The sequence below is a fragment of the Oryctolagus cuniculus genome, chromosome 2 (assembly GCF_964237555.1).
Source record: "Oryctolagus cuniculus chromosome 2, mOryCun1.1, whole genome shotgun sequence".
Taxonomy (NCBI): domain Eukaryota; kingdom Metazoa; phylum Chordata; class Mammalia; order Lagomorpha; family Leporidae; genus Oryctolagus; species Oryctolagus cuniculus.
In genome coordinates, this window is record NC_091433.1 from 107,151,681 (window position 1) to 107,428,753 (window position 277,073).

Below are 277,073 nucleotides of genomic sequence, written 5' to 3' on the forward strand. Positions count from 1 at the left end.
AACAGTTTAAGTTGCATAGAGCTCCTGTAACAAAGTGCCCCTGAGTGGGTAACTTCAACAGTAGAAATGAAGTGGCCCATGGTTTTAGAGTATCGAAGTCCCAGATCAAGGGACCGGCAGGGCTGGGGCCTCCCAAGACCTCTCTCCTGGCGTTGTGATGCTGTCTTCATCTTTGTGTGGTCTTCCCATTGGGTGAGTCTGTGCCCCAGTTCCCTCTCCTCCTGAGGACACAGTCACGATGGATGAGGACCCTAAAGAGCTCATCCTAACTTTATGACCCCTCAAGGCTCTCTCTAAATGCTTTCTGGAGAGCTGAGGGACTTGGGGATGGCTTAAGGGGCACACAACACGGTACAGCCCATTTTACTAAGTCACAGACAAAACTGGGTAGTGTCCCAGTAGGGCAAGAAAGCTGTAACCTTTGGGGGGTTAATTCTGTTTTCTCAGACTGAAATCTACTAGACAAAAAGTCTAAGACTAAGAATCTGGGCCAGAATCAGTCATCAGTAGTAACTGCAACAAAGGGCATTCCCTAGAGACTCAAGCCAGCCTGGGGTGGGTTCACTCAACCACGTCCCGGTGTGATACTGGAAGGAAATGTAGTCAGTCTTTTATCATATCCTCAACCTTTTCGTTTTTTCTAATACGTGTCTAATACAGCAAACAAGTGAGAAACAGATGAGCCACAATGCAAGAGGTCGGGCAGCTGAGTAATATACGCTGTGTATCAGAGAAATTATCAGTCTTCAGTTCCACTCAGTGGAATTTCTCCAAGCCTAGAACATTTGCAAACTGCACTGAATATATTTTATTACTTCTTTCAATTTATATATAGATTTAAAAGTCACAGAAAATTTCATAATAAGTTGGTGTTAACTCATGAGTCACTGGCTTAAACACTGTACTGGATAAAAAATGCATTTGTTGGGGCTGGCGTTGGGGTGTACCTGGTTAAGCTGCTGCCTGTGGCACCAGCATCCCACTTGGGTGCTGGTTCAAGTCTCAGCTGTGTGGTGAGCTCATCCTGCCTCCTTATCGCCCACCCCGCCCTCTCCATTGTGACTGTCCAGACAGAGAAGAGGTTCTTGGGGCCTGTCTCGGGGCAACTGTGTGTCTTTACCCTACTCCCGAGACTGGCCCCAGACAACTCCAGCCACCTGGCCTTCTGGGTGACCTTGGCGCCAGAGCCTGCCTTTTTCCCCACTGATCAGCAACATTCTTGATGCCTCTTTCATGATCACACTTGCTGTTTATCCCGGGCTGGTTTCCTGGCCAGGCTAAGCCCCATTACCTGGGGGCGGCTCTCTTCCGCCTTTCCCCATTCCCCCTCCAAAGGCCTCCTTTCAACAGGAGTGCTTGGGGTCAGCTCCTGGCTCTGGCTCCCGACTGGAGCTCCCTGCCAAGGCAGATCCTCGGAGGCAATGGTGATGGCTCGAGTCCCTGTGTTCCTGTCATTGCCGTGCAAGACCTGGGTTGGTTCCCAGCTCCTGCCTCCTGGCTGTTTGGGGGCATTTGGGGAGTGAAACAACAGATGGGAAGTCTCTCTCTGCCTCTAAAAGTATAGAAAGTAATTTTAAACGTTTAATAATTCTGGGGCCAGCGCTGTGGTATAGTGGGTAAAGCCATCGTTTGTAGTGCCAGCATCCCATGTGGGCGCTGGTTCGAGTCCCAGTTGCTCCACTTTCAACCCAGTTCTCTGCTATGGCCTGGGAAAGCAGTAGAAGATGGCCCAAGTCCTTGGGCCCCTGTACCTGCTTGGGAGACCTGGAAGAAGCTCCTGGCTCCTGGCTTCGGATCAGTGCAACTCCGGTCGTTGCGTCCATTTGGGGAGTGAACCAGCAGATTAAAGACCTCTCTCTCGCTCTCTCTCTCTCTCTCTCTGCCTCTCCTTCTCTCTGTGTGTAACTCTGACTTTCAAATAAGTAAATAAATCTTTAAGAAAAAAAGAAAAGAAAGACAAAGATGAATACACAAAGAGCTTTGAAATTCATATGCTTTAAAAATGTTTAATAATTCTGTCTTTTGTGGTAACAGGTAATAGATGCGACTGAACCTTGACTCCCTAACACTCCCCTAGCTATTAACACTGTGCTCACTTAAATTGACCTCTCCCCCTGAGCTGTAGCTTTGCCAGACATTCCCCAGTCCTCAGTCACTTCCAGTCTCCCCAGATTCTGCAAATGAATGAGGTACTATTACTTTTCCCAGCCATATAAAGAAAAAATATTTTACCACCAGCTTTTGGAAAGTTTCAATCTTTAATTTTCCCCTTAGTAGTAACAGCTTTAGTATTATTATTATTATAAAGACAAAATATTTTTGTTATTGAATAAACAAAATATTTTGATATTTAACAGTCAAGAAATCCTGTTCCTCTCCACCACTCAAACACACTCTATGAGCAATAGAGCAATGAATAAAATTTTGCACGTGGGACCCGTGCTGTGGCGTAGCAGGTAAAGCCGCCGCCTGCAGTGCTGGCATCCCATATGGGCGCTGGTTTGAGACCCAGCTCCTCTACTTCCCATCCAGCTCTTTGCTGCGGCCTGGGAAAGCAGTGGAAGATGGCCCAAGTCTTTGGGCCCCTGCACTTGTGTGGGAGACCTGGAAGAAGCTCGTGGCTCCCGGCCTTGGATCGGCACAGCTCCGGCTATTGTGGCCATCTATGGAGTGAACCAGCAGATGGAAAACCTCTCTCTCTCTCTCTCTCTCTCTCTCTGCCTGTGCCTCTCTGTAACTCTGCCTTTCAAATAAATAAATAAATTTTAACAAAATTAAATAAAATAAAATTCTGCATGCATATAAGTGGTCTTAAAAGAGTTCATGAAAAAATGTGTAATATGAGAAAAACTATTCATGCATTTCAAAAACTTGGTACCAAAAAAACCCCTTATCTTTTTTTTTTTTTAAAGATTTTATCTATTTATTTGAGCAGCACCCATAAATAAATCTTTAAGCAGACTTCCCACAAGATGACTGTCTGGAAAATTCAATGAACACTGAGCAGAGCATGGGAAATAAAAACTTCCTTAAAGAGTCAGGACTCTAAGCCAGCCTTTGTGTGGATTTGCTGACCGAGTGTCTGTAACCCACGTGGCCCAACGGAATACACCTTGAGGTTAGTTTACACTTCTCCTCTACTGGTTGTGCCACAAGCTTGCCAGCAAAAACAAGCACAAATTTTCTCTAAAAGAAAGTACCTTCAGCCTAGGATAGATAAAACTCCAAAGATAAGTATTCAAGAATAGTGACCAATACATTGCCCAAACAAAGAAGCACACAAGGTAACCAGACATCTTGAGCAAGAACTAATAAAACAGATTCCCAAAAAAAAAAAAGTGAATTGCAAGGACTTCAGATATTCTTCTGACACAGAATTCCTTTTTTTAGAAAGATTTATTTAATAAATATAAATTTCATAGGTACAGCTTTTGGAATACAGGGGTTCTTCCCCCCATACCCGCCCTCCCACCCCCACTCCCATCCCACCTCCTACCCCCCTCCCATTCCATTCTTTATTAAGAGTCATTTTTAATTATCTTTATATACAGAAGATCAACTCTATACTAAGTAAAGATTTCAACAGTTTGCACCCACACAGACACACAAAGTATAAAGTACTGTTTGAAGACAAGTTTTACTGTTAATTCTCATAGTACAACACATTAAAAACAGAGGTCCGACATGGGGAGCAAGTGCACAGTGACTCCTCTCGTTAAATTAACAATTAACTCTTAGTTATGACGTCAGTGATCACACCAGGCTCTTGCCATGAGCCACCAAGCCTATGGAAGCCTTTTGTGACCACAAACTCTGTCAGCATTTAGACAGGGCCATAAGCAAAGTGGAAGTTCTCTCCTCCTTCTTTGATGGCCCCTTCTTTCCACTGGGGTCTCATTCACCAGAATTCCTTTTAACGGAAGAGGCAGAGATACACACACAGCAAAAGGGATTCACTCTTGAAATGCCTGCAACAGCTGGGGCTGGGCTAGGCTGAGGCAGGGAGACAAGAACTCAGTCCAGGTCTCCCACGTAGAAGGCAGTGATCCAACCACCGGACTCAAGATTCTGCCTCCCAGGGTCTGCATTAGTGGGAAACTGGAATTGGGCACTAGAACTTGGATTCAAACCCAAGTGCTCCTACATGGGATGTGGATGTCTTAACAAGTGTCTTAGGCCGGCGCCACGGCTCACTAGGCTAATCCTCCGCCTGCGGCGCCGGCACACAGGGTTCTAGTCCCGGTCAGGGCGCCGGATTCTGTCCCAGTTGCCCCCCTTCCAGGCCAGCTCTCTGCTGTGGCCAGGGAGTGCAGTGGAGGATGGCCCAAGTGCTTGGGCCCTGCACCCCATGGGAGACCAGGATAAGCACCTGGCTCCTGGCTTCGGATCAGCGCAGTGTGCCGGCTGCAGCGGCCATTGCGGGGGTGAACCAACGGCAAAGGAAGACCTTTCTCTCTGTCTCTCTCTCTCTCTGTCCACTCTGCCTGTCATAAAACAAACAAACAAACAAAATTTAAAAACTCAATGAATAAAACAGAAGAGAGAAAATACATGAAAAGAGATTTAAAGACTTGGAAAGCAGAGTAAAAGTCCCATATAATATCTTTATTTATTTATTTTTAGAGATTTATTTATTTATTTGAAATTCAGAGGTACACAGAGAGAGAAGGAGAGGTAGAGAGAGAGAGAGAGAGAGAGGTCTTCCATCTGCTGATTCACTCCCCAGATGGCCACAACAGCTGGAGCTGCGCCGATCCGAAGCCAAGAACCAGGATCTTCTTCCAAGTCTTTCCTGTGGGTACAGGAGCACAAGGACTTGGGCCATCTTCTACTGCTTTCCCAGGCCATTGCAGAGAGCTGGATTGGAAGAGGAGCAGCCGAGTCTCAAACCAGAGCCCATATGGGATGCCGGCACTGCAGGCGGTGGCTTTGCCCGCTACGTCACAGGGCTGGCCCCTAATATCTATTTAATAATAGTTCCAGATGGAGAGGACAAAGAGAATGGAAAAGAAGAAATATTTGAAGATAATGGCTAAGAATTTTTCACAACTGATGAAAGACACTAATCCATAGATTCAAGAAATCCAACAAGTCCTAAGCAAGATAAAGAATAAGAAATTCACACCAAAACCCACTATGGTGAAATCGAAGAACACTAAAGTAAAAGCAAACTTAAAAGAGGGGATAGGGGCCGGCACAGTGGCGTTTGCGGGTTAAAGACCTAGCCTGCAGCACCGGATTCCTATATGGGCGCTGGTTAGAGACCCAGCTGCTCCACTTCCACTCCAGCTCTCTGCTGTGGCCTGGGAAAGCAGTGGAAGATGGCCCAAGTGCTTGGACCCCTGCACCCATGTGGGAGACCTGGAAGAAGCTCCTGGCTCCTGGCTTTGCATCAGCTCAGCTCTGGACGTTGTGGTCATTTGGGGAGTGAACCAGTGAATGGAAGACTTCTCTCTCTCTCTCTCTCTCTCTCTCTCTCTGTCTCTCTGGCTCTACCTCTCTCTCTAACTATTTCAAATAAGTAAAATAAATCTTAAAAAAAAAATAAAAAGAAGGGAAGAATTTCTTAAAAAGACACGACAGATGTTTCAGCTTTTGATTTTCCAACTGTACGACGTTGGGAAAGCGATACACATTCAGTGGAATTTGAATTTGGCTCCTTTCCCAGACTCCTGATTTGTTAACTGTCGGCTGCTGCTCCAAGTCCCCACTGATAAGGGGGTAAACGACTCTGCAGTGGGCTGTGTTGCTGACCTAGGATGCTCCGTAGATGAGATCTAATGAACGCATTTTCCACCCAGAGACGTGTCTGGACAAAAGCCCACCGTAAGTAGAAGTGCATCTGTATTACCTTCAGAGAAGCAGCAGGCTTGTGAGTGACAATGCGGCACCCACCGCGGAAGCCAGGAGAGGTGGGTGGTGTCCGCCGTGTTCTGAAAGCACAGGAGTGGGCAACATGGAGACACGTCTAGAGAGAAAAACTGAGTCTCCCAAGAGCAGACCATCAGGAAAGATAATTCTCAAGGTTGACCTTTAGGTGGAAGGGGAGGGGCACCAAATGGAAGAAGGAACAGAGCAATAGGAGAAAAAAAGAAAAAGGACTTACAGGTAACACCAAAGACTGATTGTGTGACTTGATAATATCGATACAGGAGGGTGACGCATATAGAATTAAAATGAATGACAACACTTATATAAGAAGGTGGAAAGGAAAATGAAGCTGTGTTCTCAAGGTTCTTTTGTTGCCTAGGAGTAGGGTAGATTATTTAATTAATACATATTTTTAAAAGATTTATTTTATTTATTTGAAAGGCAGAGTTATAGCAAGAGAAGGGAAAAGTTTGAGAGATTTTTCCATCCTCTGATTCACTCTCCGAATAGCCACAATGGCAGGGGCTGGGCCAGTCTGAAGCCAAGAGCCAGAGCTTCCTCCAGGTCTCCCACATGAGTGCAGGGGCCCAAGGACGTGGGCCATTTTCCACTGCTGTCCCAGGCACATTAGCAGGGAGCTGGAATCAAAAGTGGAGACGGAGTTCAGGCACTGCGACTTGGGATGCAAGCATTCCAAGCCACGTCATAACCACTATGCCAAATACCCACACCTTTTATTTTTCATTTTAATTTATTTATTTTCGTTTTATTTGGAAGGCAGAGAGACAGAGAGAGAGAGAGAGAGAAACTAAGAGAAAAAAAAGATTTTCATCATGGTATCAGGGAGGTGTTCAACAAATAATGAATCTAGGAACCCAGACATGATGTTGGGTCACTACTAAGGAAGTGGAAGCAGGCTCTCCTTGGCAATGCTAACGGCAAGGCACAAGACGAGAACCAGATCCTTTGTTTCACCGTCTGGGCAGCCTCGTGGGACTCCACAATCCCCAGCTTCCTCCACGACATTTGATGATTTCATGGTGTGTGTTGTCCAAAGATGCTGTAATTCATAGCTGTTGTCCAACACGAACTCAAACCTAAATGGCTCCACACCCCAGCCTCCCGTCCCTGGACTGGCCTCTGGGCCCAGAGAGGCTCTTGGTCACCCAGCTCTATCGTTACTGGCAAGGCTGCTCTCTCCAGCAAGAAGAGCTGCCTTTGTTGGACTTGAGGAACGCTCCCTCTTGCACGAGACAAACAATTTTCTAGCAACAGGAGAGCTGAGTTTGGGGGGCCATTGTTTAAGCTTTCCTGTGCTGGGTTTTGTGATAAATTGCGACTTTGGTTTTCTTTTGTTTTTCTTCCTTGCAGAGGAAATCAAAGGCAGCAGGCCTCTTGCTGATGGGCTGACTCCGATGTGGCAAAGCCAACGGAATCAGGAAGTTCAAGTGCTGGCTGGCTCTAGGACAAATCCAAACAAAAACACCACCCCCACCTCGTGGCACAGAAACTGCTATGCTAAAGCGAAAGGTGCAAGAAATGGTCCCTTTGAGAAACACAAAACTCAAGTGTCCACCACCTCTTCTTAGATGACACGTCCCCTTTCTTTCAGTCATTCAACAGACATTGATTCAGACTCGGCCAGCATCGGCCAGATCTGTACCAGTCAGTGTCGCTCTTAGGGAGCTCCCTGCTAGGCACACAGGCTGAGCAATGCTGTGACAGAGATGAGCCCAGGGGTGCATGAGGACATGGTAGAGCCTCCACTTAAACTGGCTGAAGAACTGGGGGGGTGGGGCCTCCGAGAAAACTTGGAGGACAAAGGGAGATTGAGTTGAAGCCAACTGGACAACATTTAGCCCCAGGAGAAGATGAAAAGTGATCTAGAGATTCCAAACAGCAAGAGCAGCTCTGTGCAAGGGCACTGTGGCATGCAAATGCTCATCTCCTAGGAACTCTTTTTTTTTTTTTTTAAGATTTATTTATGCCGGTGCTATGGCTCACTAGGCTAATCCTCTGCCTGCGGCGCCAGCACACCAGGTTCTAGTCCTGGTCGGGGCGTCGGATTCTGTTCCAGTTGCCCCTCTTCCAGGCCAGCTCTCTGCTATGGCCCGGGAGTGCAGTGGAGGATGGCCCAGGTGCTTGGGCCCTGCACCCGCATGGGAGACCAGGAGAAGCACCTGGCTCCTGGCTTCGGATAAGTGCAGTGTGCCGGCCGCAGCGGCCATTGCGGGGTGAACCAACGGCAAAAAGGAAGACCTTTCTCTCTGTCTCTCTCTCTCTCACTGTCCACTCTGCCTGTCAAAAAAAATTTTTTAAAGAAAAAAAAAGGATTTATTTATTTTATTTGAAAGGTGAAGTTACACAGAGAGAGGAGAGGCAGAGAGAGAGAGAGAGAGAGATCTTCCATCCGCTGGTTCACCCCCTAGTTGACTGCGACAGCCAGAGCTGTGCCGATCAGAAGCCAGGAGCCAGGAGCTTCTTCCGGGTCTCCCATGTGGGTGCAGGGGCCCAAGCACTTGGGCCATCTTCTACTGCTTTCCCAGGCCAGAGCAGAGAGCTGGATCAGAATGGACCATCCAAGACTTGAGCTGGTGCCCATATGGGATGCTGGCACTGCAGTGGGGGCTTAACCTTCTATGCCACAGCACTGGCCCCCTGCTTAACTGTTTGAGAGCTCCATTTCTTTATCTATAAAACAACAGGAATACCAACTGCATACATTAATGGACGTGAAAGAAATGAGTTTTATGAGCTGATATGATATAAAGGTAATGACAGTTATGCTACATTTTAGATATACTTTGAGTTCCGCCCAAGGTTTCATACGCTGAAATTTAATCCCCGTGATGAGGTAGTGAGAGAGTGGAAACATAATCCAGCTAGAATATGGAAAGGTAGGGTCTTTGGGAAGTGGTTAGGGTTAGATAAGGTCCTTAGCTGGAACTCCCATGACTGAATCCTGGTGGCTTTATCAGCGGAGGGAGACACACACACACACACACACACACAAGGCTCTCTATCCCTTGGACATAACTTGCATCTCTGTTAGTAAGGAGGTATTGCAGCCCCCAGACCTTTATCTCCAGAACCATGCCTCAAAATAAATCTTCTCTTTAAAAAGTGGCCTGCCTCAGGTATTTCATCGCAGGAACAAAAAATACGCTAAGACACGTTGTCACCAGCCCGATCTCTTCTCATCTCTTCCTAACCCTCTGCACAATGAGAGATGGGAAGGAAAGAAGAGAGAAGGGACGGGGAGTGGAGAGGAGAGGGCAGGGGACCCCAGAATCCCAGAGCCCCGGGGACCCTTGCCAGAGCAAAATCTGCCTGAGTGTGAGAAGGAAGTTGTGGGGGCGTTTGGCTAGGCTGCCGGAGGAAAGGAAGTGGTAAGATGCGTGGTGGGCAGATAAATTTTTAAAAAAGGCCAATCTCTGAACCGACATCTGTGACTCAGCGTATTTCCTGAGCAGTTAGCATTACAGTCATTATAAAGTTATAATCACACTCTTCTGATTTTTTTTTTTAAATAAAACCGCAGCAAGGAAATCCTTCATTGCTAAGGGTATTTGGAGTTCATAGAGTTTTTCAATGAACTCACACGTGCATTCCAGTGCTAACCAAGAGGGAAACCAAGAAAAATGTACTGGCATCATATCCAAATACTGACTGTGTGAGACATGGCGCAACATGCATTTTTTACCTGTGTACGTCACCCCTCCTTGGGGACAGCCCGCCTGGGTCTATTTTCTGTTGCTAATAGCACAATAGCACAGACTGGGTCAGTTTTAAGGCAAATAAGTTGATTTTGGCTCTCAGTCCTGTTTCAAGGCCAAGGGTTTGCACGTGGTGACCAAATTCTTGCTGAGACAGGAAGTAGGGAGAGACCTGGCCAAACTCCTTTCACAGCAGTCTCTCTCCCGATGACCCATTCACCCATTCATGTGAGCCCCAACCACAACCTAACGGCCCTCCTCTCACTGTCTCACAATGGGGATGGAATTTCAGTGTGGGTTTTGGAGAAGGCAAACCCTATCCAAATTGCAGCAGAGCGAAACCCTATTTAGGCGCACCTGACCTCAATCATACCTGACAGGGACGGAGAGGGAGGGCTGGGGCTGAATCTTCGCTCTGAGCCCAGTAGCCAGCAATGTTTAGACAGCCATGTGCAGACACTGCTCCCACGGGGAGGGTGAGGAGTACTCACTTCCTTCCTCTGCAGGTGTGTGCTACAGGGCACACAGGTGGCAGGATAGAAAAAGAGAGAAAAGAAGCAAAGGAGGAACGACGCAGGCACCATCTTCATCCACTTGAGTTGCTATTACAAAATACCCAAGGCCGGGTGAGTTATAAGTAATAGACATGTACTTCTCACCAATCTGGACGCTGAGACGTTCAAGATCAGTCCAAGGTGCCAGCAGATGTGGTGTGTGGTAAGGGCTGCTCTCCAAGATGGCGCCTTGGATGAGGTGACGGGGCAAAAGAACCTGACTGGTTCCCTCTAGCCTTTTTATAAGGCATCAACTCGTTCACCAGGGCCAGGTCCTCCTGAAGTAGCCACTGCCTCCAAAGATCCCTTCAACCACTTCCCAGAAGACTCTGCTTCTTATCATCACCACGAAGAAGACTAGGTTTCCACGTGGATTTTTTTTAAAGAGTTATTTATTTATTTGAAAGGCAGAGTTACAGAGAGGCAGAGAGAGAGGTCTTCCATCCGCTGGTTTACTCCCCAGATGGCTACAATGGCCAGAGCTGCGCCCATCCGAAGCCAGGAGCCAGGAGCTTCTTCCAGGTCTCCCATGCTGGTGCAGGGGCCCAAGGACTTGGGCCATCTTCTACTGCTTTCCCAGGCCACAGCAGAGAGCTGGATCGGAAGTGGAGCAGCCAGGACTTGAACCGGTGCCCATTTGGGAGGCTGGCACTGCTGGCAGTGGCTTTATCCGCTACACCACAGCGCCGGCCCCTCCACATTGATTTTGAAAGGAGCACATTCAACCTGTAGCAGGCACAGAGCTTCCTTTCCATCAAATGTCTGGAAATCCTGTTGTTTAACAGCAGCCTACATCCCCAGGATGGCTCATGGTATCTGGTTTATTCTGTAATACAGCATGTACTGATGCTGCCCAAATTAGGATCCATGGAACCCTACTATCCTTCAAGATATTTGTAGGTAGTAATAGATGTTGGGCAAAAACAAACGGGGGGGGGGTGGGATTCTATAGACAACGAAACTTGGGAACCCTAAGTCAAATAGAATTTAAAAGACTTATTGGGCTGGCACTGTGGCATAGCAGGTAAAGCCGCTGCCTACAGTCCCAGCATCCCATATGGATGCTGATTCAAGTCCCAGCTGCTCCACTATATATGCTTCTCCTTCTCTCTCTCTGTAACTCTTTCAAAAAATAAGTAAATATTTTTTTAAAAAATAAGCAAATTATTTTTGTTATTATTATTTACTGCGGGAACCCTCAGACCCTTTGGTGATGCATCTGTGAATCATGATGACAGGCATAACTAACATTTGGGAGTTTCAGAAAAAGAATCTTTCATTATGATTGTTTTCAAGATTTTATTTATTTATTTGAGAGGCAGAGTTACAGAGAGGGGGAGAGACAGAGAGAAATGTCTTCCATCCGCTGATTCACTCCCCAGGAGCTTCTTCCAGGTCTCCCACGTGGGTGCAGGGGCCCAAGCACTTGGACCATCTTCCACTGCTTTCCCAGGCCACAGCAGAGAGCTGGATCGGAAGAGAAGCAGCCGGGACTTAAACCGGCGCCCATATGAGATTCTGGTGCCGCAGGTGGAGGCTTAGCCCGCTACGCCACAGCACCAGCCCTTTCATTATGACTTTTAAGCAGGACATCTAATTGCAAGAGTGCTCTCCAGAACACTAAGCCGTTGTTCTGGCAACGTCATGTTGATGAAGCACCCATGCTAACTAGGACGCTCATCCCATACTGTGTTCAGAGACTAAATGTTGAAGAGGGGTTTTAGGTTTATGTGCATATGAATAAATGTCTTTTATGCATCATCCCCCAGGCTACAATTTCAAAAAAATATATTAAAGCTTTTATCACAGACACTTTCAGGCACATACAAAAGTGGGGAGCAGAGCCCCCAGCTTTCCAGCACCTGCCAATCTCCCCTCTCCCTTCTTGTCTCTCCCACTCCTGCCAGCTGGGTTATTTTGAAGCAAACCTCAGACACCATTTCATTTCCTCTGTAAATAGTTAGGAATCTACCTCTAATATGGATAAGAATTCTCTCTAAAAACTGAACCATCGCCACACCAAAAATTGGGGAAGAGCTGAGATTGTTTTCAGTGTTCCTGTTCAAGCTTCACTGTAAAATAGGCAAGAGTCAAAAGTTTATTGAAGGGGACGGCGCTATGGCAAAGCGGGTAAAGCCACCGCCTGCAGTGCCAGCATCCCATATGGGCACCAGTTCGAATCCTGGCTATCCTATCCAGCTCTCTGCTGTGGCCTGGGAAAGCAGTAGAAGATGGCCCAAGCCCTTGGGCCCCTGTGCCCACGTGGGAGACCCAGAAGAAGCTCCTGCCTCCTGGCTTTGGATCGGCACAGCTCCAGCTGTTGCAACCAACTGGGGAGTGAACCAGCAAATGGAAGACATTTCTCTCTCTCTGCCTCTCTGTAACTCTGCCTTACAAATAGATAAATCTTTTTTTTAAAAAAAAGTTTATTGAGCACTTGCTGGGTGCCATCTCCGCAGCTATCCCGGCAGTAGGCGTGTTAGCGCCCCATCAGACAGTGAGGAAAGAACACTGAGACACTTCCCAGTAAAGCAGGGGTGCTGGCTGTCAGTTATCGGTTTTACAACTTTGTACAAAATCACTTCAAGTCTTGTTTTCCACCCTGAAAAATGAATCCCCCCTACTGGATTCGCAAACTCCTGTATAAGATCCTACGAGGTACTAACCTATTCTTCGTGGGCTGGGTGTCGGGGGAGACATCTACATTTGCATCAGATCTACTGCAGTGCAGTGTGTCCCTCCCCGGGTGTCCTGGGCCCTAGCACACGCAGCTCACACAGGTGCTGCCCAAATATCTGCGGAGTGCATGACCCACTTCTAGCCTTCCTTTGCTTAGCCACAGTGCACCGAGCATTCTTCAAAACGATGCCTCCAGGTTGGCATGGCAGCAGTCTCCCTCTCCCAGAATCCTCCCTGAGGACAGCAACGAACTCATCCATCAGTGATAAGAAGAGGAAACCTTCTCAAACCAATTCAAGTGAAAAGGTAGCTTGTGGGAAGCCACGGAGGAATCCCGTAGAACTGCAGCGTGGCGGGACGGTGGAGCCATGCGGGAGCTAGGGAATGATCACTCCGGCTTCCCCTGGGCTTCAGCGGCTTCTCACCGCAGCATCTCTCATCTCGGGGCTCACCTGCTCCCCGTGCAAGGCTCTGAAAGCCTGGCCCAGCCCCGGCTGCTGCGGGCATTCACAGGGATGCCCCAGAGGACAGGAAGTAGCAGAAGTGTTGCCAAATTGGACGCTCTGGCCTGGCGGTGATTGGGGACAGGTGGGCTGTCACAAACTGCGCTGATCAGCTGTGTGTAGCTGTGGCCAAGAGGCACCGGGCAACTTTTCAGGGTTCTGGCAAACACATGTGGAAAGTATATTTGAAAGAGATCTGGGGCCTGCGTGGTGGTGCAGCAGGTGAAGTCTAACCCAAGGCTTGCAATGCTAGTTTCCCATGTCAAAGTGCCAGTTTGGTTCCGGCTGCTCCTCTTCCGATCCAGCTCCCTGCTAATGTGCCTGGGAAAGCAGCAGAAGGTGACCCAAGTGCTTGGGCCCCTGCCACCCATGTAGGAGACCCAGATGCAGGTCCAGGCTCCTGGTTTCAGCCTGGCCATGCCTGGTAGTTGTGGCCATTTGGGAAGTGAACTAGCAATGGAAGATGTGTGTGTGTGTGTGTGTATTTGTGTGTGTCTCCCTATCTCTGTCACTTTGCCTTTCAAATAAAATAAATCTTTTTTTTAAAAAAAGAAGAGATCCATAATTAAACCTCTGAAATCCAAAATGCTACCAGGTCTAAAATTTTGAATATCAATATAATATGGAATATCAATATAATGTGGAAAACTCCACACCATGCACAAAAAGTATTAAAAATTTTGTATAAAATATTTTATAAGCCATTTATGTAAGTTACAGGTGAAACACAAATGAATTTCCTGTTTAGACTTGAGTCCCAAACCTAAGATATCTCATTCTCTTGTGCAAATATTCCAAAATCTGAAAAAAAAAATCTAAAATCTTAAACATCAGGCTTCCATATAAGGGATACTCAACCTTATATGTTTGCATCTTGGACCGGCTTTGTAATATTAATGGCTTAGAACACAGGTGAGGACATGCGTGTTTTCATAAAGCTGGCTTCATTTTTACCGATCTTTCGACATCTAACGGCTCTGTTTTCTTTTGTCTGCAGCAAAGCTAACTGTTCTTTGTAAAGCACCCTCCTGGCTTCATTGCTGGGAAATTCTGATTGGGAATTAGCAGAAGGAGTGTCACGTGACCGGCTGACACAGGGGCTGCTGTCTATTAGCAAGCTGTGTTAAGCATGTATTTCGTTTGGGGGCTGCTTCCCTGAAATTCATTCCATGGTGGGAATGGTACCAGGAAATAATTCCACGCAGAAGGGCAAGGAGTGGGCAGCTGTTCGCGTGTGTAATTACCAAGGAGGAAGATGCACTCGGAGAAAAAGTGAAGAATACTCACACCAAAACGTCAGCTGGAAACCACTCTTAAAGAATAGTTCTTGCATGCCCTGAAAAACCCTTAGCATAATATTTATACAAACCCAAACTAATTGCTTTAGCAAGCCTTTTTTGCATTCTTCTGAAACATCATTTAACGAAGTAGGGTAGGATTTATGATTTTTGCACATAATCATGATTTTGGGAAAGTGCTTGTGTAACTGCCTGTCTAGCTTTAATAAGATGATTTATGAAATTCCTACAGATCCTTTGAAGAAAAGGAAAGTACTTTCCATGGTGTTTTTTTGCTTAGTTTTCTGTCTGACTTCCAGAAACATCCACTCTTAATGTATTACCTTACAAATTTCAACGGCCAAGCAGTCCGTGATGAATGAGGGCTGATCCCTTCCATTCCACACATTCTCGGCGTTCCTCTCCAGACAGCGCTGTTCCTTATGCCACATGTGTCCAACTTGCCATGTGACCTCAGCCCAGAGGGAAAAAAGATATGAGTTGGGGAAAGCAAGTGCTACAGCAATGGGCTATCCCCACGGTGCTCTGAATTGTGGATTTCAGATCAAGAAATAGCCCAGAGACGTGCGGGATGTTGAGTCAGCTTTTCCCACTGTACACCTTCTCATGAAGTGTGTGTCTTATCGTTGATTTCAACAGGGCAAGAGCCAAGACGCTCAAAACACGATTGCGCACCAAGGACAATTGTAACCTGCCAGAGTGATTTGGACTCTCTCCAAGGGCGTTGGTTTGCTGTGGGTACTTGGAGATTCTCTGCAGCTTACGGATCATTGAGAGCCCAGTGATCTCAGACAGTCTCTTCCAGTACACAGGCAAGGTTGTCTGTCTTCTGTTGGGGCAGACGCCAGCATCACACATCCTCATTAGCTTTACTTACAAATATAGCCATCGCCTGAAGACACCTGGGTACCTCCATAGACAGGGAATAATTACGACAACTAAATGGAATTAAGCACCCAGGATCAGAGAGTGTTTTGTGTAAGGATAGGGCACAGCTGGCGCCCCTTTAGAAGGTGAAATAGGACTAATTGGATAATCTAGAAGCCAATTAGGTGGAAGGAGGCAAAAGAAGTCATTGTTGAGCTAACAGAGCTATATGCTTTGGCAGAAGGGGAAATGATTTGCGTGCATGAAATGTGACACAAGGAATTGGAATTCTGTTTGGTAGAAATTCTAAGAGTTATTTTCCTTGTAATGGTATCAGATATTAGAGTGAAGATGGCTGAGCCTGGAGTTAGATGGAGACTGGACTTTTCAGGTAAGAGAGAGCAGGTGCATGCCCTTGGCTTCCTCATCAGAGAATGCCTTGGAATGAAGCTTTTGGTTAGGTCAGTTGCAACTAAACATTTTTTGAAAACAGCATGGATGTTATACACAATTCTGCTCAATAGTCTACGTGGCTGTGTGCTCAACTCAGAGTTTAATTATGCTGCCGGTGAAAGAGTCACATGCAGAAATAAGTGTTCTCTGCACAGTTAGCACATTACAGACATAAGCTGTGAAGAAATCTTCTAAGAGTGTCCTTGTGTGACCACCTAACTACTCGGAGCCGCATCTGTAAGATGGCTGTCAAATAAAGGATGCCACCTGTAGATGAAATTAAAAGTCCCTTTGAGTGCAGGGTGTGAAATTGACTGCCTGGACTCATTTCTTGAGCCTTGCAAACCAATAGGCCTCAACAGTTCTGGGCTAAGATGAGATAATGTTTGCAATTCATAGCATCTAGCACTCGATGCAATAAATGGTAAAGCAATCACTTGTCAACCAGAGGGTCATGGTGTCATTAACATATTTCCAAGGCCTATACCGTAGTCTGGTACCGGTTGGTACTCCACAAATGGGCAGATATTACATAACCAGCGGTGATATACTAAGACCTCAAGTAACCAGGCAGGCTTTGGTTACTGGCCGTCTCCGGGCACCTAAGTGGGCATCCTGGGAAGTTTCCTGAGTGGAAAGGCAGTGTTATAGGAGCACCACGAGGAATGGCAAGGAGCCTTGGCCTCAGCTTCTGCAGGTCACTGGGAAAGACCAGCCTGCCCCCTGCAGGAGGCCCAGAAAGTGACAGACTAGTCATCCGGAGGGAGCAGAGGAGGCTGAACCCCGGGAGGCTGCCCGGGAACCACCACAGGTCATCTCATCTCCTCTTTCTCCCTGCTAGTGCTTTCCCGATCCATCTCATGGCTGCACACTTGAAACAGGTGCTGCCAACCTGCCTATGACCCTCACCGTTTGCCTCCCGCCCTTGTGGAGGCGTGGAGGATTCCCTTGGGGCACGAGGTAAGGGTCCCCCTCAGCCTGAGACGATGATGTGGGGTCCCGTCTGTCCCCGACCGGATGATTTTTTAAGTTCAGCTGAGAAGATAAAGCAAACAGCAGTGCTAAGGGCCTTGTTGATTATGAATTCTTCCCACATCTACCCATCCCCCACCCAGCCCTCCAAAACTCCCCCAAGCCCCTGGACCTGGCAGATCCTTGGCACAGCTCCCCGACAAAGAGCCCAGTGATATACTGGCTCAGTCCAGGGACCTGGTCAAACGGCAGGACTCAGACTCCTCCATGGACATCCTGCAACCTCTCCCCGGAACTGAACTGGCAGCTTTGCCTCTGATGATGGCGTCGCCACCACAGCGAGGGCACTGGCCCAGACTCTGTTGCAGCCATCAATGGCATTCCAGGGCTGGCAAGTGGAAGGCAGTTGGCACTTTTCTAACTTGTTGCATGAGTCTCTGCCCTGCTTCCAAAAGTGGCTTTCAAATGTATGTGTGTGGGGAGGCAGAATTGTTTTCATTTTTTTAAAAAAACTCTTGGTAAAAAAAAATACACAACATAAAATTTTCCATCGTGACCGTTTTTAAGTACAGTTCAGAGGCATCAAACACATTCACGTTGCAGGGCAACCATCCCCACCGTCCCACTACAGAACCTGTTCATCAAGAACTCCGCACTTGTTAAACACTCCCCATTCCCCTCTCCTCCAGCCCCTGGAAACTGTCATCTATGTTTTATCTCTATGAGCCTGACTACCCTAAGCAGCTCATGTAAGTGGAATCATCTTTTTGTGTCTGGCATATTTCAGTTAGCACCCAAGCCCACCCGTGGTGCAGCATGTATCAGAATTTGCTTCCTTCTAAAGGCTGAATAGCGTCCCGTGGTGTGTATTAACCATATTTGGCTTCTCCATTCATCCATCCATGAAAACTTGGATTGCTCCCACCTTTTGGCTATCATAAATAGTGCTGCTGTGAAAATGAGAGTACACGTTTGTTTGAGTCCTTGCTTTCCGTTCTTTTAGTCACCCTGAAGTGGAATTGTTAGATCATACGGTCATTTTGTTTGTTTTTGAGAGGCTGCCATATTATTTTCCATAACAGCTGCACCACTTTACTTTCCAACCAGCAACAAATAACGGTTCCAATCTCTGCCCTTCCTCACTAGCACTCATTATTTTTTCCTTTCTACTAATGACCATTCCAATGGGTATGGTTCTGTTTTACATTTCTTTATTGCCTGATGAATCTACCTTTGCGTGTGCTCACCAGTCACTTGCATATCTTCTTTGGAGAAATGTCTATTCACGTCCATTGCCCATTTTTAAATTGGGCTGGCTTTTTTTTTTATTTGTTTGGTTGGTTTGCTGTTGGGTGGTCAAATATGTTTTTCATGGAGAATGGGAACTCTGTAGGAAGAGACTGTAAGCAGGCAGCAGCCACAGCAATGGCTGCATGACAGGGCACTTACTATGCCACATGCCTTACAGGCGAGTGTCCCTTGATCCCATCCCCACAGAAGCCCCCACAAAGGAAGTGAAGTTTGGGGAAACAAGACGTTCGGGGCCAACACAGCTCTTGCTGTTGAGTCAAGGGCTCCTGGGACCTGGCAGCAGGTTTTGCCTGTCACTCTGGGACACAAGTTCTCAACCGGAGCTGCCTGTTGGTGTCACCTGGCAGCCAGCCCCCTGAGAGAATTCTGGGCTCCAGATCCAGCAATTCTCAGTGTCATCTGGGTCATGTCCAGGCTGCCGCCCCCTTCCCACACCCACCACTCGGATCAATTACACCAGATCCTCTGGGGGCTGCGGACAATGGAGGTTGAGCATCATTTTTTTAAAGATGTATTTAATTATTTGAAAGAGCTACAGAGAGAGAGAGAGAGAGAGAGAGAGAGATCTTCCATCTCCTGGTTCACTCCCCAGATGGCTGAAACAGCTGGAGCCGCACCGATCAGAAGCCAGGAACCAGGAGCTTTTTCCAGGTCTCCCACGTGGGCCCAGGGGCCCAAGCACTTGGACCATCTTCACTGGTTTTCCAGCCATAGCAGAGAGCTGGATCAGAAGTGGAGCAGCCAGGACTCAAACCAGCGCCCATATGGGATGCCAGTACTGCAGGCGACAGCTTTACCGGCTATGACACAGCGTCGACCCAGGGCATCAATATTTTTCAAAACCGGCCACGTAATTCCAGTATGCAACAGTGTTGAAGGCCTTGGTTACTGAAACCTGGTGCCGGATGGCTTTTGTTGGTGGTTGGTTGGTTGATCCTGCCGGCACGACCCTAGCCCGCCTTGCAGGGTGCAGGCAGGGTATGGAGCGCAGTAGTCCTCCGTCTGCCAGGTGCCCCGCGCGCCCCCGGGCTCGGGGCCCCTGCGCGTCTCGCGCCCCCCGCGCGCCCTGTTCTAAAGTAAACACCGAGGAGCGGCTGCGGCCGGACGGGTGCAGCCCCCGCCCGCTCCCGGCCTGGGCGCTGCGGGCCGGGGTCGCAGCCATGGCGGAGGGCGCTCCGGCCTCCCCCTCGGGCGTCGGCGGCGGCGGCAGCAGCAGGGACCTGCACAGCGGCATCATCCAGTGGTGAGCGGCGAGGGGGCGGCTGCCATGGGGAGGGACCCAGCGGGCCAACTGGAGGAGGGAGAGGTAGGGCGGGACGCAGGGGAACCCTGGCTCCCCGCCACTGCCCGGCAGGAGCCCGGCAAAAAACAAAAGGCCAGGTGCGAGAAGCGACGTGCCCCCGGGGCCTGGGGCCTTAGAGGCCAGCGGTTCGCTCCCAGGACTAGGCCTCTCCATGCTACTCCGCCCCAGCGCACCACTCGCGAGCGCGCACACACTTTAACACACTTGCACGCACACACAACACGCACCGGGCCTCCCGATGGCGCCGGCTTTGCCCCGTGTGGGCCTCCCCATGGGTCACGCTTCCTGCTTACGGATCCAACTGATGAGATCCGAGAGGGGATGTTTTGTAGGTTAAAGCAATTTTTAGCTTTAACAATGCATTCCACGTTGTTTGGGAAATTCACTTTGGACTATTTAAATAGCAGCAGAAAAAAAAAAAAAAAAAAAACCTGGGAAGAAAAATACCCTAAGCCCTTGGGATTAAGGAATTCATGCGCTTGCTGCTTTTCATAAATAGGGAAGTAATTGAAACCAGTCCCAACACCGTAGTTTTATAAGGTGAATAGCTGTTAGATAGCAGGCGACATTTTTCTTGGAAGTTTCAAGGAAGACTTTCTGAAAAGCTCGTGTGGGTGAAATAGAAAAATGAAAGGTGTGAGGGTGAGTCTAACCCCCAAGGCGTGCACGCTGACCATTTGCCTCCAAAAGAAAGTGTTTGATGCGTCTTATCTTGCATAAGAGAAAAATAAAACTCGGATACTAACTGTTGAGGCACCATGCTGCCCCCTACAGTGGTGCAGGCTCTCCCTTGTGCTCTGGGATCTCTCCCCACCGGCCCTTCTTAAAACAAAGGATTTGTGTGGGGTGCCTTTGGCAACTTATTTCAGGTCATCTTTTAGAAAGTTTCTGGGGTTTGAATTGTGCCCCCCAGAGAGCTGAAAGAATGATTGAGACCAAGCGCCTTGAATGCCATGTCCCATCACACCCCGTCTCCTAACCTCTCCTGCCTTAGCTTGAGGGAGTGGTGCAGCCAAGCCCTAGGAAGTTATAATCAGATAACACCTTGGTGGCTGCCGCTGTCTCCAGGGGTTTTATTTAGGGGAATTCCAGGTCCAGACAGGGGAATTCCAAGCCCAGTTGGCCATCATAAACATTCCTTGAAGAATACTGCATTGCTGACCGACCAGGGGACTTGGCCATGACACAGCCAAGACACCGCTGTGTCTCCACCCAGTTCCCCACCGCCTGGCCCGAGGCCAGCATCCAGCAGTGCCCATCCTTTGATCCCTTATTCCTGACTCCCTCTTCCTTGTAGCCTCCCTAAAAAAGCCCAAAGCGCTCTCATTCAGCAGGACAGTAGTTCTTAAGACCCAAGTCTGCTACCCCCCCCCCATCACTGGATACCATAAACTTTCTCTCTCCGTTGCCCCCGGACTTTGTCCTCGTTATTGGATTTGGCACTGGGAACAGAGACTGAGCCCTCGTAACACCACGAGAGATTCAGAAGAACCTGCGTATCCCCCCCAAGGTCTTGTGGGAACTGTCAGAATGGAGTTGCATCGGATTCAAGTGGCCCTAAATGGCTTCCATAGGAAACCAAAGGCTATGAAGGTGGTGTGGACCATTTTAGAAGCCCAAATAATTCAAGTCCCGTGCGACAGATTTTCCTCCTGCAGGTCCCTGACCCGCAGAGTCGTGCTTTTCAAATCTGAGGGTAGACAAGAGAAGTAAGGACGGGAGATGTTTCATTGTGAAGGTTGCTTTAATCTAGGCAGCCAGTCTGTGAGGTGGGACAGTGGATAGACCATTGGCACCAGTTTTAGCGTTGTCTTTAAAAACACAGGCCAAGGGCCAGGGCTGTGGTGCAGCAGATAAAGCCTGCAGTGCCAGCATCCCATATGGGCGCCAGTTTGAGTCCTGGCTGCTCCACTTCCGATCCAGCTCTCTGCTATGGCCTGGGAAAGCAGTAGAAGATGACCCAAGTCCTTGGGCCCCTGCACCCACGTGGTAGACCTGGATGAAGCTCCTGGCTCCTGGCTTCAGCCTGGCCCAGGCTTGGCCTTTACAGCTATTTGGGGAGTGAACTACTGGATGGAAGATCGATCGATCGATTGATCGATCTATCATCTATCTCTGCCTCTCCCTCTCTGAAACTCTACCTTTCAAATAAATAAATCTTTTCCAAAACACACATAGCTTGTCATCCAGAGCCTTTGTGTCCTGAGGCATGTTACTAGAGGCCCAGGGAGATCAAGCTGCCCAGAGGAACAGCAGGTGGCCAAGGGCAGGTGTCAGGAGACCTGGAGACACTCAGGAGCACCCTGAGGCCTCTGAGTGAGACTGTTGTGGTGTGCAACACAGGTTCATTCTGTTGGCAGCGCTACTTTGTTGTTTTCCGATTGGTCACTTGTTGGGTCCCCCCATAGGTCTTAGAGACAGCAGCGCACATCATGCACCACCTGCATATGTGAGGTGTTCTCCTGCCTGGAACACCCAAGGGGAGCTGGCCAGTGGGGGCATGGAAGGAATAAAAGGTTTCCGTGGGTGGACAGGAAGAACCACATAGCAGGGAGAGAAGCGGTCACACTTCTGGGGAACATGAAGAAAGGGGGGACAGTGATCTGACTTCACTTGCTTAGCTGCCGACCCAGCGGGGCTGGCTGAGGGGGCACCTCTGACTTCAGGCACAGCACCGAGTACGGTCTGATCCCCGTATGTGCTGAACCCTTGGCCCTAGACTAAATGACTGTCTCGTGCATGTAAATGGACATCTTCAAAGTTCCGCAGACTCTGTTGAAATTAACTAAATGCAAATTTAATCTCCTTTTTTTAAGATTGTATTTATTTATTTGAGAGTGAGAGGGAGAAACAGAGATAAAGGTTTTCCATCAGCTGGTTTGTTCCCCAAATGGCCACAAGGGCCAGAGCTGATCCCATCCGAAGCCAGGAGCCAGGAGCTTCTTCCGGGTCTCCCATGCGGGTGCGGGGGCCCAAGGACCTGGGCTGTTCTCTACTGCTTTCCCAGGCCATAGCGGAGAGCTGGATCGGAAATGATACAATTTCTGTTCTGAGTTCGCCTTCCTACCCGTACCGACCCTGGGAAGCAGCAAGTGATGGCTCCAGTGCTTGGGTTCCTGCCACCCACATGGGAGACCTGGACTGAGTTTCTGTCTCCCTTTCTTTGACCCCAGCCATGCTCTGGCTGTTGTGAGCATTGGGGGAGTAAAGCAGCAGATGGGAGCTCTTGGTATGTCTGCCTGGCTCCCTGTCTCTCAACTAAATAAATAAATAAATTGAAATAGAAAGAACGAGAAGCAACCTCCCAGTCTGTCTACAAGCAGGACAAGGAAGGCTGTGTTGGGTATCACGGGACACTTGGCTGCTTTCCCTCAGGCTACACAGTGCCCTGGAACTGGCCCCTGGCCGTCCCTGCAGGCTGGGCATCAAGCACAGCTCCCTCCCGAGCCACCTTGCCAAGGAATCGCTGCCTATCCCAGGGCCAGGGGCATTTAGACAGCTGAGGATCCGGCCTTGAGAAGAGGCCACAAGCACAGCAAGCCACGCCTGGAGGCTGCTTTAGCTCTGGGCCTAGCAGGAAATAAAGGAGAGTGAATGTGGGCTGCCTCGCTGTCTCTTGGTGCCTTGCACCAAGTTTTTATATCTCATTGCAATTCAGAGGGTCAAGACCCAGTGGCCTGCCCTCCACTGCATGGCTCTAAGAACTGCTGCTGCTTTGAGATAGAGGGGATATGGGAGGAAATGTGGAAACCCCGGCCCTGAGGTCACAGGCAGGGCTGATGGACCACCCAAGTACCTGACTCTCCAGTTCATAGTTAGGTAGGGAAACAGCATCTGCATTCTAACTTGCTCCCAAACACAAGCAAAACCAATAACTCCTACCACGTTGATAATCTAAACACTCATAATCAATAAACTTAGCACGGGCTTGAGGACAAATGAGTATGTCATTATTTTTAATTGATAAATTATATCTCTTTTTAAAAGTTTATGTATTTATTTGAAAGAGTGACAGAGAGAGAGAGGAGAGACAGAGAGCTTTCATTCACTGGCTCATTCCCCAAATGCCCTCAACAGCCAATGGCAGGCCAGGCCAAAGCCAGGAGCTGAGAACTCCAACCAAGTCTCCCATGTGGATGGCAGGGGCCCAAGTACTTAGACCATCATCTCCTTCCTCCCAGGGTGTGCAGTAGCAGGAAGCTGGTCCAGAAACAGTGGAGGAACTTGATTGCAGGGCCTCCCATGTGGGATGCCGGCATCCTAAGAGGTAGCTTCACCTGCTGTGTGCCACAACACCTATCCCAAGGGTACAATAGGGATGCTAGTTGTGAGCCCTTGTGGGGTTCCTTTTAATAAATTAGACATATTTCGTTTGGGTGGATCCATATATATATGGATCCATATATATCTAACCATTGGTTTTGTCAGAGTGCCCTGCTCTAGAAAAACACGCCAATTTCCTCTTCCTTGTCCTCCTCTTCCCCAGGTTGGTTGACAACTTCTGCATCTGTGAGGGCTACAGTGTGCCTCGCTGTCTCATGTATGAGATTTACGTGGAGACCTGCGGGCAAAACGCTCAGAACCAAGTCAACCCAGCAACGTTTGGGAAGGTAAGTTGCCACGATGAACAGTACTGTTCTCATTGAGGGAGAAAAGCAAGCTACACTTCTGTGTCACTCAGCAACAGATACGCTCTGACAAATGTGTTGTGCAAATATCAGAGTACACACACAAACTAAGACAGCTGTGACGTCAGCAAGTGGTACAGTGTAATGGAACTGCGGCTATAGGTGAGTGCTTCAAAAAGTCCGTGGGAAATGAAATTGAAAGATAAGTTTATTTTGCCACAAAATTTTTTGAAATCCTTGCAAATGAGGGATCCTCAAAGGCTTCAGGGAAATAGCATGTTATGGGGAAACTATGCGTGGCCTTCAAATTCTTGCACCGAAATGAACGGATACTTTAATTCCATTTTCCACAAACGTTCTGATGCACCTTTGTTATGTGACCTATCTATCATTGGCTGAAATGTTGTTACACAGTGCAGGACTATAATTGAGCAAACCTTGAAATATGGGTTCTGATGGTTTCTCAATGGGTATCACTGGTTTCAGTCTAGGAAGCTAACCGAATCCAACACCCTTGTCTCCACTGGATAGCCGTCCTGCCGGTCACTTTCCTTTGTCCAGGCCTCATGATGTGGGGCAAAGGACGATGAGGAATAGATGGCACCAAAGAAATGTAATTGTGGAGGCCCAGTGCATTCTGGGCCATCACGCAGGCATAGAAATGCCAAGGTTCCCCGCACACCCCCCTAAGACCCACTCTGGTACCAGACAACTGTTCCCACTGAGAACTTGTTGGCTCTTGAAGGTTTTCTCTGAAGCTGAAATTCTCTATGCACAAACACAAGCACAAGGATGTCTGAAACCCTGTGCATTGAGCAGTGTGCGCCACGCACCGTTTCAGTTGCTGAAGATTCAACAGTGAACAAAATTGGCTCCAAGTCCTGCCCTGTTGTCACACCCGCCTGACTCAGTTGTCTTTTCAAAGTCAAGGAAATCAATGATTCTGAAAGCAAGGCATTCAGTGCAGAGGTGCAGCGGAAGCCAGCAATGACGGAAGTGCTTACAGGAAACAGGTGTCCCAACACATAAAGAGCAGAGCGAGGCTTTCCAGCCAGAAGAGAATTCCCTCCCACCCTTGGCCATTCCATGGCTCAGAATAAGTGGAAACAGCATCAGCGGCTTTGCTGGGTTCGGCACTCAAGCCTGTCCCCGTCTCTCATCCATCTCCTTGCCAACCCTCTTTTTAGGGGGAAGCAGCTGACCTCAGCTTGACGTGTTGGGGTTCCCTACTTCCCTTTCTAAAAGAGCAAAACACTCTTCTTTCACGTCTTTGAAATGTCTTTTACAATAAAGGTAGTTTCGCATCTGGTGCAGTCCCACAGCAGGTATTCCAAAGGCAAAAAATAAAAAGAAACTCAACTGAATCCTCCCCTTAGAATCCACTTCCCAGGATGCCAAGGTGCAGGCTTCAGGCTGTGCTTGGAAATTTGCCTGATGAACGGGCCAGTTCTGCTGAGATGGTGTTGAGAAGGGACCCTCGTTGGGCAACGTGTGACCACAGGGAGAAGGGAGGGGGGAGGGGGGAGGGGAAAGGGAATGACTGTGTGTTTGCAACAGAAACAGCCAAATACCCAGTTCTCACTTCCTCCCTCCTCCCCTGGGAGCGGAGCTGACTCTGCCAAGTTCCTGTGCAGATGTTGGAATGTTTCTGGCTCTTTTTGGCAGTACTGGGCATTTGACGGGTAATGGGTAATGCTCCTTCTTGGTGCCAATGATATCCTAGGTGGATTAGAGAATTTCCGGAAAGCTGACTTCCTCTTTCAAAATAGCATTTACTGATGTTTTTATGATTCTACAAGAAACACATCCTCTGGGTAGGCAGTGTGGAAACTGGAGAGAAGTGTGTGAAAGGGAGAAAACAAATAGCTATAGCCTCATTATCCATTTGCACACACATTTGCACACACGTGCAGTCATGCACACAGATGTGACCTGCAGGGGTGGGCAGTAAGGACATGGCCACTGCATCTTTGTTTGCTACATCCCTTAGGACCTGCTCATGGGGGATTCCCTCCCCCAGCCCACAGAGAACCAGGTGTCGGGGGTGCTTCTTCCCTTCCTTCGCCTCCTCCCCCAGCTGCCCAGGTGTTGGCTTGGTCCCTCGGGGGAGGAGGGCAGGAGGCAACAGCAGTCGCAAAGTTCTTCCTTTCTTGGAGGTCCCGCGAGCTCTGTCTCTTGGGCCCTTTGGCGAGTCCTTCAGCGCCCTCCTTGGGAATGTTCCGGAGTGCCCACCTTGGCTTGGTGAAGGGGCTCGGTTCTGGTCATCACCAGCTGCCTGCCCATCCTGGGGCCTTCCTGAGAACCCGGGCTCTCATACAGCAGCAGCTCTTTCTCACGGACGACCAACCTCTGGCCACACCACGTAGTCAGCCGTTCTCGGCCCAGCAGGATGTGGGTGTGCCTGCCGAACCCAGACCAGTAGCCATTCCCTTCTGCTCATGGCCAGAGCCGCTGGCCAGCCCTCCTGTCCCAGGCATGGACGTGGTAGGGGCGGTCTCACAACGCATTCTTCATGTGACTCCAGAATCCCCTGTGTTATGCTCAAGGTGATTGGCACACAACCCCTCCCACACACTCTGCACAGCAGGGAGTGTGGATGTGCAGCAAAATCTTCGGACATCACCTCCTTCTGCCTCACTGCGGGTGATGAGAGTCGGTCTTTTAGCTGATTATGTGAGAATACAAGTCGCCCAGGCCAAGAGCCTCATGGTTCACTCTGCTGTCTGTTGTCTAAAGACGTATACATGCTACGTGGATGGGTAGATTGAGGGGCTGATATATGGATAGATGGAGGACACATGGACAGGCAGACAGGTGATAGCTAGATAGATACATGACAGATATGGATAGAAAGGTTAGATAGGTGATAGAAGAGATAAACAGATACAGAGATAGAGGGGTAGATACAGACAGACAGACATTGAGATGGATAACCTATAGTATGATACAACGCCAAACCTGGAACCAGAATTCTTAGGTTATAACCCTGGGGATCCTTTTATCTATATTGTGCCTCAGTTTCATCATTTGGAAAATGAGGGTGTTAATGCTAGTAACATTAATAACAGACATGAAGTTCTTTTTTTAAGATTTATTTTATTTATTTATTTGAAAGAGTTAGAGAGAGAAGTAGAGACAGAGAGAGAGGTCCTACATCCACTGCTTCACTCCCCAGATGGCCGCAACGGCTGAAGCCGCGCCGATCTGAAGCCAGGAGCCAGGAGCTTCCTCTGGGTCTCCCATGTGGGTGCAGGGGCCCAAAGACTTGGGCCATCCTCCAGTGCTTTCCCAGGCCACAGCAGAGAGCTGGATCGGAAGTGGAGCAACTGGGACTCAAACTGGCACCCATATGGGATGCCGGCAACTGCAGGCCAGGGCTTTAACCCACTGAGCCACAGCACCAGCTCCATACATGAAGTTATTTTAAGGAATGAAAGACAAAACACATGTAGAGAGAAGAAGATAGTCCTGACACATAGGAAGCCCTCAAGAAATTTTTACTTATCATTATGCGTACTTCACTTAGAAGACCCTAAACATTTACACATAAAATATTTTCAAGTTTATGTTGTACAATGGCTGTAAAAATTTTTTTGGATATACCATAATTTTTTAACCATCTCCTTTATTGGAAATACAAGCCTATAATTTTTCTCTGTTCTAAGCAACAAAAAAACCCATCATGAGGATTCATGATATTCTTACCTAAATTTAGAGTATTCCTCACCCAGGAGAATTTTTGGGTAGAAATTAATTTCGCTGTTCCTACTTGCATTTGCTGGGTCATTAGGGAAGTTAGTCACCTTTGCATGGCTTTGGTCGTGTGTATCTTGTATGTTTATGTAGTATCATCAAACCATTTTCTTTTGGAGTATTAGAGTTTTTCCTGTTGATTTGTGTGAGCTCTTTCCACATTAAAGATATGGTTTTTTAACTTAATTCCATTTTTTGCACGAAATTATCCCAATTACTTTTTCATTTGAACTGTGATGTACCTGCTCATAAAATGAAATCCCTGGACAGACTGGGGTTGGAGCTACAGAATAATACAAAATGTGCAGATTACTCTGTTGCCAGACATCTAAGGTAGCTTTGCAATTCAACAACTTTATAGTGTTCCCTAAGAAAACCTTGAAGGGGCTGGCACTGTGGTGTAGTGGGTAAAGCCGCCTGCAGTGCCAGCATCCATGTGGGCACCAGTTTGAGTCTTGACTGCTCCTCTTCTGATCCAGCTCTCTGCTATGGCTGGGAAAGCAGTAGAAGATGGCCCAAGTCCTTGGGCCCCTGCACCCACGTGGGAGACCTGGAAGAAACTCCTGGTTCCTGGCTTTGGATCGGCGCAGCTTCTGCCCTTGTGGCCAACTGGGGAGTGAACCAGCAGATGGAAGACCTCTCTCTCTCTCTCTCTCTCTCTCTCTCTGCCTCTCCTTCCCTCTCTGTGTAACTCTGACTTTCAAGTAAATAAATAAATCTTTAAAAAAAAAACCTTAAAGTGAAAAAAATTCATTAGACAAAAGAATAATGAAAAGTGAAGAATATTATCCTACTAGAAACAGAGGCAAATCCATTTCTAGAGGATTTTTAATAAGAGGAAATGATTATGGGACAATTTTGAGGATAGAACATTCAATGCAAAACTGGTGACATGGGGCCAATGCTGTGGCATAGCGGATAAAGCCGCCACCTGCAGTGCCAAGCATCCCTTATGGGCGCCAGTTTGAGTCCCAGCTGCTCCACTTCCGATCCAGCTCTCTGCTATGGCCCAAGTCCTTGGGCCCCTGCACCCATGTGGGAGACCCAGAGGAAGCTCCTGGCTCCTGGCTTTGGATTGGCACAGCTCCAGCCATTGCAGCCAATTTGGGAGTGAACCAGCAGATGGAAGACCTCTCTCTCTCTCTCTCTCTCTCTCTCTCTCTGACTCTGCCTCTCTGTCATTCTGCCTTTCAAATAAATAAATAAATCTTTAAAAAAAAAGAAAAAACTGGTGCCACACTAAATGTGTGATTGAATATGCAGGTATTTAATGTGTAAACACATAGTACACACATACATGAGAGTACTTCAAAAAGCTCATAGCAGTAGAATGACAGATATGTTTATTTTGATGCAAAAAAGATTTGAAATTCATGCACGGGGCGGGGTCTCCAAAAAGTTTATAGAAAATGCATATGCTAGAAAGTATGTATGAATTTCAACTTTTTTGCACCAAAGTTAAGTTATCATCTAATACCACTTTCCATGGGCTGTTTGAAGTACTCCCTAATGGAGACTTTGAAAAAAAAAAAACTGGATGGCATGACACTGGTAATTTTCTGTGGGTAGTAGGTTTTCTTTTTCAAACTTGTATGAGTTTTCCCCCAAATTGCATCTACATTTATTTCATTTATAATCACAAAAGAGGAAATGGAATTTGAACTCTGTGAGGGGAAGTAATTGAAGCCCTGATTCTGAGCTTTCCAGTGACAGCCTTGAATCTGATTAACTTTTTTAGCTTGTGCGCTTCGTTTTTCCTGATCTTGGCACCCGAAGGCTGGGCACGAGAGGAAGTGCCAGGTAGGTGTCTAATGTTTTTAAATTTATTAATGTTAAAAACAAAGTTTTGAAAAAATTATTAAATCAGTGACAAAAGCGCATAATGAAACAAAGGGAAAGAACAATTGTTGGGGCAGGTACTATGGCTCAGCTGGTTAAAGCCACTGCCTGGGGCACCAGCATCCCATAAGGGCACCGGTTTGAGTCCTGGCTGCTCTACGTCCAATCCAGCTCTCTGCTGATGGCCTGGGAAAGCAGCAGAAGATGGCCAAGTGCCTAGGACCCTGCACTCACAAGAGAGACCCAGAGGAATCTCCTGGCTTCTGGCTTCAGCCTGGCACAGCCCTGGCTGTTGCAGCCATCTGGGAAGTGAACCAGCAAATAGAAGATCTGTGTGTGTGTGTGTGTGTGTGTGTGTGTCCCCGTCTCTCTGTAACTCTGCCTTTCAAATAAATAAATAAATCTTTAGAAAAATAGAACTATTACCAAACAGTGTTCATAATTCAAATTAAGTCCTAGTGCCTGAAATCATTCAGGTGATGCTAAAAACAAGTACTGGTTCCTATTTTCTTAGGAATTGTGTTAAAATTAAAAAGATCCGTCTGGCAGAGAGTTAGACATGAAAGACTGGGGAGGGGCTACAAGATCCTCCTTCTGGAGAGAAGCCCTGGACCCTGCTCTTCACCTGGGGCCCACCAAGACCACCCACCTTGCAGTTTAAATTACGGTTAAAGTGTTCTGATAAAGCGGCAGCTCAGCCAAACCAGACAAATCTGGTTTATGGCACATGTGCAGTAAGATCCAGTTTGATCACTATCATACAGTTAGCATTTCAGTCTTACCCCGCCCAACATGGATGTTCCCAGTACATGCATGGGAAGCCGCATGTGCAAAAAGTGCAAGGTAAGCTATTCCCAGCTGTCAATCAAAAGTGCCAATCATGAGCATCATGGCCACATTACCAGTCAACACCACCCACACTTCAGGAAAAAAGCACAAACCAGGGAAAAAGAGTACCACGTTTCTCTCAACTGGCCCATTCCTGCCGTGAAATGTATTTCAACACCCTTTGCTTTATCGGCCCTATTTCGTCTCCCTGAACTGTAATTCATTGTGCCATCAGCAAGAAATAATCTAGGCAAACCGCCCACCATCAGTTACAGTCACAGTACATGTTTTTCATTTCAACACCTTAAATGTCTAGGCAATCAAATGTCGAATTATTTCAGTAGTTAAGTATACACATAGAATAATGAACCTGTTTTCATTATTCCAAGTTAAAAGTTCTAAGCTTTCATTTTATTAGCATATTGCACTTACATTCAGAAGGCTAAGTCCCAAGGTTGTATTTTTAATTCAAAAGGAAACTCCAGCACTGATGGTTTGTACTGTCCTAATTGTCACTCATTTATTATTGCTGTTTGTTGCTTGTTTTAAATCACAATGGCAAGTCAATGAGAAAGGAGTGAAACTAATTAGGATTGGGGCCTACCACCCATGAAGGAATTGAAGACAATGGAAGAGTTTGCCAAGCCTAACATGGGGCAATAATTAACTTGAAAAATTTTCATTTGCTTGCCCTGCGTGCAGAAAGCCAATTACTAACATTGAAAAAGGGGGCATTTCCTGCAAAGCTCACAGAGCAAGGAGCCAGGCAGCTGAAGTGGAATTCCTGGTCTGTGTGAAGGAGTAAAGGCAGGGAAATCTTACACTTCACTGTCGGGGATGATCGTGTGTGGGCTTCTGGTTGGTCCCCAGGGCACGTGGCCTTCCTTTGATTGGTCAGTAATGGAAACCCACAAAGGTGAGCTCCAGTCACTCTGGGGAGAAAGCTAGATTGGGTATTGGTTTGTGTGATCAGGGCTCTGTGATCCTGGAAGACATCTCAGCTAGAGGCTAGCACTGAGACATGGACTCTGTAAACCAGAAGGGCAATTGTGTTACTCCCTCCTGCATGAGCTATCTTTCCGTAAGAGCTACGTGGCTAAGCAAGAGACCCTGGGACCCAACAAAATTGACATCAGAGGCTCCTGGGGATGGGGCCCGGTGACAGGCTCAGCAGAGGAGGGCCTGGGCTGCTGAGAAGAGTCCGGTTCTCAGTGGAGGGAACCTTGGTGTTGCTGCACTTCAGCTCCCTGTGAAATCCAGGATTAGCACGTCCTAAGCTGGGAAAGCAGAGGGCTTGAGAGGTACGAGATACAGATGCCCATCAACTGACGATGGCTGCACCCCGGAAAACCTCTCACAGGTTGAAAACCTTCTAAGTGGAAGAATGCACTGACTGCTCCTGATTTAGCAAACACCCCAGGCCAGCAACACAGCACACTAGGGGGTGTTGCAGGTTTCCCCTTGTCGAGCTGACTGGGGGCTGGCCAGAACGCAACATCGAATGACGCCCAGGAAAAGATCCACGTTCTAAACTCGCGGGGTGGCCCCTATTGGATACGTATCATTTTCACACCATCGTAAAATTGAAAAGTTGTCAGTCAAACCATCATAAGTCAGGGATCACCTGTAGTACGAAGTTGCTTATCTCCCTAACAGCTTGGCGGGGCTGAATGGCTGCTATGGTCGTAAGTGGAGTTAATTATAAAGCTCCGAGAAGATCTCCAAGCCTTTGCTAGCTAACCTGTTCTGTGTCTTTCATGAAGCATGGCAGTAGGTTGACGTACTTTTTTAAAGACTTACTTATTTATTTGAAAGGCACAGTAACAGAGAGAGATAGAGAATGAGAGATCTTCTGTCTGCTGGTTCACTTCCCAAATGGCCAAAATAGGCAAGGCTGAGACAGGCCAAAGCCAGGAGCCTGGAACTCCGTGCGGGTTGCCCACGTGTATGGAAGGGACCCAAGCACATGGATCATCATCTGCTGGCTTCCTAGGGGTAAGAACAGGGAGTTGCATGGGAAGCCAGGACTTGGACTTGTGCTCATATGGGATGCCGGTGTCACAGATGGGAGCTTAACTCATTGCAACACCGGCCCCTTCATTGACATAATTTTTAAGACAACATTTTTTCCTCTTCAGGTATCATTATGATGGAATCTGCATCAAGAAAACCTCTTTCTTCTATGCCCAGTATTGCTACCTTCTGGGTGAAAAAAGGTATCACAAGTTAGTATCTATTGTCTCGGTACTTTGTTCACAGGTTGCAAGCCCGGGTACAAACCGTTCATAGTTTACTTGTGTCGTGAAATGACTTTATGGCTGTTCTGCCTTTAAATCCTGTTTTGTTGTTGTTGTTTTTTTTTTTTTTTTTTTTTTTTTTTTTTTTTTTTTTACAGGTAGAGTTATAGACAGTGAGAGACAGAGGGAGAGAGACAGAGAGAAAGGTCTTCCTTCCATTGGTTCACCCCCCAAAATGGCCACTATGGCCGGCGCTGCGCCAATCTGAAACCAGGAACCAGGTGTTTCTTCCTGGTCTCCCATGCGGGTGCAGGGGCCCAAGCATTTGGGCCATCCTCCACTGCCCTCCTAGGCCATAGCAGAGAGCTGGACTGGAAGAGGAGCAACCGGGACTAGAACCCGGCGCCCACATGGGATGCTGTCGCTGCAGGCGGAGGATTAACCAAGTGAGCCACGGCACCGACCCCCTTGGTTTTTAATATACAGAACAACAGATACTCTTATAAAAACTTCATTTATGTTTATTTATTTGAAAGAGCAAGCGAGAGAGAGAGAGAGAGATCTCATCTGCTGGTTCACTCCCCAAATGCCCACAACAGCCAATGCTGGGCCAGGCTGAAGCCAGGAGCCCAGAACTTCATTTAGGTCTCCCAGTGGGTAGCAGGGACTCAACCATTTGTGCCATCTCCTGCTGCTTTGCAGGGTGTGCATTGGCAGGGAGCTGGATTGGAATCAAAGGTGGGCTCACTCCCAGGCACTCCGGTATAGGATACTGAGTCCCAAGGGAGGGGCTTAACCTGCTTGGTCACAATGCCTACCTCCAAGTCTTCCTTAAGGATGGAAACACACACACATAGACACACACACACACATTCCATTAACACATTTTTGACCAACATACCTTTGTCAGCCTCTAGCAATGTCATGAACCAAAGAAATCCATTTCTGGTTGATTTCCTTGGATACTTTTTATCCCAATGGACAAAGCCATTTTTTTCCCACTGAGTCTTTGTTTTTCTCAGGTCTTCTGCAAAATTTGACACAACTGGCCACCTCTTTCTAGAAACTTCCTCTAGCCCTCAGGACTCTGTGTCATCCAATTCCCCTTCCCCCAGCGACAGTGACTCTCCTTCTGTCTCCTTACGTCCCCCTCCCCCACTAAGGGCAGGCATTCCCGAAGATTCCTCTTGGTCATCACCATTGCACTTCCTACTGTTTGGCCCCAAGACTTTTCATCCCCTTTGACCCTCCTCCACCGCCTCCCTCAGGCGAATGGCCCCTGAATCGTCATCCCCGGACTTGGCCCCTAGGTGGGACTCTGGCCACTTCCACACTGAGGTCCCACTGGCACCTCACACTTACAATATGGGAATCTGCACTTCCAGTCTCCCTCCGAATTGTGTCTGCCCCCTGTCTTCCTTGTTTCAATCTATGATGCCAATTGCTAGAATCCATACAAGGCCACCCCAAACCACCCCTGACTCTTGGGGTGGCGCCTTGTATGGATTCTACTGTGACTTCTTGATTTTCACTCGCCCTGGTTATTGATATTTCCTTAAGGGCCTGTTGACTTACATTGAGATTCTTTCCATGAATCCCTATGGCTTCCCACTGGTCAACCTCTCCCCACTCTAAACACAGCCACCAGACCAGTAACCCCGGACCCTGCGTTTTCTTTGTCTCTTTCCTGCTCAGAAAGGCTCGGGTACTTGCTTTTACCTCCAAGAGGAAAGAATAGCCCTTAGACGGGCGTCAGCAGCCCAGTTCCTCCCTGCTCCCTTTCCTACTGTGCCGCCCATTTCTCCCCAACATAAACCTGAATCAGTCATGCTTGCCTGTCTCTGAATCTTTTTTTAAGATGTATTTGTTTGTTTAAAAGTCAGAGTTACAGAGAGAAGGAAATACACAGAGAGAGAGAGATATCTTCCATTTGCTGGTTCACTCCCCAAATGGCCACAGCGGCCTGGGCTGGGCCAGGCCAAAGCCAGGAGCCAGGAGCTTCATCTGGGTCTCCTAAGTGGGTGGCAGAAGCCCAAGCCTTCCCACGTGCATTACCAGGGAACTGGATCAGAAGTGGGGCTGTCGGGACTTGAACCGACACCCATATATGATGCCAGTATTGGAGGCAGCCGTTTAACCTGCTGCACCACAGTGACCCAGATCCATGGCTAAAGCATAAAACAGGGAACTTTCAGGAAAGGAGTGGGGAAATAGAACAAAATGGTGTGGGGTTTGGGGCATTTCTTCTGCCTCACGGGGACACAGCATTTGTCCGTTTTGCCCTTCTGCCTTCTGCCATGGAAGGACACAGCAACGAGGAGGCATCGCAGAGGCAGGTTCCCCCCAGGCCCTGAGTCTGCCCGCACCATGATCTTGGATCGAAGCCTCCAGAGTTGGGGGAAAGAAATGTGTGATGTGTATTCATTACCCAGCCTAAGGTATTTTGTTGTAGCTGCAGGAACCGGTGAAGACCTATTCCCACGGTAGGCCCTGAGCTGTTGAAGAACTCAAATCAGAAATGCAGATTCGGCAGCATCACGGGCCTGGAAGTGGGTCAGGGCTGCCGAGGTCACTGAGAGGAGCACCTGGACTAAAAAGAGGCCAGGTCTGGAAAACTCAGACACAGGGTCCCCGGGACCCAGCGGTTGGCTGAGTCATTGTCCATGGCAGGGAGCAGAGATGACTCAGCCAAGCCTGTCCCGCTGAACCCTCAGACGCAACCTCAAATAAAGTCATTATGCTCTGTTTCAAGCCAGCTCTTCCTCTGACAGTTCTTACTCATCCCTTAGTCACAAGGGAGCTCCCCTCTGTAACAATGGAGACGTTAGCAGCCGCGGGAGGAGCTGTGATGAGAGATTTGCTTTGGTAGCCGTTAGAACTTCCTCCTCTGCCTTGCTGATCTGTGCACTCCTGAAAGGCTGGGCCCAGCTCCTACAGGGCTTTCTTTACCCCAGAGCCCCCAGCCATCAGTCAAACAAAAGAAAACTGTGCGTGCCCTGGCAAAGCCGCTAACCAGGCCGGCCCTCAGCAGGGGCAAGAAGCCATAATAGTGTCCCTGAGTTCCACGTGTTCATTTGAGGTGCCACCCAGAGGGGGCCTAGAACTGGCCTTTGTGGGGATGCAAAATCGCCTTTGTCAGCAGTGAAGAAGAGAGCCAAGAGATAAGGACCTGGGCTCTTATTCTTGGGATAAGCCCAGCAACAGGCATTGGTCATGTGCCCTGCTCAACAAACAATTAATGATTGATAAACTTTAAACTCTTGTCCAATTAAGAAATTCTTTAAAGCATTAAGACTTAAAGCTGGCTGGCGCTGTGGCTCAATAGGCTAATCCTCCGCCTGAGGCGCCAGCACACCGGGTTCTAGTCCCAGTCGGGGTGCTGGATTCTGTCCCGGTTGCCCCTCTTCCAGGCCAGCTCTCTGCTGTGGCCAGGGAGTGCAGTGGAGGATGGCCCAAGTGCTTGGGCCCTGCACCCCATGGGAGACCAGGAGAAGCACCTGGCTCCTGGCTTCAGATCAGTGCGGTGCGCCAGCCGTGGCGGCCATTGGAGGGTGAACCAACGGCAAAGGGAGACCTTTCTCTCTGTCTCTCTCTCTCTCACTGTCCACTCTGCCTGTCCAAAAAAAAAAAAAAAAAAAAAGACTTAAAGCTAGCTTCCTTACCAATGCCACATTTCCAGAAATATTCAATATTTCTTTTTAAGAGACAGAAATACAAGAAGTAGTATATTGTTAGCAATTAAATAAATTATAGTGATGAAAATGCCAAGCTGACGTTGTGGCATAGTGGATAAAGACGCCAGCATCCTGTATGGTTGCTGGTTTGTGTCCCAGCAGCTCCACTTTCAATCCAACTTCCTGCTAATGGCCTGGAAAAAGCAGGAGAAGACGGCCCAAGTGTTTGGGCCCCTGCCACCCATGTGGGAGACCCAGATGAAGCTCCTGGATGCTGGCTTTGGCCTGGCTCAGCACTGGCCATTGTGGCCATCTGGGGAGTGAACCAGTGGATGGAAGATCTCTCTTTCTCTCTCTGTAACTCTGATTTTCAAATAAATAAATAAATCTTAAAACCAAGAGAAAAAAAAAAACAGAAAGTGCCTCTCATTAAATGGTATATTTTATATTAGTATAAGGACTTGTACAACACATTCCAATTTACCTTAAATGTAAATTATCTATGTACATCTCTCAAAAGACAAGGTCAGAAGAGTGGATTTAAAAAGAAGAAAATGATCCAAGTATATACTGTGGACAAAATCTCACTTCAAATTCAGCAGCATAGGAAAAACGGAAAGGACTGAGAAAAGTGTCACAGGTAAACATTAACCCAAAGAAAGCAGGTGTGGCTGTGTTCACATCAGATAAAGCCAGCTTCAGAACAAAGAGTATTACAGAGGCCAGAGAGGGACGGTTTGTCGTGAGAAAAGGATCAGTCTGCCAGGAGGCTGGGAGGATGTAGCCATGCTCAGTGAGGCCCCTCTGAACAACCAAGCAGCCCTCTGTTTTTCCCAAAAACTGCTGTTGCTTGTTTCAGTGAACAACCCCACGAGCACTTTGATGGGACACTCCAAGACTACCTCCACTTTCAGTCCAGTAAAAGGACTCCCGGGAGTCAGTAAACACTTGGCATTCACAGCCAAGACTGATGAGAGCAAGGACCCCAGCTGGATCACAAGGGGAAAAGAGGAAAAGAAGCAGAATGTGAAGCAACCCATCTGAGGTCTCTCTGGTGCTCTCTCCCTCCTAGTTGGGTCCCACAGAGCACAGTCCGACCCAACAAGGACAACACAGCAACGTGCGTGTGATGTTTCTGTCCACACAAGTCCATCAGAGACTCGGTGCCCAAAGTTTTGGTTGGGAGTTGGTCACTTAAGCACCCTCTGCCCAATATGTGACAAAATCACAGGCTCCCAAAAGGACAGCGAGTGGTCAGTGTGTAGCGCTTTGTATAGTCTGGGTGTAGTCACCACTCTCATCAGTTAACTATTGCCCGGGAGCACTCTGACATCCAAGTTCCCGGGTGCAAGTTAAGGGCCAAGCTTTCCAGCAAGACTTTCTAAGAAAAATTAATCAGATCTGTTCTGCCACCTAATTTCTGCATAGTTGCATACACCTATGAATGGACTAAGAAAACACTGGACTGGGGGCTGGCACCATGGCCTAGTAGGTTAAGCTTATGCCTATGGCACTGGCATCCCATATGGGTGCTGATTCGCATCCCGACTGCTCCATTTCTGATCCAGCTCCCTGATGATGGCCTGGGAAAGCAGTGGGAGATGGCCCAAGTGCTTGGGCCCTGCTACTCAGGTGGGAGACCTGGAAGAAGCTCCTGGCTGCTGGCCAAGCTCCAACCATTGCAGCCATCTGGGGAGTGAACCGGTGGATGGGAGACCTCTCTCTCTCTTCTCTCCCTCTGTCTGTCTGTAACTCTGCCTCTCAAATAAATAAATATCTTTTTAAAAATAGAACACTGAATTACGCTGTTGACATGGGTGAATTATATGGTTATATGCATTGTATCTCCTTGAGCTTGTAAAAAAATAATCCTAGCAAGGCTCATTTGTAGATACAGACAAGCTCATCCTAAAAGTTATATGGAAAGTCAAATAGATCAAACAACACTGGCAAAGGCTAAGTGGGAAGACACACTCTTCCAGATACTAAGACTCATCGTATAGTCAGAGCAATCAAGCCTGTATGATATTAGTAGAGGCACAGATATATAAATCAGAGGAACAGAGAGCCCAGAAATAGACCCACTCAGATATGCTCAACTGATTTTTTTTAAATTTCAGTTTCTTTGAAAAGCAGAGACAAGGAGAGAGATTTTGCCCTTTTGTTGCTTCAGTCCCGAGATACCTGTAGCACCCAGGATTGGACTAGGCTGAAGCCAGGAGCCAGAACTCAATGCAGGTCTCTCACATGGATGGCAGGGACCCAAGTAGTTGAGCTGTCCACAACCTATATGAAAATTAACTCAAAATGAATCAGAAACTCAGATTTAAAATATAAGAATATTAAACTTTAAAATGAGGATGAAATAATTGAGACCTTCAGCTAGGCAAAAAGTTTGTAGACTTGCTCCCCAAAATGTGATCCATAAAATGAGAAACAAATTAAGTTGTACTTCATCAAAATAAAACATTTTGGTCTTGGAAAGCCCACATGAAATGCAAGTCACACACAGCAAGAAAATAACCCACAAACCACATATCAGCAAAGGACTGGTGTCTAGAATGTGGAAAGGTTGCTTAAAACTCAACAGTAAAACAAGCAGTCTAATCAGAAAATGGGTAGGGGCTGGCGTCATGGTGTAGTGGGTTAAGTTACCACCTGTGATGCCAACACCCCATATGGGCACCAGTTTGAGACCCGGCTCCTCCACTTCCAGTCCAGCTCTCTGCTATGGCCTGGGAAAGAAGCAAAAGATGGCTCAAGTGCTTGGGCCCCTGCCACCCATGTGGGAGACTTGGAAGAAGCTCCTGGCTCCTGGCTTTGGCCTGGCCCTGCCCTGGCATTGTAGCCATTTGGGGAATGAATCAGCACATGGAAGAGTCCCTCTCTCTCTCTCTCTCTCCCTCTTTCTCTGTAACTCTGCCTTTCAAATAAATAAATAAATCTTTAAAGAAAATTGGCAAAAGATATAAACACACATTTCACTGAAGAAGATACACAGATGGCAGATCAGCACATGAAAGATTGATCAGCATAATCAGTCATTAAGGAAATGTCAGTTAAAGCCGTGATGAGACATCACTATACCTCTATCAGACAGACTGAAATAAAAAATAGTGACAGCACCAAATGCCAGTGAGGATGGAGAGAAACTGGATCATTGCTGGTGGGAAAGCAAAACATCTGTGGCTGTGCTGGAGAACAGTTTCGGGGTTGCTTAACGTACTGAGTGTACATTGACCATCCGCACCCAGCAACGGCACTCTTGGGCATTTATCCCAGAGAAATGAAAATTCATCTCCACACAAAAACTGTACAAGCTTCCTAGCAGCTTGATTTGTAATAGCCCCAAATTAGAATCAGCCCAGGTACCTTCAACAGGGCACTGGTTCAAAACAAAACAAAACAACACAAAAGGTGGCACCTTCATCGCACAGAACACTACTCACCAATAAAAGGTGATCGAACTGCTAATAACACACATCAATTTAGCAATCTCCAGGGAATTATGCTGCTTGTAAAACCTCCTCAAAGGTGGTAGGCCTTCTGCTTGCATTTAGGAAACATTTTGAGATCAGAATTTTAAAGATTTATTTATGTGAAAGGCAGAGCTATAGAGAGAGGAGCGAGAGAGAGACAGAGAGAGAGAGAGAGAGAGAGAGAGAGAGAGAGAGATCTTCATCCACTGATTCACTCCTCAAATGGCCACTATGGCCAGGGCTGGGCCAGGCCCAAGCCAGGAGCCTGGAACTCCATCTGGATCTCCCACATGGGTGGCAGGGACCCAGGCACTTGAACCATCTTCCGCTGCTTTCCCAGGCACGTTAGCAGGGAGCCAGACTGGAAGTGGAGCAGCCTCATATGGATGCCAGCATTGTGGGCAGCAGCTTCACCTGCCATGCCACAATGACACCTCCCACTGAAATAAAAATTTTTAAATGGAGGGCAGATTAAGTGGATGTCAGAGACTGGGGTCCTGGGGTAGGCAGTACAAGAGATGGATGCAGTTATAAAAGAGCAACCCAAGGGTCTCTTGAAATAACAATAATAATTCAATATCTTGTGTGTGGAAGTGGATACATGAGCCCACACAGGTGATCAAATTGTGTAGACTTGACCACACACACACACACACACACACACACGCATATAAATTTAATTAAGACATGGGAAACGAGTAAGATCAGTGGATTGCAGCCAGGTCAGTATCCAGTTGTGATCTTACACAGTTGAGCCCCTGTAGTCACAAGTTCTGCATCCATATATTGAATCAGCTGCAGACAAAGTATTTGGGCAGAATTGCATCTGTACAAGACTTTTTTTTTTTTTTGTTATATTTTCCCAAACAATACAACATAACCTCCACTGACAAAGCACATACTTTGTATTAGATATTACAAGTAATTGAGAGTTGCCTTAATGTGTAAAGGAAGCAGTGTGTAGGTTCTATGCAAACGCTGCACCATTTCATATTAGGCAACTTGAATATCTGCAGATTTGGGTACCTGTGGGGTCTTGAACAAGCCCTCCTGGGATGCCAAGGAATGCCTGTGGACAGTTTCTGTGCTGTGGGAGACTGGGCAGACAATAAGGGGATATTTCCAAATTATTTTTTACAAATACATGTGGATCTCTTTTTTTTCAATTCAGCTTTATTTATCTGAAAGGCAGAGAGACAGAGAGACAGAGAGAGAGATGCAGAGAGACAGAAATATCCCTTCTGCTAGTTCATTTCCCAAATGCGTGCAACACCCAGGACCAGGCCAGGTCAAAGCCAGGAGCTGGAAACTCAATCCAGGCCTCCAGCGTGGGTGGCAGGGACCCGGGTACTAGAGCCACCACCCTTTGCCCCCCAGGTTGTGCATTAACAGAAGCTGGAATGGAGGACAGAGCTGGGCCTGGAACCAGGCATTCCAGTGTGGGATGCCTGTATCCCACGCATCAGCTTAATGACTGCGCCGAACACTCACCCCAGTACATGCAAATCTACAATTACTACAGTAAAAATTTCAACTAAAAACAATAATTCAAGCATCCTCCTCTAATTCAGGCAGAAGAAAGGGATGGTGCGTCTCCTGCAGTACGCCCACAATCCTCCCCGCTCACTTCTTGCCCTGGCCTGGAGGCCTTCATGCTTGCTCAGCTCCTCCCCGTTCCCTGCCCCCAAAGCTGTGACCAACTCTTCCCTTTCTGTCCAAGCACCCCTCTGCAGGTCCCTCCACGGTGTGGAAGTGGACATGGCAGCGCTGGGGCGGGCCCTCTGTCTACGCATGACGCATGCGTCGTTGTCTTCCCCAGCAGAGCGGGGCTCCTTAGTGGAAACCACAGGAGGGGCGGACGCTGCACAGCTGGAGTCATCAGCCCCACGGGGGTGCAGCTGTGTGTGCTCAGGGCGCCTTCTCACATACGGATTTTCAGAACATGATCTCTCTTGCGTTCCAAACCCCAGCCAACCAGCAGATGAGCGTTGTAGCCACTCCTCTGAGAAGCGGGCATTTCCCTACGTGTGCCATGGTGGAGGACTAAGTCACAAAAACCCTGCACTAATGTTTGCCCCGGGGAGGAACAGGAAGATCTGTCTGTCTCCTCCCTTGTTTCAGGTGTAGCCCAGCCACTTCCCCTCTCTCCCATTAGAGTTTTTTTTTTTTTTTAATTAAGTCTTTTTTTTTTTTTTTTAAGATGTATTTATTTGAAAGGCAGAGTTACAGAGAGGCAGAGAGAGAGAGAGAGAGAGAGAGAGAGGTCTCCCATCCAATGGTTCACTCCCCAAATGGCTGTAATGGCCAGAGCTGAGCCGATCTGAAACAGGAGCCAGGAGCTTCTTCTGGGTCTCCCACTTGGGCGCAGGGGCCCAAGTACTTTTCCACTGCTTTCCCAGATACATTATCAGGGAGCTGGATCGAAAGTGGAGAAGCTGGGATGTGAACTTGAGCCCATATAGGATGCCAGCACTGTAGGTGTGGCTTTACCTGCTATGCCACAGCTCCGGCCCAGAATTATTTTTTTTTTAATTCATTGGAGAAACAGAGGCAAACAACTTCCATCCACTGGTTCACTCCCCAAATTCCCTTGACAACTAGAGCAGGGCTGGGTCAAGGCTGGAGCCAGGAGCCAGGAATTCAATCCAGGTCTCCCATGTGGGTAGCAGGAACATGATTACCTGCTTCCTGAGGTCTGCATTAGCAGGAAGCTGGAGGCAGGAGCTGGAGGAAGGTATCAAACCCTGGCGCTCTGATAAAAGACACCAGTGTCTTAACTGCTAGGCCAAGAGCCTGCCTACCCCATTGGGTTATTTTGAAGCACATCCCGAACATCAAATCATTTTATTTATAAACAATTTTATATGTACCATTAAAAAATTAGGACTCTATAAAAGCAACTGTTGGATCAGCACAATGATTCCATTGCCTGATGCATCCTGTAAGCCAAGCTCAGAGACACGAGCCTCTTGCAAAAAGGGAGTTTAATGTTTGCATGGCCAAGCAACAGACGTAAGGGCTCTCGTTCCAAATTACTTCCTCCTCTGGTTCAGGAAACAGGTTACAGAGATAGAGAAGCAGAAGCTGGGAAAATCCGGGGAGGGGGTCTGGGCATTAGTTAATTAATTATTATCAATTATATTAATAATAATTATATTATTAATAATTAATCATTAATTAATAATCAATTATTAATTGGTTAATTAGTAATTTTGTTCTAGCTATGTATGTGTAGAGACTGAGGTTGTCCAACTCATGATCCCCACAGGATGTATATGTCAATATATCCTTCCACCAGCAGACTTGTTGGCATTTATTCTGTTCGTGAGTCATGAACTGCTTCTTCTTCTTTTTTTTTTAAGGTTTATTTGTTTATTTGAAAGGCATAGCTACAGAGAGGCAGAGAGAGAGAAGAGAGAGAGAGAAAGAGAGAGAGAGAGGTCTTCCATCTGCTGGTTCACTCCCTGGATGGCCACAACAGCCGGAGCTTCACCAGCCAGGAGCTTCTTCCAGGTCTCCCACATGGGTGCAGGGGCCCAAGGACGTGGGCCATCTTGGATCAGAAGTGGAGCAGCCAGGACTTGAACCAGCACTATATGGGATGCTGGCACCACAAGTGGCAGCTTTACCCACTACACCCCAACCTCTCTTTTTTTTTTTTTTTTTTTTTTTTTTTGACAGGCAGAGTGGACAGTGAGAGAGAGAGACAGAGAGAAAGGTCTTCCTTTGCCGTTGGTTCACCCTCCAATGGCCGCCGCGGCCAGCGCGCTGCGGCCAGTGCACCGCGCTGATCCGAAGGCAGGAGCCAGGTGTTTCTCCTGGTCTCCCATGGGGTGCAGGGCCCAAGCACTTGGGCCATCCTCCACTGCACTCCCGGGCCACAGCAGAGAGCTGGCCTGGAAGAGGGGCAACCAGGACAGAATCCGGAGCCCTGACCGGGACTAGAACCCGGTGTGCTGGCGCCTCAGGCGGAGGATTAGCCTAGTGAGCCACGGCGCTGGCCATGTGTGTGTTCTTATCTCTGCTTAGCTCATGTTTATTCTATATCTCTTGGGCACAATCCCTGGTTACCGTGTTTCAAGGAAAACTTTTGGTCATTGCTAGAGAGGCAGACAAATCTTTATTCTATCCGGTCACAGGGGACTTCAGAACACGTGTGAAGGGACAGGCGTTCAGCAGAGTGGTTGGGATGCCAGTTGAGATGCGTGCATCCCACGTTTACGCGTGGGCTCGAGGATGCTGGCACCACTCCCGACGCTTACTTCCTGCTGCTGCAGAGTCTGGGAGGGAGCAGTGATGGCAGATTGGGCTCCTGCCACCCATGTGGAGATCTGGAGTGAGTTGCCAGCCTCCAGCTTCTTAAGGGGCCACTGTGGACATTTGCAGAGTAAACCAGCAAATGGGAGCTGTCTCTCCTTCTGCCTCTCGGTTACTAATTTTTTAGAAGATTTACTTACTTATTTACTTGAAAGTCAGTTAGAGACAGAGAGAAAGAGAAATCTCCCATCCACAGGCTCATTTCCTAACTAGCAGCAACAGCCAGGGCTGGGCCAGGCCAAAGCCAGGAGCTTCTTCTGGGGCCCCCACATGGGTGGCAGGGACCCAAGTACCTGGGCCATCTTCTGCTGCTTTTCCCAGGCCATTAGCAGGATTGGATTGGAAGTGGAGCCGCCGGGACTCGAACCGGAGCCCATATGGGATGCTGATGTCGTACACAGTGGCTTAACCCACTACACCACAATGCCAGCCTGCCAAATAATTAATTTTAAAGTGTTTGTGAAAACGAGATGGAAAATGTTCAAAATCCCCAGGGCTGGGCGTTTGGCCTGTGGGCTAAGACATATGGGAGTTAGTTACATACTGGGTACTCCATATGGGAGTGCCTGGATTCAAGTCCTGGCTCCTCTCCGGATCCCAGTTTCTGCTAATGTGCACCTGCAAAGCAGTAGGTGCTGGCTTACACATTTGGGGTCCTGCTACTTATGTGGGAGACCTGGACTGTGGTCCCAGCTCCTGGTTTCAGCCTAGTGCTGCCTTGACTACGTGGGCATTTAGGATAGGAGATGAATCAGCATATGGGAACTCTCTGTCTCTCTCCCGGTCTCTCTGACTCACAAATAAAAATAAATAAATACACATTTCTTAAAAATTCCAAAATCCGAGGGGTCTTCAGAAAGCTCAGGAAAATGTATATGAGGAAAAACTCTGCGTGAACTTCAAAGGTTTTTGCACCCAAATAAACTTATTTTTTCATCCCGCTTGTGCAGGAACTTCTCCAAGTGCCCCGGTAAGTGCCGAGCTGAACCGCCTAAGGTCGGGCTTCAGAATGAGTGCAAGCTCACCCCATGCCCGCCCTGTCCCTCCCCCCAACACACAGGTGCACTGGCTCACTCGGCTTTTCCAACTGAACACATTAAAGGCCTTTAAAAAGCTTCTAAAACGGTGCCTTCTACATTGCAGGCCTTTGTTCTTCTGTTTCTTTGTTCTTTTGCCAGCCCATGAGCTCAGGGGGCTGCCTTGGTGGTGGCGGTGGCACGGTGGTGACTGCGGCTGCCGGAGCCTGTGGAATGCAAGCGGAGGGTCCACAGCTGGCTAGGGGTGCAGGGGAAGCTGACGAGGCCAAGGGTTCATCTTCCAGCCTGCACGGCCCCCAGCCTGGCCACTGTGGGCACCCCAGTCTGCTGGTATCCACCGCAGCGTCTCCTTCAAAGGGGCCTCTTCTCCACCATACCAGGAGGCGCTGAGGCCCGAGGAGCCTTCCCCGGGGCCAGCCCCCCACTAACCTTCGCAGCTCTCCGAGGGGCCCCAGGACACTTTGGACACTTGACTTCCAGGTGCTAATGAGAGGTCCAAGTTGCAACGCGCTTTTTGGCCCTGCCAACCCTATGGTTTTCAGAGCCGGTTAGAACTTGTTAAGGTTAAAAAAAAAAAATGTATGCATTACCTAGTTGTTGTCTAGCAGCTTACAAAAACATGCACACTGGAGAATTATGGCCCGGACACCCCGCTGCTTGGGAAAGTGTTCAAAGCAGGTACTGCTCCTAAGCCTCCTCTTGTCTGGAACTCTAGCATTTGTTCAAAGCATGCTCTCTCGGCCTTGCCCACCTTCCACGGACAGACATCCCTCCTCCTCGAAGCAACGGGTTATTTGCTGTCTACAGATAAGTGCAGCCTGACCCCCACGGCCTGAGTTGCCTCTGCAGAAGGCAAATGTAGGCAACTTACACTGAAGACAATTCCAGAGGTCCTCCAAGCAATGAAACTGCTCGTGAGACCTAATATAGCCCAACAGTAGTCTAGCCTCAATGGAGAAAAAACTCAGCCACAGCCCTCAGCAAGGCAGAATTTTTATTTTTAACAGAACTCTCGATGCCCAGCTTCTTTTTTTTTTCTTTTCTTTTTCTTTTTTAATTTGCGGGACAAACACAGAGAGAGATCACCCATTTGTTGGTTCACTCCCCCAAGTGCCCACAACAGCTGGGGCTGGGCCAGGCTGAAGCCAGGAGCCAGGAACTGCTTCCAGGTCTCCCACATGGATGGCAGGGACCCAAGTACTTAGACCATCACCCAGAGGCAGATTTAAAAATATGATTGTTCTTGTACACTTTAAGTTTCAAAATGCTTATGTCTGACTATATGCTTTTTGTGTACATGGTTTTTAAAAATCATACCCATGTGTATCTTAAAAGAACAGAAAAGGTGATATCCACTGTGAAGTCAGAGCAAAAATCTCTACCTCTGATCATCCCGTCGGTAAAACGAGCATAATAATGTGTACCTGCCTTCCTAACAGGGCGTTAGGAGAGTTAGGGTAAAACCAGCGGTGCAGCGGGTTAAGCTGCCATGGGTGACACAGGCATTCTGTATTGTAGCACCGGCTGGAGTTGCAGCTGCTCCCACTTCCCTTCGTCTCCTTGCTACTGCACCTGGGAAATCAGAGGAAGACAGTCCAATTGCTTGGGCCGCTGCCATCCACGTGGGACACTTTGATGGCCTCAAGCTGGACCAGTCTTGGCTGTTGTGGCCATTTGCAGAGTAAACCAGCAGAAGGAAGATCTCTCCCTCTCCCCTCTCCCCTCTCCCCTCTCCCCTCTCCCCTCTCCCCCTCGTTTTGTCAGTCTGCTTTTCAAATAAATATATCTTTGTAAAAAAAGAAAAAGAAAATAAAAATAAACAAAATAACCACAATACTCAGCACCGAATAAGTGCTCAGTATATTTTGGTGATTGATATTATTAGTGTAATCAAAATTATAACTATGCTTCAAAAAGTTTGTGGATACAGAGTTAAAAGGTAAGCTTTTGGCACCAAAAGTTTCGAAATCCGTGAATGGTTTTTGATAGTACACATTTCCATGAACTTTTTGCAGAATATGTGCATTTCAAATTTTTATTCTGAAATGAAGTTTTAGTTCCATTTTGGATGAGTCGGTGAAGGAGCCTCATATTAAAGTTTTTCATAGTCACGGTGACAATATGTCCTCCTATGACACATATATTTACTGTTTCCTCTTTAGATATAAAATATTCATCAAGTTGACAGTATCTTTTTTTAAAAAGATTTATTTATTTATTTGAAAGGCAGAGTTTCAGAGAGGCAGAGAAAGAGAGAGAGAGAGAGAGAGAGAGAGAGAGAGAGGTCTTCCATCTACTAGGTCACTCCCCAGATGGTCACAATGGCCGGAACTCCACCGATCCGAAGCCAGGAGCCAGGAGCTTCTTCCAGGTCTCCCACGTGGGTGCAGGGGCCCAAGGACTTGGGCCATCTTCTACTGCTTTCCCAGGCCACAGCAGAGAGCTGGATCGGAAGTGAAGCCGCTGGGACTGGAACCGCCACCCATATGGGATGCTGGCGCTACAGGCAGCAGCTTTACTCGCTATGCCACAGCGCCGGCCTAACAGTGTCTTCTAATCAAAAGCAAAATATTTATTTCATGTGCTTTGAGACAAACAGCTTAGCCCATTTAATGAGTGGGAGATGAAGCACCTTTGCTCTGAGATCTGATTCGGAACAAATGTGGTGCACGGATGAGGTTTTATTACATTTTTATCCTCTTACCTTGTAATTGCTTCAAGTTGTTTTCCTGTTGTGAGAGTGGTTTTTTTCCAGGGCAAATTAGGAGACCAAAATGATGTAAATGAAAGTCTGGATTAATGACAAATGATGTCAAAACCTGAGAATGTGAATGCAAAGTGTAGTTAAACTAAAAGGAAGTCAAATGCCAAAAAGCGATTTAAGCTAACACCGCATTCCGAAGACTTGATGGCAAAGGACCTTGCTTTAAAGATGCACTGTGTGTCGGGTAATTGTGTCGTCTTGACCTCCAACTCTTCTTTAAGCCAAATGGACTCTAAAAAGTAAGGTAGTGCGGTTCTCGGGCTGTGCTCCAGTGCACGAGCGGCGTGGGCACTTCGCTGGTGCCCAGAGCAGGCCTTTGTTCCTCCATCGTCCTTGCCGGAGGCCCAGAGAAAAAGCTTCCAGCCTTCCCAGAAGTCCTGGAGGGATCCAAGTCCACGTGTTAGTGAAGGCCATGAGCTTCGCGGGCTGAGGGAGGGGTCACCAAATCCCATCGCCCCACTCCCAAGCTCCAGGGACTCCCACGTAGGGACTACCACGTAGAGGCTCAGTGCAGAGCTAGGCCAGGGCGCTGCTCCTGTCCCTCTGCAGGTATTCAGAGTGCTTCCCCTCCCCCCAGCTCCCCACCCCACCTCCCTTCTCTGACTTCTGCTGTCCTCCCTCCATTTCCAGCTGATCCTTGCCTTCCTCGAAGTTTTTGAATGCCAATGACCTAGGCCTGACCCAGCTGGTGTCCCGTAGCTTAGAAGGCCTACAGATGTTCTCAGGGGACAGACTCATCTCAAAGTTCCTGGGGCTTCAGGGGCCTTGTTGCCTTGTTTTTTGTTTTTGTTTTTGTTTTTTTTTTCTTTTTTTTCTTTTCCCTCTGCCTCCCTGATTGGCAGCCCCACCATCTCATACCGGTGATAGGCCAGCTCTGGGTGCTGTGAGCGGTTTCAGGGGAAACCGTGTGTTAGCAAGGACTATGCGCTTTTTTTTTTTTTTTTTTTTTTTTTTTTTTTTTTTTTTTTTTTTGACAGGCAGAGTGGATAGTGAGAGAGTGAGAGAGAGAGACAGAGAGAAAGGTCTTCCTTTTGCCATTGGTTCACCCTCCAATGGCCGCCGCGGCCGGCGCACTGCGCTGATCCGAAGGCAGGAGCCAGGTACTTATCCTGGTTTCCCATGGGGTGCAGGTCCCAAGCACTTGGGCCATCCTCCACTGCACTCCCTGGCCACAGCAGAGAGCTGGCCTGGAAGAGGGGCAACCAGGACTAGAACCCGGTGTGCCGGCGCCGCTAGGTGGAAGATTAGCCTATTGAGCTGAGGCGCCGGCCAGGACTGTGCTTTGATCACAGCCTGATAAATAGCCTGGAGGTCTGACTCAGAGCCACACTAGGGAGATGATGCTGAGAGCGCAGTGAGCCCAAAGACAGGAGGCCATCCTGGCCGGCAGCCCGAGAGCTTCCATCTGGAGCAGTCACCTCCAGGCCTGCTCTGGCGTCACCCTCACCGAGCCTCCTCTTGGGTGGTAGACCCCAGTGGGAGCAGGGGGGCGTGCTCCTCTGCCGCAGCCTCGCTTTCTAGCCGAGCCCAGTCTTGCCAAATTAAAGCACAGCCAACGCCTGCGGTGTCACTGGGCCGGCATCTGCCAAAGCCTCAGGATGCCGACGCCTTGAACTTGGACCTCCCTGAGTTGCCTCCTTGCTGCAAAGCTGGTCTCCAGCGGCGACTCTGTTCACCTGCCTTGTAGCCCAACTTCACGGTCGCCTCCTCTTCACCTGCTGTCTCCGGCAAATTGTAGCGGCTCTTTGCTTGTTTGAGAGGCCACTGAAGCTAGGAGATTTTAGAAAATAAACATGATCTCACTAAACCCACGTGTTGACCCAGTTAGGGCACCTGTTGAGCAGGCCTGCTGGCTCTCTCTGGCCAGGTGAAGATGAGGACTGTTTATAGATGATCCCATCTCTCCATGAGCTTTGAATATTTTCTCTTTCCCACTATTGTTGTTTCTGTGCAGGAAATTCTCCGAATTAAATGCTGAAAAGTAGCAAAGCTCTCCCAGGGAGGATTCCTGCCACACAAGAACGCATCTGTGGCTGCCGGTTCCCTTCAGTCTTCCTGTAGAGATGAAGAGGAAAATGCCACTCTCCTTTCAGTTGTGAAATTAGACTCATATTTGACATGGAAGCCATGGCAGGAACTTGAGAGAATCATTCAACACTCAAAATAACTGAGAGCATGCCTACGGCGTCTGAGCATTTCTCAGTCATAGCAGTGCTCACGGCTCCAAGGCTGCAGAGGCGGGGTTGGGGGGTGGGACTCGGTGATTCGATTGAACGTTTTCCTCGTCAGCCCTTTAAATCTGAGACCAAGCCTTGTTGCTTCTAGGTTCCAATTTTTTGAGTATCCAAAGTGATGCCCCATGAAGACTACCATCCTCATGGAAAGAGTTGACTAATGGCTGTGCAAGAGTGGGATTCTGATAAGTGCAAATCAGGCTAGCTAATCATAAGGGAAGCTCTCCTGAACTTATCAAGCTGCCAGTTGACAGGCATATGGGCTGTTGAACCAGCAAGAGAATATACAGATGCCCAACACGCATTCCCCCAACGCTCTGTACTGCAGCTGTTGCAAGCGTCACTCAACGTCTTTGCAATTATTTGTGTAACATTTTCCCTCCACCTGTGAGACCAGACCTTGTCTGCCTTGATCTCAGATGTACCCATCAAGGCCTGCCGTGTAGGTGGCACTTAATAAGCACCTGATGGATGGGTAGGTGGGTGGATGGATGGATGGGTGGATGGATGGGTGGGTGGATGGATGGGTGGGTGGATGGATGGATGGATGGGTGGATGGATAGATGGATGGGTGGATGGATGGGTGGATGGATGGATGGATGGGTGGGTGGGTGGGTGGATGGGTGGATGGATAGATGGATGGGTGGATGGATGGGTGGATGGATGGATGGATGGGTGGGTGGGTGGATGGATAGATGGATGGGTGGATGGGTGGATGGGTGGATGGATGGATGGGTGGATGGATGGGTGGATGGATAGATGGATGGGTGGATGGGTGGATGGGTGGATGGATGGGTGGGTGGATGGATGGGTGGATGGATGGATGGATGGATGGATGGATAGGTGGATGGATAGATGGATGGGTGGATGGATGGGTGGATGGATGGATGGATGGGTGGGTGGGTGGATGGGTGGATGGATAGATGGATGGGTGGATGGATGGGTGGGTGGATGGATGGGTGGGTGGATGGATGGTTGGGTGGATGGGTGGTTGGATGGATGGGTGGGTGGATGAATGGATTGAGCTAAGCACATTCATACTGTGGTCTTGCATCAGTTCCCCAAAGACAACATATTGGAGTAGCATGTTGACATAAGGTAGTTACAGAGAAATTGTTCTCCCTCCAGTGTAGTTGAAGAAACTCTCACAAGTGATGTTTAAGACATCCCTGAAAACGATGACCACATTTTCTGGTTAAATTCCTTTAACATGAACCCTTTATTGAGTGAACTTCTATGCTGACATTTTCTTGTCTTAATGCATTCTGGGCCTTATTCCCAGTTTTGTTCATCTGTTTGCTTGGTTGGTTGCTATCATGTCCCAGGATCTGTGTGGCAATGGGCTGCTTACAAATTTCACCTTGTCATACCCACCCGAGGTGTCCCTGCAGGGTGACACGTTAGCTTGGGCTGCCATAACCAAATCCCACAGACTGGGCGGCTTCAACCACTGACATTTATTTTCTTACAGTTCTGGATGCTGGAAGTCCATCGTGAAAGTGCAGGAAAATTCGGTTTCTAGTGCAGGCTGTCTCCCTGGCTTCTCAGATGAGCGCCTGCTCACTCTGTCCTCCCGTGGCCGTCCTCTGTGACACGCAGAAACAGAGAGAGAGGGAGAACAGGTTCTCTGTGTCTCTCCCTCTCCTTAGAAGAACACCAGTCCTATCAGCTCATGGCCTCACTTTTATGACCTCATTTCCTCTTAAATATCTCCTTAAAGATCCTGTCTCCAGATACAGGAGCTAGGGTTTCAACGTAGGAGGATACAACTCAGTCCATAACACATTCCTAAGATGCTTCAGATTCTTTGTCTTTGAGGTGGGCATTGTGACCCAGTGGGTTAAGTTGCTGCCCAGGACAACTGTATCCCATATCAGAGATCCTGGTTCGAGTTCCACCTACTCCACGATTCTGATTCCAACTTCCTGCCTGTACACCTGTGAGGAAGCGCATGTGAGGAACCAAGTACTTGGGTTCCTGCTGCCCACATGAGACGCAGGTGGAGTTCCTAGCTCTTGGCTTCAGCCTGGCTTGGCCCTAACTTGCAAGGATTTGGGGAGTGAATCAGTGAATGGAAGTCAGTCTCTCTCTCTCTGTCTCTTTCTCTCTGTCTCTTCCTCTCTCTCCTCTCTCTCCCTCACTCTCTCTATCTACCTGTCAAATAAAATAAAATAGATAAATCTTTTTTAAAAAGGCAGAGAGTGTTTCTTTCTGGTGGGTTTCCAGACCCTGGCTCTAGGTGCCCTATGTTGGAGAGTGTTTCTCTAGGAACATTTATCAGAGGGCATCACATACTTTGCCAATCAGAGAATGAGCCAACACGAACCTTCCGAAGGGAGCTCCTGGGGCTCCCGAGAGGCTTCCTATGTGAGATGACGCCTGCTTCCCTCCCCTCCAGCCCCTCTCTGCCTCCACAGTAGTTGCCCTGCTTCCGAGGTAGAGGGCCAGTTTGCTGACTTCCTCTTCTCTTTCTGTGTGGAGAGCTGGAGCCATCAGGTATGAGGATGTGTGCCGATGTGGAGTGCACAGAGCACCGACTCTCGACTCAGCCACTGTTTCGAGGCTGCCGAGGGCACCTGGGAAGGAGAGGCTGTCGCCATCCCTGGCATCTGGAGAATGCACATTCCCTGGCACAAGAGGAAGTCAGGGGACACCCAGTTTCTCAGATTCCCATGGGGCCAGCGCTGTGGCGTAACAGGTTAAGCAGTGGTCTTTGACACCAGCATCTCATATGGATGCCAGTTCGAGTCCCAGCTGCGCCACTTCTGATCCAGCTCCCTGCTAATGCACCGGAGAAAGCAGTGGAGGATGGCCCAAGTGCTTGGGCCCGGTCACCCATGTGGGGGACCTGGAAGAAGTTCCAAGCTCCTGGCTTCAGCCTGGGCCAGCCAGTTGGGGAGTGAACCAGCAGATAGAAGATTCTCTCTCTTGCTCCCTCTCTAACTCTTGCACTTCTCTGTAACTCTTACCAAAAAAATGAATAATTTTTTCAAATCCACATACTGGATTTTAAGAGTTTGTGGAAAAATGAAATTAAAATATAATGTAGGGAGAAAAAAAGAAGAAAAATGCATGGGTAGGACTAGACTGAGTCTGTTCCCGGTTACATGGTGCGGTGAAACTCACATCCCTGTTTTAAATGCCCAGCTTTCTTGTTGTGTGCAGGTGCCCTGCTCTGCCCCTCAGTTCAGGGGAGACTCTCATCCCTGGAGTGATCATTCTCAAAGCACCACAATCAGAAAGCAATAAGACTTCTTTTTTGGGTGAAGAGTTTTCTTTTCCCTCAGAAACGAGTTCTACCCAGGATGATACCATATCCTTGCTTTCGAAGGGAATACATCTTTAAAAATAAATACTTGCTTGTCCCAGTTACAGAAATGGATCTCGTCAAATCCCAAGCACCTGATAGTCACCATTTGTGGATAGGAACTTGGAGGAGAGCTTTGCAATAAAAGTTATTGTACCCCAAACAGTTCACCTTGCCACAAAGGATACGTCGTTTCTGTGCTGAGAGACAGATGTTTCACTAAAATTACTCCTCTGTTATCTGTTCTTTCACAGTGAAGATGTTGTCACTTTTGAAAAATCTACTAATTATAACACCGTTATCCAACAAGAAGAAACAGTGAGTGTTGAATAAAATAGCTTGCCAATAATAGACCAAGCAATATTCAGCAAGTGTGTCTCTGTGTATAATTAATGCTTTTATTCTGATGTCCTCTTAATCATTCATTTACTTGACCATGTTTGTTAAGTATTCACTGCTAGGACAAGACATGGTCCCTGTCTCATGGAGTTTACTGTTCAACTGCACATTCACCATTTACCTGTGCTTCTTTAGCTATTAAAAAGGGTTATTACATTATAATTTATGTAACCATATTATATAGATTATGTAACCTGTATATATCTAATATAATATATAATAATTATATATAATGTATGATAATATATAACCAATATTATATGTTATAAAAACTTCTCTGAAGGTATGTATATTGTATTTATAGCTATTAGAATTAGGGCACAAGAATTAATAGCTGATCTACAATATTATGAGTTGAATTTCACTTCATTTTGTCCTTTATTGTCAATTTTAAATTTACATAGCAAAAACTGTGAGGTAGTAGTATGAGTTCCCATATACATATACCCGTCATCCCATCTCCCCACTAACATCTCATGTTAGTGTCACAATTAAGGGGCCACACCCAGCTTCCCCCTAATTTTTTTAATCCAAATTCTGTTTATCCTTTCCACCCCTCCCCGCCCGTAGGAATCAACATTCTGTGTTCAGATTGAGTTTTTTTTTTTTTTAGCTCCCCTATTTAAGGAAAAGCATGCAGTGTTTGCTTTTCTGTGTCTGGGTTGTTCCACTCAACGGGGTACCCTCCAGTGCCATCCATTTTGCTGCAAAAGCCAGGCTTTCGTTCCTTTTTATAGCTGAGCAGCAGTCTATTTATTGTGTGTGTATATGTGTGTGTGTATATGTAGATCACATTTTCTTCATTCATCTAATGATGGACACCTTGGTTGAGTCCACGTTGCCTGTTGTGAACAGTGCTGCTGTAACATAGTGGAGCAGCTCTCTCTCTAATACAGTGAGTCCATGCCTTTTGGGTAGGATTCTACTTTAGTTGGCCAAGATGACATAATACTTCAACACTGTCTTATCTTGGGCTGGTACAACAAATTCCTTAGTATAGGAGGCTGACAGTCTGAGAGCATCAGGTGCCCGCATGGCCGGGTTCTGGTGAGGGCCCTCTTCCAGACTGCGGAATGCTCACTGTGCTTGTGTCCTCACAGGTGGACGGAGAGCGTCCCCTGACCTCTTGTAAGACACTAAGGCCACCCTGAGGGCTCCATCCTCACGACCTAATTACCTCCCAAAGGCCCCACCCCCTAGTGCTATCCCAGTGGGCTCAGGGTCTCAACGTATGAATTTGGAGAGACACAAATATTCAGTCTGTAGCAGATACTCTCTCATTGACAAATATCATTAACTGGACAGCCTTTTAAAAACCTGTTTTGTGACTGCACTCGGAGTGATGATTAGGGATGAAAGTTAGAATGCAAGCAAACAGGAAGCTATACTCTCTGTACTTAAGTAGAACACAGTTTTCTAGCTGAGGGGTTAAACCAAACATGAAACATTAGGACAATGCTGAATGGGCAGTGCAGGGTAACGGTGGGGAGGGATCTCCAAAGTAGGGGGAGAGGGAAAGACTCATGGAGCAGAGTGAACGGGGAGAAGCAACAGTGATACATTTGAATAATGTACATGAATACTTTAAAAAAAAAAAAGTTTGTAGAAGGGGCCAGCGCTGTGGCATAGCAGTAAAGCCTGCAGCACCGGCATCCCATATAGGTGCCAGTTCAAGCCCCAGCTGCTGCACTTCTGATCCAGCTCTCTGCTATGGCCTGGGAAAGCAGTAGAAGATGGCCCAAGTCTTTGGGCCCCTGCACCCATGTGGGAGACCCTGGAGAAGCTCTGGCTCCTGGCTTCAGATTGGCCCAGTTCTGGCCATTGTGGCCATTTGGGGAGTGAACTAGTAGATGGAAGATCTCTCCCCCCACCCCCATAATTCTCTGCCTTTCATATAAATAAATAAATCTTTAAAAAAAAGTTTGTGGAAAATGGAATTAAAATATACATCTGTTTCAGTGCAAAAAATCTTTGAAATCCCTGCATTTTTTTTTGTAATATGCATTTTTCCATGACCTTTTAAAAGATTCCTTATATGCATGGATCAAAAAATTTTGTACCAAAATAAAATAATCTATTAATTCCATTTTTTCATGAACTTTTGTCATTATTTTTAATGATTTATTTATTTATTTGAGAGGCAGAGTCAGAGAGAGAGAAGGAAAGAGGTCTTCCATCTGCTATTTCACGCCCTAAATGGCCGCAACAGCCAGAGCTGGGCCCATTCGAAGCCAAGAGCCAGGAGCTGCTTCTGGGTCTCCCAAGTGGCTGTTGAACCTAAGCACTTGGACCACCGTCCACTGCTTTCCCAGGCCACAGCAGAGAGCAGGATGGGAAGTGGAGCAGCCAGGACTCAACCGGCTCCCATATGGGATGCTGGCACTGCAGGCAGTGGCTTTGCCCACTATGCCACAGTGCTGGCCCCCTCATGAGCTTATGAAGTTCTGCCATCTTAAGTCCCACCCTCTCCCCAATGGCCATAGTCCATAGACTTATAGACACAGGTTATAGCGCCTTTTAGAATGCAATAAGAGGAGGAAGCTGCTGTACTCAGTCATGTGTCCTGGGACGTGGCTAAAAAGATGACACAGAACATTAACTTACAGTAACAGCATGAAGACCACACAGCCTATATGCTAGAAAATGCATTTGATTTCAAAGAAATAATGCATTGTGTAAATGATTTCTAGTGTGAAGATCATTCACCCATAAAGACAGACCAAGTGGAATCCCCTTTGTCTGAATTCAGAAGATGTCCATTTTGGGAGCAAGAGCTGGCCAAGAAATACTCCTATAAAATGGTAGGCTTGCCCTCTGGGAAGTTGGCTAGCTTTTCATGCCACACAATGCTTAATGCAGTAGATAGTTTTTTTGAAAAAAATATTTGTTTATTTTTATTTGAAAAGCAGTTACAGAGAAAGAGAGACAGAGAAAATCTTCCATCTGCTGGTTTACTCCCCAGATGACCACAGAAGTCTGGGCTGGGCCAAGCCGATACTAAGAGCCAGGCGCTCTATCTGGGTCTCCCACATGGGTGGGATAGCCCAAGCATTTGGGTTATCTCTCATTGCCTCCCTTGGTGCATTAGCAGGGAGCTGGATCAGAAGCAGAGCGGCCTGTGTAGTGGTGAAATAAACCCTGGAAATCTATGGGTCAACACTGCAATGAAAGCTGGGGGTGGGGGGCAGCACTCCCTAGGAGTAAAACCCACCATGGCGCAGGTGAAGAGCCCAGCTGTTGTCACAACTGAAACACAGCAAGAGCGACTCTGAGTGCTTCACGAGGGTCTTTGAGGGTCGGCTCTTTTTTTGAAGAGGTCTGAAAGCTGAAATAATTTCCCTGTCCTTCCTAGATGGCCTTTCTTGCTGATGAGTACTGCAACTATTGTCGAGACATCTTACAAAGTGTGAAGAACCAAGAACTTGACAGGGTAGGGTTTTCTCTCTTAAATACAAGCATTTACAACCCATCATTAGCCATTAACCATTTCTCTCAAATGGACCCCTTGAGGGATGTCTGTTGGAAGCCATTGCACTAAAGTGCTTACACTGCCTCTGCTTTGTGAAGTCTTGAAGGTGACATTGAAATTCAAGTTCGTTCAGTTGGGAATTCTCCAAGGTGCTAATATGGATGACTTTGTACTTTAAATATGATTTCAGCTTTTTTATATATATCCTCATTCTAGCTGGTTTCTAATAAAATATTAGTAATACGATTCACCTCGGAATTATCAGGCATACACAAAAGCCATTTTATTCATACATGCTAACTGGAAAAGAAGTAGACTTTTGAAATAGGGTGATCTAACATGGGTATTAAAGTAATTCGATTTTATTCTAGAACTGACTGTGAAAACATAAAGAAATCTTTCAATATTCTGAATTTCATCTTTTGCAGTATTAGATAAAAACCCAGGGAAGCATGGGATAGGAAAAAGATTCCAGGTAGAGCACACGGCATAGGCCAAGTACATATTCAAACGGAGCTTCTAAGCACTTCAGCTGTTGGTGATAAGATTCTGGAGTGCAATTAGTGCCTACTTGGTAGACCCAGATGTCTTCAGAATAGCTCTTGGGCTCTTAACAAAATATTAGAAAACGCTGGGTGTCTAACGAAGTCCTTCCTTCCTCGACTCGCCAGATGTGTGCTTACTTCATTCCCTGTGGCCAGCACCATTTCTGGGACTAGGAAGGCATCTTGCAGAGGGCTGGAGAAACTTACCTGGGCAAACTCAGAAAAGTCTGTGGAAAATGGAACTGATAGGCAAGTTTATTTTGGTGCCAAACATTTTGGACATCCATGCCTGGTTTTTTCCATCATATGCAATTTCCATGACCTTTTTCGAAGACCCCTTGTGTGTATGAATTTCAAAAAAAATTTGCAAAAAAACAAACATTTTTTTTCATGCCATTTTCCATGAACTCTTGTCGACTTAGTAATAAAAGGGGCAATTTAGCCAATAGACATGACACAGTATGGTAGGTTCAGAGTAACTATCTGATTAGAATATTCCAAGTGTCCAGAGAAGAATGACAAAGGCTGGAGGGTTCCCCCAAGAGCAGGCCATGTGACTGCCAACTCTGGTAGGAAAGCAGAGCTCAATGGACAGAACATGGGGTAGGAAAAAGATTCCAGATAGACTCCACGGTGCAGGCAAAGGCAGCAGGATGTGCGGAGGCACAACGTGACCCACAGGGCGCTGTGAAGAGATTCTGCTATCTCTAAAAGGGAGAGATGGAGGGACATGGGAAACTCAGCAGGCACTCGAAAGGACCTCGTGTGCCTCCCAAGGAATTCCGATTTGGTGAGAAGAAGCTGGGGAGGAGGGTGGACAGTCACATGGGTTGGGTGGCCAGGAGATTTTTGTCCCAGTCAAGGTGAGAAGTTATGAGGACTGGATGTGGGGCCGTGCCGGTGAGGGCAGAGAAAGCAGGCAGAGGTTCAAGCAGTGGTTCTGAGCTGGGCACAGCAGGACTGCATGGTGCTGGACGTGGACAGTGGCTGTCTCTGCTCAGACCACCAACCCCAAAATTACCAACCTGAATGTGAAAGGCCCACTGTGCCCCGTGTTGTGTTTTCTCTCTGAGTCTTTGGCGAAGTCTTCTTTGGAATAAATGCCCTTTGAGAACAAGATTTCAAATGGGGGGGCCGCTCTCCTGCATCTCGGGAGTTGACTCCACCTTGGCAGCACGCACCTGGGAATGGCTTCTTGCCTGGAGTTCCTGGTGAATCCCAGCACCAGGCAAGATAACGGGGCCATGATGCTTCAGGATATTTGAGCCTGTGCAGATCCCCAAAGGACAAGAGCCTTTATTCACTGGCAAACTCAGATTGACCCCCCGATTCAAGAATGGGATCTGGAAAGACCACAAGGGGCAAAGCAAAGCAAAGCAAAGAGGCTGCCATTTTGTTCCACCGCCGAGTTGTCCACAGTCCTCCTGCATGGGTTCTTGGGTGACTCTCACCAACGTCCTTAGATTAAACACCATTACACCTCTCTGAGCTCAGAATTGACCCAAGTGGTCAGTCCCTCAACACCCTTGTATTCTCAGCTCCCCTGGGCCCCTCTGGCCCGATCTTCATCCTGTTATTAGCAACCAGAGCCCCCTTGTGGTCAAAAACAGCTTTGCTTCTGGAACACTACCTCAAGAAAACTTGTCCCACCTACGTGGACACCTCCATTTTCCCGCCGACGGGTTGCGGGGAAGAATCCTTTGCTGACAGACTAAGCTTTTACATGACTGGAACAACATTCAGCCCTCGTCATCTGGGGCTCGTGAAGTCTACATGGGGGATTAGGATTCACAAGGCGCAAAATGAGTTTCCACTGATGGACAGTTTATTCACTTATATCAGGTGGAGGACCTTCTTAGTTCCTTCTGGAAGTCTCTGCAGCAAGACATGGTCATGCTTCTGTCACTGCCTGACGTGTGCCAGCTCTTTAAATGCTACGACGTCCAGCTGTACAAGGTAGGAAGATGGCCGGGCCTCTGGTTTGAATCATTTCTAGACACTGTTACCAAATGCTGGGGTTGAGACCACAGCCCAGCCCTCCTTCTCTGCTGTCTCCCTGGGTCTGGGGTCCCCGGAGGAGTAACTGGCAGAGTTACTTTTGATCTTGGCTTTTACTTGTCTTGTTACTTTTGATCTTGGCTTCTCTGAGTTACTTCTCGAAAAGAAACAGCCGGCGCAGGGGGGCGACCTGTGGTTGCAGTACTGATGAACCCTGGATTGAGTCAAAGTTCTCTCTCTGGTCATTGTCATCAAAGAAGGCGTTTTGCGATGAGTCATCGGCATAATGGCTTGAGAGCAGACCTAACGCCCAGGGCTTTGGTTTTGTCTGCTTTGTTTCTGAAGTTCTACCTCCGGCGTGATTTTTGTACTTTGGTAGTCTTGCGGGCATCACGTCTGTAAGTGAGCATGTGTCCTGCTTCTGGTCACGAACCTTGCCTTTCACTTTATTAATTTTTAGGAATAAAATACAGTGCTTCAAAGTTTTGAACACAAAGAGGGAAAACTGGAGGCTGGGTTCAGCCCTTGCATATATTTGGGGTGCTATACCTCTTATTCACTCCTCAAATGTCTGTACCAGCCGAGTGTGCCCAGGGCTGAAGCCAGGAGCAGAAAACCCAATCTAAGTCCCCCGACTTGGGAGCCATTGCCACTGCCTCCCAGGGTGGGCGCTGGCAAGAAGCTGGAGTTAGGGGCCAGAGCCGGGAGCTGAACCCAGGCGCTGGGGTCTGAGCCGGCTGAACGCCCACCCCAGTGGTGACGCTTTCGTTGTAGGGGATTGAAGACATTCTCCTCCATGACTTTTTGGAAGATGTTTCTATCCAGTACCTGAAATCTGTCCGGTTGTTCAGTAAGAAATTTAAGCTTTGGCTTCTTACTGCTGTGGAAGGATTTCCGGCTCTCTTACAGATCTCCAAGCTCAAAGGTAGGTTCAAACCAAAACCCAAACAGAAGAACTCCTCCATTCTCCCGGAATGGCTGTAGTATCTAACACTGCCCCTGGGGGATGCCTTTTGCTTATTGCACTCCTTTCCCCTTGTGCACTAAACAGCCCAGGGTTTCTGACTTTTCCTTCAGTGTCCCTGCTAGATTCTTGGGCCGATCCATCCACACCCTTTTTACTGTTCCCCCAATGAACAACAGGGATTCTTGGCAGGTCCAAGAGATCAGAGACATGGAAAAGGTGCTGTTGAAAAGAGAGGATCTGGCCACGCCGCCAGCCAGCGCCCAACGCGTCCTTGCCCACTCTCTCTCTCGAGCAGGTGGACCAGGGCTCTGGCTCCAGTGGGTGTCTTACTCCTTTCTGCTTTGTGCCAAGAAAGTCGCTTTCTGTTTAGAAATCTCTCCTGTTTCCTCCACTTCCTCACACCTCCAGGACGGTCCCCAGGACACTCACTTCTTTCTAGCCTCCGCCTCACCTCTGTCTCCCTGTCGACTTCCTAAAACACTGCTCCCTTCTGTCTGGCTGCCAGGTAGAGGTCCCTGAATACAGGTTTGAGCGGTCCCTAACCCAAAAATCCAAAACTCAAAATGCCCTCAAACCCCAAACTTTTGAATGCCGACATGACACCACAAGTGGAAAACTCAATGCTTGACTCTATAGGATAGGTTGCAGCCAAAAGGCAGGTACGCTGAAAATATTGCATAAAATTCCCTTCAGCCTATGCGTAGCAGGGATATACGAAATATAATGAATTTCGTGTTTAGGCTGGGTCCATCCCATCACCAAGATATCTCCTTGTACATATGCAAAGATTTCAAAATTGTAAAAAAGCGACATCTGAAATGCTCTCAATGACAGACATTTCCAAGCAGGAAATGTACCGCTTCCACCAGGCTGCCCTCCTACTCAAGGCTGCAGCTGTGTCCTCCTGTGGCCACTGTCCCAGCCCTCCATCACCCTCATCTCTTCGTGCCCCCTTCAACAGCTCGGGCCTTTAAACACCAGCCACGCCTGCGGCGAGGTTGCCACGCCGGACGGTTCTGGAAATGCCCTTTTTCCCCCTTGAGACTTGGTGAGGTTTTCCCGTCATTGCCTATAGCTCTTCCCATGCCCCCTCCCCAGCCGGCTCAGGACCACCCCTCACCAAACCAACACCAATGACTCCTTCGCTTGCAGTGAGTCTTGCTCATCCACGGCTCATCCACGGCTCCACCTCAGGCCCCCTCTGTCTCTCTCTCCCTAGGGACCCCCCCATCCACCAGTGTTTCCCAGCTGTGTGAGACTGGTGGTCCCCAAAAAGCCTTTTGTTGCCTGTGTTCTCTGTGCTTGGAACACTTCCACACACCCCCACTCTGCTGGCTTACTCCTGCCTATGTGTGAGAGCCCAGATTAAATGTCACCTCCTCAGAGAAGCCCTCCCTGATGCCACCCTCCAGCCAGGCCTCTCCCCAGAAGTCCCTGCTTTCTCTCCCCTGTGCTTTCACGTTGCAGGAGGAGCACAGAGGTCAGTGTTGCGTTGTTTGCCAGACTAGGGACATTCAGGAGGACAGCAATCCTCTACGCTTTCGCTTTTCTTCTTTCCTTTTCTTGTGATAATTTTATAAGGAGATGGAAAAGTTAAGGGTTCCTGGGGGAAATTCCTAAATCACTTTAAGCATCTTAGACTGTTCAGGCTGCTGCTACAGCAAAACCCCGTCATGTACCCTAAGATGGTATGCCGGTCAGTGGCAGACCACTGTACAACAGGGGTCCCCTGAGATTCTCCTGGGGTGCAGGAGTAGCACCCTGATTTGCATAAGCACTCGATGTGATGCTCCCAGAATGATGAATTCACACAGTGAACGTTCATCAGCATGATGTGTGACCATGCCATGAGTTGGGGAGCTTCTAGAAATTTTATGTATTTATTTTTAAAATATTTATTTAATTTGAAAGTCAGAGTTACACAGAGAAGGAGAGGCAGATAGAGGTCTTCCATCTACTTGTTCACTCCCCAATTGGCCGCGACAGCCGAAGCTGTGCTGATCCGAAGCCAAGAGCCAGGCGCTTCCTCCAGGTCTCCCACGCGGGTGCAGGGGCCCAAGGACTTGAGCCATCTTCTGTTGCTTTCCCAGGCCTTGGCAGAGAGCTGGATCGGAAATGGAGTAGCTGGGACTTGAACCGGCGCCCATATGGGATGCCAGCGATGCAGGCTGGGGCTTTAACCCACTACACCACAGCGCCAGCTCCCTAGAAATTTTTAAAAAGAGAAGGAAAAAAAAAAAGGCAGAAGCTTCCCACCATTTAGGAGTTTATGAAGTTCGATGCCAAGGCACCAGCAGATTCCGGGTCTGCTAAGAGAAATCTGGGCACGTTTCTCAGTTGCATGTCAGCTTTTTGGTTTGTCCTCACGGAGTGGAAGGAGCCAGGGGTCTCTCGGGGTGTCTTTCATGAGAGCACTAATCTCATAAGCAGGGCTCGCAAAGGCACTTTGAGGGTGGGGATTGAGCGCAGGAACTTAGAGTGGGGGTGGGGGCATCTAAGTGCACCCCGGGCAGATGCTGGGGCTGTTTCCCTGGCACTTGGGGACTTTAGGTCCGGTGGCCCCTGCCAGATCTCCCAGCACTTGGGAAGGGTCAGGGGCCAGGGAAGGGAAAGGAAGGGGAGGGTACACATGAGGCAGCAGTGCCTCCCCCACTCAGCCACGTGCGCCTCCTCCCCACCTGTCACGGGAGAACCCGAGCTGACGGTATCAGTAACGGCTGCGTGTGTTGCGCTTCACAGAAGTCACTGTGTTTGTCAAAAGACTCAGAAGAAAGACGTACCTTTCCAACATGGCTAAGGTAGGCAGCAGCCCACTGGACGGAGCGGGGGTTGGGGGGGGCAAGCCATCTCCTGCAGTGGAAGCAGAAAGCCGCAAGTGTCCCCTAGGGTCAGGCCATCACTTCTGCAGGGAGGCCATTTCCACACACCCAGCAAGCAGAGGGCAAAAGACAAGGGAACAGTGTTGGCCCCTGGCTGGGAAGGCCTGGTGGGCACATGACGCTCAGCCAGAACCCACCCCCCAAAAAGGCTCCAGACACCTCAGCTCTCCCTGTGTGGGAGGGAAAGAGGATCGACAATGGAGGTGCTGGTGGGAGGTGCCACGTGGTACCAACCTGGACCAGCTGGTGCGTAGGGCTTCAGAGCAGAGTACAGGACCGATGGACAGACCCACAGACGCTCCCCGCCCCCACCCAACGTGGGACCCTGTAGCTCAGTGAGTCCAGGCCATCAGACTGCTCGCCCCGGACTCTCTCACTCCCCAGGTGACAGGGTCAGAGGGAGCTGTAGCAGAGCTGAGCAGATGACCCGGCTGGCCCTCTGCATCTCTGGGTGCCTCCTCGAAGGTCCAGCCAACCGCAGATGGGAAATTGTTCTACAGTGGCTGCCTCTGTAGTGAGCGTGCACAGACTTTTTCTTGTGCTTGCTCCCTAAAGGCTGCAATAGACCAGCAACCGACACAACATTTACACCATGCTAAGTAGCTAAGTGGTTTTGAGTACACGGGAGGATGTGCATAGGCCATAGGCCAATACCGTGCCATTTTATATAGGGACTTGAGCGTCCTCGGAGTCTGGTGTCCTGGGAGGGGGTCCTAGACACCAGGGACTCGGCATGTGGCCCACCGGGAATCTGCCGTGGCGCCCTGTGGGTGGAAGATGGGGACAGAGGGTGGGGCCTGTCCTGCTCCCGGGGGTCTCTGCTCTACAGGAGCCCTCCCTGTCCTGCTTGCACACTGGGGCTGCTTGAGTGCTCTTGGCCCATCCCGTTCTCCAGCACAGTCATGGCAGTCTGGCCATAGCCCTACCGCAAGCCCTTCATGTCAGCCCAGCCACAGCCAGCTCTGCCCTCAGCCTTGTCTCTAAACTTACCAGCCCTTGGGACTGTTTACTTGACCCCCTGCAAACCCTCAGTTTCCTGCTCTGTGAAATGGGGGTGGTCACAGTGTAGGGATGAGCAGGTGCTCATCCTACACAGTCCGCCCATGTAAAGGATGAGACCGCGTCCCCACTGGACAGCAGAGGAAGTCACTCGTGGAGGCTACGTTCATTGCCCCCAGGCACCCAGCAGGAAGGGGCAGAATCATTTCACAATCCCCAAAGCCATGCCTCAGACCCAAGGTCAAGGCTCTACCCACCCTTTTCTCTGGGGCAATCAGCCCCTGCTCAACGCCTCTCTCGAGTACCTTGGACTAATTGAGTGGGATGCAGAGAATGGGAAACAGCCCCGGACATCCCTGCCTGGGACCGAAGCCTTCAAATTGCTGGTCTCCAGCAAGGCAGTTCTACAGTGGGTGGACCGTTAATGCTCTCTCTGTCATTTAAGAGTCAATGCAAGTGGCTGATACCCCCTTTACTTTCTCTTCCATAACAAAACGTCTCGGCTATTTGGAGAGGGAAGGTTGGCACGATTTTGTGAAGTGCCATGCTTCCTCTTTGTCTCTCTGTCTTCAGACTATGAGAATGGTGTTGAAAAACAGCAGGAGGGCCAACGTTCTGAAGTCGGATCTGCGTGCCATCTTCAGTCAAGGTGCTTTGGATATTTCCGCGAAGGCCCTGGCAGGTGACCTGAGCCTCGCGGCGGACCTGGAGAGCCACACGGAGATGCAATGTAATCTTCCTCCCGCAGCTTTCCTTACCGCACTGTTGGGCGTGCACCTGGGGCGAGCATCAGCCTCGTGAATCTGTGAATTTCCCAAGACAGAGTAAACACCGTTGACTCTTGGATGTTCAAGTGCACCTGCACACACGTCTCTTCCTGCAGGGAGTAGGGAATACCCCAAGGAACACCTCGTGCTTCCAGACTTTCAAGAGAGGGAAGGGACGTCCGTGCTGATCCCAGGGCCCTTCAAAAAGTTCATGGAAAAATGGAACTAAAAGATAAGCTTACTTTGGTGCAAAAAAAAATAAATTATGCATATGAGGGATCTGCAGTGGAATGCATGCTCCGGAAAACTGTGCATGGGTTTCAAAAATTCTTGGCACCAAAATAAACATCTTTTTGTTTATTTGAGACAGAAGGACAGTGACGGAGAGAGACAGAGACCTCTCATCTGCTGGTTCACTCCCAGAATGCCTGGGAGCCGGGAATTCAGTCACGGTTTCCCACGTGGGTAGCAAGGACCCAAGTACCTGAGCCGTTACCTGCCGCCTCCCAGAATGCACCTCACCAGGAAGCTGGAAGGAGGAGTGGAGCTGAGACGCAAACTCGCACACACTGACAGGAGCTGTGCCGAACGCCAGCCCCTAAGCCTCTCTTTTAATTCCATTTTTCCACAAACTTTTTCAAGTACCCTCATACACATTTGTTGACTAAAAGAATGAACACTTGGCAATATTTCCTTGGGAGGAAAAACTTTAATTTCTGCATTGGTCTCGTGCATGCAGAGAATAAGGTGTCCTTGGTCACATCTGAATTGGATGGAGGCACCTCTCTGCTTGGCCACATTCTGCTGTCACCACTGTCGGCAGCATCCAGTTTATTTCTAATAACAGGAAACAACGATGGTGCTTCTTACCTTATTTCCCCACTACAAACGAGGTAGGAAGCCTGCGGCTGTTCCCTGATAACTGGAATTGGTTTCCAAGAACAACAGCTCCTTTCCATGAAGAGTTGATTGCTGGCTGGCACCTGTTTCCTCCTGGGGGGGGGGGGCAGAGGAGGTGACAGAAGAAACCCCGTGGACTCAGCAGGGACCTGCAGGCTGTTTCCAGAGGCCCAGGCCCATAGGCCAGAGCTCTAGGAAAGATTTCTTGACTAGGTGGATACAGGAATCCAGCAAGACATAAAACACCCCAACCTCTTTCTTTGATCTTGAAGTAGGACTGACCTTGGTAGGCTTGTAATAGTTACTAAAATACTGAACTACGTCCATACTTGTTGGTAACTAGCCTGGCCAACCCACTCCCCACCATGTCCTTTGGTTGTGTCCCCTGCCGCTCTTGCCCTGGCTGACCCAAATGACAGATCCTCCTCTAAGGCACCCCCTTCCCACCAACCCAGCAACTAAAGTGTTAACACGAAACACAACAGGCTTCAGAGCTGATTGGTAGGAGCGCAAAAGGCCCTGCTCCCACAGGCCACTGGCACCCCCTGCTGAGCCCATGGAGCACCCGGGAGGGCTTGCGGGCACCCAGGCACCTGTCAGGCCGCCCACCAGCCTGGCCCGGGCTCCCACGCTCCTGCTGACTTCCTTGTGTGTCCCTCCGAGCGGCTGCAGAGCTTGGCAGATGCTGTGGAGGCTCAGCAGGCCTATGCATCCATGGGGTCAGGGTCCCCTGACCGAGCCTCACCTGGGCCGCAGCCGCTTCCTCCGTTTTCTACGCCCAACCAGCGGCACTCAGAAAGGTGAGAAGTCCACAGCCCAGTCCTCTCGCCCAGTGCCACCTACACAGGTGGAGAATCCAAGATCTGATGTCACACACCACCGCCGACGGGGCTCCACCTGACTTGAGTGCGTATCCCCCAGGCAAGGTGCTCACCGCCTTTGATGTCCCGCGTCACTCCCCGCACGTTAATGCACCAGCCCTTTTGTGAAAATGTCAAGCCCAGGTGAGGTCATGTCTGTGTGGAGAATGAGCTCATCCTGAAAACAGGGTCTGTGTAATTACAAGGTGGAGGTAGGAGTTGGAGACAGCGCTTTGCATTTCTGCAGGTGGCAGAGGTATGACCAATGACTGTACACTAAGTGACCGCAAGAGTGACAAGTCCAGCCTTGGAACCCAGCCTTTGTGTGCAGAATGAGCGTGAGGCTTGGGGAATCCTTTTGAAATATTGGTCAGACTTTGTTCCCTAGGTTGCCTAGGACACAAACGCCTGCAGACACATTCTGCTAGGGTGCCTGACACCTTTCTCTCTGTTCCCTTTGCTTTCTTTGTAGGTTTAAGCAGTTTAATTTCTTTGCTGGGAACGTCAACAGATCTCAGTGTATTCCTCAACTGTCTGTCTTCAAATCTCCAGGCATTTGTCTTCCAGGTACTAACCTGAGGTTTTTCTTTTTAAAGGAAAGAAGTGGGTGTGGATCATTCTAGCTAAATTACAGCCCCAAATGCCCATGACTTGGCGGTATGAGAAAGAGGTTTCTCCAGCTCTGCTGAGAAAATGTGCCAAAGCTGGCAGGAGTGTGAGGACAGAGGAGCGGCCTCTGCCTTCGGGAACCAGGCAGAGGACCAGAGAGCAGAACAGTCACACGATGCGTGTGTGTGGGCTAGATGATGTGTGTGTGTCGGCGGGGGCTGGGGTACCAGTGTGTGTCTCAGTCCATGGTCTCTCTCTCTCTCTCTCTCTCTCTCTCTCTCTCTCTCTCTCTCTTTTTTTTTTTTTTTTGACAGGCAGAGTGGACAGTGAGAGAGAGAGAGGAAGGTCTTCCTTTGCCGTTGGTTCACCCTCCAATGGCCACCGTGGCCGGCGCGCTGCGGCCGGCACACCGCGCTGATCCGATGGCAGGAGCCAGGTGCTTCTCCTGGTCTCCCATGGGGTGCAGGGCCCAAGCACTTGGGCCATCCTCCACTGCACTCCCTGGCCACAGCAGAGAGCTGGCCTGGAAGAGGGGCAACCGGGACAGAATCCGGTGCCCCAACTGGGACTAGAACCCGGTGTGCCGGCGCCGCAAGGCAGATGATTAGCCTAGTGAGCCACGGCGCTGGCCATCTCTCTCTCTTTTTTAGAAGATTTATTTATTTGAAAGTCAGAGTTACACAGAGAGAGAAGTAGAGAGAGAGAGAGAGAGGTCTTCTATCTGCTGGTTCACTCCCCAATTGGCTACAATGGCCGGAGCTGCGCCCATCCGAAGCCAGGAGCCAGGAGCTTCTTCCAGGTCTCCCACGTGGGTGCAGGGGCCCAAGGACTTGGGCCATCTTCTACTGCTTTCCCAGGCCACAGCAGAGAGCTGGATCGGAAGTGGAGCAGCCGGGACTCGAACTGGCGCTCATATGGGATGCTGTCACTGCAGGCGGCAGCTTGACCTGCTACGCCACAGCGCCGGCCCCTTATGGTCTCTTGCAGTAACTGAATATCACATGTGAGGTAGCTGATAAAGACTTTTACATCTAGCTAAAATATAAAAGCAAAAGAAATGCACATGTGTATCAGTTTTGCTGCAAATACAGTGTCTTGTCGAAGTATGTTTTAGGCTTTGTCAGGTTAATGGGCATCCCGCTCCAGTTGTAATGATTTTGTGACTATTTTTAAATGTATAGGAGTGAGGCCAGCGCCGCGGCTCACTAGGCTAATCCTCTGCCTGCGGCGCTGGCACACCGGGTTCTAGTCCCAGTTGGGGCACCGGATTCTGTCCCGGTTGCCCCTCTTCCAGGCCAGCTCTCTGCTGTGGCCAGGGAGTGCAGTGGAGGATGGCCCAAGTGCTTGGGCCCTGCACCCCATGGGAGACCAGGAGAAGCACCTGGCTCCTGCCATCGGATCAGCGCGGTGTGCCGGCCGCGGCGGCCGTTGGAGGGTGAACCAACGGCAAAGGAAGACCTTTCTCTCTGTCTCTCTCTCTCACTGTCCACTCTGCCTGTCAAGAAAAGAAAAATGTATAGGAGTGAAGCTGAACATCTTCCTATATTCTTATTATGTATAGCCCTGGCCTATTTTGCAGCTGGACTCTGGTTTTTTGGAACTCTTTAAATAAAGAGTTAGTTTAAATAAAGAAGTAAATAAATAGTAGAAGCCAATAAATCTCTGGCTTTCATGTAAATTAAAAATATATTATCTCAAAAAATAAAATATTAAGTTGGGGAAAAGTAAAAAAATAAAAAGGGAAAGAAAGAAAACTTTACCTGTGGCTGTTCTGGGGGCTTGGAAGCCCCCAGCAAAGGGGCGGCCCCTGGTGAGAGCCATCTTGCCTCCTTGCAGGGTCTGAAGGCAGACCACATGGGTCAGAGAGGGCTGACCTAGAACAGAGTCACTCTCTCCATGATCAGTTAGTCCCAAAGCCCATAAATGAAGTGACCCAGTCGCATCCCAGAGACTCTCCCTCCAAGAGCCAAGACCCTCTGACCTTGGGGATTCAGTTTGCAATGCCTGGATTCCGAGGGTGCACATTCAAACCATAGCAGCAAGTGGTGGGGGGGGGGGGGGGATGAGAAGGAAAGACAGTGAGTGTACATGTCTCTGCACATGCATGTGTGTGAGCATGCCTGTGCCGTGTGTGTGCCCCAAGCAGCAGTGTGAAGGAGGTGTGTTGGGTTAGGGGGAGCCTTGTCTGTGTGAGGACAGATGGGGGAGCCTTGTCTGGGTATCAGGCAGATGCATCCCAGTGCGGTGGCCAGCTTGACTTCCAAATCTCAAAGATGAGTTGGTCGTGGATATGGTCTTTCTGGCCGACTTTCCTCTAGAGAGAGTCACTGTAGCAGGGTCCTGGGCTGGAGTTGATTGCCTTTGTCATCCTCACGGCAGAAGATCTGAGAATGTCTCCAGGGGAAGCCGCAGCCACTAGCTCTGGTGGGCTCAGGGTGGGCTCAGGGATTAAACCGGGATGGAAACAGAAGTCAGGACGGAAGCCAGGCAGCTCCAGGCCCTCTTCTTGTGACAGTGACATCAGGCTCCCCAAGGCTGAGCAGGTTGGGAAAGGCCTGGGGGGAGGGGGGGAGGGTGGGGGGGTCCACCTGGGATCCCAAGGTGCGGAAGATTACAAGCTGAGAGGGGAGACAAGAACCTAAGGACAAGGATGACAAGAGCAGAAGTCAGCCTGTGGGGAAACTGGGGTAAAAAGCAACAGAGGGCTCCAGGCAAGGAGCAGAGGGGCCAGGGACCTAGAACCAGGAACTTGGCCCTGGGCGTTCTTTAAGCCTCAATCCTGCCCCACCTGCCTTGTCTGAATCCCTGACCTGTCAGTGGAGAAGAGCAGGCAGAAATAAAAACCAGGCCCATCCACAAAGACTGCAGGAGCTTAGGGATCTTAAACTTCCTGGACATGAACCAGGAGACCTCTCAGCAAGGAGCTGGAGAGCCGGCCCCAGCTATCAGCAGGTGTCTGCCCCCGTTCTTTGGAAAATGAGCATTGCAGACTCTCTGGTCTTTATTCTGCCTTGGGGGTCTCAGGCAGAGCCTATTTAGAACAGAACTGTTAAAATGCAAACCCTGGGACTTTGTCAGAGGTGACTCATGTCCTCATTGTCCGCAGCTGCCCGGCTTGCTCACGTGTTTCTCTCTCACTGTTCGGGTGCAGTTGGGCCTGAAGAGTGATTTGTAGCAGAGGAACAAGACGTGCCCCTGGTGCTGGGGATAGGCAGAGTGCTCAGTGGTCTTTATGACCGGGGACCAAACGTGTGTGTGGAGAGAGCTCCGATCCCCCAGCCTCATTTCCCTCCATGGTTTCAGAAAGCATCCCAGTGGTTTCTGTAGTCATTGGCCCTTCACCTTAACGCCCCCCACACCTCCGTTGAATGGGAGAAGCCCCTCCCAAGAGGGTAAAAAAAAGTGGGGCGAAGGTGCTGCCTCTGATAACCCTGCAGGGCGTTGGGGATTTTGAAAGGGGCAAAGTGGAGGGTAAGTAATGATGAGAAAGGGAATTTTTGTCACTTCTGGCCAGTTTCTCCACCTCCTCTTCAAAGGTTTGCAGAGTGGGCATCGGACAGAGCAGTTAACATGCCACTTGGCCGCTGGTGCCGTGGCTCACTAGGCTAATCCTCCTCCTTGCAGCGCCGGATTCTAGTCCCGGTCGGGGCGCCGGATTCTGTCCCAGTTGCCCCTCTTCCAGGCCAGCTCTCTGCTGTGGCCCAGGAGTGCAGTGGAGGATGGCCCAAGTGCTTGGGCCCTGCACCCCGTGGGAGAACAGGAGAAGCACCTGGCTCCTGGCTTCAGATCAGGGCGATGCGCCAGCCACAGTGCACTGGCCGCGGCGGCCATTGGAGGGTGAACCAACAGCAAAAGGAAGACCTTTCTCTCTGTCTCTCTCTCTCTCACTGTCCACTCTGCCTGTCACACACACACAAAAAAAAGCCACTTGGGGGGGCCATGTCCCACATGGCAGTGTCTGGGTTCAAGGCCAGGGTCCACTCCCAATTCCAGCTTCCTGCTGATGCTCACCCTGGGAGGCAGTTGGGTCCCTCCCACGCACACCGGAGACTCGGAGGGAGTCCCCAGCTTCAGGCATCCCTGGCTGCCCGGTGGCATTTGGGGTCAGTCCGCCAGTGGGAGATCTCTTTGTCCCTCTCTGTATGCCTTTCTGCCTTTCAAATAAATAAAGTAAGTCAGTGAAATTGTAAAAAGAAAAGACACGTGGCTGCAAGCCAATGAGAGGTCCTGCATTTTCATGGTGACATCTGCGTTCCAAAAAACCTACGGCTCCGTGGTTTGTGGCTCACTTCAAGTGTGGCTCAAGGCAGCTTTCTATCTCGATTGAGAGAATGTCTTAGTCCGCCTGCGGCAGCCTCTTGCTGGTACCCCATTCTGTGCCACTCGGACCATCAGATGACCTTGGCTCACTGGACCCAAGGGCAGAGATCTGCTGGTCCCAGGGTTGTGCACACCGCACAGCAGCCAGCTTTGCCCTTCCCCACACAACGCGCCTGACTCCTGACTGTCAGGAGAATGGCTGCCCCTTTTCCACATCAGACTCAGCATGCAGAAGTTCAAGTAGAAAACAGCCACCCCAGCTGATGTCAGTGTGGCTGCCCCTGTATCGCCTTCATGCACCTGGTTAAAGAAAGCCTTTAGGTAAAAATCAGTCTAGCAGAGTTTGAGCAAAGAACGATCCATGAGTTGGGCAGCCCTCGGAACCAGGAGAGGCTAGGGAGCTTCGTTCTGCAACTTTGGCAGGGAGGATTTACGGACAGGAAAAGGCTAAAGAAAGCAGAAACAAGGACCTAAAAACAAATCGTTTTCAAAATCACTTTCCGCGTAAAGGTTAATGCAGAAGGGATCTCCCTCTCAGGCTGGCTGAAACCGGGCTGTCTGGGGATTTGGCTCTTTTTGGTTCTCTCCTGATTTATCAGGTGGTCAGCTCAACAGCTTAGTTTCAGCCTGGTGATGTGGAATGTTAGCATGAGTGATTCCATTGGTCTGTTGGGGCCTAGCACACGAGCTCAGTGCAAATCAAAGGCCTCCCATAAATTTTATTTAACACATTTCACAAGTGACCTCTTTTATAGAAAATTGTGTGGGGATTAAAAAAAAAAAAGTAGGTCAATTTCCCACCTCCCTCCTTTTCTCCAGCAACTTCAAAGGCTCTGTCCTGGAACCAGCTCCCCAGGGAGTGGAGCGAGACCAGAAATCGGCCCCGTGTTAGCTCGTGCCTTGTTCTCACCCTTATAATTTCATCCTCCTCTGCTTGGTTAGCCCTTTTCAGGTGTCTGTGCATGATGAGTGTGTGCATTCAAGAACATTCTATTCTTGATTTTTATCATAAACCTCAGCACTTTTTTTCTCACACCAATACACTAGCCAAGCAGAAGCAAAGAGGAGTTCATGAAGTTAGCCGCCAACTTCCAGCTTCGATGGAATTTCCTTCTCACCGCCGTGAGCAAAGCCATGACCCTCTGCCACAGAGACAGCTTCGGTAAGTCAGAAAAACATTTTGTACTCTGCCTTTTTGAAACGCTCTAATAGCATAAGTATTTTTGCATGTTGCTGTAGAGAATCCAGTCACCTCTTTTAACCTTTTTTTTTTATATATAAAATGCAACATAGATACACAAAACCATAGGCCATCTCTCTCCTCTCTTTTTTAATGGCAATGTGATAGTCCACCAAACAAACTCACCGTGCCCCCACTTTCTGGTCCCCTCATTGTTGGAAGCCTCCTCAGTTTTGGAGTTCTAAGCTTTGTGAAATTATAAGAAAAGCTTCAAAGGAGACAGCAGAGATGGAGAAAAAATGGCTTCTTTGGAGCACCGATATTAAACTTTTAAGGAATAATGCCTGTGGTTAGGAGGTGGAGCCGACTGTTCACCTTGCAGACAGCGGCTGAAGATGTGCGTAGGGCCTGCTTCCTGCATGGCCTCCTGACTCCATTCTGAAAAGGTGCTTTCAAGCATACTACTTTTCCTTTTATTTCACAGTCCCAGGCTCCTCACTGGGCACTGAGCATCCATCAGAGGAAGCACCCAACACAGGAAGTTTATACAATGGTTAGGATGAGTTACCTGGCACCAGCCAGTGAGGGTTTTCTGGTACCCAAGTCCTTGACTTCACTTCAAGAAGGAATTCAGAAGTGAGTGGAGGATAGAATATACTGAGCAGCAAGCATTGTATTAAAAAAAAAAAAAAAAAAAACCACGAAGATACACACTGCACACACAGGCCTGCTCAGAAGACAGTGGCCCCATCTCTGACACCTCATATGGATCCTTGAAGGAAAGGGGAGATACATTCTAATGAAAGAGTGTACTCTAATGCAGGGGCGGGATATTCATGGTCTGTCTAGGAAGTAGACAGAGGTTTCCCCAAATCTAGCTACAGCTGCTTTTAACCCCCTATACGGCCTCAGGATTCCGGTCACGGTAGCTAGAAGGTGTGTCAGCAGGCCAAGCAATCACAAGGAGTATGCAATGGGCAGTAGGTCCAAGTAGGTCAGCCTCAGCCTTATAAGCCAATATGAGCCTGGCCCAGGCAGGGGGTCTGCTTCTCTGCAGAACAAGAGGAACCAAACCCATATCCTATTGATAAGGGACTAGTCAAGAGATAGACTAGGTTCATGGACACAGCAGAGATTACCTGGAGGGCAAGGGTGGGTGTGTGGCTTGCAGCTCAAGCAACCACTCCCCTTTTGGAAATGAATAAGGAACCTGGAGCGTGCTGGGCCCACCCTTCTCCCTCTGGCCTGCCCTCCTGCCCTCTCACTTGCATCTCCTGGTGGACCCCAGGAACAACTTGTGTGGAGTTCCCCGTTTATCCTTTCTGGCCCGCACTCTGTTAATAAAGCTCTCACGTTCCTGTGCATTCTTCTCACTTTCTAAATATATTCTAAACCTTACTCCATGCTCTGTTTAGCCGGTGCTTAGAATTCTCTAAGTAAAAGGCAAGAACCTGAAAAATTAGTCTTAGGCTAGTTTAGCCCACCACACTGTTGGACTTGAGAAAAAAGGAACTATTAACTCCAGCTGGCTCAGCTTGCTTCCCCCAACTCCCTCTCTCAATTCCCTGCCCCAGGAAGCTGCCAGCTGCCCTCTCAGGCACACAGGAAGGATAAGGAAGAAGCCGCCCTATTCTAGATCAGTTTTGCCATATCCTTGGACCTTTTTTGAGCATTGCTGCTGCTGGCTGTCCTATGGGCAATACCCAATTATAGTCAGGTCCTCCCCCTTTAATCAAGTCCACACTGACTCTGCTTTTTACCCTCATGCTCCAAAACTGAGGAGGCTTCCAAACTTCACAGGGACTGCGCTTTTCACAAAGTTAAACAGGCCAGGAGTTGTTGGTCCAGCTACTCCAGACCAGGCCTGGCCATCTAAGGAGAATGGTGCCTCCATCTCAGATCCAACAAGAAAACAAGAATACAAGGGGAAATTGTGAAAGTCTTTGAAATGAGCAGAGATGACTTGAAATGGACAACGGGCTTTGAAAATGTTCAGCACAACCCTTCTGGGATAGCTGTGTCTTCCTTGCCTTTGAGTTATTTTACAATCCTGGAGGTTGCAGCAAACTGACAATCATGCAAATGATTCTCATTCACAGAAATGCAAATGACTTGGTTCAAGTGGATGCAATTGGTTGCTGCCTGGGGGACAGATCCAGGCAAATAATTTGCATCTCTTTGTAAATTACTGTCACTATTCTTCACTACCTGTGTATGTTTTGCAATTGAATTTTTCCTTTGAACTGTTCCCTAATTAATGATCTCAAAACTTTGACACATATTTATTTTATAGCCATATAAGAGCCATGGTCTTATCTTTATTTTGAAAGTATTTTGGGGGCAGGGCCAGCGCCGTGGCTCACTTGGCTAATCCTCCGCCTGCGGCGCCAGCATCCCATATGGGTGCCGGGTTCTGGTCCCCATTGCTCCTTTTCCAGTCCAGCTCTCTGCTGTGGCACGGGAAGGCAGTGGAGGATGGCCCAAGTGCTTGGGCCCTGCACCCCATGGGAGACCAGGAGGAAGCACCTGGCTCCTGGCAGCCATTTGGGGGGGTGGGCCAACGGAAGGAAGACCTTTCTCTCCATTTCTCTCTCACTGTCTAACTCTATCTGTCAAATAAAAAAAAAAGTATTTTCGGGGCCTGCACTGTGGTGTAATAGGTTAAGCTTCTGCCTGCGGTGCCGGCATCCCATATGGGCACTGGTTTAAGTCCCTACTGCTCCACTTCTGATCCAGCTCTCTGCTATGGCCTGGGAAAGCAGTAGAAGATGGCCCAAGTCCTTGGGTCCCTGCACCCACATGGGAGACCCAGAGGAAGCTCCTGGCTTTGGTTTGGCCCAGCCTGGCCATTGCGACCATTGGGGGAGTAAATCAATGGATGGAAGATCTCTCTGTCTGCCATGCAAATAAATAAATAAATCTTAAAGAAAAAAGTACCTCTTAACAATTGCAGTTGGCCATATCTTCCTCCTTTGTTTCTCAGGCAAACGTTGATGATCTTTCTGGAAGAGCAAAGGGACACATTCTCCAGCTCTAAGAACAACATCTGTTTCCCCGTAGCATTTGCTTTTTTTCCATCTCAAGCTGGATGATCAGATTTTTTCTTAAGATTTATTTTATTTATTGAAAACACAATAGGAAGAGACACAGAGATCTTCCACTCACTAATTCACTCCCCAGCTAGCCTCAATGGCTAAGGCTGGGCCAGGCCGAAGCCAGGAGTCTGGAACTGCACCTGGTTCTCCCACATAGGTGCAGGGGCCCAAGGACTTGGGCCACCTTCTGTTGCTTTCCCAGGCCATAGCAGGGAGCTGGATTAGAAGGGAAGCAGCTGGGACTTGAACCATTGCTCTGGTATGGGAGGCCAGCGTAGCAAGCAGTTGCTGGCCCTGAGATGGGTTTTAAGTTCCCTATCGTGGCCTAAGCCGTCTCGATCCAGAAGCTGTCCTGTTGAGGTTCTATGAATTTGAATTAGAGCAAGAAGGATGTTCCCTGCCAACCCAGACCCTACTGGGGATAAGGAAAGCTCTGTTACTCAGGAGTTGAAAACCCCAGAAAAGGTGTTGGTTTCACAGGGATGTATTTGTTGCCTGTCTAGCCATCTGTCTGTCAAGGGCATTAACTTTGGTTGTGATTTACACGTAGGCTCCTGGCACCTGTTCCATTTGCTGCTTTTGGAATATGTGATCCATATACTTCAGTCGTGCATGGAGGAGGAAGAGGAAGAGGAGGATGTAGGGAATCTCAGGGAAATGCTACCAGAGGGCCAGTCTCTCCTCCAACCAGACCAGGCACTCTCCCACCCTCCAGAACCGCCAGCTCTGGGCTGTGCCAACCTGCTTGCGGAGCCACAGCCGGTGACGCCAAAACACAGGGGCCCAAGCCAGTGCTCCACGGGTGTGAGCAGTTTGGTTCTCCGGGTCCTGGGCTTCCTGGTGGACACTGCTACTGGTGATAAGGTAGAGATGCCGTGACGTGTGCACCCCCCAACACACACACACACACACACATACACATAGATACACATACGCACAACAGATACACACACAGATACACATACACACAAGAGATATACACACACAGACATAGACACACATACACACAGCAGATACACACACACATAGACATATACACACAGATACACATACACACAACAAATACATAGACACACACACATACACAACAGATATACACACACAGACATAGACACACATACACACAGATACACATACACACAACAGATATACACACATATACACAACAAATACACACACAGATACACATACACACAACAGATACACAGACACATAGACATACATACACACAACAGACATACATACACAGACACTCACATATACACACACATTGTTTTTTAATTTTTAAAGTGTTTTCATTATTATTTTTATTCATTTGAGAGAGCAGATGGGGAGGGAGAGAGAGAAGCTTCCATTCACTACTTGACTCCTCAAATGCCTGCGATGGCCAGGACTGAGCTGGGGCCAGAACCAGGAGCTGGGAAGGCAATCCAGGTCTCCCACGTGGGTGGCAGGAACCCAGCAACTTGAGTAGGACCACCGCCTCCCAGAATCGGCCTGGGCAGGAATCCAGAGTTAAGAGCCGGAGCCAGAAATCAAACCCGGGCACTCCAATGTGGGACGCTGGAGTCCCAACCCCGAGGCTAAATGCCCATTCCCCACGTCCCATAACACAGGGTTGGAGGAGAGGGGCACACGCACCCGACAGAATAGGAGGCAGGTTGGACGGTCAGCGATGAGGCCTGAGATGCCAGAAAGAGGAGCTGCAGCAGTGCAGGGAGCAACTGAACTCCAGTTCAGAAGGGTGGCACGGAGTGGTTTTCACAGACGGTCACAGCAATTGTTCTAGTATTATTTCTAAAACTTCTGCACACATCTTATGCTTAGCCGCGATATGCCCCCAAGCTCCACTCCAGAAACAATGACTTGTGCTTCGCAGGAGACCATCAGAAGCGCAGGTTAACAGTGGTCACAGCCTAAAATTGCTCCTGCCCTGTAGTCCTCCAAACAGTCAGAACCTGCAGGGGACCTTTCTTTGCTGAAGAGTCACCCTAGGTACTGCGGAGTGTGGAGACCACCTGTACAAACTGTTGTTGAGCACTGCTCAGAGGTGACGCCGGGCTAGACAAGAATGACAGGCGCAGGGGCCAAGGAGATGCGTTGCTCTGGGTTATAAATCTCTGGCTGTGTTTGGTCTTGTTTTTTTCCACCCCGGGATAGGAGGTTCGTAGGTGCAGCTGCATTCTGTGTGCCCTGCGCAGTAGTTTCCGGGCTGTGTGTGTAAATGAGCAGCTCGCCTCCTCCGAGGGCACGAAGCAGACATGACCCGTGCAGCAAGAAGCTGTGAAATACGGACCCCCCATGGGGGACCCCAAGGGCAGGAGGGAGCTGGCCTGCCTAAGAAGGGGCACAGCTGAGGGCAGGTCAGGTGCCCTCCTGGAATCTGTGTTGCACAAGGAAGGGCAGTTAGACCCGAAGGGGGAGCTGCTTGGCCAGGCTGTGCCCAGGAGAGCGGCTGGCCCTGCTCCCTGACCCCCTAGAGAATAGAGCCAGGTTTGGCAGCAGCAGAGCCCTTCAAGGTGTGGCCCGTGACAAACTCACCTGCGTATATTCTAGAGTATTCTAGAAAGCCTCCACAGGACCAGCATCAGTGCTGGCCCGCAGTATTCAGCTCTCTGCTTACTGGCTGGCGTGAGAGGGCAGACTGTAGCATGACAGTTTTTTAAAGAAAAATATCATTCAGGGGCCAGCATTGTGCATAGCAGATAAAGCTGCCGCCTGCGGTGCCAGCATCCCATATGGGTGCTGGTTCAAGTCCCAGCTGTTCCACTTCCAGTCCAGCTCTCTGCTATGGCCTGGGAAAGCAGTGGAAGATGGCCCAAGTGCTCGGGCCCCTACACACACGTGGGAGACCCAGAGGAGGCTCGTGGCTTTGGATTGGTGCAGCTCGGACCATTGCGGTCATCTGGGGAGTGAACCAGCAGATGGAAGACCTCTCTCTCTCTCTCTCTCTCCCTTCCATAATTCTGCCTTTCAAATAAATAAATAAATCTTAAAAAAAGAAAAAGAAAAGCATCATTCAGTGACACAGGTTAAAGCACAGTAAGGGATTCTTTATTCAGAACCATCTCGGTAGGTAGGGCTTGCTGTGGAGACAAGAGTTTGGGTTCAACTTGGAACACAGCCTGGGCAAGTGTGGAGAGGGGCAGGAGATGGGAAATGATTAAAAGCAAACCTCAGGGATCAGAGAGGTTCTGGCGAACCTGACCTCACATAATTTGAGCTTCAAACAGGCCAGGGTGATGTGGCATCCCCCGGGGGATGGTGGAGGATGAGGAACCCAATTACGCAGACAGCAGGTGAACAGCTATCAAGGATTGGAGGTTCTCACTCAACTGACTCAGCAGGGTTCCATGCTAAAACTGGATTTTGTAAGGAGTGCACAGGTGGGCCTAGAATAAGGCTCCGGAGCCTGGCTGAAGTTTGTCCAAGCAGAGAATCTTTGCCAGATTTCACATGCTCCTTGGTTAGCAACGAATCAGGAGTCAACTTCTACCTCCCCAGCCACTGCTGTACAGGGTTTCAAGGCATGGGTGTTGTCCCCATTCCCACGTCACGGATGTCGTAACCAAGGCTCAGGCAGGGATTCTCACGCCCACAGGTCTCCCGTGTTTGCCCTTCCCAGCATCCTCTCTCTCCCCAGAGAGTAACCCGTGTGTTTTAATTGGTGACTCTGGAGTAAATTAAAAATAATAAGTAGGCGATTCTAGTACATACATTCCTAGATTCTGCCTCTTGCATTTATTAGCTGAGAACCTTGGGCACGTTGCTTAATCTATGAGGATAATAATAACTAATTCCATAGAGCTGTTGTGTGGTTTAAATCAGTTCATCATGAAACGCTTAGCATACCCCTTTGAACATCGTAAGTACCCAAAAACCGCAGGTCAGCAAGGTCAGTTCTCCCAGGAAACCTCCTAATCTGAGCACCTTCCCTTGATTCTCAGCCCACCTCTCGGCTCCTCGAAAGTTCACTGCCATAGATTTGACCTATATTTAATTGGCAAATACGATAGAGAAGATATTAGGCCCTCAATTGAGCTACATAATAAAGCAATACAAGCAGAAGGATGTCAGATAATTCGAGGTAATATGCGTGAGAGATTAATTCAACCTCCTCTTGGTGCATGCCTGCTGAATTAGCTATAAAAACTTAAACAGTCTACCACCCCCAAAAGTTACACTCGTCTGATTTCTATTGCATTCATTATTCAGCTTCTGCACTCATCATCAACCAGGAAAAAAAAAATCACACACCCTCTGCGTCCCATCTGCATCCCTCTGCCACAAGTTAAAACGCCGCACTCAGCTGCACATCTGTGGCAGCCTCATTCTTTGAGCGATTTAGCGGTGCCCTGCACCTAGGGTAACCATTGAAGTCAGCATCCGGGAATCCAGATCCATCTGTCACTCTCCCACGTTCCAGCAACATCCTAATTAGTAAGACGCCAAGCCGGCTTTAAGAATAAAGTTTAAAAAAAACTCATGATGTTAAATGTAGAAGATTCTTTTTCAAGAACAAATGACGTGATTTGCACTTCAGGTCAGGTACTCGAGGTTTCAAAAAGAGCAGAGTGGTTTTAAGAAATCAGTAATTCTTTAGTGGTAGGGTAAAGGGGAAAGAAATTTTTTGAGAGAGAAAATGTCTTTTCATTCAATAGGCGTTGGTGGTTATTGTGGAATGTAGACAAAGAGGGAGAGATGTGCTCGCGAGCTTTGTGTTTGAAATTACTAAGTGCACAACTTTGTCAAAACATATTGGTTTATGGGGGATTTGTTGATGGAATCAGACCAGGAAAGTGGGTTTTATAGGTTTTTTTAAAGAAAGATTTATTTATTTGAAAATGAATTACAGAGAGAGAGAGAAAGGGAGAGACAGAGAGATCTTCCATCCACTGGTTCACTCCCCAAATGGCCACAATGGCTGGAGCTGGGCCAATCCAAAGCCAGGAGCCAGGAGCTTCTGCCATGTCTCCCACGTGGGTGCAGGGGCCCAAGCACTTGGACCATCTTCCAGTGCTTTCCCAGGTGCCTTAGCAGGAAGCTGGATCGGAAGTGGAGCAGCTGGTACTTGAGCCGGCGCCTGTATGGGGTGCCAGCATCACAAGCGGTAGCCTTACCTGCTACCCCACAGCACTGGCCCTGGTTTTATAGGTTTCATAGTAATCCTATACAAGCACTTGCAAGTTCCCCAGAGCACAGGGAAGGATGGCATCTTATCCCCACTACTCTGATAGGGAGACTTGCTCCGGCAGGTGAGGTGCCTGGTGAGAGCTGGTCAACTAAATCATAGCCTGTGAACCGCCCTGATTTGTTGCTACCCTCCGAGGGTTAGTTCAGCCAATGGTAGTTGGCTGCCTCCGTGGGATTTTGCCCATCTCGTGGTATAGGTGATGGATGGTGTAGGGAGGATTTGCGTGAGAGCGTGGGCCACTGTGTGGGATTCAGAGCTGATGAGAAGGCAGGAAACGGGATCCAGCTGCTAAAGCAGCCAAAGTGCCTGGCGCGACAGGCACACGGAGACCTGCAGTGCCTGTCCCAGGCTCCCTCCTCGTGTTCCCAACGGATGGGCGCCCGCTGTTGTCAGTGGAGGAGGATTGTAGGGTTCACTCTCATAGAGTCTCCCCGGTGTTTCTCACACACCACAGGCCCCCCTGACCATCCCCGACCATGCCCTCTCTCTTACATTATCCCTGGATTTCAAGTGCTCCCAGGAAATCCTCACAAGACCTTAGGCTCTCCCATGGTAGAAATATATGCACAAGTTCCTGTTTAGGTCCTGGGGGAGAGGCAAGGGTGTGGTTGAAGAATGAAAAAAAGTGACTCCTCAACCAGACAATAATGCGAATTTCTCTTTGAATCTTTTCCTATTAAACTTTTCCCCTTCGTAGCTCATCCAGGTACTGCTGGAAGACAAGGCCACGGAAAGCGCCATTAAACTCAGCCTCCCTGTGGGCCAGGAAACCCTCATAACCCTGAAAGACGGACAAAGATTTGTGATTCACGTTTCAGATGTGTCCCAAAGCTCAGAACACCCTTACTTCCGAGAAAACGATGCTAGTATGTCAGACGGTTTGTTTGAATAGGGCATGAAAGAATTGCATTCCTAAAAATATACTACATGCTAAAGTTTCTGTATCGATATGAAAAAGCTTTGATGTACATAATAGTACGTATGTATATAAGTACATAATTTTGTTCATATGTATTTCAAGGAGTTGGATTTGATTAAATGTATAAATGGATTTGGAGAATAAATTTTGCCTCCATTGTTTTTCATTAAGGGCTTTCAAATTGGTTCTCTTTGGAGACCTAGCGGAAGAGAAATATGAGAAATTGCATTGGGAATTAAGAAGAGGTTAAGTCTGCAGAGAAAAATAACACAGTTTGAAGAATCCAAACTGGTCCAGGCAATACCAGCAGTATGATGCCTCTGGCAATATTTGTCTTGCTTGCTCTTGGTGGTACCTCTGTGTGCACAGAATTTGTAGAAAGATTCAAACAGCAAGAAACAGAAAAAAAACTCTGCTTGATTCCATGGTCACATTCACTCGCTAGTCCAATAAAGCTTTTGATCTACCCATTATCTAGGCATCAGGTAGAATTTTGAATGCAACAGTGCCTGCAACAAATGCTCACGTTTTGCCTTGAGTCACTTTTGTTTCTCTTTTTTGTAGCTGAATCCCAAAAAATGTCAAAACTAAGAATAGATGTTTATGTAAGTGAGTGTAATACTTAAAAGGAATTGTGAAACTCATACTTCACATGATTTCTGGCATAACTGGGAAGGATAAGGGATATTTTATTGGTCTTATTCATGTGTAAGGAACTAAATTTCCTTTACATTCACATATGAAGTGAATTAAATTAATATATGAAATGAAAATTTTCCTAAATGCTTAGAAATTTTAAAGAAACAGGGGTTATATGTTTCTAGATAGATTAAGAAATGTATAGGCCGGCGCCGCGGCTCACTAGGCTAATCCTCCACCTTGCGGCGCCGGCACAACGGGTTCTAGTCCCAGTTGGGGCGCCGGATTCTGTCCCGGTTGCCCCTCTTCCAGGCCAGCTCTCTGCTGTGGCCAGGGAGTGCAGTGGAGGATGGCCCAAGTGCTTGGGCCCTACACCCCATGGGAGACCAGGAGAAGCACCTGGCTCCTGTCATCGAATCAGCGCGGTGCACCAGCCGCAGCAGCCATTGGAGGGTGAACCAACGGCAAAAGAAGAAGACCTTTCTCTCTGTCTCTCTCTCTCACTGTCCACTCTGCCTGTAAAAAAAAAAAAAAAAAAAAAAAAAAAAAAGGACCATTTTAAAAAATGTTTATGGGACTGATGCTGTGGCATATGGGCACTGGTTCAAGGCCCAGCTGTTCCACTTCTGATCCAGCTCCCTGCCAAGGCACCTGGGAAAGCAGTGGACGATGGCCCACATATTTGGGCCTGTGCACCTACGTTGGAGACCCAGAGGAAGCTGCTGGCTTCAGATTGGCTCAGCTGGCCATTGCGTCCATTTGGGGAGTGAACCAGTAGGTAGAAGATCTCTCTTTCTCTCTCTGTCTTTCCCCCTCTCTCTGTAACTCTGCCTTTCAAATAAATAAATAAATCTGAAAAAAATAAAAATACTAAAACTATGATTATTTGAGAGACAGAGAGAGAACAAAGAGGCAGAGGTCCCAACCACTGGTTCACTCCACACGTGCCACAACAGCCAGCATGGAGACAGGCCAAAGCTGGGGGCTGGAAACTCAATTCAGGTCTCCTACCTGGGTGGCAGGGCCCCCGAGGGTCTGCATCAGCACAAAGTCGGAGTCTCACACCTAGGCACTCTCTGCAGGACACAGCAGGCCAAATGCTACATCTAAAAGAATCACCTTGAACAATGTTGAGATCTACACACAGTGTGTTCATCATACATACCTCCCATGGAGTCTTTGAAGCTCCTTCATATCACCTCATCTCTTCAGCTGTCAGGGAGTAGCTGTTCTTAGCCAAAGAATAACTCAGGGACCTCTCTCCTTTGGCTTTGCCTGTCATTGCTACTTCCCACTAAGTAGACGGTTGATGAACTGAGCCATGGAACAAAGCCAACAACAGGATTTGTCAGACTGGGAACTGTGACTTTTGCTTGCGTATTTGGGGTAAACTGATTCGCTGAGAACTAGCAGGGGGTCATTCGAGCATTTGGTCCTTGAATGCCCTGGCTTATCAAAGAAGCAATTTTTAATTGTTTATTGGTAGAGTTTGGATAAGGGGCTGAGGGTCGAATGCAGTGATTTTTTTATTGTCATGGTTTCTTTCTTTTTTTAAAAAAAATTTATTTATTCATCTGAAAGGCAGAGTTAGAGTCAGAGAGAGAGAGAGGTCTTCCATCTGCTGGTTCACTCCCAAATTTGCAACAATGGCTGAAGCTGGGCTGATCCAAAGCCAGGAGCCAGGAGCTTCTTCCAGTTCTCCCACATGGGTGTAGAGGCACAAGGACTTGGGCCATCTTATACTGCTTTCCCAGGCCACAGCAGAGAGCTGGATTGGAAGTGGAGCAGCCGGGTCTTGAACCAGTGCCCACGTGGGACGCTGGCACTACAGGAAGCGGCTTTACCCACTATGCCACAGCGCCGCCCCCCCCCCCCCCCCCGTCATGGTTTCTTTCAAATTTTGCCTCTTCAGGGCTCTGTCCAGAGTGGCCATGAGTCACTCTCTAACAGACCTGTGACAAGGTGGTGGGAGATGTTTAGATTTGGGTGGATGGGTCAGGTGAGGCACAAGGAGAAGATGAAACCAACACTGCATGAGAAATTTCTTAAGGACTCCAGAGAGGTCAAGGATGCCCTTGTCCAGAGGCCGATGGGCAATCTGGACAGCCAGGGAACTTGACCAGCTGCGGGGAGTGGAGAGAGAGAGGAACCGAGGTCCATGTATTATTTTATTCCGTAGGCTTTCCTGCAGGGTTAGGGGTGTGGATTGGCCAATTCAGACAAGAGATGTGTGAAGTGGTGAGTGCCTTTATATGACTTTATATGACTGGCATGATTTTGTCACAGTCAGCAACTGTGGGATGTGTGCATTTAGATCAGAGTGAGACTAGGCACAAACAGGTTATAGGACAAACATTCACGCAGGAGGGGAAGTTTGAACCAACCTAAACGTGACAGGGTATGACCAGGTTTCAGACAACTTCTGTTATGTCTAAGATGGACACCAAGGCAGCCACTATAGATTTATGGCAGCATTCCAGTTCCTGGTCTGCCCTGTGGTATGTTCACCTCGTAAAAATGTCACCATGCTGGGGCCGGTACTGTGGTGTAGCAGGTAAAGCTGCCTGCAGTGCCAGCATCCCATATGGGCACCAGTTCGAGTCCTGGCTGCTCCACTTTTGATCTAGCTCTCTGCTATTACCTGGGAAAGCAGTAGAAGATGGCCTAATTGCTTGGGCCCCTGCACGCATGTGGGAGACCCAGAAGAAGCTCCTGGCTCCTGGCTTCAAATCAGCTCATCTCTGGCAGTTGTGGTCATTTGGGGAGTGAACCAGCAGATGGAAGACCTCTCTCTCTCTCTCTCTCTCTCTCTCTCTCTGCCTCTCCTCTCTCTCTGTGTAACTCTGACTTTCAAGTAAATAAATAAATATTTTTAAAAAGTCACCATGTTTATGACTTGATCACTTTTCGGCACCTATGCGTTAGCTAGCTTATTGTTACTACAGCGAAGTCCCTGAGGCAACCAACTCTACAAAGCTCCAAAACTCTCAGCTTTGGAGGGTCAAGTTCAAGGTCGGGCAGCTCCATGTGAGGGCAGCAGAGGGCAGTGGCTGGGCATGTGCAGGAGAAGGATCGCCTGCAATGCAGGAGGCAGAGGAGGCTGAGCCCAGGCTGGATTTTACAGCCTCCTCCCACCCGAGAATACCTTCAAGGCCACACCCACAATGACCCAAGGATCGCTCACTAGGCTGACCTCCTGTACACCATCATTGGATTATGTCTCTAACCCCTTGGTACCATTAACTTGTGACTTCGGGATTCAGGCATCTGCATGAGTTCAGGGGCCAAACCGTATTCAAAGTACAGCAAAATGTTATGTATGAAAAGTTATCTTGGCCGGCGCCGTGGCTCAATAGGCTAATCCTCCACCTTGCGGCGCCGGCACACCGGGTTCTAGTCCCGGTCGGGGCGCCGGATTCTGTCCCGGTTGCCCCTCTTCCAGGCCAGCTCTCTGCTATGGCCAGGGAGTGCAGTGGAGGATGGCCCAGGTGCTTGGGCCCTGCACCCCATGGGAGACCAGGAAAAGCACCTGGATCCTGGCTCCTGCCATCGGATCAGCGCGGTGCGCCGGCTGCAGCGGCGGCCATTGGAGGGTGAACCAATGGCAAAGGAAGACCTTTCTCTCTCTGTCTCTCTCTCACTGTCCGCTCTGCCTGTCAAAAAAAAAAAAAAAAAAAAAAAAAAGAAAAAAAAAGAAAAGTTATCTTTAAAAAAATAAATAAAAGGCATTGTCCACATCACAGGGACTGCATGGAGGTCCGTAATGGGAGAAGAGCTAAAAATCACCCAGAAATATTCCAAGAGAAAGTAAGCCAAAGGATACCACGTGAGAACAGAACACACCTGCTTCACAGGTAGCTACACCTTTGTTTTCGACTCCAGTCTGCCTCCCTGAGAAGCTGAGGAGGACAGGATCTAGGAACAGCTGCCTCCCCCACCACTGGCCTCAAACCTGAAAGGAGAAAACTTCATCACTAACTGGACTAGATCTTTTAATTGCTGACGAGAATTGGTTTCCTATTATTTGAAAGTGAGGACAAGCACAGATACGAATTTCCCCTACCTTCTCTCCTCAACTTTGATTTTTTTCCCCACTGCCAGAAATAATTCACAGAGAAACTTGCAAAAATGCTTTGCTGCTTGCACCATGGAGTAATTCATATTGCAGCATCACACAGTAATCCCTGATGACCTGAAAGAGTGACCGTTGACTCTTTATTCTCACCAGTCCACAGGCTGCTTGGATGGGTCCACCGGTCTGGGCTGGACTTGATGGGTCTCAGCTGAGATCCATCAGTTCAGCAACAGGTGCACGACAGGCTTACTTGGGGCTGGTGGGTCTTGGAGAGCCTTGGTTGGAATGACTCACCTGTCCCCCCTGTGGTTCCCACATCCCTCCGTGCATGTCCCAGTGGCAGAGGAAGGGCCCACGGAAATGGAAGCGGAGACATACAGGCATGTTTTCACACCTCTGCTTGCATATAGCATTTTCTTGTCTCATTGGCCAAAGCAATTGATAGTGACACGCTCAACATCAGTGAGCGAGGCCACCACTAAGAGACGTGGATCTAAGACGTGTCCAACAAATGGAGTCATCAAGTCACGTATCTTAAGTCCAGCTCACCCAAGATTCTGTCTTAAATCAACATCCCTTCTGTTCTGTTAGAGAGGTGCTCTCTGGTGGAAACAACCTGTTCATGGGCACGAGACAGCAGTGCCAAGCTGGCCATATGCACAGGTGCCACAATCATCCCTACAGCACCCTCGCTTGTGACATTATCACAGCACTGCACTACACACAACTGAATCTGATATAAAGCAGAAACACGGGGCCCTCAACGACGCATAGAGCCTCCAATGTTCTCCAGAATAGCAATTTGAAATGGGAATTATAATGAGTCCTTGTATGCATAGAAATGTCCCCAGGACACATCACTCATTGTCAGTGTGTTGCCCACAGTAAGAGAGGCACTCACACTTCTCCTCACAGGGTAGCTACGCCCACAAAATTTTCACAGGTTTTCATGATGATAACAGCTGGGAGCGAACTAGCATTCTGACAGCAGACAGATTTCCCAGAAACAGGCATATGTAGGAATGATGAAGACATCCATGTCCCACATAGGAGCTCCTAGGTTTAGTGCCCAGCTCTGCCTCCTGACCCCATCTTCCTGCCTCTGCAGGCTCTTGGAGGCAGTCGATGATAGTTCCTGCCACCCACAGGGGAAATCTGCATTAAGTTCCTGGCTCCTGGCTTGAGTCTAGCCTAGTGCCAAGCAATGCAGGCGTTTGGGGAGTGAACCAACAACTGGAGTGTGCGCTCTCTATCTCTCTCTTCTTCTCTCCCCCCTCCCTTTCTCTCTTCCTCCCAAATAGAATCTTGAAAATAAAACTTGCAGCAATGTGTTGCAAAATTAAGAATGAGTATTTGTCATAGTTGTTCTTTTACCAGGTGCTCTTTAAACACTGGTGATTATTCATGAGCAAAGCAGGTAAATCCCTGGAGTTTGTTTTCTTGGTAGAGAAAGACCAACACTGGGCTAAACAAATAAAGGCAAAATATCCTAGATAGTGGTGTCATTGTCAGGATGACACCAATTTAGTTATTTGTTTGAGAGGCAAAGTTACACACAGAGAGAGGGAGAGACAGAGAGAGAGGTCTTCCATCCACTGGTTCACTCCCCAAATGGCCCCAAAGGCCAAAACTGGGCCAATCCAAAGCCAGGATCCAGGAGCTTCTTCTGGGTCTCCTAAGTGGGTGCAGGGGCCCAAGGAGTTGGGCCATCGTCCACTGCTTCCCCAGGCTATCATCAGGGAGCTGCATCAGATGTGGAGCAGCCAGGGGCTCCAACCAGCACGCATATGGGATGCCAGCGCTGCAGGCAGAGGCTTGACCTGCTACACCACAGCACCAGACCCAGGATGACAGGAACTCCCCTTCTTATACAGCCCTGAGGCAAGCCCTAGCTCACAAGGTGTTCTTGGAAAGGAGACCTGGAGACAGGAGAAAGAAACGGAATGGCAGTCTCCTAAAACCACAGGAAAGTGGTTCAGAGAAGAGGTGTACTGTTACTGCCGGATGCCCAGTGCCCTTCTGAAGTTAATGGCCAGGAATTTAAAGTGGTTAAGGAATTTTTTTTTTTTTTTGACAGGCAGAGTGGACAGTGAGAGAGAGAGACAGAGAGAAAGGTCTTCCTTTGCCGTTGGTTCACCCCCCAATGGCCGCCGCGGCCGGCGTGCTGCTGCCAGCGCACTCCGCTGATCCGAAGCCAGGAGCCAGGTGCTTCTCCTGGTCTCCCATGGGGTGCAGGGCCCAAGGACCTGGGCCATCCTCCACTGCACTCCCGGGCCACAGCAGAGAGCTGGCCTGGAAGAGGGGCAACCGGGACAGAATCCGGCGCCCCGACCGGGACTAGAACCCGGTGTGCCGGCGCCGCAAGGCGGAGGATTAGCCTAGTGAGCCGCGGCGCCGGCCGTGATTAAGGAATTTAAAAATTTATTGGTTTCTGGGAATATGACAAGCTAGTTTATCTGAACCAACTTATTAGCTGGAGGCAATGAAACATACTTTTTTTTTTTTTTTTTGACAGGCAGAGTGGATAGTGAGAGAGAGAGACAGAGAGAAAGGTCTTCCTTTGCCGTTGGTTCACCCTCCAATGGCCACCGCAGCCGGCACACTGCGCTGATCTGAAGGCAGGAGCCAGGTGCTTATCCTGGGAAACATACCTTTAAGAATACATTCCAGGGCTGGCCCGGAGGGCAGCAGAGATGGCTCAAGTGATTGGGTTTCTGCCACCATGTGGGATTGAGGTCCTGGTTTCCAGTTTCGGACTACTGGCTGTTGTGAGCATTTGGGGGGTGAACCAGTGAATGAAATAATAATTTCTGTGTGTATCTCTGTTTCCTTGGATCTCAAAAATATAAAATAAAAAAATAAGAAGTTGACAAGAGAGGCCGGCACCGCGCCTAGCTAATCCTCCGCCTATGCAGTGCCGCCACACTGGGTTCTAGTCCCGGTCGGGGCGCCGGATTCTGTCCCGGTTGCCCCTCTTCCAGGCCAGCTCTCTGCTGTGGCCAGGGAGTGCAGTGGCGTGCTTGGGCCCTGCACCCCATGGGAGACCAGGAGAAACACCTGGCACCTGGCTTTGGATCAGCGCGGTGCAGCGGCTGCGTCGGCCATTGGAGGGTGAACCAGCGACAAAGGAAGACCTTTCTCTCTGTCTTTCTCTCACTGTCCACTCCGCCTGTAAAAAAAAAAAAAAAAAAAGAAGAAGAAGAAGAAGCTGACAAGACAGAAAAGAGTCTCGAAGGGGCTGACGTTGTGGTGCAGCAAGTTAAGCTGTTGCTTGCAATCGGAGTACGGTTCAACTCCCAGCTGTTCTGTTTCTCATCCAGCTCCTTGCTAAAGTGCCTGAGAAAGTAGCAGATGATGGCCCAAGTACTTGGGCCCCTACTACCCATGTAGGAGACCAGGATGGGGTTTCTGGCTCCTGGCTTGGAGAGAACCAGTGGTTGGACGATCTCTCTCTCTCTCTCTCTCTCTCTCTCTGTGTGTGTGTGTGTGTGTCTGTTATTCCACCTTTTTTTTTTTAAGACAAAGTTACAGAGAGAGGTAGAGACAGAGGTCTTCCATCTGCTGGTTCACTCCCCAGATGGCTGCAACAGCTGGAGCTGCACCAATCTGAAGCCAGGAGCCAGGAGCTTCCTCTGGGTCTCCCACATGTGTGCAGGGGCCCAAGGACTTGGGCCATCTTCCCTGCTTTCCCAGGCCATAGCAGAGAGCTGGCTTGGAAGAGGAGCAGCCGGCACCCATATGGGATACTGGTGCTTCAGGCCAGGGCTTTAACTTGCTGCACCACCTTTCAAATAAATCAGTCTTCTAAAAGGAAAGGGAAGGGAAGGGAAAAAAAAAAAAAAAGGGAAAGGAGAGGTCTCCGGGTCACAATCAGGCACAATCGGGACACAGAGTACTTGAGGACCGCCCTGCTTTTTTCAGTCCATGCAAATTTGTGCCTCCATTGTGATGTGTGTAGAGTGGAGAAGGCAGGAGTCAAATGCCAGAACACAACAGGAGCAGGGAGTCTCCCAGCAGTCCTTCCCTGATAGCAGGAACAACTGAGGGGCTAAACGCTCCAGGTAGGGGTGTTCCACCTGCCCCTCCATTCACCCCCACTCCCGCGCCCACTCTGGGAAATGAGAAGAACCTTGAGGAGTGGGTCAGAGTGGGGGAAGCTGTCCTGAGAAGCTGTGGCCATGAGCACACAATGACGCTCTCCCATTTCAAGTGTGCCAGTCAGCGGTTTTCAGCATACAGAGTTGATTCCCATGAAATAATCTTGGAGCCTTTTTTTTTTTAACCCCATAAAGAAAGTCTGAGTGCACTGACAGTCACTCCCTCTGCCCCCTTTCTCCCAACCCCAGCAACCACCATTGACGGGTAATACTCCACTACATGGACATCCTACACTTCACTTGTTTTGTTTTTTGTTGTTTTGTTTTGTTTTTGTGTGTGTGTGTGTTTTTTTGTTTTTGTTTTTGTTTTTTTTTTTTTTTTTTTTTTGTTTTTTTTTTTTTTTTTTTTACAGGCAGAGTGGATAGTGAGAGAGAGAGACAGAGAGAAAGGTCTTCCTTTGCCATTGGTTCACCCTCCAATGGCCGCCACGGTCATTGGAAGCACCAGGTGCTTCTCCTGGTCTCCCATGGGGTGCAGGGCCCAAGCACATGGGCCGTCCTCCACTGCCTTCCCGGGCCACAGCAGAGAGCTGGCCTGGAAGAGGGGCAACTGGGACAGAATCCGGCGCCCCGACCAGGACTAGAACCCGGTGTGCCGGCGCTGCTAGGTGGAGGATTAGCCTATTGAGCCGCGGCGCCGGCCTACACTTTGTTTTTAAAGATTTATTTATTTATTTAGCAGTCAGAGTTACACAGAGGGAAAAGGAGAGGCAGAGAGAGAGAGGTCTTCCATCCTCTGGTTCATTCCCCAACTGGCTGGAGCTGTGCTGATCCGAAGCCAGGAGCCAGGAGCTTCTTCTGGGTCTCCCATGTGGGTGCAGGGACCCAAGGACTTGGGCCATCTTCTACTGCTTTCCCAGGCCATAGCAGAGAGTTGGATCGGAAGTGGAGCAGCCAGGACTTGAACCGGTGCCCATATGAGATGCCGGCACTGCAGGTGGCAGCTATACCCACTACACCACAGCACCTGCCCCCATCCCACATTTTACTTACACATTCAACCTGTGATACACATCTAGGTTGTTTCCGTGTTTTGGCTTTATGCATAATACATCCATTACATTCAGTGAAAGAGCTGGTAGAGGTGTGTGCTCTCCTTTTCTTGCTATACATCTAGCAGAATTTCAGGCTCATACACAAAGTATGTTTAACCTTTTGAGGAGCTGCTAAGGTCACAAAGTGGGTGCACCATTTTATATCCTTGTCATCAGTGTATGAGGAAGGCTCCGAGTTCTCCACTTTCTGTCCATCTGTATTACCTGATTTATTAATGACACCCATCCTCCTGGATTCGAAGTGGAATCTTACTGTGATTTTGATTTGCATTTCCCTAATGACTAATGACAATGGGAGCTTTTTCTGGTGTTTTTTTTTTTTTTTTTTTGACAGGCAGAGTTAGACAGTGAGAGAGAGAGAGACAGAGAAAGGTCTTCCTTCCGTTGGTTCACCCCCCAAGTGGCTGCTACGGCCAGCGCGCTGCGCTGAACTGAAGCCAGGAGCCAGGAGCTTCTCCTGGTCTCCCATGTGGTGCTGGGCCCAAGCACCTGGGCCATCCTCCACTGCACTCCCGAGCCACAGCAGAGAGCTGGCCTGGAAGAGGGGCAACCGGGACAGAACCCGGCGCCCAGACTGGGACTAGAACCCAGTGTGCCGGCGCCACAGGTGGAGGATTAGCCTATTGAGCCGTGGTGCCGGCTTCTTTGCCTAATTTTAAATTGGGTGATTGATTTCCTTGTTACTGAGTCATACACTGTCTTCATATACATATTCTGGGTGTAAGTCACTTGTCAGACACATGATTAGCAAAGATTACAACAGTGAATACTCCAGTAGGTCTCTACAACAGAAATCTTTTTTACCGAAACTCCTTTATTACATTTAATAAAGTGATAATAACCTTTCACCTGTCACGTAGCCCGTATTCAGATTTATCCACTTTCCTCCGAAATGACTTCTGACAGTTGGCCCACGCATTGCATTTTGTCCTATGTTTCCTGAATCTTTCCATATCTATAAACACACACCCACAATTCGTATTCTTGCTTTCATTTGTCAAAGAAACTGGGGTATCGTCCTATGGCATGTTTCATATTATGAATCATATGATTGCTACATTGCCTTCTGCCTTTTGAAGAACCAGGAGTTGAATCCAGAGGCTTGAGCAGCTCCCGGTTCCGATACGTATCTTCTCTTTTCAGTCACAGACAATCTGCGCTTTTCCTACTGCCTTCCACTGCATCTCAGCAGGACACACCGGATGCCGCTCTCGGGGCTGAATGCGAGTCTCCTCCTACGCTCCCATGTCCAGTCCCCAGTGTGATCGCATTTGGAGGTGGGAACTTTGGGAGCTGATTAGGTCTCAGTGAGGTCATGGGGGGGTTGTAAATGATTGGATTAGCATCTTTAAAAGGAAGATGATCTGGGCTGTGGTGTAGCGGGTAAAACCGCCACCTACAGTGCCGGCATCCCATGTGGGTGCCAGTTCTAGTCCTGGCTGCTCTACTTCCGATCCAGCTCTCTGCTATGGCCTGGGAAAGCAGTGGGAGATGGCCCAAGTCCGTGGGCTCCTCTAACCACGTGGGAGACCTGGAAGAAGCTCCTGGCTCCTGGCTTTGGATCGGCTCAGCTCTGACCATTGCAGCCATCTGGGGAGTGAACCAGAGGATGGAAGACCTCTCTCTCTCTCTTTCTCTCTCTCTCTATCTTTCTCCCTGCTTCTCCTTCTCTCTGTGTGTAACTCTGACTTTCAAATAAATAAATAAATCTTTAAAAATAAATAAATAAAAGGCCACTGCTGTGGCATAGTGGGTAAAGCCGCTGGTGCAGTGCCAGCATCCCATATGAGTGCTGGTTCTAATCCCAGCTGCTCCTCTTCCAATCCAGCTCCCTGCTGTGGCCTGGGAAAGCAGTGGAAAATGGCCCAAGTCCTTGGGCCCCTGCACCCACGTGGGAGACCTGGAAGAAGCTCCTGGCTTCTGGCTTCAGATCGGCACAGCTCCAATCATTGAGGCCAACTGGGGAGTGAACCAGCGGATGAAAGACCTCTCTCTCTCTCTCTCTGCCTCTCCTTTTCTTTCTGTGTAACTCTGACTTTCAAGTAAATAAATAAATCTTTAAAATAAAATAAAGTATAGCTCAAAGAGACAGCAATGGGAAAGACAGATTAGGACCCTGACCAGAGAGAAGGTCTAACATGAGAAAGAACAACATTTCATATTTGTAGTCTGAAAGGTTAAATGTTTTCCAACTGTTGTTCTTTATCTTCAGTGCAATCCCAATACGTGATCTTTAAGAATTAAAATCCAAAGAACCAAGAAGTCCATAAGAAGCTTGCATGGCCTAGCAGATACCAAGATTTACTGTGGAGCCATTATAATTAGAATGATATGGTGTTAGTGATGGGAAAGACAAAAAAAAAAAAAAAAGTCAATAGAGAGATGGAGGAGAAATGACCAGAAACAGAACCAGACATATATGGCATTGATCTATGCAGGGAGTGGCCCTTCAGAGCGATGGGGAAAGATTCTAATAAGTGCTGCTGGCATCATTACATATCTACATGGGAAAGAAATGAAAGTGGACCTCTCCCCTGTGCCATACAAAATTAATTCCACATACATTAAAGGCCTAAACATGGGAGGCAGAACAATTAGACAATATCTTTTACAGAATCTTAAGATCCAAAAAGAGACGCACCATAAAGGAAAATAATGGCAAGTTGAACTAGCATAATTTCACTTGTCATATCCCTTCCCTGGCTCAGTGGGAGAAAAACCCTGATTCCTTAGCTTCTCCCTGCAGAGACCGCGGGGAAGGTGGAGCTGGGACGTGTGCTCAACGCACCCTCGATGCCTGGCAGCTGCTGGGAACCAAAAAGGACTAAGTAGCTTGTGACAGCGCCAGAGTCCCTCTGCAGGACCAGGTCCTGCAGTACCACAGACAGACATCAGGGGGAGCAAGAGATCATGAGCTCCTGAAGAGGATCCTCTGGCACTTTTCATGCAGGAGTCCCGGGAAGACATATCCACAGAGAAGGTGTAAGAGCCCAGAGAAGGGCCAGCATCGTGGTGCAGTGGGTTAAGCTGCTGCCTGCAATGACTGCATCCCAGATCGGAGCGCCAGCTCGAGTTGCGGCTGCTCTGCTTCCTCTCTAGCTCTCTGGCAATACGTCCGGCAGGGCAGCAGATGACCCAAGCCCGCGGGCCCCTACCGCCACATGGGAGGCCAGGATGGAGTTCTTGGCTCCTGGTTTTGGCCTGGCCTAGACCTGGCTATGGCAATCATTTGGGGAGTGAATCAGCAGATGGAAGATCTCTCTGTGTCTCTCCCTGTGTCTGTCACTCTACCTTTCTTTTTTTATTATTATTTTTTTTATTTTTTGACAGGCAGAGTGGACAGTGAGAGAGAGAGAGACAGAGACAGAGAGAAAGGTCTTCTTCTTTTGCCGTTGGTTCACCCTCCAATGGCCGCCGCGGCCGGCGCACCGCACCTATCCGAAGCCAGGAGCCAGGTGCTTCTCCTGGTCTCCCATGCGGGTGCAGGGCCCAAGCACTTGAGCCATCCTCCATTGCACTCCCAGGCCACAGCAGAGAGCTGGCTTGGAAGGGGCAACCGGGACTAGAACGCAGTGTGCCGGCACCTCAAGGCGGAGGATTAGCCTATTGAGCCGCGGCGCCGGCCCACTCTACCTTTCAAATAAATAAATAAATCTGCTTTTAAAAATTAAAAGGTCACAGACACTATAGCCAAGGTATTTGGTAATGTCTTTCCCTCCACAAAGCCACTCCATAAAGATGGGTAGAGGTGGCTGGGTGGTTTTTTTTTTTTTCAAACATGTGGGTTACACAGAGGGGGGGGGGGGAGAGGTCTTCCATCTGCTGGTTCACTCCCCAGATGGCTGCAACAGCTGAAGCTATGCCAATCTGAAGCCAGAAGCCAGGAGCTTCCTCCAGGTCTCCTATGTGGGTGCAGGGGCCCAAGGACTTGGGCCATCTTCTTCTGCTATCCAAGGCCATAGCAGAGAGCTGGATCAGAAGTGGAGCAGCTGGGACTCGAACTGGCACCCAGATGGAATGCCAGTACTGCAGGTGGCGGCTTTACCCACTATGCCACAGTGCTGGCCCCAAGTAACTAATTTGAAAAAGCCACTAAAGGTCTTCAATGGCAGATTTGGAGAAGCAAAAGAACTAGAGAACTCAAAAGACAGGTCATTTGTAATTATTCAGTCAGAGAAGAAAAGAGGGAAAAGGATGTGAAGGTGGCAGAAAGCCCAGGGGTTATGGTAGACCAACATGCGCTTTATGAGAGCTCTAGAAATAAGAGGACAGAGTTAGAAGCCTATTTGAAGAAATAGCAGCCAATAATTTTCAAATATGGACAGAGTAATGGACATCCAGGCTCAAGAAGCCAAGATGACTCTAAAGAAGTCCACACTGACACACATAATCTAATTCTCAATGTCGAAAGCAAAGAGAATTTGAAATCAGCAAAAGAAAGCCAGTTTTTCACATGTAAGGAAGATCCCACAGGACTATGAGCAAATGTTTCTGCAGATGGGCATGGAATGATATACAAAGGATCTTCAACAAATTCATAGAAAATCAATATCATAAAAAGTTATGCACAGATTGCAAACATTTTACAAAAATAAACTCCTATTTAATTCCATATTTCCATAACCTCTTTGAAGTATTCTTGTATCCAAAGTATTGAAAGACAAATAATACCAACAAGGAATACTATGGGAATTCTGTGGGAAAACTGCCCCTCAAAAACAAAGGAGAAACACTTCCCAGCTAAGCGAAAGCTGATGGAGTTCATCGCCACCAGACCTGTCTTACACAACAATGCCGAAGAGAGTTCTTCAAGTTGAAACAAAAGGATGCTGGACTGCAATATAAAATTGCACGGATATAACATCATGCTGATACAGGTAAAAATGTAGTCAAATACAGAATACTGTAATTCAGCAATAGTTATAAGTAAATCACTTTTAACTCTGATATAGAAGTTAAAAGACAGGGGCCAGCATTATGGCAAGGCAGGTAAATTCACCACCTGCAACACAGGGCATCCCATGTGGGTGCTGATCCACGCGCGTCCCAGATGCTCCACTTCCAGTTCAGCTCTCTGCTATGGCCTGGGAAAGAGTAGAAGATGGTCCAAGTGTTTGGGCCCCTGCACTCACATGGGAGACCCAGATGAAGCTCTTGGCTCCTGGAGTCAGCCTGGCCCAGTCCTGGCCTTTAAGGCTTTCTGGGGAATGAACCAGCAGATGCAAGATTCTCTCTCTCTCTCTCTCTCTCTCTCTCTCTCTCTCTCTCTGACTGTCAAATAAATAATTAACTCTTAAAAAAAAGAAGGACGCTGGCCAGCGCCGCAGCTCACTAGGCTAATCCTCCGCCTGTGGCGCCGCCACACGGGGTTCTAGTCCTGGTAGGGGCGCCAGATTCTGTCCTGGTTGCCCCTCTTCCAGGCCAGCTCTCTGTTGTGGCCCAGGAGTGCAGTGGAGGATGGCCCAAGTGCTTGGGCCCTGCACCCGCATGGGAGACCAGGAGAAGCACCTGGCTCCTGGCTTCGGATCGGCGCAGTGCGCCGGCCGCAGCGTGCCGGCTGCGGAGGCCATTGGGGGGTGAACCAACGGAAAAGGAAGACCTTTCTCTCTATCTCTCTCTCTCACTGTCCACTCTGCCTGTCAAAACAAAACAAAACAAAACAAAAAAAACCGCTAAAAGATAAAAAGTATTAAAAATTATAAATATAAAATGTGTTACTTGATGCACAATAAAAAAAAAAGATGTAATTCATGACATCAGTGACATAAAGTCCAGGGGAGAAGCCAAAGAGTAAAGTTTTCATAAATCATTGAAGCTGTCAGTTTCAAATAGATTGTCAGAACTGTAAGATGTTGCATGTGAGCCTCGTGAGAACCACAAAGATAATGCCTATGGAAGACCCACAAAGAAAAAGAGAAAGGTAACAAAACATGTCAATGTGGCAAAAGGAAGACAACAAGAGGAAAAAGGACAAGAAAGCTACAAAACAGAAAACGATCAACAAAATGACATTAAACAAGACCTTCCTGATTGGCAATTTTTTTAAAAGATTTATTTTATTTATTTGAAAGGCAGCGTTAGAGAGAGAGAGGTAGAGACAGAGAGAGAGAGAGAGAGAGAGAGATCTTCCATCAGCTGGTTCACTCCTCAAATGGTCACAACAACCAGGTCAAAGCCAGGAGCCTCTTCCAGGTCTCCCACATGGGTGCGGGGGCCTAAGTACTTGTGCCATTCTCCGCTGCTTTCCCAGGCAGTTAGCAGGGAGCTGGATCAGAAGTGGAGCAGCTGGGACTTGAACTGGTGCCCATATGGAATGCCAGCACTGCAGGCCTGGACTCTAACCCTCTGCACCACAATGCTGGCCTGGTAATTACTTTAAATGTAAATACTTTGAACACCCCAATCAAAAGACATACAGAGGTGGCTGGGGACAGGCCTCGTGGCACACAGATGAAACCACCGCTTCCTATGCCCACATCCCAACTCAGAGTGCCTGGTTCAAGTCCTGGATTACTCCACTTCCAATCCTTCCTGCTAATGCATGCAACAGGCAGCAGATGATGGCTCGAGTACATGAGTCCCTGCCATGCACATGGTGACCCACATGGATTTCCAGACTCCTGACTTCAACCTGGTCAAGAACTGGCCGTTGCAGGCATTTGCAGAGTGAACCAGTAAATGAAAAAATGAAAATCTCTCTGAATGCCTCTCTCCCTCTCTCTTCCACTCTGCCTTTCAGATAAATAAATAATTTTTTAAAAAATTAAAAAAAAAAAAAGACAGGCACCGTGGCTGCCTGCGGTGCAATAATCTGGGTGCAGATTGGAGTCCCAATTGTTCCACTTCCAATCCAGCTCCCTTCTGGTAAGCCTGGGAAGGCAGCAGAGGATGGTCAAAAGGCTTGGGCCTCTGCCACCCACTTGGGAGACTCTGATAGGGCTCATGGCTCCTGGCTTCGGCCTGGCCCAGCTCTGGCTGTTGTGGCCATTTGGGGAGTGAACCAGCAGATGGAAGATCTCTCCTACTCTTTCTCTCTCTCTCTCTTTCTCTCTTTCTCTCTCTCTGTAACTCTGACTTTCAGATAAAGAGGTGAACTTAAAGAAAAAAAAAACCAGACATGGACTGTTTAAATGGATTTTAGGGGAAAAAGGGTTTTAACTATATGTTGTCTATAGCATATTAATTTACTTTGCTTTTAATAACATACATATGCTGAAAATGGGGGAGGGGCAGCATTGTGGGATGGGGGCTTAAACAGAAGCTTACAATGCCAGCAGCGCATGCCAAAGTGCTGAACAAGCCCCAGCTGCTCCGCTTCTGATCCAGCTCCCTGTCAAGCCTTGGAAGGCAGCAGATGGCCCAGGTGCTGGTCCATACCGCCCACGTTGAAGACCTGGTAGTGTTTCAGGCTCCTGGCTTAGGCCTGAGCAGCCCTGTGTGTCACTGTGGCCATTTGAGAAGAGAACCAGTGGATGGAAGATCTCTCTCTCTCTCTCCCCCCTTCTCCTTCTCCCTGTCACTCTGCCTGTCAAATTAATTAATTAATTTTCTAAAGGAGAGGTATTTCATCCAAATGGAACCAAAAGATGATAGAGTAGCCATAATTATATCTCACAAAAGAGATTTTAGGTTAAGAAAAAAAAACTGGAAAGAAGTTATATAAGAATAAAATGTTCAATTCACCAGGAAAATATAAAAATTATGATATCTAAGAAATGTCCAAAAAGCTTATGGAAAATGCAGATTATGGAAAAGTTATATACGGACTTCTTTTTACACCAAGATAAACTAAATTCCATTTTCCACTAACTTTTTGATGGTGCTTCATCCATGTACTCATCATTACAATGTACCCAAAGAAGACACAAACAGTGACAGACTGAAAGCCAACCACACAACAATAGAAGGCTATCTCAATACCCCATGTCAATCATGAAGACCTCATCCAGACTGAAGACTGAGAACAGAGGACATGAATTTTACTGTAGACCCCATGGCCTACCAGTCATACACAGAACATTCCACCCTCAACAGAAGAACACACATTCTTCTTAAGTGCACATGAAACATTCTCCAGGATAGATCATGTCAGCCCACAAAACAAGTCGTAGCAAACTTAGGGGTATTGAAATCACACCAAGTGTCTTATAACTACAATATAATACAACTAGAAATAAATTGCAGAATGAAAACTGAAAAATTCACAAGCTGGAAACTAAGTAACACACTATTAATCAACAGGTCAAAGGAAAAAAAATCAAAAAGAGAAATTAGAAAAAATCTTACAAACTAAAATACAAACAAAAGCTTATGAGATGCGGCAAAAATAGAACTCAGAGAGGCTGGTGTTGTGGCATAGCAGGTTAAGCCGCATCCCTTAAGGGCATGGGTTCGAGTCCCAGCTGCTCCACTTCCCATCCAGCTCCCTGCTAATGGACTGGGAAAAGCAGTGGGAGATGGCCCCCTGCATCCATGCGGGAGACCTGGATGAAGTTCCTGGCTCTGCCTGGCTCAGCACGAGCCATTATGGCCATCTGGGGAGTGAACTGGCAGATGGAAGATCTCTCTATATAGAACTCTGACTTTAAAAATACATAAACAAACTCTTTAAAAAATAGAATTCAGAGGGAAGTTTATAGCTGTAACTGCTTACATTTTAAAAAAGGAAATATCTCAAATAAACAACCTATCCTTACCTTTCAAGGAACTAGAAAAACAAATATCCTGATTTTAGCAGAAGAAAGCAAATAATAGAGATTAAGCAAAAGCAAACAAAACACCTAATAGAAAAGCTGATTTTTTAAAAAAGATAAACAAATTTGACATATCTTTAGCTAGACCAAGAAGAAAGAGAAGAATCAAATAAAAAAGTCAAAAATGAAAAAGAAGATATTTCAATGGATAACTCAGAAATACAAAGAATCATAGGGATGAGCTTACCAAAAGTAAACAGCTAACCTAGAGGATATGGATAAATTACAGAAACATACAACCTACCAAGACTGCGACAAGAAAAAAAATAGAAAGCCTAACAGATAAATTATTAATAGAGAACGAGATAAGAATTGAAAAACTTATAACAAAGAAAAGCCCAGGACCAGTTGGCTGCACTGGTGAATTTTCCCAAACATTTAGAGAAAATTAATGGTGAGTCTTTTCAAACTCTTCCCAAAAAATTAAAGAGAAAATTTCCAATCTCATTGTATGAGGTCAACGTGAATCTGACACCAAAACTAGACAGAAGTAATAGAACTATAGTCCAATATCCCTGATGGACATAGGTGCAAAACCCTCAACACAATACTAGCCAATCAAAGTCAACAGCCCGTGAAAAAGACCATACACCATTATCAAGTAGGAAGTACCCATAGAATGCAAAGGATAGTTCGACATATGAAAATCAACGTGATTTACCACATTAATAGAACAAAGATAAAAATCCCATTATTTCAGTAGATATAGAAAAAGCATTTTGTAAATCAACATCTTTTCACAATAAAATACTCAATAAACTAACAGGAGGAAATTATTCCAACATAATAAATGTCATATATGTAAAGCCCACAGTTAACATATATTCTGGTTAAAAACTGAAGATTTTCTACCAAGATCAGGAATGAGGGAATGACACCAGTTCTTTTCAATATCTTATTGTTAGCCCTACACGGGTAATTAGGCAAGAAAAAGAAATAAAAAGCATGCAAATCAGAAGAGGTAAAATTGTCCCTTTTGACAGATTTTTTAAAAAGATTTATCCATTTATTCAAAAGGCAGAGTAACACAGAGGGAGGGAAAGACATATAGAATGAGAGAAATAACTATAAACCTTTATTTGATATGGGGTTAATCTTCAAAATATATAAGGAACTCCTACAACTCAGCAGCAAATATTTGTATGTGTCTGTGTGTGTGTGTGTATAAACAGCCAGTTAAACATTGGCAAAGAAATTCTAAAATAGTCCTTTTTCCAAAGCAGACATACAACTGGCTAACAAGTATATGAAAAGATGGTCAAGATCATTAATTATCAGAGACATGCAAATTAAATCCACAATGACATATCATTTCACACTGAATAATGGGGCAGGCATTATTACCTAGCAGTTAAGATGCCACTTAAGACTCCTGCCTCGGGGCCAGCGCAGTGGAGTAAGCAGGTAAAGCCACTGCCTGCAGTACTGGCTTCCCAGATGGGCGCTGGTTCGAGTCCCAGCTGCTCCACTTCCGGTCCAGCTCTCTGCTATGGCCTGGGAAAGCAGTAGAAGATGGCCCAAGTCCTTGTGCTCCTGTACCCACATAGGAGACCCGGAAGAAGCCCCTTGCTCCTGGGTTTTGCCTGGCCCACCCCTTGCAACTACAGCCATCTGGGACATGAACCAGCAGATGGAAGATTCTCTCTCTTCCCCCGTCCCCCACTCTGTCTCTCCCTCTCTCTCTCTGCAACTCTGACTTTCAAATAATTGAATAAATCTTAATAATAAGCATCAGCGGCAATCCCATCACACACCACCACACAGGCGAAGCTTGAGTCTTATGCTAAGTGAAGTCAGCCATTCACAGAAGGAAATGTACTGCATGTGAGGTGTCTGAGGTAGTCAAACTCAAATAACAGAGTGGCTGCTGGAGCCTGGGAAGAGAGGAGGAGGGAGCTGCTCTCAGTACACGCGCTGTCCATCGTACAAGGTACAAAGTTCAAGACACCTGCTGTATTGTTAACAATACTGTACTATACTATACCCATTTGTAAAGAGGCTAGATCTCATGGTGTGTGGGGTTTTTTTTTTAATACCACACTTAAAAAAAAAGATCAAAATGTATTAACAACAGCATTTCACAAAAACAGATATCAAACGGTATAAGAAGTGCTCAGCTGGCCGGCGCCCAGGCTCATTAGGCTAATCCTCTGCCTGCAGTGCCAGCACCCTGGGTTCTAGTCCCGGTTGGGGCGCTGGGTTCTAGTTCCGGTTGCTCCTCTTCCAGTCCAGCTCTCTGCTGTGGCCCGGGAGGGCAGTGGAGGATGGCCCAAGTCCTTGGGCCCTGCACCCGCATGAAGCACCTGGCTCCTGGCTTCGGATTGGCGCAGAGTGCCAGCCATAGTGGTCATTTGGGGGGTGAACCAACGGAAGGAAGACCTTTCTCTCTGTCTCTCTCTCTCTCATTGTCTAACTCTGTCTGTCAAAAAAAAAAAAAAAAGTGCTCAGCCACATAAATCATTAGGAAAATGCAATAAAAATTAACAATGAGATACCCAAGGCCAATCCACCAGGTTCACGGGTAAGGGAGAAAATACTGACTAATCCGTGTGGATGAGAATATGGAGCAATAGTAACTCACACTCTGATAGCAGTAGTATAAATGGAGAAATCATTTTGGCCATCAGTTTGGTGTAAATAAAATAAATTTTTTTATTCAAACAGACATTTTAATTGAATATGAGTTTTATAAAACCATACAAATCTTCCAAGGATTCAGAGATCAGATTCATCACAGGTACTGAAAGCAACTGAAGAAACATCACTGCATGACACTTGCAGGTGACAGTGTTTAATGTGCATCAGGTTACATGTCTACAACCAGCAGGCTAACAGATGAGCTCCTGGGACTCAGACCACATGGCAGGAATGTTTAGGGGGTGATTCCAATGACACCACAGGCCAAACGACTGCCGGCGTTCCCGGTCTTTGCACTCTCGTCATTTCCACCTTTGCCCAAGTCGTCTTCTTTCTCGTGGACCACCAGCGTGCGGCCAATGATGGACATATGTCCTGAGAGTGAGATTACAGAATCTTCAATTAACACATCAGCCACACCTTTGCTGCCTGCAGTCACATTACCCAGGTTGCCCACGGAATAAAACTAAACATACTTACACCCGCTATCTTTACTACCTGGGCTGCTTCTGTGAAATGGAGCGTTAAATCACTCTGGGGGATACACCTGCTCTGGCATCACACAGGTCTGAATTCTAAAGTGCAGGAGATCCATGGGGCAATCTCTCCCAGAAGCCGAGGGACCGGTAAGACACTCACAGGTATGCAGGAGCAACAGGCAAATAACCATGGCTATTTATAGAGCAGCTCTCGTGCCCTGAGACACACTGTATGGTGGAGTTGGGAGGGCAATGATTGCTTACCCACCTCCTTCTCCTTTGAGTTTAGATCTAATGGGGAAATAAAGCACAAGAACCCAGAACAGGTGTTTATCCTGGCAGTTGACACACCTGTGTCCCACAGCCGCCTGCTTGGGTTCAGATCCCAGATCCCACTCCTCACTCTAGCGTCCTGCTTATGCCGACCCTGGGAGATAACAGTGATGGCTCAGGTAGGTAGCTTTCTGCCACCCATGGGAGAGACCTGGATTGAGTTCCCAACTTCAAACTTCAGCCTGGCTCAGCTCCAGGCATTGTGCATTGTGGGCATTTGGGGAGTGAATCAGTGGATGGCCTCTCTCTCTCTCTCTCTCTCCCTTCAACTAAATACATGAGAACATGAGTATAACCGAGAACAGCAAGCTGACTGGAGGTGAAGCTAATTGGGGAATAGGAGTCTATTATAGGCTCTACGAATGAAAGTCCTTTCTTAATCACAGACAAGGGCAGGACACCACAGGTGTGTTCCGGGGGCAGGCCAGCTCAGGCATCTCAGAACTGAATTGCCCTGGGGCTGGCGTTGTGGTGCAGCAGGTAAAGCCACCGCCTGTGAACCGGCCATCCCTTATGGGCACCACTTCCAGTCCAGCTCCCTGCTAAGGCGCCTGGGAAAGCAGAGGAAAAGAGCCAAGGTCCAAGTCCAGAGAGCCCCTCTTCGAGCTGGGAAAGCACACGGAGCCGCCCGTTTTCCCAGGGGCTCCTCGGGATGCATCGGCTCCAAGGAGCTGCATGTAGTGTTACCACCACGGACCTGAAAAGGGTCGGGACCACCTGCCATTTCTAACGTTCAACAGTGACGAAGACACAGGTGTACATAAGATTGAAGGATCTCACTTTATGTCTTCCCTGGTACTGAACGCTCTCTCGGCAACACCCAGGATGGAACACTGCCGGAATGGACAGCTTTGCCAGATTCTCCGCACAGATCAAGAATTCAAACAGCGCATCACTTAGCCATCCCACCCCTCGCCCCACCGTGAGGCAGCTACCATCTGCGTTTGCAGATGAGGGAACGGGGCACAGAGAGGCTAAGCGGCCTGGCAGGATCATACAGCAGAGGAGCACGTTCGACCGGGATTTGAACGCCCGCCCTCTGGCTGCGGAACCCGTGCGCTCCTGCGGGCGGCGAAGCCAGGCCCGCAGCTGGCACGCGACGCGGGCTCTGCGCACCGCGGCTGCAGTACGTGCGGCGCGCTGGTGGGCTCCCGGCATCGCCGGGCGTGCGGCTGCGAGGGCGTCTCGGGGGCTCGCGCTGGGGACCGCACCCTGGGGTCCTGCGGGGGGCCTGGAGTAGGGTGCCAAGGGAGGGTCGCGCTCCGCGCCTCCGCCGCCGGGGGGCGCTGCCGGCGGTCCCCGCGTCCAGGCGTGCCGCCGCCTGCAAGATGTCGGTGCGCCGAAGCCAGCGGCCGGCGCGGCCCGGGACCCGCCTCACCTGGCTGCTGTGCTGCAGCGCCCTGCTGTCGCCCGCCGCGGGGTACGTGATCGTGAGCTCGGTGTCCTGGGCCGTCACCAACGAGGTGGACGAGGAGCTGGACAGCGCCTCCACCGAGGAAGCCTTGCCCGCGCTGCTGGAAGATTCTGGCAGCATCTGGCAGCAGAGCCTCCCGGCCTCGGCACACAAGGAGGACGCGCACCTGCGGCCCCGGGCGGGAACCGGCCGCTCCAGGCCGCCCCCTGCGCCGCCGGGAATGTTCTCCTACCGCCGGGAAAGCGGCCCCGCTGCGGGCGCGGCCCCTGGCCCGAGGCTGCACGCCGGCACCGCCCGCTCCCTGGCCCACGCCAGCGCCTGGGGCTGCCTGGCCACCGTGTCCGCCCGCGAGCAGGTAAGCCACGCGGGCCCGGCGCGGGCTGCAGGTGCACCTCTCGCGGCGGCAGTCTGGCGGCGCGCCTAGGGCGCCGGGAGGAGCTGGCGACAGGGCGGGTAGTCGGATCCAGACATGCCCCGGGAGCGGCAAAGGGCCATGGACATCGTGTGAATGATGGAACCGGGTTGTGCTTGCGCTGGCTTGGCAAGGTGTCTGTGTCGGGGCCGGGCGGGAGCGCTGAAAACCAAGCTGCCTGCCAGGTAGTTGGGGAACGGATCGATCTAAAGATGGCTAGAGTGACATGCGAGCAACCTGCGTCTGGCCAGAGACCCAGGCCAGCATCGCCTTTGGAACCGCAGAGCAGGCGCCTACAGCCCCTCCCCACGCGGTCTCACGGCCCCGTCACTTCCCGACACCCAAACGAGGCAGGAGTGGGGAGCAAGACACCACCCAGGCTCTGATGGAAAAATTAGATTTTGAAAAATGGGATTCTAGAATTTTTCTGGATGGCGAGCTAACAGCTCCGGGAGGGGCCGCCGGCTGCTGCAGTTTCTAGTGTTCAGTTCACAGGTGTTTACTCTCCTGTTAGACACTTTTCCGGCTGGAAGGACGTGAGTGTACACCCGCAGAAAGCCCCTGAGAGCCGATGAGATAGATGTAAGGGTGGAACTGCAGAGCAGTAATTCGAATTACTATTTCTTTTATACAGAAAAGAATATACCCTTAGGGATGCACGGGTGGGGGGGGGGGGGACGGTTCCTGTCCTGTCCCAGCTCTGGGTCTCACCAGCGGGAGACTGTGGCTGCAACATTGGCTTCTACCCTTGACATTCCTCGTCTATAAAATTCAGCAGTATTGACGTTCAATTTAAACTCATCAAATTCAGCAAGCATTTGCAAGTATGCAAAGCATGACTCTGGGTGGTTTTTGACAAGCTGAAAAACAAGCTGTGAGTGAAGGACACTATCATTTTGGTGAATTCCTTCAGGGTATCCCTTTTACAGCCCCACACCCTGTTGTCATGCAACACTTTAAATTCTAGCATCAAAACCTTGGGGGCAGGGCTAGCACTGTGGCACAGTGGGCAAAGCCTCTGCCTATGATGCCAGCTTCCCACATGGGCACCAGTTCGAGTCCCGGCCGCTCCACTTCTGATCCGTCTCCCTGCTAATGGCCTGAGAAAAGCAGCGGAAGGTGGTCCAAGTGCGTGGGCCCCTGCCACCCATGCCAGGATGAAGCAGCTGGCTCCTGGCTTTGGCCTGACCCAGGCAGGAACGTTATGGCCATCTGGGGAATGAACCAGACTATGGAAGACCTCGCTCTGTCTCTCCATGACTCTCTGTGACTCTGCCTTTCAAATAAATAAATAAAAATACGTCTTTTAAAAAGAAATCCTTGGAGAAAGAGCTGAGAGCAGTGGGGCTCTCAGGGGCACTTCTGTGACAGGCTTGACACAATCCATCCCCTAATTAATGTGAAATTCATTCAAGTGAGTAGATTTGGCTGCACACAGGCAGCTTCGAGAGAAGTCCTTACCCCGTCCCTTCCAGACAGGGTGCCACTGTAGCACGTGTCATAGACAAAGCCTGGAGCCATCACTGGGAGCTTCGGGCAGGTTGGGAACTACCTTGCCTGTATTATTACTGTGAAGCTGGGGTGCCCTCCCCAACTCCCCAGTGCTGTACTTCCTGTCCAGAGACACAAGGCGAGCCCCTAGCTCATCAGCCCACGATGCTTTAATGAAAAGGCCATTTTTGGTGTTTGTTAGATCCAAGGACTGCCTTTTGGGAACTGCCTGCCCGTCAGTGATGGTCCCTTCAACAACAGCACTGGGATTCCTTTCTTCTACGTGACGGCCAGGGACCCCGTGGTGGCCGATCTGGTGAAGAACCCCATGGCCTCGCTGACGCTGCCCGAATCTGAGGGGGAGTTTTGCAGGTACGCAAGGGTTTGGCTTTGCATGCACAGGTCCTGGGGAGTCTTGAGGAGAGAGTCAGACATGGACGCCCTTCTGAGTACATGGCCTTAACAGAACATTGATATGCCTACTGATGTCTTTGCCCTTGGAGTGGATAAATTAGAATTCCCCCTCTCAATAAATGGTCGATTTAGAACAAGTTACCTAACCTTTGTCAGCCTCAGTTTCCTGGTCTGTAAAATAGGAATGCAGGCGTCCTCCACTTTTGATAACGTTGTGTCCTGATCAACCCTCTATAAACTGAAAATATCATAAGCGGAAAATGCATTCAGCACACCTAATTCACAAAACAGCGTAGCTCAGCATCACTTCCCTTACACGTGCTCAGAGCACTTACATTGGCCTACAGTGGGGCAGCATCATTTAACATGAAGTCTAGATTATAAAAAAGTGTTGGCTATCTCATGTGATTTGTTGACTAATAGACTGAGAATGAAAAAACACTGTGAGGCCGGCGCCGTGGCTCACTAGGCTAATCCTCCGACTTGCGGCGCCGGCACACCGGGTTCTAGTCCCGGTCGGGGCGCTGGATTCTGTCCTGGTTGCCCCTCTTCCAGGCCAGCTCTCTGCTGTGGCCAGGGAGTGCAGTGGAGGATGGCCCAAGTGCTTGGGCCCTGCACCCCATGGGAGACCAGGAGAAGCACCTGGCTCCTGCCATCGGATCAGCGTGGTGCGCCAGCCACAGCACGCCGGCCGCAGCAGCCATTGGAGGGTGAACTAATGGCAAAAAGGAAGACCTGGCCGGCGCCGTGGCTCACTAGGCTAATCCTCTGCCTTGCGGCGCCAGCACACCGGGTTCTAGTCCCAGTCGGGGCCTCGGATTCTGTCCCGGTTGCCCCTCTTCGAGGCCAGCTCTCTGCTGTGGCCAGGGAGTGCAATGGAGGATGGCTCAAGTACTTGGGCCCTGCACCCTATGGGAGACCAGAAGAAGTACCTGGCTCCTGCCATCAGATCAGCGTGGTGTGCCGGCCGCAGTGCACCGGCCGCGGCGGCCATTGGAGGGTGAACCAACGGCAAAGGAAGACCTTTCTCTCTGTCTCTCTCACTGTCCACTCTGCCTGTCAAAAAAAAAAAAAAACACTGTGGTTTTGCTATATGGCTAGTCTGAAAATAATTAAGGAGAGCCACTGTAGGTCGAGGATGTCTGTAATAATCTCTGCCTTATCCTAGGGTTCACTGGGAGTGTTGGACACAGGGACACAGTGCCTTGCCTGGAAGTGGGTGGGTGAAATGCAGCTGTTGGCATTGCAGGCAAGGACTGCGGGCTGGCGCCGGAGGAGCCGGCAGCTTCTCTCCCCACACATGCAATACACAGCTTATTGTTTTTCCAGTTCATTTTTGTCCCTGCATCTGCCATAAAGAACCAGCAACCTCTGACCCACTTTCCCAAGCCTTCTGATGGTATTTCAGCACAGGTGGAGCATTGATCCAGACACCTTTGTCTGAAGGCAAAATTGCAAAGCTTGAAGTTCCCTACTGAACAGGAAATGGCCACACAGAGCTGGTGTGGTGGCTGCATTTCAAGCCCTGCCGTGCCCCACCCCATCTGGTGGTGAGGTGACCTGGGTGAGTCCTCTAACCTCAGGGTCTCCAGTGGCATTCCCTGTACAATGTGGCGATGCCGTGCCATAGAAAATCAATTGGCTTCATCTCCCCTCTGAAATTCTACTGTTCTCTATGAGTAGCGTGAAAATCCCAGTAGCCAAACAGTGTGGTCATTCTTCCAGGGCTAATAAGAGCAAGTGTGTGCTGTAGAGGGCAGCCTGCAGGTGACCCTGTCATTCCCTTGGCAAGTGGGGACCCTTCAGCCCACCCAGTTCTCTGTCAGGTTGTGACAAAAAGCCAGGAAAAGAAATGTTCCCTTTGTCAGGGAATATTTTCCCTGGTTTTGGTAAGTCAGGCTTGCTGTTGGTAGACATATATTCCCAGGATTCCTTTCTTAACCTCTCAAGGGTGTCCTACTGCACATGTCCTAAAACCAGTCATGCTGGAACATGTTGATCCCAGAACCCAGACACACCTGCCCTGGGAAACAGACAAGCGAACATAGATCCGTGAACGAGGCTACCACGCCCCTCCGCCTAGGGAAAGACTCATCCACCGACAGGTCCCAGCAGGGCTGAAAGCAGGAAGTAGTGAGAGGAAAGAGATCTGAGAGCCCTGTGCCTCTGTGAGTGATGGGAGGCAGGATGCTCCTAGAGGAGCCATAATGATACAATGTAGGATGTCAACTCATGGGGGTTCTGCTTAGCTAGGATGTGCAGTAGGGTACGTGGATTCAATGCATTTTTGACTTAATGATGGTTCTAACTTAGGGTTTGTTCATCAGGACATAACCCTATTGTACATCAAGGGGCATCTGTTTGTACGACAGTCTGTTGAGTAAGGTGCTATATTTTTATATATAGTTTGCTACAAAACATGCCGTAAAGGGGGAACTTCTGTTACCGGTGAATGGCAGGGTTCTTGTCTTCGCGCAAGAAAGAATTCAGGCGTGAGACAGAGAGTAGTGGAAAGTAAAGTAACAAAGTTTATTAGGGAAAAGGACATCCATAAGGACGGATGGGCACCTCTCCAGACAGGACCTGAGAGAGAGTGCCTAGTCACTCAGACAGGGGGTCGGGGAGGAGTGAGGTTACATGGTTGAGTGGGGAGATTACACCTGGGCAGGCAGGCGGGCAGCTCAGCATAGAGGCAGAGGGCTGAGCGCGCCGTCCGGTTTTAAAGGAGATGGGTCTTTGTCTTCACACATCTCCTCCTGAAACAAAGGATTTTATGGAAGTAAATATTAAGAAGCTCCTATCTGAGTTTTCCCCTGAAGGTATCACACAGGAGGAAGGCTAGCTGGCACCATCCTGAGTTTAGAGGAAGGGTGAGCAGGACCCCCTGGAGAATCAGGATCCAGGGCAGGGTATTTGAAATGCAGATACTGGGCTGCATCTGGGAGATTGTGGAAGATTGTCAGGCAGAAGGGGCGGGGACCCCCACCTGGCAGGTTATCGGGTAGAAGGGGCAGGGCAGGATGCAAACACTGGGCTGCCCCTGAAACGTTATCAGGATGACTTTGAGATGCAGATGCATATGCTGGATATAGATGTCTTTTCTTTAGGCCTTTGTCACACACACATAAGCTCATATCTGACTTCCTAACTAAAACTTCCACATTCTTGGGGTAGAAGAGTGAATTTCAACTGCTTCGAGGTCAGGGATGAGAGGGACCAATTAATGATCTGGGTCGCGGGCCGGCGCCGCGGCTCACTAGGCTAATCCTCTGCCTTGTGGAGCCAGCACACCGAGTTCTAGTCCCGGTTGGGGCACCGGATTCTGTCCCGGTTGCCCCTCTTCCAGGCCAGCTCTCTGCTGTGGCCCAGGAAGGCAGTGGAGGATGGCCCAAGTACTTGGGCCCTGCACCCCATGGGAGACCAGGATAAGTACCTGGCTCCTGCCATCGGATCAGTGCAGTGCGCCGGCCGCAGCGCACCAGCTGCAGCGGCCATTGGAGGGTGAACCAACAGTAAAGGAAGACCTTTCTCTCTGTCTCTCTCTCTCACTGTCCACTCTGCCTGTAAAAAAAATTTAAAAAAAAAGAAAGAAAAAAAAAGATTCTAAAAAAAAAAAATTATCTGGGTCGCCTCGCCCCTCCCCCAGCACAAGGACCAGAGCCTCTTGGAAACAAAGGTTTATAGCCTAAAGGAGCTATGGATTGCTTCTGACACTGCTTTAGAAAAATGAGAACATAGGGGCTGGCGCTGTGGCACAGCAGATTAACACCCTGGCCTGAAGCGTGGCACCTCATATGGGCGCCAGTTCAAGTACCAGCTGCTCCACTTCCTATCCAGCTCTCTTCTATTGCCTGGGAAAGCAGTGGAAGATGGCCAAGTCCTTGGACCCCTGCACCCACATGGGAGACCTGGAAGAGGAAAATGAGAACATTAAGTGGATTTCCAGGAATGGTCTGCTAGGAACTGTGGTTTAGCCCCAGGATGGCTGTTGTCATTTGTAAGGTCAAGTCAAAATGATAGCATGACAGAAAGACATATTGCATGATGTGACTTCATATGTGGAGCCCAAGGGAGTGGAACTCCCAAAAGCCAGGAGTAGCACTGTGGTTGCAGGGGCAGGGAAGTGGAGGACACAGGGCGGATGTTGGTTGACGAAACACTTTCAGCTTTGAGTTATAAGATGAACAAGTTCTGGTACAAGTTTAAGGTGCAGCATGGTTGGTGATGGAGCTCTTTTTTGACTGCAGCAATCATTACAAAGCGTATGTGTAAATCAAATCATATCGTACACCTGGAATATATTACATCTTTATTGGACAAGTCAATATTTCAAAAGGTAAAAAAAAAAAAAAATGACAGTCTGAAAAACCTAGAACGGGAGGCGGCTTTCCCACTTGTCAAACATGACTTCCATCCAAGCCAGAATCCACAAACATGTCTTGCCTGATAATTGTTAGCTTACTTAATGTCTGTTTTATTCAATTAATCTGTTTACTCTGGGGTGATGTGATTTCTTCATTAACTAATTGGATAATTAGGGGTGAGAATCTACTTTCTAGCAAGATGGCAAATTGAAAAGAAGATTCTAGCTTAAAAGATTCTGACCATCAGCCACCCTCCCCCCGCCCCTTTATTTCTCTCTCCTGTCAATGCCCATGGACATGGACAGGTGCCTACAACTAAGTGATCAGGGCCCAGTTGTGTGCAAATTCAATAGATTTTGATGGATAAAGACCACTTGAGCGATGCAACCTCTTCCCTTGTAGAGCTGGGTGCTTGCACACCATAGGTTTTCCATTTGTATCTTCTTAGTGCAGCAGGGCTGGCGTGGGGTCAGGGTGGGAGGCGGGAGGATGGGGGAACTCTTCTGCATGATGATATTGGATCAGTTTTCAAACAGAAGAGAAGTACCTAAATGAAACCCAAAGAACTTCGTCAGATAGCTCTCCTGAAATGAAAAAATTTCAGGGGGCCAGCGCTGCAGTGTAGCGAGTAAAGTGCTACACTTTGCAGTGCCTGCATCCCATAGAGACGCTGGTTCGAGTCCTGGCTACTCCACTTCCTATCTAGCTCTCTGCTATTGCACTTTGGAAAGCAGCAGAAGATGGCCAAGTGCTTGGGCCCCTGCACCCACGTGGGAGACCAAGAAGAAGCTCCTGGCTCCTGGCTTCAGATCAGCCCAGCTCCAGCCATTGCAGCCATTTGGGGAGTGAACCAGCAGTTGAAACACTTCTCTCTTTGCCTCTGCCACCCTGTAACTCTGCCTTTCAAATAAATAAATAAATAAATAAATAAATCCTATCAAAAAAAAAAGAAATGAAAAAATTTGGACAAATGTTAGGTTCTTAACTAGACTGTTGGTTGTCAAGAAAAGAGGATCTGAAAGCACTTTCTCCCCACTTCCCCAAAAGCCTTTTGTTTTATTTAATTAATTACTTATTTGTTTAAGAGAGAACATTAGAGAAAGAGTTCCCATCCACAACAGCCAGGGCTGGGTCAAGGCCAAAGCTGGGAGCCAGTATCTCAATACTGGTCTCCCTCCCGGGGGGGCGGGAACCCAATGACTGGAGCCATCCCTGCTGCCTCCCAGGGTCTGCTTTAGCAGGAAGCTGGAGCCAGGAATCAAAACCAGGCTCTCCACTGAGCGGTGCGGGAATTCAGGCATCTTAACTGCTGGCCACAGGCTGCCCCACCCCCACCCGCACCTGCCCAGTGGATTTCAGTGAAGTGCATTATGGAGTGAAAGCCCTTTTACTCCCCAACGGGGAGAGCATTCCTGCCCTAAGGATGCATGGTGGCTTGTACCAGAGCTCTTTAATTCATCAGACTTTGATGTGGCTCAACATCGTGGAGGACACTAACATTCTGGGTTAGTGTATGCAGTGGTGAAGACAATGCTTGGGATGTGTGGATTCCATGGCGGAGTGCCTGGGTTGGAAACCCAGCTCCACTTCTGATTCTAGCTTCTGGTAACAAGCACCCTGAGAGGCATCAAGTGATGGCTCAAGTACTTGGGTTCCTGCCATCCGTGTAGGAGAGAGTTCCTGGCTCCAGGCTTTAGCTTGATCCAACCCCAGCTGTGGCAGGTATTTGGGTGGGGTAAACAAACATATGGGAGAGCTCTCTCCCTCCCTGCCTATCAGGTAAATAAGTTTAAAAAAAAAAAAAAAAACAATATTGCTCGCACCAGAGCTGTTGGGATCACCTGCTCAGACACACTTGTAGTTCCTGTCCTACCCTTTAGGCAGCCCTGGTCTATTGTGGGCACCAACGTGGGAACAGGAATTCCTTCAGTGAAACAGGATCCTGGTTATGTCGTGGGTTAGGGTAAACCCCTAGTGGGCACAAATAACTGAATTCACACCGGCTGAATTTAATCATCTCTTCTGTGCAAAAAGTAAAAAGGGTTCTGGAAAAGTGTAACTGTCTCATAGCATTCCTCCTTCCACCTGCCTCCCTGACTGTCCTTGTAGGAAGAGAATGTTGAATGACAGACGACAATCTCAGCCCAGCCCAAGTGCTAAGGCAGGCTCTGGGATTTGTGCCCCTGGAACCGTGTCTGTTCATTCCGCCTCTCTCTCCAAGAACTCCATTTGATGCACACACAGGGGATGCACCAGCTTGCAGCAGGCCCGTGAGCTAATAGCCAAGATGCATCTCTGTCTGTGTCCACCTGAGATGCGACATGCATTTCAAAGCACAGGGCTCAGCCCTAATCAGATCCAGAAGTTGAATCCAATTTCTCTTCACTGCTTCTTGTTCATTCCCCCCTTGAAGGCAACATATAAATCTTCTAAATAAATTGCTTTCTGTTCCGATTTGTGTTATCTCTTCTCCTCTCTCCCCTCCCCCTAAACATCCCTGTATTGCTGGAGCTAGCATTAACCCGAGTAGCTTTTATAGAAGAGTCAGAGAAATCTGCAAAGGCAGAGCTAAATGAGCAGGTGTTCCAGTGTTGTTTTCTTTCTTCTGCTCATTTCTGGGGCTTATTTCATAGCCATCTGTAGCCACTTCTCTCTCCTTAATTTTGTTTCCAATAGAGTTTTGTCCCCATGGTTTCTGTCCAGTTCATGAATCCACTAATGGTTCCAGTTCCTCTGTCCCTACACTGCCTTTCTCCTCTGTCTTCTGACTGTTCTCTCCACCCAGTTCACAAGTGTTTTTCTCACTGATGGACACGCCTTCATCTTAAGCAGAAATGACATGAACAAGTGATGAGGTTGTGTGCCTCCCCTAAACAAACACCTTTGAAAGAGCTTTCAGAGCTAGTAAAATAGATGCAATGGGTGTATTTTAGGGACCCTGGGCCCTGGCAATCATAATCTACTTTCTGTCTCCAAAGATTTGCATATTCTGGACATTTCCTATAAATGGGATGTTACAATATGTGGCTTTTGGGGACTGGCTTGTTTCCCTTAGCATAATTACTTTAACTTAAGAGTTGTGTGTTTATTTGAAAGAGCAACTGAGAGAGATGAAGAGACTCAGAGAGAAAGAGAAAGAGAGTTTCTATTCACTGATTAATTCCCCAAATGGCTGCAATAGCCAGGGTTCAGCCAGGCCAACCCCAGAAGCCAGAAACTCCATCCGGGTCTTCCACGTGGGTGCAAGGGGCTCAGTTACTTGGGACATCATCCATTGCTTTCCTAGGCACACTAGCAGGAAGCTAGATTGGAAGAGAAGCAGCCAGGACTTGAACCTGCATTTTGATATGGAAGCCAGCATTGCAAACCTCACTTGGTGTATTTTCAAGATTCATCACAGTAGCCTACATTAGCAATTTATCCCTTTTATGACTGTATAATATTCTACCATGTGATTGTTTCACATATTACTTATTCATCAGTTGAAGGACATTTGTTTCCATGTTTTGGCTGTCATGCATAATACCGCTATGAGCATTTGTGGACAGTTTTGTGCAAGTATATGTTTTCTGGTGCATTCCTAGGAGTGGAATGTCTGAGTCATATGGTAATTCAATGTTTAATTTTTTGAAGAAGTACAAAATTATATTTCTGAGTGGCTGCACCATTTTATATTCCCACCAGCAATGTATGGGGCCTCCTGTCCCTCTGTGTCCTCACTAACATTCCCTATTGTCTGTCTCTTTTATTATAGCTGTCCTAGTGGGTGTGAAGTGGTTTGATTTGCATTTCCCTTATGACTAATGAGGCTGAATGTCATTATTTGTGCTTGTTGGTCAATTTTTATGTCTTCTTTGGAGAGCTATGTATTCAAATGTGTTACCTATTTTTGAATTGGGTTATTTCTCTTTGTGTTGTTGAGTTGTAAGGGTTTTTAATATATTCTAGATAGAGCCCTCTTCAGATATATGATTTGCAAACATTTTCCAACATATTTTTTATCTAATTTTCTCTTATTTTGTCATTGGAAGAAACAGAAAGATTCCCAAGGATTCAGAACTGACATTCCAGTTACATTCGGGTATGTTCCTGGTCAATGTCCTTCTAAGTCTATAGACTTTGCCTCTCCCATCAGACAAGCAAGGAATTAAAGTAATTTTTCTGAGATAATGCATAATTGCATCTAAATTATCTAGTGTGTAGAAATGGTAAAAAAAAAAAAAAAAAGGTCTGACCAAGAAAAGTGATTTTAATTAGTTGAATTAAAAAGGAATTTGGGAGGAAAAGCAATTATTTCAATGATTTAAAGACAAGGTAGGAAGATACTGATAATATATCCAAAGAAACATTAGCTAAGTATACTGTGTGCAAAGTAACATATTAAACATCATGATGAAAATAAGAATTGTTTTTCTTCGCACGATATTTATTGGGCATTTCTACCTGCTGTGCATGCATGGAGAAGACGTAAGAACACAAGTTCTTCCCTGCCTATTTGTCAACAGTCGTTTGACCAAGACAGTGAGATCTAACAGTGGTCACGGGGAGAAAGTTGACGTCGTGCCTCTCCCCAAGAGGGGAGAGCAGGATTGTGCAGGGAGCTACAATGACCCCCATCTCAGGCTCTTCGCTTCCCCTCTATCCGTCCGTCCATCTGTCCGTCACCCCCATCTCATCCAACTCCACCAGATCTGTCCTTCAGAAATCAGACACTAACTTCCTTGGAGTGCTGTCCATTCTTGGCTTGTTCCTTCTCTTCTGGTCCCAGTGATCACAAGTTTGTTCTCTGGGATTTCATTTTCTTTCTGACTTTCTTTTTCTCTCTTCACGGGTAAGGATACCTATGGCATTGGTTTTTCCAGTCTCAATCCCACGTCAGGCAGCCCAAGGGCACCTGCACACACACTGGGTTCTATTTCAGGAGAGGAACCCTGAGCCTAGAGAATCAAAATCTGTTGCTGGGGAGCCTACCCCTTGCCCCAGAGGGAGACACTCGCTCTGTCTTCCAAGGTTGTGTCTGTGTGAAGAGATGGCCCAGAGCAAAGGTAGCCAGGACCTGAGCTCAGCAGACATTCAGAAATGCAAGAAACCCATGGAAAACTGTTCCATGTAGACCATCATCTATAGAGTCTTATTTCAGGAAAATGTATAATTTTGTGAATATTTTGTAAATACAGGCTGTCTTGGCTTTGCATGATACTGTGTTAATGGAAACATATGCATATGGGTGTCTTTGCTTACCGTAGTTCCATGGTAACTTCGCTGAAAACCATTTCTGGATCACTATTAATAGCACTCAACATTCGGTAAGCATGTCCTAGTTATAAGATCCATTCTAGGGGCCGGCACTGTGGCATAGAAGGTTAAGCCTCTGCCTGCAGTGCAGGCATTCCATATGAGTACTGGTTCGAATCCCAGCTGCTCCACTTCCCATCCAGCTCCCTGCTAATGCACCTGGGAAAGCAGTGGAGGATGGCTCAAGTGCTTGAGCTCCTACACTCATGTGAGAGGTCCAGAAGAAGCTCCTGGCTCCTGGCTTTGGCCTGGCCCAAAGTGTTGTGGCCAGCACACCTAGGAACACGTGTCTCCCATTTATGTACAGCAAAAGAGAGAGTAACTCCGAAGGAGAGGAAGTGGATTTCCATCCCGGAAGTCCATGCTTGCTCGTGCGCCAGTCTCTGCATCCATCACTACCACTGGAGATGAGTATCTGCAGCCCAGGTGTTCAAGCCCCATGGGTGGAACAGGGTTCCTATGCTGTGTGTGAGAAAGATGTGAGATGTGTTACCAAGAGGAGGGGCAATGCCTCCCACAGACCAAAGTTGCCTCTCGGAACTGACGGTCATAAATCGTGGCCCTTGGGGTACACAGTACCCCTTTTCCTAGTGGGTCTTGCCTCTGCTGACCACGTGAGGAGCAACAGCTGCCAGTAACCTCAGGAGTGCTACACTCATGCGATCGAGGGCCGGGCTGCAATCCATCTTCCTTTCCATGGTGTATTCCTTTCCCATTGCTGTTGCAGCAAGTCATCACAACTGATCATGGCTAAAAGAACATGAATTTGTCATCTCCTAGTTCTAAGGGTCAGAAGCCCAAAACAGGTCTCACTGGACTCAAACTGGGTTGTTGGCAGGACTGTTTCTTCCTGGAGGTGCTAGGACAATGTCCCTTTTCTTGCTTCTTCCAGCTTCTAGGGGCTGACTGCATTCCTGGCTCATGTACCCAAAGCCAGTAACAGACAGGTGGATCTTCTCACAGCATGGCCCTTCCACATTCTCTTGCCCTGGGCCCAGCCAGAGAATCCAGGCTAATCTTCTATCCAGAGTGGCAACCTTAACTCCTTGGCCGTGTAAGGCCACAAATTTCCATGTTCCAGAGATGGGGATGTGGAGGTCTTTGGGGTGGTGCTCATTATCCCCACTTCCACCAGTGGGAAGGAAGTGACATGGAATTGCGCTGGGTTTCCAGCTGTGTGACTAGAAAGGTTTCTGTTTCCCTATTTAAATATACAATCTCCTCTCTGTTGTATGTAGTTGCCTGTTGCGGTTGGGTTGATTTGTTCTGAGAGGAGGAACATGGTGGGGACAAGAGGCACGGAGTCACCACACAGACCCCGGGAGTTGGGTGAAAGCAGGCCAGAGGGGAGCAGCCCGCAGACTCATTTATTTCAGTTGCTACAGCAGCTTATATAACTAAGGCAGCCAATCTGGTCAAGGGGCGGTCTATGCCCTAACCAATCACACCCTGTTGCGAGGCAGTTTCTGAAGCCATCCAATCACAGCCTGTTGCCAGGCAGGCTCCGTTGTCAGCGGCCACCTTGGCATGGCCTTCTCATTCCACCACAGTTGCCCATAGTGAAGAAGCATAAACGCTCCCCATTTAAATGAATGCACTGTTATTCTACAGTGACTTACTTATGAGTAAGCTAATTTCATTGCTTTCCTCACAGAGCAAGTTTGTGAAGAAATTAGCCTTCACAGTGAACAAAAAAAATTGGGCCAAATGATGAGAGTCTTATCCAGGCACAAATCCCGTGTATATCCATATGTGGAAATTCAATTCCTGTTCACTACTTATTTTCTTCTATACTTCTCTGGTTTTATTTGTAAGTTCCGTGGTAGATTCGGATTTGATAGCTATTATGTAGATCACATGCTATCAATCATTCATCCTCACCCACAAGAAAAATCCATAACTCAGCAACTGCATGTTTACAGTGTCGAAAACAGCATAGCATGGGACACTTGGGATTGGCACATGATGTTTCCACAGTCAGCATTGTACCTGGATATGTGGGCTTGTCCACCATGATTGTCTTTTGTTACAACTCAACAGGGTGTATCAGAGAGAGCTGCTAGGCAGGTGAAAACAAGTTCTTTCAGTAGAACAGAACCTGTGCTGTGCTTGACAGATGTAGCTTAAGATTTTAATGGCGTGTCTTGCATGAGGATGGGTTTTAGTGACTCACGCATCAACAGCCATGTTATGATATTTACCATCTATGAAAAGAGGAGCTGTCAAAGCCAGCCTGGCCCGGTGTGGCCTAGGGACTCCAAGACCACCCACAGATTCGGTTATCTCCTAGAAGGACTCGCAGGACTCAAAAGTTCGTGGTTTATTACAGTGAGAAGATCAAGATCCTCAAGCGTAGGGGCTTACATTGTGGGGTAGTGGGTTAAGCCACTGCCTGTGACACCAGCATCCCAATATTGGAGCACTGGTTGGAGTCCCGGCTACTCTGCTTCCAATCCAGCTCCCTGCTAATGCACCTAGGAAGGCAGTGGAGGATGGCTCAAGTACTTGGGCCCTGCCACCCATGTGGGAGACCAGGATGGAGTTCCTGATTTCTGGCTTCAGCCTAGCCCAGTCCTGGCTGCTGCAGCCATATGGGGAGTGAACCAGTGGATGAAGGATCTCTCTCTTTCTAAATAAATAAATGAGAGAGAGAGAGCGCGCGCGCGAGCCTCAAAAGCCCAAGGAGCATAGGACAAAGCCCAGGAGAAAATAAGCACACAAACTTCCAGGTGCCTCCTCCCAGTGGCGCCAAGAGTACGTGCCTAATTCTCCCAGCCAAGATGTGTGACAACATGTGTGCAGGGTACTGCCAGCCAGGGGAGCTCCCTGGAGCCTTGTGTCACCAGGATGTTTATGCAGTTCAGTGATACAGGTGCTGTAGCTGTCAAGTCTCCAGCCCCCCAAAATGTCAGACTGAGACAGCATGGCCAGGCCTCAGATGTGCAGAACTTCTCATCAGGCGGGACATGCTAAGGCTCAGGGGTGACTCTCCAGGAGCTGCCGAAGCCAGGCCTTTCTCTGGACTGCGCAGGCCTGGGGCCACCCAGTCTTGCAGAGTTAACCCTTTACTGCACATGAAGAGAAAATGGTATGCAACCCACATCGTATGGCTGTTGTGAGGATTAAACAAGCCGCATGTCTTAAAATATGAGAAGATAGGCAGACAGGCTTTTGGCTCAGCAGTTAAGCCTCCAGTTGGAACAGACAGCTGCATCCCATATCGGAGTGCCTGGGGTTGAGTCCCGGTTCTACACCTGATTATAGCTTCCTGCTAATATACAGCCTGGGAGGCAACAATGGCCTAATCAAGTGGGTTCCTGCCACCCATGTGGGAGATGTGAACTGAGTACCTGGCTCCTGGCTTTGGCCTGACCCAGCTCCAGCAGTTGTGAGTATTTGGGGAGTGAACCAGTAGATAGAAGCTCTCTCTCTTTCAAAATAATTTTTAAAAGACATGAAAAGATATGTACATGAAAAAAATCATATCTTAGAAATGGAGAAATGGTGTTTGGGCTAGCAGTTAGCCTGCCACCTGGGACAGCTGCCTCCCATGTTGCAGGGCCTAGGTTCAAGTCTAGCTCTGCTCCCAACTCCAGCTTCCTGCTAACGCAGGCCCTAAGAGGCAGCAGGTGAGGCTGAAGCAGTTGGGTTCCTGGCTCCTGGCTTCAGCTTGGCCCAGCCTCAGCCATTCTGGGCATTTAGGAAGTCTCTCAAATAACTAAAAATGTATTAATTTTTAAAAGAACACTAATTCAGCCGGCACCGCAGCTCAATAGGCTAATTCTCCACTTGCGGCGCTGGCACACCAGGTTCTGGTCCCGGTCGGGGCGCCGGATTCTGTCCTGGTCATTCCTCTTCCAGTCCAGCTCTCTGCTGTAGCCCAGGAGTGCAGTGGAGGATGGCCCAAGTGCTTGGGCCCTGCACCCGCATGGGAGACCAGGAGGAACACCTGGCTCCTGGCTTCAGATCAGCGCCATGCGTCAGCCACAGCGCGCTGGCTGCAGCGGCCACTGGGGGGTGAACCAACAGTAAAGGAAGACCTTTCTCTCTGTCTCTCTCTCTCATTGTCCACTCTGCCTGTCGAAATAAATAAATAAATAAATAAAAATTTTAAAAAAGAACACTAATTATATTTTTTAATTAAAATGGAGAAGTTAGAGAAAGCATATCACTTTCTCAAGCAATAATTAAGTTACAAAGCTAAATATTATAGGCAGCCACATATGTGAATTTGAGACGGTCTTCTCAGCCCATCCAGAACCTGTTTGGGTTGCTTACAAATGGGGCCTGGCTTTTATCAATGATCCTGGCATGCTATCATTAGAATGGTAAAAATATGCAACATTTCTAGGTGTCAATAAAATACATCTTCCCACATTTCCCTGGGCTCCATGGAAGAAGCCTTGGCTCAGACATGGCCAAAATGTTATGACTTAACTCCCACCCACATTATCCATTATCCACTACCCTGGCTCATTGAATCCCTTCCACCACCATAGCAACGTACATCTGTGGGAGCCTGAACCACAGAGGCAGCAGCGGAGGTTTTGTTGTTCATTATATCAAGGTCACCTTTCAGTCCTTACACTGCCTTATTGCCCACCCCAGTTCCCAGAACTAGCTCGCCCAGACTAGGGCCTTCAACAACAGAAATTTATTGTCTCACTGTTTTGGAGGCTGGAAGTTCAAAGCCAAGGAGCTGGCAGGTTTGGCTGCTCCATAAGTCTCCCTGAGTTATGGTAAGCCTTTTCTTAATTCATGGTATAAAGGAATAGAATAGAATGTATACTTCCTGTGGGGTGATGTGTACTTCCTGTGGAGTGGTGTGTACTTCCTGCCAGGTGCTACGTATACTTCCTGCGGGGTGATGGGACTAAGTTACACATATCCAGTGTCTTCCAAATTCACCAACTTCAGTCTGAGCAGTGGAGATAATCAAGATTATTCTAATTGAGCTCCCAGCCCATCATCAGAGGGAAGGAGTCCGCTTTATCCTCCTAACCCCCACATGTAAAAATAACACCGCCAGGCAGAAATTACTTTGATCTGTTTTGCACAGGTGCTGAGACTGAGGCACACAGAGGTTGAGTCATGACCTGGTTTCAAAGCAACGAGGCTGATTCGGAGCCCATACTCTAGGCCTCCCTGCTGTGTGTCTTTCCAGTCCTTCATCACTTGTCCGTGTGCCTGTATGTATCAGAATGCTCAGGCAGGCAGGTTGTACAAACCTGACAAGAAAAGGGCCCCTTCTTCCTTTCCTCCTGGCTATAAATGACCTCAAACAAAAGGAAAATGCAAGATGTCTTTTGCTTCCCTTCCTTCTTTGATGTTAGAGGACAATCTATCAGAAAGGTTTCCCCTCCAACCTTAGATAATGAAATGCGGTGCCAGAAAAGCGCTCTAGGGCAATGGACTAAAAGAAAGCAGCAAGAATCAGCCTATTTATAAAAGCTATGTATAAAGGCTTTGGGGCCAGCCTGTGGCATGGCAGGTTAAGCTGCTGCCTGCCATACGGCATTCTAGATGAGCACTGGTTCCAGTTCCAGCTGCTCTGCTTCTGATCCAGCCCCCTGCTAATGCACATGGGAAAGCAGTGGAAGACGGCAGGAGTTCCTGGGGCCCTGCTACCCACATGAGAGACCTGGATAGAGTTCCAGGCTCCTGGCTTCAGCCTAGCCCAGTCCCAGGCATTGTGGCATTTAAGGAGGGAGTTAGTAGATATTTCTGTCTATACTCTCTTTGTGTCTCCCTCTCTTTGCAACTCTTTCAAATAAATAAAACATTTTTTTAAAAAAAGGGCTTCTCCATCTCTAGCCTGTTCATATTAAATTAATATCATTCCATGAATGCATGTATGTTAGAAGAGAATGTTTCAAATACTATTCGTTACTTCTTTATGATGCTCAAAGTATTTTTATATGTTTGCACCTGTACCAAAGGCAGGCAAGAAATTAATATCCTCACCTTTTTTTTTTTGAAGATTTATTTTTTTGAAGATTTATTTTATTTATTTGAAAGTCAGAGTTACAGAGAGAGGCAGAGACAGAGAGAGAGAGAGGTCTTCCATGCGCTGGCTCACTCCCAGATGGCCGCAGTAGCCGGAGCTGTGCTGATCCGAAGCCAAGAGCTTCTTCCTGGTCTCCCACGTGGGTGCAGGGGCCCAAGGACTTGGGCCATCTTCTACTGCTTTCCCAGGCCATAATAGAGAGCTGGATCAGAAGTGGAGCAGCCAAGACTTGAACCGGCGCCCATATGGGATGCCAGCACTGCACGCTGGGGCTTTAACCCACTGTGCTACAGCGCCAGCCCCCATCCTCAACGGAAGAGGAAACCGAGACTTGGACATCTGGCCAGAGGTCACATGGTAAACAGCTACTTTAAGACCAGACCCTGTGCTTTTCCCATTTCTCAGATACTCAACACAGCTCACACAAACACAGAACAAAATTACTCAACATCAGAGCTCCTCAGATATTCTCGGTAGACAGGACCAGCGTAAAAATGGGGAGTGGGCCTTTAGCTTAGTGATTAAAATGCCTGCCTTGGAGGACCTAGGTTTGATTCCCAACCCTGGCTTCTGACTCCAGCTTCCTGCCGATGTGCACCCCGGGAGGCAGCAGTGATGGCTCAGGGACTGGGACTTCTGCCACCCACACGGGAGGGCTGGAGGGTGTTCCCTGCTCCTGGCTTCAGCGCAGGTCCCTCGGGCTCCACGTTGGTTGTTGCAGGCATCTGGGAAGTGAACCAGCAGACGAGACATCTGTGTCTGTGCACCTCTTGAATAAATAAATCAAAAAGCAAAAATCTTTCAGAAGATATGAGTTAGATTTCAGCTGGGAATTTTGTGACTAACTAGCTTTCAAAACGTGTACTTTTGTATGTAAGTTGTTCAGACGTGGGGCAAGCATTTGGACTAAGCATAGAGTCCTGGGTCCAAGTCCTGGCTGCATTCTCAGTGCTAGTTTCCTGTAATGCAGGCCCTGGGAGGCAGCAGGTGACGGCTGAAGTAGTCTTGCCTCTGTCACCCGTATGGAAGATCTGCACTGAGTTCCCGTCTCCTGCCTTCAGCCTGGCCCAGCCACAGTTTTGGGGATTTCAGGAGGGAATCAGCAGATGGCTGCTCTCTCACTCTCTCCCTTTCAAATAATACAGTGAATAAACAAACAAATAAATACATATTAAATAAATAAAAATATTTAAATTCAAAAATGGCCACAATTTATTTCTTAAGCAGAAAAATACAAAATTGCATATAAGCTGTAATTCCAAGTTTATTTTAAATCATTTTTTATTTCTCCAGATCTTCTATAAGGAAACTAAAAAGGAAAAGAGCTTTGAACAAGGGTTCAAAGTTTGAAAATATGACCGTGGGCTTCATAAATCTGAAAAACAGTAGGAAGATACACATTATTTTAAATTCATACTATTAAGAAGCAAAGGGAAAACTTCCAGGGGTCAAAAATGAGATTGGAACAAAAAAAGCCAGAGCCCCAACTTCTCTGTTGGAGTTTGCCAGTGTAGGAAAAAAGAGGGGCTTAGGTTTTTGTACAATAAGAGAAATAAATATCTTGGACAAAGTCAGGTGAAGATTGAAAAGATTCCCCACATAAAATCAGGACCCCTAAAAAGCTATGCTTCCAATTAAAAATCGAGAGACTCTTCACTTTCTGTATCTTATAATCACTTAAGCATAGGCGTTGGGTACTTATTTCTGACATTTGTTGTTCCTACTGCGGTTGCTGCTTCTGCCTGGGAAGTTTGGACTATGAGCTCATCTTTAACAAGGCTTTATCTGTGAGAATCCTTTTCTCCCCAGGGAAGCTGAACAGCCCCAAGGGAACGCACGCAATACACAGATTCTGGTAGCTCTGAGTCTCTAAACAAAACCACCACACTTGATCATTATTTGATCAAAAAGCCAGCCCTAGGCAGTTGGAGTTTCAGTTGACTTTCTTTTAAAGTAAATTTTCCTTTAAAGATTGTATTTATTTGTTTGAGAGGCAGAGTTACAGAGAGAGAGGGAGAGACAGAGAGAGAGGTCTTCCCTCCCCTGGTTCACTCCCCAAATGGCCACAATGGAAAGGAGCTAAACCGATCTGAAGCCAGGAGCCAGGAGCTTCATCCAGGTCTCCCACGTGGGTGCAGGGGCCCAAGGACTTGGGGCATCTTCTACTGCTTTCCTAGGCCATAACAGAGAGCTGGATCAGAAGTGGAGCAGTGGGAACTCGAACCGGCATCCATATGGGATGCCAGCACCACAGGGAGAGACTTAGCCTACTACACCACAGCGCCATTTCCCTCCAATTGACTTTTGCATTCTACATTTTAGATGTGAATAGCCAACAGGAACCAGTCGTGTGAGGAAAGTCTCTACCAAGCAAACCCAACGAAGGGAACACTAAAGCAGTACAGGAGGGAAGGAAGTGACTTCTCAGGAGAGAGGACAGTACATTGCAGAAGGGTGGGCTTCAAAATAAAAATACTCAATGAAAAGGGGCAGAAATTTAAAAAGAACTCAACTAAAGGGTTAAAGAGGAGACTCTGAAGTAATCTCACAAAAAGTAGAATCAAAAGACAGATGGAGCAGAGAGAAAGAATAAGAAAATTAAAGGAGTAATCTAGAATGTCCAGCAATTAAAGTAAATCAATTGCAGAAAAAAGTGGAATGAGAAAATGAAAGGAAAAAATTAGCAAAGATATAATTCAATAAAAATTTCCCAGAACCAAAAGACATAAGTTTCCAAGTTTAAAAGAACCCACCAAGTGCCCAAAACAATGGATTTTTTAAAATGTACATCATGAAATTTCAGTGAATCATAGAAAAAATTAGTTTATAAAATTTTTCAAAGGAGCAAAGGAAAGTTCCCACACAAAGAGCAAGAAAGAGAATTGCATTAGTGCTTAGCAGCAATTCTTGTTTTCTTTCTTTTTAAGATTTATTTATTTATTGGAAAGACAGAGTTACAGAGAGGCAGAGCCAGAGAGTGACAGATAGAAGTCTTCCATTCGCTGATTCACTCCCCAAATGGTTGCAAGGGCCGGAGCTGGGCCAATCCAAAACCAGGAGCCAGCAGCTTCTTCTGGTTCTCCTACACAGGTGCAGGGGCCCAATGATTTGGGCCATCTTCTACTGCTTTTCCAGGCCATAGCAAGAGAGCTGGATCAGAATGGAACAGCTGGGACTTGAACCAGCGCCCATATGGGATGCCGCCACTGCAAGTGGTGGCTCCACCCGCTATGCCATAGCACCAGCCCCCTTAGTAGCAATTCTTGAAGGGAGCAGTATCTTCAACGTTATTTGGGGAAATCATTTTCTAGATAGATTGAAATACCCAGCCAAATTATCAATAAACAGTGAGGGTGAATTAATCAAATTCTGAGACATGCAAAACCTCAAATATTTCTTTCCTTCCATGTACTTCTTCTCAGAAAACATGTATTTCCAGCAGAGTTATGACAGCAAAAGGAAGAAGCGAGGGGAAGCTGCGTACCCAAGGAAAGAGGTGACCCCATACAGACATGCGACAGTCTCAGATACTGCTGGAGGGAGTTCTCCAGGGTACAGTGATGCAACACACACTGAAAGCAGGTTGGACGCGTGGGCACCAGAGGAAGAGGGTCCTCAGGAGAAAACAATGGGGTTCGATGCAATGCTGTTTAATTGAGATATAACACACCACAGAAGTCACCTTTCGAAAGCGTGGCTTTCACTTGGCTGCAGGACGGTCACCACGCTGAGCAGCTGGCACCCCTGGCGAATTCTAGAATATTATTATTTTTCCTCCAAAGGAAGTCCGTGCCTCAGCAGCCTCTCCCCAGGCTCTTCTCACCTCAGTCTCTGCCAGTGCTAGTCGCTCATCTACTTTAGTCGCAGGATTTGCCTGCTCTGGGAGGGGTGTGTGTATGTGTGTGTGTGTGTGTGTGTGTGTTCCAGGTTTAATCATGTTATCGGGGGTACTAGTACTTTATTCCATTTCATGGATAAAAGTATTGCACATTTTGCCAATTTTGTTGGACATTTGGGTTGTTTCCACCTCGGTGCTACTGTAAATGATGCTGCTGTAAACATTTACGTACAAGTTTCTGCATGAACTTATATTTCAACTTTTATGATTACGGGAGAATATATTTTGTGTTTAAAAATGTGCTAAAAGGAAAAGTTTAAAAGTAATAGTGGTAAGGATATAGAAAACTAAACAAAGCTAAATAGAAGTTATTAATTCCAAATGAAAACACAAAGCAGTAGAAAGAAGAAATGTACTCTCAGTGGGCGACGTGGCTTAGCCACAAGCAACATAGGTGTGTTCTACTCCTAGTGAGTGGTGCTTCACATTATTCCAGATAGTGACTCCTGATGGGAGTCTTGATGCTGTCTTTTAAAATTTATTTGTTGGGGTCGGTGCTGTGGCATAGCAGGTAAAGCTGCCGCCTGTGGTGCTGGCATCCCATATGGGCATCAGTTCAAGTCCCAGCTGCTCCACTTCTGATCCAGCTCTCTGCTATGGCCTGGGAAAGCAGTGTAAGGTGGCCCAAATCCTTGGGCCCCTGAACCCATGTGGGAAACCCAGAAGAGGGTCCTGGCTTCTGGCTTCAGATCAGCTCAGCTTTGGCCATTGTGGCCATCTGGGTAGTGAACCAGCAGATGGAAGACCTCTCTCTCTCTCTAGCTCTACCTCTCTCTGTAACTCTTTCAAATAAATAAATAAATCTTTTTTTAAAAAAAGTATTTGTTTATTTGTTTGAGACACAGATAGACACAGAGGGAGCTGTGAATTCAGGGGATCCCTGAATGCCCAAAATGGCCAGGACTGGGCTAGAGCTGAGCCAGGAGCTAGGAGCTCAATCCAGGTCTCCCACATAGGCGACCGGAACCCAATCACTGCCTCCCAGGGTCTGCATTGGCTGGAGTCAAGAGCCAGAGCTGGGTGTGGGAGGTGGGCCTCTTAACCTCCAAACTAAGCACCAACTCCCACGTTCTTTGTATTAACAATTCTACTGACGTAACATTAATATAAAAGAACTGCACCTATGCAGTGTGTTCAATTTTGGCAGTTTGCATGTATGCAAACACTTGTGATACCATCACCACAATCAAAGTAATGGATGCAGCCGACATCTCCCAACATTTCCTGTGTCCCATGGTTTTGATTTTGCAGCAAAAATGCAACATGAGATCTACTTTCTTAATAAATTTTTAAAGATTTATTTAGTTAGTTATTTGAAAGGCAGAGAGAGAGAGAGAAATCTTCCATCCACTGGTTCACTTCCCAAATACCCACAACCACCAGAGCTGGGCCAAGCCTAAACTAGGAGCCTGGATCTCCATCCAGGTCTCCTATGTGGGTGGCAGGAACCCACATCTGAGCCATCATCTGCTGCCTCCCAGGCACATTAGCAGGCAGCTGGAGCAGAAGCAGAGTAATCAGGACTTGCAGTAGGCACGCTGATATGGGATTTGGGCCTCCCAACAGCAGCTTAACCCACTGAGCCATAATGTCTACCCTCCTCAATCAAGTTTTAAATACATGATGTAGTACTAACTCTAGGGTGCTAAGTTGTCCAGCAGGTCACTAGAACAAATTCATCCAGTACAACTGAAATGTTGACCCCTTTGAATAACAGCTCCCTGTTCCCCACCCGGGCAGTGCACTCGTGACTAAGGTGCTTTGGATGTTACTTAGCTGCCCTGACAACACAAACTAACGTCCACCTCGGAAGACACACTTACCACACTGCCTGTGTTGGAGTATTTTAAAGTAGTAACGGCTGTGTTAAAAAAAAAAAAAAAAAAAACTGAGTGGTACAATCAGCAATGAGCTACTGTTTTTAATTTTTTAATGTATTCAAGAAGACAGATGGAAGGAGACAGAGAGACAGGCTGACAGAGGGAACACCTGTTTGTTCCCCTAATGCCCAAAACATCCAGGAGCTGGGAACTCAATCCACATATCTTACATGGCTGGCAAGGATCCAGTTACTTGAGCCATAACCGGCTGCTTCCCCGGTTCTGCATTAGCAGGAAGCTGGAGGCAGGACTCAAACTCCAATGTGGGACCTTAACCAGCATCTTACCTTCTATCGCCAAACGCCAGCCCCGGATTTTTCATTTTTATTCAGATCCTTAGTGTTTCGTGTTGACGTTCTACCATTGTCATAACAAATGGACAATCTGCTTCCTGTACAGAAAGAACATTGTGGACCCAGAGGATCCCCGATGCGTCCGGTTGACGCTCACCGGCCAGATGATGGTGGTGTCTCCAGAGGAAGGAGAATTTGCCAAGCAGGCCATGTTCTCCAGGTTTGTAAACACTTTGCAAGCAGTTCGCCCAGAAATACACAGCAATAAAGAGGGGACATCAGGGCTGGGCTGTGTGGTGCGTCTTACACAATGACACTGAGTGGCCTAACTGTCAGCCTCCCTCACACTGTCGCTGTTGGCAGCTGTGGCCGCAGCGGCCAGGCAGGTGGCCTTCAGTGGGCTGACAACACCTTTGGAGTTGGCCTCACAGGCACAGTCCCCACCTGCTTCAACCTTGGGCAATGCCTCGACTTGCAAGGACGCTAACTGAGCCTGCCAAGTCAAGTTCACACAAAGACAAGTTCACACGCCCACTCTGAGCAAAGCATGGTGCCTGCCAGCAGTGCCGGAGCAGGATTTCACAGTGCAGTATTCTCGCTCTGACATCAGCAGCGTCCTGCAGACGCAGCTTCCTGCCTCCACCTGCCCCTCCACCTGTTTACTGAATCAGATTTCTCCAGAAACAAAGCCCAGTAATCAAACTGCAAAAACTGTGCCCCCAGGATATTAAGGTGGATGCTAAAGTTTGAGAACCATTGCTGAAGGGGACAGAATGAGTGAGAAGGTGGCCCCGTGCAGAGACCAGGGCTTGTGATGAGGGATGAGCTTGTGTGCACAAGGGATGGTCTTTCAGTCTTGGAGTCTCCAGGGGTTGGGGTTACGCTTGGAGGCAGCAGTCCAGAGCTGAAGGTCCACGTGGGAGTGGTGTAGGGATGCAAAAAGGCACACACCTTGTGTTGATGCTGGTGGGAGAGTGCCCCAAGGCAGGCAGGAAGCTGGAAGAGCCATCCCTGACCCCAGAGACTGGAAGATCCTACATGCGGGGAACCATCAAGTAAGTAGCAGAGGACAGACAGCAGAAGCCACACTGCTCACTGCCATGGGAAAAGGTTACAAATACATAAGGGAGAAAACTGAATTGGTTGGGCCTTGGCTGTATCAGTCAACAGGAGCTCCTGGTTTCCAGCACACACAGAGAGACACAGACGTAGATCCGTGTATGTGAATCTGTGCGTGCATGAGCCTGCACATGTGGATTTCCACCCTCGGCTGTCACGCTCGGTGCGCTCACCTCCCAAACATTATGAAAGGCAGTGAGAACAAGTCAAACCTCTGCCAATCACAGGGCTCCGTAAGTTCATTTCCCATCTTCCTCAGTTCTACAGACAACTGTCCTACTCAATTTGCCGCCACTATGTATCACGGTCCCCTTACTTCCAGCTTTCTTTATATTCTTCTTAAAACATTTATTTATTTATTTATTTATTTATTTATTTATTTATTTATTTGAAAGGCAGAGCAGCAGAGAGAGGGAAAGACACACACACCACAGAGAGACAAAGATCTTCCCGCCTTCTCTGATTGACTCGCCCAAATATCCACAGCGGCTAAAGCTGGGCCTGCCTACAACCTGCAGCCAGGAGCACTATCCTGGTTTTCCACCTGGGTGATAGGGGCCCACATACATGGGCCATCTTCTGCTGCCTTCCCGGGTGTATCAGCAGGAAGCTGGATTGCAAGCAGAAGAGCTGGGACTTGAACTAGCGTTCCAAAATGGGATGTAAGCGTTCCAAGTGGCAGGTCAACTTGCTGTGGCATAAAGCTGACCACTGTATTTTTTTTTGAAAGATTTATTTATTTGTTTGAAAGGCAGAGTTACAGAGAGGCAGAGAGAGAGAGAGATCTTTCATCCGCTGGTTCATATCCCAAATGGCCGCAACGGCTGGAACTAGGCCGATCCCAAACCAGGAGCCAGGAGCTTCTTCTGGGTCTCCCATGTGGGTGCAGGGACCCAAGGACTTGGGCCATCTTCCACTGCCTTCCCAGGCCACAGCAGGGAGCTGGATCAGAAGTGGAGCAGCCAGGATTTGCACCAACGCCCACATGGGATGCTGGCACTGCAGGCAGCGGCTTTACCCACTACACTACAGCAATGGTGCCTGTATTCTTTAAAAAAAAATTTTTTTTTGAGAGAAGGAGAACTGCAGCTCACTGATGTACTCTGTAAATGCCAGGACTGGGCTGTGGAGAAGCCAGGAGCCAGGAACTCAATCCAGATGTTCCATGTGAGTGGCAAGAACCCAATCACTTGAGCCGTCACCACTTCTTCCCAAGATCTGCCTTAGCAGCAAGCGGGAATCAGTTGTTGGATATAGGATGCCGGCATCTTAATAACTAGGAGCCCCTCCCACCCCTCTTTATCTTCTTTTTAGCTCCCACAGTCATCCTCCTCCAGGTACTTCCAGCTCCACCCACTGCCTGGTTCCAAAGCCACTGCCCCGTAAATGAAGGTTTGTCGCACCTGCCCGCTAAACCCACCTCCAGATATAAAGTCTGCTCCAGTTATCAGTACAAAACTAGATTGCTTAAGATAGCAACAATCGTGTTATTGTCTCAGCTGCATGAGTATTTGTGGTGCTGAGACATCAGATCAACAGCTTACCTTCAATTGGTCCAGAAAAGAGAAGAGTATTTTCCATTGTGCTTTTAATTAAATTCTATGCATATTTATTTCAAAATACATTATCTTTTTAAAAGATCATCAATTTTTTGTTGCATTTAGCTTGGTTCTGCATGTTCCTCCAGCTTGGACTTGATTGCTGTATTAGGTTTATAACATTTTTTATTTGGGAAAAAAAGGATTTTATTTATTTGAAAAGCGGAGAAACAGAGAGAGAGATTTCTTATCTGCTGGCTTACGCCCTAGCCAGGCCTGAGCCAAGCTGCAGCTAGGAGCCAGGAATTCAGTCCACATCTCCCACGTGGTAGACAGGGATCCAGCTTCATGAGCCATCACCTTTGCCTCCCAGGCTGTGTAGAATCTGGAATGGGGACTAGAACTCAAACTTGAACGCAGGCACTGCGATACGGATTGCAGGCATCCCAAGCAGCCTCTTAGCTGCTCTGCCGAATGCCTACCCCACTAACATTTTTAGATGTAAAAGAAATTTTCATGAAAATTTTTTTTTTTGACAGGCAGAGTTAGAGGGTGAGAGGGAGAGACAGAGAGAAAGGTCTTCCTTTGCCGTTGGTTCACCCTCCAATGGCCGCCGCGGCCAGCGCACTGCGCTGATCCAATGGCAGGAGCCAGGTGCTTCTCCTGGTCTCCCATGGGGTGCAGTGCCCAAGCACTTGGGCCATCCTCCACTGCACTCCCTGGCCACAGCAGAGAGCTGGCCTGGAAGAGGGGCAACCGGGACAGAATCCGGTGCCCTGACCAGGACTAGAACCCGGTGTGCTGGTGCCACAAGGCGGAGGATTAGCCTAGTGAGCCGCGGCGCCGGCTGAAATTTTTTAAAAATGTGAGCCACAGCTCTGGCCATTGAGGATATGATAGTACATAGCGGGCATGCATGGGGAGGAAGGCAAGTTTGGGGTTGGCGTGGAAGTACAGTGGGTTAAGCCATAGCCTGTATCGCCAGCCTCCCATACTGGAGCACTGGTTCAGGTCCTGACTGCTCTACTGCTAATCCAGCTCTGTGCTAGTGCACTTGGGAGAGCAGCAGAGGGTGGCCCTAGTACTTTGGGTCTTGCCACCCATATGGGAGATCTGGGTGGAGTTCTAGGCTCCTGCTTTTGGCCTGACCCGGTCCTGGCCATTGTAGCCATTTGGCAAGTGAACCAGCAGATGCAAGATCTCTTTCTCTGTATCTTTCTCTGTCATTTTGCCTTTCAAATAAAAATGAAATAAATCGTAAAAAAAAAAAAAAAAAAAAAAAAGTAGGTCGCCTCACTAGGCTAATCCTCCGCCTGCGGCACCAGCACACCAGGTTCTAGTCCCGACCGGGACTCGGATTCTATCCTGGTTGCCCTTCTTCCAGGCCAGCTCTCTGCTGTGGCCAGGGAGTGCAGTGGAGGATGGCCCAGGTCCTTGAGCCCTGCACCTGCATGGGAGACCAGGAGAAACACCTGGCTCCTGCCTTCGGATCAGCACGGTGCGCCAGCCGCAGCGTGCCGGCCATGGCGGCCATTGGAGGGTGAACCAACGGCAAAGGAAGACCTTTCTCTCTGTCTCTCTCTCTCTCACTGTCCACTCTGCCTGTAAAAAAAAAAAAAAAAAAAAAAAAAGACAAGTTTGTAAATAGCAGGAAGCAGGATTTGACATTTCCTGTGAACCAGTTCTAAGCTGTTCTTGCTGCAGGAATGGAAATCTTCCCAAGCAGACTTGTGTCATGAGCTCACCATTCTGTTAACATTTCAGACAGTGATGCATGAAGGTTTTGCGTTTCCTGGCAACAACAGTCACCAACATCCACTGAGCACCTGCCCTGTGCAGGTGTCTTGTGTCTGCTCCCGTGTTTGCTCCCTACCCAGCCCTACCATCCAAGCACCATCAGCATCAGCCAAGGAGGCAGCCCACCCACAAAGCATCAGAGCCGCTCAGAAGTTGACCTGGGATTCAGGCCAAAGAGCCTGGCTCAAGACTTGAGTTGGCAGCGACTTTGCGTGGGGACCGCAGCTTTCTGCCTTCCTAGGGCTGCCCCGGGCTCTGACTCTGAAGGCCCCATGGTCTCCAGCCAAGGGTGCACCCCTTCGAGGACCGTGGTTTCACTGTGATCTCCTTTTGTCCCCACAGGCACCCAGGGATGAGGAAGTGGCCTCGTCAGTACGAATGGTTCTTTATGAAGATGAGGGTAGAACACATCTGGCTTCAGAAATGGTATGGAGGAGTGAGCAAGGTTTCAAGGGAGGAATATTTCAAAGCTGTTCCCAGAAAGGCCTGATGAAGTAAGAAGCAAGTCGTTGGTTTGCATTCAAGTGCAAACATTTTAAGGGATGCCACCTGCTGGCTCCTGGCTGCTGTCTCTTTCTTGAAGGGCTCCTAGCAGCTCTGCCAACACTGCTGCAGAATGAGAGAGGGGGACCAGGCAGTGTCGCGCTAGACATGAGAATCAAGTGGCCATTTGTAGACCACCCCCCAGTCCACACAGGTACTTCACATAGATGTCTTTGTTTACACTGTATTCAACCTTGACTCTCCTGTTTGGAACCCATCGTTGGTTGTCAAGATGACATATTGAGACTGTGGCTGTTCCATTCTTTAAAAAAAAATAATGCTCTTACATGGAACATGATTGCTTCATACGGTGAGGGTGTTTTTGTTGCTTGCTGTGCCAAAAGCAGTGTCTTGGTTCTAAGCTCATCGCAACCACAGAGGAGCAGCCTGTGCATCACACTGCCACAACGCTGTGTTCAGGGTTAGGGGAGATGACAACTTGTCCATGGGTTGCTCGTCATGTGACTGAATTGCAAAGGCGTGACTTGAGTCCCATTTGCCAGAATGTCTGAGTTGCTTATGGAGCCCTTTTCCCCCTGAACGTGACTGACCATGTCAGGACATCCAGTTTTGTGCACAGGCCTACTCCGTACAAGTGGAACACGGTTGTAAGTGAAAGTGAATGGGGTAGCGTTGGCGTCACACTTGCTGGATCCCTGCTGCTCAGATTTCTGACAGAGACTCCAAAGAAGGAGCTCCTCACTCCTCAGTGTGGGCAGAGGAGAGGAGAGAGAGAGCAGATTGGAAGCAAAGGCAATCAGGAAGGGGAGGAAGGGAAGATGTTACTCACCACGGGCCCACTGCCTGCCAGCCAGAAGTCATCTCATTTAAGCGCTACAAGAGTGAGATGGCATTGCCACTTTCAGACAGGGAAACTGAGGCCCAGAGAGGCCAAGTCAGCATTCCAAGATCAGACTCCAGATCTCACTAGAAATGAGAGAGAGAGTGACACCTACATGACTTCTAGTTTCAAGAACAAGAGTTGCTGAAATACACAGGTAGTCATTGATCCAGGAAAATCAGTAAAGTGATTGTGAAAAAGAATGGCTAACTTGCCTGGAGAGGATTTGCCACTGCTTCCAGGGTGAGTTAGGGGTGGGGAATCTCTGAAATTTAATTCCTTAATCAAATTAAAACTTTCTACAACTCATGTGTAGGAATTCCTTGTGTTTGGAAAAAAAAAAATTAGACCACATTTGTGTACATTTCGAGGGCCTGCCTGAACCTATGTGAGTATACCCATGACTTTTTATAGTAGAAACATAAAAAGGATCTAGCGGTACTGAAGTTTTCCATCTTCCTACAATGGCTATAAACCCTCCAGTGGGTTAGGTGTGTTGTATAGCATAAAAACACATCATTATGGATAGGAAACATACATTGTTAAATAAAAGTGCTATTAATGGTTTTACTTTTGTTCAACAAAAGAAGACTTGAGAGAGTTTGAGTTGTCTAAATATATTTTAAGTGCCTGTTACTAAGCACATGGTAAGATGCACAGAATTCTTTACTCGTCATATAAGCCAATTTTCAAGTTTCTAGCAATGACGATTTCTAGTACATAAGGATGGGAGAACGTTTGAGGGTATTTCCTAAATTACTACAACCCTCAATTTAGAAGGGGAAACCTGTAAGAACAAAATTAATGCTCAAAAATGTGTCATAAGCCAACTTCAGACCTTAACTCTTGGAGAAACACTGCCTTCTCAGCGCTGTCTTACAGATCATGTCCCTGTTCGAGGTTTGCTTTCATAGTCAGGTTCTGTTTAGCTCATTAGCGGTCACAGGTGCTTAAAAGGGCTTTGCAGAGTGGGTGTCGTTAACAAACACTGATGATTGTTGTCAGCTATTTCTCCAGATCACAGGAAATGAAATCTGGACCCGTGTGACAAGAGGAATGTGGTTGAACCTTCATGGGCTTGTGTCTGATGGGTCCCCCTGGGGCAAGCACATTTCAGCAAATCCTTAGAACTTTACATTGACTAAGCTTTTACAGGCTGTATTGGAAGTTTTAGATGTGGCAATAAGGCAAGAAAAAAGAAATAAAGTGAGAACAGATTGGGAAGAAAGGAAGATACCCCTATTAACAGTTGACATGATTGTCTATGTAGGGATTCCAAATAAGTTATTTTTAACAAATCAAAACACTCCTAGAACTATTGAGTGCAGCAAGGTCTCAGCATACAAGATCAACACAGACAATTTAATTACATTTCTATATACTGATGATGAACATGTGGAAGCCAAAACTAAAAACATAATACCATTTACAATCACTCCCAAGAAAAAGAAATACTTAATTATAAACTTAGCAAAGTGTGTTCAGGATCTGTATTCCAAACCTTGGACTAAATTTCATACCCTATACAGAAATCGACTCAAGGAGATAATATTCCTAAACATAAAATGTAAAACTATAGAGAAAAACCAGAGAGAAAATTTGGAGGACTGAGGGCTGAACAAAGAGTTCTTAGACTTGACATCAAAAGCATAATTCACAAAGGGGAAATTGGATAAATTAGACTTTTTTGGCTTTTCAAAAGATCAGGTTGAAAGGATGAAAACACAGGACATGTACTGCGAGAAACTCTTCGGAACCACACATCTGACAAAAGACTAGTACACAGAATATATATAGAACTCTCCAAGCTCAAGAGCTTAAAAAACTCCAATTAGAAAATGAAGAACATGAGCAGACAGTTTATTTCAAAAGATACACAAACAGCACGTGTATTCAGCATAATTCATCATGAAGGGTCTGCAAAGTAAAACCACAAGGAGCTATCACTGCACGTCTGTCAAAATCAGTAAAATAAAACAGCGGCTACACAAAGGTGCTAAGAAACCAGACCCATTGTATACCACTGGTGGGAAAGGGGGAATGTGAAAGGCAACAGCCACTCTGGAGAACCACTGGGCATTTTCTTATAAAACCAAACATGCAACCAGCAATTCTACTCCTGGGCGTTTGTCTCAGAGAAAGGGGATCCATGAACATGGTATCTCCCTGCTTTTGTGTAGGTCTTTCATTTCAAACAAATGAAAACTCACACACACATATCAGGTTTATTCATAATATTCAAAGGCTGGAAACAGCCAGACGTCCTCTTGTGAGTGGCTGGTGAAATCACCAGTGGCACATCCGCAGCTTGGAGTACTTACTCAGCAAGAAACAGAAACTAATTACTGACACAGACAACACCGTGGATGAACCTCTAGAGAATTATGCTGAGTGCAGAGGGCCCATTCTGGATGTTTCCCCGCTCTATGACTCTACCTACATAATCTTCTGGAATGCAAGGTTACAGGAATGGAGAGTAGAGTAGGGGCTACCAGGGACGAGGATGAGAGTCAGAGAAGGGAATTAACACGACAGATAGATATGTTCAGTGTCTTGATCAGTCAGTGTGAAAACTGTGGGTTTGTACTACAGCTTAGCAAGATGTTGCCATTGGGGGAATCAAGGCAAAACATACACAGGATCTCTTTATATAATTTTTTATAGCTGCATGTGAATCCACACTGTGTTAGAATCTACGATTATCTCATAGGAAAAAATTTAATACAAACAAGATGTAAGGGTTAGCTTAAGAAAGGCATTTATGCTCACTCTCTCTCTCTCCCTAATAAATGAGGAACTGAACTATGTGCCAAAACTTAGCAGAAAGAGACAGTATTTCTTCTGTTAATCATTAACATGTGCATTTGTGGAAGAGACAAAGACTTCTTGAGAAGTCTTCTAGATGGGTTCAATTTAATATTAACTACAAAGGAATAAGAATTTGACAAATCCACTCTACCGATTTTATGTGGGACACTTCGAGAGGGAAAAATATCTTCAAGTTTCTGGCATAAACATGTTGCGTAAGCTCTGTGTGTTTATAAATACCCATCTCTGTACATAATGATTTCCCACTGATACTTATAGCCAAGAACTATAATTCCAATTATCGTCACTCTAAATATTCTGAGAAAGAATCCTTGTTTTGTTTCTTTAAATAAACAGAAGTATTTCAGGACCCTCATGTTTTTATTTACAAGCACTGTTCACACCCCTGGTGGAATTCTGATGCTATTGGTTTCAATATGCCTCGGATACTGTTTGTAAGAGCGTTGCTTTGAGGTTGAAATGTATTTCTAAACTTTTTTTTTTTTTTTGGTGGAAGTCTGTATTTGATTTTTAATAATTTACCTATCAAATACCATCCTGAAAATAAAACCTCTCTAGAATAATTTATTGATTGTTGCTTACCTGATTGCTAGAATATCATTGTAAAATGAACTGTAACCAAGTTAGGATTTGTCTGTGCCATATAGTGCATGTGCGATGTAAAATCTGTTTTCAAAACTAGATATGTCTATTTAGCCAAAGTCTGTTTCATTCCTGATGTGATCTCGTGCTCAATTAAATGAAATTATGACATTTCTACCTAGTCTTTTCATGTAGTATTACAAATGAGCATTTTTCCGGTTGTAAGAAAATAGATTCTATTAGAATGAAACGGTGGTTACATTTCTAATAGAGAATAAGGGGTGGGGCATTTGGTACAGCAGTTGAGGTGCAGCCTGGCATGCGTGCAGCCCCTGTTGGAGTGCCTGGGTTCAAATCCTGGCCCTGCTCTTGCTTTCAGCTTCCTGTAATTTACCTCCTGGGAGGCTGGTGAGGACTGAAGTGGCTGAGTCGAGTCTCTGCTGTACACATGGGAGACCTGGATTGTGGACTTCTGGGAAGTGAACTGGCAACCTCAAAAACAACTCTCAACTTCCCCCTCCCCTCCCCCCACCCCATCCCCACTCCTCCTCCTTCTTCTCTCTCTCTCTCCTTCTCCCTCCCTCTCTTTCTCTCTCTCTCTCTCTCTCCCCCTCCTTCTCCTCTCTGTCTCTTTCTGTCTTCCTCACCCATAAATAATTTTTTAATTTATAACAATCCGCTGGGGGACTTTTGTTGACATAATATTTATGGCTCTGAGTAAAATATGCTTCACTTGCAGACTTGAAAATGCTGACGTAGCCATAGTGGTATTCCCCACTCTTGAAATAGTTGCCATTTTTAGCACCATTGTCATTCCCAGAGTCCAGGGCTAGGAAAAAGCTCTGTTTTACAGGTAAGGAGACACACCCCAAGGGTCTCACACACACACACACACAGTGTGGCTGCAATGGCACCTGCCCATAAGAGTGACAATCCTAGGTGACTGAGCTACTACAGACCACCCACCAGTACCCATGCTATGGAGGGTGACCGGCTGCCAGTTCACCCAAGCCTGGTGCTTTCTGGGGACCAGGGACTTCCAGAGGCAGAGCCAGGGAGGTCTTGAATTTGGAGACAGTTGTCGACCCTGCTTCCACGCCACCTCAGCCGCCCCTGTTTTGGGTCATTCCCGGGAGCAGACTAGCTCAGAACTCGCCAAGCATCCAGGCACCTCCTCCAGGCTCAGGTGAGGCTCTGCTGCTCCACTGGGCTCCTTCAGCCTGGCTCACTGGCTCAAGAAAATGACTGACAACAGGGCGGGATTACAGTGACCATCTGAGGCCCTGCCCACAGACACCCGTGTTTTATAGGCAATAAGTAGGCCTCAGTCTTAGGGTTCAGAGCTTCCTCCCTCTGACCAGTATCCTCCACCTCTCTGTTTTACATCAGAACCGCATGGCACAGCCAGCCCTGGTTCATAAAGTCAGTGCTTATCTCTGCACCTTAATGGCCCCCGCCTGACATGCATGGTCCGTGTTCTTCCCGGGAGCCCCTCCCCCATTCTCTCTTGGATTTTTCCCTGATTACTGCGATGAGTGCTTGCCCCACTGCACCCCCAGAGGAATTCTCTAAAGCATGGTAGCCCCTCCTCCTCCTGTGGGAGGGTTTTCTGGCCAGAATGCCTCTGCCTGGGCTTCTCTGAGATGGAGGCAGGTGTGATGGAATAAAAAGGACACAAGGAGGAGGTTGGAGGGTTTTGTGTTTATTTTTTAATAATTTTTAATAATAAATACATGGAAAATTGCAGTGGCAGCAGCACTGGAAGAGTGCTGGAAGAGAGCACTGGAAGTGGTGATGGGAGCAAGACTTCTGCTCATCTCAAGCTATTGCTAGGAGAGTGAACTTTGGGCCCCTTCACCCGTAGACTGCAGGCATATGGAACAAGAATATGATGACGCTGACCCTTGAGGCCATGGGACTCTTGTTTTGGGGACATTTGCACCCAGTTGATACAGTCTTTTCTCCTGCTGGTTTCTAGCCCCTGCTTTTGGTTCAGTAGAAGTTTCCCACAAAGGGGTTTATACACTTCGCCATCAATCAGCGCTGCTTCCCTATGGGCCCCACGTTCCCTGTGCCCTTCGGAACATTGATTCAGGGCTGTCTCCCAAACTGCAATTCCTAAGACCCCCACTACAGTCCTTTTACTTCTCTGGTTTGGATTGATCAACCTCATACGTATGGCTCGTAGGCACAGTGCGGGCACACAGTTTCTTGGCCTTGTAACTCTTGGGAACTAGTGAATCCTTTGACTCTCCTTCTGATGTACTAATTTCACTCCAGGCTTCCATCTCACTCATAGCCAGGGATTCTAAGTGCAGACATGTACAAGGTACAAAAGTGATAACCGATTTTTTTCCCAAGAGCTGAGACAATGAACACGCAGGCACACGTGAACGTAGGTTGCCCCACATGGAGAAACACCCAGCATGAGTGGGCAGTAGGCTGGAGGATTGCTCCAAGGGAGGACAGGTGGGGCAGGGAGATGGATGGAGTTCCCGACAGCACCTCCAGCTGTGGTCTGCAGGGAAAGAGAGAGCCCCTCCCAGTTTTTGGACTCTTTTACGAGGTCAGGGGTGGTGCCTCTGGAGGGGTGGCACCTCCACGAGTCCCTGTGAAGTTCCAAATCCCTGTTTTCCTGGTCCTGGGTGATGCAGCGGCATCCCGGGAAAGGGGACTTTTCACTGACAAGTAGGAGGATAGAATTCCACGTGGGGGCTTCTGACTTCCCGCTCAGCAGGCCTAAACTTACCACCTGGCTATTTACTCCACATCCGCCTTGGCAAATGGGATCATTACGACTTGGCACCTGGCACACCCTAAAGGCAGAAACAGCTGCATCACGTGACCGCTTGTTTTCACAGGGTGAGGAACATTTGAGGGGTTGCTGTTGCACCTGCACTGGGTTCTGGCTCATAGTAAGTGCTCAAAGTACAGAAAGCAGGCCTGAATTACATACCTGTTGGGTTTTGGGCAAGTGCTCCCCTCTGGGACTCAGTCATTGGCACACTTCCTGTTTTTGCTGTTTCCCTGAATAATAACTATGCTCAAAATGAAGCAAGTCTGCAGTTGAACTGTTTCACTCAGAGCCTTGAAAATGGTGCCTGACTTGTACCCTCACCGGGTCTGCCCATTCTCCTGACCACTTCCAGATAAACTTCTGACCCTCCCCAGTTTCCAAACCTGGCGAGGTTTTGCACTGCAGCCAGGGCAAGGCTCACTCACCGTGCCACCCGGTGGTTCCTCCCGGAAATTTCACCTTGCCCAGAACCCAGATTTCCAGAAAGAAACTGAACCAAGAGCTGCCTTGGGTGAAGCGTCTTGGTGGCCACACACACACACACACACACACACACCAAGCTCTCTCTTTTGAAAATACACACGTGGGGCCAGCATTGTGGCGCAGCGGGTTGGTGCCCTGCTGAAGTGCTGGCATCCCATATGGGTGCCGGTTCTAGTCTCGGCTGCTCCTCTTCCGATCCAGCTCTCTGCTATGGCCTGGGAAGGCAGTCCAAGTCCTTGGGCCCCTGCACCCACATGGGAGACCTGGAAGAAGCTCTTGGCTCCTGGCTTCAGATCAGCACAGCTCCGGCCGTTGCGGCCAATTGGGGAGTGAACCAGCGGATGGAAGACCTCTCTCTCTCTCTGCCTCTCTTCTCTCTGTGTAAATCTGAGTTTCGAATAAATAAATAAATAAATCTTAAAAAAAAAAAAAAGAAAACACACACATGGTAGACAGGGTAGACTACAAAGTATGACATTTGGATAGTGATATTTTAAATTATTTATAGCCGTTACTAAAAGTGAGTTTTTGCTTAGGGCAATGACTTTACACTGATGTGCATGAATTTCAATTTTTTTCTGGCAAAATTATCTTTACAGTGCATTTTCCACAAATGTATTGAAGGACTCTCCACACAAACTCCTTCTGAAAAGGCTTTCATTTTTCAGATAATTGCATCACAGATAATTACACCATGATGCTTGGGGTTACTGGACTCTTATTTTATGGACATTTCCAATCAGTTGATACATTCTTCAATTGGTTTCTAAGTGCAGACATGTATAGGGTGCCAAAGTTGTTAGGAAAAGAATTGCAGATTGGTGCCTCCTCACGTGGGGCACCGTAAATGTTAGGAGAAGAGGCGCAGAATAGAAAGGACACAGTGTACGAATTTACAGCCAGACCACATTTATTCAGAGAAAATAAATTCGTAGAGGTGGGTGACCAACTGCCCATGTGCACAGTGAAGGCAGAAGGCCCCGACCCCCAGAGGCCGGGCCTTTTTAGATTTTAGGACTAGGGGTGGGGGTGGGGTAGAGGGCAGCAGACAGAGGTGAATTCCTGGAACTTGGCAGGGCCTTGGGAACCTGGGAAAGAATGCAGGGTGGGGTATGTAGGCAATAGGATTGAGACCCAACTGAGTTCAAGGGCAAGGAATACATTCCAACGTTTATCTATCTTTTGGGCAGTGAGCAAGAATGGCTGAGGCTTCTGTCTTTGTTCCATCCAAAGTGATACCAGATTTTTTTCAAGAGCTGAGACAATGAACACACATGCACATATGAGCATGGATTGCCCTGCATGGAGAAACACCCAGCATGAGCAGGCAGTGGGCCAGAGGATTGCTCCAAGGGAGGAGGGGTGGGGCAGGGGAGACAGACAGGGCCCCTGACAGCACCTCCAGCTGTGGTCTGCATAGAAACAGAGGGCCCCTCCCAGTTTGGGGGGCTCTTCTATGAAGGGGGAAACCTGAGACCCAGCAAAGCTGGCAGACCTGGTCCCAGGAAAGCAACTCAGCACTGACTCCAGCCTCCTTTCCGTGCCCTCAGTGGGCTGGAGGTTTTAGAAAATACTCGCTCCCCTTCTTGGGTTTTCCTTCCCTGCTCAACACCCCCACCATTGAGCGTGGCTGTCCTGTCGCCGATCTTGGTGGAGGAGGAACTGCTTCCTGCAGATCGGAAGGGCCATAGGTCGGCAGAGTACTCATGGCAGACCCCTGTTAAGCCCCACCAGGCTGTGTTGCACCTAGGTCTCCCTGCACCCCTGTGAGGAGGGGCCTCCTGCCCTCTCACTGCCACATAAAGAAGCTGCAGGGTCATACTGCTAATTCGTGGCACTGCCTGTGAGCTTCTGGTGCAACATTCATTCTCTAACCTATCACCCAGCGGTCTCATCCAGGCTGACATATATTTGTTAGGATCAGACTGATTTTGAACCCATCATTCTTTTTGTTTTGCACTTTTATTTATTTGAGAGGTAGAGCTACAGACAGAGAGACGGAAAGACAAAGAAAGAGGTCTTCTATCTTCTGGTTCACTCCCCAAATGGCTGCAATGGCTGGAGCTGGGCAGATCCAAAACCAGGAGCTTCTTTTGGGTCTCCTACATGGGTGCAGGGGCCCAAGGACTTGGGCCATCTTCTACTGCTTTCCCAGGCCACAGCAGAGAGCTGGATTGGAAGAGGAGCAGCCGAGACTAGAACCGGCACCCATATGGGATGCCGGCACTGCAGCTGGAGGTTTAGCCTACCACACCTCGCTGCCGGCCTTGCTTCCCCATTATTCTTCAAGGAACCATAAGCTCCAGTGTGGATTCACAATGGTGGCCTCTAGCCAGGCAGGTGGGCCCTCCCAGCCTCCTTGTAGCTCTTCCCTGCATTAAAGCCCTCTTCACTCAAAAGTCAAGTAGTTCTGTTTTCCTGTTGGACACCGGCTGCCCTACTTTCTAATATTACAGAGACATCCATGGTATTGATCTTAGGTGTCCATGGAATGAAGGCATTTGTGCTGCCGTGACCATACCTCACCTTTCCTATGTCATCACGTAATATCTGCATTATTTTGGTAACTAAAAAAAAAAAAAAATCCCAGGAGGCCATTGTTTTGGACTAGGCTCCTGCACTGGGCCCCAGCAAACTAGAAACCAACATGGAGTCACGCATGCTGATGCTTCCATCACCACCGCGAAAGGAAGTGTCTTTTGACCTTCCGAGGGCAGAGGGTAAGAGAGCCAACAAGCTTGTCTCCCAGAGAGTCACTTTCAGCTGGGTGATAGTAAATTTGCCCCTGCCTTGATCCTGAATGAGGCTTTGCCTGAAGTCTACCAGTCAGTTATTTCCCGTGGTTCCGACTCCCTGTGCCCTACAGGGAAGATACCTTAGGAAAAACCACCCCATCGTCTGTTCTTTCTCCTTTCTATCCCTTTTCTCTGTCTATGAAGCCGAGATCTTCTGCTTAGCCCATTGGCATGCTCACTCTGTTTTAGGGAAGGAAGTATCATCTGATTCTGGAGTCACAAATAAAGCCGATCAAGATCTTTAAACTGAATTGTTGTGCGTTTGTCTTTTGACAGCTTCTACAACCAAGGTCAGGGTCTCTTTTTTTATGAAAGTCATTTTTTAATAGATATTATTTGAAAGGATTATGCAGTTGATCTAAAAGTGGCACCAATAAAACATTAGGAAGGTTTCATGGGGTTTTTTCTTTGGTTTTTCTTTTTATTTATTTGTATACAGTTATGATTTTTATTTATGAGAAGTACACAAAAGTCTTAAGCAAATGAACCCCCCCCCAGGTAGGCTACCAAGGGGCCACTTTCCAGCTGTGGGGGCCCAGGCCGCTGGCGGAGGCCGGCAGGATGCAGCAGGCCCACAGGAGGAACCTGGCGATCCTCCTGCCAGCCCCTGATGGCCCTTGCTCGGGACAGAGGCAGCTGCTGACGCCCCATCCTCCTTAGGCTCAGTTGCTGGGACCTCTGGCACCTCCGGGTCCCTGCTGCTCCTGGGGCAGGGGCTGGAGGGGGCGGCCACAGGGACGGGCTCGGGGGCTGGGCTGGCACCCGGGTTCCTCTCCTCTTGCAGCTGTCCAGGGAGGGGAGAGACAAGCAGGGGGTGCGGCTGGGGCGGAATCAGGCTCTGCCTCCAGCTCTCGCTGGGGCTCGGGCTCCCTGCAGCCCTGAGGCGACAGGGCTCACAAGTGAGAAAGGCAAGCACACTCCGGACCTCCCTCGAGGCCGCGCATGCAGGTGCACCCTACACAACCGCGAGGCTGTGTGGGCGAAGCCACAGCCCGACGTGGGCTCTGCCCACAGAGCTGCACCTGCTCCAGGCTCCGACTGTAGGGACTCGGGGCTGGGGCCACCAGAGCCACAGCGATGCAGGTCCAGCCCCCTGGCAGCGGACCCAGGCCCACCAGGTACTCCTGGGCCTCTGGGTCCTCGGGAACCCCCAGGGAATGCACCAGAGTCACCTTCTCGCACTCGGCTTCTTCCTGTAAGGGATCGAACCACCAGTGATGGTGAACCAGTTCTGCCGTAGGCCTCTCGCTCGGGTCCAGGCTGAGCAGCAAGCTCAGGAGCGCCGCCAAAGCTGGGCTGGCCGCACAGGGGAGCTTGCAGCACCCCGCCCACAGGACGAAGAGGATCACATCCAAACTCCAGATGTCTGCGCGAAGGCATTGTGGGCCTCTGTGGTGGAATGAGAAGGCCATGCCAAGATGGCCGTTGGCAAGAGAGTGTCAGTTACTCAGGAATGGCTTTGAAACCCACCTGGCAAAGGAGCCTGCCTGGAAACAGGCTGTGATTGGATGGCTTTGGAAACTGCCTGGCAACAGGCTGTGATTGGTTGGGGCATAGACCACCCCTTGACCGGATTGGCTGGTCTTGGCTATATAAGCTGTTGTACCAACTGAAATAAATGAGTCTGCGAGCTGCTTGCCTGAAGCCCGCTTTCACCTGACTCCCGGGGTCTGTGTGGTGACTCCGCACCTCTTGCCGCCACCACACTCCTCTCAGAAAGGAATCCATTGCAACATTGTTGAGAAATCAACTGCAACAGGCCTCCTGCTGGAATACTTCTGGGACCCGCAGAAGCCGGGCACCAGCACGCCCTTGACCACTTGGCAGTTGAGCCCAAAGTTCATCAGCTTCGCATTCAGGTCCAAGACCAGCAGCAGGTTCCCCAGCTTGAGGTCCCTGTGTGCCACGCGCTGCACATGGCAGTGGCCCACTGACGCCAGGATCTAGTAGAACATGGACATGGTCTCGGGCTCCTGCAGGCCGCCCCGGCCCATCATGCGCTGATAGTAGTGCCCCACCCCCACCCCCGCCCCCCAGCTCCTACACCAGGCAATGGTGACCGCCGACATCACACCTCCAGCAGCTCCAGGATGTTCTGGTGCCTAAGGAGCTGCATGATGCTGGCTCTGTCTTTGCCCGCCTGGTATCAGAGGTCACTCGTATTCCTGGAACTGCTTCACGGCCTGGCGCCTGGTGGGCCAGAAACACAATGCTGAAGCTGCCCCAGCCCAGTAGGGTCAGCAGCTGGAGCTCAGGCTGAGGGCTGGCTTTGACCCTGAAGTCCTCAAGCCCTTCCATGCTGGAGTGTCTAACTATTCTCTCTGATCTACTCTCTCTTTTTGTTCACAAACACAAACTGATGGGCTACCTTCACTATAATACATAAGAAAATAAATGGACAACCAGGGGACTACCTGCTGCTCTCACTATGCCACCACACTAGCTACACTAACTACACTAATGACACACAGTGGCAAGACTAAGTACTATCTCAACAAAACTGAAAACAAAAACCAGAAAAAACTCCAAAAAAGCTAACACTAAATAACTACAGTATCACTGTGAAATCTAGCAGTGCTGCCTAATTAAAGGCGGGGGAAGCCAAAAATGAAAAAAAAAAAGACAAAAATGGGCAAAAAAAGGTAAAAAAAAAAAAAAAACTAAAACAAAATGGGGAAAAGAATAAACAAAATAGAACAAGAAACAAACAAAAAAAACTGCAGCAACACCAACAAGCACAAATGCTAGGATAGATGGGTCCCAGTCACCCAGGTCACCATAACAGCTCCCTGGTAAGGTGGACAAAAACCTGGACTGGGCAGCCAGTGGCATGTGGAATTCTGTAACCTTAGAGCTCCTTAAGAAGTCAGAGCAAGAAATGGACCAAAGGCAGCCTAGCAGGGACTTGCATGAATTTGGATTTCATGACACTTGGTCCTTCTGAAGTCAGAGCAGAGCAGGGATCAATCACAGCTGCAACTGATCCTTGGGGGTTTTCTTAAGACCAAGGAGCTCAAGGGCTTTTGGCTTAAGTTGGTGATAGGATTGGATGTTTATTTTTTTAGACATTAAAATGTGTACGATGCTCCAACGGCCTTTTCATTTCTCCTTTAACAACTGTTGGGTTTTGGTTATTTTTTTCTCCAACAAAACCTTATATTTAATGAATACAAACTTCATGCATTTCATAAGTACAACTTTAGGAATATAGTGATTCTTCCCAGCATACCCGCCCTCCCACCCACACTCTCATCCCACCTCCTCCTCCTCCTCCCTCTCCCATTTCCAGTCCCATTCTCCAAAAGACCCATTTTCAATTAACTTTATACACAGAAGACCAACTGTATACTAAGTAAAGAGTTCAACAATTTGCACACACACAAAAAAACTGTTCCTCAACAGTCAAAACAAAGGCTGTTCAAAGATATTGCATCTCAAAGTTAATTTCACTTTTTTTTAGCTTAATTAACTTTAAAGAATCACCCCAAAATCATACATCTTTTGTGAGAATTTAGACATGACTATAACTTATGAGACATGAGAGTATACTCCACTTAATACATTAAAAGAAAGTAAGTCCTTGAAAATTATCTTAATCATAAATTAAGGAAGCACCTAAGAAAACAGTAATGGAGTTGGACACTTAGACATAACTAAAACTTATGAGACCTAGGAATATCCTCCACTTAATGCACCAAAACGAAATAAATCTTTGAGAACAAGTTTTACAGTTAACTCTCATAATCCAACTCTTTGAGGACAGAGGTCCTGCATGGGAATTTAGTGCACAGTGACCCTTGTTGTTAATTTAACGATTAACACTCTTATGCATAACGTTAGTGATCATCCAAGGCTCTTGACATGAGCTGCCTAGGCTGTGGAAGACTTTTGAATCCATAGACTCTGTCAGTATTCTGACAAGAATACAAGGCCATAAGCAAAGTGGGAGTTCTCTCCTCCCTTCAGAGAAAAGTACCTCCTTCTTTGATGACCACTTTTTTCCACTGGGGTCTCGCTCACCAAGGTACCTCATGTAGGACATTTTTTGCCACAGTGTCTTGGCTTTCTATGCCTGAACTGCTCTCTTGAGCTTTTCAGTCAGACCAGACTGCCTTAAGGGCTGATTCTGAAGTCACAGTGCTACTTAAAGTGATTGTCATTCTTTGAGTATGCTGTGTGGACTACTTTCTATGCATTCACTCCTTTATAATTCTATCTATTATTATTACTAGACACTTACTCCTATTCATATGATCACTTTAACACTTAAGATGGTATTATTACCAACCAGCTTAAGGGGATTTGAGATCTCATGGCAAGTTTTTAAACTGTATCCTTAGAAGAAAGTCCATAGGAATGTATGCAGAACTATACATGTTTACAGTTACAAACTTCATAATTTTGAGGAACATGGTAATTCTTCCAATTTGGCCCACCATCCCAACCATACACCCACCCCTCTTTCTCCTCTCGTATTCCCACTCTCATTTTTTTTTTACTAAGATCTATTTTCAGTTGGCATTATACATATATGATAAACTATGTTAAGTAAAAAGTTCAACAAATAGTATGAAAATAAAAACAAAAACTGTTCCTCAACAGTAACGACAGGGTTCTTTAAACTCATTGCTTCTCAAAATGTCAATTTCACTTCTACAGATTGTCTTTTAGGTGCTCTATTAGTTATCACAGGTCAAGGAGAATATATGGTATTTGTCCCTTTAGGACTTGTTTATTTCACTAAGTATGATGTTTTCCAGATTCATCCATTTTGTTGCAAATGACCAGATTTCTTTTTTTTTTCCATTGTGTAGTATTCCATGGTGTATATATCCCACTGTTTCTTTATCCAGTCTTTAGTTAATGGGTATTTGGGTTGATTCCATATCTTAGTTATTGTAAGTTCTGCTGCATTAAACATGGGGGTGCAGATAACTCTTCTATATACTGGTTTCATTTCCTTTGGGTAAATTCCCAGGAGTGGAATGGCTGGGTGATATGGTAGGTCTATATTCAGGTTTCTGAGGTATCTCCATACTGTTTTCCATAGTGGCTTTATCAGTTTACATTCCTACCAATAGTGGAGGGTGCCCTTTTCCCCACATCCTCACCAGCATTTATTGTTTGTTGCTTTCTGTAAGAAAGCCATTTTAACTGGGGTGAGGTGAAACCTCACTGTGGTTTTGAATTGCATTTCCTGGATAGCTAGTGATCCCACGCATTTTTTCATGTGTCTGTTGGCCATTTGGATTTGCTCTTTTGAAAAATGGTCTGTTTAAGTCCTTTGCCCATTTCTTCACTGGGTTGATTGTTTTGTTGTTGTGGAGTTTCTTGATCTCTTTACATGTTCTTTTATTAACCCTTCATCAGTGGTGTAGTTCACAAATAATTTCTCCCATTCTGTCAGTTGCCTCTTCACTTTCCTGATTGTTTCTTTTGCAGTACAGAAGCATCTCAATTTTATGTAATCCTATTTATTAATTTTGGTTTTGATTACCTGTGCCCCTGAGGACTTTTCCAAGAACTCTTTGCCTGTGCCAGTGACTTGCAGGGTTTCCCCAATGTTCTCTAATAATTTGATGGTATTGGGTCATGGATTTAGGTCTTTAATCCATTTTGCGTGAATTTTTGTGTAAGGTGTAAAGTAGGGGTCCTGCTTCACACTTCTGCATGTGAAAATCCAGCATCATTTGTTGAAGTAACTGTCCTTGCACCAGGGACTGGTTTTAGCTCCTTTGTCAAAGATAGGTTGTTGTAGATGCTTGGATTGATTTCCGGCATTTCCATTCTGTTCTATTGGTCTATCCATCTATTTTTGTAGCATTTACCAGGCTGTTTTGATTATAACTGCCCTGTAGTATGTCTTGAAATCTGGTATTATGATGTCTCCAACTTTGCTTTGTTGTATAAGTTTGCTTTAGCTATTTGGGGTAACCTGGTTTCCATATGAATTTCAACATCATTTTTTCTACATCTGAGAAGAATGTTCTTGGTATTTCTATTACTATTGCATTGAATCTGTAAATTAGTTTCAGAAGAATGGACATTTTGATGATACTGATTCTTCCAATCCATGAACATTGAAGATTTTTCCATTTTTTTTATATCTTCTTCTATTTCTTCCTTTAATGTTTTGTAATTATCATCATAGAGATCTTTACCATCCTTGGTTAAGTTTATTTCAAGGTATTTGATTTTTTTTGTAGCTATTGTGAATAGGATTTATCTTAGTTCTTTCTCAGCCATGGCATTGTCTGTGTATACAAAGACTGTTGCTTTTTTTGTATTGAATTTATATCCTGCTACTTTACTTCTTCTATGAGTTCCGATAGTCTTTTAGTGGAGTCTTTTGTATCCCCTTTAATATAGACTCATGTCCTCTGCAATAACGGCTAGTTTGACTTCCTCCTTCTCAATTTGTATCCCTTTGATTTCTTTTTCTTGTCTAATGGCTCTGGCTAAAATGTCCAGGACTTTATTGAATAGCAATGGTGAGAATGGATATCCTTGTCTGGTTATGGATCTCAGTGGTAATGCTTCCAACTTTCCCCATTCAACAGGATGCTGTCTGTGGGTTTGTCATAAATTGCCTTTATTGTGTTGAGGAATGTTCCTTCTACACCCAATTTGCTTAGAGTTTTCATCATAAAAAGATATTGTATTTTATCAAATGCTTTTTCTGCATCTATTGAGATAATCATATGATTTTTGTTCTTTTGTTTGTTAATGTAATGTATCACATTGATTGACTTGTGAATGTTGAACTGTCCCTGCATACCAAAGATAAATCCCACTGGGTCTGGGTGAATGATCCCTCTGGTGTGTTGTTGGATTCAATTGGCTAGGATTTTGTTGAGCATTTTTGCATCTGTGTTCAGCAGGGAAATTGGTCTGTAGTTCCCTTTCTCTGTTGCCTATTTTTCAGGTTTAGGAATTAAGGTGATGCTGGTTATCTAGAAGGAATTTGAGAGGATTTCCTCCCTCTCAATTGTTTTGAATAGCTTGAGAAGACTTGGACTTAGTTCTTCTTTAAATGCCTGGTAGAATTCAGCAGTGAAACCATCCAGTCCTGGGTTTTTCTTTTTTGGGAGGGTCTTTATTACTGAGTCAATTTCCATCTTGGTTATGAATCTGTTTAGGTTTTTTATGTCTTCATGGCTCAATTTAGGTAGTTTGTATGGTTCAGGAATCTATCCATTTCTTCTGGGTCTCCCAGTTTGTTAGCATACAGCTGTTTGTAGTAATTTCTGTTGATTATTTTTATTTCTGTGGGGTCTTGTTACATTTCCTTTTTCATCTCTAATTTTATTAATTTGGGTCTTCTCTCTCCTTTATTTGGTTAGCTGGGCCAATGGTGTATCATTTTTTTTTTAAACTAGCTCTTCATTTTTCTGATCTTTTTATTTTTTTGTTGTTTCAGTTTTGTTTATTTGTTCTCAAATTATTTCTTTTCTACTACTAGTTTTGGGTTTGGTTTGCTATTGTTTTTCTAGATCTTTGAGATGCATTAATAGCTCATTTATTTGGTGCTTCTCCAGTTTCTTGATGTAGGCACCTATTGCTATAAACTTTCCTCTTAACACTACTTTTGCTGTATCCCATAAGTTTTGATATGTTGTATTGTCATCTTCATTGTTTCCAGAAATTTTTTGATTTCTATTCTGATTTCTTCTATGACCCACTGTTCATTCAGGAACATGTTGTTCAGTCTCCATATGTTTGTATATGTTCTAGAGATTCCACAGTTGCTGATTTCCAGCTTCACTCCATCTGAGAAGATGCATGATATGATTTCAAGTTTTTTAAAATTTGCTGAGACTTGCTTTATGGCCTAGTATGTGGTCAATCCTAGAGAAAATTCTGTGCATTGCTGAGAAGAATGTGTATTCTGTGGCTAAAGATGGAAAGTTCTGTAGATATCTGTTAGGTCCATTTTGTCTATAACGTCAATTTACTCTGTTATTTCCTTGCTGATTTTTTTTTTTTCTAATTGACCTGTCTATTGCTGAAAGTGGGGTATTGAAGTCTCCCATTACAATTGTATGGGGGTCTATGTCTCCCTTTAAATCCCTTAACATTTCTTTTAAATAGCCAGGTGCCCTGTAATTAGGTGTGTATATGTATATAATAGTTACATCTTCCTGTTGAATTGCTCCCTTAATCATTATACAGTGCCATTATTTGTCTTTTTAAATAGTTTCTGTGAAATAGTTTATTTTGTCTGATATTAGGATGGCTACACCAGCTCTTTTTTGGTTTCTGTAAGCATGGAATATATTTTTTCCATCCTTTAACTTTCAGTCTGTGTGTGTCTTTATTGGTGAGATGTGTTTCTTATAGGCAGCAAATAAATGGATTTTGTTTTTTAATCCATTCAGCCAGTCTGTCCTTTAACTGGGGAGTTGAGACCATTTACATTCAAGGTAACTGTTGATAAGTAATGACTTTGCCCTGCCATTTTTCCATAAATATTCCTTTTTTTACTTTGGGTTTCCTTTGTACTTTTACTAGGAGATTTTCTAACTTCACCTTCTTTCGTAGTGATGACCATGTTTCTGTGTTTCTGTGTGCAGCATATCCTTAAGCATCTTTTGCAAGGCTGGACAGGTGGTGACAAATTCTTTCAATTTCTGTTTGTCATGGAAGGTCTTTATTTCACCTTCATTCATAAATTAAAGCTTTACAGGGTACAGTATTCTAGGTTGAAAGTTTTTTCTCCTAAGACTTGAATATATCTTGCCATTCTCTCCTAGCCTGTAGGGTTTCTGATAAGTCCGCTGTGACTATAATTGTTCTATTGAATTCTTCATTTCCAAGATTTCATTTTGATTTCTCTTTAAGATCTCATTTTTTTTTTTTTGACAGGCAGAGTTAGACAGTGAGAGAGAGAGACAAAGAGAAAGGTCTTCCTTTCATTCGTTCACCCCCAAAATGGCCGCTATGGCCAGCACATTGTGGCTGGCGCGCTGTGCCAATCTGAAGCCAGGATCCAGGTGCTTCCTCCTGGTCTCCCATGCGGGTGCAGGGCCCAAGCACTTGGGCCATCCTGCACTGCACTCCTGGGCCACAGCAGAGAGCTGGACTGGAAGAGGAGCAACCGGGACAGAATCCGGTGCCCCAACCGGGACTAGAACCTGGTGTGCTGGTGCCGCAGGAAGAGGATTAGCCTAGTGAGCCACAGTGCCAGCCAAGATCTCAATTTTGTGGGAGAAATTTTTTTCAAGTCCTGTATGGATTTCAGTAGTTTGTGCATTTGCTTCTGATTACTTCTATGTAATCTTATGATCAATTTGCTGGACTCCATTTCTTGCATTTCTTCAATCTCATCATCTTCACAATGTAGTATTGAAGTGTTATATTCTTTTGGAGGCATCATGTTGTCTTCCCTATTCTTGTTTCTTGAATTGGTACATTTGTTATTTGGTATTTGTGGAGATAGTCATTAGTTTCTTTTTCACTGTGGTGGTTTTTATCTTTGGACTAAGTGTGGATTAGCAGAGTGTCTGCTTTCAGGGAATACCTCCAAGCATGTGATGGAGCTCTGTTCAGTGCTCCAAGGTGAAGGGAATGTCCAAGGTGACTCCCAGATTGGGCATGGTAAATCTTTTTTTAATTTTTTTTTTATCAGAGGGCATGTTTGTTCTGCTTTATTGGTGTAGACTCAGTTTACCTCCTTTCCTCAAAGGAGTGCCTGGGTGCTAGCCCCAGAGAGTATAGCATTTGTTCACGCTACCACAAGAACCACACAGAGGCCGCTGCCTGCAGTGCCGGCATCCTATACGGGTGACAGTTCAAGTCCTGCTGGCTCCACTTTTTTTTTTTTTTTTTTTTTTGACAGACAGAGTGGATAGTGAGAGAAAGAGACAGAGAGAAAGGTCTTCCTTTTTTGCCCTCCAATGGCCTTTTCACCCTCCAATGGCCACCACGGCTGGCCCGCTGCGCTGATCCGAACCCAGGAGCCAGGTGCTTCTCCTGGTCTCCCATGCGGGTGCAGGGCCCAAGCACTTGGGCCATCCTCCACTGCCTTCCCGGGCCACAGCAGAGAGCTGGCCTGGAAGAGGAGCAACCGGGACAGAATCTGATGCCCCGACCGGGACTAGAACCCGGTGTGCCGGCGCCGCTAGGTGGAGGATTAGCCTATTGAGCTGCAGCGCCGGCCGTGGCTCCACTTCTGATCCAGCTCTCTGCCATGGTCTGGGAAAGCAGTAGAAGATGGCCCAAGTCCTTGGGCCCCTGCACCCACGTGGGAGACCTGGAAGAAGCTTCTTGCTCCTGGCTTCAGATTGGCATGGCTCCAGCTATTGTGGCCAACTGGGGAGTGAACCAGTGGGTGGAAGACCTCTCTCTCTCTCTCTCTGCTTCTTCTCTCTCTGTGTAACTCTGCCTCTTAAATAAATAAATAAATCTTTAATAATAATAATAATAATAAAGAACCACACAAAGGATCTGTGCAGTCCTCGGAGAAAGCACAGATTCCACAGCAATGTCCCTCACCAGGAACCAGGGAGCCCTAATGGTGTGAGGCCTCCCACAGTGACTGCCCAAAGTCCCATTCACACCCTGAGTCCTCCCACACAGCCTCAGTGTTTTCACAGTCCCGGCACACAAGCCTCCCACAGTCACAAGCACCCAGCCCCCTGTCTGTTTTCCCCACCAGACTCAGGAGTCTCTGCTCAGCTGGTTGCTGGGCCTGAGGCCAGCACAGCTGTTATGTATGTCCAAAATGGTGACCGCTCTCTATTAGCTTGTTACAGGACACAACTGCAGGGTGATCAGAGAGGAATGTGCCCCCTCTGCTTTTTCCTCTAGTTTGGCAGGTACACTATCCCCCACAGGCCTCCAAGCTAGATTCCCTCCAGGCTCTTCCTGCAGCTTTATCTCCAGTGGCTTGGGATGCTGCAGTCTGTTCTCACCTCACTCTCCAAAGCTAGTCCGGAGACTCAGGTGTTGGGGTCCTGAGTCGTGCACGTCGACATCCTCCATGTAGGTCCACAGTGTCCCTCTGATTTACATGGAGTTTCCTCTGCTGTTTTCTCCCTAACTCTTCCCTGAAACCACACTCTCTCCATTTTTTTTTTTTTATAAACTATTTTCTCCTAGACTAGAGCAGTAAGCACCCTCCCTACTCTGCCATCTTAATCCAATCTTCTTTGGTTTTCAGCATAGCAGTTATTTTTTTATTGTGCTCATCTAGAGTGTACTATATCCTGCAAATTGGCTGGTCATTTTTTTTATATAAAGACCCAACAATTCTCTCTCCAGATGCTTTATGGAGAAAGCAAAAATGGAGTCAGACAGAGAAAGAAAAAATTGGCTAGTGTAATGCACCCAGGGAAACAATATTCTCTCTGGGGGCCCTCTCCAGCTGTCAAATGCCTAACAAACCCTCTTTTGAGTGATTTCTGCCTTTTGAGTCAATGAGAGACTTTATCTGCAACCTCGGCTGTCAGAAACTTTGCCAAGTGAAATCAAATCAGTAACAATGAAATATTCCACTTTTGTCCAGAGGATGGAAATCTTTCAACATCAAGAAGAGCTTCAACTTCTCACACACACAGTTGCATGACACAGGTCCCTGAGTCCACCTTGCAGTTTGGACCCAAAGTGGACCCTTTACCTGCAGCCTGTTTGCCTGGAAGCCACCAAAACATTGCTTCACTCCTCAGTACTTAAATACCTCCCTTCCCCCCAAATCACCTGATTACCTTATCTCTTTCTCTATTTGGTGAAATGTCCAGGAGTTCCACTGATAGGTAGTCTCTCATTTCCCAGAGCCAATGAACCTGACTTTCTTGGGCTTCGGGTTTGGCCTGGTGGCCTTGGGCTGATTAGACTCAGACTGGACCCAATACCTAAAAGCTCCCACTTCATAATCAGGGGCCCCCACCCTCCTTTCTGGTCACCAGTGAGGCTGAGAGATTATGCAGTTGTTTGATGAGCATACAGACAGATCAAAAAGTTGGAATGGGGAGCAGGTGGTCAGACTAGTGGTTAGGACGCCTGTGTTCCCCATCAGAGTCCCTGAGTTCAATTCCCAGCTCCTGCTCCTGACTCCAACTTTCTCTTACTGCTCATGCTGGAAAGCAGCGGTGCTGGCTCAAGTAACTGGGTCCCTGCCACCCACGTGAGAGACCTGGATTGTGTTCCTGGCTCCTGTTCCTGCTCCTGGCTCTGTGCCCCCACCCCAGCCTCAGCTGTTGCAGGATACTAACTGGATCAGAAATCTCTGTTTCTGCCTGTCTATCTGTCCCTCTTCCTTTCTGTTTCTCTGCCTCCAAAGTAAATATTTTTTTTAAAAAATGAAGAAAAGTGGAATGGGCCGGCGCCGCGGCTCACTAGGCTAATCTTCCGCCTTGTGGCGCCAGCACACCGGGTTCTAGTCCCGGTCGGGGCGCCGGATTCTCTCCCAGTTGCCCCTCTTCCAGGCCAGCTCTCTGCTGTGGCCCGAGAAGGCAGTGGAGGATGGCCCAAGTCCTTGGGCCCTGCACCCCATGAGAGACCAGGATAAGTACCTGGCTCCTGCCATCGGATCAGCGCGGTGCACCGGCCGCAGCGCGCCAGCCGCGGTGGCCATTGGAGGGTGAACCAGCGGCAAAGGAAGACCTTTCTCTCTGTCTCTCTCTCACTGTCCACTCTGCCTGTCAGAAAAAAAAAAAAAAAAAAAAAAAAAGAAAGAAAGAAAGAAGAAAAGTGGAATGAATTGGAAGGTGTTTCACTTAAATTCACAGACAGGCAAATAAGTGCATCTTTTTTTAAAAAAAAAAAAGGTATTTATTTATTTATTTGAAAGGCAGAGTCACAGAGGCAGAGAGAGGCAGAGAGAGAGAGGTCTTCCATCTGCTGGTTCACTCCCCAAAGTGCCTAAGCACTTGAGCCATCACCTGCTGTCTTCCAGAGTGCACGTTATAGGAAGCTGTACGGAAGCAAAGGCAGTGCTTGAATTCAGGGACTCCAATACGGGAGACTGGCATTCCAAGCAGTAGCATAACACCTGCCATAATATACGTTTTCCATGAGTTTTTTTTTTGTTTTTTTGTTTTTTTTTTTTTTTGAGAGAGAGAATCTTCCATTCACTGGTTCTTTCCTTAAAGAAAGCCCAGCTGGGGCTAGACCAGGCTGAAGTCAGGAGCCAGGAGCTTCTCCACATGGATGCAGGGCCTCAAGCACTTGGGCCATCTTCTGCTGTTTACCTAGGCACATTAGCAGGGAGTTGAATCTGAAGTGGAGCATCCAAGACCAGAACCAGCACCCATATGGGATCCCAGCACTGCAGGTAGCAGCTTAACCCACCATGACACAGTGCGGGCCCCTCCATGAGCTATTTTAAAACTCTTTTTTAAAAAAATTATTTATTTGAAAATTGGACTTACAGAGAAACAGGCACAGAGACAGCAAGAAGGAGTGAGAGAGAGATTTTCCTCCTGCTGGTTCACTCCCTAAATGGCCTCAATGGTCAGAGCTGGGCCAGGCCAAAGCCAGGATCTTCATCCAGTCTCCCATGTGGGTGCAGGGACCCCAGGACTTGGGCCATCTTCTACTGCTTTCCCAGGCCATAGCAGAGAGCCGGATAGGAAGTGGAGCAGCTGAGAATCGAACCAGCGCCCATATGGGATGCCGGCACTGCAGGCAGTGGCTTAACCTACTACACCACAGCACCAGCCCCTCCATGAGCTTTTTGAAGTCCCCTCACATAGAGGCAGAAAATGTGAAAAACAGTTAATACTAGCAAGCTTCAGAACCATTTGTACTCATGTCACATTTTGTTATAATTATCTGAGCAAATCTGTGCAAGGTTTATTTTCAAAATTAATTTCTGAGGATCTCAGACGAATTTAAAATTGGTCATCTCTCTGAGTGCTCGTGAGAAGGCTTCTGTGTATTTCCCCACAGTTGATTGTTTTCATCCTTTTGAAGTAGTTAAGTAGTTGGGGCAAGCGAGTGCTTCACATCTTCTTTCATCTGTAATGTGATTAAAAATCAGAAACTTCACCGAGCATAAACGCTGCCTGTGATCTAAGAGCCGGTTCTTAGCACAGGGATAAGCCGAAGCAGGGCAGTGAGAAATCTGCGAAACATCCTTGAAGCTAGGTACAATTACAATTCAATCCGTTTTCCCAATGCGCAAAACATACTTACCAATTGTCTGATGGAAGTAAAATTCACTGAACAGGGGACCAACCATTTTAAATACAAAAAGTCACTGAGCACGTTCACCATATTGTGCGGCCAAGATGCTCTTCTAATTTTTATTTTCACGGGTCTTTAAGCACACAGCTATTCACCAAGTATTAGTCATACACGAATCTGTTAAGACTTCAGCTGGTTCAGCTAAAAGAGGACAAACCTCAGATAGCTTTCCGTGACGGCTCTTTTTCTCTTCTGATGCCAACAAAGATGTCCAAATCCTTTCTGAGAAAGTCAACAGAGATCAAAGAGGCTCTTAATGTTACTTCCCAGAAAAGTGCATAGTCTACACATTTTATCCAATCAGGGATGCTCAGTGACCCAGGGGTGGGGAATGTCTGGTTATGATTTATTTATTTACTAATCTATTTCTTTATTCTTATTCATATAATAAATATATTCTGTATAATAAATATACATTCTTTATCTATTCATATTACTTATATATTTGATTTGAAAGGCAGAGTGAAAGAAATAGAAGCAACAACAGACAGTGAGATCTCCCATCCACTGGTTCAACCTCCAAATGGCCCCAACAGCCAGGGCTGGAGCCAGAAGCTTCTTCAGGACCCGAACCGGCACCCATATGGGATGCTGGTGCTGCAGGCCAGGGCTTTAACCCATCGCACCACAGAACCAGCCCTGCCACAGGCGTTTCAAGACAGAACAGTCAGTACTGCCAGGATAAACTTGATAGATACTATGTAGTGAGGTTAGCAGTAAGGATTACATGCTGATGCATGTATTGGCTACAAGCAACTTGTTACTGTGGTTCATCATTCAATTAGCAACTTCATATATAAGGAAAAGGGGCTGGTGCTGTGGCATAGAAAGTTAAGCCTCTGCCTGCAGTGCCCATATCCTATATGGGTGCAGGTTTGAGTCCCAGCTGCTCCACTTCTGATCCAGGTCCCTGCGAATGCATCTGGGAAAGCAGTGGGAGATGGCCCAAGTGCTTGGGCGCTTGCACCCTTGTGGGAGACCCGGAAGAAGTTCCTAGCTCCTGGCTTTGGCCTGGCCTAACTCCGGCTGTTGTGGCCATTTGGGGAGTTAACCAGTGGATAGGAGATTGTCTCTCTCTCTCTCTCTCTCTTTCTCCTCCCTTAATTTCTTCCTTTCAAATAAATAAATATTTTTTTAAAATCTGTAAGGAAGTGATTAAATAAGTTACTCTAGTATGAATACTTACGGGATTTTACCTCAAGAAGTACAGTTTGTCCCTTTTTCCTACCACTGGCTCTCTCACCAGTGCCTCCTACTGGCAGAAGCTAACAGAAACTTGGCTGGCAGGAGGGTTTGGGATTCCCTTCCCTTCCCCCTCTTGCTAACTTTCAGGCATGCTCTGCAGCTGTGCTCTCCCAGCCCGTTCATCATAATCCAAGTCCAAGTTCACCTGGGTTTTTCCTCAGTGGACTGGTCATAGAGAGCTCCCCACTGGAACCAGGTTATGTGGGTGGTAACAAACCATCTCACAACCCGAAGACTCTGCCTTTACCAAACCCCAGCGAACGAAATGATACTGAGTTCTCATCCAAGCACTTGCACAATTGGGCTCTTATATAGTTACTAATTTCATTTGAAAACACAGAGATGAAACAGATTCTGAAATCCTATCTCCACATCATCTGGAGGGGAAAAAAGGGACTAATTCCCAAATTTTCTTAGAATGCCTAGATCCCGCTAGAAAAATAATGAGAAACACATGTGCATCAAGCAAATCAAATACTATAGAATTAGATTTGGAGAAAATTGGACTCTTTTCCCTCCCTATTCATTCTTTCATTTCTTCTTGTTTTTTTTTTTTTCCTCATGTTTAATTTGTTCATTACAATTATTCACTGGGCTTCTATTTTGTACTAGGTAGGTACACTAGGGAACAAAACAAAACCCCCATCCCCATGGGGCCTCTGTGGTAGGAGCAGAATGTGTGGTGTTTGACAGATCCACCACCTACTGGCCATGTGATCCTGATCAAACCACTCAGAGCTCTCTGGGCTTCAGTTTCCTCATCTGTAAAATGGGTCAGTATAGTGCCTATTTCATCAGGTTGGTTGAATTCATAATATAAAGTGTTTACAGTAGGGCCTGGCACATCTTAGGCACAGAGGAAATGTCAGTTACTCTGCCATTGTCTTTTTACCCATGATTTCTCACAGAAAGAGCAAATTTGAAGGAGGAAGGAGCATCTATTAGGACGACAATCCAGCATCTTCATGCTATGGACATGGGAATGGAGCCCAGAGGAGTCCCCACACCGGGGTGTCTCAGTTACAAGTGGTGAGACTCGGCCGGCGCCACAGCTCACTAGGCTAATCCTCCGCCTTCAGCGCCGGCACCCCGGGTTCTAGTCCCGGTTGGGGCGCCGGATTCTGTCCTGGTTGCTTCTCTTCCAGTCCAGCTCTCTGCTGTGGCCTGGGTGTGCAGTGGAGGATGGCCCAAGTGCGTGGGCCCTGCACCTGCATGGGAGACCAGGAGGAGGTTTACTGGCTCCTGGCGCTGGATGGGCACAGCCACAGTGCACCGGCTGTAGTGGCCATTTGGGGGGTGAACAACGGAAAGGAAGACCTTTCTCTCTGTCTCTCTCTCTCTCTCCCTCTCTCTCACTAACTCTGCCTGTCAAAAAAAAAAAAAAAAAAAAAAAAAAAAAAAAAACAAGTGGTGAGACTCAAATCCTAACCCGAGACCAGGTGGCCCTTGCAGGGAGACCCCAGCACAACATAAGTAAATCAGACAGATTACGCCATCAAGCCAACACTGTCATTCCCTAATTATGTAACCCCAGGCAGGCTTAGCCACTCAGGAGGAGGAGGAGGATGCTGAAATGATGTTGACAATGGCGATGATGATGATGATGGTGAGGACAACCACCATGATGGTGATGTCCAGCTGAGACACCCAAAGTGATGGAGCTTTTAAAAAAAGGGTGTGCTGGCCAGCGCCGCGGCTCACTAGGCTAATCTTCCGCCTGCGGCACCGGCACACCGGGTTCTAGCCCCGGTTGGGGCGCCGGATTCTGTCCCAGTTGCCCCTCTTCCAGGCCAGCTCTCTGCTGTGGCCCGGGAAGGCAGTGGAGGATGGCCCAAGTGCTTGGGCCCTGCACCCCATGGGAGACCAGGAGGAAGCACCTGGCTCCTGGCTTCAGATCAGCGCGGTGTGCAGGCCGCAGCGCTCTGGCTGCGGTGGCCATTGGAGGGTGAAACAACGGCAAAAGGAAAACCTTTCTCTCTGTCTCTCTCTCTCTCACTGTCCACTCTGCCTGTCAAAAAAAAAAAAAAAAAAAAAAAAAAAAAAAGGGTGTGCTGCCTTGCAAGGCGGATAAAGTCAGTGTCTCCTGGGTGTCCCTTTCTGCTGCTCTCTCAGAGGGATTCTGTTGAAGGACGGGATGCAGTGCATCCCACAGAAGCAAAGCACGGCTGCAGATTGGAAAGAAAGCTGAAGTTCCTGGCTTCTGAGGAACAGGAGCCAGGACAACTAGAAGTCTGTGTGGGATACAAGGGAGCAACCCCTCAGGGCCCTGGACCCCCAAAAGCTTTCTCCAGCCATTCCCAGTTTTGTGCTGCTCCAACTCAGGCTTATTTGACAGATGGAAAGCACTTCCACCTGCTTGTGCATTCTCCAAATGCCTGCAATGGAGAGGAAGAGCGAGGGCCAAGGCCAAGAGCCTGGAACTCAATCCTGGTCTCGCATATGGGTGGCAAGGACCCCATTACTTGAGCCATCACCACTGTCTCCCAGGGTCCACATTAGCAGGAAGAACTGGGAGCCAGAGCCAGGTATCTAGCCCAGGGATTCCAATATGGGATAAAAGCATCTTGACTGGCATCTTTATAAAAAGTTTTTAAAAATTTATTTTCATTTAACTTAAAGGCAAAGAGAGAGATCTTCCATCCATTGGTTCACTCTCCAAATGCCTACCTGCAATAGCCAGAGCTAGGCCAAGCTGAAACCAAGAGCCTGCAACTCCATCTGGATCTCCTATATGGTGAAAACCCAAATACTCAAGCTGCCTCCCAGGATGTATACCAGCAGCAAGTGGGATTGGAAATGCGAAAGCCAGTACTTGGGGGGCCAGCGCTGTGGTGCACCGGGTTAACTCCCTGGCCTGGAGCACTGGCATCCCATATGTGCACTGGTTCTGGTCCTGGCTGCTCCTCTTCCAATCCAGCTCTCTGCTGTGGCCTGGGAAAGCAGTGGATGATGGCCCAAGTCCTTGGGCCCCTGCACCCACGTGGGAGACCCAGAAGTGGCTCCTGGCTTTGGATCGGCACAGTGCCGGCTGTTGCGACCAATTGGATAGAAGACCTCTCTCTGTCCGTCTGTCTATCTGTCTCTCTCTCTCTGCATCTCCTCTCTCTGTGTAACTCTGACTTTCAAATAAATAAATAAACCTTAAAAAAAAAAAAAAGCCAGTACTTGAACCAGGTGCTCTCATTGGAGCAGATGTCCCAGGTGGCAACTTCACCTGCCAAGCAGCTGCCCCTTAACTGGCTCCTTACCTGCTTGGCCAAATGACCGCCCCTTGCCTAATCTTTGACTACAGGAAGGGGAAGCATCCTGAGCTACATTCATCAAGACCATGTCCAGTGCCAACTGGTTTTATTGATCGTTCTTGGATTTAGACTCAGCTGGGCTCCCAGAGGTTTCCAGAATCTCTTTACCTATGTCTCGTGCACTCCCTATGTGATTCCTAGCAGCTGTTGCAATCCTTTCCCTTCTTCTCCACTCTCAGCATTGGTAGCTTTGGGATCCGCATGGAAGGAAGGCCTATACTTCCGGGAATGGAGACGTCCCTACCTGTACGTGTGGGGAAGAAAAGTCCTTGTCAAGGTCCCTGCGGGTGCCTAAAGGTCAACCAATGAGGATCAGACCCACCTCAACCTTTAACCCCCATGCCCTGAATCTATAAAAGGAGTTCTCCCAATCTCTGATGCGCGACTTCCCCGGCCCCCGCTCTGTTGCTCTGTTGGGACCGGGGAACCTCACCCGGGAGCGGAACCCCAATAAAAGCCTGTGAATTAATTGATTCGTCTGCCTGGGAAGATTTGTTACGCGCCAGACACCTTGCAAGCATCTAGTGACCTCGCTTCCTATTCTCTTGAGAAGAGCTGCTTGCCAAAAACGCCTTCAGCTCCCTGCCTCTACTCATCAACATGCCTCTGTGTCCATACTTAGCCTTTCATCTTGAAATGCATACACCTCCTTCCTTCCAAGCCCACCCCCTCACCTCCCTCCCACCTTGCAACTCCTTTTGCAGACTTGTTCCTGCAACCACACCCTCTAGCTTGCAGCCTCATTCTTGCCTTGTCCCTCGCTCCTTCTCTTCAGCCTACAAGCATTCCTCTTTCCAAACCCAAGGGCCCGTCTTGCTTCTTCTCAAACGACACAAGGTAGCCCACACTTACAACTGCCAACGTGGCAGCCAATACCAACACTCTGCCAGCATGTGCCACTGTCACCGTTGCCTCTGGACCCCTCCTGCCCGGATGCCATGAAGCCGTGTTCTTTGGAGTCCCCGTCTTCCCTGGACATTGGTAGCCATTATTAATGGCTCTTTTTGTTCTCTCGCCCCTCTCTGACACTGCGCCTTCTCCCCTTGCAATACCCAAGCTTGTCTCCCTGCCACAAGGCCCTGCTCTCTCCAAGCAGTGAAAGCTCTCACTCAGCATCTCAGTCCTCAAGGCTCCCTAATCCCCTCTGTGCTGTTCCCTCTCAGATGAGGATCACTAGACCTCAGCGCTCTCGAGCTGCTGACCTACATTGTCTGTGTACATTTCTACTTGGATTTCTGGCCAAGCACCACAAGCTCAATCCAAGCCACATTCATCATCTTCCCACCAAACCAGTTCTGCTGGCCGTCTTCCCTACCTTGGTTTTTGCACCATCATCCTTCCAGGCACCCTTTCTTACCCTAGACACTCTTATTCAAGCAGTTTTCAAGGCCTGCAAGTATGTCTTCCATTCCTTTCGGTTCCCACTGGCTCAATCTCTCACTATCGGGCTCTTATTATTCATATAGCATGCTAATCACTAGTGATCCTAACTAGTCTTTTCCTTTTTAAATGTTTTCTCCTCAGTGTTGTGAGGCGAATCTTTTCCTTTTTTAGAAAGTTCATTCACTTGAGAGGCAGAGAGAGAAAGAGACGGAGAGAGCACTCCAATACGCTGGTTCACTCCCCCAAATGTCTTCAACAGCTCCAGCTCAGGTCAAAATTCAATCTAGGGGCCGGTGCTGTGGCATAGTGGGTAAAGCCACCATCTGTAGTGCCGGCATCCCATATGGGCCCTGGTTCAAGTCCCAGCTGCTCCTCTTCTGATCTAGCTCTCTGCTACGGCCTGACCCCTTGAGCCCCTGCACCCACAGAGGAGACCCAGAGAAGCTCCTGGCTCCTGGCTTTGGATTAGCCCAGCTCCAGATATTGCAGCCATTTGGGAAGTGAACCAGCGGATAGAAGACCTCTCTCTCTCTCTCTCTCTCTCTGCCTCTGGATCTCTGTAACTCTTTCAAGTAAAATAAACAAATCTTTAACTAGGTCTCCCACATGGAACCCAATCACTTGAGGCAACCTATCTGCTTCCCAGGGTACATTTCAGAGCATAGCCTGGTGCTGAAGCCAGGCCCTCCCAGGTGGGACACAGGAGTCCCGAGCAGCATCTTCACTGCTAGGCCAAATGTCCACTCAGAGTTAACCTTTCAGATCACAACAGAACCACGCCAATTCCTAGTCTGGAATATTGTTCCCCAAATAGAAGATTAAACTCATCATGCCAAGTCCAGGTTCTTTTTTTTTTTTTTTTTTTTTTTTTGACAGGCAGAGTGGACAGTGAGAGAGAGAGAGAGACAGAGAGAAAGGTCTTCCTTTGCCGTTGGTTCACCCTCCAATGGCCGCACCGCGCTGATCCGATGGCAGGAGCCAGGTGCTTCTCCTGGTCTCCCATGGGGTGCAGGGCTTAAGCACTAGGGCCATCCTCCACTGCACTCCCTGGCCACAGCAGAGAGCTGGCCTGGAAGAGGGGCAACCAGGACAGAATCCGGCGCCCCGACCGGGACTAGAACCCAGTGTGCCGGCGCTGCTAGGTGGAGGATTAGCCTAGTGAGCCGTGGCGTCGGCCCCAGGTTCTTTCTAATATGACCTCCAATACTTTCTGAACTTACCTCACTGTATGAGGGGCCTTGACAAGTTCATGGAAAATGCATGGTATGAGAAAACTGCGCATGGCTTTCAAAAAACTTTGTTGTGCCAAAATAAACATATCTTTAAACTCGATTGCTCTGCAAACTTTTTGAAGTAGCCTTGTGTTTAACTTGCATACCCAACTACCCATGCCAAATAGACAACTCACTTTACCCTGAGACAATGTCAACCCCATTTCTAAGCCTTCACTTACTTTATGCTCTACCTCAAATGCCTTTTCTTTTCACCGTACCCCTGCCATCAAATCTTAACCACCACTGAAAGCTTAGTTCAGACCCGCTGTTTCCTGGAAGCAGTGAAAGATTTTCCCAATGGAAAGCCCTCTCCTTATTTGTTGGAGCTTCTTGCAGTACCTACCCCAGCTTACCTAATAACCAGCCCAGTAATGTGAATGTCTTGTTTCCCCCCACACTGTAAGTAAGCTTATGTCAGATTTTCCTTTGTAGCTCCTCATACAGTGCCTTAGGCACTGGAGTATGGTCCACATTATTAAACACACTGTTCAGTTCAGCTGATTTTTTTTTTTTCTTTTCAGAGCAAGACCTTTGGAACAAAGGCAACAGCAGATTGAGTTACATTCTGGAACAAGCTCTTATCTCATAACAGACCAGTAACAAACAATTCAGTGCCTGGCACCAGACCACGCTGTAAGTGCTATTGCCCTGGGACATGGGACTTTCCAGTTGTTGCTTTTTTTTTTAATATTTTTTTTAAAGAGCAGTTTGAAGTTCAAAGCTAAATTGAGCAGAAGGTACAGAGAGTTCCCTTGTCCCCCCTGCCCCTCCATATGCACAGCCTCCCCCATTATCAACACCCCCCACCACAAGAACCCATTGGTTATGCCTGACAAATTGACAATGGGCATATCATTTTCACACAAAGTCCATTCTCCCAGTAGGGTTCACCCTCAGCAGTGTACCTTCTATGGGTTTGGAACAAGGTAGAACGACATGTGCCCATCGTTATGTCACCACGCAGAGTATATTCACTGCTCTAAACATCCTTTGTATTCCACCTATTTATCTCCCTAACCCCTGGGTGACCCCTGTGCTTGTCACCACAGTTTGCCTTTTCCAGAATGTCATGTAGCTGGGATCATATAGCATTGAATTGTACTTCAAAAAGTTTCTTGAGGCCGGCGCCGCAGCTCAATAGGCTAATCCTCTGCCTAGCGGCGCCGGCACACCAGGTTCTAGTCCCAGTCGGGGCACCGGATTCTGTCCTGGTTGCCCCTCTTCCAGGCCAGCTCTCTGCTGTGGCCCGAGAGTGCAGTGGAGGATGGCCCAAGTGCTTGGGCCCTGCACCCCATGGGAGACCAGGAGAAGCACCTGGCTCCTGCCTTCGGATCAGCGCGGTGTGCCAGCCGCAGCACTCTGGCCGCGGCAGCCACTGGAGGGTGAACCAACGGCAAAAGGAAGACCTTTCTCTCTCTCTCTCTCTCTCACTGTCCACTCTGCCTGTCAAAAAAAAAATTTTTTTTTGTGAAACAGGAGTACGCACTTGGCCTAGAAGTTAAGATATCTACGGCCCAAGTAGAGTGCCCAAGTTCAATTCCTAGCTTCAACTCCTGACTCCAACTTCCTGCTAATGTCAGCCCTATAAGGTGGCCATCATGGATCAAGCAGTTGGGTTCCTTTCATCCATGTAGGAGTCCTGCCTTTTTTAAATTAGTATTTGAAAGTCAGAGTTACAGAGAGACAGAGGGAGATCTTTCATCTGTTGGCTCACTCCTCAAATGGCTTCAATGACTAGAGCTGAGCTAGGCCAAAGCCAGGAGCCAGGAGCTTCTTCCTGGTCTCCCATGTGAGTGTAGGGGCCCAAGGACTTGGGCCACTGCTTTCCCAAGCACATTAGCAGGGAGCTGGAAGTGGAGAAGCTGGATCTCCAATCAGTTGCCCATATGGGATGGCATTGCAGGTGGTGGCTTTACCTGCTTATGCCACAACGCCAGCCCCTGAGTTCCTGGCTCCAGCCCAGGCCCAGCTGTTGCAGGCTTTTGGGAACTGAACCAGCAGATGGGAGATGTCTGTCTGTCCATCTGTCTCTCTACATCTCAAATAAAATAAATATATAAATAATGTTTAAAAATTATTTCAGATCTCATTTACACTGTTGTTTTTTAAAAATAGTTATTAGGAAATATTATGAGTAATAATAAGTCAACAAATTAGGTAACCTAGATTTTAAAAAATATTAAAATGACAAACATAACACAGTTATGTACACAATGGAGCTATACTTATTTGCTTATTCCTAAACACATATTTCCAAAGACTAACTAATGTTTAAAAAGTTACATTCTAGGCCGGCGGCGCAGCTCACTAGGCTAATCCTCCACCTGTGGTGCCGGCACTCCAGGTTCTAGTCCCAGTTGGGGCGCCGGTTCTGTTCAGCTTGCTGCTCCTCTTCCAGTCCAGCTCTCTGCTGTGGCCCGGGAAGGCAGTGGAGGATGGCCCAAGTGCTTGGGTCCTGCACCTACCTGCATGGGAGACCAGGAGGAAGCACCTGGCTCCTGGTTTCGGATCGGTGCAGCACACCAGCCGTAGCAGCCATTTGGGGGGTGAACCAAGAGAAGGAAGACCTTTCTCTGTGTGTGTCTCTCTCTCTCACTGTCTAACTCTGCCTGTCAAAAAAAAAAAGTTACATTTTAAATACTGGCAGATGAGTTTGTTATATGCCTTCATTATTTCTTTATTCTGTTCTTAGTTTCTTATTTTGTTCTTAAATTCCCCCTTTAAAGCCACAGCTGACTGTCTAAACAAGATCAGGGAAGACCAGTTGAAGAATCTTGCCTTTTCTTTTAAGTGTCCTAGAACACAAGTATAAATTAATAAATGCTTACTCATTTCCAGAACAGTTCAATCCACAAACCTGAGAAATGGAAGAATTTCCTACCAGGTGGGCTATTACTTGGCACAACAGGTTCTGTTAACTCAAGCTGTACTTACTGAATGACCTAGAGCTAGGAGTGTAGTAAGAAAAAAATACAGCCTGTGTACCTGCAGGCAACATTGTACACAGCCCTGTTTGTGGGCATTTAGCACAAATCCATGTATTCATATTTTGAGGGTTTGTAGGATGTGTAGCTTGCTTATCTTGCAAGGATAAGAAAGGTTTTGGGGCCGGCGCTGTCTGTAGTGGATAGAGCCCCCGTCTGCAATGCCAGCATCCCAAAATCTGGGTGCCAGTCTGAGACCTGGCTGCCCTACTTCAGATCCAGCTCCCTACTTATGGCCTGGGAAAGCAGTGGAAGATGGCCCAAGTCCTTGGGCCCCTGAACCTGTGTGGGAGACCCAGAAGAAGCTACTGGCTCCTGGCTTGGGACTGGTGCAGCTCTGGCAGTTGCGGCCATTTGGGGAGTGAACCAGCATATGGAAGACCTCTCTCTCTCTCTCCCTCTGTCTCTGCCTTCCTGTAACTCTGCCTTTCAAATAAATAAATGAATAAATCTTAAAAGAAAGAAAGGTTCCATTCAAGTGTTTTAATAAATATCCAACCTCATAATTTTTCATCATCTGGTAATTTTTTTTCTCATTTACTGGAGCTAATTCTTCAAAAAGAAGGCAAAATATTCATGGATCCATTTAGAAATATTTGTTAGAGAATCGCATATTGGAAGCAGGAGATAGATACAAGGTACATGAAAATCCTGGGAACAAAGATCTCTGGTACTTGAAAAAGTTGGATTGGTAAACAAATGTCAGGGAAGATATTTTATCATTATTTTTTAAATATTTATTTACTTTTTTTGAAAGGCAGAGTTAACAGAGAGAAAGAGAGGAGGAATAGAGTAAGCAAGATCTTCCATCTGCCGGGTCACTCCCCAAAAGGCTGCCTTGGCCAGGGCCAGGCTAGGCCAAAGCCAAGACCTTCATCTGGGACTCCTAAGAGGGCAGCAGGGGCCTAAGCACTTGGGTCATCTTCCTCTACATTCCCAGGCACATTAGCAGGGAGCCAGACCAGAAGTGGAGCAGCCAGGACTAGAACTGGTGCTCATAGGGGATGCTGGTGATGTAGGCAGCAGCTTAACCTGCTACGCTACAACCCTAGCCCCTGATAGTCCTTTTTTTTTTTTTTTTCACACTCTAAAGGAAATCCTTGCTTACACTGACAGGTAGTGCTGTGTTGGCTTCTACCATGTTATGTGAGGAAACCCAGGTGAAATTCCACTTTTTTGTGATTAATATAATTATATAAGAAGTTAAAACATCTGTGGAGGGGGTAAAACCAAACAACAAAAGCTTTATCCAGACACAGGTGAGAAAAGAAAATGCTAACACAGCAACACCATTAAAGTCTCTGGTGTAAATCCAATAAAATCTGGTTTACTGCACATTCAGATAAGTGTGCTTCTTAATTACGACTTTGAAATCTGGAACTCCATTAACAGTCATAACTAGTTACAGCTATCCGGGGAGCTCTTGCAAAGCACACCACTGTATTAGTCAGCATTTCTTTACTACAGCTAAAATACAAAAAGGAGCTACTTAGGAAGGAAGGTTTGTTTTGGCTTAGAATTCAGAGATTTGGGGCCGGCAATGTGGCATAGTGGGTAAAGCCATCACCTGCAGTGTCAGCATCCTATATGGGCGCCAGTGTGAGTCCTGGCTGCTCCACTTCCCATCCTGCTTTCTGCTGTGGCCTGGGAAAGCAGTAGAAGATGGCCCAAGTGCTTGAGCCCCTGCACTCGAGTGGGAGACCAGGAAGAAGCTCCAGGCTTTGGATCGGCACAGCTCCGGACGTTGCGACCATTTGGGGCATGAACCAGTGGATGGAAGACCTCTACTCTCTCTTTCTGCCTCCTCCTCTCTCTAACTCTTTCAAATAAATTTTTTAAAAAATCTTAGAATAATTCAGAGGTTCGCAGTCCAACATCAGGTGACCCCATTGGTTCAGGCAGAAGACTATCACATAGGGAGTCAGGTGGCAGAGAGAGAGAGACAGGGAACACACTCTGGATTCACATCCACGTGTCTCTCTCTGTCTCACCGCAGTGGTTCAAGCATCGGGACTCCACTCTGACAACCAAATTCAGTCTAATCACTTCCAAGACCCCACCTTCAGCCACCGTAAGTCAATTAAGTTCCATCATTAATCAGTCAACATAAGACTCAGGGGATCAAGCCCTTAACACATGGGGCTTTGGTGCGGGGAACACGCAAAATATTTTCCAAACCATAACAGCCATTTATGAGCATCACGCTACGGTTCATTTTCTCAAGGGGCAAGGTCAACGTCCAGGCACTAGGAGGAATCATCTCAGGTTACAGCCATGGTTCCCAAATGTGAGTGTGCAGCGCAGTGATCTGGAGGGGATTTGTCAAAGCACAAACTGCTGGGTCCCCCCTCCTCACCCCGACCCAGTGTCTGATTCAGCAGGTCTAGGACAGGGCCCAAGAATTTGCATTTCTGACCAACCTACAGGTGATGCTGAGATGCTGGTCCAAGGGCTGCCCATTGAGAGCCACTGGAACAGACTACGTGGCTAACCTCACTGGCTTGCCTTGATCCGATTTGCTTGCCAGAAAGAAATTCTTGGATGCCCCCTTCAAGGGTCTTCGGGAGGCCCAGACCAGGGTTGAATGGCAACAATAAATCATTATCTTACATCCACTTCCATATTAGATCTGACTGCATGTCAGAGTCATCAGGAGGAGCTTTTGAAAACTGCCACGAAGCCTGGGTCCCACCTCCAGAGAATCTGACCAAACTGGTCTGTGTAGAGGCTCCGGCAAAGCCTGCCCTGCCTTCACCACTTCCGAAGGCAGTGGCTTAAACCAGCTACACATGTGTAGGTGCCTGAGCGCTTTTGAGATTCTTGGGGGAAAGTGGACCTTCGTTCTTGGTTTTTGTTTTTTAATTAGTGATTTTTATTCCTTGGGGCAGTTAGGCTTGCAGAAAAAATTGAATGGAGGGTACAGCTTCCGTATCCTCCTGTCCCCCACCTCCACATTCCCCACAATTTCCCTATTACTAGAATCTTGTGTTGCCATGTATATTTATCATTGGATAAACGTTGGTGAATGCTGGTGAGCTAGCACTAACGAAATTTCAGTCTCCAGTCAGCTTCCCTCTTTGTGCTGTGCATATTATGGTCTTGCCAAATGTTTAATGTTATGTGTGGTCTTGCCAAATGTTTAATGCTATGTGTGTAGCAATTTATCGGGTCATGTCATCACATGATCATATACAACATGGTCATCTCCCCTTATACAGTTTTGTTTTCTGCAATTTCAGTTACCCACAGTCAGCCACAGTCTGAAAATATTAGAGAAATAAACAGCATCCACATTCACATAATTTTTATTGTAGTACATGGTCATGATTTTTCTAACTTATTATTGGCTATTGATGCTAATCTCTTACCTTGCCTAACTTACAAATTAATCGGTATCATGTATGCATGTAGAGGAAAAAAACCTAGTATATATATAGTTCAGTGTCATCTGTGATTTCAGGCATCTGCTGGGGTCTTGGAACATATCAATCAAGGGTAAGAGATTATTGGAGTTTTCTTTAGTAATTTAATATTTTTTATTTTATCTATTTGAGAGGCACAGAGACACACAAAAAGAGAAAGAATTCTCCCATCTGTCAATTCATTCCCCAAATGCCCCCAAAAGTCATAGCTGGGCCAGGCAGAAGCCAGGTGCCAGGAATCCAGTTCCGGTCTCCAACATGGGTTTCAGGGACTCAACTGCTTGAGCCATCCCTGGCTATCTCCCAGGGTATGCACTGGCAGGAAACTCCAATCGGCAGTGGAGCCAGGACTCGGTCCCAGGCACTCAGATATGAGATGCAGGCCATATACTAGTCCAAATGCCTGCCTCTTCCTTGGTGTTTCATAAAAGCACCCCAGAAGATTCATAGGCACAACAAAGTTGAGAGCCACTAATTTAATAATTATCAAGGATCAGTACCCAAATAATCTGATTACTGTTGTGTTTCTTATTTGTTAAAATTCCTCATTTGATTCCCAGTAATGATCAACAGCAAAATATAAAGGGGCCGGGGTGAGCATGAATTTAAAGCAACGAAAGGATGCTTCACAAGCTAAAACCATTCTGATTCCGTTGTTTACCCACCAGACTGGCAAAGGTCAGAAGTTGGTAGACACGCTGCACTGCAGGGTATCCTAACATTCTGCTGGTAGACGGTAATTCGGCAAAACCTCTGTGGGCCAGCATTTTCGCAGTATCTCTGCCAAATTGTAAATGCACTAGCTTTTTTGCCTACCAATTCCACATCTAGAAATCGATCTTACAGATAAATTTATATAAATTTATAAAGAGGTATATGAGCAAATTTATTTATTGCTAAGTTTTTTGTAATGCCAAAAGATTGGTAATGATTCAAATGTCCATCAGCTGGGGAATGGTTAAATAAATCATGGAATGATAACATAAGATACTTTACAGCTTTTTAAAAGGCCAGGGTTGGGGGCCAACATTGTGGCTAAGCAGGTTAAGCTGCGGCACCATAGGGGTGCTGGTTCGAGTTCCAGCTGCTCCATCTCTGATCTGAAAAACTGCCTACCTACCCAGAGGTTCAGTACTTTTACTTTTAGGAACTGACATACTAGGGGGATATTAACTGTGAAAAATTTCATTGCTAAATAGTAAAGATTCTAAATAGTTATTTTAGGAGTGGGAATTTGGCCTACCAGTTAATATGCCAGTTAAGTCACCTGTGTACCAGCTTGGCGTGCCTGGTTTCGACTTCTGGCTCTGCCCTGACTCCGGCTTCCTATTAAGGATGCAGACCCCGGGAGACTATGGTGAAGGCTCAAGCGATCCGGTTCGTGCCACCCAAACATGTGCAAGATTTGAATTGAATTCCAGCTCCTGGCTTCAGTCCCAGCCTGGCCCCATCCTTGTCCCATCCTAGCCCTTGCAGACATTTGGGGAGTAAAGCTGCAGATGAGAGTTCTTTCTCTATCTTCCTGCCTCTCAAATAAATAAAAACATTTAAATGATAAAGAAAATCTAAGCACTTAAAGATAATTAAAATTATTTTATAAACCATAAATTAATTTTTATGTATTTATTATTACTTATAAGCGAAGTAGATATTGAAATTTCATTTATAACATGGAAAAATATTTTAAAAAATATATCCAAGAAGGAATTGATTAAGAAACAGTGCTGATTTCAAGTGATAAAATCCCATGTGGCCGGGGGCCCGTGCTGTGGCACAGTGGGTTAAAGCCCTGGCCTGAAGCACCAGCATCCCATATGGGCACTGGTTCTAGTCCCAGCTGCTCCTCTTCTGATCCAGCTCTCTGCTCTGGCCTGGGAAAGCAGCAGAGGATGGCCCATGTGCTTGGGCCCCTGCACCCACGTGGGAGACCTAGAAGAAGCTCCTGGCTCCTGGCTTCAGATCGGCTCAGCTCCAGCTGTTTGGGACTTCTTTCTCTCTGCCTCTGCCTCTCTGTAACTCTTTCAAATAAATCTTAAAAAAAAAAAAAAAAAAAAAAAAAAAAAAGTGGCCTTTTTAATGATCATGCAGTAAGTGAATTCGTGGTATAGAAAAATGTTCCCGAGAGTTTGCTGAGTTTTCAAAAAGCAAATGAACAATATTCACTGTATTCTGTTATTTAAAAATGTATGGATGGAGCCTCCCCACCCTGCCACTGCAATGCTAGACCCTGGGGTCACCAAGCTCCCCGCTGGGCACAGTGGACAAGGATGAAGCCTTGAAGGTCATGAGCCGAATGACTGGTTGACGATTTGCTGATGACTCCCTGCTCTGGAGTGGATGCTTCTGCCCTGTTCATGATCGTATACTCCCCTTCTTCCCTTCTCAGCCCTGAGAGTGATGTAACACTGGTTTTATCATGCACTGACTTTGTCTTGCTGTGATAAGCACCAGCAATGCTATCAGCCCAAACAGTGTGTGTTTCCTAAGTGGTATCCGAGGAACTGGACTCAGCAGAGCCCCAGATTTATATCTGAACTTCCTGAAGGGATTTTCTCATAACAAACCCAGGTCTAAAGTTAGTGTGTGTGTGTGTGTGTGTGTGTGTGTGTTGGCAGTTTTCATATTATTCCTTTCTTTTCTGTGGGGAAAAAAAAAACCAACTTTTTAACTTGAGACCACCGAATTATGAAGATGTATGCTTTTCTGACAGCTACACAGCAGGTAGACCTTCAAGTTCAGAAGAGTGAATTGAAAGCTTGCATTTCTTTTTGTTTTCTAAAGATTTAGTTATTTGAAAGGCAGATTCACAGAGAGAGAGGGAGACAGAGAGAAAGATCTTCCATCTGCTGGTTCACTCCTGAAATGGTTGCAACAACTGGAGCTGCAGCTAGGTGGATCCGAAGCCAGGAGCCTGGAGCTTCCTCCAGGTCCCGACGTGGGTGCAGGGGCCCAAGCACTCGGGACATCTTCCTCTGCTTTCCCAGGCACACTAGCAGGAAGCTGGATCAGAAGTGGAACAGCTGTGACTCAATCAGCACCCACATGGGATGCGGGCACCGCAGAAGGACTTTACCTGCTATAACGCAACGCCTGCCCTGCATTTGTTTTTAAAATTAAATTAATCCTTAAATTAATCCAGGTGCTTATATTTCTTAGCAGTTAGTTCTCAACCTCTTGCTTGATAGCATCTTGATTTTGGGTGATCTGTTACCCAATAGGCCTATGTTCTCCATGACTGTGAGTGCTTATAACGGGATCAACTGCTTTCCTAGATTAAAAAAAATTAAAGTATATGTGTAGACATTGAAAAAAATTCTGGAATGTAGTTTTCCAGCTAGGGGCTAGTGTTGTGGCATAGTGGGTAAAGCCACTGCCTGCAATGCCGGCATTCCATATGGGCAACCATTCAAGTCCCAGCTACTCCATTTCCCAATCCAGCTCCCCTTTATGAGTCTGGGAAAACAGCAGAAGATGACCTGGGTGCTTGGGTCCCTGCCACCCATGTAGGAAACACAGAAGAAGCTCCAGGCTCCAGGCTCAGTCCCAGCTCTGGTCATTTTGGCCATTTGGGGAGTGAACCAGGGGATAGAAGATCTCTTTCTCTCTGTCTCTCCCTCTCTCTCTGTAACTCTGCCTTTTGAATAAATAAATAAAATATTTTTTTTAAAAATTCCAACCAATAGAGAAAGAAGAAACTGCAGAATTAGAATGTCACCATTTTGCAAACACTTAATGAAAAAATAGATGAGTTAACATGATATCAATGAACACTAACATTGCAAAAATGTGTACTTAGCGCCTCTGATGAAATATCCTTGCCCCTAATCAGACCAGATCAGCTCAGACAGCTGGAGCTAAGTACCAGGGGGCAGGAAATACAGGGGACAGAAGAACTTGTGAAATGACACCACCGGGATGCAATCAGTCATATACACAATGTGGGAAAATATACATGACTCATCGTCTCACTTTCTCCAAAAAAAGTAGGAAAGGAAAAAAAGCACGTAAATAAAGGGAACATGAGAGACATTTCAACCGAACAGAATGTGTAAATCTGGATCTGGGCGAACCAACAAATGTGCAATACATTCAGGAGAACTCAGGGGAGATGTCATGCACCGCCTGGACATGTCATGCTACTTCCCAACTATGATGTATTCATGTGATAATATTGTGGTTCTGTAATAGAGTTCAATCAAAAAGGCCCAGTTTTTCCCTGTGGATTCCCTCAGCCTCTTTATGGTTGGTCTGCAAATTGGTTTTTTTTTTTTTCCAAACAAAACCTCTCACTCCTTTAAACTCTTTTTTAAGATTTTATTTATTTGTTTGGAAAGCAGAGTTACAGAGAGGCAGAGGCAGAGAGAGGTCTTCCATTCGCTGGTTCATTCCCCAGTTGGCTACAACAGCCAGAGTCAGGACTTTCGGAAGCCAGGAGCCTGGAGCTTCTTCCAGGTCTCCCATGTGGGCATAGGGGCCTGAGGACTTGGGCTATCCTCCACTGCTTGCCAAGGCCCTAGCACAGAGCTGGATCAGAAAAGGAGCAGCCAGGTCTCGAACCGGCACCCACATGGGATGCCAGCATTGCAGGTGGTGGCTTTACCTGCTACACCACAGCACCAGCCCTGATGAACTGCTTCTTTAAAGAGAGGTTGGGGCTGGCGCCGCGGCTCACTAGGCTAATCCTCCGCCTTGCAGCACCGGCACACCGGGTTCTAGTCCCGGTCGGGGCGCCGGAGTCTGTCACGGTTGCCCCTCTTCCAGGCCAGCTCTCTGCTGTGGCCCGAGAGTGCAGTGGAGGATGGCCCAAGTGCTTGGGCCCTGCAACCCATGGGAGACCAGGAGAAGCACCTGGCTCCTGCCTTCGGATCAGCGCGGTGTGCCAGCCGCAGCACTCTGGCCGCGGCAGCCACTGGAGGGTGAACCAACGGCAAAAGGAAGACCTTTCTCTCTGTCTCTCTCACTGTCCATTGTGCCTGTCAAAAAATAAATACATAAGTAAATAAAAATAAAGAGAGGCTGGGGTGTAGTGAGTAAAGCCGCCACCTGTGGTGCCAGCATCCCATATAGGTGCTGGTTCAAGTCCTGGCTGCTCCACTTCTGATCCAGCTCTCTGCTATGGCCTGGGAAAGCAGTGGAAGATGGCCCAAGTCCTTGGGCCCCTGCACCCACGTGGGAGCCCTGGAAGAAGCTCCTGGCTTCGGATTGGTGAAGCTCTGGCTGTTGTGGCCATCTAGGGAGTGAACCAGCAGATGGAAGACCTCTCTCTCTCTCTCTCTCTCTGCCTCTCTGTAGCTCTGCCTTTCAAATAAACAAATAAACCTTAAAAAAAAAGAGGAAGAAGAAGCAGTTCATGACTCACGAACAGAATAAATGTCACCAAGTCTGCTGGTGGAAGGATATGTTGACATACACATGCTGTGGGGATCATGAGTTAGACAACCTCAGTCTCTACACATACATAGCTAGAACAAAATTACTAATGCCCAGACCCCCTCCCCGGATTTTCCCAGCTTCTGCTTCTTTATCTCTGTAACCTGTTTCCTGAACCAGAGGAGGAAGTAATTTGGAACGAGAGCCCTTACGTCTGTTGCTCGGCCATGCAAACATTAAACTCCCTTTATGCAAGAGGCTCGTGTCTCTGAGCTTGGCTTACAGGATGCACCAGGCAATGGAATCATTGTGCTGATCCAACAGTTGCTTTTATAGAGTCCTAATCTTTTAATGGTACATATAAAATTGTTTATAAATAAAATTATTTGATGTTCGGGATGTGCTTCAAAATAACCCAATGGGGTAGGCAGGCTCTTGGCCTAGCACTTAAGACACTGGTTGTGGGGAGCAACTCGGACTAGACTGTTACTCAAATTAAGACTTATTCTATGCATCTGCTCTCCCACAATATGGCGCTAGGAGAGGAGGAAACAGCTTCTACACAGCTGCCTCCAGTTCAACCAATAAACAGCAGGACCTGCGCCTGATTGGAGGAGAGCAGCGTACTCGGAGTGTGGGTAGCAGAGTTGGGATTGGTGGAAGAGGACTATAAAGGAGGAGAGAGACAACATGCACTGGGAACATCTATCTGAAGAAACACCTGTGCAGCCCCCGAGAGAGCCGGCCGGCGGTGTGCCGCTCCCCCGCGGAAGTGGGGAAAGTGGCAGGGGGAACCGCCCTTCCACGGAGGTGGAAGGGTCGGTAGCCAACCCGGGAAGAACCAGCAGCAAACCCGGGGAGGGCCGAGCAGACAAAAGAACTGCGCAGGGTCCTGTGTCGTTCCTCCGCGAAGAGGGGGAGTGACATAATGGTGCCGTGACTCGGATAAGAAACTTAGGAGGGAAGAAACGGGAAAAAGTGGGAAAATACCAGAGAGAGAGACTAGAAGAGCCTAGGGAAAAGCTGGACGGAAAAGGTGCCGGAAGAAGCTATTGAAAGCCTAGGCATAGACTTGGATACGGACTATGGGGGGAAGCTGGGAGAAATCTCTAAGGTCGAAAGCGAAAGTGAAACCTAGAAGAAACTTAGACTCGGATACGGACTGTGGGGAGAAGCCAGGAGAAATGAGAGGGAAATGTTGTTGGAAGAAAAGTTAGGAAACATACCGGGTAGAGAAAAATGTTAGGGAGGATGAAGCCGCGGGGGCAGGCTGAGGCGGAGACGTAAGCTAGCTTGGGATTCGTCAAGTCAGCCCGGGGAACAAAAGGCGAAAAGCTAGAACCAGAGGCGGAGACGTGGGCCAGGTTGGAATCCGTCAGATTAGCCCGGGGAGCAAAAGACGGGAAGCCAAACCGAAAGGCGCAGACATAAGCTAGGTTGAATTCACCAGGTTAGCCCGGGGAACTTAGACTGAATACCGGTGGCGGAAACGTGAGCTAGGCTGTGTGATTCGCGGAAGCTGCCGTGCACAGAGAGCGCGCGGGGCACGAATAGATAGGAAGTGCGGGGCTGGCGCGAAGGCCGTGGTGCGGGCGCAAAGGGCGCGGAGACCGCGGAGCGCGCGAAGCCGGGAAGCCGCCACGGGGCGAGGCGCCGAGAAGCTGCCTCAGGGCGGGCGCCGGGAAGCCGCGGGGATAAGAGAAACAGAAGTTTAGAAGTAAAATGAGAGAAATAGGAATGCTGGCAGATAGAAGTAAAATGGGAGAAATAGGAATGCCCAGAGATAGAGAAATAGAGAAAAATAAGGCCTCCCCACAACATGGCAATGAGAGAGCTTGGATTCGGTCTGCCTGATTAGTAAGACGATAAGCACCTGTGGGCGGCTGCAGGTCACCGAAGACAGGCACGTTATCAACACCAATAAGTCTCCCCACAATACGGCAATGAGAAGGCTTGGATTTGGTTTGCCTGATTGATAGGGCTTGTAAGCACCTGCAGGCAGTTCTAGCAGAGCAGAGCATGCGCTGCAGGGCACCAAACACAGGCACGCATCAGCGCCTAAAAACCTCCTCACAACATGGCGAAGAGAGGACCCGGATTTGGTTTGCCTGATTGGTAGGGCTTGTAAGCACCTGTGGGCAACTCCAGCAAGCAGAGCAGAGTGTGTGCCGCGGGGCACCAAAGACAGGCGCGTATCAACGCCAAAAATAAAAAGAAAGGGGGATCTGTGGGGGGCAACTCAGACTAGACTGTTACTCGAATTAAGACTTATTCTATGCATCTGCTCTCCCACAATATGGCGCTAGGAGAGGAGGAAACAGCTTCTACACAGCTGCCTCCAGTTCAACCAATAAACAGCAGGACCTGCGCCTGATTGGAGGGGAGCAGTGTACTCGGAGTGTGGGTAGCAGAGTTGGGATTGGTGGAAGAGGACTATAAAGGAGGAGAGAGACAACATGCACCGGGAACATCCATCTGAAGGAACACCTGTGCAGCCCCCGAGAGAGCCGGCCGGCGGTGTGCCGCTCCCCCGCGGAAGTGGGGAAAGTGGCAGGGGGAACCGCCCTTCCACGGAGGTGGAAGGGTCGGTAGCCAACCCGGGAAGAACCAGCAGCAAACCCGGGGAGGGCCGAGCAGACGAAAGAACTGCGCAGGGTCCTGTGTCGTTCCTCCACGAAGACGGGGAGCGACAACTGGTGTCTTTTATCAGAGCGCCAGGGTTTGATACCTGCCTCCAGCTCCTGCCTCCAGCTTCCTGCTAATGCAGACCTCAGGAAGCAGCACTGATGGCGCAGGTAATCGTGTTTCTGCTACCCACATGGGAGACCTGGATTGAATTCCTGGCTCCTGGCTCCAGCCTTGACCCAGCCCTGCTCTAGCTGTCAAGGGAATTTGGGGAGTGAACCAGTGGATGGAAGTTGTTTGCCTCTGTTTCTCCAATGAATTAAAAAAATTTTTTTCTGGGCCAGAGCTGTGGCATAGCAGGTAAAGCCACACCTACAGTGCTGGCATCCTATATGGGCTCAAGTTCACATCCCAGCTTCTCCACTTTCGATCCAGCTCCCTGATAATGTATCTGGGAAAGCAGTGGAAAAGTACTTGGGCCCCTGCACCCAAGTGGGAGACCCAGAAGAAGCTCCTGGCTCCTGTTTCAGATCGGCTCAGCTCTGGCCATTACAGCCATTTGGGGAGTGAACCATTGGATGGGAGACCTCTCTCTCTCTCTCTCTCTCTCTCTCTCTCTCTCTCTCTCTCTCTGCCTCTCTGTAACTCTGCCTTCAAATAAATACATCTTTGAAAAAAAAAAGACTTAATTAAAAAAAATTTCTAATGGGAGAGAGGGGAAGTGGCTGGGCTACACCTGAAACAAGGGAGGAGACAGATCTTCCACCCACTGATTCACTTCCCAGATGACTGCAACAGCTGGGGCTGGGACAGGCTGAATCCAGGAGCTTCTTCTGGGACTCCCACATGGGGGCAGGGGTCCAAACACGTGGGCCATCTTCCACTGCTTTTCCTACGCTATTAGCAGGGAGCAGGATTGGAAGTGAAGCAGCCAGACATGAACTGACGCCCATATGGGATGCTGGCATCGCAGGCAGCGGCTTTAGCTGTTCTGCAACAACACCAGCCTCATTTAAAAAAAATTTTTTTTAAATGGCACCTTCCTTCTTCAACCCTTTCCTCTGTGTCACTCCCCGTCTTCGTGGAGGAACGACACAGGACCCTGCGCTGTTCTTTCGTCTGCTCGGCCCTCCCCGGGTTTGCTGCTGGTTCTTCCCGGGTTGGCTACCGACCCTTCCACCTCCGTGGAAGGGCGGTTCCCCCTGGCCACATTCCCCACTTCCGCGGGGGAGCGGCACACCGCCAGCCGGCTCTCTCGGGGGCTGCACAGGTGTTCCTTCAGATAGATGTTCCTGGTGCATGTTGTCTCTCTCCTCCTTTATAGTCCTCTTCCACCAATCCCAACTCTGCTACCCACACGCCGAGTACGCTGCTCTCCTCCAATCAGGAGCAGGATCAGCTCCTGGAGGTCATCACTCAAGTTGGCAAGAGGCAGCTGCGTAGAAGCTGTTTCCTCCTCTCCCAGCGCCATATTGTGGGAGAGCAGATGCATAGAATAAGTCTTAATTCCAGTAACTTAGTCTAGTCCGAGTTGCTCCCCACACTCTGCAAAGAGAAGACAAGTGGGCAAGACCTGTTAGCTCTTCTGCCCCAGTAGGGATGGGTAGCTGAAGAGCTGCATAGCCCTTGGAAGCAGTAAAAGGGGAGAAAGCTCTGAGGGTTTGAGCCTGTGGTGGCAGCTTTGGATCAGGAAAACCAGCTGAAGCACAGAACTAGGAATGACGAAATCAATACTAAGAAGCTGGGGTGGCCCCTCAGGGCTCAGAAGCCAAAAAGGGTGGGCTGCTTTATGGGACATCCATGTCCCATACTGGAATGTTTGGCCTCAGTCCCAGCTGCTCCTTGCTTCCAGGCCAGCTTCCTGCTAATGCACCTGGGAGGCAGCAAATGATAGCCCAAGTACTTGTGTTCCTGCCACGTACGAGAGAGCCCAGGATGAAGTTCCCAGATCGTGGCTTTGGCCTTGCCTTGTCCCTGCTGTTGCAGGCGTTTGGGGAGTGAACCAGTGGATGGAAGATGGCTCCTCAGTTTCTTTCTTTCTGTCTCCTGCCTTTCAAATAAATAAATAAACCTTTCATTAAAAAATAATAATAATAAGCCATGAGGACTCTGCCTCTTAGCTACTGGGTTTTTCTGGGCATCAAGTCTATAACCAATCATAAACTGCTAACTCTGGGAACAGGAGATAAGAGTGGTTTTGCTCATTTAACAGAGACTGAGTACACACATGATGCTGGTAGATTCACAACAAGAGCCAGCACGTAGTCACGGCCCTCATCAGGCTTGCAGCGTGATGAGGTCACTCTAGCTGGAAAGCCCCGTTGCTGGTACAGCTTCAATGTGTAAGCGTAACATACTCAGGCAACAGAGAAGCATCTAGGTTTGTCCATAGTTAACCAGGGCAGGATTCATGGAAGAAACAGCTTTTGAGTTGAAACCTGAAGACTAAGCTGGCGTTGGCCAGGACAAGAGCCAGGGAGTGGGAGGTCATTCCAGGAAGAAGGAAACAGACTTGCAAGGCATAGCGTGAAACCTGTTCTCGGAACTACAGGTATCTGTTCTGCAGAAGCACAAAATGAGGTGGTGCTGAGCACAGGAGGTTCACTGCCCGACGTGCACAAAGTCAACCGGTATCGTCTTCTCTTGGGAAGAAAAGGTTTTGCTGTGCATGTTGGTCAGTGTGGAGCTAGAGGGAAAACTCAAATCTCTCTGATTTGCAGTCTGGGGAAATAGAAGTCAGGGATGGAGCAATTTCTGATTGGCTGGGCCGTGGCAGAACCCGTATATGGGTATGGATTAGTATGATCAGCCGATGTGGTCATGTCAGCCACCTCCATGTCCCACAGCTGTCTGGCTCTATCGTTTCCACTCATTCTCCCACTGCTGGTTCCATGAGGGACGTGATTCTGGTTCTGGGTTGTTTGTAGGTCACAGTCGTCTTTTTGACCCATGTGCGGCGGCTCAGCTGGTCAGTCTCGATCTAGTTGAGACTGAGGCAGACCAGCTTGGTGGGGAAGCCTGTTAAAGACCTAGTGGCCTGACTGTTGTGGCTGGAACCTGTTGTTAAGGAATGGATCAAGGCGGTGTTCAAGGAAGGAACTGGCATCAGATTTCCCCTTTACCAAGTTTCCCCTGCTGCCCCAAACTCAGAAACCTCTCCCCATTCCTATCCTGAAAGCTCCCTGGTCTCACGCTTTAACAATGGGTCAGCTCATTATTTTAAGTCCCTGCCTTTTTTTTTTTTTTTTTTTTTTTTAAGATTTGTTTGTTTTGCAAGTCAGAGTTACAGAGAGACAGAGAGAGAGCAAGCGAGCTTCCCTCTGCTGGTTCACTCTCCAGATGGCCCCCAATGGCCAGGGCTGGGTCAAGCCAAAACCAGGAGCCAGGAGCTTCACGCGGGTCCCCCACGTGGAAGGCAGGGGCCCAAATGCTTTGGCTATCTTCCACTGCTTTTCCCAGGCCAATAACAGGGAGCTGGATTGGAAGTGGAGCAGCTGGGACTCAAACTGGCCCCTAGGTGAGATACTGCACAAGCAGCTTTACCCGCTGGCCCCAAGTTCCTGCTTTTTTGGACGTGGTTGCACACATGCAGTGGGAACCCAGAGCAGAGGATGGCATGTCACACAATCTGGGCACGTGCAGAAGGAAACAGCCAGTGGAACTGGAGAAACTAGGGCATCATGGGAATTGTCACACACCAGGACCCTTCCAGAAGCAAAAGGGCCATTGAAGACACAAAACCATCTTAGCAGGCCAGTCTGATTCCAAGTCCCTTCGTTCAGAACTTGTCTTACCAGGTGTTTCTGTACATCAGCTTTCTCCTGCCTAACCACAGAGCTTTTCCAGTCAGGGACATAGTTTTGACTCATACTCTCCTACCTCTAGCGGCCAGTAAGAAAGCCTTTTTCTCCTCCAAAGAGGCAATGCAGATCCTGCCTGGGTGCAACAGACGGTGCACCTACCTCGTTCATGCAGTAATGGAACAGAGAAACACAGGGCAGACCCCATCAAGGGGGCGACATTTAGGTTTGGGGGCAGGGGTCCTAGGACCTGTTCTCCAGATGCCCGAACCATTATATTTTCCCTCCCCAAGATAAAACTGCCCCCTGGAAAGCTTGCAAAGCACTCAAGAGAAATACCTGCTGAGATCTGTCTGAGGAGTGTTACTCACAGAGCTGTTCATCTTGCCAATCAGATCAATGTGACTTGGGTAATGTGCAGGTAGGGTCTGTTCCGCCTCAGCCATTTGGAACAACCTCCCCTAACACTCTGTTCTTATACATTCCTTTTTGTATCTATTCCAAGAAACGACCTTCTTAAAATGAACCAGCAGCCTGTTTCAGCAAACCTGTCTCTGAAAGCGTCAGCATGCAATCATGTTCTAAAAACAGTAATTTCCAACCTGTGAGAAATTTGTCCCCACTTAGCTAAAGCTTGCTATTTGGGGCCAGGCCAACGCATGTTCACTCTGTAAAGATAAGGGACCATTTGCTGTCATGGGATACATAAAATCTGACCACTGTGGAACATCTCCTAAGATTCCTTAAAAGTCGTGAGCCTTGAGTCTCCCAGGTCCAGGTTGCCCATTTTCTGCCCTTGATGTGGGATGGATAGGTAGGTGGCTAGTTTAGGTCTCTGTGGGTTGGTTGCTGCAAGTCCCCACATGTAATTCTATCCTCTGACTTGTCAATCAAAGTGCCCCCTTTCCCAGAATGCAGCTGCTTCATCCAGCACCTGAGGGGGACCCCCATGAAAATATGGACATTAAGCTCCAGGTGGAACTTGTGGTAGTAACATAAAAATCACAGGCGGCCTCATGCTTGTAGAGGACCACCCCTTACCTCCTAAAAGAGGCCAATGTGGGGGAGTTCTCATGCTCTCGCCTCCCTCCCTCCAGCCCATTCGTAATGGGTATTTCTCATAATGGGTATTTCTCTGCGTGGGCAACCCACGTTCAAGTGTGTATGTGTGTTCACTTTCTCACCTTTTGAATAGATTTTGTTATCACTTTGCACTTTATATGTGTCTGCATTCAGAATGCTGGTCTTTGTGTGAGGCAAGAACCTGGAAAAAAAATTAATACACTCAAGCCCACATCACCCTGAGTCAACCTTCCATTAACCTTTTGGCAGAGCCTGATTATTTGTGTACTATCCATTATTCTAGGTCTGGGACAAAGGGAAGGCTTTGAGCCTGGGACATTCTGGGCCTTTTAAATGACCTCTCTAGTTAGCATCTGAATGCTATGCTACATTTTGAGACAATTCGCAGGAATCCCAGACCCAGAACAAACCAAGTAATAGCCACGTACTCATGGACCCCAGACAGACTGCAACCCAGCCATCACACTTTTGGAAAAGGACAGCGGTAACTGTTGCCGACCAATCAGAGGAAGACCAAGAACGCTGCGGACCAACCAGAGACCTGCAAATGAGCTGATCACACGTTGCTCAGCCATGACCCTCTAAGATTCACCATCCTTAATCCCTTGCAGAATCCAGCAACCGGGCCATAGCTATCTCCTTGCTTTGTGCTCTGCAAAAATAAACACTTGCTTTCTTATGCCACCCTGGTGTCAGAGATTGAGGTTAACTTGCAAGGCATGCAAGTTAACCCTGGTTTTATTAGGGGTTCCACAGCCTGGAATTCACATCTCTGGTCTGATAAGGTGTTGTCTCTTTCTCCAGGGTAGGGAGGGGTGCACTCCGAGTTCTTACAGTGAAACATATCATTCATGTAGAAAACTAATGTTTAGAATCCTTTCACGGCTTCCTAACAAGTTAGCTTGGTACCCACTGCAGTTTTGTGTGGGCTCTTTGTGACCTGGGATTTATTTCAAAACAGCAAATACGTCCTCTCCTTTCCTTTTACTGAATGATTGATGTGCAACTTAAGTGCTCATTTACACAGTAGCTTGATGCACTTATTTCAAAATTCCAAGTTTACAGAAAACACCCCCCAAAATATGTGCTGTTGTGGGTCTAACCCTTGAGAGAAGCCACAGGACTCTGAGTATCACAAGACCGGCAACAAAAGGCACCTTAATATATAAGGCGTCTTTGCATTTTTCTAAATCAAAAATACTTTTTAAATGTATTTTTAACTGGTTTAGAAAAAGCAACGTCTTTGCCCAGTGCCTTGCACCCCCAAAAACACTTCTTTGGTTATGCAGAGAAACCACAGGGCTCTGAAGTCTCCGAAATGGCTCCGCAAAGCTGTTCTTTTGTAGAAGAATTTACAGCTGCATTAGTAAACAGCAGATGGAGACAAAGGTATCTTTGGGTCTGACACTCGCCCCACCCGGGGTGCCCAGACAGGTGGCTGCAGTCTGGGAGATCCGTTTGCGTAGCAGGACAACCCCTGCTCGTCGGGCAACTCCCGACCTCACACAGCCTGCGCAGCCTCCCTTCCCTTGAGGCCCCAGGCCCCGGCCCCAGGAGCCCGACCACCGCCATCTCGCCCCTCCTACGGGTTCACGCTCGCGTGCCTCCCGCAGGTAGTCCAGCGTGTGTGCGCCCTCTCTTATCTATTGTCAGCACAAGTCACGGGCTGAACGTCTGACCCTTCAGAGGCTCAACTCCGAACCTCCCTGCAAACAACTCTGTGCAATCACCCGCTGAGCGACTAGACCGAACCGCACGCCTACGCCTGGCCGCGAGGACGCTCCCCCACTTCCCCAGCGGTTACTTTGCCTACGCGTCCGCGGCGCTCAACAACCTGCGGCCTAAGCTCGTCCCCCCGGCCAGGGAGTTCCGGCCTGGCGCAAGCCGTGACCTCCAATGGGGGTCCTCCGGGGGTCCAGGCCCAGCCCCGCCGCTCACGTGAGCGAACTCGGCCACGCCCAGAGCCACGCGCCTGCGCAGACTGCGGCTGGGCCGGGCGAGGAGGGATCAAAGCCAGCCCCGCCCCCTCTGTGGCCCCGCCCCCTCCGCGTCTCCAGGTGCGCGTGCGCCGCGGCCCCGCCCCCCGCGCGGCCTCACTCAGTCTTCCCGGGAGAGTCGGGCGGGCGGGCGTCGGTTTAGCGTCGCTCGTCAGCGGCCTCTGAGGCGCGCGCCCGCTCCGGGGCGGTGGGGGGGGGTCGCTTGCCTCTAGGCCTTGACCCCCTCCTCCGCAGCCTCGCGTTGCGGCCATGGCTGGGTGGCGGCGGCGGCGGCCGTTGGAGGCCGGCGTCGGGGCCCGCGGCGCGCTGGCGCTGCTGGCCCTGGCCCTGTGCTCGCCCGGCGCCAGGAGCCGGGAGCTCGAGTGGTACTCAGCCGTGGTGCGCACCGAGTACGTGGACCCGCAGACGAACCTGACGGTGTGGAGCGTGTCGGAGAGCGGCCGCTTCGGCGACAGCTCGCCCAAGGAGGGCGCGCAGGGCCTGGTGGGCGTCCCGCGCGCGCCGGGTGGGGACCTCGAGGGCTGCGCGCCCGACACGCGCTTCGCGCCCGCGCCGGGCGACCGGGGGGCCGCGCCCTGGGTCGCGCTGGTGGCGCGCGGGGGCTGCACCTTCAAGGACAAGGTGCTGGTGGCGGCGCGGAGGAACGCCTCGGCCGTGGTGGTGTACAACAAGGAGCTCTACGGGAACCTCACGGCGCCCATGTCCCACGCGGGTGAGCCGGGACGCGCGCGCGCGGGCGGGCGGGCGGGGGCCGGCGGCCTTCTCATCCTCGGGGGCTGGTTCTGACCCGCAGGCCTCCCAGCGGCCCCGGGCGCGACTCTGGAGGCCTGCGGGTGTCGCGCGCTGGTCCCGGGGAGGAGCCCGCTCTGCTTGGCCCGCGTGGTGCCGTCGGGAGGGACGCACGGTCTCGGCCTTGGGTCGTCGCGGGTGGGGGCAGGTGCGGTCTGGAGGAGGCAGCGGGGAGGATTAAAGGACTTAAAATCGGCCGGAGCAGGATTGCGATGCTGACACGGTGGATTCCCAGCCCTGCCCTGTCTAGTCACCGCTTCCCACACGCCCCGCCAGCGCACGTGACAGCGAGCCTGCTTGGTGACCCCCTGGGTTCTGCACTTCCGTGAAGTGTGTCTGAATATTCTAAATTTCTTTTTTTTGAGTCTGACAACCTGGGTGTGAACTCTTTGAGTCACAAGCGCTGGGCTTAGGCCCCGTCTGTTTTCTCACTTGTTCACCATCGGGTTGTCATACCGGCTCCGGCTGCCGTCTGAGTCCTTGGTAACTTCCAAGTTGGTGATGTTGGTTGAAGAAGAGAACGCGCTGTTTGGTAGTCGGCCGTTCCTCCTCTACGCGCTGTTCCATGTTCAGGCGGGGTAGCTTCAGAGTCTTAATTTTGTGGCCGATCATCTTTGAACCCGAGTTCAAGGTGAGAGAAGCAAGGACCCAGCATCAGGGGTTGAACTGCTGTGACGCCTTGTCCTTAGGCAGGAGTCATGGCTGACTCATTACGAGCTTCCTGTTAGTATTTCTGTTTCTTTTTTTTTAAGTATCTGCTGCTACCTAGTCACATCCTTTTTCCCAGTACGCACTGGTGTTTGTTGTTGTTTGGGCTTCTTGGATGCAAGTTCAGAGCCCAGGGGCAGAATGAGGACAGAAAAGTGGCATCGGCTTCTGGTAGCCAGCTGGAAGGTGAGGAAGTGGGCCCTGTTGGAGGACAGTTGACCCAGGAGGGTTGACTGCACTTGGTGGGGGAAACGGGCAGAAACCAGAGGCAAGGCAGTGTGCGGTAGGAGGTGGGGAGGGGGATCTGGAGCTGGGTAGGAGAGATCTGGATGGAGGAGTCGGGCTTTGAGAAGGTGAGAGGGCAAGATCAGCCCCCGACACAGGGGCAGCCTCCCCTATCCCGACCGGAAGGAGGGCGGTGGGATTGAGCACGGATGTCCAGATGGTGGCATTGGGCTGGATCTCCCGTCGGCGCAGTTACCTCCCTGTCATGTTTGCAGGAGGTGCTCACGGGAAGTCCTGTCAGATGTTACAGAGCATTCCGAACATCTTGTCAGCAGTGTCCCCAAGTGCGGTAGTAGTTCCGGGTCAGTGTGCCGTGCTTTCCCGAGATGGGGCCCTTGTAAGCACTTCTGGATGTATTCAAGATGTGAGCTTTTCTTACAAGCAGCGGGCTCATCAACCTGGTGTTAACCGCTGTGCCAAACACCTACCCCAAGAAAACGTAATGTTCATTTGAAATAATCTTGTCCAGAGCTCCTGTTTCCATTACCCACATCCATTCTGGACTTTTTAGCATGTGGATAATTCTGGTTGAGAGAGAAAGTGAAAACGTTTTTTAAAAAGTGTGTGAAAGTGCCCTGTGTAGACCCTGCTCTGCATAGTGTCTGTCTTAGTCTTGCCCTTTAAGGTTGATGCTCTAACTCCAACCGAGGAGACAGACTAAAAGAATGTAAATGACTGGTCCCGGGATAACAGGGCAAGCTGTGGTCAGGTAATTCTTTGTTATGATAGGCGCTGACCCGTCCATTGTAGGATGTTTCGCCTCATTCCCATCCCCCACTTACTACAGTCCAGCGTCACCCCCTCAGCTGTGAAAACCCATGTCTCCAGATACTGCCAAATGTTGTGGACGTTGGGGGGTGGGGGGGGTGTTGAAAAATCAACCAGCATTTGGAACCGCTGACCTTAAGGAGAGATTAGTTTGGTGGCCCGGTGAAGAGACACTGGAAGTAGTGTCCAAATAGAACTATGAGACCTGTACTTTAGTGGGGACTGTAGAGTGACCCTCACAGAACTTGGCCCAGTTAGACACATGGATACAACTGTACCCATGACTGTGGCGGGGTGGGGGGCTGGGGCACACAGAGCAGGTTCCTGTCCTCTGGTTCAGTTCCCAGATGCCCAGGATGCAGGGGTGGGAGGGTGGAAGCAGCTGGGATCTCAGTCTAGGTGGGTGACAGGGACGCAGTTATTTGAGCCATCATCACTACCTCCCAGGGTCTTCATTAGCAGGGAGCTAGAGTCAGGAGCCAGAGCTGGGAATTGAACCCAGATACCCCCAAGTGGTATGCAGGCATCTTAACTGCTAGGCTCCCATATCATGGCTTTTCTGAAAATGGAATTAAGAAGTTACAAGAGGAGCCGGCTTTAACATCCTTGAGTTTGAATTGACTGTGGAGAGCCTGGAAGGTAGCTTAGACTTAGGCTTCCTGTTCCTCCTCTGGCTGGTGGCAGGAAAATCCACTGTTTAGCATCCTGGTGTTCCTGTGTCCTGTGTGACTTTTTTTTTTTTTTTTTTTTTTTAAGATTGAGAGAGAGGCCTTCCATTCTGGTTCACTCCCCAATTGGCTGCAATGGCCAGAGCTGTGCCAATCAGCAGCCAGGAACCCAGGAGCCAGGAGCTTCTTCCAGGTCTCCCACGTGGGTGCAGGGACCCAAGGACTTGGGCCATCTTCCACTGCTTTCCCAGGCCACAGCAGAGATCTAGGTCAGAAGTAGAGCAGCCAGGACTTGAACCAGCCCCCATATGGGATGCTGGCACTGCAGGCAGTGGCTTCACCCGCTACAGCGCCGGCCCCGCTGTATGACACTTTCCTGTGAAATAGGTACAGGTGGTCTGCCTGCAAAGTGAATGCTGGTGATCTCTTTCCAAGTCACTCTGAGAATTTCTCTAGGTTTTTCTAAAACCCATTGCATGTCTATACTGGAACCTAGTACAGTTTGTTTGTTTTGAATCTGTATTATTGTGGCTATAAAAAATTAACTTAAATATATATTTAAAGAAAACACTACTGAACACGTGTGAGCAGTGTTAAGCTGATGCCCAAAGTTAACTCTGTTTACTTGAGCTGCTGATAGCCAGCATCCAGAAGGCTGTTAACACCTGCTTGCCCTTGAGGAGCTTATGGTTTAGTAGGAGGGATAAACAGAACTTCCCGGACACAGTGACTTGGGCCTCTGGGAGAGATGGTGGCTGGGCACAGGGCATGGCAAGCACGGGTTGTGTTGTTATGCCGAGGAGTCTCCCAGGAAGCTGTACCTGTCGAGGCCATCGCCCAGCCATGGTCAGACCCTCAACTCCTTCCTTCTCATTCCAGGCAGAAAAAGGGATATCTGATATTGCTGTGGCCACATCTGTTGCTACTTTACTAATGTAGATAGTTGTCAGTTTCTTTTTGCAAAAGGACAGCTTTTTAGAGCCATTCCTGTATCTGCAAGAGCCTGCTGTTTCTTGAATAACCCACTTGAAATAAGTCAAAGAAAGGCCTTCGGGGTGAGTGTTTACCCTCCCACAGAAGCGTAAAGAAAGGGCATCTGATGCAAGTGCTGTGGAAGTTAGGTGGAAGTGGCTCACAGTCAGATTGTTACAGTGAGTGTTGGCCTTGCCGAGGATATTGTTGGTTAGTAAAGAGGATGGTCCTCTAGCTGAAATCTCACATGGCCTCTCAGTTGTCACTTTGATTCCTTTGAAAGTTAGTCTGTGCCAGGGACTTAGAAAGTTCAGAGCTGTATTTGGGGAAAAAGCCAGCGTTGGGATGGGGGAGGGAAGTCTACAAAGATGTATAAGAAATCTGATTTTTATGAGTGAATAATAAAGTCCCTGCTAATGCCTGGGAAAGCAGTGGACGATGGCCCGATTGCTTGGACCCCTGCCATCCATAAGTTCCTGGCTCCTGACTTTGGCCTGGCTCAGCCCTGGCCATTGTGGCTATCTGGGGAGTGAACCAGGGGATGGAATATCTCTCTCTCTCTCTCTCTCTCTCTCTCTCTCTGTGACTTTTTTTTTTTTAAATCCACGTGGTGTATTTTTTTTTTTTTAATTTATTTGAGAGAGTTAGGCAGTGATAGAGACAGAAAGGTCTTCCTTCCATTAGTTCACCCCCCAAATGGCCACCACAGCCAGAGCTATGCCGATTGGAAGCCAGGAGCCAGGTACTTCTTCCCGGTCTCAGACGTGGGTACAGGCATCCAAGCACTTGGGCCATCATCCTCCACTGCCTTCCTGGGCCACAGCAGAGAGCTGGACTGGAAGTGGAGCAACCGGGACTAGAACCTGGCGCCCATATGGGATGCTGGTGCCACAGGCAGAGGATTAACCAAGTGAGCCACGGCGCTGACCCCTCTAACTGTGACTTTTAAAGGAAATAAATACATCTTTTTTAAAAATCGACAAAGGAAGGGGCCGGTGTTGTGGCACAGAAGTTTAAGCTGCTATCTTTGACGACAGCATCCCACATGAGCACCAGTACAGATCCCAGCTGCTCTCCTGACCCAGCTCCCTGCTAATGTGCCTGGGAAATCAGCTGAAAATGACCCAGTACTTGGGCCCTTGCCACCCATATGGGAGACCTGGATGGAAGTCCAGGTTCCTGGCTTTGGCCTGGCTTAGCCTCAGCTGTTGCAGCCATTAGGGGAGTGGAAAATACTTCTCTCTCTCTCTTTCTCACTCTCTCACTCTCACCCTGCCTTTAAAATAAATAAATCTTTTTTAAAAAATCAATGAGTAAGTTGTGTGTAGTGTGCAATAGAATACAGGATGTTCTGGGGGGAGGAAATAGCAATTGCAAAAGCCTGAAGTTCTGAGATTAAGCAGTGAGTTTGGAAAAACTGCAAAAGAGTTCGCAGTACAACTGCTGAATAGTATGTTCACCAAATCTAAAATATTGTTGGGCAAGTCAAATTGTCCAGGGCATAATTTAAAATTCTGCATTGCCAAAAAGAGAATTGTGTTTACTGACCATAAAAACAACCGTTTTTCAAAATGGCATCAGATTTCTGAGACAGTACAGTGTGGATATGCTGTGCTGTTCCCCTTGCTTAGAAGTCTGTGAGTCTCCTAATTGGGTCATTTCAGTATAGTACTAGAAGATCCCTCTGATTGAATCATCCATGTAGAAACTCTCCTATGGGCACTGCTTGGTGCTGGGGCTACAAAACTTAAGAAATAAAAACAGGTGGAACTCGCCCAGTGAGGAGAGAGGCCGATGAAAGTCTTAGAGGAGGCGGATCTAAGGGGCTTGTCACAGTGAGCACAGGCGGTCGGGCCAGAAAGCCTGCAGCTGAGCTTGTGCTGAATCGTGAAGATCCGCTCAGGAATTAGCCGGTGAAGAGGGGAAGGTGGAGCGAGTGTGACAGTTATTAGACAGAAGAAAACCTGAAAGTTTATGGGATTCTCTTGCTGGAACCTGATTCCTTATTGGGTGAATTAGTTCTCTTAAGAAATCCAGCCCAGCCCTTTAAATATTTTAGTAGTGCCCATCTCATTCGAGAGAATGTTGAAGTCTGCTTTGTTTAGTTTCCTTGGGAAGAAACTTAAACAGAATTCGGAAGTTATGGACCAAGTCAGAAGTTTTGTTTGGTTTTTGACAAGGTGGTAGAAGAAGCAGAGAAATCATGTCACAGGTAGTTTGACTTGCCAAAAAAGATACTATGTTTATTGTTTGTTATTTAACAGGTAGGTTTCTCATCATGAACTGTGTGCAGAGACAGTGTGCTAAGTGTGAGATCAAAAAAACAGAAACTGCCCTCAAGGAGTGTGTCTGTCTGGTGGTGAGAGGTGTGGGTTCCCTTGTCGGGAGGGGCTGTGCAAGAGTCTTCGTCAGGAAGACTCACAGCAACATTGACGCCTAGAAGAAAGTTTCTGCAGGCTTTCTCGCTCCGATTCCAAGTCCTGAGTTACTGTGCCCTCTGAGAAGAAATTTAGCTATTAAGGGGCCAGCATAGCGGTATAATGCGTTAAGCTGCTGCCTGCAGTGCCACAATGCCGGCATCCCATATGGGCACCTGTTCGAGTCCTGGCTGCTCCACTTCGATCAGCTCTCTGCTATGGCCTGGGAAAGCAATGAAGGATGGCCCAAGTGCTTGGGCCTCTGCACCCACGTGGGAGACTGAGATGAAGCTCCTGGCTGCCTGCTTCTGCCTGGCTGTTGTAGCCATTTGGGGTGTGAACCAGCAGATGCAAGATCTCTTGCTCTTTCCCTCTTTCTCTCTGTAACTCTGCCTTTCAAATCAGTAAAAAAAAATTTAATTCAGCTGTTAAGTTTGGGAATATGCTGTGCTGCCTCATGTGTGCCAGGGAAGGCAGGGTTTTACAGAATAACGAGAGGATTAGCCCAGGTGGCTGTGCCTGGCACCCTTGGGGTTGTGTACACACTGGCCCCCCAGCACTTCCACTGAACTGCCCTGGCTGCAGTCATCCCAGAAATGTTCTGGAAAAGCACATCACCAAAAGCGTCTTGGGCCTGAGCTTTGTTCCTGTAAGATGGTTCCTAGAAGCCTCCAGCTGCTGGGATTGTGGTACAGCAAACTGTTCGCCCTCATCCGGCACGGGTTTTGGTTTTAGCCTTTCCTTTCAAGTGAGCTGGGATTCCTTTCCCTGGTGAGAAGTGTTTTCGTCACGATCTTCTGAGCCCCTTATGTCAGTTCTCCCCACCCCCAAGCTTGAGGTTCTAGGTGTTGAAGACCCTCTCTGATCCGAGACCTTTCCCACTCTCTGTCCCTGCCAGAGCGGAATCCATCACCATCCCAGGAAGCCTTGTGATGGGTCCTCCAGCCAGAACTCCTTCCTTCCTGCTGGGTAAACTCTTCCTGTCCTCAGGGGAGGAGCTCCCTTCACCCCGACGGAGTGATCACCTCACTTCTGTAGCTGTGCTTACTCCATTTGCTGGTTAAGTAAAACAGTCCAGGATAGTCACTCTCATCCCCACTGTGTAGCTGAGGGACCCCCAGGCAGCGGATGTAACTGAGGTTTAACCCCAGGTCTGCCTGTCTCTTGGCCACTACCTGGGTCTGAGCTGGGTCCACAGACATTGGAACTGGGTTTTCCAGGTGGTGTATGAAGTTGGGCAGCCCTCCCAGTGGCCTCTTTCTGCTTCAAGTGACATATAAATATGTATGAAAGTGCTTCAGCTTCTCACACAAAGAATACCATATCAGTATCAGAAGTTGTGCTTGCTGTCATCAGCACAGAGGCAGTTTTGTCGTCTTTGTCAAAGCTTCTAACTGAGATAGGAGCATGGGGGTTCATGAGACTGTTCTTTCTGCATTTGTTATCCTTGAAAGTTTCCAGAGGGAGGTTTAGCTCGTATGAGAGTACCAAGTAATAAGTACATGCAGCATAGCTGACATAATTGTTCCTATACACATCTTTCTTAACTGCTCCATGTTGATTTTCTTGAAGACAGCAGCTGCCTGCCTCCTCTCTGTGGCTCCCCCCGAGATGGCATGGTAGGCTGTGAGTGCTGCAGAGACCAACAGACTACACTGTGGCTTGCTGAGGGACTCCTGAGACCCAGGTGGGTCACAGGATTGGCTCCTAGACAGGAGACACCTTAGATGGGTGGCCTTCTGGGATTTCAGTAACTGTATTCCATTGGCTGAGATCCACAGTAGATCAAATGCAGATGAAGTTTCTTCCGGCGGTAGAATAGTGTTGGGATGTGGTTTCGGTATCGTCAGGGAACATTCTTTATATGCATTTTTTTTTTTTTTTTTGGACAGGCAGAGTTAGAGAGAAAGGTCTTCCTTCTGTTGGTTCACCCCCCAAATGGGTGCTACGGCTGGTGCGCTGCGCCGATCCAAAGCCAGGAGCCAGGTGATTCCTCCTGGTCTCCCATGCGGGTGCAGGGCCCAAGCACTTGGGCCATCCTGCACTGCCTTCCCGGGCCACAGCAGAGAGCTGCACTGGAAGAGGAGCAACCGGGACAGAATCCGGCGCCCCAACTGGGACTAGAACCCAAGTGCCGGTGCTGCAGGTGGAGGATTAGCCTAGTGAGCCGCGGCGCTGGCCTCTTTATATGCATTTTAAAGTTACTTTTTGAGTAACTTTATGTTTGCATGGTACACAATTTTTACTGTACCTTTCCTGCGTCTCAGCTCCTCTGCCAGAGACTGTCCTGGCCCCTAGCCTCTGGGGTGGCTCTCCAGGAGTACTCTGCATTGATAGCAACGTATAGCTCTTTGGTTGTCCCGTGTTTTTCAGAGACAGCCTGCTGTCCTAACAGTTTTACATGCTGCCTTTTCCCCTCTCCTGTCATGAGTACTGTCAGTACTTACAGAGCTGCGGCTTCAACCTGTGTATATATACATCCTGCTGTGCATACGACTATTTTATTTTCGATGGGTATTTAAATTTTAAGAATAAAATCTTAGAAATAACATTATCAGTAACTTTGTAGGTATCCCATGGTGTACATATGTAAGGACATGTATGTAATTAAGTTCCTAGAACGTCACTGGATGTGGAATTGCTGGGTCCAAGGCTGTGTGCATTTTAAAGTCCATAGCTATTGCCCTCCCTACAAGAACATAGTAATTCACTGCCCAAGCAGTGGACAAGGGTACTGATTTGTGCTTTACTCTTGCTAAGATAATGCATCAAGTTTTTTATCTTTGCCAGTCTCAACATCTCTACTATAACTTCCCTGTGTTTTAAAGCCATTTGTTAAGGAGTGACTGCCAGTAGGCACAGGGGTTCTTTTGGGGGTGATGAAAATGTTATGAAATTAGTGGTAATGGTTGCTCAATCTTGTGAATGTACTAGAAACCACTAAATTGTATACTTTAAGCATGGATTTTGTGCTATGTGAATTATATCTTACAAAGCAGCTTTTTTTTTTTTTTTTGGACAGGCAGAGTTAGAGAGAGAAAGGTCTTCCTTCCATTGGTTCACTCCCCAAATGGCCGCTACAGCCAGTGTGCTGCGCCGATCTGAAGCCAGGAGCTTCTTCCAGGTCTTCCACGTGGGTGCAGGGGTCCAAGGACTCAGGCCATCTTCTTCTGCTTTCCCAGGTCATAGCAGAGAGCTGGATTGGAAGTGGAGCAGCCAGGACTCGAAGTGGTGCCCACTGCAGGCTTTACCTGCTACTCCACAGTGCCGGCCCCAAGAGCTCTCATCTTGTGGTTCACCACAGATACTGGACCAGGCTGAAGCTAGTAGAGGAGAACTCAGTCCCCATCTCTCATGTAGGTGGTGGGACCCCAACCACTTGAGCCGTCACCTGCTGCCTCCCAGGGTGCACAATAACAGGAAGCTAGAATTGGAAGTAGAGCTGGGACTCGGCCTAGGCACTCAGATATGGGAAGCCAACGTCCCAGGCAGCGTCTTAATGGCCTTTCAAATGCCTGCTCCTGGAATTCTCCTTTAATCACACTCTGAATTATTCTGTATATCTCTGAATCTGTAATCCATTACATTATGGGATGTTCAGGTGCCACTACCACACTGTTTTTACTTTAACAATTAGTCTAGGTTTTTCTGTTTAAAATTTGTTTCTCAGGGCTGGTGCTGTGGCACAGCGGGTTAACACCCTGACCTGAAGTGCTGGCATCCCATTTGGACCTGGGTTTGAGACCTGGCTGCTCCACTTCCAATCCAGCTCTCTGCTATGGCCTGGGAAAGCAGTAGAAAATGGCCGAAGTCCTTGGGCCCCTGCACCCACGTGGGAGACCTGGAAGAGGCTCCTGGCTCCTGGCTTTGGATTGGCATAGCTCTGGCATTGCAGCCAACTGGAGGGTAAACCCTGGAGTGTAGAGCTCTCTGTGTGTGGTGTGTGGGTGGGGGGTAACTCTGACTTTCAAATAAATAAATAAATCTTAAAAATTTGATTCTCATCATTTTCCTTTAAGCAGACTTTTGAAGTCACAATTTTTAGGTTTTTAAAAATCCTATTGCTGTTTTATGATTCTTGAATTAATTTATAGCTTGATTTATGTAAAATCAATTATTTTACTGCTTCTTTCTTATTTTTTTTTCCTTTTTGGTCTTGTGACTACTCATGCCTTCAGAGCAATGTTAAATAATGATGATACTGGTGAAAATTCTATTGCCTCTTTGGGTTGCTTGTTGCTTGATTTATGTAAAATCAATTATTTTACTGCTTTCCTATTTTTTTTTTCCCTTTTTTGTTCTTGTGTCTACTCATACCTTCAGAGCAATGTTAAATAATAATGATAGTGGTGAAAATTCTATTGCCTCTTTGGTTTTTTTTTTTTTCTTTTAAAGATTTATTTATTTATTCAAAAGGCAGAATTATAGAGAGGCAGAGGCAGAGAGAGAGCGTCCATCCACTGGTTCACTCCCTAAGCTGCAATGGCCAGAGCTGTGTCAATATGAAATCAGGAGCCAAGAGTTTCTTACGGGTCTCCCACATGGGTACAGGGGCCCAAGTCCTTGGGCCATGTTTGTTGCTTTCCCAGACACTTTAGCAGGGAGCTGGATTGGAAGTGGTGCAGGCAGGACTTGAACCAGCACCCATATGGGATGCCAGCACTGTAGACGGTGGATTTAGCTACTACACCACAGCTCCGGCCCCTGCCTCCTTGGTTTTAATGGGCATGCTTTTAGTATCAGGTATCAGTATTCCAAAGTGAAATTGTTCTTTAGGCTTCTGTTTATGTTTTATGATCATATTTGGATTTATTATCTTAGAAATAATTTTAAAACTTATTTTTCTATAATCTGTGAAACCATTTAAATATCACTGGTGGTGTACATTCCTAATATAATCAGTCTTTCCTCTTTTGGAATCACTTGCTGTAACTTGCAGTTATCTTGAAGGTTATCCATCTTATTGAAATTTTCTTACACACACACAAACACACACACATAAATATATGTATAATAGATGAACATAGTACTCTTAAATATTTCTCTTATCTTTCTCTCTATTTTATGATTTTTATACCTTTTTTTGCTTTTTCCTATAGGAACGGGAAATATAGTGGTCATTATGATTAGCTACCCAAAAGGAAGAGAAATTTTGGATCTGGTACAAAAAGGAATTCCAGTAAAAATGACCATAGGGATTGGCACCCGTCACGTGCAGGAGTTCATCAACGGTCAGTCTGTGGTGTTTGTGGCCATTGCCTTCATCACCATGATGATTATCTCATTAGCCTGGCTAATATTTTACTATATACAGCGTTTCCTATATACTGGCTCGCAATTTGGAAGGCAGGTAATTATGAATAAGTCTTTTAATTTTGCTTTCTAAAAGATAGTTCATAAATATATCCCATATATATTGCTTGAAGTTGTATTTGACTATTAATTTCATTGTCAATTGTAGTACTTACAAATATGATTTTTTTTAAACTTTTCAATTGGAATATATTCTGTTTTGTGGGGAATTAGGTAACCTTGAAATTTGCACACTTGGTTCATGCAGATGCCCTGTTTGTCCTTTTCTGGGCATGAAAAAGTGCCACATAGGCATGAGATAGAGTGGGTCTGCTCTCTGCAGCCCTGCTGCTTTGGCTTGACCTAAAGCTAAGGAACAGAGATGGTGGGGTTCCCAGCTCCATTGAGGAGCCACTGTGCAGCAGCGTTCTGCAGGGAGGCCCTGTCCCATGGCAGCAAAGAGCAGGAGGTCACAACACCACAGGCTGCCACAGCCAGGCCTCCAGACCTCACTCTTAGCCCTGCTGCCCTGAGAAGCTGGGCTTCTTGGGAGGTCTCTTTCCTCCACCTGCTACTTTCTTCCTAATATATAAACCTAACACTTGGTTTCTTCTTCAGTTATACCTGGCTGTTATTTACATTACTGATTTGAATGGTTTTTTATTTGCTTGTTTTAGTTACTTTCAGTGTAGTCGTTCAACTTTGCTTTGTAAATGAGTTTTTTGCTATATGCTTGTTTTTATTGTGCGTGACTTTTTAAAATAGTGATTTAATTAAAAATTTTCAGCAAATGATACTGATGTTTTCTGCCCCAGAGCCATAGAAAGGAAACTAAGAAAGTTATTGGCCAGCTTCCACTCCATACTGTAAAGCATGGGGAAAAGGTAATATTTTTGTGATTTCATTATTTTGGTTTTTGGGTTAGATTCTGGACAGTGTGTCTGTAATGTTAATAATTTCCTTGCAGTCTGCTTATGTATGGTATCAAGCTTACGGAGTTTGGGTGAGTTTGATTTGGCATTAACTTTCATGCGTGAGTTTTTTAAAGGGTGCTTGGCACTCTGCCATGTGTGGCGCCATACCATCCATTATGGTAGTCACTGGTCACATAAGGCTCCTTATATCTAAATTAATTTAATCTATGGGTGGGTGCCTTAGTGACATGGCTGCATTTTAAGTGCTCAGGAGGCATGTCGGCTGGTTGCTGCCACACTGGCCAGTGCTGCAGGAGCCCTTCTGCTGGTCAGGTCAGACCAGGGGACCGTAAGGCAGATGCTCAGTGCCTTCAGTTTTTTGCCGTTCAGTCTGAGACTTCGCATCCCTTCTCCCAGACTCCCTTAATTACAGGAAGATGTGGAGGAGGAGAGAATAGGTGTTTTTAATAACTGTTTTTTTTTAATAAAGAAACATGTTGACATGGCTGATCTGAGAGTTGAAAGTTCACAATCATGCCAGAATTGTAAAGCCATGTTTGGAACAGGGACGACCCTGAATGTGGAGCCGCAGACTCTTAGAGGACAGAATCTCTGAAAGGAGAAGAGTGGTGTTTATTCTGGGCTCTGTTCAGAGCTCTGTGCTGTGCAGTGTCAATAACTGTGTCAGCTGGTAGCTGGGGTGGGCTCAGCTCTTCTGATTTTTGTTTTGTTTCACTAAATTATTGAAATTTGATCTACTCCACTTTTCAGTCTCCACTCCCCCCCCCTTTTTTTTTTTCTTTTTAAGATTTATTTAACCTAATTGAAAGTCAGAGTTAAACAGAGAAACAAGGAGAGGCAGAGAGAGAGGTCTTCTTCCACTGGTTCACTCCGCAATCTGCCACAACGGCTGGAGCTGAGCTGACCTGATCCATTCCGAAGCCAGGAGCCAGGAGCTTCTTCAGGGTCTCCCACTTGGGTATAGGGGCCCAAGCACTTGGGGTCGTCTTCTGCTTTCCCAGGGCATAGCAGAGAGCAGGATCGGAAGTAGAATAGTCGAGTCTCGAACTGGTGCCTATATGGGATGCCGGCACTGCAGGCAGCTGCTTTACCCACTATGCCACAGTGCTGACTCCTCCACTTCCCTTTCAAAAAAAAGGGGGGGTTAACTGCCCTTCCCCTTCTCATGTACATATCTTCCTCTAACCTACTTAAAGGATTAAAACAAAAATAGCACATTAAATTATAGACCTTTGATTTCTAAAAATCTGGAGTCTGGTGGCTCAGTGATACATGTAATATTAGGATATTCTTGGAGTTGTACAGGTGGCTACCATTCCTTCCCTAATAATTTTTATATTCTAGTGCATTTTAATTTTAATAATTTGTGCGAGGTACTGGGTCTTTCCAAATGTATTGGACTGAAAAATATTGACAAATGTGTTAAACCAAAAAGGTTTAAGGGGGAAAAAAGGTAACTTTTCAGGGCTTAATTAACATCTTATTTACAAGTCATCAGGCGTTCTTAGCGAGAGCGTTTTTCCACTTATTGCCTGTGACAGACTGTACACTCTCATCATGGTAGGGTATTTGACAAGCATGTGGTTGAATATGCATTCTCTCCTTAGGAGGAAGATACAGGTTCATAGGTGTGATTTACTGATCCACGTCTTTGATAATACAAGTAAATTGATATACTTTTCCTGTGTGGAGCATCTTTGAAAATTGCTTCTGGGAACTGTTTTTTGAAAGTTATCCCTGGTTCTAAGAAGTGGCAAACTATTGCACTATTTTTGCATAGCATATGCTAAATAAATAATGTTTATTTTCTTTGCAGTGTAAAATTTTAAATGTTCTAAAGTTAATACAGACTCATAACAAGATGTACATATAAAATTGAATTTGTACTGCTTCCTTGTTAACAAATGATGCACAAAGCCAAGTTGTTGTTTTTTATTTTTTATTTTTTTGATAACCTAAGGATTATGTAGCTGCTTTTCGTAAAATGAACTTGCCAGAGTTGCAGCCATTTGCAGACACTGACCGCTGGTACCCCAATTCCTACTCTAGAATCCCAGGAAGGAGAATCTTGTCAGCCCGTCTTGGGTCAGATGACTGCTTTGGGCCTGGCTGCTCTGGTTGGTGGGGCAGATGCAGGTGTTCCCCAGACAAGGGAGGCAGACTGACCCACCAGAAAGGTCTGTGGGCAGTGCATAGACTTTTTTTTTTATTTCACTTTTTTTTTTTTTTTTTTTTGTGTGAAACTTAATTAACTTTAAAGAAGCACCCAAGAATGGTACATCTTTTGCGAGCATGTAGCCATTACTATAACTTATGAGACCTAAGAATATCCCCACTTAATATGTTAAAAGAAAGTAAGTCCTTGAGAACCAGTTTTTATCATTAATTAAGGAAGTAACCTAAGAAAACAAGCAATGGAATTGGAAACTTAGACATAACTAAAACTTACGAGACATAAGAATGTCCTCCACTTAATACACTAAAACGAAATAAATCTTGGAGAACAAGTTTTACTGTTAACTCTCATAATCCAACTCTTTGAGGACATAGGACATAATTTCCTACATGGGAAATTAGTGCACAGTGACTCCTGTTGTTAATTTAACAATTAACACTCTTACGTATGACATTAGTGATGATCCAAGGCTCTTGACATGAGCTGCCTAGGCTGTGGAAGCCTTTTGAATCTTGGCTTTCCATGCCTGAAATGCTCTCGTGGGCTTTTCAGCCATACCAGAATGCCTTAATGACCGATGCGGAGGTCAGGGTGCTACTTAAAGCAATTGTCGTTCTGTGAGTCTGCTGTGTGGACTGCTTCCCATGTTGGAGCATTCACTCCTTTTTAATTCTTATCTATTACTATTACCAAACACCTAATTTTATTTACATGATCATTTTAACACTTAATCCTATCTGGTACATAGATTCTTAGAGGTAGAAATTTTGTCACTGTTGCCTCCTCTTCAGCAGTTTTGGTTTTTTGGTACCTTGTGTAATTTGTTAGATGAAAAATAATAATTTAGTTTGTAGTTCTATTCTCTTTAGTTAGGTGAATATTTCAGATATTTAGCCACTTGCCATTTTTCATTTGCAAATTGTTAACTCTGTTCCTTAGCAAATGTAAATTTGGGGATTAATAGTTCCAGGAAACAAGTAGCTTATTGAATATTCATTTTATTCATATTATATGTTTTATATCTGAAAAGTGATTTATCTTAATGCAACAGGCATTTGCATTATCCACAGTTCTTAAAACATGAATTAAAAAAAAAAGGACATTATCTTAGTATTTAAACATTGTTCATATCTGATTAGTGAGTGACTTTGCCTTTTCAACTAAATTTGTTTAAAAAAAAACTTCTTTAAATTTTTTAATTTGAGCATGAGAGAGCACGCCGTTCACTGGTTCACTCCCCAAATGCCCACAACACCTGGGGCTCACTTAGGAACCCAGACGCTTGAGCCATCACTACTGCCTTGCAAGGTTGCATTAGCAAGAAGCTGGAGTCAGGAGCTGGAGCCTGCTGTCTACCTCAGTCACTTTTTTTTTTTTTTAAGATTTATGTATTTATTTGAAAGGCAGAGTTATAGAGAGTCAGAGAGAGAAAGAGGGAGATAGTGAAGTCTTGCATCCACTGGTTGACTCCACAAATGGCGGCAACCACCAGAGCCATCTTTGCTGCTTTCCCAGGCCAGAGCAGAGAGCTGGATCGCAAGTGGAGCAGCCGGGACTAGAACCAGCACCCATTTGGGATGATGGCACTGCAGGCAGTAGCTTTACCTGCTATCACTGGCCCCTTCAGTCACTCTTAATGTAGGCTGTGGGCATCTTAACCTGAAGGCTAGACACCCTTGGAGTAACCTCAGTAGTGTTAAAAAGTAAATACAAAGTATGATTATTTATTTTAGTTTCAAGTTGTCCCATGTAGAGTAGCATTCCTCATTTAGTCAGGGTTTAGTGATTTGGCTAAGGATATACTATATACCAAAGGTTACAGTATATGCTTTTTCTCTTCTTTTTACAGGGAATTGACGTTGATGCTGAAAATTGTGCAGTGTGTATTGAAAATTTTAAAGTTAAGGATATTATCAGAATACTGCCATGCAAGTATGTTCTCTTTATCAACTTAGCCGTTAAAAAATTACATGACAGGTTTCTGACAAGAGTTAATGTGTCTTTTATGCTATGAAGATTTTATTGTCTTGTGATCATCTCATCTTTTAGAAGAGAAGCTTCGACTTCAGTGTTACTTGAAAATTGCTTTGCTTAGGAGACTCACAGGTGACCATTAAGTTCCATTGTGTATTTTTATCATAGGTTGGCTCATAATCAAGGCTGCATTAGAATCTCTGGAGTTTGTCTACTTTTAGCAAGGCAAAAGTATGCTATGTTAGGACAGAGGAAACTGAAGCAAGAAAGATGAAGGACCCAAGGGAGAAGGCCCAGAATAGCCAGCGGGAAGCAGGCCAGAGAGCAGTTGCTTGCTCCTTTTTTTTCTTTGTAAGATTTATTTACTTTTTTTATTTGAAAGGCAAAGTTGGGGGATGGGAGGATCAGTCTTCCATCCACTGGTTCACACCCCAGATGGTCACAATGGTCAGGACTGAGCCAGGCTGAAGCCACGGATCTGGAATTCCATCTGGGTCTGCCACCTGGCAGGGGCCCAAGCATTTCAGCCATCCTCCTCTGCTTTCCCAGGCACATTAGCAGGAGCCAGAGAATAGCCGGGATTCGAACCAGTGCTCATCTGAGATGCCAGCATCGCAAGCAGAGTCTGAACCTGCTGCACCACAGTGCCAGCCCCAGTTATTTGCTCTTATTTGCACGTTGGGATTTGGTTCTTTTTAGAGGTGGTACAAAATAAGTATTCCTCCCCTTTTATTCTGGCTACATTGGGAGGTTTGTTTAGCAACAGGAAATTTGCAATTTAATGGGATACTTTAGTCAGAAACTTTTAAGAAAGAATTACTTGTTTTACAAAACAGTTTATTTTTTATAAAAAATTGTTTTAAATCTGATCAACTGTAATTATACTTTATATCTGTTAACATCACAAATTAATAAATATGTTTTGCTTTGTTTGCTAAGTACTGTTGTAATACATAAGGATATGTCAGAAAATTCCTAGAAAAATGGAATTCAAAGAATCTTTCAAAGATAAATTTATTTTAGTGCAAAAAAAAAGATGAAGCCTTGGGGCTAGTGCTGTGGCATAGTGGGTAAAGTCATCGCCTACAATGCTGGCATCTCATATGGGTTCTAGTCCTGGCTGCTCCACTTCCGATACAGCTCTCTGCTATGGCCTGGGAAAGCTGTAGAAGATGGGCCAAATCCTTGGGCCCCTGTGCCCACGTGGGAGACCCAGAAGAAGCTCCTGGCTCCTTGCTTTGGATGGGCACAGCTCCAGCTGTTGGGGCCATCTGGAGAGTGAACCCGTGGATGGAAGACCTGTCTCTCTGCCTCTAACTCTCTGTAACTCTGCCTTTCAAATAACTAAATCTAAAAAAAAAAAAAAAGGTGAAGCCTATGCATAGTTTTTTCATACTATGCATTTTTCCATGAATAAAAGATGATCCCTTGTGAGCATACATTTGAAAATATTTTTGCACCAAAAGTAAACTTAACACTTCTAGTTCCATTTTCCACATTTTCGAAGTATCCATGTACAGATACTTAGATACTTGATAGATTAACTTCTTGATAAATCATTGAAGGAAATGAAGCAACAATTATCTGAATAACAAAATGAAAGTTTTCTTACTAAAGATAGCTAGCTGGGCTCTGGATGTACTTCTGTGGGATTGGTGAGGTGGGAGTTTAAGGTAGAGGAGAAATTTTACTCTGGGCTGGTTTAGAGCAGGTCTTTGTGACTTAAAGTGACATTCAGGTACCTGCACAGATAAGGAGTGTGCCGATGGCTGAGTAGGGGTTTGCACTTGACTCTCAAATGCAGTCATGTTACCTGTGCAGGGTCCTGAACTCCTTATTGGATTTTTTTTTTCTTTTTGGACGATTTATTTATTTATTTGAGAGGCAGAGAGAGAAAGGTCTTCACTCCCCAAATGACGGCCGGAGCTGGGCCAATCCAAAGTCATGAGCCTGGAACCTCTTCTAGGTGTCCCGCGTGGGTACGGGAGCCCAAGCACTTGGGCCATCTTCTACTGCTTTCCCAGGCCATAGCAGAGAGCTGAATCTGAAGTGGAATAGCTGGGACTCAAACCAGCACTCACATGGGATACTGGCACTTCAGGCAACGGCCTCACCCGCCACTACAGTGCCAGCCCCTCCTTACTGGGGTTTGATTCCTCCCTCCCCCATTTTCTCTTGTGCTCTATGTAACAAAGTCCCCCAATAAAGCCAATATGTTTCTTTGTGTTTTGTAAAAATTATTCCTTTTGGGGTCAGTTTTATTCTGAGGATGTAAAGGTTAGAAAACAAGCCAGACTATAAACTAGTTACATTTCTGTTTGAGGAAAAGGTGATAGAGTATAGCAGTTGTGCACTGCACCCAGCACTGTTTCACACATGTTACGTGTGCCATCAGAGCAGCCAGTGATTTGTAGGTGCAGAGAGGGCAAGAACTTCATTTCGGTTATGGCCTTTGGATTACACAGCTGCTGCTTGAGGCCCACCTGTGGTTCCAAAATCCATAACTCCCTATCTTCACGTGGAAGGAAAAGTTAGTCGGAGACAAGTCAGTAAGAGAAGTGTTAAGTGGCCTTTTCCCCTTTTCATGTATTTTTTTTTTAAGATTTATCTTAAGATTTATTTATTTGAAAGAGCTAGAGAGACGAAGAGATCTTCCATTCATTGGTTCACCTCCTAGATGGCCACAACAGCCAGGGCTGGGCTAGGCTGAAGACAAGACACAGGAGCTGTTTCTGGGTCTCACATGTCCGGTGGCAAAGACCCAAGCACTTGGGCCATCCTCCAGTGCTTTCCCAAGCCATTAGAGAGCTGGATCAGAAATGGAGCAGCTGAGACACGAGCCAGCACCCAGATGTCATCAAAGGAGACTGCTTTACCCACTGTGCCACAAAGCTGGCCCATTTTTTTATTTTCTAAAAGTGAAGATTCCTATAAGAAAGTGTTTTTTAAGCTTATGATTCAAAAGATGATTTGTTCATATTTTGCTGTATTTTCATTGGAGTCATTTTTTGAACTCACATGAGATACTGTCAACTCAGTATCAGTTGAATCATTAGCTAGCTTATTTGTGTCCCATTTATTCCCAGAGGGCCTATAATTTCCAGTGGCACATGAAGGCCTAAAGCCTGGCATGAGGCGGATGTGGGCCACACTGTTTTTGTGGAGGGGAAAGGTTAGTGTACATCCCAAATAGATAATGAGGTGGGACAAAGGAGTGGACTGGAATTGCTGGAGTGATGTCAACTAACTGATGAGAGGAGGAGTTGGGAGATGTCTTAGTTCCTTTATAAGGTTTATCAACATTTATGTTAAAGCATTAACACATACTTAATTTTTTTAGGCATATTTTTCATAGAATATGCATTGACCCATGGCTTTTGGATCACCGAACGTGTCCAATGTGTAAACTTGATGTCATCAAGGCCCTGGGATATTGGGTTTGTTGCATTTTTGTTTATATTCAATCTCTGCCCCAGTCCTTCCTGAGGGACTCCATGTCACTACTAACCAGAAACAAGAGAAACGATATTTTACATGTGAGGAGCCTGAAACCAACACTTCTGACATCCACATGCCTGAGTGTTGAACAGTGCTGGGGAAGTTTGTCCTCCGTCAGCCCATGATCCTTAGATGGTGATGAGCCCCTTCCTCAGAAGACGTGAGGGCAAGGTGCAGGAGAGGCTGTGGTGGTAGCTGGCTGGGCCTGTGCTAAGGTGCCCTACGTGCATGATCACACTGAATCTTTACAACCTTGGTCGGACGTCCTGTTCCCAGCCCCGCTTTACTAATTAGAAACTTGAGCTTAGAGAAGCCTAAATAATTTGCCCAAGGTCACACAACTAGCTCACGGGGAATCAGCTTTCACACATGAGGCTGCTGAACTCCCAGGTGCAAGCTCTTAACCAGTACCCATCCAGGAAGGGGGACTTAGAGGAAAAATATTTTTCTAGGTGGTTCTATTTTTTATTGTTTATAATTATAGCCTCCTTGAAATCTTTCAGTGCCTCAAAGTACTCTTCTTTCAGTTAATATATTTGTCTTGTTGCTAAACATGTTTAGAATTTATTGTAGCATTAGAAACTACAAGGCTTTTTGTTTGTTCTGCTTGTTGAAAGGTTTATTATTTATTTGAAAAACAGAAGTAAATAGAGGGAGAGACAGAGAAATCTTCCATTGGTGGCCACAATGGCCAGGGTTAGGCCAAGCCAAAGCCAGGAGCCAGGAACTCCATCCAGGTCCCCAACGTGGGTGGCAAGGGCCCAGGCACTTGGGCCATATTCCACTGCTTTCCCTAGTGCCTTAACAGGGAGTTGGATTAGAAGTAGACCAGCCAGGACTTGAACCCCAGCGCTCTGATATGGAGTTGCTGACATTGCAGGCAGCAGCTTAACTCTGGACTGCAACACCAGCCCAAACCACAATGACTTTTTAATTGTCATTTTATAAAATTTAAGGCCCTAATAGCCACGTAAGCTTCTTAAACAGCATCACTAAGGAATTGTCCTGTGAAGACTGTTACCTTCCAGGCAGCAGGTCTGCTTAAAATGTTCTTGCATCTTCTGATTTAATGTGTCCTCAAAAGATGTTTAGCAAGTCTGAACTTAGTGGCTACTGTGGTGTTCTCTGAATTGTGTTTAAACGTGAGTTCCAGAATGCCCCTGCTTTAGGGACCTAGGAAGGGAGGTGGTCGGCACTTGGGAACTGTCTGCCTGCAAACTCATTCTGAGGTGTCTAGAAAGTTTATCTTTGCTCTAGAGCTTCTAAATTTTGCTAATTCATGGTTGTCAATTGTTATAGCTCTGCCTCATGAACTTGGTTCATCCCCTCTGTTCAGAAACCTTAGCTTAGACAGAGGTTGGGCCTTCTGGACAGCATTTTGAGTATTGGGAGCTTTGGACAATGTTTTAGAAGCACACTGAAAGTTGTTTTCTTTTTTAGGTAGTGATTTTAAACCTGTTTTTCATTTCTCGATACTTGTATACAAGGAATGTCACTGACCATTAATTCTCCTAAGTTTTGGTTTTGGAAAGCTAACTCCGTATGTGCTTCATATATTAGGAATCGAGATTCTTTCTTTTCCATAGGTTGAGCTGCTTTCTAGGACTGTTAACTTTCACAAGTCTCGGATATGTGTCCCCAGAATTTCCTAGATTTGGAACAAAAGAAACCTGTAGTGACTTGAATTCTAAGAAATGTGCTAGTTGTCTTTCCTGTTTTAATCTCTGGACAGTATGCAGTTTTCTTGAGCCGTCTGCCCCCCTGCACCAGGTGCTTTTGACAGGCATGGTAGCTCTGCTGCAGTGACTGGCTCAGTCCTCACAGCTGTGTGAGGAGATAGGAAAAAGCACCTTTGCTTGAGGGGTCTGGGGGATTTCATTGTAGGTCTGGTGGTGCTGGGGCTTACACACACACACGCAGCGCGGCAAAAGAGGTGTGTTTGAAGCCCTGTCTAGGAGCAAGTCACCTTCCAGCTAGGAGTGGGAAGACGAGTTTACAAGCAGGGCAGCTGAGCTGGTGTCAGGATCGATGTCATGTTCATGTGGGGCTGAGGCTGGCAGGTCATTAGGGTTGGCCAGGTGTTTATTGAAACAGATGAGGAGACTGAGCAGGAGTTTGGGCATTGTGAAGGTGTGTAGTTACTGCTGTGTGCCATGTCCCCATGGGCCTGCAGTAACCCTCTGTCCCGTCAACAGCAGTGCCAGCACTCTCCACAGCACAGCTTTCACTCTGGTCTTAATCTGAAAGCCTTCCGGAGAGTCCCCCAGATGTTGAGGCTTAATGTCGTCCTAAGAGTCACCAGCCTTCAGTTGCATTATCTTTTCTTTAAAGCCGCTGAGGCAAAATACAGCTGAGAAACACCTGTACATAAGGAAGCCCCCCCACCCCGCCACCCCGCCACCAAACTCATTCTTTCTTATTTCTTGTGGAAACCGTACAACCTGTTCATCTGTGACAGTGTAGCGCTTTACTCCAAAGCTGCTTGAGCAGTTAACTCATGGTCATGGCCTTAGTGCACAGCAGAAGCAGGACAGCATAGAAAGCTTCCCATTGAGCCAATAAATAGCTCAAAAGGTGGCAAAGCTTGTTGAATCAGGGAGGGAGAATTAGTTTTAGAATTAAAAACTGTTGGTCTTAGATTATGAGAAGACACTGACTTTCTCATGGTGCTAGATAAGGAGACATGCCTTTTGCCAAATGTGGTGTAGAGAAGTAAACAGTGTGGGATTTAGGAGCAACTTAACATGGTAGGTAAGCTGGATCCTGGTACTTAGCAAAGCATTTCCTTCTGCTCTGATTCTCAAGGGGGAACCTGAGGCAGTGCAGGAGCTGCCTGCTGCAGAGCCCGCCCCGAGAAGTGTTTCCCCTGTGACTGTGCGTGTGACTCTACAAGACGACGACGACAGCAGTCACCCGAGCAGCCTACTGTCCGCTTCCGCGAGCGAAGCCGTGCCGCAGGACCCTGCCAGCTTTAAGGAAGACGCAGGTGAAAACACGGCGTTGCTAGGTAAGTGCTTGCAGGTGATGCCACAGTGCAGCGTTAGGAAAATTAGGAAACGTAGAAACACAGGAAGGAAAAACAAACCCTGTAACCCTGTCTCTCTCCAGGCGTTTTCTGTGTTTGAGGGTGGGAAGAGATGGGTTACGTACTGTGACGCAGCCTGCTGTTTGCACTGAATGAAGCTCCTTGTTCTAGAAGGTTTCCTGTATAGCCGTAGTACTGCATTTCGGGTTTTCTGTGATGTCCTTAAGCTGTTGATGGACGTTTACTAGCGGTAACGCCTTCGAGTCGTGTGTGTAGTTACCGCTCTGTCACCTGGCAGGTGACACACATTTTTGCATTATGGATGCAGTTGCATGTGTGGTCACTTTGTTTCTCAAATGAATTGCTCAGTTCCTCCCCAGCTTATTCTGTGGAGATACCAGTGTTTTCATATTGATTCTTACCTGTTGAAAATGTTATGTTTTTGTCATGTAATCCTCCCATTCATCATATCCTTTGACTTTTTGGTATATTTTATATAAAAATTTTTATGGAGTCTAGTTTCTCATTCTTTCATTATTCTACCCTTGGTAGCAAGCTAATTTAGGAAAGTGTTTATTTCAGGATTATAAAGATATTGGCCTGCATTTTGCTAGTATTCATGGTTTTTGCATTTTACGTTTAAATTTGAACCACATAAGTTAAGGTATGTGAGGTGAGATTTAACTAATCAGTTTTTCCCCAAGTATTTAACCAGTTTTCCTAATATCTAGTGAATGAATAATAATTCGCAAAGGTATGTTTTAATATTTGCAAAACAAGGCAAATTCACTCCTTTAAGTTTTAAACCAGTGCTAGTGAAAGAATGCATTGTGAGGAGGAGGAGAACACCTTCACAGTATGACACATTGCAGCGCCTGATCTGTGGCAGCAGTTTTCCTTAACTGGCCCTTCTGCTGAGACCAGACCTCTACCAGGCACTGTTGTGTTTATAAATGGCTCGTTTTTAGGAGTCCCCTTAGATTTGAGGCAGAGCACATGCCAATGTGCTTTTTGAAAAGCATTGCCGCTAAATTCAAGAAAAACTAGATTTGCTTTCTCTGTAACCGCTGCGGAGTTCTTTAAAAACAGATAGAGGCAGTTATCCTGACACCAGCACCTTCAGAAACAGTGAAACAGTCCCGGGGTTCTGCGCTCCTGTTTCCTGGAGGACACCACAGTGCACCATGATCTCCCCAGATGCCTCTTAGAACTAGGACTAGGGTGAAGGATTCTCACCTCCCAGCCTGTGGGGGGCTCATGCTTTGTTGTTTTCTTTTACTTTTTTTAATTCTCAAGTGTTGTTCCCTAGTAAACTGACAAATCATTTGTAAAATGTACTTCCTATTTTATAATAGTTACAGTATAAACAATATTAAATTTAGAAAAATCATTTCTCTTACACAGACATTACACTACTAGAACATTACATAGTTTGTAGCCTCTCCTGAGCAACTTGGAATCCATTGTGGAAATTGTTCACAGCAGACCCTGGAGCAGGTGCTCCTCATACTCCCACATTGGCCCCTTCCTCTCTCTCACAGCTGCTTGGTCTTTGGGTGATAAGTATGCGAGGTAATACATATGTTAATTGGCTTGATTTATCCATTCCACAATGGATACATATTTCAAAACACGCTGTATACCACAAATATGCAGTTTTTATTTGCCAATTTAAAAATTCAGTTTTAAAATTGGGAGGAAGAATTTAATAAGAGTACTACTTTACCGTTAAATTAAAAAATTTTAATTGGCAAAAGAAAAGGATTTGGTTCCGCTGCTGTGTTTGAGGCAGTATTACTCTCCTGTCAGGAGCCTTTGACACCAGACTGATGTTGCCCTCCTGTTCTGTACTCCTGTGATGCCAACTGTCTGTTTAATGCCGGCTCCACTCCTGCCATTTGTAAAATGGGAACAACATGCCAATGTCCGCCTCAGAGTCCAGTGCTACATCGTCCAGCAAATGCTAGCTGTTGCTTTCACGGTGGCAAAATCACCAGTCTTCGCTGTTGCCACTTGTTTGAAAGCACTGTAGTCCCACCGCCTCTGACTCTGTGACACCATGCTGATCTGACCAGATGGGAAGTGTCTCATGCCATTGGTGAGAGGGATCTGATAGGTTTTTCTTGCTGACCACCTCTGTGGAATGGGTTGTTATTTTTGCGTGTACATTTATGTTTCTGTAGTTTGTTAAGTTATCTTCAGATGAGAACTTTGTGCATAACAGGCTCAGGGTGGGCCGTCCACCTACTGCCATCACACGGCTTCTGTTGCTTTGTTGCAGACGCTGGCAGGAGTGACCCGCAGCACGGAGGACCCGCCTCTTAGCACATGTTCCCGCTGACAGCATCACTGACACAGCTGTGGCTTGAACTAAAGGACATTTTTATTTTTTTTAAGCACATAGTTTGTATACTTGAAAGTAATGTACATTATTTTACCTTTCAGATTCTGATTTGTTATGTGAAGGGCTAAGATATTTTATTCTTGAAGAGGTTTTTGATTAGTCTTTATATTTATCTACTAAAATAGTGTTTACGATTTAAAAAAGTGTTGTTTCAGACTGTCACAAAGACAACACCGAGGGAAGGCACTCTATTGTGGAAGACAGGTGTATTTCCAAATACCAGATTAGCTACCACGGTACTGTAGAAACAAGATAAGTCCTATTGCTTAAGGTTCTTAGGCAGAGCACACTGATTGTTTAGATAATTGACATAGTGTTGTTTAATTCAGTAATTGATCACATGGGCTTTCCCTGGAGGAAAGACTTTTTCAGAATTTTAAACTTATGAGAAATCTGCAGCTTTCTTGCACATCTGTATGTATATAGTGATTTCAAACCTGAGAATACTTTTTCATTGTTTGGAATTATGAGAAAAGCACTAGATGACTGGGATTTGCATTTTTCCCTTTATTGCATAATTTCTTGTGATACTTTGATGGGAGAAATTTGTCTGTTTTTTCCTAAATAAAAAACTAAGATTCTTTATTGCACATGAGCATTAAGTTCTTCACGGCCTTGTTTAGGAAACTGAGTAGGTATATTGTGTTTTTTTTTTTTTCTATGATAAACTGGCCCCAATTATAATTTAATTTTTACATTTAAGAGATGACAGATGACAGTTTATTTTTGTTGTTGGAACATAATAACCAGTTTTCTTGATGCTTTTTTTTTTTTGTAAGCTAATTTTATTAGAGAGACAGAGAAACACACAGGAGACAGACAACAGAGCTCCCATCCGCTGAGTTCCTCCTCAAATACATGCAACAGCCTGGCTGGCAAAGACCAGGAGCTGGGAATTCAACCCAGGTCTTCCCTGTGGATGGTAGAGACACAACTACTTGAGCCGTCACCATTGCCTTCCAAAGTAGACATTAGCAGGAAGCTGGAATCAGAGCAGACTTGGCACTGAACCTGGCACTGTGATATGGGATTTGGGGATCCCAGCTGATATCTTAACTGCTGTGCCAAACGCCCACCTCTTGCTTAGTTTTTAAACAAGTTTATTTCCAGAGATAAGATTACAGTTATACCAGCCTCTTTTATTTTTTTTTTAAAGATTTATTTATTTATTTGAAAGTCAGTTACACAGAAAAGGAGAAGAAGAGAGAGAGAGAGGTCTTCCATCTGCTGGTTCACTCCCTAGATGACTGCAATGGCTGGAGCTGCACTGATCCAAAGCCAGGAGCTTCCTCCAGGTCTCCCACACGGTACACAGGCCCAAGGACTTGGGCCATCTTATTCTGTTTTCCCAGGCCATAGTAGGGAGCTGGATTGGAAGTGGAGCAGCCAGAGCTTGAACCAGTGCCCATATGGGATGCTGGCACTGTAGGCGGCGGCTTTATCTGCTACGCCACAGTGCCCGCCCCTCTTTTATTAATAATTTGCTGTTCAAACTTTTCAGTTAAAGTGTATTTGATAACTGTTGGTTGAGAAATCACACCTCTGTAATTACCATGGACATTTAACATTTAAAGATGTATTTGAAAAAAAAATGTGTTTGTTTGAAAGGCAGTGTCAGGGAGGGAGAGAGAAGGCAGAAAGATCTTCCATCCACTAGTTCACTCTTCAAATGGTCCAAACAGCCAGAGCTGGACCCATCTGAAGCCAGGAACCAGGGTCTCCCATGAGGGTGCAGAGGGCCAAGGATTTGGGCCATCTGCTGCTGCTTTCCCAGGCACATTAGCAGGGAGCTGGATTGGAAGTGGAGCAGCAGGGATTCGAACTGGTGCCCATATGGGATGTGGTGGCTTCACCCACTATACCATACCACCAGCCCCAACTTTTTTTGGCTCGTTTCCTATTTTTTTTTTTTAATTAATTTATTTATTAGAGAGGCAGAGGCAGAGCAAGGTCTTCCATCTGCTGGTTTACTCCCCAGTTGGCCGCAATGGCCAGAGCTGAGCTAATCCGAAGCCAGGAGCTTCGTCTGGGTCTCCCAAATGGCTGCAGGGGCCCCAGGACTTGGGCCATCTTCTGCTGCTTTCCCAGGCCATAGCAGAGAGCTGGATTGGAAATGGAGCAGCCAGGACTCGAACCAGCGCCCATATGGGATGCACGCACAGCAGGCCGCGGCTTAACTGCTAGGCTGCAGTGCTGGCCCCTCTATTCTTTTTTTGATGAAAGGCAGAGACAGAGATCTTCCATGCTCTGGTTCTCTCCACACATGCTTGGGACAGCTGGGGCTGGGCCAGTGGAAGCCATGTGGGTGGCAGGGGGCCAAGCACTTGGACCATCACCTACCACCTCCAGGGATGTACCTTAGCAGGGAGCTGAAATCAGCAGCAGAGCTGGGACTTGAACCAGGCACTCTGATGTGGGGTTTGGGTGTCTGAAACAGAGTTTTAACCAGTGTACCAAATGCCCACCTGTGCTGTTCTTATTTGTAGGTCAGTGGAGCAGACTTATATAAAGCTTTTGGAGCCTGCTCTGTTTTAGAAAGTGATTAAATAAACTCACACCTTGCTGTCTCACTGAAGAGATGGAAGTGAAGGAGCTGAGCCAGTAATTTTTTGAATGTGAAATTGTAGTCCTGTGTTGCTTCTAAACTGGTTACTGTTTGTTGTGTAAGCAAGAACAAATGTTTACTGACAATTTTTAAAATCATAAGAATTTATCCTTGTAGCTTATCTAGGATAAAAGGTTTATAAAACTTGCTGTTATTTACTAAAATATTCAGTGTGTAAACAGTTTTGCCAGAATAAACTGTAGGAGCAGATGCAATATGCGGAGCTTCAGAAATAGATTTGCCTTGCTTTGAGCTTCACAGGTTTCCACAATAACAGCTGTTGTCTTTGAAATCTGCCCTCTGCTCTTCAGTGAGAATGGAAAGTGCATCCTTGATTCTGCACCACGTGGGATGCTTGCTCTTTAACTTTTGAGAAGCTTCGAGGTGGAAATGCTTTACTTAGTAGTTCCACTTGATAATTACAGAGGTGTGATGTTCATCAGCTGTCAGTCACAGCTTCCTTTAATTCAGAAGTTTGAGCACTAAATTCTGAGAGGCTGGAATGACTGTAATTTCCTCTAGAAACACAAGTAGCAGAATGAAGTCAGCAGAAGACTTCTCAGGACTTTGTAATCAGTGTTTCTCCTTTGATAGTCTTTAACTTGGCAGTTGGTGGCCGCGCCGGCGGTGAGCGTCCAGGGCAGTGAGGCTCGCTGTGGTTCCCTTGCCTGCCTGTCGTGCTTCTCGACTCCTCCCTGTCTTCACTCGCAGTGTGGGCTTCCAGCAGAAAACCACGAAGGGCCCGAGAGGGGTGAACATGGGACACTGTGGGGCAGGTAAGCATTTGTGTTTGCATGCTTTTAGACATCCTGAACGTACAGCTTTTCCTAAAGAGTGCTTCCTGCAGCTACTGAGGAATGATGACAATAAAAGGCCGAATTGCAGTGTCTCCGTTAACAGTTGGCTCTCTGTGGGCACACGATGACAAAATCTCCCGAAGCGAACCACCGGTCTGACCTCAGTAATGTCAGGAGTAGAGCTTCATGCTTTTAGGAAAGCTTTCTAAGGGAAGTGGCCAACAAAGGCATTCCCGAAAAGCTAGGTTATTTTTTTAACCAGAGAGACAGAGTACACACTCCCACCCACAGCCTCCCTCTCCAGATTCCCACAACAGCCAACGCTGGGCTAGAAACAGGAGCCAGAAACAGCAGTTCAGGTCTCCCAGATGGTGGCAGGAACCAATTACTTGAGCCACCATCACTGCTTCCCAAAGTCCGTGCATTACAGGAAGCTGGAGTCAAGAGCCAGAGCTGGGAATCAAATCCAGGCACAGCCAAACACCTGCCATGGTAATATTAAAAAAAATAATAAAAAAATAATCATTGACCCTTGGAAAACACTGGGGCTTGAACAAGTAGTAAGCACCTCCCTGTGTTCTTTGAGGTTTGCTCACCTAAACAAAGGCTACTGGATTGGAAAAATAGACCTTCAAGAGTACCTGTGTGCCCATATGGATGGAACAGCCAGTGTGACCAATCCCTAGTAAGGGAACTAAATTTGGCAGCAGTCTCTCTTGACCACATTAAAATGCATTGCTCAGGCCAGCGCCGCGGCTCACTAGGCTAATCCTCCACCTTGCGGCGCTGGCACACCGGGTTCTAGTCCCGGTCGGGGCGCCGGATTCTGTCCCGGTTGCCCCTCTTCCAGGCCAGCTCTCTGCTATGGCCAGGGAGTGCAGTGGAGGATGGCCCAAGTGCTTGGGCCCTGCACCCCATGGGAGACCAGGATAAGTACCTGGCTCCTGCCATCGGATCAGTGCGGTGCGCCAGCCGCGGCGGCCATTGGAGGGTGAACCAAGGGCAAAGGAAGACCTTTCTCTCTGTCTCTCTCTGTCCACTCTGCCTGTCAAAAAAAAAAAAAAAAGAGGCATTGCTCAATAAAGGCTGAGATTAAGTCTAGCTCCTGGCTAGAACTTACATGTTAGTCAAATGTAGATTCCACCACCCAGCCTAAACCCTGCCTTGCAACTTACTACTAAAGCACAGGATGTTGGCTTGAAGCAAAACTAGTTTTGTGGTATAATATGTTGTTTCTGTGTTGCAACAGCTAATTAATCAGAAAAGCCACCTACGCCTTTCCCAGCTAATTTGGCTTTTTAAAAGTTCTAAAAAAGCACTTGTCAGCATTTAGTTTGCAAAAATACTAGTATTTAGATTACTCTTCTAAAAGTTGTTTCTGTAGTATCATGATGAGCCACACAGCCTTTCTATAGCCAAGTATAAAATAATGAACTGAAGAAAGTATTTGCCCTGCAAATAAATGTTTACAGTATGAGAAAAGTGAGCTGTGCTTCTGTTGTGGGCTAGTAAGAAACCTGGCCACACCAAGCTTCCTGTGGGCCAGCTGCACAGCTGTGAGGCCCAGGACTGTACCAGTGCTTTTGAGAAGCATGTGAGGGATTTCCTGCTAAGAACAGTAGTGACTGCATGAAAAGACATGGGTGCTCTTTGGCATAGTGGTAAAGATGGCACTTGGAACACCTGCATCCCTTATCACAGTGCCTTGGTTTGAGTCCGGATCCACTCTTGATTCCACCTTCCTGTTAATGGACAAACACCCTAGGAGGGTCAAGTACTTAGCTCCCTGTTATCCATGAGAGACCTGGATTGAATCCCAAGCTTTCGGCTTCAGAATGGCCCCGCCCTAGCTGTCCCAAGCAAGTATTCCGGGAGTGAACCAGAGGATCCGAGATCTCCCTGTACCACCTCCCCCCCCCCCCGCCCCCTTTCAAATCCAGGATATAAAATGAGCAAAACGCCTTACTAGGTGTATGAGACTGGAATTTTAATAAATAGTAAAATGTTCTTCCTATACAATAATTTTCCAGAATCTTTACAATGCTAAGAGGATATCAAAATAGACTTTAAAGTAGATACATACATGATCCATTTCTTAGGAATGCTAATCATTAAAAATGTACAGAACAGGGGCCAGTGCTGTAGCGTAGAAGGTAAAGCCACCAGTTGCAGTGCTGGCATCCCATACAGTGATGGTTCAGGTCCTGGCTGCTCCACTTCCGATCCAGCTCTCTGCTGTGGCCTGGGAAAGCAGTAGAGGATGGCCCAAGTCCTTGGGCCCCTGCCCCCACGTGGGAGTCCTGGAAGAAGCTCCTGGCTTCGGAGATGCTACCATCTGAGGAGTGAACCAGCAGATGGAAGGACCCCCGTGCCCCGCCTCTGCCTCTCTCTGTAACTCTGCCTATCGGATAAATAAAAATAAATCTTTTAAAAAAATGCACAAAACAGTAAGTTACTTAAAATTAGGTTTGAATGTGTGCTGTATGATAAAAATTGTACAATACTGTTTCTGTAAAGTTGCTTAAATGGATACTACACTTAAAGATATGAAATAGTTGAATTTTTTTTAAAGATTTATTTGAAAGGCAGAGTTACAGAGAGGCAGAGATCCTCCTTCCACTGGTTCACTCCCCAAATGGCTACAATGGCCATAACTGGACCAACCCAAAGCCAGGAGCCTCTTTCGGGTCTCCCCCGTGGGTGCTGGGACCCAAGCACTTGGGCCATCTTCCACTGCTTTCCCAGGCCATAGCAGAGAGCTGGATCAGAAGTGGAGCAGCCGGGCCCATATGGGGTGCTGGCGCTTCAGGCCAGGCCTTTAACCTGCTGCGTCACAGCACCAACCCTGAAGCCAGCTATATTTTAACAACACCAACACTAAGATGTAACTAACTTACTGCTGCCTTCTTTTTAACAGGTCATTTGAAGATGTTACAGCTAGAAGTTGGAACTAGAAAATCCTGAGAATTCAAGGTGCTAATGAACTAAATTGAACTCATTTAATTGTAATTAAAAATGGATTGCAGTTAGAGTCCCAGGATTACAGCTTGTTTTACTGTAGGGAGACAGTCTCCTAAACATGTTTAATCAAGAGCCTTTTGGTAGTGTAATAAACACTGTACAACTACTATTCTTCGTAGGATGTTTAATTTGAAGATCTTTTATTTTTCAACGAAACAGTCTGTGACCTTGACTCTGTTTGCAATCCATATATAAGACTGCGCCCACTCACCGAAGTGAGCTCATTCCTTGCAGGCACCAAGCAGTGAGGAATCGGAGTTCCCCAGTGCCCACGTTCCTGACGCTGCCCAAGGGGCTGCTCTGCCTTGTTTCAGCTCCCATGTTCCCAAGACATCCTTCTTTCTTGCCACACGTTCCACATTTTTGTATTTCGTTGGCAAATCCCTATTCAGAATGGCGCCTGTGTGAACAGGCTGTGACATGCTTGAGGACAGACACCGTGGCGGCTGAGTTCAATGTTCTGTAGCCCGATAATCGAGGGTCCTGGGACCTAAGGTAGGGTTGTGTCCAGTGGCAGTCACTGAAACTGCCATTCCTCTAGTCTTTTCCGAATGCTAATAGCAAAATAATGACACCTACTTTTAGGCATTAAGAGAAATCAGGGTTCTTAGTATCACTTTAGCTGGACTGAAGGTGTTCCTGTTAGGGTTTGGGTCATTGCTTCCTCCAAGCAAACATACCTACAAATCCCTACTTTCATAAGAATAACCAAGACACAATTTATTACAAACCTAGGCATACTGCTCTGTTTTCTAGTACTTTAAGGCTGGAATTTAAATATTAAACTACTAGGCTTGGCTTCCTTTTAACTTTTGTTAAGCATTGAACAACACATCAGATACACAGTTGATTTAAGAATTTTTAATGGAAGGCACTGTTGTCCAGAGTCATGAGGGGTGACAGCAAACACGATCCCCTCTGCTGCTCTCCTACTCTTCGAATACCTGTCCACCCCAGTTCATGCTGGGAACATGCAGCTCCCACGCACCAGGCAGTGTGCAGGTGGTTCTCAGTGGTGGTATTACCTCCTAAAACACTGACACATTTTCTCTTTAAACAAACAAACAGGCTATCTTACACAAGACAACACCTTGGGGGGGGGGGGGGACCAGGAACCTGTACCAGCTATTTCTGCCTACAAAAAGATGTCTAAGAGTTCCCAGAAATGCACTTCTCCTGTCTGTCAGGTCCCCATGGCAAGAAGGATAAAGGTACAAGCATGTCCTTGGTTCAGACTGTGTTCAATGAGAGGCTGAAAGCTACAGGCCTAAGTAGCTATAACAGCCAAACTTCTCTTTGCTGTCTGAGGATCCAAAAACAGTTGCTTTCAACTCAAGGACAACATCACAAATTCTTAAGAATGTCCTTAAATACTTTTAATGTTGGAACCTTAGGAAAACCGGGTTCCTGATCAGAAGTCTATAGCTCGTCTTTTAAGCAAAAACAGGCACTTTGCTCTTCAGTGCAAAACAAAAATCATTTGTAGTCAGCTTTTGGGGGATAACTGTTCCTCCCATGGATAGTCAGCAAGATCCCTAAAAAGGCGATTTTCCAAGTTCTTACCAAAAACTCATCTATAGGAAAAGTCATCCAGGAAAACAAAACGTGGTTGAAGTATGTAAGATGTTGTCGGAGTGCACTAGGCCAACAGTTTTGAGCAGGAAATCACAATGAATGGAGTGGCTCTGCTGAGGTATCACTTGGACATTTTGGTCTCCGAAGGTACTTCTCCAGTATCCAGTGTTTTCAGCAACCGGAAAAGGCCAGCAGCTTCTCGTATCCTACTGAACTCAATACAGAATGCCTGCACTTCTATAAACAAGTCCTGCACGTTAATAATTTTGTTACGGATCAGGGACTGGAGAAAGACGCACACGAGACGCACCAGACGGTTCTGAAAGAGAGAGAAGTTTCAGTGTGCCCGTTTCCCTAGCAGACACTTAGGAAACTTGCAGAAGTTTGTTACTCACCTGCATATATTTATCCTTAATTTGTTCACAAGTAGAGATGCAATTTGATATATAAAGGTGAATAAATTCTGGAGGTAGATCAACAGCTGTGGTCAGTCTGTTTTGTGAAAGAAAATTTGGGTTAATTTTAATTGTTAACAACAAAAATTGTTAATCATAAAATGGAAATTTTCCTTTGGTCATTCAGTGAAACTGGTGGATTATCTAATTGCCTAGGTTTCCATAGGCTTAGGTGAACAGACCTAACAGCCACACCCAGTTAGTCACTGTGGGACTTGTGTTTTCTCAGTCTATATTTAGCATCACACAATGCAGTTACTCATTAAGCAACCATGTTTGAGCATTATGTCTGAGTATTCTAAGTTCCAACAGTCTCAGCAGTTATGTTCATTTAAGTAACAAGTGCTATCAGAGGCACTGTGAGAGAAGGTAAAAATTCAGTACGTCAACAGTGCATCATATAGCCAGAGGCCACAGTGAGGGATTTGTTGGACAGAAGTAATGTGACGAGAGTTGGGGAGTCTAAGGAGAGGGACAGTCCTGGCAACTGAGGAAGAATTGGCAGGCACAGTCAGGAATGCAGCAAAAACCTGGTTGGGATGTTACAAAAGAATTGAACTTTACAGTATTTTCCAAAGGATTACATGGAATGTTTTAAGCAAAGCGGGAAAAATGGGGCTGGAGTGAGATTTCCTTGCTCGGTTCAGTCTGGGAAATACTGGGTCACATTAAATTGGTTTGCTGACTGCAAGGCTTTCACCAGGCTAACCATGAAGAATGTGTTTCCCAAAGAAGAGTAGCATACAGTGCCTTCTCCAAACGTCTCTGGCCCCGAAACTTTTTTCCGTAAGGCACTGAGGATCTGAGGTACCAAGGAAACACTGCCGTGGGTCCCTGCAGTCTCTTGAGATTTGTGTCAGCAAGTCTTTTCACACTTAGGGATAAACACACTAAGGGGTAACAAAAAACAGGACCTTGTCTTTAGAGTCATACTAAGACAAGATACAGTTCTTGGGCTAAGGGCCAAATGGTAACACAGCTGCTCATACAGAAAGGAAAGAAGTGAGCACGGGGACCTGAATGGAACTGAGCCCCTGAGAGCAGCGAGTCTGGACTGGCGGGCAGAGGCGAGGCCTGAACGATGACAGGCAGACATGGAGCAGAGGCTTTGAACAAGAGGAAGTTGGGAGCCTCAGGTTTCCTACCCCCAAGAGCATGTTTGTTTTAAAATATTTGAAAGTCAGAGACAGATCTTCATCTGCTGGTTCATTCCCCAGATGGCTACAATGCCCAGTCTGAGCTAGGCCAAAGCCAGGAGCCAAGAGCTTCATCCAGGCCTCCCATGTGGGTGGCAAGGGCCCAAATACTTGGGCCATCTTCCACTGCTTTTCCCAGGCCCTTAGTGGGGAACTGGATAGGAGGTGGAGCAGCCAGGACACAAACCTGGTGCCTATATTGGATGCTGGCGCAGGCGGTGGCTTTCCCTGCCATGGCACAGTGCAGGCCCCAAGCACATTCTACACACAAACTTAAGCCCACTCAGCTGCCTGCTGTGCTTTTTGTCACTGGCTGATTTCAAGTCAATTTTTAAAAATCTCCAACTTTCAAACTATTTTTCCCTCCTGTGCACTTAGTCTGGATGTATATATCCCACACGCTGGATGAAACGTGGAAACTCACCGATTTACAACTTCCATCGAGTGTAAGGACATGTCCATGTTGACCAGGACGGAGAAGTACTCAGTGATCTGGCTGGACTGCATCAATTTCAGCAGCATTTCTATGGCAACTAAAGGGTTGTTTTCCACTAGATCAGGAAGTTTGGCTGGAGTGAGGCCAATGTGATAAACAAGTTTGGGGTCTTTCTCCAACTCTCCAAGGAGCTAAATAAAACCAAATTTTAAGAGAGGCTGAGTCAAATTGTATAATTTCCACATGCATACAAAAGCAAATATTTTACAGAAAAAGGTATAAAAGCATCTGCATTAAACAGCACAAATTTCTTCCCTCAAGTCCATGATCATCTTGTCTGGACATTTAATTTTATACTCGAATTGTGAAGATACCAGATTGAAAACACAAGACAACTTGTAACTTCACCAGTGACGTACAACCCCTACCCCAGGGGACCCGAAACCAGACTCAATGTTGTCTGCTTGTAACCATATTGTCCTGAAATCCTTTGTATATTTTTAGATTTTTGTCACCTATTGTGACTGAAAACGGATCTTAATTAACAGCTGGTTCTAGAAAGTGCACGAGCCAGAGAAAGCACATCAGCAAGAGGCAGGTGGCTGTGGCAGGCCTGGGCTGGCACTGCTGCAGGCCCAGGCACACCCACCCTCTCCTTCTAGCAGGTTTCTGCCAAAGAAGAGCTTTTCCTTTAAGACTTCCTACGCTTCTGCACCCATCTACTTCCACACTGCACAGCGGACTGCTGCACCATGGCCCAACAGGCAGAGTGAACAGACAGGGACTCTGAAAGCAACACTCGATGGGGAGCCGGGTGGGAGACGCGAGGACCTCACGGAACCCTGGACCTGAAGTCAAAGGCACTCAGCTGCCACAGGCCACTCCCGCTCAGACAGCCCGGGCGGCTGTTGTCTCACAGCCACCACACACCATCTGTGGGATGGGGCTGGGCCACCTACCCTCGCTTCACTCTCAGCCTCTGAAGATGTGTGTGAAGGGCCTGGCTGGTGCCACAAAGTGAGACTCCTCTCCCAGAAATGAACTGATCGTAACTGACATTTTTAGTCATCAGACCGGGTGCCCTTTCCACCAGAGCAAAATTACCAAAAGGGGAACGGGCAGGCTCCACTGCTGGCTCGCTGACGCTACCAGTTGGCTGCGCACCTATTCCTTCCCGGAAACCAAAGGGAACGCGTGGTAGGCTAAAGGTGTCTGCTGTAACAGGTACCTGTGTCTGTTGGGGGGAAGACAAGGGACTTTTGAAGGCTTTGGCCATGATTCGCTTGATCTCCACACCGGTGCTGTTCTTCACACACATGGACTTATCCCACTGAACCGCGTGGTCCGGCTCCGTGGGGTTCAGCCAGGCCAGTTCATCCTCGCAGATGTGCAGTGGAGGCGGTGGGCGGATGAACTCCGGCCGGAAGTGGCCTGGAACGAGAGTGGCAGTCGGGCCCTTTGCTACCGAGCAGGCCGGGCTGGCGTTAAAACCGGCAGAACGCAGCCATGGTTTCCTCTTGTCTCCCCACAAAGGAAGAGCTTGGTCCCTGGCACTGTGCTGTTACCCTGTTTTTGTGTTCTCTATTTGAAGTCTGAATGAAACCCTGACGTCATGGCAAAGTCTTCTGATGGGAAAATGAACTACTGCTTGTCCACTTATCTGCACTTACCCTCCGCTTTTAAGGTACCACTGTTTTGTGCAGAGATGACTAGGAATTGTATTGGTTTCATCCACACATCTTGTAACTTTAAAGGGACAGATTATGGGGAGATTAAATGACATACAAAAGCGTGGTTGAGGGGCCAGTGCTGTGGTGTAGTAGGCGAAGCCTGCACCTGCAGTGCCAGCATCCCATATGGGCACTGGCTCGTGTCCTGGCTGCTCCACTTCTAATCCAGCTCTGCTTTATGGTCTGGGGAAGATGGCCCAGGGTTGGGCTCCTGCAGCCACTTGGAGGACCCAGAATAAGCTCCTGGCTTTTGCAGCCATCTGGGGAGTGAGCCAGCAGATGTCTCTCCCTCTCTGTAGCTCTACCTCTCCAATCAATCAATCAATAAAAATTTTTAAGAAAAAAGTATGGTTGACCTCTGAAATTTTCAAATGAAAATGGAGATTTGTGAAAATAAACAGGATATTTGTGAATTTAAGGGCTCATGAAAAACAGTAAAAGTACAGCAGGAAACCGAAATGACAGCCCTTAAACTGAACTGTTTTGTAAGACTGAACTCCAAGTTCTAAGTCCACTAAAGTCACCACCGGCCAGGACTCTGAATCAGCGTTATGCCCACTCTGGTTTCCAGCCAGGGCAGGAGGAGGCTGAGTCCTCCTGAGCCCCTGTCGAGTGTGAGATGGACTCCAGCTCCGTCTCCTTTGGGCTCACAGTTTTGAACACTCAATGGGAAGCAGTCCTCAGGAGGTGGGGTTGGCAGGTGCATGGCTAAACCATGCATCATCAGTGATGTGCTTCTCACATCTTTCTGGTGGCCCGTGCAATTCAAAGTTCAAGTCAAGTAGTAAATCGGGCGGGGAACGTCCAGCCCACAGTCCGTGCAAGGCCTGTGAAATCATTCGGTCCGGCCCTGCCATCGCAACTGCAGGCTTGTTTTGAAGGCGATAGTTTTGTATAGCCTACGAGTTATGTTAGAAATATCCAAGCGGCCCTGGGCAGGAAAAGCGCTCCCTGCCCTGTTAACAGAAACCATTCCTTTCAGGCACGGCGGCCCATTTCACAGTCCTGCTCTCTTGGAATTAAATTAAGAGGTGCAAGATCAGTACAGCTTTAAAGTGGAGATGGTAATAGTGGTAAGATTACTAAAGAGGTACAGAATAAACAATAAGGTACAAAAGCTGAGACTTGAGTAAAATCATAGAATTTAAATCTTCAAGTGCTCTCATGATGGCATACTATCTGGCGTGCAGTTTTGTTTTTTGTTTTTTTGTTTGTTTTTTTTTTTTTTTTTTTTTAAGAAAAAGCTAACTTGGAGCATTTCTACTACTGCTGTTACAGACAGCCTACTAGGAAGTTTCATAGTAAGTTGAAGTTTAAATAGCAATAAAGATATAAAGTGCCTCAAAAAACAAAGTCTTAGGGGCACTGGTAGCATAAAACCAAGAGCAGGAAATAACTTTATACATATACCTACTTTCAATAGGTGGCTTTGGTCCGCTGACTAAAGCTTCCGTGATCTGAGAAGCAACTGAGCTGTCGAATCCAGAATTGGAAGAATCCGGGTCTGGGTCACTGAGAATACTAGGGAAGCTGGCTTTGCTTTGGGTTGGCAATTCAGACTGGCGTTCTGGAAAAGGGTACAGGAGGAAACTTGTAAAACCGAGGGCACCAAGAGGCAATAGAAAAGACAGACTAACCGGAGGAAGCTGTCTGCAACACACCAAGATAAAAGGCCAAAGGGCCAGACTCTGTGTATGCATAATATATTCTTAAACTGCTACAAATCAACTTGGAAAAAAACAGGAAAAGTTAGACTAATGAACAGGCATTTTACAAGGAAGCTTAAGTGACTAATAAACAGTTGAAGCTATTTAATCCCATAGGAACCTAGGGGAATTCAGTTAAAGCACAGGATAACACACACTCACCAGGACTGACCAGTTAATGAGGGTGTTATTATCAAGTGCAGAGGACATAGGGTCACACACACTGCTCCTGGGGATGAAAAAAGGCATGGCGACTTTGGAGGACAGTGTGACATTACCTGCTGCTATGATGTGGATTTGGTTTATCCCCCAAGGGTCCCCAAAAGTTAGAAGGTGTTATCAGCTGGGTCCCCAGGGCCTAGCAGGAGATCCTTGGGTCACTGGAGATTTGCCTTCAGAGGGGATCTGGATCCCCGGGACCCTTGAGTTCTCAGGAGAGGGTTACTGTAAAAGGGGCAAGCCTGGCACACACGCCACACCTTCACCAGACCCTGTGCCACATAAGCTTTCAAAACCATGAGGTAAATACACTTCTCTTTCTAAGGAACAGGTGTGAGGTATTTTGTTAACGTAGCAAAAAGCTGAGTAACACACCTAGTGAAGTGTGACACGTGCCTATCTTTCCAAGAGGAAACACAGGAGTCTTGGCAATGCTCGCAGCTTAAACAACCGATATCCTACTGCACGAACATACCAACAGCAGTGACAGGCAGCCACGGCAGAGACTCGGCGCCACCCTGCACTCCGAGCTCAACACTCAACAGGAGGAGAGGCCCAGTGAGGAAACCTGTACCCAGTGCATGAAGTAGGCAGGGGCGGGGGGGAAGGCGGGAAGGCCGGCAAGCAAACGGAGACAGCGTATCATGGACGGACGTCAGGCTAGTGATGGGGGGTGAGGGGGCAGCAGGCAGCAGCCTCCATTCCCTAACCTGGGCTGGCCGCTGCTGTGGTTTACCGCGTGACAAGCCCTCCAAGCAGCTGTGGTCTGGATTGTGTCATTTTAAACAAAGAAGGCTCAATCCTCATTAAGGAGCTACAAAAGTCCATGAAAGACCATAAGGCAAATGGAGGAAAAAGCCCAGAGACATAGAAAGAACCCTCAGAACACACATCAGCTAAGAGGGGGAGCTGCCTAATGCTGCCTATCCCCTCGGCACCAGCCAGTTTTCATACTATCTCTGGTTAAGGAAACCACCATTTGCTTTCTAGTAGATCATATCTGGCACTAGAGGCTAACGAGTATTTTTGTGTTCCTTTGGCCTTCAAAGTCTTTAAGATTTTATTTATTTGACAGGTAGAGTTACAGACAGTGAGAGGGAGAGAGAGAGAAAGGTCTTCCTTCCATTGGTTCTCTCCCCAAATGGCCACCATAGCCGGCGCTGCACGGATCCGAACCCAGGAGCCAGGAGCTTCTTCCGCATCTCCTACAAGAATGCAGGGGCCCAAGCACTTGGGCCATCCTCCACTGCCTTCCCAGGCCACAGCAGAGAGCTGGACTAGAAGAGGAGCAACTGGGACTAGAACCCAGCACCCATATGGGATGCCAGCGCTGCAGGCAGAGGATTAACCAAGTGAGCCACGGCACTGGCCCCAGCCTTCAAAGTCTTAAGAAGATTTCTCTTGCTTTCAGAAAATAACCATTGGTATACTGATATACTCCAGTTAAAAAGTGCTGTTCAGACTGTTCCAAAGAGAAGTAAGTTACTACAACACGTGGCCTTGTATTAGAAGCCCAGTGTGTGCTATATGGGGTCTGAGGATAGGGCACTGTCAACATTACTCTGCAGCTCACTCACAATATCAAGGGTTTGCAAATCTAGTGACATGTTACAGTTGCCCAAGTGAGAAGCTGGTGCTGTGGCACAGCGGCCAAAGCTGCAACACCAACATCCCATATGGGCACCGGTTCTAGTCCCGGCTGCTCCTCCACTTCCGACCCAGCTCCCTGCTAATGGCCTGGGAAAGCAGTAGAAGATGGCCCAAGTCCTTGGGCTCCTGCACCCACCCAGCGGAAGCTCCTGGTTCCTGACTTCAGATCAGCTCAGCTCCAGCCATTGTGATCATGTGGAGAGTGAACTAGTGAACTAGTGGGTGGAAGACCTCTCTTTCTTTGCCTCTCTATAACTGCCTTTCAAATAAATAAATAAATCTTTAAAAGTAATAACTGCCCTAGTAAATCCCTCTTGCGTGACAAGAGCTGTGTTGTAGAGTAGGCAAGCAAAGATCCTCTGATTTCTCAGAACTCAGACAGCCTGACCCTGAACAGAAGCTACAGCAGGTCTTATTATTATTTTCTGTCATCACCCACTGTCTGCTTCAGAACCCTCATTCATTTGTTTATGTGTAGCACAGAATATTCCAAAACAACCCTGAAAAAGAAGAACAAAATTGGAAGTGTTAACACTTCCTGATTTCAAAAATTAGTACAAAGCTGCACTAATCAAAACAGTGTGGTACTGGCAAAAAAGACACACAAGTACAAACCAAGAGAACACACTAGAAAGCCCAGAAATAAACCCTGGCAAACAGGAGAGAAGGACTTTCGACAAGGATGCCAAGAAAACAGTTTTGGCTCCTTAGGGTCTCTTGAAATTCCTTTGGATTTTTGTTACTTCTGCATAAAATGTTGCTGGGATTTTGACTGGAATGGCCCTGAATCTGTAGATTGTTTTGGGTAGTACTGACACCTTAACAAGTGAGTCTTCAATCACAGGATTATTTTTAATAGAAACTAAACGTTAGCCAGCATTCCTCTACAACGGGAAAAGCAGTCATTTCAAGTGAAAACTCAAAATGTTCTCAGAGGCCCCATTAGCATCAAAACAGGACGTGCCCTCAGGAGCCTGTGCTGAAACGACATTTTTTATGGAAGTAGAGACGCAAAGCTAAGAGGACCAGCACTACCACCCCCGGAGGCCCACGGCTCACCCGCCAAGGCTAGCTGAAGTCCGCTGATGTCCACAGACTGGCCCATGTTTCCGACGTCCATCAGCGCGATCTGGCGAGGGGTCTTTTTGAAGAGTTCCCTGGGCGGTGCCAGCATCAGCTGGGAAAGAAAGAACTTTTCCGGTGGAGTTATAGGAGGTAAAAACCCTGGAAACAGAAACGCACAACAATTTCTCCAGTGGCTAATTTTAAACATTAACCTGAATCTGGTAAAACTAGCATTTGCTATGTGCTACCTCAACCCCCATATTTTTAAAGACTAAATTACAAGTAAGTTTCAATTAGCCAAATAAATACATTGATGACCGGTGTAACTAAATTTGGCATTTGAAAATTCTATGATCTGCGGCACCATCAGCCAAACTAAAGGTTTTAGTAACTATTAAGAACTTCACTTTGGGGCCAGCGTTGTGGCACAGTTGGTAAAGTCACCACCTGCAACACTGGTCTCTCATATGGACGCTGGTTCAAGTCCCATCTGCTCCACCTCCAAACCAGCTCTCTGCTACTGCACCTGGGAAAGCAGGGGAAGATGGCCCAAGTGTTTGGGAAGCTGTATCCACATCGAAGACCTAGAAGAATCTCCTGGCTTTGGCCTGGCCCAGTCATTGTGGCCAGTTGGGGAGTGAACCAATGGATTGAAGATCTCTCTCTCCGTCCCTAACTCTGCTTTTCAAATAAATAAAACAAACCTTTAACAACAGCAACAAAAACAACTTCATTTCCCAAGATGCCTCAAATCCTTTCATGATAAAGCTTACATGTATTCAAGCATACACAGGTAATAAAAACTCCAGGGGCTGACACTATGGCGCAGCGGGCTAACGCTCTGGTCTGAAGCGCCAGCATCCCATATGGGCGCCGGTTCCAGTCCCGGCTGCTCCTCTTCCAATCCAGCTCTCTGCTATGGCCTGGGATGACAGTAGAAGATGGCCCAAGTCCTTGGGCCCCTGCACCTGCGAGGGAGACCTGGAAGAATCTCCTGGCTTCAGATTGGCAGAACTCCAGCCGTTGCGGCCATCTGGGGGGTGAACTAGCAGATGGAAGACTTCTCTATGTCTACCTCTGTCTATAACTCTTTCAAATAAATAAAAATAAATCTTAAAAAAAAAAAAAAAAAAAAAAAAAAAACCTCCAGCCCTCAGAATGCATTTCCTTCTTTCCTGCTGCAACCACACAGAAGCTGAGAGCAGAAAGCAAGAGTAGGGACGCCCACACACACCCCATACCTGGCTCCAATGCACTGGGCCCCTCGAACACTCCCACTGGCTGTGTGAGCCTTCCCTACGTCCCATGTTCATCCGCTCACCAAACCTCAGCTGTCAGTCTGGCAGTGTGGCCGGACAGCAGCCAGCCACGCGTCAGCTTTCCCACTGCACCCCCTCAGCTCCTTCCCGAGCCCCCTCCTTTCCCGCTGGCTCCCAGGGCCACCCTTGTTTACCTGCCACCCATACAGGGCCCGTGTCTGCCTCCCCCCCACTGAGCTGCACTTGTAGAGGGTAAACCTGCTCCCGTTAGTTACCTTGCTCACCCGCACCTACAGCTCACCCTCAACGCCTCTCCCATTCATGCGGGTGCAGTCCAGCCGCGCAAACCACCCCCCCTCCTCTGAACACAGCGCTTCTCCAACAGCACCTCACAGGGCCCCACACTCCGCCCAGCCACCCCCATCCCTAATCTACATCCAGCAAGAACATCACCCCCGAGACCCTCTCCAGCTCCACAGTAGTCAGGGCTCCTCTGTGAGGGGCATTGTGCATCCATCGGTATAGCCCTGCGCAGTCTGCTGTGGCTGTCTCTCAACCAGACTGCCAGCTTCTTGAGTCCAGAGTCTCAGGTACCGTTGCAAGCCTCGCTGGGCTCACACTCATCTGAAAAGCTGTTCAAAAATCCACCTGCTTGGCCTGCAGCTGGCTGCAACACCCACCCCGCGTATCGGGGTTCCTGATTCCAGGCCTCCCTCTGGCTCCTGACTCCCGCTTCCTGCTCACGCGGGCTCCAGTAGCTGGTTCTTGCCTGCTGCCAACAGTGGCCTAAGCACCCGTACCTAAAAGCCATCTCGGCCCAACACAAAAGCAGGGGACCAATGAGAAGATAACTTCAGATCCAGAGGTATGGCCAAGTAGACGCCCTCTTGCGCACTGGAAAAAATCCAGGTATCACCTCAAAACCTATTGCCTTCACCGTGGCTGGGGGTTCGGCGGGCCCACCGCTGCCCCATCGCGGCGCCAGCGGATCAAGCCGGTTCCCGCGACACTGGTCCCCCGCTAAGGCCTCCGTGTCCCCTTCTTCATCACCACCGCCTCTCTGTCTGGCTGACCAGTCTCCCACGGCAAATCCACACAAATCTAAACGCCGCATCCCTGCGTCCACCCTACTGGTAGTAGCCATCTGACCCAACGGCCCGGGAGGCGCGCGTTTTTCTAACCGAGACCGTTGATTGGAGACGGCACCTTCTACCTTCTGTCCTCAATCCCAGTACCCGGGAGACGGCACCTTCTACCTTCTGTCCTCAATCCCAGTACCCGGGGGGCAGGTAACCAAGCACAGGAGGCGCTGTTCACGCTGTCCTTCCGGCCAACCACGCCTCCGGGTTGGGGTACAGACTTGCACTCACTCCGCTGCGGCTGGAGACCGGGGCAGAGCCCGTGGGTTCGCAGCTCCACCCTCCACACACCTCCGCCGGGCTGTATTCGAGAGGAGAGCAATCCCAGGCCCAAGTCCATCGATGGCTCGCAACAGACGAGGTGAGTACGTTTCGGTGCAAGCGAACCACCGCCTCTCCACCCGCTAAGAGTCGCGGGGAAAGGCCGCCCCTGGCCACCCCACCCCGCCCGGGGAGGTACCTGAGAGCGGCGGGCGGTCGGGCTCCTGGCCGCCGCGGGCGGGCGGCGCGGGGTTGAGCAGGTGCGCGAAGCTGGCGGCGAACGGGTTGGCGGCGAGCGGCTCGGTGCGGTACATCTCCCAGAGCAGGTAGAGCGCGGTGAGGCGCTGCGCCGCGCTGGGCAGCAGGTCCGGCTGCTGCAGCAGCATCACCAGCACCGAGCCCAGGCGGAAGTGGTCGGCCTTGCTGAAGTAGTGGTGGAAGGCGGTAGACAAGCCCTCGAAGGTGCTGCCGCCGCCCGCCTCCTCCGAGATGATGCTCAGCAGGCTCGACAGCTCCTTCGGGGTCAGGCTCATCCTGCCCGCCGGGCCCCCCGGGCCGCCGCCGCCGCCGCCGCTCCCCGGCCCGGGGCCGCCTGATCCGCCTCTGCCGACGCCGGAGCTCCCCGGGCCGCTCCGGGACGCCGACCCCGCCGCCTCTCGGGCCCCCCTTTGCTCTGCGGCGGTGAGAAGCCGGCCCGATGCCGCGCTCGCCCCGCCGCCGGGCATCAACTTCGCTCGCCCGCGCTGCTTGGCGGCCCGAGCGGCCCTGGCGCCGACGCACTCCGTTCCCGCAGCCGTAAAGCGCGCCGTTACACGACAGCGTCGTAAACAAAACACGCCGTGAAACCTGACGGCCGAGCGAAAGCGAGGCTGCTGGAGCGAGGCCCAGGAGAGGATCGGGAGACGCGAGGTGGGCGGGGCGACGCTGCCGGAAGTCGGGCTGTGGCCTCCTGGAGCGGCGGGGGCGGGCCCGGCCGGCCCGGTTCTGGTCTGGCTCGGTGCTAATGGACTGGGAGTAGGGGTGCCCCAGGTCCAGCGGGAGCGTACCCGCTTAGGAGTAGCCCAGGCACTGCCTGGCACCAGACTGCCCCAGCAAATGGTGGGTGCTTTATTGTTTGGAAAAATGCATTTTCGGTGCTAAATACTTTTCCATGTGATATCCTCAACTATTCATGGTAAAAAGTAGTGCAAATTGGCCTGCGCCGCGGCTCAATAGGCTAATACTCCGCCTTGCGGCGCCGGCACAACGGGTTCTAGTCCCGGTCAGGACGCCGGATTCTGTCCCAGTTGCCCCTCTTCCAGGCCAGCCCTCTGCTGTGGCCAGGGAGTGCAGTGGAGGATGGCCCAAGTGCTTGGGCCCTGCACCCCATGGGAGACCAGGAGAAGCACCTAACTCCTGCCATCGGATCAGCGTGGTGCGCCGGCCGCAGCGGCCATTGGAGGGTGAACCAAGGGCAAAGGAAGACCTTTCTGTCTCTCTCTCTCACTGTCCACTCTGCCTGTCAAAAAAAATAAAAATAAATAAATAAATAAATAGTGCAAATTGAAGACACCACACATTCACCAAAATTGATGTTTACGCTTTTTTTGCAGCACGGAATCTTATCCAGGAATCTTACTTAGTTTAACTAGACTTGAAGATGTTTGCAACAAATATGCATTAGCAGAATCATTCCTGTGCCACTTTGTGTTTAGCTTGCTCTAGCCTTTGTAAATCCCAGTGCCTGTCCCACCCCCAGGGATTCTGATCCCGTGTTCAAAAACAAACACTCCACAGGTGACTGTAAGGTGCCATGTGGGCTGAGAACCACTGGGGCAGGGGCGGACATTTCCCTAACCCTACAGTAATTCCTGTTTGGGAATCCTATGTGCGCTGAACAGTGCCTTTAGCTCGTTGTCTAGTTACACGCCACCTTAATTCTTCTGATTTTTTTTTTTTTAAGGTTTTTTTTTTTTTTTTTTTTTTTTTTTTTTTTGACAGGCAGAGTGGACAGTGAGAGAGAGACAGAGAGAGAAAGGTCTTCCTTTGCCGTTGGTTCACCCTCCAATGGCCGCCGCTGCAGCCGGCGCACCGCGCTGATCCGATGGCAGGAGCCAGGATCCAGGTGCTTTTCCTGGTCTCCCATGGGGTGCAGGGCCCAAGCACCTGGGCCATCCTCCACTGCACTCCCTGGCCATAGCAGAGAGCTGGCCTGGAAGAGGGGCAACCGGGACAGAATCCGGCACCCCAACCGGGACTAGAACCCGGTGTGCCGGCGCCGCAAGGTGGAGGATTAGCCTATTGAGCCACGGCGCCGGCTCCAATTCTTCTGATTTTTGATACAAGATGTATTTTATTTGAAAGACACAGATAGAGAGCACGCTATCTTCTGTTTCCTGGTTCACTACCCGAATGCCTCCTACAGCCAGGCTAGGTCCAGGCAGAAGCCAGGAGCCAAAAACCCCATGGGGGCTTCCCACATGGGTGACAAGGACTCAAGTACTTGGGGCATCAGCCGCTGTCTCCCAAGGTGTGCAGTAACAGGAAGCTGGGTCAGAAGTGGAGGGGTGGGGTGGGGGTGGGGTAACCAGGACTCACACCAGGCGCTCCTGTATGGGATGTGGGGTGTTCCAAGCAGCTTAACCAGCTGTGCCACGTGCCCACCACCTAATCTCTTCTTAAGGAAGACAAATGACTGGGTCAACAGGTGTGAAGTAATGTTCAAAAGTTTATTCAACTTACTGCTAGAATGTCCTGGAGGATTTCACCAATTAACGTTCTTGATAACATCAAACATCATTTGATGGCGTGGGAAACTGATTCAAAGTAGCTTGAAAGTACTCTCTGGGGGGCTGGCACTGTCCACAGGGTAAAGCCGCTGTCTGCAGTGGTGGCATCCCATATGGGTGCCAGCTTGTGTTCCGGCTGCTCCACTTCCAATCCAGCTCTCTGTCATGGCCTGGGAAAGCAGTAGAGGATGGCCCAGGTGCTTAGGCCCTTGCACCCACGTGGGAGACCCTGGCTTTGGATCAGCACAGCTCCAGCCATTGTGGCCATCTGGGGAGTGAATCAGCAGGTGGAAGACCTCTCTCTCTCTCTCTCTCTGCCTCTCTGTAACTCTGCCTTTCAAATAAATAAATTTAAAAAAAATTATTGAAAAAAAGAAAGTACCCTCTGGATTAGATGTTATTTATTTGAAAGACAAAAGTGACAGAGAAGAGACAGAGAAATCTTCCATCGCTGATTCACTCCTCAAATGGCCACATGGACCAGAGCTGAGCCACTCTGAAGCCAGGAGTCAAGAACTTCTCCCAGGTTTCCTACATGGGTGCAGGGGCCCAAGCACTTGGGCCATCCTCCTGTGCTTCCCCAGGCCCACTAACAGAGAGCTGGATCAGAAGTGGAGCAGCCAGGATTTAAACCTATGCCTGTATGGGATGCCGGCTTTGTAGGCATCAGCTTAACTCACTATACCACAATGCTGGCCCCAGTAAATCTTTTATAACAAAGTTTTTTATTATAAAAATTTTTGTTTTGTCTGAGCTATTTCACATTACAAAGTTTGTTTTCACATTATAATTGTGACAGCAATTAGCCTACAATACTGGTAATGTTTAATAATACTAATTAAGATAATTTTAATTATTAAAATTAATTATTAGCATAGTAATTAAATTTTAAATTATTAGTGTAATAATACTATTATTAATAAATTAGTGTAAAACATGCAGGCCTGGGCCAGGCTAAAATTATGGGCCAGGAATTCCATCCGGGTCTCCCATGTGGGCGGCAGTCACCCAGTGACTGGAGCCACCATCTGCTGCTCCCATGGGTGTATGTTAGCAGCAAACTGGATTGGAAGCAGAGGCTGGACTTGAATCCAAGCACTTTGCTATATTCAGACATCCCAAGTGACAGCTTAACTCACTGCAAAACAACAGCCAGCTCCTATGGGAGCATTTTCAAAATTAATGTAGTATCCAGGGCTTCCCGTGTGTTCCCTCCAACCAATTCTGACACCCTCCGTTCATTTCCTAGTACTACTATAACAGCCACAAACGAGGTCACTTAACATTTCATCTGTGCACTTGACCCCCACCAGCTTTGCTGAGCTCCTGTTGCGTTGCATACTGAGCCGCAGGCATTGTAGAAGGGCAACAAACCAAGGCAGTTGAGCCAGCAGTGCTGAGAGAGGTTTGGTGGCCTCTTCATTGGTGCCACAGTTGCCATCACTGCCACATAGAACTTCTGGAAAAATCAGCAGCTCATCCTGAGTTCACCACATAACCAAAACACCCCCCAAGATCCCTTCTAAAATGGGTCACAAGTTTCCCTTTCTTTTTGGAACGAATGTGCAGAACACAATGTCATTATCATTGTAACTACATTATGCTCTACCAGAGAACTGTATACCCTATAGAAAGTCACAAGGGCACTTCAGAACTGAAAGTTACAAGGGCAACAGAACTGAAAGATAAGTTTCTCTTGCCGCACAGTGGGGTGCCTGTATATATACTGTACAAAGAATTGAGGCGGAGTAAGTATTTAGCCTGGCGGTTAAGACATGCATGTCACATACAGGAGAACCTAGGTTTGAGTTCTGACTGTAGCTCCTGATTCTGGCTTTATGGTAACGCAGGCCCTGGGAGGCAGAAGTGACAGCTCAAGTAATTGGATTCCTGCCACCCACGTGGGAGATGTGGATTGAGTTCCTTACTCCCAGCTTCAGCCCCGGTCCAGCCCTGGCTGCTGTGCCCATTGGGAGAGTGAACCAGTGGATGGGAGCTCACTCTGTCTCCTAGCCTCTCAAGTAAATCGAACTAAAATTTTAAAAAATGTTTCAACAAAAACTGTAAGAGAGGAGCTTACACAAAGACACACAAAAAGATAAATAGAAAATAATAGCCTGTTGTTTTGAGGGGCTAGAAGGGTTAACAGGCAGGTAGGGCCCCCTGGGAATGAGAAACCAGGTGTTTGTGTGAAACCTGATTAGACAAAAGACACTGTCCCTAGAAAGCAGAGAGATCAGCGGTTGGGGAACACAATGGTTCCCATACCCGTAGGTAACTGTATGAGCAACTGGGCTCTGGCGTCAGACCAGAACACCCCACAGAGCAGCACGTCTCAGGTGCTTAGCAACCGATCAGGGGGGCACAACCCGCCTTAATTGTCAAATCAACAATATTTCTCAACTGTCACGTCTCCCAGATGGTGACACAGTAACCTTTGTTAACAGCTCAGGAGCCATGACTGCTACACAAGAGACATAGAGAAAACAAAGCAGACCCCAACGTATTCAAATTATGTAGAAGATTTGATGGATTGACACACAGTCCCTGTACAAGTTCCCAAAACCCAGACCTCGATGGACCCCTCCTTGGAAACCCTTCCCGGCAAGCAGGAGTCTCTGTTTGTTAATAAAATCTACTTTCCCTTGCTTTGCTCACATCACCGCCACCCCTCCACCCCCACCTGCATTGTTGCCTGCATCAAATTTCATCATGGCCTTGAGACAAGGAACCAACTCTGGGTGCCTGTTACAATATCATTTATGCCATGCATATGTCTGAAAATATTGTACTGTACCCTATAAAAGTATACAAGAGGTAAATGTTCATCCAGATTTTTTAAATGAAGGAACTATTTTAGATTTGTTTAGTTGCAAAAAGTTTTGAAATGCGTTCATTTGAGGGATTTTTCAGAAAGTTCATTTTGAATTCTTAGTGTTTCTAATTTAATTCTTCCACCCCAATCAGCCTTGTGTGAGCCTTGCAGTTTGGGTTTCATAGCTGTGCACTCTCACTTTCTAGAATGGGATTCAAACAAGAGTGATGGAGTCGGACAGGGCTCATGGTTGCTGGAAACTTGATCTTTTTTTTTTTTTTATTTGACAGAGTTAGACAGTGAGAGAGAGAGAGACAGAGAGAAAGGTCTTCCTTCTGTTGGTTCACTCCCCAAATGGCTGCCACGGCCGGAGCTATGCCAATCTGAAGCCAGGAGCCAGGTGCTTCTTCCTGGTCTCCCATGTGGGTGCAGGGGCCCAAGCACTTGGGCCATCCTCCACTGCCTTCCCGGGCCACAGCAGAGAGCTGGACTGGAAGAGGAGCAGACGGGACTAGAACCCGCTGCCCATATGGGATGCTGGCACCGCAGGAGGAGGATTAACCAAGTGGCGTTGGCCCCTAGAACTTGATTTTGTGATGCTGCTTAGGCTGCCTTACAAACTTTGCTGATCATTCTTTGCTTCCTTGCTGGGTTGCAGACAGCTGAGGTTGATGCGCATTTAGCTTTCATGCCTGAGCTAAAATCTTGTTTGCTGATGTTTGCTTCGTTATTCTGCTTTCATCCTAGGTAGAAATTCTCATGCCTTCTGTCTGTCATTCTCTTTCTGGGGCCTTAATACCAAGGGGCTTTCCCTTTCAGTTAGCTTGACATGTAAACAATAACTTTGGTGTGAGGCAAGGAAGTGCTTCAGTGTGGCTTCAGTTGGCTGCAAGAATCCCAGAAAGTTCTAAATAAAAGAAGACAGCCGTGGGGCCAGCACTATGGCGCAGTAGGTTAATCCTCCGCCTGTGGTGCCGGCATCCCATGTGGGCGCCGGTTCTAGTCCCTGTTGCTCCTCTTCCAGTCCAGCTCTCTGCTGTGGCCCGGGAAGGCAGTGGAGGATGGCCCAAGTGCTTGGGCCCTGCACCCGCTAGGGGGAGACCAGGAGGAAGCACCTGGCTCCTGGCTTCAGATTGGCATAGCTCCGGCCGTGGCAGCCATTTGGGGAGTGAACCAACAGAAGGAAGACCTTTCTCTCTGTCTCTCTCTCTCTCACTGTCTAACTCTGTCAAATAAAAAAAAAAAAATCAAGTTTCCAGCAACCATGAGCCCTGTCTGACTCCATCACTCTTGTTTGAATCCCATTCTAGAAAGTGAGAGTGCACAGCTATGAAACCCAATGGAAGGAAGACCTTTCTCTGTCTCTCCCTCTAACTGTCTGTAACTCTACCTCTCAAATAAATAAATGAAATCTTTAAAGAAAATAAAAGCAGACAGACAGACAGACCGGTCATACCAAAGATACACATGGGGAGAAGACAGCCAGGCGGTGACGGAGGTGGGGAACGATGCTGCCTCAAGCCACAGAACAACTGGGTTACCAGAAGCAGGAAGAAGGGAGGTATTGTGACCCATCGGGGTCATAATAAAACCACCACATGGAATGCCCACATTCACTATAGGAGTTCTGGTGCAAGTCTCAGCTACTCTGCTTCTGACCCTGCTTCCTGCTAATGCTCCCACAAGTGTTCATGTGGATGATGGCACAAGTACTTGGGTCCCTGCCATGGGTGTGGGAGACCCAGATGGAATTCCAGGTTCCTGGCTTCAGCCTGGCCTAGCCTGGCTATTGCAACCATTTGGAGAATGAACCAGCAGATGAAAGATCTCTCTCTCTGTCTCTCTTTCTCTGTCTCTGTCTCTCTCTCTCTCTCTCTCTCTCATTCTCCCATTCTCCCTCCCTGTGTTACTCTGCCTTTCAAGTAAGATAAATCTTAAAAAGAAAGAAGAGGAGGGAGCAGGAATGCATCTGGCCCTTTGAAAGGCCTAGAGCATGACCCTGTGTATACCTTGACTTCACGCTTTCAGCCTCCAGAACGGTGAGAGAAGACATTTTGGATTTTATTTTTTAAGCCACATAGTTTGTGGTACAATTGATACAGTAGTCCACTGTGTGAATGTATGAGAATTTACCCAAGTTTTAAAATTTTATTTATCTGAAAGGCAGAGTGACAGAGAAAGAGGGAGAGAGAAAGAGAGAGGGAGAAAGAGAAAGATCTTCTGTCTGCTAGTTTACTCTCCAAATACCCCCAACAATAGGCCAAAGCTAGGAGCCAGGAACTCCATCTGGGTCTCCCAAGTGGATGGCAGGAGCTCAAGTACTTGGACCATCACTTACTGCTTCCAAGGTGCCTTAGCAGAAGCTGGCTCAAAAGCAGAAGCGTGAGTCCATCCCAGATACTTAACTCACTGTGTCAAAAGGCCCACCCCTGTTTACCCACTTTTTGGTTGACAAATACTTAGGTCGTCTTCAGTTGGGGTTATAATATAGAGGAGTTAGCAACATTCACATAGATCTCTTTTTGTGACCACAGGCATTGATTGTTTTTGGCTGTATACCTAGGAGTGAAGTTGCTGGGTTGTAGGTATGAGCGTGTTCAGCTTTAAGTAAACTGATGTACACTTCCTGCAGCAGTGTGTGAGCACACTGGTCCACAGAGTGACCAAGAATGGGTGTCTTTTCTGTTTGGCCATCTGTTGGGGTGTAGTTGTTTCACACTGTGCTTTTAATTTCCACTTTCCTGCTGATTAATGACGATGAGCACTTTTTCACATGTTCCTAGACATTTGGTATTCTCTCCTGCAAAATTCCTGTTGAAGTCTTCTGCCTTTTTAGTATTTATCTTTTTCTTATTGAATAGTAGGAGTTTTTAATATTTTTTTTTGACAGGCAGAGTTAGACAGTGAGAGAGAGAGAGAGAGAGAAAGGTCTTCCTTTTTCCGTTGGTTCACCCCCCAAGTGGCTGCTACAGCCGGCGCTCTGTGCTGATCCAAAACCAGGAGCCAGGTGCTTCCTCCTGGTCTCCCATGGGGTGCAGGGCCCAAGCACCTGGGCCATCCTCCACTGCCTTCCTGGGCCACAGCAGAGAGCTGGCCTGGAAGAGGAGCAACCAGGACAGAATCCGGCGCCCCAACCGGGATTAGAACCCGGTGTGCCAGCACCGCAGGTGGAGGATTAGCCTAGTGAGCTGCAGCGCCAGCCTTAATGTATTCTTTTTTTTTCTTTTAATGTATTCTTAATTTAATGTATTTTTAATGTATTCTAGATATGGACACTGTCAAATATAGGTACAGTGAATATTTTCTCCCACTTCATGGGCACTTTCTGCTCTATTCATGGTTTTCTGTAATGAAGCTTCTGAGTCTGTGCAGCCATATTTGTTGCACCAACACATATAGGGCTTTGTGAAATGGGGTAGCATGGTGTAAAACCCAGCTAACTTCAGAGGAACTGAGGCTGTCTCAGTTCTGAGAGCAGGTCTGTCTTGGGTTCTCATTACCATAATGACATATCTGCAGCAGGCAACTTTGTCAAGAGAAGAGGCCTGTTTTGGCTCCTGGTTCTGGAGGTTCATAGTCCATGATCAGACAGGTCCCATTGTGTCAGCCCCTGGTGATGATGTTCTTGCTGGCTGAGTCCGCAGGGGACAAGGCATCACACAGGAAGAGACAGGAAGCAAGCTTATCTGTCTATGTCTATGCAGTTCTCTCTCTCTTCCCCTCCCTCCCCTAATAAGACCACCAGGATTCAAACGTGGGGGTACAACTCCAATGACCTAATCTAGTCTTAATCACTTCCTGAAGCCCCACCTTTAAAAACTATCTTGGATTACCTTTCTATCCTCTTAGTCCCATTAACTTGTAACTTTGGGAGTTAAACTCCTGTATGAGTTTGGAGGCCAAATCATATTCAAACCCGCAGCAGGGCCTAAGCACAGCTGAGCATGTGAGGTTGCTGGTTTTTTGCAGTTAAACGCCTTGACCACGGCGGGAAGATGAGATCCAGGTGACTACAACCTTTGCTCCCTGCAATCCACCAGCATAGCCGATCTCCAGTGAATCATTTTGTGGTGACCACAAACTCTAACTCCTTATTTCCAGTTTTCCCTCTCTAGGCCTCATCGGATCTCCCGGACTAACCAAAACAAAATGATGACCTAACTGTTGAGAACCGCTACTTTCTTCATGCAAAGGCAATGTCTTGGTCTGTTTTCTGTTGCTGTCACTGAGCACTACAGATTGGGTGATTCACAAAGAACCGAGATTTATTTAGTTCCTGCTCTTGGAGACTAGAAAGCCCAACACCATGGCGCTGGCATCCGTTTGGCAGAAGGTAAGAGCCTTCCAGCCGCCTCCTAACATGGCAGAGGGCACCGCAGACAGGGCGGAGCAGGTGTGCTAGCTTGGATCTCTCCCCCCCTTTTAAAGACTTGTTTATTTATTTGAAAGGCAGAATTACAGAGAGAGAGAGAAAGAGAGAGGGAGGGAAACAGGTCTTTCGTTTGCTGGTTCACTCTCCAAACATCAGCAGGAAGCTGGATCGGAAGTGGAGCAGCTAGAATTGAAAGCAGCACTCTTATGGGATGCCAGCATCACAGGGGGTGGCTTAACCCTCTGGCCCCGCTCTTCCTTTTCTTATAAAACTTCCAATGCCATCGTGGGCATTCCACCCTCATGACTTCCTCTTATCCTAATCATCTTCCAAAGGCCCTGCCTCTGGATACCATCAGTATATGAATTTGTTCATGGAGTTTCCAACATATGAACTTCTAGAGGATGCTAAGCTTAGCAGATGATTGTACAGGCTCCTGTGTGCTCCACAGGTCAAGGATCCTGATGTGAATCTTCCACACTCTCTTGGGTTTTCTGCCAATGCAGACCCTGGGAGGCAGCAGCAAGGGCTCCAGTAGTTGTTTTCCTGCCACCCACGTGAGAGCCTGGGATTGAGATCCTGGCCTCAGGCACAGTGGGCTGTTGCAGGCATCTGGGGAGTAAACTAGCAAATGAAAGCTCTCTCTCTCTCTCTGATAAAATTTAAAAGAGCTTTTTTTTTCTTTCCTTAAAGGAAGCATACAGAGAGACAAAGAGCATGCCTAGAGGAACACGGTGTGAGGACACAGAGGGAAGATGGCAGGCTGCAAGCCAGGAAGGGGGGTCTCAGAGGAATCCAACCCTGGGGCATCTTGCTGTTGAACTTCCAGCCTCGAGACAGTGAGAAAACAAATGTCTGTTGTTTCAGCCACTCTGTCTCTGATAATTTCCTATGGAAGTCTGAACAGACCAATGCAGCCTCTTGCTGGCATGGCCCCCAAAATCCCAGGGAAGGCACAGATCAAAGCAAGCACAAATCTGCTGGCAGCAGTTGCTCCAGTCGTGTTGGTACAAAGAGGGCAGCATGATACTAAATAACCTGAGACCACATTGACCCAGACCAAGTACATCTTGGACACTAAGACTTGATAGCTTCTCCTTTAATTATTGAGTTGACTTCTACAGAGAGCAAGTTACACATTCATTATTCAACCTGAAATTTAGTAAAACCTCTTATTGCAGTTTCTATATAGAGAGAGCTATATATGGGGCTATATATATTTATATAATGTTTTAGAAAATAATTTGGCAATATGCAGTTAACCTAGGTCTAAGTTATCCCACTTCTGAAAAAAAAAACTATCTTGAAGAAATCAGAATCAGGAAATCTTTTGTAGATAAGGCATTCAGTAGCATTTATTTTTATCAACAACTACACAAATGTCCAACACAAAGGGAAGAGTTAGGAAATCTCTGACATCATCCATGGGGACATTATGTGGTCACTAAAGAATGTTGTTTTCCAACTGTTTAAAATAAATGTGAGAAATCTACACCAGGGAATACTACTCAACAGTAAAAATAGGATAAACTATTGATCTCTGTAAGAACTTGGATGAATCTCCAAGAATTATGCTAAGTGGAAACAAATTCAATCTCAAAGGTCATCATATGATTCCATTTATATAGTATTCTGAAAATAACATCTCTTCAATATTTAGAGATGAAAAATACAGTGGTGGTTGCCATGGGTTGGGGATGGTTGGGGGCAGAGAGAAACCATTGTGGTGATGGAACAGTTTTGTATCTTGATTGTGGCTACAGGGATGTATGAAGGAACTTCACAAAGTTCATGGGAAAATAAAATTGAAAGATAGAATACAACTATTAACTTTATTTCCTTTTTTAAAAAGATTTATTTATTTATTTGAAAGGCAGTGTTACAGAGAGGTAAAGGCAGAGAGAGAGAAGAGGTCTTCCAGGAACCAGACAACTCATAAATCATTTCAACATTTGGGCCTGTATAATGTACGAAGATAATTTTTTTAAAGATCTATTTATTTATTAGAGAGATAGAATTACAGACAGAGGAAGAGACAAACAGAGGTCTTCCATCCACTGGTTCACTCCCCAGATGGCCACAATAGCCAGAGCTGGCTCAATCCAAAGCTAGGATCCAGGACCTTCCTCCAGGCTTCCACGTGGGTGCAAGGGCCTAAGCACTTAGACCATCTTCTACTGCTATCCCAGGCCATAGCAGAGAGCTGGATTGGAAGAGGAGCAGCCGGAACATGAACCAGCACCCGTATGGGATGCCTGCACCACTGGTAGAGGCTTAGCCTACTATGCCATAGCACCCACCCCTCATGAAGATAATTTTGAACATGTTTGCCCCTTTATCAACTTAAAATTATCTCCAAACATGCATGTAGTTAGGGAAACGGATGCTAAGACATATTGGATGGATGTATACAGACTTTTATCAAACATATTAAACATATATATAATGTATATTTTAATATATAACCAATTAAATACTTACATGGATACACAAAATATAGCAATTTATTAGTGTACCTGTGTAGATCAATGAGTAAATCCTGGTGCTTTAGCTACAGAAGAGAGGCCATGAATGCATTGTATTTTATGTAAATGTGCACATAGGCAAGTCCCAATGTATCTTTTTTTAATTAATTAATTTATTTGAAAGACAGAGTTACAGGGAGGCAGAGGCAGAGCGAGAGAGAGAGAGAGACATCTTCCATCTGCTGGTTCACTCCCCAAATGGCCACAACAGCTGGGAGCTAGACCCATCCAAAGCCAGGAGCTTGGAGATTCTTCCAGATCTCCCACGTGGGTACAAGAGCTCAAGCACTTGGGCCATCTTCTACTGCTTTCCCAGGCCATAGAGAGGGCTGGATCAAAAGTGGAGCAGCCGGGACTCGAGCTGGCATCCATATGGATGCCGGCACTGCAGGCAGTGGCTCTACCTGCTACGCCACAGCACTGCCCCCCTCCAGTGTATCTTTTTAGGAGTGATCATTATCACTATCAAAAAATGCCTAACCTGTGCCGGCACCACGGCTCACTAGGCTAATCCTCCTCCTGCAGCACCGGCACCCCGGGTTCTAGTCCCGGTTGGGGCACTGGATTCTGTCCCGGTTGCTCCTCTTCCTGTCCAGCTCTCTGCTGTGGCCCGGGAGTGCAGTGGAGGATGGCCCAAGTGCTTGGGCCCTGCACCCTCATGGGAGACCAAGAGGAAGCACCTGGCTCCTGGCTTCGGATCGGCGCAACATGCTGACCATGGTGGCCATTTGGGGGGTGAACCAACGGAAAAAGGAAGACCTTTCTCTCTGTCTCTCTCTCTCTCACTGTCTAATTCTGCCTGTCAAAAAAAAAAAAAAATGCCTAACCTGAAGACACTATGTAAATTGACAAAAAAAATATGCAGGATATATATAACCCCAGGATACACAAAAAATCTTACACACTCTCATCCAGTCAGGACAGGAGTCTTTGAGTCCTCTTCTCCTTAAAACCATGGGAGGGGCCGGCGATATGGTGTAGCAGGTTAAGCCGCTGTCTGAAGTGCCAGCATCTCTTATGGGCATCAGTTCTAGTCCTGGCTGCTCCTCTTCTGATCCAGCTCTCTGCTATGATCTGGGAAAGCACTGGAAGATGGCCCTAGTTCTTGGGCCCCTGCACCTGTGTGGGAGACCCAGAAAAAGCTCCTGGCTCCTGGCTTTGGACCAGCACCATTCCAGCCATTGTGGCCATCTGGGGAGTGAACCAGCAGATGGAAGATCTCTTTCTTTGTCTCTCTCTGTAACTCTGCCTTTTAAATAAATAAATAAATAAATCCTTAAAACAAAAAGCCCAGAGTCTCCTTCCTGACCATGTCAGGTTCAGTTGGCCTATGCCTGAGGCAGTCGACCAAGGCTCCGTCCCCCAGACAGGCCCAGGCCAGTGGTCAGCAGCCTTTCTCTGTGAGACACAAAAACCATGTTACGCTTCAGGCCCTAAGTGTCCTCTGAGTGCTCAACCCTGTCCTGATGTTTCAGAAACCGCTGCAGATAATATGTAAATTAGGAGGTGTGGCTGTGTTCCAAGACAGCACTGGTTACAAATGCTGGTGGATTTGGGCCAGGCAGTAGTTAACCACAGCCTGCTTTATATGTTCCAAACCACGGTGGTGACTATTATTAATGTCCCTTCTGCAGTCCAATCAGAGCACTGCACAGTGTAGCCCACCATTCCATCTCTCACAACCTCCTCCCCACACCCACCGTTTCAAGATTTACCCCCCTCAAGACTAGGCCCTGTGCCTGCTGTCACATTGTACTTGTCAGAATTATTTCAGTCCAGATCCCAACAGGCGACAGATGGCATGTTCAAATGGCGTAACCCCAGCGGAGTGTGGTTGGGTGGGCAGAGCCAAGGAAGACTGGGGTACCCCCAGAGCAGTTAGCACCTCCAGGCCCAAGCAGACAGGGTGAGCACCTGGAAGAAAGGACTCAGGTAGTATCTTAGTTTTCTGTTGCTAATTGCACAATACTACAGGCTGGTGGTGTTGCAATAAAAAGTGGTTTATTTGGCTCCCAGTCCTGGTTCAGGGTCAAGGACTTGCATCTGGTGATTGTTTTCTTGATGGCAGAATCCCATGGTGGCACAGTGCCTCACTTGGTGAAACATGAATGGTGCATGAAAGATCTAGACAAACTGGCTTTTGTAGCAAACCCACTGTTGAGATAATCCATTATCTCATTAATCACATGAATGGATTAATCCTTTCATAAGGGCAGAACCGTACTCATCTCTTACAGGTGCCACCTGGCCCCAGCTCTTGGTATTTCATAATGAAGATTAAATGCCCATCTGAGCTTTGGAGGGGAGAAACCATATTCACACCATAGCAGTGACCTTCATTTGAGCAAGGAAAAGTCCAAAATAGACTCTTGTGCCCACTCCGATCTCCTGCTGCCAAAACCCAGCTGGAAGCTAGGGAGCCAGTCAGTGGGATCCAAAGGCTCAGCCTCCGTGGCGGAGGGCAGGGTACAGAAAGGTGTGGAGTGGCTGCGGTGGGGCCAGTGGAAGATCTGCAGCTCAGCAGTATCCTGTAATTGCCTGTCACTAGCTGCTGTCCTCAACCAGCCTACCCAACGAGAAGTCAGAAGCATGCCTTCTTTACCACTGGAACCACATTCCTTCCCCAGCGCTGGCCCCCTAACAGGCTCAGTAAAGGTTGGCAGATAAAGCATGCATCAGAGTCCTAAATCCGTGACCAGAAGGCCCCACAGAGCTAAGCAGCACTCACCTACTTATTTCATCCATAACTTAGTTGTTCAACTAAGTTGTTCAACTTAGTTGCCAACACAGAAAACCACCAGGGGCCAGCACTGTGGCACAGCAGGTTAAAGCCCTGGCCTGCAGCGCCAGCATCCCATATGGGCTCCAGTTCCAGTCCCGGCTGCTCTACTTCCAGTCTAGCTCCCTGCTATGGCCTGGGAAAGCAGTAGAGGATGGTGCAAGTCCTTGGGCCCCTGCACATATGTGGGAAACGTGGAAGAAGCTCCTAGCTCCTGGAATCGGCTTGGCTCTGGCCGTTGCGATCATCTGGGGAGTGACCCTGTGGATGGAAGACCTCTCTCTCTGTCTCTAGCTCTCTCTGTAACTCAGACTTACAAATAAATAAATCTTAAAAAAAAAAAAAAAAGAAAAGAAAGAAACCACCAACAGCCAGACTTTGAGCCCCTGACCTGATGTTGCTGGTGCAGAACGCCCTTCCACTGTTCACTCCCCAGATGTGTGCAACAGCCAGTGCCAAAGTCAGGAGGCTAGAACTCCACTGGACTCTGACAGAGGGAAAGAGACCAATTCGAGAAACAGGGGACAAGAAATTCACAAGACCTGCTGTTACAGTGGCTTCAAAGTGAGAAACAGGTTTCTCACTCATGCAGCTATGCAGGGTCAGTTGTTCGACCAAACAACACAAAGTTGTTTTACATTTGGATGTTAAAAGCTTTGTGCAGCCAATACTTGTATATAAATAAAACTATACAATTGCATATATTTATGAACAAAGTACACATTTATATAAAACCAATGTGAAAAGTTAACCTCTGGAAAAATATCAAAAGTATATCTTAGGTGCTAGCATTGTGGCATAGAGGGTTAAGCCACCACCTGCAACCCTGGCATCCCACATGAGCACTGGTTCAAGTCCCAGCTGCTCAAGTTCTGATCCAGCTCCTGCTAATGTACCTGGGAAAGCAACGGAAAATGGCCCAAGTACCTGGGCTCTTGCACCCACGTGGGAGACCTGGATAGTGTTCCTGGCTCCTGGCTTTGGCTTGGCCCAGCTTTGGCCATTGTGACCTTTTGGGGGTAAACCAGCAGATGGAAGGTCTTTTTCTCTCTCTGTAATTCTGCCTTTCAAATAAATAGATAAATCTTTTTAAAAGTTATATCTTATAAATCAGTGTCTTCAAGCCTTTTTGGTCATATATTCCATCAGTAAATGTATTTTTGAAGATGAGCTTCCATTGACATATATTATATATTGTACTAATATATTAAGTATGTCATAAAGCATAAACAATAATTATACTAAAGTATATACAAAGGAAAGTATCATTTATGCCCCATATCCTACTGAATCATTTTTGGGCCCTTCTTGGGGTGCTTACATCTATTTTGGAGATCACTGCTATAAATAGCAGCTTTGGTTCAAAACATGGTTGCAAAAGGATACATGTCTAAATACACTTCTAAAAAAAGTAGTCCCATCTTATCCCTGGAGACTTCATGCCAAGTCTCCAAGTGGATGCCTGAAACTGTTGGGAGTTACCAAGCCTATAATTTGATGCCTTTTCTATCTTAACTAAACCCTCATCACACAATGTGGTCATAACTTTTGTAGTTTGAGGTGCCATAGCAAAACTAGCACAAGTTTGATTTTCCTTCTTTATAATTTCACAAATAGAAGGTTTGTTCTTACCACAGATCTTAGCAACCTTAGCAGATGGTTTTTTTCTTTCCTAAAAGGACTTTCATGTTTCCGCTTAAAGATAGCATATTACAGCTTCTCTTTGACAAATCTGATTCACCACATACATCACTACCGTTGTGCCTTGGGGCCATTATTAAATAAAAGAAGGGTTCCTTTAATGCAGGCACTGGGATATTGTAACAATTGATCTGATAACTCAAAGAGCTCCTCGGTGACTATCAGGTGGGTAGCATATACAGTGTGGATACGCTGGACAAAGGGGATGATTCACATCCTGGGTGCAAGATTTCATCACACTGCTCAGAATGGTGTGTAATTTAGAAGTTATTGAATTGTGTATTTCTGGAGTTTTCCCATTTATTATTTTCAGAATGGTTGATTGCCAATAACTGCAGTTGCAGAAAGTGAAATTGCAGGCAAGGGAGGACTATATAACTTAGAGTTTAGCAAGGCAAGCAAAGGCCACAGTGGCCTAGAGGTCGATTGCTCTGTCTTAAGTGTGGTTCTCCAGAGCTGAACCCTTGGGAGATGCTGCAACCTTAATGGAGGAGGTAGGCTTGGGTGCTAGAGCAGCCTCTGCCTTCAGCTAACCATCTGCCCTTGGGCGAGTCTTCTCTAGCCTTCAGTTTCCCTAGGTGTGAAAATTAGACATCGTGTCCTTCAAGGATTTGTGCAGAACTCAATGGGAGAGTCCACATGCAGCACTCATGGCACACAGTACGCACTCAGTAAACATGGAACAGCCGCTACGATGGTTTCATTGTCAGGTCTCTCCCTGTTTGCTGTGGCACCTCCCACCTTCAGTCGCTGTTCCCACCCATGCTCCCTGGAGCCTTTTTTCCATAACATAGTGACCTCTGCAAAACATGAGACAGATGTAAAGCTACTTTAATTGTAAATGTATGATAGCAACTGCACAGTAAGGGGTTAACTTTGTGCCAAGAGAGTTTTGGCCCTTGCTCAGCTCCTGGGGAGTAACTGCTAAGCTCTGGAATGTCCTGCTTGGTCAGGGTGCCCTTGTTTACCTGGAGGACTTGGGCCACCCAGATCATCTGTGGCAACCAATTCGTGACCAGGAGACCTTGGGTCATACAGATCAGCTTGGCCTCTGCGGGGGCTAGAGAATAAGATCAACCATGTGAGCATTCAATCACAATACGAAGACTGACCCCAATCAAAACCCTGGACATCTGGGGCCAGCACTATGGCACAGCAAGCTAATATGATGCCAGCATCCCATATGGGTGCCAGTTCAAGTCCTGACTGCCCCACTGTTGATACAGCCCCCTGCTGCTAATGCACTTGGGAAAGTAGCAGAAGATGGCCCAAGTGCTTGGGCCCCTGCCACCCATGTGAGAGACCTGGATGGAGTTCCAGGCTCCTGGCTTCTACCTGGCTTGGCCCCAGCTGTTTCAGCCTTTTGGGGAGTAAACCCCATGGATGGAAGATCTCTGTCTCTCCCCGGCTCTCTCTTAACTTTGCCGTTCAGATAAATAAATCAATCTTTAAAGAAAAAAAGCCCTGGGCATCGATGGCCAGGTGCATTCCCCAGTGGGCTGTACTCCATGTGTGTTGTCATACATTGTGCTGAGAGAAGTGAGCAGTGTCCCCATGACTCCAGGGGGAGAGACAGCTGCCAAGTGTGCACCTGCTGTCTCCTGGGCACAGCTCAATGCACCTCTTCCCTCTGTGTCCTTTCTGGGTAACAAACCATAACCGTGAATGCAATAGGTTTCCTGAACTCTTCCAGAAAATCATTGAACCTGAATGGTTTTGGGGACCCCTGACCTGTTAAGTTAAAATTTAACAGAGAATCCAACTTTAACAAACAACATGCAGCTAAGGGCTATCTAAAGAAGTAAATTTTAAAAGATTTATTTATTTGAAGTTGAGTTACAGAGAGAGTGAGAGCGACTCACACAGAAAAAGAGAGAGAGGTCTTCCATCTGCTGGTTCACTTTTCAAATGGCTGCAACAGCCCAGGCTGGGTCAGGCAGAAGCCAGGAACCTGGAAGTCCATATGAGTCTCCAGTGGGGGTGGCAAGGGCCCAGGTACTCAGGCCATTTAACACTGCTTTCCCAGGCATGTTATCCGAGAGCTGGATTGGAAGTAGGGCAGCCAGGACTCCAATTGGCACTCCTATGAGATGTCTGTGTCGTAAGCTGCAGCTTAACCCACTGCACCACAATGTTGGCCCCAAGAATTTTGAATATGGTACATTCTTCAGAAAACTCTGATGGAAAACTCAATTTGAAGACAGAGAAAGTATTTTACTTTGATTGATAGTGTTCCAACTGTTTTAGGCTAATAGATCATTTTTTAAAAGATTTATTTATGTATTTGAAAGGCAGAGTTACAGAGAGGCAGAGGTAGAGAGAGAGAAGAGGTTTTCCACCCACTGGTTCACTCCCCTAGATGGCCGCAACAGCCAGAGCTGGGCTGATCTGAAGAGAGGAGCCTGGAGCTTGTGGGTGCAGGGCCTCAAGGACCTGGGCCATCTTCCACATGCACATTGCAGGGAGCTGGATCAGAAGTGGAGCAACCGGGACTGAAAGCAGTGCCCATATGGGATGCCGGCACTGCAGGCAGCAGCTTTACCTGCTATACCACAGCGCCAGTTCCTAGTAGGTCATTTATTATTCTGCTTAGAAACTCAGGGGGCAGGGCAGCCATTTAGCCTAGCAATTAGGATGCCAGTTAAGATGCCCAGGGTCCCATACGAGGGTGCTTGAGCTCCTATCCCAGCTGTACATCCTGGGAGCCAGCAGTGACGGCTCAAGTGGTTGGGTGTCTGCCACCCATGTGGGAAACCTGGATTGAATTCCCAGCTCCCAGCTCTTGGGAAGTGAGCCAGCAGATGAGAGCTAGCGCTCTCTCTCCCTCTCTCCCTCTCTCTTCCTCCCCACCTGTCTTCCTCTGCTTTATATACTTGGAGTGAAATCTCTGGCCCTTTCCCTAGTTTGCAAAGGCTGATCCCACCTAGCTCTTTGACCTCAGGCTGTACCCTCTGTGCCCCTTCCCCTGGGCCTGCCTTCTGTGCATATGCTGAACTTACTCCAGCTGCAGAGCCTTTGGTCTTGCTATTTCTGGTGAGCTGGCTCTTATCCTTCTGCTCTCAGCTTCCCTCCGAGATTTCTCTGGTCCCAAGAAAAGCACCTGCTCCACCAGTGTCTACGACATCACCCTGTTTTTCTCTCAACATACCACCTGTGAGCTTTCTTCATTTTTCACTTCTTGATTCGCTTTCTTTCTCCTCTCAATAGATTATAAGTTCCATGAGAATAGGGACCTTGTACCATTTTTTTAAAAGATTTATTTATTTATTTTAAAGGCAGAGTTACAGAGAGGCAGAGGCAGAGAAAGAGAGGTCTTCCATCCACTGGTTCACTTCCCAAATGGCCGCAACAGCTGGAGCTGAGCTGATCTGAAGCCAGGAGCCAGGAGCTTCTTCCAGGTGTCCTACATGGGTACAGGGGCCCAAGCACTTAGGCCATCTACTGCTTTCCCAAGCACAGGGACTGGATCGGAAGTCGGGCAGCTGGGATTCGAACTGGTGCCCCTATGGGATGCCAGCACTGCAAGTGGCGGCTTTACCCGCTATGGCACAGTGCCGGCCCCCTGTACCATGTGTTAGTTACCTAATTATATCAGAGAATAGTGCTGGAAAATTCATGCACTTAGTAAACAGTTGCTGAGAAAATGAAGGGATGAATAAACAATTTTATCATTGTCATGACAACTTCAGTATTAAAAGTTACTCTCAGGACTGGGATGAGGCTTTGCCGTGAAGATGTCAGTCAAGAGGCCCGCATCCCATCGTGGAGTGCCTGGCTTCAAGTCCTCGCTTTAATTCCAATTTCCTGCTACTGCAGATCCTGGGAGGCAGTGGCCACTGGGTCCCTGCTACACCTAGGGAGACCTGGAAAGTGTTCTAGCTCCTGAACTCAACCTTGGCCCAGCCCCACTGTTGTGGGAACTTGGGGCCTGAAGCAATAGATGGAAAATCTCACTCTCTCTTTTGTATCTCTGCCTCTCTCTCTTCCATATATATATGTGTGTGTGTGTGTGTGTGTGTGTGTGTAGAGAGATAATATGTATATCTTACATATATATACATATAAATATATATTATATAACATTTAAATATATGAATATATGTATATACTCATATATACATGTGCACTCTTGTTTGTCTTAGGATGATGGTTCTCCAGTTTGATTCTGCTTTAGAATCACATGAGAAGCTTTTAGAAAAGTCCAGGTGTCTACCCAGGCGGCACCCAATTGAGTCAGAATCTCTGGGGGTGGGGCCAGGCATCAGCACTTTCTGAAGCTCCTGGGGGTTTTTGCAGGCCCAACACCTAAGGCTGCTCCCAAGGATAGTACACGGCATCACCACTAGATGGCACTAGAAACTGATCAGATGTCACCAGCTCTTAGGCCTTATTGCTTAGTCCCTCAGCTAACAATAAACCCATTACTTGTCTTTTATAATTAGGCAAAAACAGAATATCAGCTGAGTTAATAGTTACATAGCATTTCCAATACAAAGTATAACTCTAATATAATGCACCTTTGAGTTGATCTGATGAAACAAATACAAATCTATGGTTTGTAAAATTGACTTTTGATTGAACTTCAGCTATTTCTAATCCCTTCCCTTAAAAAATTTCTTTTGTCATACAGAAAAATATAAATGTTATTATAACAGCACCGACATAGAAAAGGAAAGGGAAGCTTGCCTTCCCCGTCAGCAGGTTTCCTGGGATGAAATGACAATAGGTAGATTAGGTAGGAGACTCATGCGGGGGTGGGGGGCCGGGGCCAGGGGGGCAGAATCATAAGTGTGTGATTACCCAGTAAGTTCGTGAAGTCCCATACTTACATACCCTTCTTCACAGTGCAGAGGGAGATGGGGAAATGTGACAATTTTGAAGGATTCTAAATGATAGTTAGGGGAACAAATGGCCAACCTAGCTTGCAGAATGGTTCTTTGGAGTTTAAATGAGCCCAAAGGACACACGTTATCTTGTATCAAAATCCATTCAGGTGACATCACTCACGCCTCTTCCCTTTCATAGAGCATAAGATTGTGGGGTGGAGATGGAAGCCCAGTGGGTTCCCCTCAGGGATCTGCTCTTTTTTTCCATAGACAGCTTTTATATATTTATTTGAAAGGTAGTGGGGTGGGGTGGGGGCGCTCCCATCCTCTGGTTCATTTCCCAGATTCCTGCAGCAGCCAAGGCTGGGTCAGGTCAAGGCAAGGAGCCTGAAATAAGGTCTCCTAAGTGGGGATGGCAGGGACCTGGCTCCTTGATCTGTCTCTGCTACCTTCCAGGGTGCAGCTTAGCACGAAGCTGGATCAGTAGTGGAGGACCCACGGTCTCCTCCATGGGGTCTCTTGCTAGTGGAGGCCACAGGGCTCGAATCAAGCAGTCTGTTAATGGGGATGGGCCTCCCAGTGGTGTCTTAAGCACTGTGACAGATGCCCGCCCATCCACGCCCCTGATCACAGCCACACTGAGGACCGTGCTTCCAACACATGACACTGGGGGACACATTTAAACCACAGCAGGGTTAAGCCCACTAGGCAGTGAGAAGTGGCAGAATGGGTGGGAATGCTGAAAGAGAAAAAGAAGAGGCAGGCATTTGGTACGGCAGTAGAATTGCCCCGTCCCATGTTGGAGTACTTGGTTCAAGTCCTCGCTCCTCTGCTTTGGATCCAGGTTCCTGCAGATATGCACCCTGGGAGGCACCAGGTGACAACTCAGTGCCGCCCAGGAGGGAGACCTGGATTGAGATACCTTGCTCAGCCCTGGCTGTTGCAGGCATAGGCGGGTAGGGGGTCATGAACCAGCAGATGGAAGATGCCTCTCTGTCTCTCTGCCTTCCAAATAAAATGAAAGTTTTTTTAGAGGAGACAGAACTAGTGGCAGACAGACAGCTACAGGAATGGCTACCATCCTGCAGTCCCCACTTACTACGTATGCATCAGGGCTCACTCAGCACTAGCATTTCCCAGCCCCCCTGTAATCCTGGAGAGTCCTCGGTCGCAGCGCAGGACGCAGGCTCCGCTGGGAGCCTACGTGACTTGCACAGGTCACGGACTGGCAAAGGCAGGTTTGACCTCTGCAGTGGGTTGGCTCTGTCCTGTTACCATACTCCATCCAGAATAAGCTTCGCATCCCCTCTGGGTGCTGAGACCCAGCCCTGCCTTGAGGTGCCCCCCTCAGTAGCCCCCCTTGGCAGGCTGGAGTCAGCCTGGCCTCAGTAGCAGGAGACCACTTGAGAGCACTGGGCAGGCTGGCCCAGCCTGGGAGTGGCTGCTTCTGGCCTGCTCCCTACCTGGGGACCCCGGCAAGCCCCTCACAGTCCAGACACACCAGGACCCTTGCTAACCCCTGGAGTCACCCATTTCTTATTCCCAAGTGGCTCTCCTGTCCTTTGCAACCCCTATATTTGCGAAAGCTTTAAATACACTTTAATGAGGCATAATAGCAATCGTATGTGCTCAGTGAGGAGTTATTGATTTTTCTGCGTAAACTAACGTGCCTGTAGGGCTATTTATATTTATCATTAGAGCACAGAGCTCGTTTTGGCTCTTGATGTACCAACCACGCCAAGATCTATTTTCCTTTCTGGGAAAACATTAAGTATTTACCGCACTGCATTTTTTGCCTCTCCTCATTTTTACTGCAAACCCAGAGACTAAATAACAGCAGACAGCTGTCTCCATTTTTCAGGAATCTGGTCTGTACGTCTACAGAACCACACTCTTACATTAGCATCCTACTGGCCTGCTTTTCAGTGGCACAATCTAAAGCCATACACTCAATTGCTTCAGTTTTGTCTCTAATAAAATTAAAATGCAAATTATTTTGGCACATGACCTTCCCAGTGTTTCTCTTTTTTTGTAGAAATATACACGATCAGGGCTGGCGTTGTGGTGTAGCAGGTAAAACTTCCACCTGCAGTGCCGCCATCCCATATGGGCGCCGGCTCAAGTCTCGGTTGCTCCTCGTCCGATCCAGCTGTCTGCTGTGGCCTGGGAAAGCAGTGGAAGATGGCCCCGGTGCTTGGGCCCTGCACCCATTGTGTCCAAGCACTAAGATCTCCCTAGGGTAGCCGATCCTTTCCAGATGGATCAAGCATGGCCTGGCTCCAAAAGCAGTAAGTTCCTTGTTTGGAAGTTTCCTGCTCCAACCATGAGTGCAGCTTTGGTTTAAACGTGTGCGCTTGTTGCAGAACTTCTCAGAACAGATCCTTGTGAATCTTCTAGGGAAATTTGGTAGCCCTTGTGTGACCATGGGGCCCTTTGTCTGCGGCTGTCTCATGGGAGGAGCATTCCGAGGATTCACTGTGGGGAGGGAGAGAGTGCAAATACCAGCATCAGAGTCTTCAACCGTGATGAAGGCTTTGGGAAAGCTCCCGGAGGAAGTGGTGCCACTGCTTTTGTCTGTGTGTCTCTGGAGGTTTCTGAGATAAGCATTCAGGCATTTGGATGCTGTCATTATTATTATTTTTGAGCAGAAAGACAAAGAGGGTAATTCCAGCCATACACATTCGGTAAACTAGATAAGCAGGGAGTCATCAGCATGGTGCTGGCTCCATTTTTTGAATTCCTAAGTAATGGACCTCGAACTAACTTAGTACATAAACCAAAACCTAATTTAGGAGTATTTTCTGGGGGAAGGGGTAACAGATAGCTGGTTCTTTAGCCAATCACAAACAGCCAATCTTCAGTCAATCAAGGCAGCCAACTAATCACATCATGCAAACACATAAGGCAACCATATAGCAATAGCCAATCAGGTGATTTCTCTACTTTGTTGCTGTGTCTAGCCTATAAAAGGTCACTGTTCAGCCCAGGGTTGTGGCATAGTGGGCTGAGCCTCCAACTGTGACACTGGCATCCCATCTAGGCACCAGTTTGAGTCCCGGCTGCTCCACTTCTGATCCAGCTCTCTGCTATGGCCTGGGAAAGTAGTGGAAGAAAGCTCAAGTGCTTGGGCCCCTGCACCCGCATGGGAGACCCAGAAGAAGCTCCTGGCTCCTGGCTTTGGATCAGCCCAGCTCCGGCCATTGCAGCCATCTGGGGAGTGAGCCAGTGGATAGAAGACCTCTCTCTCTGTCTTTCCCTCTCTGTCTGTAACTCTACATCTCAAATAAATAAAACTTTAAAAAACAAAGTCAGTGCTAACCATGCTGGATGGAGCTCACTGGACCTCTTCTCAGTCCTGCCTGATTCAAGAATCATTTTTATTTTTAAAATTACTTTTTAATTTATTTTATTTGAGAGAGAGAGGTGGGGGGAAGAGATATTTCATCTGCTGGGTGACTCCCCAACTCTCTACAGTGGGAGCTAGGAACTCAGTCAGGTCTCTCAGGCACATGAAGGGATCTAACTCCTTGAGCCAGCACCCGCTCCCTCCCAGGGTCTGTATTTGCAGGAAACTGGAATTGGGAGTGGTGCCAGGACATGAACCCAGGATTGTGGGTGCCCCACCTGGTGGCTTAACTGCTAAGCCAAATATCTGCCCTTCATGATTTCATTCTTTGCTCACATAAACTCTGTTAAATTTATTTTGTCTCAAGTTTTCCTTTCAGCACATTACAAAGCATTCGAGGCCCCCTAGCCTGGACCAGACTAGGCCAGTGTTAGGCAGCTGATGCCTGGAGCACTTAGCTCTAAGTGGCACAAAAGCATTGTTAGAAGCATACACAATCAGCAGAAAAAATAGATAAGCTGCACTTTGCTAAAATCTGAAATTTTATGCTTCCAAGAACACACTCAAGAACACGAAAAGACAAAAGACAACACACAGAGTGAGAGAGAAAATATTTGCAAATCTTATCTCTGATAAGGAACTTAGTAACCAGAATTCGTGGAGTACTCTTACAACTCGGAAGGAAAGAGGCAAATGAAAACCTTATTTCTCTAGGAAAGATACGCAAATGGTCAGCAAAGACAGGAAAAGCTGCTCAGGGCAGTAGCCGTCATCAAATCCACGGTGATGACCCTTACCACGCATGGGGACAGCTGAACTGAAAATGAGGGACGAGAACAAGTGTGAGCAGGGAGGAGAATCGGGAACCCCACGGGCTGCTGTGAGGAACGGAACAGTAGTGCAGCTGCTTTGGAAGGTAGTCTGTGAGCTCCTCCGAAAGTGAACTCTGAGACTATTCGATGTCTCAGCACCTGTATTCCTGGACATCTACTCAGGAAAAATGAAAGCATGTCTATGAAAAGACTTGTACAGAAATGTTCTTTAAAAAAAAAGATTTTATTTATTTAAAAAGTAGAGTTATATGGAAATTGAGAGCCACAGAGAGATCTGGTTCATTCCCCAAAAGGCCGCAAAGGCTGGGGCTAGACCAGGCCAAAGCCGGGGCTTGGAATTTCATCCAGGTCTCCCACATGGGTGGCATGGGCCAAGTGCTTTGGCCAATCTTTGGTTGCTTTCCCTGGCAGGGAGCTTGATTGGAAGTGGAGTAGCACCTTAGAATGGTGATCATTAAAACTTCTTTGGGGCTGGTGTTGTGACATAGAGGTAAGGCTGCCACCTGTGATGCTGGCATCCCATATGGGCACCTGCTCCACTCCCAATCCAGCTTCCTGTTAATAGCCTGGGAAAGCGGTAGAAGATGGCCCAAGTGCTTGGGCCCCTGCACTCGACATGAGAGACCTGGAAGAAGCTCCAGGCACCTAGGTTCTTCCTGGCACATCCCTTGCTGTTGCAGCCATTTGGGGAGTAAACCAGCAGATGAAGAGCCCTCTCTTTCTGTCTCTCCCCATCTCTGTAACTCTGCCTTTCAAATAAATCTTTTTTTTTTTTTTTTTTTTTTTTTTTGGACAGGCAGTTAGACAGTGAGAGAGAGAGACAGAGAAAGGTCTTCCTTCCGTTGGTTCACCCCCAAATGGCCACTATGGCCGGCGCGCTACACCAATCCAAAGCCAGGAGCCAGGTGCTTCCTCCTGGTCTCCCATGTGGGTGCAGGGCCCAAGCACTTGGCCATCCTCCACTGCCTTCCTGGGCCACAGCAGAGAGCTGGACTGGAAGAGGAGCAACCGAGACAGAACCGGAGCCCCAACCAGGACTAGAACCCAGTGTGCCAGCGCCGCAGGTGGAGGATTAGCCTAGTGAGCCACTGCGCTGGCCTCAAATAAATCTTAAAAAAAAATACAAAAGGGTATGTGAAAGATATCTCAATGACAGTAATTTTTAAAGAATCACTAGGATAAATGAGAAGAACCGTACCCACGAATACCGACTTCCACACAGGACTTTTCACATAACTGCAAAATGCAAAATGCCCTGAAAGGTAAAGCAAAAACAAACAAAAAAGCAGTGAAAACACCACTCCTCGACAGCTCGACATAGTCCTGCTGAGCACCTCGTGCTATGCGTGTGGATCATCGTCCTAAGCAACCACAGGCTTGAACGTGGTAAGTCACCCAAGATGAAGGCAGATGAAGCGACGCCTGGTTAGGGCTGATCACCCACCAGAGAAGACAGCTTCATTGCCTTATCCAGGTTCAGAGTGTACCGTAGGAGAGCAAGAACTGGACGGAAGGAGGGACATGTTAGCCATATGCAGCCAGGCGAAAGCACATGCAAATAGATTTTGAGCAGAGCGCTGGGAATGTGGGCCACTTATGCTGTTTGTTCAATAAATAGCAGAAAAACAGTCACAGGAGAGGGAATTCTACAAGAATGCAAATGGTATCGTTTAGGGCCTGACAGTGTTCAGCGGAGCCCCAGGCTGAGGGACAGGGCCAAGAGTGGAGATGGGCCCTGGGAAAGAGCTCACGGCAACAGCACAGGAACACCTCCCCTGTGACTTTGGGGATGCTCGGGCTTTCTCCTGACGCTGTAGACTTGTGGCTGGCTTTCTGATCTACCTCTGTACACCCAGGCTCTCTTCCTTGGCAGTAAGTCAGTCCTCACTCATAAATGTTCTCCCTCCCACAACAGCCTGAACAAAATCCCCTCCTCAACGGGCCAGCACATTTTTGTCTTTGACAGGCACATAAGAAAACCTTTATTTTGAACATAAAGAAGGAAGTATACAGCTTTTATCGTAGACAATCTGTTCTTTCTGCGCCTACTAAGAAAATGTTGAAAAGCTATTTAAAGCATGTCAGTTTGAAGGGTTGCCAAAGTTTTCACTAGCCAAGGGTACCCTCAGCCAGAGTTGCCATGGCTTTCTGTGTCAGAGAAAGACTGTGGGGTACTCTTCTTAGAAGAAAATTCACTCCCTTCTGATGAAAAATCCAGGAATCTTCTGTTTTGTTTCAAACAAAACCTCCCCAAGAACACCCCAGTGCTATGTTTCTGGAGTCTGAGTCCATGTCCCAATGTGTAGGGTGAGTTCATCCCAGAGCTCTCCAAATACCAAGCACGTAGCTTTGCCCAGGTTCATGGATCTTTCCTGGGGCAGGGGTGGGGTAGATACATGTATAGAACCAGTGTCATTCCAGATGATCATATTTTTAAGAAAAGATTTATTTACTTACTCTTACTTATTTATCTGAAAGGCAGAATGACACACAGAGAAACAGAGAAAGATCTTCCATCTGCTGGTTTGCTCCCTGAATACCTACAACAGCCAAGGCTGGGCCAGACCAAAGCCAGGAGCCAGAAACTCTGTCCAGTTCTCCCATGTGGCTGGCAGGATCCCAAGTACTTGAGCCATTTGCTGCTGCTCTCCCAGGCACGTTAGCAGGAAGCTGTATCAAAAGCAAGCACCCAGGACTCAAACCAACGCTCTGGTATGGCATGCCAGTATGGCAAGTGGCACCTTAACCTGCTACACCACAACGCTGCCCTGATCAGATTTTTAAAATATATTTTAAGTATTGTTTTCTCCCAGTGTTTTATTTATTTTTAAAAGATATTTCTTTATTTGAAAGGCAGAGAGATGAGAGAGTGAGGAAGAGAGAGGGAGTGAGAGAACTCCTGTTCACTGGTTCGGTTCTCAAATACCCACAAGGACTGAGGCTGGGCCCGGCTAAAGCCAGGATCCTGGAGCCAATACAGGTCTCCTGAGTGGGTGGCAGGAACCCAATTACTTGAACCATCACCTGCTGCCTTCCAGGGTCAGCATTCACAGCAAGCTGGAATCAGAGCCAGAGGCAGGGACTGAACACAGGTACTCCAGTGTGGGATATGGGTGTCCCAACCTGTAACTTCACCGCCAGACCAGACACCCACCCTCTGGGTGATCAGGTTTTTAATATGATTGCTACATTGTATTTATTTCTTTTAGTTTTTGAAAAGATTTATTTATGTATTCGAAAGGCAGAATTTCAGAAAGGGGAAAGACCGAGAGAGAGAAAGAGAGAGAGAGAGGGAGAGAGAAAGAGTTTCCATTGCTGGTTCACTCCCCAAATGGCTGCAACAGCAAGGACTGGTCTGAGCCCAATCCAGGAGCCTAGAACTCCATCCAGGGCTCCCACATGAGTGGCAAGGGCCCAGGCACTTGGGCTATCATCCACTGCTTTCCCAGGTGTATCAGCAGGGAGCTGAATCGGAAGTGGAGCAACCAGGACTCCAATTGGTGCTCCTATGAGATGCGAGCTTTGTAGGCAGCAGCTTCACCCCCTGCCCCACAACTGTGGCCCCTGAATCTTATGTTACTTCCTTTTACACCATGACCGCTGTATGCCCTTTACTATCTTCAGGCCATCGTAAATCATAGATGGTAAATAAAGTAGGAACACTCGGAGGTGATCACAGTTCAACTACACATTGGCCTTTCTCAGCAGGGCTATTGTGAATAGACGCACTCTCAGCCTGTTGGTGAGGCACACCGTGGAATTGTCCCAGTGCCCTCGCTAACAACTGTTCCCACATTGAACCGTTGGGATTTCCTGCCTCATGTTGAGTCAGGGGGGTTCAGAACTCCAAAATGTGGCTTTGTTGCATATGCATGATAATTTCTTCTGTTACCTGTCCCAAAGGGATCCAATTTTGTCCTGGACTGTGTGTGGCAAAGTGATTTAGAGGTTGGTTGCTTCATCCAAGAAGCCTCTGAATCTGGAAAGGCTAAGCAAAAAAAAAAAAAAAAAAAAAAGATTCACTCCGGAAACTGCCTGGGGTCCCCTCTCTTAGTGGATGAAGGATACAGCAGTCCAGTCCAATAAACCTGCTCTCAGGATCAGAGTAGAAAGAGCTGACTGCAAGGCTGGCGCCGTGGCTCACTTGGTTAATCCTCCACCTGTGGCGCTGGCATCCCATATGGGCGCCGGATTCTGTCCCGGTTGCCCCTCTTCCAGTCCAGCTCTCTGCTGTGGCCCAGGAGTGCAGTGGAGGATGGCTCAAGTGCTTGGGCCCTGCACCCCATGGGAGACCAAGAGGAAGCACCTGGCTCCTGCCTTCGGATCAGTGCAGCACACCGGCCGTAGCAGCCATTTGTGGGGTGAGCCAACGGAAGGAAGACCTTTCTCTCTCTCTCTCTCTCTCTTACTGTCTAATTCTACCTGTCCAAAAAAAAAAAAAGAGCTGAGCTGACTGCAGAAACGCAACTACTCTACGATCTCACTCATGTGAAATCTAAAAAAGTTGATCTCTTAGAAGTTGAGAGTAGAATGACAGTTACCAGAGGTAGGAGAGGGGACTGGAGAGGGAATGGGAGAAAGATTGGGACACAGGCACTAAGTTATCTGTAGATAAGAAAAATAAGTGTTCTGTTGCCTGACTATACATAATAACAACTTTCTGTCTGTTTCAAAAAAGCTACAGGAAAAGATTTTGAATGTTTTTACCCCAAAGTAATGATAAATCTTTGAGGAAATAAATATACTTACACTGATTTGAGTGTTAAGCAAGGTATATATATATATATATATATATATTTCACATAAATCACAAAATCATAAATATGTATAATTTTTGTCTTCTGTTCTTCAGTTACTTTGAAAGTGTCAGGAGAGATTTAATTTTAGTCACTTTTCAGAGTTATTTACACAGTACTTCCCACTTACCCTTTTTTCTAAAAATACTTATTTTTCTACAAATACTTGTTTTTCTAAAAATACTTATTTATACTACTTGAAAGGGAGAGCAAGAGAAAGAAAAAACAGAGAATCCATTGGTTCACTCCCCAAATGCCTGCAACAGCCAGGGCACAGTCAGATTGAAGCCAGGAGCCGGGAACTCCATCCAGGTCTCCCAGGTGTGTGACGGGGCCCAAGCACTTGGGCCATCTTCTGCTTCCTCCCAGGTGGACTAGCAGGAAGCTGGATTGGAAGCAGAGTAGCTGGGCCTTGAACCAGCACTCTGATAGGGAATGCTGGCATTCCAAGCTCAGCTTAACCTGCCACAGTGCCTTGCACCTGCCCTCATCACCATCCCTGAGTTCCAGGACTCCCAGTGGATTGTAGATAGTATTGAACTTTAGATATACTGTGTTTTTCCCTCTATCCACATACCTATGGTAAAGTTTGATTTATAAATTAGGCATAATAAGGAATGAATAACAATAGCTAATAATAAAAAGGGTAATTATAATAATATACTGTAATAAAAACTCTAAAATTTGTGAATTGTTTCTAGAATGTTCTTTACTATTTTTTTTTTTTTGACAGGCAGAGTGGACAGTGAGAGAGAGAGACAGAGAGAAAGGTCTTCCTTTGCCGTTGGTTCACCCTCCAATGGCCGCCGCGGCCGGCGCGCTGCGGCCGGCGCACCGCGCTGATCCAATGGCAGGAGCCAGGACCCAGGTGCTTCCTCCTGGCCTCCCATGGTGTGCAGGGCCCAAGCACTTGGACCATCCTCCACTGCACTCCCGGGCCACAGCAGAGAGCTGGCATGGAAGAGGGGCAACCGGGACAGAATCCGGCGCCCCGACCGGGACTAGAACCCGGTGTGCCGGCGCTGCAGGCGGAGGATTAGCCTAGTGAGCCACGGCGCCGGCCTCTTTACTATTTTTGAACCGTGAAAAATGAGACGGAGAATAAAGGGATACAAAAGTAGGATTAATATTAGGCCTGGGTATCTCTGACAGACCTACATTTATCATTCTTCTGAGACATTTGCTGAAAACCTACGAGGCACTTGATAAAACAAGGAGGAAAAAAGATCTCCAGCCTGCATGGGACTTAGATTTTAGCAGGCAGATATAGACCTTAAATGATAAACATAATAAAAACAAACTTATGTTATAGGCAACAGATGGCAGATTTGGATAATTCCAACTAAAGTGACTGTCCAAGTAGATGCCACAAATTAACCTAATCAGGAAGCTGGTGTAAAAGCTTTGCATATTTTATTGCTTTCCTTAACCAACTAATTAGATTTCATAGCTGTGGAAGGGAAGGAGGTGGGATGTGTTTCAAGAGACCAGGATTCTTGCCTTAATTCAGAGTTAGATCTCTTTACAAGTTGCAAAACCATTGTGACATATTGGAGTGCCAGTTTGAGCCCCAGCTGTTCCACTTCCTATCCAGCTTCTTGCTATTGTGCCTGGGAAGGCACTGGATGATAATCAAAATGCCTGGGCCACTGCCATCCATGTAGGATACCCGGATGGAGCTCCTGGCTCCTGGCTTCAGCCCGGCCCAGACCTAGTTATTGTGCCCACTTGAAGAGTGGATCAGTGAACAAAACATCTTTCTGTTTCTGTCTCTCCCCCTCGCTCTCTGTCCCTCTCCCTTTCAAATACATAAATGTGTGTGTTTGTGTGTGTGTGTGTGTGTGTATGTATTTAAAAATCCACCAATTCTAACTAAATTAAGCAAATAGGATCCAGGGCTGTGTCAGAGACTCCGAAGCTGGACCCAGGATGGAGGCTGGAGTGGCAGGTGCACTCCAAGTTCATGCACGGGTAGGACCACACCCTGGGGGCTGACCTTGAACAGGTGTGCATGTGGTGGGGGCAGGAGGGGCTGACAGAGGCCTGGCTGTCTTCCCTCCCTGTCCCAGCTGCTGCTGTTAGAGCAAGTGCATGCTAGTAGCTGAGAGTCCACAAGAAATGCATTTCACTATTTTAAAATCAAAAGTTAAAGATTTTACAATGTAATGCTAAAAACGAGTATCAATTTGATTTTGCCATTTTTCTCTTCATATTTTGGAGCCAGTAAAATTTCTTTCCAGGGACTCACGCATTTTCGACAGTCCTTGAAGCGGCCAGAGCAGTGCCTCCGCCTGAACCCACGCCCCTTCCGGAGCCCACAGCTCAGCCGCCCGCAACCTCAGCCGCCCTGTTCTGATTGCTTCCTCCGCTCAGGGCCCAGCCGAAATCAATGCCACCGTGGGATCGGATGCCAGATTTGATAAAGGGGCCAGGTAAGAACCCGAGCCGCCTTGGGGACCAGTTGTGAATCTCCAAGCAGACACACATTCTCCATTAGCGGCCTCCTCCGAGGAAGCCAGTTTCAGCAGGGTCATTAAAAGTTGATGATTCTGCAAACGTCCTTGTATCCGCTGGGCTGTGTGTGCTCGGGCAAGCAGGGGAATGTTTTCCTCCGGAATAGATTGAGGCACTAGGCAAGGAATGACGGTAAGGTAATCCCACACTTAACCTTAGACTGACCATGAAATTCAACATCTCAGACTTTTGAAGGAGAGGCAGGAGGAGAAGCAAGTTTGGGTTAATGCTGATATACTCCGAAGTCAGCGGGGAGAGAAGAGGTCATGGATTGTGTATCAGATAAATCAGAGAGGACAGAAAGCCAAAGCTGAGCATTGTTTGTCCCCCAAAGAATTGAAGTAGTCTTATGGTTTGGATTTGGATAGTTATTTTAAGACGCGGGGCAATATCACCGAGGAGCATCCTCCTGTCCCCAGCCCTTGGGGAGAGCTGAGGCCGCAGGGCCCTAGATCCGCAGATAAGCAAACAACTTGACTGCCAGGGGCTGAGCTCCTTGGGGTCAGAACTAGTGACAGAGCAGGGCTGGAGCCCCTGTCTCCACATCCCCGAGTCCGAGCTGTGCTCTCACCACCCACTGCACACAGGTCGCAGGCCTGAGTTGACTCGCTGGGAGAAGACTCCAAGTCATTTGACAAGGTTGAGTCAGCACTGTGGCGTGTGAGATCAGCCTCGCATATGGACGCCGGTTTGAGTCTTGGCTGCTCCACTTCTGATCCAGCTCCCTGTTAATGCACCTGAGAAAGCAGCGGAGGATGCCCCCAAGTACCTAGGCCCCAGCACCCACATGGGAGACTTGGAAGAAGCTCCGGGCTCCTGGCTTCAGCCTGGTACAGCTCCAGCTGTTGTGGCCATTTAGAGTGAACCAATAGATGGAAGACCTCTCTCTCTGTCCCTTCCCACCCCACCTTTCAAATAAATAAGATAAATCTTTAAAAAAAAAAGACCACAAGAGTATTTTAAACGTTCTTGAAGAAAAAACTTTGAAATCCACACCTTTTTAAAATTTTGCACAGCATGCATTTTCTGTGAACTCTTTGAAGAGCCCTGGTCTATAGCTGTTGTAAACCATAGTTACCCTGCTGTGCTGTAGAACACTAGCACCGGAAGTTCTGAATAAGGGCACAGCAGGCTGAGTCCCCACTTCTGTGCCGGAATCCCATAGCAGTGCCAGCTCCAGTCCCTGCTGCTGCACTTCCAGTCCATTTCCCTGCTCGTGCTCCTGGGAAAGCAGCAGAAGACACCCCCCATGCTTGGGCCCCTGCCTCCCAGGTGGGAGACCCGGATGGAATTCCTGTCTTCTGTCTTTGGTCTAGGCCTTGTCTGGCCACCATTTGTCTGTCTCCCCTTTTCTCTCTGCCTTTCAAATAGCTAAACACATACATTTGATTTGCCAGTGCTAATAGTTAAGATATATAGCATTTACAGTTTGCTGCATTTCTTTTCTGTAAATGTAGCGTCTGTGCTGTGGGGAGGGAGTTTGTTTGTTGAGCCACTTCATTCTGGTTATTAGTCACAGGCTCACAATTGATCAACATAACCACCGGATCTGGGAAAAATTGTCTATGAGCAGTTTCACATCATAAAAACCTGCTATTATTAAACACAAGAAATGCCTGCAGGCTCAGAGACGGCGAGCAGTGCTCACGGGGTCGGAGGGGAGTTGATAGCCGTGTGCCAAGTGTCGACTTCTGCTTCTCCGTGGTTCTTCCCTGAGCTGTTCGGATGGTGTGCACCCCTTCTCCCATACGAGCCATCGCCAGCGGTCTTCCCCGAGAGAGCTGTAGCGGTGGGGACTGTCAGCTCCACGCAGGATGCACTGTCAGCATAAGATTGCCATTTTTGTTTTCAATCTTCTGTTGTTTAGCTGAGAGACAGAGGCAGACAGAGGGCTCCTGTCTGCTGGTTCACTCTCCAAATGCCCCAATGGCTAAGGCCAGAGCCAGGATCCAGGAACTCAGTCCAGGTCTCCCGTGTGGTTGGCAGAGACCCAACTACTTGAGCTACGACCCCTGCCTCCCCGGGGTCTGCACTGGCAGGAAGGGGGGCTTAGCAACTGGAGCCAGGACTCAAACTCAGGCGTTCTCATATGGGACACAGACATCCTAACTGTTAGGCCAGACGCCCACCCCAGAATAAGGCGGGTGTTGTCCTTCTCCATGGTGTGTGTGGCAAGGCACCAAGACGTCCTCCGTTCTATGGGGAGAGGTGGTGACAAGGTCCCCTTGGGGGAGAGGAGGCTTCGCTTCCTCCCTCTCCACCACAGACTTGCTGGGTCACTTTGCTGTTAGCTTGAACTACCGTGCACTCTTTGCAGAAGCTGGAAGTGGAGTTGAGGAAGTCTCCATTCCTCATGCCCCAGACTGCATGGTGAAGGGCTGGGAGCAGGCGGAACCGCCTGCAGGTAGATGTCTCCCAGAGTAGGGGACCGCCACTCCGACAGGCAGCTGCCCGCCCGGAAAGCACCCTTGTTTCAGGCCGTCTGTGACGTCGGAATGCCCTTTCGTCCCATCCTCTGCCTGCGGGTGTGCGAGGAGTCAGGGGAACTGAGAGCAGAGGGGGAAGTGGGGAGACTCCCAGGAGGGGAACTTCAGTGGCCCGAGAGCTCTGCCCATGGAGCTCTCCTGATGCATGCATTGCGAGTGCCCGGATCGTGCGTGCACTTGCAGTGACGGAACACAGAGGGGCAGGGACTAACGCCAGAAGGATGCCTTTTGCAGGAGATGGCCTTGACTGGGGAGGAGAAGGAGGGAGCCCAGAGTGCTGGGAAAGTGCCATTCCCTCACTGGCTGGCTGCACACCTGCGTGGGTCACCACCAAGCTAGGCATGGAGAGAGGTGACTGGGACCAAGTCATGTCTCTAGAGCTGCCGGGACAGTGACAGCCACGAGGTTCAGTTGCAGGTCATCAGGGGAGAAGTCCCATAAAGCCGCAGGCGAGGAAGAGTCGGGTAGTATGGGGAGAGGGGGAAGGGTTGGGGGCAGGGCAGGTGCTTTCCGCTGAAGAGCAGCCTGTGTGGGTGATGAGGAGGCAGAGGACAACTGTGTGCTGCCAAAACGCTGCACGTAGGCGCACCAGGTCAGGGCTCCACTGCTGTGACCAAGAAGTCCATGGCTCAAGGCGGACACATAGGTCTGAGAGTCCCACAGAGAGATTCCAGGTCAGAGGGCTCTGCTCCACACAGTCACTCGGGAGCCCAGACTCATTGCAGCCCTGTGCGTTAGTCTGTTTACCATCACCAGAAGGGAATACTTGAGGCTGGGGATGGCACAAAGACAGGAGGTGTCAGTAGCTCATATGCAGGTATAGGTGGTTTTGGAGGTTCAAGGACAGGAGGACACCAGCATCTGCTCAGCTCTGGTGCGGGCCTCATAGCCATGGTGTCGTGGAGGGCGTGCACCCAAGAGGGAGAGATCACATAGCCAGACCGGAAACCAGACATTGGTTCTCGGGTCAGGCTTGCTTTTTTTATTTATTTATTTATTTTTTAAGAATTCATTTAGGGGCCGGCACTGTGGCTTAGCGGGTTAATGCCCTGGCCTAAAGCACCAGCATCCCATATGGGATGCTCCACTTCCAGTCGAGCTCTCTGCTATGGCCCGGGAAAGCAGTAAAAGATGGTCCAAGTGCTTGAGCCCCTGCATCCACGTGGGAGACCCACAAGAAATTCCTGGCTCCTGCTTTGGATTGGCACAGCTCTGGCTGTTGCAGCCAATCAGAGAGTGAACTCTCTCTCTGCCTCTCTCTCTCTCTGTGTAGCTCTTTCAAATAAAAATAAATAAATCTTTTAAAAAAGAATTAGTTTATTTAATTGAAAGACAGAGTTACAGAGAGATATATAGCCAGAGAGAGAGAGAGAGAGAGAGAGAGAGAGAGAGAGGTCTTCCATTCCACTGTTTCACCCCCCAAATGACAGCAACAGCCAGAGCTGAGCTGATCCGAAGCCAGGAGCCAGGAGCTTCCTCCAGGTTTCCCACGTGGGTGCAGGGGCCCAAGGACTTGTACCATCCTCTACTGCTTTCCCAGGCCATAGCAGAGAGCTGGATAAGAAGTGAAGCAGCTGGGACTCGAACTGGCACCCATATGGGATACGGGCACTGCAGGCTGGGGCTTTAACCCGCTGCACCACAGTCTGGCCCAGGCTTGCTCCTTTATAACAGCCATCTCACAGGAACTAACTGGGATCCCACAAGAGCTACACGAATTCCTTCCAGGGCAGCAGCACCCTTGACAACCTGCTTACTTTCTGCTAGGCACCACCTCTCAACGTTGCCACACTGGGGACTGAATGCCTAACATGGGAACCCTTGGCAACACACTTAACCAGTATCCAAACCATAGTACCTCCCATCTCCTGCTTGGCATGCAAAAAGGCTCTGGAGAAAGGGGACAGAGGGAGAAGAACTCATGGGAAGCTTTATAGATCAGGCCCAAGAAGGAGCCAAGAACTTCTTCTGGGTCTCCCACATGGGTGCAGGGGCCCAAGGACTTTAGCCATCTTTTTCTGTTATTCCAGGCCATAGCATAGAGCTGGATCAGAAGTGGAGCAGTCAGGGATTGAACCGACACCCATATGGGATGCCGGCACTGCAGGCGGCAGCTTTATCCTCTACACCACAGTGCCAGCTCTGAGAGAGAGAGAGATCTTCTATCTCCCCACTGGCTCACCCCCCAGTTGGCTGCAATGGCCAGGGCTGGGCCAGGCAAAGGCCAGGCAAAAGCCAGGAGCCTGGAACTCCATCTGAATCTCCCACAGGGTGATAGGAGTCCATGTACTTGGGCCATGATCTGATGCTTTCCCAGGCGCATTAGGAAGCTGCATGGTAAGCAGAGCAGCTGGGACTCCAGCCAGCACTCTGGTACGGGATGCTGGCATTTCAAGTGGCAGCCTGGCCCTTGACCAAGCATTTTGTCTAATGGCCACTCCAGGCTGCAAAGGGAGGCTGAGAACTGTGCTGTAACCTTGAGTCCAGGAAGAAGGGGGGGACCAGATTTTGGTGGGCAGCCAACAGTCTGCACAGACGACTTACATCAAAACAGGGACGCATGAACGGGAGGCTCGAGCCCAGAGCTCAGCGCCACTCCCACGTGTCCAGGACTCCTTAGAATTCCCTGGGCCTCTCATAGAGGGCTGGTCCTTCACTCTGAGGACTGCCCTGCCCAAGGTCCCAAGGGCTCTGAAGTAGTGAATCAGAAGCCCTGGCCACATGCAGGGTTGCTGTCCTTGGATCCATGACAGGCATCCGTGGCTCTGCTTTTAAAGCCGAGTCTTTCTCCTGTGAGAGTGTTGGGGTCAGTTATGCTGGGTGTTCAGCTGAAGGAAGGGTACCCCGTAGCTAGCTTCCCCACGTGCCGCTCAAAGGTGTTCTTTTTTGTTTTTTAGAAGATTTTATTTATTTATTTGACAGGTAGAGTTACAGACAGTGAGAGGGAGAGACAGAGAGAAACGTCTTCCAACTGTTGGTTCACTCCCCAAGTGGCCGCAACAGCAGGAGCTGCACCAATCCAAAGCCAGGAGCTTCTTCTGGGTCTCCCATAAGGGTACAGGGGCCCAAGGACTTGGGTCATCTTCTACTGCTTTCCCAGGCCACAGCAGAGAGCTGGATCAGAAGTGGAGCAGCCGGGACTAGAACTGGCGCCTATATGGGATGCAGATGGAGGATTAACCAAGGGAACCACGGCGCTGGCTCCATGAAGGTGTTCTTTATACAGTTGTCAAGGGAGATAAAGCCCCGCCTGGTGGGAATGAAAACTACAAGCACGCTCATCCCAAGGGAATTCTCCGGAATACCTTAGAGGGCACCCAGTCTCAGATAACTCATGGGGTCCAAATCCTCATGTGTCATCAAACACTAGAAAAAAAATCTTGAATATTCAAGAATGGCGTCTTCATAGGGGTTCCTGTTTCTCCCTTACTTGCAAGTCTGCCTGACCTTCTCCTGAAGTGGTGTTAGTGTTTGGAGATCAATTTTGGGTGTAAGAATTTTGGTGATCCTAGCAGAAGCATGACACCTTGAGGCAAATATGGGGTGCCATTAGGATGTTATTTCCAAACTGCACAGGTTTATGATTCCTAATATTTCAGTTTAAAATATGGTGAAGAAGTGGCTCAATTTATACTGCCAGGTACCCGGATCCCAACATCAAGCTCCAATAAAACCATCCTGACTCTTTTCAAGAAGTTTGCACGTTAGGGGACAGTTGCCCAGGTGGTGGGTTGGCTAACTTTTGCATTTCTTCTTTCTCCTTGTTGGGACACTTTGTGGTTCCTTTGTATTTAACATACAGAGAGGCCAATGAAGATGCGGGTGCAGAAACCCAGCTCCAGCTAGAAGTGTTTCTCATCGTGAATAAAATCAAGTCCTTACTCTGTCTCCTGTGCCGTGAGCCTGAATCACAGCAGGTGTCCCAGGTATGCCAGGCACTTGTGCTGACGTATGAGCTCCAGGCAGGGACAGAGCAGCTGTTTCAGGTGAAACAAAGTGAGCTTGCTGTGTCTGGCACAACTGTGTCCTATGCATGGTCAGATACCCACCGGCTTTTCTCCATCAGGTGATGCTCTGGAGACCTGACCAGGGAGATAAATCTGGTAGAAAGGACTTCTAAGGATATGAAATAACCCATCCCAGAAGTAACTGCTTTTTAACCCTAATACCTCAAGCAGAAAGGAATCCACTGCTCATTCCAGAAGCTGGAGTCTGTCTTCAGCAGATTCTCTAATGTAAGGGCTGTAAATGACTGAGCAAGAGTTCCGTGAAAATCAGCTTCCTGAGTGACAGCCTTCTCTGTCCAGGTGTGAGGTCTGCCTCAGCCATGATGAATAAGCACCAGGACAACCCAGCATGAATGCCAATCCCAGAATGCCTTTGCCTTCTGCAGGTATGTTTCTCCACTGATGCAAGGTTTCTTCATGATTTTATTTTTCTCAGGGAAGAAGCTTAGGATGCAGCAGCTTAGATGGTGCAGTTTGTGTGCATGAAGCTAGGGAAGAAAAGGCCTCCAGTGCTGGCAGTAAGCAAACAGAAACAGTTGCTCTCCTTGCTGCTTTATTCCACTTCCTTTTTAAAAAAATTTTTGTTCACTTTAGAGAGACTGGTTAGAGCTTGTTTATGCATGTCTTAAATGGGTGCATTCACATAAAGGTGAAGTGATGAGAAACCAAAAGGAGAATTTCTTGGGGAAGTTTGAATGACCACCATTCTAAGGGAATCATTTGTTTCCTTTAAAAGTTGTACTTCTATTTCCCATAAACACTTGGCAATATAACTCCATTTAAAAAGCATTTATGCAAGATACTTGTAGTATAACATCTAAAACAATAACATACTTGGAAATAAGCTTGGCAAAATAAGTGCAAGACATGTATGCTAAAAATCACAAAACATTTTTGAAAGAAATGCAAGAATAGCTGAATGAGTGAAAGACATCCCATGTCCATGGAATGAAAGACTTAATATTATTATGATGGTAATAAAAAGTAACCTGAACATTCAGTGAATTCTTGACTTTTTTACAGAAATTGACAAACTGTTCTCAAATTTCTATGATGATGCAAGAAATTCAGTAGCAAAAACAATCTTGAAAAAAGGTCAAAGGTGGAGGACTCATCTTTCCTGGTTGAAAAACTTAGTGCAAATCTGAAATAATCAAGGCTTAGTAGTACTAGCATAAGCATATAGATCAATGGAATGGAACTGAGAGTCAAGGAAATAAACCTTACTTTGTGGTGAATTGGTATTCCACAAGTGCACCAAGGCAGTTTAATGGAGAGGGGCTGGGTAATGGTTATTTCAACAAATGGTCTGGGAAATTGGATTGCTACATGCAAAAGACTGAAGTTGGATTCCTACCTCACACCGTATACAAAATTAACTCAAAATAAATAGAAGAGATACAAGTATAGTTATAACTATAAACTCTTAGAAGCTTACATCTTTGTGAACTTGAATTAAATGTTGTTCTCTTACAAATAACACCAAGAGTGTTGAGGTTGATTTCGCTTCTGGGAGGAGGAGCATGGTGGAGGTAAGAGGCGTGGAGTCACCACACAGACCCTGGGAGTCGGGTGAAAACAGGCCTGAGGCAAGCAGCCTGCAGACTCGATTATTTCAGTTGCTACAGCAGCTTATATAGCCAAGACAGCCAATCCGGTCAAGGGGCAGTCTCTGCCCTAACCAATCACACCTTTTTGCCAGGCAGTTTCTGAAGCCATATATCACAGCCTGTTGCCAGGCAGGCTCTGCTGTCATGTGGTTTCTGAAACCATCCAATCATAGCCTGTTGCCAGGCAGTTTCTGTTGCCAGCGGCCATCTTGGCATGGCCTTCTCATTCCACCACACAAGAGTACAAACAACAACAATGAAATAGATGAACTGGACATCATGTAAATGAAAAAAAAATAGTGTTTCAAAGGATGCTGTTACCTACAATGGGAGACAATTTTTGCAAATCACATGTCTGACAAGGGATTTTGTTAGGGAAAGAATTTCAAACCTGTCGGCAGATTGAAGCCCTAACCCCAATGTGACTGTATTTGGAGATAATTAAGATTCAGTAGGGGGCCGGTGCCGTGGCTGAACAGACTAATCCTCCGCCTAGCAGAGCCAGCACACCAGGTTCTAGTCCCGGTCGGGGTGCCGGATTCTGTCCCGGTTGCCCCTCTTCCAGGCCAGCTCTCTGCTGTGGCCTGGGAGTGCAGTGGAGGATGGCCCAGGTGCTTGGGCCCTGCACCCCATGGGAGACCAGGAGAAGCACCTGGCTCCTGCCTTCGGATCAGCGCGGTGCGCCGGCTGCAGCGCGCCAGTCGTGGTGGCCATTGGAGGGTGAACCAACGGCAAAAGGAAGACCTTTCTCTCTGTCTCTCTCTCTCTCACTGTCCACTCTGCCTGTCTAAAAAAAAAAAAAAAAAGAAAGGAAAAAAAAGATTCAGTAGGGTCCCAGCGGGGCTCCTGATCCAATAGGACTGGTGTCCATCTAAGAAGAGACACCAGGGATGCACACACACAAGGAAAGAGTGTGAGGACATAGAAGACAGGCTGCCACCTGCGAGCCAAGGAGAGGGCCTCCTGGAAACCACACCACCCAGTAACTTGACTGCAGACTTCCTGGAGCCAGAACTGTGAGAAAACAACTTGGTCATTTAAGCCATCTGTTCTGAAGCACTTTGTTTTGAAGCCCAAGACTTCATCTAGAGTAGATGGCAGCTTACTATAGTTTGATCATGATTTGGCTCTTGAAGCCATGAAGAGTGTGAAGCTTGAAAGTTAATAGCTTTAAGAGAGAGGAATTGGTTTGACTCTATGATGATGTTGGAGAGGTGGGCCTCGTGGGAAGTCCTTAGGTTCCTGGAGATGTGCCTTTGGAAGATGGTTCTCACAAGAGGGTTGGCCATCAAAGTCGAGTTGGGCCCAGCCACATTCTGTCTGCATCCTGGCTCATCATGTGACACTTCTTCCACACAAGTTCTACCTTGACCATCTGCCACCTGCAGCAGGTGCCCAACCTGCCCAACCAACAGGGCTGCCCAGTCTTGGAATTGAATCTCCTCAACTGTGGGCAAATAAACCTCTCCCCTGCCTTTCATACAATTTACTTTCTTTTAAATTGAAAGCTTTATTTATTTATTTGAAAGGCAAAATGACAGAGAGGCAGAGGCAGAGAGAGAGGTCTTTCATCTACTGATTCACTTCCCAATTGGCCACAATGGCTGGAGCTGCACTGATCTGAAGCCAGGAGCCAGGAGCTTCCTCTAGGTCTCCCTTGTGGGTGCAGGGGCCCAAGGACATGGGCCATCTTCTACTGCTTTTCCCAGGCTATAGCAGAGAGCTGGGTCAGAAGTGGAGCAGCCGGGACTTGAACTGACACCCATATGGGATGCTGGCACTGCAGGCGATGGCTTTACCCGCTACGCCACAGCACCAGCCCCTAAACCTCTCTTTAAAAGTTGCCTCAGGTATTTTGTCATAGTGATGAAAAGCTGGCTAATGTACAATTCAAAAGTAAAGCTCCTACTTAAAAATGGGCAAGGGATATGAATAGTGCTCCAAATAAGATACGCAAATGACCAATAAGTGTTTGAAAATATACTCAACGTCATTACCATTAGGAAAATGTAAATCTAAACCAGCATGGGACACCACTTCACATTGACCATCACAGCAGCAACCAAAAAGACAAGTGTTAGTAAGGGAGTGGAGATGTAAAATGACTCAGCAGTTCCTTAAAAAGCTAAACCAATTTTCCACTGACTGAGTTATTCGACCACTGGGCAGATACCTAAGAGAAGTGAAAATGTGTATCCACGCAAAGCCTTGTATATGAATGTTCATAGAGCATTATGGGTAACAGTCAAAAAGTCAAAACAGGGGCCATCGTTGTGTTGTAGCGGGTAAAGCCACCGCCTGCATTGATGGCATACCGTATAGGCGCTGGTTTGAGTCCCAGCTGCTCCACTTCT

General features: G+C 47.7%; 4 protein-coding genes, 2 long non-coding RNA genes and 1 other non-coding gene across 14 annotated transcripts; 4 read left to right on the forward strand and 3 right to left on the reverse strand.

Moving 5' to 3' along the window:
- The first annotated feature begins 19,287 nt into the window (after positions 1-19,287).
- RFX8 (regulatory factor X8) lies at positions 19,288-82,883 on the forward strand. Of its 4 annotated transcripts, none has more exons than XM_051835428.2 (15): positions 19,288-19,467; positions 24,014-24,137; positions 29,647-29,708; positions 32,714-32,800; positions 53,879-53,942; positions 56,714-56,824; positions 57,376-57,453; positions 59,880-59,993; positions 60,810-60,960; positions 63,742-63,800; positions 65,454-65,529; positions 67,880-67,974; positions 73,384-73,498; positions 77,162-77,475; positions 82,503-82,883. In XM_051835428.2, exons 1-15 carry the CDS (start codon positions 19,385-19,387, stop codon positions 82,695-82,697), a joined length of 1,728 nt encoding a protein of 575 aa, XP_051691388.2. In that variant the 5' UTR covers positions 19,288-19,384; the 3' UTR covers positions 82,698-82,883. The 4 variants fall into 4 exon arrangements, with proteins under 4 accessions (XP_051691388.2, XP_002710056.3, XP_008251492.3 ...); XM_002710010.5 differs by having other exon boundaries at positions 19,289-19,467; positions 65,454-65,610; XM_008253270.4 differs by having other exon boundaries at positions 19,289-19,467; positions 32,714-32,791; positions 65,454-65,610.
- LOC127488038 (uncharacterized) lies at positions 62,919-67,576 on the reverse strand. Its single transcript, XR_007915428.2, has 3 exons — positions 67,293-67,576; positions 66,518-66,640; positions 62,919-65,683 (listed from the first exon to the last, which is right to left on the reverse strand). It is a non-coding gene; the product is annotated as an uncharacterized lncRNA (long non-coding RNA).
- Positions 82,884-105,388: 22,505 nt separating the features above from the next.
- Positions 105,389-137,946, forward strand: CREG2 (cellular repressor of E1A stimulated genes 2). Its single transcript, XM_017339483.3, has 4 exons — positions 105,389-106,621; positions 108,372-108,541; positions 130,427-130,540; positions 135,117-137,946. The coding sequence occupies exons 1-4, from the start codon at positions 106,181-106,183 to the stop codon at positions 135,262-135,264; spliced, it is 873 nt and encodes a 290-aa protein (XP_017194972.3). The 5' UTR covers positions 105,389-106,180; the 3' UTR covers positions 135,265-137,946.
- Positions 137,947-144,814: 6,868 nt separating this feature from the next.
- Positions 144,815-188,866, reverse strand: LOC103346906 (uncharacterized). 4 transcript variants are annotated; one of them, XR_011386454.1, is made up of 6 exons: positions 188,728-188,842; positions 186,421-186,500; positions 164,487-164,622; positions 159,781-160,053; positions 146,817-147,033; positions 144,815-146,428 (listed from the first exon to the last, which is right to left on the reverse strand). It is a non-coding gene; the product is annotated as an uncharacterized lncRNA (long non-coding RNA). The 4 variants fall into 4 exon arrangements; XR_007915442.2 differs by having other exon boundaries at positions 144,815-147,033; XR_011386453.1 differs by lacking the exons at positions 144,815-146,428; positions 146,817-147,033 and adding an exon at positions 158,328-159,603.
- RNF149 (ring finger protein 149) lies at positions 188,403-222,703 on the forward strand. 2 transcript variants are annotated; one of them, XM_070068717.1, is made up of 9 exons: positions 188,403-189,028; positions 200,023-200,273; positions 201,031-201,099; positions 205,176-205,258; positions 208,641-208,737; positions 211,604-211,805; positions 214,105-215,534; positions 217,427-217,608; positions 220,547-222,703. In XM_070068717.1, the coding sequence occupies exons 1-7, from the start codon at positions 188,566-188,568 to the stop codon at positions 214,146-214,148; spliced, it is 1,209 nt and encodes a 402-aa protein (XP_069924818.1). In that variant the 5' UTR covers positions 188,403-188,565; the 3' UTR covers positions 214,149-215,534; positions 217,427-217,608; positions 220,547-222,703. The 2 variants fall into 2 exon arrangements, with proteins under 2 accessions (XP_069924818.1, XP_008251514.3); XM_008253292.4 differs by having other exon boundaries at positions 214,105-217,608.
- Positions 217,682-217,795, forward strand: LOC127490466 (small nucleolar RNA SNORD89). The gene has a single exon (XR_007918413.1). It is a non-coding gene; the product is annotated as a small nucleolar RNA SNORD89 (small nucleolar RNA).
- CNOT11 (CCR4-NOT transcription complex subunit 11) lies at positions 221,497-234,139 on the reverse strand. Its single transcript, XM_070068716.1, has 7 exons — positions 233,541-234,139; positions 230,677-230,841; positions 227,457-227,609; positions 225,541-225,743; positions 224,301-224,503; positions 222,621-222,717; positions 221,497-222,544 (listed from the first exon to the last, which is right to left on the reverse strand). Exons 1-7 carry the CDS (start codon positions 234,064-234,066, stop codon positions 222,347-222,349), a joined length of 1,545 nt encoding a protein of 514 aa, XP_069924817.1. The 5' UTR covers positions 234,067-234,139; the 3' UTR covers positions 221,497-222,346.
- Positions 234,140-277,073: the final 42,934 nt, after the last annotated feature.

Bases quoted from the DNA above. Each gene is read 5' to 3' on its own strand.
- CREG2 (XM_017339483.3), top strand. From the start codon at position 106,181: ATGTCGGTGCGCCGAAGCCAGCGGCCGGCGCGGCCCGGGACCCGCCTC. The intron at 106,622-108,371 runs GTAAGCCACGCG...GGTGTTTGTTAG, and splicing joins CCGTGTCCGCCCGCGAGCAG to ATCCAAGGACTGCCTTTTGG. The intron at 130,541-135,116 runs GTTTGTAAACAC...TTGTCCCCACAG, and splicing joins AAGCAGGCCATGTTCTCCAG to GCACCCAGGGATGAGGAAGT.
- RFX8 (XM_002710010.5), top strand. From the start codon at position 19,385: ATGGCGGAGGGCGCTCCGGCCTCCCCCTCGGGCGTCGGCGGCGGCGGC. The intron at 59,994-60,809 runs GTAGGAAGATGG...CTTTCGTTGTAG, and splicing joins ACGACGTCCAGCTGTACAAG to GGGATTGAAGACATTCTCCT. The intron at 63,801-65,453 runs GTAGGCAGCAGC...CTCTGTCTTCAG, and splicing joins ACCTTTCCAACATGGCTAAG to ACTATGAGAATGGTGTTGAA.
- RNF149 (XM_008253292.4), top strand. From the start codon at position 188,566: ATGGCTGGGTGGCGGCGGCGGCGGCCGTTGGAGGCCGGCGTCGGGGCC. The intron at 189,029-200,022 runs GTGAGCCGGGAC...TTTTTCCTATAG, and splicing joins GGCGCCCATGTCCCACGCGG to GAACGGGAAATATAGTGGTC. The intron at 200,274-201,030 runs GTAATTATGAAT...TTTCTGCCCCAG, and splicing joins GCTCGCAATTTGGAAGGCAG to AGCCATAGAAAGGAAACTAA.
- CNOT11 (XM_070068716.1), bottom strand. From the start codon at position 234,066: ATGCCCGGCGGCGGGGCGAGCGCGGCATCGGGCCGGCTTCTCACCGCC. The intron at 225,744-227,456 runs GTAGGTATATGT...CTCTCGTTCCAG, and splicing joins ACCAAAGCCACCTATTGAAA to GCCACTTCCGGCCGGAGTTC. The intron at 224,504-225,540 runs GTACCTGTTACA...GGTTTTATTTAG, and splicing joins CTTCCCCCCAACAGACACAG to CTCCTTGGAGAGTTGGAGAA.